At 34.7% G+C, this 288,358-nt stretch overlaps 8 protein-coding genes across 11 annotated transcripts; 4 read left to right on the top strand and 4 right to left on the bottom strand.

Annotated features, from left to right (window-relative positions):
* Window positions 1-92,871: 92,871 nt before the first annotated feature.
* On the bottom strand, window positions 92,872-147,976 carry LOC111043595. Its single transcript, XM_039421878.1, has 6 exons — window positions 147,505-147,976; window positions 124,305-124,509; window positions 119,679-119,814; window positions 105,406-105,539; window positions 104,128-104,338; window positions 92,872-93,261 (listed from the first exon to the last, which is right to left on the bottom strand). The coding sequence occupies exons 3-6, from the start codon at window positions 119,806-119,808 to the stop codon at window positions 93,185-93,187; spliced, it is 552 nt and encodes a 183-aa protein (XP_039277812.1). The 5' UTR covers window positions 119,809-119,814; window positions 124,305-124,509; window positions 147,505-147,976; the 3' UTR covers window positions 92,872-93,184.
* A 15,702-nt stretch (window positions 147,977-163,678) lies between these two features.
* LOC111043579 (long-chain-fatty-acid--CoA ligase 1) lies at window positions 163,679-191,755 on the top strand. The gene is made up of 11 exons (XM_039421856.1): window positions 163,679-163,997; window positions 173,143-173,266; window positions 175,015-175,284; window positions 175,757-175,956; window positions 180,899-181,099; window positions 181,693-181,910; window positions 182,788-182,938; window positions 184,820-185,098; window positions 186,333-186,476; window positions 187,077-187,250; window positions 187,894-191,755. Exons 1-11 carry the CDS (start codon window positions 163,920-163,922, stop codon window positions 188,029-188,031), a joined length of 1,977 nt encoding a protein of 658 aa, XP_039277790.1. The 5' UTR covers window positions 163,679-163,919; the 3' UTR covers window positions 188,032-191,755.
* Window positions 190,465-202,720, bottom strand: LOC111043580 (protein KRTCAP2 homolog). The gene is made up of 5 exons (XM_022328566.2): window positions 202,575-202,720; window positions 197,348-197,502; window positions 196,269-196,332; window positions 194,562-194,628; window positions 190,465-193,459 (listed from the first exon to the last, which is right to left on the bottom strand). The coding sequence occupies exons 1-5, from the start codon at window positions 202,576-202,578 to the stop codon at window positions 193,351-193,353; spliced, it is 399 nt and encodes a 132-aa protein (XP_022184258.1). The 5' UTR covers window positions 202,579-202,720; the 3' UTR covers window positions 190,465-193,350.
* Window positions 202,721-206,388: 3,668 nt separating this feature from the next.
* On the top strand, window positions 206,389-217,248 carry LOC111043596 (zinc finger CCCH domain-containing protein 17). Its single transcript, XM_022328583.2, has 5 exons — window positions 206,389-206,639; window positions 209,539-209,772; window positions 212,343-212,475; window positions 213,500-213,657; window positions 215,281-217,248. The coding sequence occupies exons 1-5, from the start codon at window positions 206,523-206,525 to the stop codon at window positions 215,503-215,505; spliced, it is 867 nt and encodes a 288-aa protein (XP_022184275.1). The 5' UTR covers window positions 206,389-206,522; the 3' UTR covers window positions 215,506-217,248.
* Window positions 217,249-218,855: 1,607 nt separating this feature from the next.
* On the bottom strand, window positions 218,856-225,373 carry LOC111043581 (receptor-binding cancer antigen expressed on SiSo cells). 2 transcript variants are annotated; one of them, XM_022328567.2, is made up of 5 exons: window positions 225,133-225,373; window positions 223,885-224,059; window positions 220,624-220,767; window positions 220,089-220,202; window positions 218,856-219,764 (listed from the first exon to the last, which is right to left on the bottom strand). In XM_022328567.2, coding segments are annotated over exons 1-5 (624 nt in total). In that variant the 5' UTR covers window positions 225,135-225,373; the 3' UTR covers window positions 218,856-219,575. The 2 variants fall into 2 exon arrangements, with proteins under 2 accessions (XP_022184259.2, XP_039277772.1); XM_039421838.1 differs by lacking the exon at window positions 225,133-225,373 and adding an exon at window positions 224,475-224,697.
* A 2,603-nt stretch (window positions 225,374-227,976) lies between these two features.
* On the bottom strand, window positions 227,977-231,243 carry LOC120349991. The gene is made up of 3 exons (XM_039421825.1): window positions 231,231-231,243; window positions 230,487-230,936; window positions 227,977-228,653 (listed from the first exon to the last, which is right to left on the bottom strand). The coding sequence occupies exons 2-3, from the start codon at window positions 230,823-230,825 to the stop codon at window positions 228,138-228,140; spliced, it is 855 nt and encodes a 284-aa protein (XP_039277759.1). The 5' UTR covers window positions 230,826-230,936; window positions 231,231-231,243; the 3' UTR covers window positions 227,977-228,137.
* A 3,020-nt stretch (window positions 231,244-234,263) lies between these two features.
* Window positions 234,264-273,584, top strand: LOC111043583 (uncharacterized protein CG7065). Of its 3 annotated transcripts, none has more exons than XM_039421803.1 (10): window positions 234,264-234,486; window positions 244,311-244,490; window positions 251,416-251,665; window positions 257,105-257,364; window positions 259,043-259,251; window positions 262,078-262,157; window positions 262,819-262,879; window positions 264,137-264,252; window positions 265,433-265,901; window positions 271,749-273,584. In XM_039421803.1, exons 2-10 carry the CDS (start codon window positions 244,365-244,367, stop codon window positions 273,343-273,345), a joined length of 3,168 nt encoding a protein of 1,055 aa, XP_039277737.1. In that variant the 5' UTR covers window positions 234,264-234,486; window positions 244,311-244,364; the 3' UTR covers window positions 273,346-273,584. The 3 variants fall into 3 exon arrangements, with proteins under 3 accessions (XP_039277737.1, XP_039277729.1, XP_039277742.1); XM_039421795.1 differs by having other exon boundaries at window positions 264,134-264,252; XM_039421808.1 differs by lacking the exon at window positions 244,311-244,490 and having other exon boundaries at window positions 234,276-234,486; window positions 264,134-264,252.
* Window positions 273,585-273,716: 132 nt separating this feature from the next.
* LOC111043584 (protein anon-37Cs) lies at window positions 273,717-287,819 on the top strand. Its single transcript, XM_022328570.2, is given in 4 exon segments — window positions 273,717-275,921; window positions 284,999-285,214; window positions 286,386-287,123; window positions 287,125-287,819. Coding segments are annotated over 4 exon segments (1,626 nt in total). The 5' UTR covers window positions 273,717-275,877; the 3' UTR covers window positions 287,753-287,819.
* Window positions 287,820-288,358: the final 539 nt, after the last annotated feature.

Here is a 288,358-nt window from a genome sequence, read left to right as displayed (position 1 = left end):
AACTCTCTTTTTCTTCAAGTCGGCATTATTTATCCAATTATTTATTTATGTATCATCAACTTATATATCTAACACTTTAAACGAATGATGAATTTCCCAACATTACCAGAAATATGAGTATGTCTTCAACTATGTACTTGATTACGTTATAGGAATAAAAAAATCTGGTGTGACGCCTCACACAACTTCCCTTGCCGTTATGAATATTGATCACCTGACGCTAGTGTTCCCGCGCATCTCAAGTCTACTATTCAAAGATTTGAGCCAGCTGGTGACAGGGCAATAACGCTGGAGACATACGAGGTCTGCTATCTCTTCATAGTGAATGATTTAATAGAACAAACAGTTGCCTACATTTTTCAATTGAATAATCTCATTTTCTCGAATTTCGAGCTTATTTTCAAATTTAGGTGGAAATGTTACTGTACATTACTTGTAGAGATTTTCATGCTCAATCTTTTCCACTCAAAATTTTTTGTTTAAATGGTATCTGAAACCTGATAATTGAGAATCTAAAATCAAACTTTGCATAGATGGGGCGGAGCTCCTGGAATTTTTACAGATATGGAACTTGTGGCATTTGATAGAGCTTATTGATGACTATTTTAGGTATAACTTTAATCAAAATCGTTGGAGCTGTTTTCGAGAAAATCGCGAAAAACCCTGTTTTTGACAACGTTTTCGCCATTTTAGCTGCCATTTTGAATCGCATTTGATCGTGTCGGATCCTTATATTGTAAGGACCTTACGTTCCAAATTTCAAGTCATTCCGTTAATTGGGAGATGAGATATCGTGTACACACACACACACACACACACACACACACACACACACACACACACACACACACACACACACACACACATACATACAGACCCAAAAACCACTTTTTTGGACTCAGGGGACCTTGAAACGTATATAAATTTAGAAATTGGGGTACCTTAATTTTTTCGAAAAGCAATACTTTCCTTACCTATGGTAATAGGGCAAGGAAAGTAAAAAATTGAATGATACAAAATCAATTAGAACTGGAATGGTGATGTCAATTTTAAAATTCCAAATGCTATTGTCATTTGAGTTATACATTTTTCTAAAGATGAATCATGTTCCATTACCATAGAGATATCGAATGATGATTGGAAGAAAGTTTGTGGGATTTAATCAGTCCACTTGGAATTCGAAAGTAGAAGAAGAAAATCAATATTGAACCTCTAGTGTATGTGTCATGGAGAATCTATGAGATCTAGAATGAGCGAGATAGGAATTATTGGTGAGACTCCCTTCACACGGAAACAGAAATGAATAGCTTTGGCGGCGGAAGATAGAAAAGGGAGAAGGGATAACAAAACAGTACTGCTGGAGTCCAGTCACATCTTACTGAGTTCGGACCGGGCCAGAGGCATTTGTACAGGGATTTTGGTGCCTTACAGCCGTAAGCTACAGCTCAACATTAGTATCTAACATCAAGTTGTAACCTTATTCTGGATACAGCTGCGCAGTCCTTCCCTCTTTCTTCAGAATATCAATGTACTGGATGTGCAACTGAGGTAACTACTGCAATTTGAATCTATAAGTTCGTCCAGAATGAAGAGATGGTTGGAATTTTGTCGATTATACGATATGGCACAATTTCTAATGTCTGGTCAAGAAGGATATTTAATTTAAGAAGCAAGGTGAAATATAATGCGGCTAAGGCGCAAACTCTGAAATACGCCAGAGCAGTCTATGGTTCGAATCATTCCGTGGTAAAGAAGGGGTTTGGGTTATTCCATTCAACACCCAAAAAATAGCTGACATTTTCATAATAATAATGATACTGTGCATAATCCAGTAGAAAATGAAAATTTGGGGCTGAGAAGTATTCTCATAATAATAATCATTAAAAACAAATTACAAATTTTTCATGACTTGAAAATTATTTTTTGAGTGATGAATTTCTTTTATTCCAGTAATGTTGGGATGCCGTTACTTGCAATTAAATAATGGTGATGTTCAATTTAGCAACGCACTCTTCACTAATTGATCAAGTGTTTTGAATCTGAATCTCTTAATTATTTGTTGCTCAGTATAAATAGCTTGGAATGCTGTAGGTGGATTTAATTCTGGAGCGTTTCTGATTGGGGTGGAAAATTTCCCATGAAACTGTTTCACTGTATCACGAAGTTAGACAGCTGCTTGGGATTCTTAAGATTCATTTTCATGCAGAACAACAGAGAGATTTTGAAAATTGTTTAAAGCGATGGATAGAATGAGAATCAGTCACATTGGTGGAATTCACGTTAATAAGAGAAAACTCTGACCAGCGTCTCTTAAAGTTCCAATGCGATGAGGAAGTACATTAGAGTAGTGGACATAAAAGCTTTCAACAGTGAACGTCGCTTATGGCGAACTTTCCGTAATTCAATCCGGCAGCTGTAAATTGATGAAATGAAACTATAGTTGACTTTGATAGTGATGTGTGAATAGCACTCCGGACATGAATGGTTTGTAACGGAGGACAGACATTATGTTGACGTTGAAAGTGGGAGCGGATTCTGTATGCGAAGCATGTGTGTCCATTTGAGTTGAGCTCGGTCAGGGGAGGGAGGTGTCCAGGGGGTTGATGGAGAGGGGTTGTCGTTTGCTGAGTGGTAGTGAACAGAACAGCATGCAGGTGAAACCAAACAGCGAATGATGCCGGCCGATTGCAGTGGATTAGTTGTCATAACATGCACTAAGCACTTAGATTGCAAACTAGGTCGGCTTGAGCCTCCATCTCCACTCTTGGCTAAGTCAATAACTCAATTGCAGCTGATTACTATGGCCATACTCCTCCTTTGCGCACAGTACATCATGTGAATGTTATCAGAGGCTGCGGATGGCATACATCCTCTTTGAAGTTTAGATAAAGCTGAACTTTATTTTTGTGGGTGAAATGGGTGTCCGTCTGAAAAAATACTACTGTACTATTGTGTTCCAAAAACACAATTTTCAATGTGATATTTATTTGTGTTTGGACTCAATTATTATTTGTTCAATTCAATGTTTCCAGAGTTCGAACAAAAATGTTTAGAGGAGAATAAATATAAATTACATTGAAAATCAACGTTCCATTTATTTTAATCATTATTCGTTAATGATGAACATGATTGAAAGAGAGCATACGTTGATATAGTCAAGACCAAATTTCTCATGGATTTCGAATGTACTCGTTCGTTCTGAGAACTCATTAGCTATGATTAACGCGACGATCAATCAAATCATATAGGTCAGATATATATCCATCACGTACCAAACTTCCTGAAATATATAATTATCATGAAATATTAATAATTGAAATGGAATAATAATGTGAAACTAAGGCCCAGTATTTCTTGTTTTCATGGAAATTCAATTAAAGTGACCATGATATAATGACAATTATAGCTACAATATTCATCACATTTATTAGAATTACAGTAGTGAACGAGGTGACCAACCTCCATGATTATTGTAACTACTTTTCAATTTGCATTTCAAAGTTATTTTCTAACTGTTAACCAAATGGAGGGGTCCGAACCTCTATAGATGAAACACCTTGAACCTAAAGTCCTGTAACGCACTCTATTTCCGGTTTCAACTGGGATTCACAGTGCATATTGGCCACTGCAGTGCTACTATTATTCTCAGTCGAGATTGGTGGACTTGATATAACCTAATTCAATGCAGAAGTGAGATTTATGGATGGTGGGCATAAGGAGTGGAGATATATGGGAGTAAGGGGACTTGTTAGAGCGGCTATTTGTCAGGAGCCAAACAGGAGATGCTCCTCAAACCGGGGGCGGTCAGCCTTCATCGTTTAGTGGGTTCTGGGGTACTTGTGAGAGGGAGAGGGGTGACGAGGGGTTGAGAGTTGATCTCAATCAGAACCGCTTCTAGCCGCGGAGGTTGTCGGTAATCGCTTGACCATCTTGCACAGACTCCCTTCTTGTCTCGGTCTGCACTAATTGCGTCAGCCACCCAACTCTAATCAAACCGTTCTCTGACCAACAGCTGACTTGTCGGCAAATTAATTGTTGACTATCCATTCAAACCGGCTGTATGCCGCTAATTGTTCGGAGCTAATCGATAGATTGGATTCAGTAGTATTCTGGCCGTCCATCTCAAATTGAGTAATCCTTAATCCTCCTGGGAGTCAGCGCATTGCCAACACACCTAAGCCATATAAACATGTTACATAATCCTCCATCAATGCAAGATCCAGCTCAATTCGACTCCATGTAGATGTTATCTACCATGTTATCAGCCGCTTTACATTTACCAGCGAATCAAGCCGGATCCATACTGTGAGTGTAATCAAAGGTAATATTCAGATAACTGTGAGTGTAACCAGACATAATACAGATAACTGTGTATTATCTTGAGAATAACCATACTGCAAAAATTAGATCTTTACAGCTAAAATGTGAAATTATCAATTTATTGTATATCAATCATTGTATTTTTGTGTTGTGATCCTAGCATTGGGATATCACATACCAGGTTGAGACACCAGAGAGACAAGTGTCCGAGCGAGTTGCAGCTCTTTATCTCTTACGACGCTTTTCACACTAAGAACACAAAAAACACATATTTATTGTGAACGAGGATCATCACAGAATATTCAACCGATTGCTACTAGAATTTTATTAAAGAATTTCTTAGTATTTGCACAACATGATTTGATAATCGATGTAAAATTTATCTTTCATTTCTCCCTATCGTATCTTATAGAAATTAATGGCATGTACGAGAAATATGAGTGGATGATTTCAATAACGATTTTTCTAAAAGTTCATGACGGTTGAAGACGTTGAAGCATGTAGAACATCAATTTCTAAACTTAACAATGAATACATTATAAGTTTCAACACTCCACACTATTAACATGGTAATTTGAGCATTGATGTGCTTCATGGATCACTGACCCATAAAGCATGATTGGGGTTGAAACATTTTGATTTACACACTCAATTATATGTTCTTGTTTGAAATTTAGTGACCTTCATGATTATTCTGTGATCTTCAATGAGATGTAGGAGATTTCCATTGTTGGATGAGTTTTCAGTCTACCTAACAATTATAATGGGAAGAATGATGAATTGATTTGAAAATCAAATAGAATTTTTCTTAATAATGTTGAATCAAGAGAGCTTGTGAGCTTTCTAATGATGATAATAATATATTGAAATTTCAAGAAAACTGTGAATAGCTAGCCAATCATGTAATGATTGTGTAAACCGATTGAAGATGGTCTATAACATTCATTGAGTATAAGTTTTCAATATGACAATATCCCCTTCATATTCCATTCGTTTTCAACCCAAATGTTTGAGGAGAGGCTCAGCCTAGGAAATGGCATATTGAAAAGTGATAAGCAATCAACTGTAACGAGGGTTACGATTCAATTTGAAAATTTTAGGCATCATTTCAAAAAATTATTTTTCAATGAGTCATTTGTGAGAGATAGGGGAATTGGTTCTCTCAGAGAGCAGTAAAAGCCGAGGTAGGGACAAGTGGATGATAATGTAGCTGAGCTTATAGTATGGTAATGAACGCGTCAATGGTGGAACGTGAATGAATATTGACATTGTTGTGGTATCATGGAAATTATATGACAGGGGAAGTGGAGACTTGGAAACTGAAGAGTGGCTCGTTCCCGGTTTAAATACAGTAGAGGGTAACAGGTGCAAGAGTACAATACGCAGAGTGCCTTCAACTCCTCTCCCATAGTAATAGCGTGCAAGATATAGAATGCAAAGAGCCCCCTACCACACCTTATTTAGAAGGTTCGGTACTAAGCGTGACAAAATTGTTCGATAAAGTATCTTCCACCAACTCCTTGTTCATTTGCTCTGATGATTGTTTATTATATTGAAGAACATTATTATAAACGCCACTCGACTGTTAACAAACTCGAGAGTTTATCTTATAGACAATGGAGGATTGGGATATAGATTAGTCACATGAATCATAGTTGGTAGGTTCATTGGAAAGCTTAACCCAGATCGGAGAACAGATGAACTTTGCTGTGACAAGAGCACACAGATTTTACCAGTGTCAAGAAAATGTATCTAATACCAGAAAGAACCACTCAGAAATCAGACCGACCGGAAATAATTTCATCAACTGATAGAAATAATATGTAATTGTGATTTATTATATCAATCCACCTAAGGGTGCCAATTTGAGGAGCATTTTCTCAGTCATGGACTAACGAAATTGAAGGTTGTTTTTCGGAATGCAAACTATATAGTATTTCCAATTATTGTTCAAATAAGCAGCCCATAATGAATAGAATCATATCTGCAATAATGAATATCCAATTGATGATGAGAAACTATTTCCTTTATTCCCTGATATTTTTTCTCTCGAAGTAAGATTTACATTGAATTTTATCACTGATCTACAACTAAGTCTGAAAATATTGAATAAGAATGTATTGAACGAGCGTTAACGAGTTCCGACTCTTGACTTAGGTCCTAAAGCTTCTAATTTCCAAGAGATATTGTTTGAACCTTTTTACAGATCATGTTCGTTGGGCAATTAAATTCACTGGCTCTTCCGTCCTTTTTTAGACAGAAAAAAGATAGGCAATAGTTGAGACTCAATATAAAGAGAGAGAAAAGTGAAATAATAAACAGAGGAATTAGTCATATGGAATATTAAAAAATTATTCCAACTAGATCTTACAAAAGAACAGCTGATCGAATTTTGGCGGCGTTTTTCGGAATTATCACGCAGGATTTCCTTAGTCAAGAAAAATAGATTTCCATGAATGGACTACAGCTGATGGAAACCAGCAATTTTCGTCTTTCCAAGACGAAAATTGCATCAAAATGCACTGATTTCTGCTCTCGGGCACTCATGACAGTGAAAAATATGTAATATAATTTCTATAAGACATTGCTTCCAGTTTTCTATTCAAATCTCTCTAAGGAGAGCCTACAAGCTGCGGATTTCAAAATCAGAATGATTGTCTGTTCATGAGGAAGCTCTTCAGCCCTGGAGGCATAGGCTACTAGTTTGTATGGATTAATTGAGCGAGCGTTTATTCCATTCTGACGTATGTCAAAGTTGTATGAGTGGCTTCAATTCTCAGATCTGATAGGATTTGATAGAAAAGATCAATAATTACAGGAAAACAGATACACAATGTTCAGAGAAATACAGGGAAAGCTCATGGTGAAATCAATTACAAAACATCCAGGTTTGTCGATGCCAATACTAGAAACGAGCAATGCAAATTTCAAATTGATGTGATCGTGAACTGTGTAGGAAGATAGTCGCTCAGTGAGTGTTTCGTCCATTTATCAATCAATTTGTTGCTGTGGAGTACGAGTGACTGCTCAACTCGATTTGGTAGCGAGAACCTATAATCTGGATACTTGCCAGCTTTCAACTGCGAGAGATCGGATTCATAGTCTCTTTCGTTTTCTGGTCCCTTGAAGGAAGGATTCCCATGAAACTTCATAGCACCTCTAAGTAAATGGTGTTAAAATTTGCCATTGGCTTTATCCGGATTGGAGGGTTGAATTAGATAAGATTATCCATTCATGTATGTTGCAATATATACTGAATTATACTCCAATTTACATTAAATTACAGTATTGCTGATTATTCAACGAATTTCACCAAGTATTAAATGAGGAAAATAATGTTTACAATATCTCCTCCAGGTACTGCTCTCAACAAGGAGTTGATAAACGAGACACAACAAAAAATGTCTTCTCTCCTCTAGTCTAGCTTCAACCACTGCAGTGAATTATAAAAAGGTGTGATGAGCGGCAGAGCGAGAAAAAGGAGAGAAAATATGTGAATCATGAGATAACTAAAAAATTTATAGAAAAAAGATAGCATAAGTATGTTCTGAATATTTGTCTAAAAGTAACTATCATTACTGATTTTGCCATCTTCCCTTTATGATAATAGTTATCACCTTACTATTTTAAAAATTCACTCACAGTTGATGTTTATGAAGTGAATAATCTAGAGTTTTTATGAAGTGAATAACATGAGACAATTAAAAAATATTTTTTGTCTTTTATCCTTCCCAGTCCTTCATCCTTCATGGATTCACAGTCAATCAATTCGGCTTTCTTATTCCTGGCTACACACACTAACCAGGAACAACAAATATGATTAGACAATAGTCTATTAGATAACAGTGAATATTGTTTTCTTATTCAAATTTGGTTCAGTTCACAAGATTGTAATGGGCCTTTCTTGATGTATAAAATCAATGCTTTTTTTCAATTCATTTTGTGAAACAAGATAGCATAAACATTATAGACTTTTTTTTTATCATCTCCAGTTGCTCGTTTTTCCAAGTTTTCTATTATGCTATTCTGAGTGAGAGAGAAAGAGAGAAATCTTTCAATGTCTAGTGATTGCGAGGATTTAGCGCGATGTTCTCCCATCTCCATCACGATCGTCAATCGGCAATTCTGGAGGTAAAGAGACAAGGCTTTCCTGTCTAATTGCTCCGACCAGTTTCCGACGAGTGGTGGGTAATAGCTCTGTAATCGTAAGAATCCCATCACATGCTACCTAAATGCGGCAGCCATTTACTGCCTCAAGCTGCCTCTAAGCAACATTTCCAGATGGATCTAGTCACAGCAACTGCCTATTGTTTCAGTGACTTTGCTTCACTAAACTTCTTATTGGTACAAAGTGGAAAAGTGTTTCTTGTTGAAAATAGTGGATTTTTATTGAGTGAAATTGAAAAAGTAAAGTGGAGTAGAATAACTTGTACATTACGATTCAATCAATTAGGAACTCAATGATTTCGCGTTATTCTTATAATAGTTCGAATAGAAATCTGTAGAGAGGCTCAATGTTATCTTGATTACATAAATGAGTAAGTTATTATGAATGATAGAAACAAATCGGTAGGAGAGAAAGGTGAGCTATTCATATTTATCAATCATACTGTACTTAAACTAGTATTTTATTCTGCTCATAGCTACCGATTATGATGTTTTCCAAGTTTGGCTTCTCTCTTTTCCAATTTTGTTATGTATGTTTCCTAGTTCAAATAAACAACCAATTCGATGTTATTCATTAATTTCTTCAATTTACCACTACAAGAACTAATACACCAGCTAAGCTTGAGATTACACAATAAACTTTGGTTGACATGTGAGATTCTTTGAACTCTGGATCATTGAATCCGTCCCTTCAAAAACATAAACATGAAAAAGATTAAAATTCAACTAGCTGATCAAGATGAGAAGAAAGATTCAATGAGCTCTAACTTTGAGAATGGTGAATGCTGTATTCATTTTGATAGTGAGAGCAATAGAACAATGGAGGTAGAATTTTATCATCAAGTACGAGACAAGTAGACTAGCACTAGAAAGAGTAGTATTGTGAGTATTAATATGGATACAACATTCAAGTTGGAGCTCGACAGGCATAGGCTCTTCTTCAGCTTATTGGGTTTTCGCTAGTGTCAAACTCTTGGGGCTAAAATCCCACTCTTTCCCAAATAAACCATGATTGACAATGAAGCACTTTTATTCTCAATCTAATAGTTCGTTTATATCATTTATAGTTTTCAACAATTTATTCTTGTCATCAAGATTATGTACAACTTCTCCACAATTTTTTATTGCACTGGAAAGATTTCTCAAATCTCCAAGTTTCGGTTGCGATGAAATCAATCTTGTTGGCTACTTATTTGATACTGGAACGAGTTTCTTGGAAAAACCAACAGTTCAGGGTCGATATTTGCTCTACTAAAGCCATAAAGTGTAATATAACCTGCCGTAACTTTATATTATCAGTAAAAGCTGACCAGGTTTATTACCTTGTCAGATGATGTCTTGCGAAGCGTGGTAAGCAAGTTGCTCTCACTAAGAAAAATGGGGAAGCTATACCTAAATTGAGAAAGACGACGTGTACAAAATTCGAGTAGTGCTGGAAATAATTCCGGAGCTGGTACTTTTCAGTGGAAACTTCTTTGTCAACAGGAAAAAGTTTCGGCACTAAAGCACTTTTTCCTCCCGAACCGTCGTATTTACGGAGCTGTTTTGATCTGTGCGAGCTTATTCATCTGCAGCCCTATCATAAGAGTCGACGTTCGTGGTTAGTGGAGTTGTTTTTCACAGGTTAGTTCAATTTGAATAACAGCTCTTCAAATTTGAGCGTGCATTCTGGCTGCTTCACATGTGCACAGTATCTCACGGTCCGATTCACGTAATTTGTTTACGGCTGTTTCAATGTTGACTCCCCATTGATGTACTACAAATTATCTCGCTTTTATTCTGTTCAATTTGAACTCGTTTAGACCCACACAAAACAGTGAAGAGGTGAAACGTCAGACGAAACATCGCTCACTATTTCAGGGTTCCGACAACAATAAACATCCAACTCATGAAAGCTTGTAATGTTCATCAAAACAAATAGAATTAGGACAAATTATCTAATGAAATTCAAAACTCAAAACACTCCGAACTTTCACTGACTTTATGACTTTTGCAGGTTTGATTCAAGCATGAAATCTCTAAAATTGACATCATAAACCACAGATTTATTGTAAATTCTCGAAGTTAATTCTTGAATTCAGCTTAAAAGTTCTATTTGCTGAAACCACTCAACACCCGTATGAAGTGAAGTGGTTTGTATTTGATATTTGATGGAATTTATCAAGAACGTTATTACCTACTACCATAGGTAAGGAAAGTATTGCTTTCCAAAAAAAATTAAGGTACCCAAATTTCAAGATTTCTATACGTTTCAAGGTCCCCTGAGTCCAAAAACATGATTTTTGGGTATTGGTCTGTGTGTGTGTGTGTGTGTGTGTGTGTGTGTGTGTGTGTGTGTGTGTGTGTGTGTGTGTGTGTGTGTGTATCTGTGAACACGATAACTCCATTTCTAATCAACCGATTGACTTGAAATTTTATACTTAAGGTCCTTATACCATGAGGACCCGACAATAAGATATTCAATAAAATTCAATTCAAGATGGAGGAAAAAATGGCGGATAATTACTAAATACCCATGTTTCTCACGATTTTCTCAAAAACAGCTCCAACGATTTTCTTCAAATCCATACCATGGATAGCTATTTATAAGTCCTATCAACTGACATGAGTCTCATTTTTGGGAAAATTGCAGGAGCTCCGTAATATTCTTGAGAAAAATGGCGGATAATTACTAAAAAACCATGTTTTTCACGGTTTTCTCGAAAACGGCTCTAACGATTTTCTTTCAATTTATACCATAGATAGCTATTTATAAGCCCTATCAACTGACATGAGTCTCATTTCTGGGAAAATTTCAGGAGCTCCTTAATATTCTTGAGAAAAATGGCGGATAATTACTAAAAAACCATGTTTTTCACGGTTTTCTCGAAAACGGCTCTAACGATTTTCTTCAAATCCATACCATGGATAGCTATTTATAAGCCCTATCAACTGACATGAGTCTCATTTCTGGGAAAATTTCAGGAGCTCCTTATATTCTTGAGAAAAATGGCGGATAATTACTAAATACCCATGTTTCTCACGATTTTCTCAAAAACAGCTCCAACGATTTTCTTCAAATCCATACCATGGATAGCTATTTATAAGCCCTATCAACTGACATGAGTCTCATTTCTGGGAAAATTTCAGGAGCTCCTTATATTCTTGAGAAAAATGGCGGATAATTACTAAAAAACCATGTTTTTCACGGTTTTCTCGAAAACGGCTCTAACGATTTTCTTTCAATTTATACCATAGATAGCTATTTATAAGTCCTATCAACTGACATGAGTCTCATTTCTGGGAAAATTTCAGGAGCTCCTTATATTCTTGAGAAAAATGGCGGATAATTACTAAATACCCATGTTTCTCACGATTTTCTCAAAAACAGCTCCAACGATTTTCTTCAAATCCATACCATGGATAGCTATTTATAAGCCCTATCAACTGACATGAGTCTCATTTCTGGGAAAATTTCAGGAGCTCCTTATATTCTTGAGAAAAATGGCGGATAATTACTAAATACCCATGTTTCTCACGATTTTCTCAAAAACAGCTCCAACGATTTTCTTCAAATCCATACCATGGATAGCTATTTATAAGCCCTATCAACTGACATGAGTCTCATTTTTGGGAAAATTGCAGGAGCTCCGTAATATTCTTGAGAAAAATGGCGGATAATTACTAAATACCCATGTTTCTCACGATTTTCTCAAAAACAGCTCCAACGATTTTCTTCAAATCCATACCATGGATAGCTATTTATAAGTCCTATCAACTGACATGAGTCTCATTTCTGGGAAAATTTCAGGAGCTCCTTATATTCTTGAGAAAAATGGCGGATAATTACTAAATACCCATGTTTCTCACGATTTTCTCAAAAACAGCTCCAACGATTTTCTTCAAATCCATACCATGGATAGCTATTTATAAGTCCTATCAACTGACATGAGTCTCATTTCTGGGAAAATTTCAGGAGCTCCTTATATTCTTGAGAAAAATGGCGGATAATTACTAAAAAACCATGTTTTTCACGGTTTTCTCGAAAACGGCTCTAACGATTTTCTTTCAATTTATACCATAGATAGCTATTTATAAGTCCTATCAACTGACATGAGTCTCATTTCTGGGAAAATTTCAGGAGCTCCTTATATTCTTGAGAAAAATGGCGGATAATTACTAAATACCCATGTTTCTCACGATTTTCTCAAAAACAGCTCCAACGATTTTCTTCAAATCCATACCATGGATAGCTATTTATAAGTCCTATCAACTGACATGAGTCTCATTTTTGGGAAAATTGCAGGAGCTCCGTAATATTCTTGAGAAAAATGGCGGATAATTACTAAATACCCATGTTTCTCACGATTTTCTCAAAAACAGCTCCAACGATTTTCTTCAAATCCATACCATGGATAGCTATTTATAAGCCCTATCAACTGACATGAGTCTCATTTCTGGGAAAATTTCAGGAGCTCCTTAATATTCTTGAGAAAAATGGCGGATAATTACTAAATACCCATATACAGTGGTCTGATCATAGTTTCAAATATGTTCCCGCCAATCGTCATTATGCTATTCCCCTAAATATTATTCTCGTTCAAGAATGAGCAACTATTACAGTTCAATGAGCAAGGAAAGTTGTGTGAGTGTATCACACCGGATTTTTCAAATAGTTCTGAATAATTATTCCCTATACATTCCGAACTCTCATTTTCAATTCAAACTCATCTTCCTAATCCGACAAAGCTTAATCAGTGTTATGCAAATTATAAAAAACATACAATAATGTTGTTATTATAACTCCCCAGTTATTTAGATCCCATAACTATTTAGATCCCAGCTATTAGAACCCATTATCCCATATCCCATATCCCATATCCCATATCCCTCATAATTAAATTCCCAGCATAGGTTGAAATCAATATTTTATAAACAACAGTGACTGCTGCATACAGTAGTCGTAATTCGATAAATACATCAGTTATTGCAGTAGTATACGTGAGCTGTGAAACGTCAGTTTGTGTTGATGAGGGGCGGCACTGCTAAAACAGAACATCAATTACGAGGGCTGGGCTTTTACTGGGCCGGTGACGTGACAGCAGAACTGTCACACGTGTCAAGTGTCTGAGCTATGCCCGTTCCCGTCTCAATTGACGCGATGACCTTACAACTGCTGCAGCCATTCAATCGCTGAGACCTGAGACCGTGCGCTGAATACGGGCGGCGTCCGGGGCATTGCTAACCAAATTACAACTGTCGTGTCTGATCACCTCACACCTCACACCCACCATCTTGCACTCGATCAAGCACTACTCATAACTGTCATGTTCTGTCACAATATTCTAGCATAACAGACGATGAGTTGCCTTTTTTGCTGAGTGCACTACGGTCTAATAGGGAAGTGGTATCATATAAAAACTTTCAGAAGCATCAAATTAGTTACTCGTGTAGTTTGTTTTTTTTTCAGTCTGAGTGCACTGAAGTAGAATAAAACCTTCCAGTATAGATAAAAGCACAAGATGCATCAAATTAGTTACTCGTATATGAAGCTATGTCTGAGGAAGTTACTCATGAGTATTCTCCCTGAGGTTCTCTTTGAAGTGATTCCTTTTCACAGAATGATGCAATGAATAGTTTCTGGCCAGCATAGCCGAGACGACTAAGGCGTTGCACCCTTCAGTCTGATCGCTTTACCTGGGCGCGGGTTCAAATCTCGCTGGCAGGCATGAACTTTTGATCATCTCATCAAATCACCCATCGCAATTCACATTACCCATGCACAAGCAAAAAGCTCATGTGGGCATAACCCGCAAGGTGAAAAAATGGAAAAACTTCTTTTTATTCTGCTTTCTGACAAATTTACATCTATGATCCTCAGAATCGAAAAAAATAATGGACTAAACAAGAACAATTCGCCGCAAAAAAAAGATAATATAAATATTGATAATCACATTTATGGAAAATGGATGTTCGCTGTAAATGTTAAAATATATAGCATATAATTTTACTAGGGGATGTTCTAAATTAGATCCTCGTTTACTTGAAAAATGAGAAAAGGGGATGTTTGGCAGCTATTGAACGAGCCTTTGTGTTATCTGTGAGTTCATATAATAGAGTTCAACAGGTGAGTGCTCTCCGCCATCATTTCATAATAAATAATCCAGACACCGAACATTTCATAGCGTCAAATATTCCCTCCAGAGAGCAACTAGTAGCGTATCAATAGAATAATATTGGTATTTGTCACACATATACTCGTACTCAATCAATTCTATTGCTCAACTATTACATATTTGCAAGATATTTGGTTATTGGAACAATCCCTTTCGGAATTCCAAAATGATATTCATCATTCAAATCATTGATATATCCTTGAGTTTAAAAATAATATAATAAACAGTACTCTCCTCTCAGTAAAGCTAATAAAACTCCCTAGTACAGTTCTGAACTTGTTGAGACCATGTGTTTTCAGAGAATGAACTGTCAAATATTCGTTGCTTTTCTCTGATTTTCTATGCTGCTGGAAGAAACGTGGCATATTTGGCGAGAGTTGCAACTGTGAATGAAGTAGAAGAATCTGACATCTGGATAAATCATCATCATTCTGCATACAACTTTCCACATGAGATAACATTTTTCGAAAAATATTTTCCTCGCACAAACAACTCACTCTGGTCATTCTGTTGACTTCTCAATTCATCACAGTTCCAGTTTTCCATTACGATATTGCAAGTTCATTCTCAAAGTGGTCGATATTCATAGTTGGAATAGAATGCTATTTCCATTTATTGCTTTCATTGCATTGTTAAATGGCTGTTTGATTGTATAATTGATAAGTGCATGGTGGCTTATTGTTCAGAGTGTAGAACATTTGAAATGTCAGAAGTTTGTTTTTAAACATTTGCTGAACGAAACAATAATGAACTTTTTGAATGTTTGAGGTATCATACTATGAATAGTGGAAGCCCTGATCCATCACCCACATCTATGCAGCATCGCACTGGCTAAAAAGTTCTTGAAATTCCATGGGATGATAACTCATCACCAGATGAGTGGACGTTTCTCCAACCACATACCTTGATTATAATACTGTATTTATCATGTTCTACAGTGTTAATGGTGTATACCCTCTAAGGCTTAACTCTCTGGCATCCAATAAAATATTTTGTTTTTCTACCTCATATTCCGTTTTCAATTATTTTCCTCTCTCATATATTTCCATGGGATTCTATACTTTAAATGGTTACAAATTCAATTCATTACTGATATTCTGAATTTCTCAAATTGGAGTGAATCCGGTCCCACAAGATGTCAAATTATCAATCGATAACTGGATAAAGTAAGGTTGAGAATCGAGAAGCCTCCTCTCGACAAATCAGTCAAAAAATCCTGGAAACAGTTGCAACCCACTCCATACAGCGGCTGAATATCAAGCTTTATCGTGATTTCAGTTATCAAAATGCTGCACATGACCCTTCCAATTCAAGTGAAAGCTTGCATGACAATAATTCGACGGAAATTTCCAATAACTCATGCAGAAGCTGTGATTTTTCAGATTGTCCTGCAATTCAACATGCGGAAAGCTTTCGAGCATGTTTACATATAAATTTATGCTCAGTGGAGCTCGTTGATTGCCGCATATTTTTATGTTCATAGCTCAACTCTGCCGCTCCGCACCCCGCAACATGCACCCCTTGTCGAAGATCACCACAACAGATGTTCGCCATTGTTCAATGCAGTGGAACGCTTTGATGAGTTGTTGCGGTAATTTCGCATTTGTATAACACTGACTCTTAACAGTTTTGCGCTGTTGTTGGTCCAATGACTTCCATAACCATGCAAATAAAAACGATTACCCGTTTGTTACGCAGCATGCTGATTTCCGTATGAATATTCATCTTTCGAAGATTCACTAGAGATTTATATTGTTAATTGCATGTAGTTGCAACTGTTTGACAACTACATGACCTATGACTGATACTCTTTTCGAACAAAATCATTATTCCATGATGCGAATACATATTAGAGTTTGAGAATCGAATTCAAATGAATGGTTTCCTCACTTCCAATAAATTTCAGTTTCAAATTCTTGCGTCGGTTGCACAAAGACCGGTTAAATTATTAAACTTATGAGGAAATACTTTTTTGAAAAGAAATCTTCTCTGTTTGATTGCTGGTTCTCGTGACATGAGTCACATTGATCATAATTTAAATGTAACCGTATTTTGTGCAACTGGGCCTTGTAGTTGAATAATAAAATCTTTAAATAAAATCAAGTAGTCTTCTGAAGAAAGGAAAGGTGACAGAAATCATAATTATTTAGTAAATGTTTCCACACCATTTCATTCGAGAAAAAGTATAGTTTTTCTGAGAAAATGTTCCATAGTATTATGTAATGAGCAAGTGAAATCAAAGTTATAATAATTTGTAACAGTTGAATTTCAAGTTTAATTTCCAATGATTATTCAATCTGAAGTCACCACATCATACTGGATCAATGTATTACATCAGATTTGTGGGTATTCATCCAATGTTGAGAGTGTGGCTATGGCGGGAACTCACAGCAAGGTCGTACGCCTCCTACATGACGACAACATAAGCAGCTCAGCATACACAAAATGAGCGTTGCTAGACTCATTTATGCGTGAATACATTATGTCTTTATGGAAAAAATATTGTGACAAGATTTTCTCGATGACGAATGAAACTACATTTAAACAACTTTTCCATTAGCATCATTTTTAATAGAGTAACTTTTTAGTCCTGTTACCCTATTTCAAGAAGAGTATGGTAGATTATTTCTATTATTGGAAAATTTTGTTTTGTCACAAGCTGGTAGCCCTATTCAATCGGTACACAAACGGAGAGCGAATTGACCTTGAGCAGTGTACTATTCTGCGTGGGCTCCAGTCGTCTAAAGATGCGTACAGTTATACGCTCCGCGAACATTTGCAATTCACTTTTAATCAGCTGATTATATCTGTATTTTTACAGAAACGGTAAGATACAGTTATAAAAAGCTTGGCATCAGCTGATTGAATGTGAATTGCTCATGTTCGCGGCTCGTAAATCTGTACGCACCTTTAAGAACCGAATGTTTTCCACTATGGAAAATTAATAATATTATGGTGTAAAGGTGAAGCGTGTATAACTTTACTGTCACTGAGTGGAAATTTGTAGCATAATCTTTCATGATCTTCAGTTACTAAGAAATGAGGAATACAATATTGAAATTTATTTTGTATATAATAACTATACATTCCTGATACAACTAGATCGTTCTAGAACGATATAATTTTCGTTCTATAAATTAATTAATTGAATACTAAGTAGCAGGACTAGAAAATCACTCTGTAGAGAACAGAGAGAGTATTGTTAGCAAATCAGCTCCTTATCTTGAGGATAGAAATATTGAGTATAAGAATAATTATTGGGATTGATGGAATAACACTTTCAAATAGCACTATTTCCAAAGTAAAATAGTTGAATGATTGCTCATTAATGGATAGTATACACATACTTTATTTCCAAGATAGTTCTTGAATAGTAGTGATTGTGATATTTTCGTTCATCATTATTTAATGCGATTCATTCGTAGCAAATCCCTTTGGAACATAGCAGAGTGGAAACCACTAAAATATTTCCTTTTCATTGGTATGAGGATGAACAATAGTGGATTTCATACTTGTTTCAGTATCAGTTGTGACATAATTATCAAGAATAACCCTTCTCAAGTATGAAATTCTTGATGAAACCATTGAGGAATTCATAAACTAAGTTAATCAAAAACCCATTTGTTCTTTATTGGGGAATAATTGATTGACTTTTCACCGGGAATTACATTGAGAGGAGATTGATATTTGAATGTTTTGTTGGAGCTCAAAACACAATGATAAACGATATTCCATTTATATTTTCATGCTCACAGCATGTTTGTTGGAGTTGTTCAGGGAAGAGAAGCAGGAGAATAAAGGTCAACCGCGTGGATTGTTTTTGTCATTGATGGAGCACTTGAAACTGTCTCTCATAATATGTGGCTTCAGCTTGTTTTTGCTAGTTCCTTTTCCCAATGATTCTCTCCAACAATTTATGAGTAACAGTTCGGTCACCTCATGAAGAAGTGGGAAATCATGTTAGTATACTTTTGAATTGTTTGCAATATACCAATGGCAATATTTATTTATAACTTGTGCTAAATTATTTGAAATATGTAATTCAGTGAGCTGAATCAGTGAACTGTGGAGATCGGGACTCTACAGTTTAGATAGTATATTGTTAATCCTTCGATTATTGTAAGATACTATTCCAACTCATTCATCGACTCATTGAATTTATAATACAGATCGATCCTTGTAGTTTTCTAAAGAGAGCCAGTTCTAAGCAGGATTACTTGAATGTTTGATCTCAATTTTAGCTGAAATATAGAAACTATATATCACCATCACTTCTATGCTGAAAGTTTCTTTTTTCTTGATATTGAATTGTATATGTATATAAAAATGAATGTCTGTTTGAGTGTTTGTTTGTTTATTTGTTTGTCTGTTCCCTATAGACTCGAAAACTACTTGACAGAGCGGCATGAAACTTTGAGAATATGTTGTGTGAATATTGGGGATGGTTTCTGACCAGAAATTCTAATAGGGAGGCTGATAATAATTATTTATTAATCATTTCACAGACCTATATTATCGAAATATTCGGCCGAGCGGCTACCGAAGAACGGAAAGAAGATCATGATTCAAGATCATATTGTGATTATATGATTTAGCATCGAGAGTTACCAGCTGTATAATAAACACGTCACCCTATGATAAATTGCGTACTGGTATTAAAACGGTAGTTTGGAGTTGAAGTTAGTGTAGTTGATTGGTAAAGCTGTAGATAATTGTTCCTTAGAAGACCTTTACAAATAATTATCACTCCTATCATTGAGAAACTAGAAAATGTTGAAAAAAAAATATTCTCCTCATGGAAGAAAGATGTTCATATTGCACTCATCAATTACTGAGGAATGACAGACTCATTCACAGTTTTTAAATTCAGCTTAGCTTATATTCATCCTAAAATCGAAGATGGAAAGAATATGGAATTCTGTGTAGTTCATCGTACATCGCATATTTCCTGGACTATCTATTGACAATCAACAACATGGAAACATTAAATTCATCTTTGAAACACTGATTCAATCTATTTTTTTTTTTTTTTAGTTCAACACTTTACTGATAGATATTACTACCAATTGATTGAGAAGAATATGTTTTTTGGAATAATAAATGCTGCATGACTAAGCACATAGGAAGACCGTATTGAGATGTAAATGAAAATATTGATTGTCAGATAAATTCAATGATTCACCAAATAAAGTCAAGTGTGACATGAGATACACTGACTTTTTGGCGATACGTAGTTCGCCGGGTAAGCAAGTTATGTCTATAAACTTGAATAGTCTGACCTCAATAGTTAGTATAGAATAGATAAAACATCCAAGCAAATTATTTGCTTGTATTTTTCGGATTTCGCTCTAGTTGTATATTTGTTATGTTCTCGAGCATGGAATGCTCTTATATTCTAACGTTAGCTGATCTGATTTTATTCGATCTTGGCTGGTAGAGAATTCTCTCAATCTTCTGGGAAAAACGAACGTGATCTCACCATTTCCGCCATTGGCTTCGGGCCTATCCAATTACACTGTGATGGATCCAACGGAATATTTCCTCTATTCACATTTCTTGCTTTCTGAAATCTTGAGGGAACCTCATCTTCTTTCACCTTCCTCCATAGTAGTGCTATTGAGATAATTAGGCAGTTCAAATAATGAACTCGATTTTCCAAGGATTATGTAATGAATATAAAGAACACAGAATTTCTTTTTTGATTTTAATAATTTGAATGAAGTAAATGGTTCTTACATCTCGATTATCAAATCGAAAAAATGTTCCATTGAAAACCCGTTGAAAAATTATTCTCATGCAAACGTATACACCGGTGATCAAAGAACAATCCCTGGTAATTGAAACAAAACATTCATGATGATTATTATGATGCATATTCATCAACAATAACGACTTTCGTTCCCATGAATAGTGTTTATTTCCCTGAATATCAATATAATGTATAGATCAAGAATATTTCTTGCAATAACTATGATATTCATTATTAAATGAGACTTTTAGAACAAAGATGACAATGAAAAAAAATATTATGTTTTATTCAATTTCACTAACAATATTGGGAAGTTTCCTGTTCCGTTATTGAAATATATTATGTAGTAATAAGATAATCAGTATACTTGGATTTTATGTTTGTAGAATTCATTATGTTTGTAGGAGAGCAATCCATTCTACAGGGGCCTCTAGGAATAAAACTATTCTTGCAATTGCATTCCATGCCATAAACAATGGCATTGTTGACTGCTACTGCGGATATTCCAATCAATGACTGATGACTACAATAACCCAAATTGAGGCTGGCGGAACAATTTTTAATAAACGCATACCCTATCACTCAAGATGTCAACGCTTTTTTGCCATATTCGCCATTCTGCGAAAAAAGTTCGCGAGCAACAGAAGATTTAACAAGCGTCGCAATGACAGTTTTATGGAAGCGCCGTTGAGTTACGGCTCGGTTCACACATCATTACTAACTAGGACACACACTCTTGAGCTGTGCGTGTGGTGCAGGCGTGTGATACCACCCGCCACACACACAAGCTAGGCGGGTGGCATTTCATCCTTGCAAACCAGACCAACTAACTGCTCTACTCGTTTCCTAATCCGCCACCAAAAGAGCATCGCCATAGCTTCTTCTAATTGCTGTGTTCTCTCTAAGAACAGCCTCCTAACGAGGCCCTCTGCCTTCGCCTCCTTCTCAAATGAGATGAAATTGGCAACAACTGGTGGCTGCTGATGTGGAGCCAGTTAACTGCTTCTTCATGTGTCGAGATTAATGACATCCATCGAGTGAAATGTGAGGATATCCTCATTCACAATAAAGACAATCACAGAACATGGTATCTTTCGAAAAATATCAAAAAATTTGTGAGGGAAATTGTGAAAATTATCTATAGATCTAAGGTATTGGAAAGATGAATAATTCATAAATAATGATTCCTATAGATTTGTAGATCTCTGGATTTGTAGTGATAATGTAAGTGATCTAACAGCTCATGAATGGGAATTAATTATCCTGTTATTCTGGGAATTTGATAGAATAATATGTATTTCCAGCTTCAAATTATCTTGAATAACTCAATTCATTCAATGTGCTGTAATAACTGAGTTGTCTATACACGTTGTCTTTACATGTATTTGTTGATGACAAAAACAATTATTGATTTAAAAGTGATGTTTGGCCGTAATTTGGTGTTCTAAACCTTCTCAATAATTCAAAATCTCCAGCTCCTATACATGTTTTATGGACGAGAATTGGAATTGAATTTTAACACTAAATACATAACCTATTTTTGGTCATGTTATCAAAATTTGGGGGTAGAAATTGTTTTGGGCCAAGCCTGCTGTTCAATCCCAATCATATCCATAATATAATCTGTAATTGTATCTACAAATAAATGGATAAATTAATAATAACATATTATATTTGAAAGAAATACAACGAGCTTTATCGAAGGCGTTACAATGCTAGATAATACAGTCATTTTGTATGGTTTTATCAAATTGAAACCGATCTCTTAAAGGATAACTCAATAAAGCCGTGTATTATTCAATTTTATTGCAGGGGTTCTTAGAATTTCCATCAATATCATGAATACGAGAAATTGTACAAAATATTATCATATTTTTATTTTCATTGTTGTATTATTTTGCATATAATTGGTTCGGCAAGTATTGATTTAGCCAACGTTTAGTTTCATACTCCGGAGACATTAAATTACCAAATGGGAAAAACTTGAAAAATCACAACATCGACCAGTTCTACATCCAACTATTATAGACTATTCTTAGTGAGCGTCAAAATTAACACCATCCTTACGATTTTTTTCTCGTACATAATTGAGTAAAATTCAATATTCTAGAAACTCTTCTGTTTAGTTTTTTCTTCATTGTTGAGTATTTAAGTGGAAAAATATGGGGGTTTCCATATTAAATCTTGGATATTGATATGACTCTTGATAACAATAACCAAACAGAAGTTTGTACTCTATTGGAAATTCTCATTGATTATAATTGGCAAACTTGTCGACTACGCATTATCGCATTTTTAAGATGCGTACAGACTTATGGGCCACGAACACGAGCATTTTACTTTTCATCAGTTCATGCTATGCTTCTTATGTATTTGTACAGGAACAGTAAGATAATATACATAGAATTAGCTTATAAAAAATGAAATGTGCGTCTTCGCGACGCGTAGGTCTGAATGCACCTTTAGATTCTTTTGAATGAGATAAGAAACTCACATAATATTCATTTCCTTTCTTCAAAATACTGTATTTGAACTGAAAGAGATGGATCATCTGGGATTTTCCCTACAAAAGTGCAAATGGATGTAAAAACAATACAATTTACTGAATTGAGGATGGATGTGAGGTGGAAAGGTCAAAGCTGAGAGGTTTTTACGGTGTTCAGTCCTCGCCTTATCTCCATCTTCACGCTTGGTAGGCTCTCCATTTTTGTTCAGAGATTTACTGTTTACCTGTGGTGCATTCCACATGGATGCTCCCTCAAATTGATACTACTCTCAATCCCCATAAGGCACATTTTGGAGAGAATCTCAAATAATGAAATTTTTTCCATCTATTTTTCCATCTTTTATCACTACGAAGAAAATTGAGATCATAATAAGGTTGACGATGATAAATTAACTCATTTCTTCATATTAAGTTATATTAAAGCGACCATCTTCTTCTATCGTTGCTTTTGGAATTCGTCCTATCTTTCAACAAACGTAACATGTCTAAAAGGTGCCCAAAAACGGTTAGCTACGAGAAAAATAGATATTTTTAGGAACAAATATCATAGTCTTCTTCTTCTTCTTCTTCTTACAAACAAGGATTAGGCTTTAACCTGTTCCGACTCACATCTAGCCAATTATTCAAATAAACATAAAAATCCTATTATTGCCACCGCTTGCGTGGTCTGCCAACATCTCTTTTGCCTACTGGCTGATAATTAAATAGACTTTAAATTGTATTCTTTCAGCTGACATGCTTTGAACATGCTCCCTCCATTGATGCCGATTCTCCGTAACTCTTTCATTCATGCTGCAGATTTTCAATTCTTTCCTAATATCTTCATTCCTGGAATTATCTCTTCTGTCACATCCCTTGGTTCTTCGGAGAAATCTCATCTCTGCTGCCTGCACTCTACTTTCAAGTGGCTTCGTAGTAACCCATGATTCACTACCATAGAAGAGGACTGGAGCGGCCATTACCTTATAAAATTCCATAATTGTATCTGTTCTAGCTTTTTTACCCAAAGTCCTGCTGATATTTCCACATATCATTTGGAACTTTCCTATTTTTTCTCAATATCCAATTCATCTTTGTAACTAATGTCACTTCCTAGATATGTATATTGAGAAACTTGTTCCAACACTGTATTATTAATAACAATTTTCGATCTGACCGGATATTTGCCTCTGAATGCCATAGTTTTTGTTTTCTTAGTTGATATTTTTAAATTATATTTCTGACCTATTTCATTGAGGATATGGACTGATCTTTGGAGGTCATTTTCATTGTCCTGCACTATCCAGAAATCATCAGCAAATAACAATGCATTCAGGTGAACGTTCTTTTCAAGTTCTATTCCTAAACCTACTCTACATTTCCATTTTTGGGAAATGTGGTCAAGATATATATTGAATAAAGTGGGTGATAAACTACACCCTTGTTTCACTCCTTGGTTGACTACCATTTCGTCCAGTCGTTCATCACCTGTATTGATTATTATTTGTGTATCATGGTACAGTGATATTATAGCATTTAATATCATGGTAATTATCATATCTCAATGACGGCCGGGTATGTGGTTACGGGACAAAACTGTGATCGGAAAGAACCCATTCTCTGTACACTTTGAGTTTCGGAGCACTTATCAAAAACAGTTGACTTTCTAATTTTGCCAAACCTGTGATTCCATGCGAGCCTCGTTACGTGAAATACTTTTGTCTTTTTTCTTTAGGGCTACTCTTGAATATCAATATTTCTATATTAAATATATATTTCAATATTTTTTGCCTCACAATCAATGACTAATATGCAAATGAGTGGAGAATAAAAAAAATGGGTACGAAACCAAAGCTCACCCCTATAACCTTTATTTGAAGTACAGATACTGTATGAACAGTTTCACACAGAGTTGGTGAGAATTGAGGAAGTGGATCAACTTTTTCTTCATAGGAGAGCATGTTTTATTGGGGATCCTATTCGACTAATTAAAATAACTACTTATCTGTTGCTTTTGTCTGCCATCTTGGATCCGCGATTTTGAATCCAACTCCATTTTCCTCAATTTGTAGGTGGTAATGCGACTGTATGTATTATTTTGCTCCAGAATTTGAAGAGAAAATAAATGGCGTCAACACACATCAATAACTCTAACCTCCTCAAAGATATTCTCATTCAAAGTTAATAATAGATCATACAATCAAAACTAACTTTTAATTCCATTTCCAATTTCCATTATCTCATAGGATGAAGGACAGTTAGTACCGGTATACCAGAACTACTGAATGATGAATAACTATGAAAACTCGACTTACCTACTCGTTATAAAATTTATAAATTTATAAGTTCGCTGGGAAGGTAATAGGGTACCGCTACCCTTGGGGGCTAAACAAATACTCCATTATGATCTCTTAGATCAGCCGCATATAATTCAGCCACTAATGGTTAATTTATCACCTTGGGCGATGCAATAGAGAGCAAAAATTAAATTAAGGATTGAATCTGATCTTCATTTTTTCAAACATGAAATTTCTCATTAGTAATCCCGAGTTTGGAGGAATAATAAGAGCCTTTTCGAGGAGGAACAAAAAATTGTTTATCCGAAGGTAAGAATTATTGGCTCCATATATCAAGCTGAATAGAAGTCCAGTGTTATTCGCCCTTAATGAACTATATTGGGGTGAAACAAGCATTGAGGATTATTCTGAGCTGGAGAAAAATGCTTTTGCGGATTACAATAATGGAGGTGCTTCGTCCCTCGTTTGTTTCGGGACAATATCCTTTCATTTTTAGAAGTAGAAATATACAGTTGCCCACAACTGCCACCCCACCTCCAACCGCACTGCTACCCATCATCACTCCAAATTGCGCTGTGATGCGTTCTAGCCGAAGGTATGAAACAGGCAAGTGGACTTCAAGCGTGAAAATGATCAACCGATTGAATAATTGATCGGAGATGATAAAATCATCCTGGAAGCCCAGAACAAAAATGTAACCTCGACAACCCACCAAAAAATTAATCACATTCATTTCATTACCATAAAATTAACAGATATCTCATTTTGATATTTATGCCAATTATAAAATACTCGATAGAAATGTTTGAAACTTGAAATTCGTTTTTCCATAGATTCATTAATGATTTTTGAAGATCATATAATCATTTGCATCTTCAAATTCGTATAAATGATATAGGCCTAGGTATACATATACTTCATCAAACTTATCATCAACCCTAATCAGTGAAACTCCACATCTTTGCTTGTATTGATTCTCCAGTCTACAGACCCATTCCGTTTTTGCTCAATTATTTCCAAACCAAGCAACACATATCCCAACAATAAAATGCCGTGCTGTGGAATCACACTTTGAAAAGATTTTTATAAGAGTTCACTCCCAATACTAACTTTTTCGATTATTCTTATTCTACCTTCCATGATGTATTCTCCGATTATAGTTTTACATTCTCGAAGCAACATTATATGTCATCTTTATACAACGACAACAATAGTGGGTTTTCATATTCAGATATTAATTTGATGCAATCACCGTCATTTTTGAAGATGATTTCAAACATTATAATCAATTATTAATCCTGTCAACTCTGCTATCAAAGTATCAAAGAAGCTTTCATATTGCTGTTTGTATGAAAGCTCTAAATAATAACTCCTGAATTTGAAATTCCACTGTCTTTTTTGGTTCATCTGGGAAATATCCATCATTGTCTCTCAAGTCAGTTATAATTTATTATGGAGATATCATCTAATTCATGATTATATAACAAAAAGTCTTCATAACAGAAGATCATAGCAAATCTTTTGTACGTATGATAAATTATTTTAACTCTCATCATTATTATTCCTTCATAATATTAATTAAGATAGCCCTGAATGTTTGACTGAAAAAATAGGGACAGAATTGAGGTTAAGAGAGCATCCCATGAGAACATGTGAACATGTGATATGATTGAAAAAACTGATGTGTTTTACGGAATCACAGCATAGTACAAGCCGAGGTCAGCCCATGTCCTGCTGATGTCAAGGACAATCCGTGTTTTGACAGCTGCTGTTGATCTCACACAGATAATTAGACATGTCGTTAAGTGACGTCACACAGCTGCCACAGGAATTTCCAATTAGTTCACTTGAGTGCACACCCTTCGGGGGGTGTGGCGCTGATTGAGCACTCTCTTTGCACTTTCTATTTGCTCGCGACCACATCAATATCACAACCTCTACCGGTCAATATTATGATAATGGAAGCAGCCATGTAGATTCGCTTTTGCCAGGGCTAGGTACATTTTCCAAGAAATTGAGTATGTCTGTAGCCTTTTACAGAGACTAGTATTAAAGCATGACAACAACCACATCAAGACAAGGTTGATGTCTATAAAGACAAATGAATTGAATTTACACACTGTCATTTGAAATTCGATATGGTTACTGACATTGGAGTAGAAAGGGCAGCTTCTGTTAGAATAAGGGAGTTCAATTATTAAAAAATGTAGTCGTGGAGCAAGTAGTATTATTTATCCAACTGTAATTTATTTTTCGGCTTCAAGTAACTTATGATTTTTCTGACAAGCTTAATAAATTTATTTTTATTCTGTTATCATTTAATTGCATGTGTGTAAACTTCTACTTTGAAATTTTTAGTAGATGGAAATGAAATGTATACAGTATATGAAATGATACCGACTCCTGGCAGAAAACCTTTCGGGTTATGTCAAAACTTTTGTCTTGTGTTACATTCCTCATATTGCAATCATTTTCTTTCGCTTACATTTATAATTTGTCGAGTTTTAAGACATGATTGTAGTGTATGATTTTATTGTTTTATTGCTCGAATAAAGGCATTTTCAATTCAATTCAAGATTGGAGTGGAATCTCCTTCTGAGAACTGTATTTATAACACAAAACCCTGAAACTGGGATATATGAGGTCTGACAACCAATGTGGAGGAAATTGTCCGCCATTTTCACCATATATTTGGAAAAGAAACTTGAATTCCACAAGACTTATCTCATTGACCCTTGAATGTGAGAAAGTTGAAAAGATTTTGAAATGTTGTACTTCTCATATTTCCTTTGTATTTGTACCAGCAGATATGAAGCTACTTTGTTATTATCAATTTACCTGAAAAATTAGATTGAAGAATTCGAATCTTTAGGAGAAGCTTCCACACAGGACAGCACTATTCCTAAAAGAATAATTTCAATATCAGAGACGTACATTTGAACTTTTCGTTTGTGTAAATATGGAATGAGATGAATCCGATGATACGCAAAGTTCACCACGCAATCAGTCATTCATTATTCATACGCTATAATTTTGAGTGAGGTCGGCTGCAAAATCTCATCAGAGGGACAAAGAACGATGAACGAGATGCTGTGCGGTAATTCTGAGAATACAAAAGCGGTGTAACAGTGATGATATTTTTCATTTGAGTTGGAGCTTGATATTTTGTGGTCAAATACAAGTGAAGAGGCACCGGCTGAATCAAGATGGGAGCAGAGCTGCGTTGTCGGGCCGAGCATTAGCAAGTATAAATTAGAGCCACGACTGGAGTGTGCGTTATCAGTATAAGAGTGGCCATATGCTCTTAGATTAATGTAGCCTTGCCTCCGTCCACGGGGTTAAACTGATGAATGGACCCTTCACACTGCTATACCAAACATGTGTGCAAAATCACTCTGGTTTTGCTGATTTCCCCGCATTTCAAACAGATAAGCGCTCACTTCGACATCAAGTCCCAGTGAAATGTGTTGATTCATTGTTACTCGTCACTATCGTTTTCATAACTGATTATGATGATATTATTACGGAAGAAATAATGGAAATAATACGACCTTCCCATTAAAATCATGTTGAATGTAAAAAAATTGTCTGAAACCATGTTAGAAAATACAATTATTATGTGTGGTAGGTCTAATATATGATCTATCCACTGTATTATCGAAAATCAGGGTAAAACCACCTAATAGAATGTGAAGCGTTGAGCTGACATTGAAATTCACCAAAATTTTTAATTTGATCAAGTAATCGCTGACAAGAGAATCAATTATTTGAATGATATTTTCCAGCTATAAATTGATCTTTTTACGAATATATCAAGAAAAATGTAATCAATCTATTTCATTCGTATAGTCAAATCCAACTAATGACATTCAGAGACCATCAAATTAATGTGAATCGGATCAAATGAGATTTTAAATTCATGTATGCATGCAAGTGTGATGTTCCGACTGATGTAAACGTTTACTATTCCAGCACCAAAAATTAAGTTGTTGATCTCAGGAATTCTAATAAAGAATACTATTTCAGAATCATAAACAATTCTCTGGTGGGGCTCGAATTCCAGATTTTTTGGTGTAAAAGTCTCATTACCTGGATTGAGCTGGTGCTATGCGCATTTCTTGAAAGCTGGAACCAAAATACTAATAAAGTAGAATGCACTTATTGCAGCTACGCCCACACTCCCCAGCTGTCAATCACAAAATTCACAATGTTTATGAATAAGTTCAGACTAGTTGTTACAACATTATTCAAACTCAAATCTTAAGACCTTCATAGAGAAGTTTGAAAGTTTGTGAGTTTTGCAAAATCATAACAATAAGTATCTGCTCGCTCGTCTGCAGCTGTAGTGTGCAAGTTGGAGAGTCCCAAGTAATGCTGAGCTGTTTGTGGCGAAAGATTAGCTTCTCCATCCATCTCTGTCTTCTTCAGTAGTGTGGAGGGAGAAATGAAACACGTGTCTCCTGCTTGTCAAACAGTTATGGATGATCGTCAAGAACGGACGACCTTGCGCCAATAATCTCGTACACAGTAGAGAAACACGGCAAAAGGTGCCACGCAACCAAAAATAGTATATAGATATATATAGTATATAGCTATATACTATCCTTGCCACGCAACGACGAATGTTTATATTTTGTCGGATGGAGACAATGCTTTTCAATCAATCAAATGAAGCTACGGAATATAGATTTCCTCAACCGGAATATTTTCGAGACAGAACGTCATTTGTATGGATTGGGAGTTTTTTCCAATCATGAGCACTGCCATTGGTATCGTTGAGCAGATAATCATGAATAATTAGATGATTCAATAGGATAAAGACGTCTATTACAAAGAAATAGACCTTCAATATTCGACTTTTAACCTTTTAGTGCTTTTCCTCCGTGCTCTAAATTATTTGATTGAAAGTTGAATTTTTTCACTTGGAATTAGCACTATAGTAAGGTCCACGTTATAATGGCAGTGTTTGATTGGCAATGGTATTGCTATCCTTGTTTATCATTCAACACAGAGGATAGCGCTATCCCTTTCTCACTTTGCTCTGTTGCCAGATCGTCTTATAACAATGTAGAATTAATAATTAATTAACAAAATATTTCTTTCTCAGTTATGAAAATTCATAATGAAATTATTTAATAATATTATTTCTTGCTTAATAAAATATAATTGACTATCTTAAACGAGAATGAAGCGTTAATATTACATCAATAAACCTGTATCAGTTACCGTCTATAGAAGGCATTGACAAGACAGAGGATCGGCAACGTTTTTCTCCTATCTTTCTCCACTGCCATTATAACGTGGACCTTACTATAGCCCTCATGACTATAGAGTGGTCCAGGTTATAACCCTCGTGACTATAGCGAGGTCCACGTTATAATGGCAGTTTTTGATTAACATTAGTGTTGCTATCCTTGTCTATCATTCCACAAAGCAGATAGCACTATCCTTTTCCAGCTCCGCAATGTTGCCAAATCTTTTCCAAACAATGAATAAATATAATTAATCAAGGCAGAGAATCAGCAACGCTGTTCTCCCATCTTATCCACTGCAATTATAACTGGACCTCACTATAGTTCAACCAACCATCCTGTTTCTGACATCCCCTCCCCATGCCACTTCCAACTCCACCCCGTTCCACGGTTAAACTGACAGCGTCGATTGTAGGAGTATCTCTGTAAACCCGTAATTCCACTGCGAAACATCAGGCGTGTCCTGAAAACTGGTAAAACTTTTCGTTTTCCCTTCCATAATTTTGTGTTTTCCATTTAAGATAAAATCACTTCACTTGAATGGGCTCCTCAATTCAAATTAATAAAAACAATATGAAAACTTGTAGTACCCTTTACTAAAAACTTTGAAATATTTTAACGACCAGTTTCGACCATTGGTCATTCTCAATTTAAAAAAAATGTTAGTTTTTAATAAAGGGTACTACAAGTTTTTATATTGTTTTTATTAATTACATTAAAGATGGACATTTGGAGCAATTTTTCTTTCATAAAATTGATTCTTATAAGGAGAATGAAAAAGCTTCTATAGAGTGTTTAGAAAGAGGAAGCCAATTGAGAATTGAAACCAAACTTAATTCCGTACAAAATAATTTTCGACTTGGTGGAATATGCAGCGCAGAGAAATGTAGGGAGATCAGCCAACTACTGTGATGGATTGACTCATAGATAGAAGCGCAGTTGCCTATTGGTCGATTAGTCAGTCGACTGAAGGCTTTCAGAGAGGAAACTCCTTAAGTTTAACATGAGCACTTGAATAGTCATTAGAAATAAAATTAGAGATTGCTGTCCGGTTCGAAACGGCAACATCACCGCAATTGAATCCCCACCTCTGCATGCCTTCTCTGCTGCGTATGTCCCTCCCAAGTCAGAAGTAATTTTGTACGGAGTATAGTGCATTTTTGTAATACCAGTACCACACTCTTGCAAAGTGCGTAAAAATGATGAGGAGCACGAGAGTGTGGATAGCTTCTATGCCAGCGCCCATCATCACTTACCTTCGCTATGATTTTTGTCAATAAGAGACGAGCGCAGGCCAACCAAGCGGAGGAGAGTGGCGATCTGAGCATCCCACTCACACTTTCGTCAAACATTGCGTACTCGGCAAGCAGCTTGACAAGAGTGTGGCCTAGGTATAAGACTGCTATTTGAAGAAAGTGACGGAAATGATCGTGATAAGGCTCTAACTGATACATTGATTCAGTGCCAGAAAAACAGAGAAGAGAGATACTCTGAATAACATTAATTACAAAGGTATAGTAGACAATCGATTCACCTGGAGGAAACCTCCGCTTTTTAGCTATGATAAGTAACGATTATTGTCTTAGCTAGAAAAGAGCCTAGTATATGATAAAGTACAGTTCAATCATCATCATCATCATCATCTTACGTGAAAGGATTAGGCTATTGCCTGTTCCGAATTATAAACAGCTTATACAGTAGTTATTTGAATTCAAAATAGTTAAACAAATTACTTTCATACATAAAATTTATTGCCCTCTCTTAGGTGGCCTTCTAATATTGATCTTTCAACTTCTGGTCTATAATTTCAAACCTGCGGGAGAAGTCTTCCTGCACACATTCTTTTTATATGATCCTCCCATTGAATTCGGTATCCTACAACTTTTCAATTAGGTTGAATCCCAGCTCAGATCGGATATCTTCATTTCTAAAATTATCTCTCTGATCGCAGCCCTTAGTTGCGATCTGCCAGTTTAATTATGACAAAAATTACAAGGGACATGTTTTTATGCACGTGGTACCACAAATTCAAGCCTTGATTGATTGTCTCTGATGGTACTCAAAGGAAGAAGTCAGCTTCACGTTGAGAATGATGAACTATTACTTGATTTTATTGAGCTCTATCTAATCTCAGAGAAGAATTCATATCTCTTCTATCTTCTACTAGTTCTATATCTGTGGAATGAATTTTCAAAATTTCAAAGGTATGAAGATAGTACTCATGATGTTTAGTGTGATTTGCGATGATTGTCATGAAGTAGAGGAATTTCGCCCCAAAAATACAGACTCGTAAGCACGACGAAAGCTGTTTGTTGGCGAGGAATTCACTTTATTTTCGCGTTCCAAGTTGATATGAAATTCTCGGTTACGGCTTAGGGATGAGCTTGGAACTGCGAGTTTGTGCGTGTGTGTGCGAGAGTGAGTGAGAAAGATCACCGTAGAAACATTGTGGAATGGAAAATAGGATCGGGAAGCAAACGCACGTCTGCACATAGCAATGTATTGCTTTGCAAGTAGTTGGTACTCGGTGGCTGTCGCGAGATTTATACCCAGCACGGAGCTCTTAACCAAATTAGTTTTCTTCTTAACACGACTTCTACTCCGTCGTCTGCTAGCACGTCTCCAAGTTATCGGCTGCTTATTACGAGGGATGGTCTCCCTCAGCAGCAGCAAGCAGCCCCCAAGTTGCGACCGCACAACTCCCCATATGTCATTGCCTCATCTGGACCATCCTGGCCCGGCAGCACAAAACCAGAGTTATCCAACATTTGTTGTTGTTACACTACTTAGATTCAACACGCTGAACTTAAGCTTCGCTCTACCGCTGCTAACAAAAACAATTGTTTCCTAGTTTGAGCTCTGCAACTGTTTCCTCGACTCGTGCAAGTTGGATGTTGCGTCAATCCACCAGCCTGTGATCTTCTGCGTGCTGAATTCAAGTGTTAGTTCCAACTTCCATCACACCTGCTACCAGAGAGTGTTCCTATATCAACAATGGAATAAAACAGGATTCAGCAACAACAAAACTTATTAGTCAAATGGGATTGAAGATTATGTGACGGGGGTAAAATCGACAACTACAAGATGAAAGCGACAACTACAAGAGAAGTGTACAAATGCTTACCAGAAAAAAACATATTGCACAATATAAGAGGTGATTGAAAATCACTTCACTTACTTATATTGGCTACTTTTGTTCAAATTAATAGAAACAATATAAAAGCTTGTAGTAGGGTACCCTTCATTAAGAACTTTAGAATATTTTAACGACTAGTTTCGACCATAGGTCAATTTGACTTGAATAATCATATTTTTGATAAAATTAAAAGTACATTAAATGATCAAAATTTAATAACTTCATCCAAAAAAATAATGAATAATAAATTAATTAATCATATGAAAATAAGCATCTATACTTATAAAATTCTTATTTCACTGACTCATTGACTCACTGATCACGATTTCTGGAAAACTACTGGATAAATTGCAAAAAAACTTAGAATATAGCTTCCTTATACGTCCTAGGTGCTCACTAAGAAATCTTTTGGCGATATTTCAACTCTAAGGGTGGTTTTTGAGGGTTCAAAGTTCGTCTTTTAGCATGTATATTCTTCTCCCAATCTCTTAATATATAATTGAAATGTCCATATCATATGCTACTATAGAACTATAATCAAGAGAGAGTACCTATTCGAAACAGTTGATAACTGGCGACCAATTAATAATTTTGTCGTGTTGGCATTAAGTTAAGATTATTTCATTAGGTTGGCACCAAGTTGAAGAATCAATTGAAATGCATTTATCGAGAACAAATTGATTGGGCACTGCTGCTTCAATCAGAGCTACTGTATCCCTGGGAGTAAAGATAATTTTTATTTTTCATAAAACAATCTTTTATGACGGGAGTTGCTTCTATCAATTGATCCAATTCTATCAAGATTAAATTTGTTTGTATATCCGACAGATCGCGAAAACTGCTTGAAGGGGTATTTTAAAAACTTCAGAAGTGTCCGTTGTGGAATCTGTTTGTAAAGAGTGAGGAAATTCGGCCAAAATTTAACTTGGGCGGAAGAAAGTGGTTATTTATTAAAACGGCCAAATAGCTGTTGTTGCTTCTCCCAATGTGAAAATATTTTGCATAGAAGTAAGGCGCTTTTCCCATGAATCAATTATTCCCAAACATTGATTGTTTTATCAAAGGAAATATAAGGTAGCTTTCGATAAAAATGTTGGAGAATATGTATAACAGTTCGTTGACTGTCAGTATTCCTCATTAATAGCATCAATGCTCCCCTTTCAAAAAATGCTGACACATGGATGTGAATCTAGCTACAATCTGGTTATTTTAGATCAGATGAAGAAAATATTGTTGACTAGCCGTCAGGCTCGCTTCGCTCGCCATATCCGTCTAGCCAGGGGGCTCCGCCCCCTAGACACCCGACTGGATCGTCCAAGAATGAGATCAGCAGGCTCGCTTCGCTCGCCTGCATTTTTCATTTGAGCATTTTTATCATATGTTAGAGCAATCCAGTCGGGGGTCCAGACTAAACGTCTGGCTAAACGGATATGGCGAGCGAAGCGAGCCTGACGGCTAGTAATCTAATATTCCCAGGATTGAAGTAGGAATGCCCAATCAATTTTTCTGCGATAAATGCATTTAAATCTTCAACTTGGTGCCAACCTAATATAGTCAACTCAACTTAATACCAACCTGACAAAATTATTAATTTAGTTGCCAGTTAACAACTGTTTCGAAGAGGTACTCTATCTAGATTATAGTTCTATAGTAACATATGATATGGAAATTTCAATTATAATTAAGAGATTGGGAGAAGAAGAATATACATGCTAAAAGACGAACTTTAAACCCTTAAAAACAACCCTTAAAGTTAAAATATTGCCAAAAGATTTCTTAGTGCGCCTCTAAAGGGCCAACTGAACATACCTACCAAATTTGAACGTTTTTGGTCAGGTAGATTTTTAGTTATGCGAGTGAGTGAGTGAGTGAGTGAGTGAGTGAGTGAGTCAGTCAGTGAGTGAGTGCCATTTCGCTTTTATATATATAGATGAAGATGATTGCTACTGTTACAATTTCAATCATGTTTGACATTTCTGCTTTTGATGTCAGCTGTTATTATTATGTGAAAGAAGCTCTATTTGAATGAAATCATAATCATTGAAGTCAATAATTATACTAAGAAAGCAATTTGTTTGAATATGTGTGTTTGTGGATATATGGCTCTAACGATTTTGATTAAATCAGGAATATATTATGCTTGCGACAAAAAACATTATTTTGGAACAGGTCTCAACTCTGGAAAAATTCGTTGAACTACCAAGAGAAAGGATTATTTGTCCCTCAAGTAGCAGCTGATCAGAAAAAAGTTTTCCATGGTCTGTTGAAAACGTAAGAAAGTGTGAGCAAATAAAAAACATTATAATAGCTGTAGTTGAGTTACTAAATTTGGCGACCTTATTTTAAAACATTGCAGTATTCATGGAACATCTGGAAGAATAGGTTCAGAAAGTGACCAGATGATAGCGAAAGAAATTTAAAATCGATCTCTCCAAACATAAATGGTAGTTGAATGTAATGTTCATTGTGAGGTGATAGAAATGCGACTAATTTCTTCAGCTTCTGTTGTATTCGTTCCTCTGTTGCTCTATGTTTGTACGCATCCATGGCCTTGAGAAAGACAGTTGCACTATCTGTTAATTCATAATCCGGACTAAATACCACGAGAACCAATCAGAGAAGCCTTCTATTAAAAATAAACCCTGCTCTGATTAATTCTCATGAGATTTAATCCTGATTGAAATTGAACATGCTTTTGTACTACTGGGCCTGATATTTTCATGTTCCAAAATCAGCTAAAAACTAAATCGAAAAAAACATAATATTCCATCAGCTGCTCCTATTTCCTTTAATGATGTTATTACGACACAAGACAAACCTATCGATATTGATAGATAACAAGTAAATTCTAAAGTTGTCAATTTAGATAGAAATTAAATTGAGTTACATGTTAGTTTACATCCAAATTTTCATCCCTAACTCTTGGTTTCAAGCTAAGATCAAAGAAAGAAATCATATAATTGTAGTCTATAATCAAAGCGATTGAATAAACTCTATTCAGATTTATGCAAATTCACATAAAAATGATCCCACTTTAATATTTATGATTGTAGAGTTTAGGACATGTGGAATCAGCTGCCATAAATGTTATACTATTATGAATGGACTCTTATGTATGAATGGACTTCCATGGAAGAAAGAATCAGTGGATTGGCTGTTTTTACACTTTTGAATAAGTGAAACAAAAAGTAAGCGACAGGTTATGCCAGAAATTCCAGAATAAGCAAGAGATCTATGGATACCAGAGTCATCAAATTCCGAATGAACCTAATTTGGAATTTAATCTTCAATTGCCAAAGCAAAAATAACATGATCACTGCTAATTTGATAACTGTCAACGGGAAATATTAATTGCCAATGAAAAGTTGAGGGTGACACTTAAGCCCTGCCCCATATCCTACAAGATTCGCTGCAATTAGATTACTCTTCTACAGAGCACTTCCAACACATCAATTAATTATTTGAATGATTTGACTTAATAATTTTCATGTCAAGCTGTGGCCTAATCTTAAAAACGATTATAACAATTTTGGTAGGATTTAGATTATAAATAGTTCACAAAAATAATTTAATATTTTAATTCCCGTAGCGAAGCACGGGTGCCCTGCTAGTATGTTTATAATACATTATCTATATCAATTTGTTTATTTCTTACATTTTAACATGAAAATGACCTATGGTCAAACTAGTCGTAAAAATATTCTGAAGTTTTCAATAAAGAGTACTACAAGTTTTTATATTGTTTTTATCAATTTGAGGTGATTGAAGTTTTTTGGAAATGCATTACAGAAATTATATGTAAAATTGTAATGGAATTTCAGATTGTCTCCATTTTCCAACATTTTCATATTCGACAGTGTTGTCGAAGTTTACTTTTTTTATTCAACGATAGATTGCTATCTAGTCTAGGAACTAATGAGCAACTTTTTTCTGTCCTATAATACTATTAAATACTTCATACAAGAGAATCCTTCATAGGGTCTCCTATTCAAATTCTAATATTATCTATTAGTACACTGCTTATGACTGTACTACACAGGTGGATTTCACTCATTTCCACTGCTCTGCTTTTCACTGGGCACAAGACACTTGAATCAGCACTAGACCAGTTCAAATGGCTTCTTCCTTTTCAGCCTCCTCATCAAAACTTCATTTTCCAGCAGCTGGATTGCTTGGATGTTGTAGTGTTGGTGGAGTCGGGCCTCGTGTTTCTCTGTATGCCTCTGGATTTCGCTGCATACAGGTCAACTTGCAGGTCTCTGTGTAGGTCGCTGTTTCTGACGTACCAAGGAGCATCAGCAATGTTTCTCAGCACCTTGTTTTGGAAGCGTGTACGATGTTACTGTCTTTGGTACACCCCCAAAGTTGTATACCATAAAATGTTTACTCGGTTCATTCTCAATGCAACATGTGACCACATGTCTATGTTATAATATTAGTATACTTATTATTATCAAATTATAATGTGCGCTACGCACATTGTAGATGTGCACTAAATGTAGATGTGCGCTACATAGATCCATATACTTTCTGAGAAGATATTTCTCACGCAATTTTAAATAAAATTGGGAAACTAATGATTAGTTATTGATTTGTTAAAGCGATCATAAATACTAATGAAAATTGGGTCATGATTTGAGAATCTCAACTAGAGTTATTTCATTCAGTGTCTCCTGCTAGTCTCATCTTTTTATTATTTTGTTGAATCTATTCATTCTTCCTTGAAACGAATTTGTTCGACATCGAAATCATACAACATGTACTCTCAACTATTCATAGTAATTTTCTCAGTATTACATTTGGTGAAATGTTGAATATTCATCGCCAATATCAGTCTTTATTGCAATCTTATCACTAATAGTATAATAGTATTCACTTTTCCTCATTTTTATTCTCATTTGAGGCTCGCTACTCATGTGATCCGATTTAATAGACACATCTCCATCTCCAACTGCAAGGACATCCATTTTCATTCTGAGATCTGAATAAAACATGAAAGGATTCCACGAATTTTTCCTTGAATGCTACTTGATGCTTTGAAATATATATCAGTACATTTTTTCCAGGAAATCGTAATGAGAATGTTAAGTTAAATAGCGCACTTTTTGTCGATTCGTTAGCCGCAGTTTCTTTGATTATGTGAGTGAAAAAGGGCGTCCAATTTGCAAAGGGTGTGAAACAAGGATGGCATATGCGTATTGCAGTTAGTTGCGGTGTAAAGCCGGCGGACGGTGTTAGGGCGGACGGTGACAAACTGGCTGTAACCGTGAACAGGCAGTGAGCTGACACTGCATTTGACACTCATATAATATGCCATTCCATCACGACAACCGTCAAGCCCTGTGATACTACAGCCATCCACCCAGTAACAAGAAGTATCATTGCAGCAGAGAGCCTCTACACTAAATGTAATGGAAGAAAACATGCAACGCTTTGCTCCCGCAGCCGCACGCTCGCTTTGCATGCTGTGCAAAAATCTGTTTGAACTTTGCTAAACGTTCGGTCGCACACAGGCGGCCATAAACGCTGCAAATCAGTCAAGCCTCACAAAATGCATCCCTCAAAAACGATTATTTTCATTCCTGCTGCGCTGACGTTCATGTACATCCAGTAGCTTAAAATTTTTATACCGATCGATATTTCCTACATTCACTATAAATACTTGTGGCAGAATCCTTCTTTCTCTACAATAACAACCAAAAACTTCATGAAAAATATGAAATTCCTAAATAAAAGCAATTCGTATGGTTTTTGTTGGTGGGGAGTCCCTTGCGGGAAGGTCTCACCTCATCTGAATTATATAGTTTAAGCTTTGGGCTTAAAATGCTAAAGGGCCTTACAACTGTCATACTTCAGCCGGGACCGACAATTTAACGTGTCTATCCGATAACACTAGAATTCTGTAGATATTTTCTGATTAGACATTACAAGATTAGTAAAGTATATTCATAGTCTTCATATTCTAAATGAGCTGTGTTGATAATTTTGGAAAGAATATTCGTGAGTAATTATTCTCAAATCGTCTATGGGTTTATGGGATGAGTTAAAACCCTGTAAACCATATTCAATGAGATAGAACCAGCAAACTCCATAAAGCTTAGTACAAACTTAGCTATAACATTATTAGAATTGGACAATATTCCAAAATGACGCTATTTTCTTATTTTCTCCTCCTAATGCCGGGTTAGCTTCTTCTCATAACATGTTAACCTGAGCAAGTGGCTTTCAATTTAATAAAAATATCTGCCGTATTATCAGCTAGGTAATTAAGATTCCTTGATGTAATTACTTGCGGGTCATTAGGCGCTCTCACTTCCTCCTCTCTAGATCTTCATTAGTAAACTTTTCACAAAAACCACCAGTCTGCTTCTCAAAGCCGTAAATAAGAAAGTATCCCTGAAATGCCAATGACTCGGCTAGTAAACCAGGCTATTAAAATTATTGGATGAGCGCCAGCTCTCTGGATAAAACAAACTCAGTAAGAACGAACCGTGTGAGAGCCTGCACATTAATTCATCTTCGAGGATTCCAAGTCTCTTTTTTCTTGGTGGTCGGAAAGAAAAATAGGTACTGCTACTGTTGAGCCTCTTCTACCATTCTGTATTGATTTTAGTTGTAGTGTCTCAGTGTCTCGCTTTTCCACGAGGAGCCAAACAATTTAAAACCAGCATTTAGAGCAAATACTCTTCCATTTCCATGTTCAATCTCATAATGAACAAACAGTGCTGTCTATCGGAAAGAAAAATCAAGTTACTGTAGATTCAAAAAGTAACTATGGAGTATATTCAACTTTTTTATATCCTTCGTGATAATATTGTATTCATGGCAGATGAACAATTTGAATCTGAATATCGTTGAATCAAATAGAAGGTACTTGATTTTGGAAAATCAATTATTTTTATATTTTTCTCAATTTTCCAAGTTATTCTATCAAAGTGAAAAAACAAGTGATATCATTGTGTAAAACAATGTTTTCTCATAGATTTCATTCAATCTTTCCACATCTATTAGAATGTCTGGAAAATATTTCTAATGCGATTTCCTTCTAATAGAGAGGACTCGATTTCTAAATAATGAGGAAATATCGAATAGAACGAAGAGGGAATGAAGAATATTGAGGAGCCAACCACATTTAAATTATACACAAGAAAACAGGAATAGGTCGAGAAGCATAGGTATATAATAGCGTATTATGTAATAGCTTATATTATAGCTTATTATCTTACATAATACCTCATGTACAGTCATAACAGTCGTGAGGCCCATATACGACTTGAATTGTATATTACTTGTAGTTCAGAGAACAGTAGAATTCGCTACACTCACTAAAATCACTACTCACACACGCCCGCCTATTCACACACAATACAAATTGGATTTAGAGTATGATGTTATAAATGCAATAGGATCGGTGGAGGACGCTGAGAAATAGAAGTTCTTTACATCTTTTGAGCAAGGATGCACGGTTAAAGAGATAAAAAATCTGAAACTTAAAATGTGGCTCTTGGGTGTTGGGGGGGGGTCTAATGATCGAATTATAAAAAATCTGGTGTGGCGCACTCACATAACTTTCCTTGCCGTTATGAAAATTGATCACCTGACGCTAGTGCTCCCGCGCATCTAAAGTCTACTATTCAAATATTTGAGCCAGCTGGTGACAGGGTAATAACGCTAGAGACACACATGAGGTCCTGCTATCTCTTCATAGTGAATGATTTAATAGAATCAACATTAATTTGCAATTGAATAATCACATTTTCTCGAATTTAAAGCTTATTTTCAATTTTAGGTGAAAATGTTACTGAACATCAATTGTAGAGATTTTCATGCTCAATCTACTCCACTTGATTTTCTTTGTTTCAATTGTATCTGAAGCATGATAATTGGGAATCTATCTGCATTGATGAGGCGGAGCTCCTGAAATTTTTACAGATATGGGACTTGTGGCAGTTGATAGAGCTTATCGATGACTATTTTAGGTATGAATTTGATCAAAATCGTTGGAGCCGCTTCCGAGAAAATCACGGAAACCCTGTTTTTGACAACATTTTCGCCATTTTAGCCGCCATCTTGAATTGCATTTGATCGAAATTGTTCGTGTCGGATCCTTATAGTGAAAGGACCTTCAGTTCCAAATTTCAAGTCATTCCGTTAATTGGGAGTACACAGACGCACATACACTCATACACACACACACACACACACCACACACACACACACCACACACACACACACACCACACACACACACACACACACCACACACACACACCACACACACACACAACACACACACACACACACCACACACACACACCACACACCACACACACACACACACACACACACCACACACACACACACCACACACACCACACACACACACACATACAGACCAATACCCAAAAACCAGTTTTTTGGACTCAGGGGACCTTCAAACGTATAGAAATTGGGGTACCTTAATTTTTTTCGGAAAACAATACTTTCCTTACCTATGGTAATAGGGCAAGGAAAGTAAAAATTCTAAATTTTCAACATGTGATGTATGAAATAAGACAACCTTGTAGCGCTGAAGAATAAAGGTCCTTTACACTTTTGAGCTCGGAAGCACGGTTGAAAAGATAAAAAATCTGAAGCTTGCTGGATTGGGACTTTGAAAAATTCCAAAAATTATAAAATTTTCAATATGTTATACATGAAATAATACCGCTTTGAAGCGCTGAGAAGAATGAGCTCAATTTGAACCTGATCTGATAAAGTATTGAAAAGCTAGGTTGATTTTTACGGTAAAATTTCCGAATAAAAGGCCGCCATCTTGAAACGGGGATAAATTTCAAACTGTTAATATTTAATAGTATTGGAGAAGTAAGAAAACGGACAGCAGGATGCTGGTCCTGCTGCTGCCACTGAAAAAATAAATATCCAATAAAAGCTCTTGAATATCACGTGATGATATTAAGATCAATCTTTATAGCACTATGGTAGCTCAGATTGGCATCTCTTGCTGTTCCACCCATCCACCTCATTTCTTATAAACGTTAAGTTTCACTATCTCAGTTAATCTGGAATTTAACTCGTGTTAATTATCTCCTACTCAAAGCTGGAATCTACCTTCATCTGCAAACATGCTTCTACTCTCTTGTTTGAATACTTAATATTATAATAATGAAACGATTTTGACTCACCCTACATTATGCTTTGGATTATTTGGAGGAAGCAGCTGAGTAGCGACATTGAGCTCCCGCATCAGTCAATTTTTATAAATTTCCAGCATCTTGTTGAAAGTTTTTCAGAAACTTACCTTTCACAGAACTAGGGTGAAGAGATAACCCTCTCCAGAAATCTCGTCTCACGAAAGAGAAATGAGTGAATCTTAGGTCAAATGACTTATTCTAGAAAGTTCAAGGAGACAGGTTAATTAATGTTCAACCAACTCCAACAATTAAGTGACTGCTATTGCAGACAACGTTCAAGTTTTGTAGCAAAACTTGTCTCAACTCTGATAACGGAAGCGCATTCAGATAATGAAATTCGTCTCGACGTAGGACTCACGAGCTCAACAGATCTCATTCAACCTCAACACCAAGGTTTTTCATCTTATGCACTTCAGTTTACTTCAGACAGATTTGGATTTATATTCACGAGTATCAACTGGGTTACTGATAATTACTATCCCTTGAGAATCTGTCACGTCATTAATGGAATAATAATATTAGTTGTCTAATATTAGTACAACATTTTATGAATCTGACTAATTCATCATAGATACATCTGACATCATCATAGATTTGACATCGCTCTCTTAATGTGCCACAAGAATTAGTTAAGAGAGCTTAATGAATTAAGGTGCCACAAGAACGATTTTGCTCTGAAATTATGGAAAACATTTTAATGTCATCCTGGTGAACGGAAATCGAGACTTAACCGTACTTTTCATGCGCATACTTTTCACTCGTATGCTTCACAATGTGTTTGTATTACATGAAGGTCGATAGCGATCGTAACTCACACTGAAAGCTGAATATCGACCAGACCGGTAAGAGCTACATATATGATATAATAATAGTTGGCTCAATAAATTATTGTCCAGCCTTAGCAAGCATATCTGTATATCATTCGATTGATCTGATTATATTTATCGACCTTGACATGTGTCTAATAATTGATGCTTCCTCACTTTCAGTTCAGTTCTTTGTACTTTATATTTACAGATGAGAAATTTACTTACCATCTAAGACTATCTACTATAATCTGTAGTAGACGTCTCATGCCATCTAGTCATCTTCAACCTTGAACCATTTGTGACGGACCTTGCATTCAAAGTAAACTGTAGAGCTGTTGATTGAATCGCCTCCTATATGAAACAAGCAATCAAGCTGATCACCTCATGCAATCAAGTGATTTCAAATATCGAATAAGCCTACTTCAATAATTCACATTTAAAAATTTTATCAACTACTACATAAAAAAACTAAATAAAAATTATGAAATTACTTGATAAAGTACATATTGGTCTACGCTTGATGATATTCAACAATAGCTTGAGAAAATAATGGGATTTGATAAAATGTTTATCTATCAGACTTTTGCTCTGATTAACAATTGGGTTTGTTGATATATCTTTCTGCCACATAATTGGACGGTGAAAGTGAAACAATTATTGTGGAAGACTCCCTGTTTGCCATGGACAATCCATTGATTAATTAATTGATGGAGGTGTCGGTGACTCGAAGTGCACGCCGTGGTGGCTTTTAATCTTTTTGGCGGCAGTGTGAAGAGATGGATGTTTGAGAAAATGAAAGTCGGCGAGTATAATGGAGAAGTGATAACAGATGAGAGCGCTGGCACCAAAAAGGACCAATTTCAGCGGCATGTGATTAAAGGGCGGCAATATTTCAGCACATTCCACATAACCCGGTGCCCTGAATCGCATTTTCGGGGTCTGCAGATAGCCGAGATATTTGCGTTGCGCTCACGGTTAATGTGTGTGAGCCAGGTCTGATACTGAAGTAATGTCTGCCATTAGAATGTCAACACCCACAATGTGCTGTATCGGTCTATTGTCTTCGCAAATACAATCGCAACAATATATTCCTCCTGCCGACTCTAGTCCAATTTCGATCAAACAATGCACTATATTGCCTAGTTGTCCTACTCCCATCCACCAGATTATACTCACTCTAACTAACAATATACCTGAAATAGGCTCAGCCAGAGATTCCTGGAATGCATATTCCAGAAGCGACATTAATTTGTACATAATATATCCACTTATTAGTGGCTTCTATGAACAGTACCAGTGACCATTACCAGAGAGGAAACATGGTATAAGCTTAGCATACGCTAAAACATAGAAGAGTATATCATAAGAGTAAACATAAGAGTATATCTTATGTCATCTTTTATTCATGTAAACAGTACCCTGTTGCTTTCTCCTCAAGTGATGTTCCACACTACTTGACATTCTTGAAGTTTAAAACATCCTATTATATCAAGCGAGCAATTTCTGTATTTTTATATACGGTTATTTATATTTATAATAATATACTGTACTAGCTGGTCCGGCGAACTTTGTACCGCCAAATAGTTGATGCATCTTATGACAAACTTTAGCTGGATGCACACCTGATCCTGAGGAGGCGCGATGCGGCCTTCTGCATCCAGGTGCTTCTTGCATTGGTGCAAAATCATTGGTTTGAATTTGAATGGAAGCACTCAAACACACATATACTGAATCGGGCATGGTGTGGAACGGTGTGATAAGGCAATCTCCATAAGATTAACACTTTGTATCACCAAGCCGCGCCTCCTCAGATGTACTTCCTCTTAGCTTAATCTGATGCATCACTATATATTTATGAAAATTATCCAACAATCAGTATTTACATTTATATCTCAATTTATGGACTTCCTAAGTGCTTAGTGAGTTGTACAGCGGTTTGTATTTTTTCATTACTTCTTATTTGGAAAGTGATTCTCTTCTCCTCGAACATTGAGGGCCGGTTTCCGAGTTCGGGATTTAGCTAAGTTCTAGACTTTAACTGGCTTTAAACTTTGGATTCAGAAAATTGGGTTTCCGAGTCAGAACGTTAACGTAGTCGAGGACTTAAATAGACTCTGGAGTTTAGTGATCACGTTAGACCCTGGAGTTTATAATTTCGCTTTCTGAGTGAAGGGCTTATAAGTCCAGGACTTGAATTAGATTCTCACCTCTTTCCGAGTTGAGGATTTATCAAAAAACGTTAAGTACAGAACTTGAAACAGTGTAATAATTTTGAACCCTCAACTGGAGTAGGGTTTAAATTTGAGTTCTAGACTGAAGTGAGCAAACACAATTCAGTTATTGTTTTGGAGTAGATGAAAAGCCAAATAGATGTCATAGAATACCTAAATTATTATTTGGATTAGTCCATCTGAATTCATCTATGTAAATAAAAATCGAGCCTGAAATTTTGACATCCAAAAACTTATATGTGTGCACCGTATTTGATGATTTTTTTTATTGGTGTTCGTTATGTTCAGGACCAGGTTTATGGCCTATCAAATTTATGATCCGACTTCAGAACTGTTTCCTACGTCCTTCAAAGTTTACATGTGTGGATGGTTTATGTTCCTTAACATTCTGACTTTTCACTGTAGATTATGAGGTTAAAAACCGGGTAATTCCAGCGAATTCAAAAATTCAACCTGAGGTTGCACTGCTGGATGGTTACACACAGGAGACATGACAGTCATTTTGTTTTTAGTCGGGGCGTTTAGAATAAAATACATGGGCGGTTATAGAGCATCACACACTCTTGTCTACTATCAACCGACGGCTGTTGGATGATGTAATGATTATAACAGCTGATTTTTATTTCTGTGTGTGTACAGCTCACAAATCTCCTCCCATAAGGATTACATGTAAACTTTGAAGGACTGTAGGAAAGAGTCCTGAAGTCGGATTATGACTTTGATACGACATACACCTGGTCCTGAACATAACGAACACAACTAAAAAAAATCATTTTATTCGGTGGACACATAAAAAAGTTATTGAATGTCAAGATTTGAGGCTCGATTTTTATATTTATTGATGGTTATTTGTGTTCAACGGATCTCGAAAACGTAGGTTTATGATATAAAAATTCGTTTGCACTAGGTTTCATCCCTGGGAAAACTCGCTGAAGGACATGAAAAGGATAATAATTATCCATCCTTGGAAAAACAGATGATAATTTCGTCGTCTGTCGATAACAGAAGATGCGTGTGCCTATGTGGGAGATCAGCTGTATAATCAATAATCTTACCGTATCTCACTAGAAATTAATATGATCTTTAAATTTTAATCGACTTGATAAAAAAAATCTGATTTGTTGACATGACAAGGTATATCATTCTAAATTAGAGTATATAATGATTTTCAAAGTTAATAATTATTTTACAGCTTCAAGCGTTCAGTGAGTATTATTTTGTTATTCAATTTGGTTTGTAAGCAATCTTAATTAGAACTTTTCTTTTTTCAAATGTTTGGACTGAAAATTTGACCTGAATTCAAGTGTATGGAACATAACCTACTTTTTGGAATATTTATAGAGTATGAATCAAAATTCGGGGAAGAAACAGTTTTGGGCTGTGCCTGTTAGTCTCCAATCATTTCAAAGAATTATACTCTGTTTATCAATAAATGAATAACAAGCACAGCTCGGTGCCCCGATATTTACTATTATTGGCAAACATTGTCGAATTAATGAAACGTGAGTTTTTTTGATTCCAAAATATTTTTTATAAATTTATTCTTCACTCCTCCATCTTCTTCTCCAACCCGTTCGACTGATTTTACTCCTATTATACATGAAATACAATAAAAAAGCAGGGAGAGGTGTAGGCCTACCCGGTCACAGTAGTTCTAATAATTGTATCCTCTCTCACCAAGAATTACGTAAACTGTTACTTTGAAGTAAATAAAGTGTTCAACGTTTCCACTCAGATGTAGTAAGCTCTCTGGATAATATAAATTTATCTTATCATATATTCACTTGTGTAAGAATACACTAGTATGGATTATTTCCTCAGAACTATTTGAGAACGTGAAGAGGTTGACATCAATATCCCATTAGATACTGTGAAGACGGTAACTCATAATTAAATTTTAATAATACTAGAAAAATATTGTTTTTGCTTGAATTCTCCTTATAACAATTTAATATCTTCATTAATATGACAATAGACGGAATGTTCCTCGGTAAGGAATATGATCATTTGAATGACGCTTGTAAGCTGTCAAAATTATTGAGAGCTAGTTCTCCCAGAGAAGAGATGTACAATCTGCAGATTGGATGTAAATGATTACCAATACATTTCATCCGGAAGGAATTGCAATAGGGATTTGATGAATGACATAACAAGAAGTCACTATCCATTAATCTTCTGTTTAATGATTGTCAATAACCCGTGATTAATGTATGAAAAGCCGAGACAGTTCATCATGCGGTGTCGTTCAATCTATCTTCATCACTAAGTTGCAGGCGTTTTCCAAGACTCACAAGCCAGCTCTCAGTCGACCGGCTCCAACAGAACTCTCATTGATTCCCATCGATCTTCATTTCAGCTGTTTACCGCTGATAATATCACAGGTATTTTGGGAATGTGCTGACATGATTACAGCGCCCCAGCACCACCTTTGCACAAACATGAAACAAACTTCCTCGCCCACTCTGGTGATGAAAAACAATATGCCGCTGATCAAAGTTATGCTTATTTGATCATGTACTAGAACATCTAACTGTTAAACTATCAGCCTTGTTAGCAAAAACAAAACTCAATCTCGCCATTTTTTTAGGAATTTTCAATCCATCAATCCATATAGACTGGAAAACAGTGTAATATTTCTCTCACATCTCAAACGAAAAACATTCAGGAAGGATAATAATCTAGTGTCCGAGGCAAGTATTTCTCCTCAAAGAGGATCAAAGTTGGAAAATTCCTCTTTCGGTAATAGAAGAGCACAGATTTATTTATTCTTCCTCTGTCATATGAACCAGAGTCATGTATGTATCTCTATCAGAGATATGATCTTATTCCATGTATTATCATTGAGGATGAAGCTCTAAAACAACGCTGGTAAATCTAATTAGAAGTCGCAGAGACTTCTAGATAAAGCATACTTGAACAATAAGTGGAATTATTGGTTCATTATAATGTGTCTCTAATTGCATATATTACGAATCTTTAAGCATATTTTCAGTTGGAGGCATGTAGAGACGTAGAATGTGTATGGTCGAGTTTCCAGTCTCTGTTGTATATAATACAGTGGAGGATCAGAACCGTCTCTAGTTCAAGAGCGAAAAATCGCCTCGGCCATTTTCGTGACAGTTGGAGCCGACAGCAACTACTTTGTATTCGAGGAATTGACCGCTCCCTGGAGCCGGTGCACTTTTTCAGGTGGCAAGGTATGAACGAGCGCGCGCCTCCAAGAATTGAAGTTTGATAAGATCAGGGAGAAAGAAGAGCGTCCAGCTCAGCTGGATGGTCGAATGGAAAATTGCTTTCACTTTGTCTCTGCTGCCCCAGGGGCTTATGGTCCCAAGCTTACTGGTGCAAAACTCGACGCGTTTGTCTATCACCCCTATGAAAAAGCGCAGTGTCATTGATCCTACAAATCCTCATTACATTCCTCTCCATAGAAATACTCTATCAAAACGACGAGCAAACAAAACACTCACAGTGCCTGTGAAATTGGTTGCAGCACAAGTGTGACTGGTGGCTGAATACACTTTTTAATCCCCTCGAGGCAGACTCTGGGAACAATGGTGGTTCAAGAATGAGTCAACGAAATGAATGAGACAACGTCATGATTTGTATCACAAGGAGTATGAACTTTTGATTGCAGAGAATAGATACTTTTCAACTCTATACTAAAAAAGAAACATCTTGTGATAATAACCTTGTTCAATAATACTCTGTATAGATAAAGTATTTTTTCAAAGGTTGATAATAATTTCAAGAATATCTTCTGAATAATAATAATTATTATGGAGTGACCTCCCTGGCTCAGGTCTGGTGTCAGAGTTTTCAGGTTGAAAATTATCAATTTTAGGGCTCTGACATTACCTAACGACTGTTTTTTATCGTGTCCATCACGGGAATTATCAAAACGGGAATTATCAGGGATGGCCCAAGAAGAATATTTAGCTCAGGCCGGAATTCGAACCCGTGTCTCTGAATTGAGAAACCAGCATCCAATCCAATGTATCTAGAATAGAGTATATTCTAGGTACATTGATCTAATCCACTCGACTACTTCACTCCCGTAGTTTTTATATTGTTTTTTCAAGTAGAAAGTGTTTCATGATGTGAAAAGGGTACTTATTATTTTTATTCTATCACTAAAGAAGTAGCCCTGTATATTCAAAATGAGTCAATCATGAGTACACAAGCGAACTTGAAATCCATCAAAAATTACAAATAATAGTAAATTATATTAACTGAGAATTCTTCAACGTGAAAAAAATATACTCTTAATGGTACATATTTTTTAGTAAGATGGATTCTTATCCCTATTGGTGCATTGATTTGTGAAAGATTAAACATTAGAGAGAGTTATAGACAAATTGATCAATACAATTCACACTATCGATGATATTATACTTACATGAAAATTGATCACTCCACAATATTATGCTGTATGTTGGTGAATACTATCCATTGCTCCTTTAAGGGAGTTGACTGATTATGAATACAGTATACCGTTTATTATTATTTCATTAATTTAAAAAAATTTTGAAATGATTGAGGGAGGAAAGACAGGCTCTCAAAGAAAAGATCAATAACAGATCAAAATAAGGTTGAGTCCATTTTCCATCACGATTCACTATCGAAAAACATTTGTATTTAGAGTGCCTAATTATTTGAATAAATAGAATGAAGAATAAACATTTAGAGTGAAGGACTACTTGATATATATGCCACCATCAAAAAGGCACAAATAATGGTATTGAATTGTGAATTTTCAATATAGAAAGAATACTCACAATATTGGCTCATTATTAGCAAGGCTAATCTCACTATCCTGAGTAAGAGCTACCAGTTTATCGCCTATAACGTTCCACCTGATGATATTCATGTGCCTCGACTCTTATCGATCGGTTATTAACACTAAAATAGCATTATCCAACGTTATTCCAATTCAGTAGAGCTCAAATCTCATTTTGAGGCTTAATGCGATAGATACGTTTCTACAGAAAAATGAGCTTTCAATTAGAGTTGAGCTTAAAAAATCGTAGAAACTATTCCATTGTGGCAGAAAGTGAACTACAAAACGTGCTTATCCAGAACATGGCACGCATTAGCCGTTTGGACGTGATTCGAATAAGCGAAAGTTTTTTCTTCTCCTTCACGAATTTCTTCTCTCTAAAAACCAGCTTCAAGACCAGGCAAAAAGCTGCAATTTCGCGAGACATGTTTAATCAGCTTGTACTCCCAGAGTTCCTGCTGGAATTGACAAATACAAATTCGGGATACGCTTACTGCGTAACAAACCCTTTGAATGCCTTTAAAATTACAGCGAGAAACTCAGTTTCATTCCTGACATTATCTGAATCATTATAGTTACCTCGTATTCGCTTTTTCCTCACACTTGCTCCGATACAGTACACACAAAAACACCCACACACACTTCACCTACATTCACTTCATCTGCTCGGACTTGACAACAATACAACTGTGATTGATGATTGATCTCTAATCAACGTCGGATTTTATACGATATATTACCATACATATTTATTGATCTAAAAATGAAAATCGAGATGGTACTTTGAGTAAGGTCGAAAAAAGTAAATGAATTAAGCCTCTCGAAAGCAACCAGGTCACCTATCAAAATAACGATTTTGTCGGACCTTCTCTTTCGTTGATGAAGCAGAGTCATCCCAATGATGGAGTCATCCCAATTCAAAAGCTATCTATTACTTTTACAGGAACAATCTGAATGATTTGATTTGACCTGGGATGAATCGTTAGTCATGAAGTTAATTGATTGATTTCATTGACGTACAATGGGACATAGTAAACTATTTCCGATATAAAAATGTAACTTGAAACACCATTCTTTATCCTAGATAGATTCATGTAAGAACCCCCATTCGGAACAAAGCTTGTGATTTCTACCATACTTCTTCTCGAGTCTTTGGAGATTGATGAGTGATAATGCTAGTTCAATTTAGTAAATAATTCTAGTAGTAAGTAATTCTAGTAAATTGTTTACTGGAAACCATAGATGCTGCAGAAGTAAGATGGATTATTAAGATTGTTCACTAACAAATAGCTGGGAGAATATGGGTTTGTAGTGGAATGGTGCCGTAGTCAGTAATGGAGACAGAGACCGAGAGCTACATCTGCTTGTGATAGGTGAGATATGCCAAGAAGGGAGCAAACCCTCTAAGAATAGTGGTGGCGCGGACCCACCGATGCCCGATGAACTTCTTCCATTGTTGTTTCGGAGCTCACTTGCAAGCAAGTTTAAGTAGCGATTAGTGCTCGACCGGGAGTTCATACCTTGGGCCAGGAAGTGGTTGGTTATGAATGCGCAGATAACGGCCCAGCAAGTTGCATCCCCGACTATACTAATGCGAGTCCCGCTCCTGCGATTCGAAACTTGCCGCCCAGCTTCGTTAATCCAGTTGCAAGGGCTTCCTTCTCTCTTCTCTTCCGCAACTTGTCATTGTCTCCCGAATTTATTAAGGCCTGTACACACGCGCACGCTCGCTCTCCGCCACAACTTTTCATGAATATCCAATGGCTGCTGCTCATTATCATCCTCATCTTCAACAGCATCCTGCATGAGCAGTGCATTAGTCATGATTGATGAACAAAGTTGCCAAAGTATTGTGTCAGTCATCCTTCAGAAACAAAGGCCTCCTAGACAATGGGTCGAGTTTCATTCAATAAAATATAATGCAAGTTCGATAAAAAAGAATGCCTTCAATCAGATTGAGCTCTATTACACCATATTCAACTGTTGAAAATCTATCCAAATAGGGAAGCTGGGTCAATTCAATGCAATTTTTTATTTCCTCTTCAATGATTCATATTCATATTATAATTATGGTAATAAATGAGATATTGTAATAGCGATTATAATGTAGTGATAGTGAGTAGAGATATCTAGTGAAACATTAAGACAAGGCTTTTTCACATCCGATCGAGTATGCTTTTGGTCAGGAAACCCACGTGAACATTGCAGATCTTTAGGTGGATAATGAGTCAATAGTTCGAGTCATGATCAATAACCATTGCTAAGAATAGATGAGCATCCTGCTCCGTAGTCCGTACACTCTTACTGCAATGGTGTCCTAATGCAATTACCAAAAATCACTTCTCGGTCGTTCGCAATCAACCTTAAATTATCATCACAGGTGGGTATCATCCTTGAAAACAATTATGAGTCAGCAATTCACTAGTCAATGCTACCTTTAAAGAGAACAAAACGAATTTGTTCAAGGCAGTTTCAATTTTATTGTATACTAGCCGGCCCGGCGAACTTCGTACCGCCAAATAGTTTCATGACAAACTTTAGCTGGATGCACACCTGAGGAGGCGCGTTGCGGCATTTTATTTACATAGATAATTTTCCAACTGCAAAATAAATAATTAATTTATTGAAAATCAATTAATTCTGAACACCGAAGACAGCACAATTATTCGAAACAAAGCAATAGTCTTTAGAGCATGTAAGTCTTCAACTTGAGGCCGCAATGCTGGATGGTTACACACAGAACTGTCATTTTGTTTCTAGTCGAGGCGTTCAGAATAAAATATTATGGCGGTTATGGAGCAGCACCCACTTGTCTTCTATCTACTGTGGTGGTTATACCTGTCTCCTGTCGTATTAGGCTTCATTATTTGGCTCGCGATTTAATAATTAATAACTCCCTTTTAACTGAGACTTGGTAATCAAATTAAATTCTAACGTTACGGGAACTCTACATTTATTGAATTCAGCACTCTTACATAAATTTAACAATGGAACATTTAAAACGACAAAAAATAACAAATAGGAGTTACAAACGACTCTCCATTAGCGTGCTCAGTTAATCTCTCTCTCTTCCTTCTTCTCCGAAATTGAGAAGCTAGGTTTGGGGAAGAAAAGGTCACATGACCAATCACTGGTCAGAAAAACAAATCTACCAATAGGATGGCTACAAATGAAGAAAATGTGCTCAGGTGTGCCATATAGAATAAAAAATTTTACAAATAAAAACGAGAAAATAAGCAAAACAAATATAGGGGAACAATGAGCAGATTTTTCGGCAGGTCAGAGTGTACAATAAACAATATAATAAAATTGAAAATCGAAGCAAGTAGTCACAACCAGAAACAGACATGCCGGTTATCAGCTGACTGATAAGGTAGCTGGCTCAGTTTGCATTGAGAAACTAACCCTTATTGTAAACAAACATTCATTATGCTGTTATAGGTTATTCGAAAACCATTTACAACTGTTTGTGGATCTGGATCTTAATAAATGAATATATCATAGATTTTGTTGTTATTTCAACAGCCAATAAAGGTGGGTAGTCGTAATTTTTAGCTTATCAGTATAGAAAGTTGCTTATCAAAGCTGTTTGGCGAATCTCACTCAGACACTACCGACGGCTGTTTTAGGACGCAATGATTATAGCAGCTGATTATTATTTCTGTGTGTGGCCAGCTCAAAAATCTTCTCCCATAAGGATTACATGTAAACTTTGAAAGACCTTAGGAAAGTGTCGTGAAGTCAGACTATGAATTTGATAGGCCATAAACCTGATCCTGAACTTAACGTACACAACTAAAAAAATCATCAAACTCGGTGCACACATAAAAAAGTTATTGAATGTCAAAATTTGAGGCTCGATTTTTATTTAAATAGATTTTTCACTTTTTCAATTTCTAAATCAAACTGTTGCATATTGGACTGATGGAATAATTCAATTTCAATTTTATGCTATTCAATATAGAGATCTTCATGAATAGCTTCTACATTTCTGATTCGCCAAGGACCAAGCTCTCACTTTTCAATTGATATTCATTTTATAATACTCTAACGTTCATCAACACTACTTGAGAAGAAGGTCAGATATAATAGATGGACAACTAATCCCTTCCTTAGTAGCCTCTTCATACTTGAGGTGCTCCGACAAACTATCATGTCAGCCACAATCATCCCGGTGAACTGGAGAAGTTTGTTGAGAAATTGGCTGCTATTGCCAGAGTGCTGCTGGAAAGGTGGTCTGAAGCGGGGCAGTGGGGTAACATCGACCTGCAATATTGCGGCGACCGAGTCACACTGCACGGCTACAAAGTGTGGTTAGACGGTCATTTGCTATTGTACTGGACATAGGCCGGCTCCACATGACGGTCATGGCCGGCTCCACATGTGCAGCGACACTCACCGAGCCACCTATGTGCAGCTCGTATCTTTCCACCGCCTGTGTTAATGAGTGGCAACGTGATTCAGCCCCAAATGGAGAGCCAGCTCAGCTAGCTAGCTAGCCAACCAACACAAAACTCCATTAAAATTTCCCATTTGAAAAACGCAAACAGCTCCCAGAATGCTGAACTTTCTTTCTTCTAATTAAATTGAATGTTTCCAGTTTCAATTTTTTCGTCGCTCTCAACTTTTAAAGCCCTTTTAATAGCTCCCTTGCAACAGCGTCATGGAAATCATTTCACAGCCACGTCACGGAGACTTCAAACGCTCCTCACTCAACCCGTTGCCAACGCCACAGGCTGAACTACAAACTGTCAGCATTGATTCTTTCTAAAAAATTATGATAGTTCACAATGAATATCGTAAATACAAAAAATAAGAGAATATATTATAACGTAGAATGTTTTGATGAATCTCAAAAGATGCTGATAAGCATCAGCGACATGGTTGAGTCCAGAAATATAGATTTAAGCCTATATCAAACTCAATATAAATCACAACTGTTGTAACACATTCAATAGAAATATAGGACTGTCTTGTTTGAAACTATATGAATAAGAAATTGAATTACACGTAATTATTTTATGTTAATTTTCAGTTTTCTGTTCAATATTATTGTTAAAAAGATCTGATAAATTATTGATTACTTGAATCAATGTGCAATTATTATATTCTATCTGGAATGATTCCCACACACGTTTTTTTCTAGTGCGTGGGTGATTGGTCAAATATTGATCGAACGTCATTGTGTACCAACGGGATTTGAACCCACAACACTCTGCATCGCATAGGCAGAGCGTAGCAAGCTAGAAATTCCTACAACCAGACCACTAAACCGCGTCGGCCAGACAATATTGTAGACAAACAAATAATGTTGAATTATGAAATACTTTTCCTCTTGCGAGTGAAAACTTCATATAATTCAGCACACGAGTATCAGTGAATATTATTCCTTGATTTAATTTTCATTCATACAATGTGTGGGTATCGATTAGCAAACATGAAATCCTTCATGATTTTGCAGATAGACCACGAGGCTATTACTCTTGAGATACTGGAAAAGCTTTTTCAAATATCAACAAGTTCAATTATAATTAGTATAGCTCCAGACAAATGGTCTGACAACAGTAGATTTTAATCAATAATTCAATATCTAACTGATTTTCCGACATAAGTACATAGCTTTCATCACTATTATTACTTTGTACATGATGTCCTGCAGCTATGTAAGGCTAGCTGACATGACCATTCAATTAAAGCGAAAGTTGGATGGAATTCCAATTACGGGAACGCACTGTGGAAATGACTGCAAATATTGACAGATTTCCATAACGTAGGCCGGTATAATCAAGGGGATAGAACATGCAATTAATAGGGGCACCATCTGCGGCTGACAGGTCTGTGATAAGACAAAGCTGTAGTGACTCTGTAGCCCAACTGGGTCTGTAGTGACTGCTAACTGCTGAACTGCCTATTTCCTTCCAGCACTATATCACCTTTCCAACATCATTGCTCTACCCTCTGCAATCAAAATTATACACGTCCTCATGATTTTCATAATGTTTTTTTTAAGATACAAGATTTGAAAATCACCTCGTGGTACCTATCATGGATCTTGTGAATCTACATGGACTAGCTTATACTTCAGCTTGAACCTAGCATACTATATTGAATAATACCTAACAACGTAATTCAATTGGGAGTTCACACTCTCTCTTAGATTCACCTGAAGTGGTCTAGTCTTGATTGAAAGGCAGATTCAATTCAATTGTCTCAGAATTTTCTAGGCGACGATTTGGTAATGGTTCAATTTTGATTAACAGCCTCCTGCTTTTTGAATGTGAGAGGAAATGAGTAGAAAGCCTACTGCAACCCTTGTTTCATTGATTAGTTATCTACTGTAAATCAATAACATTATGTATAACAATGATATATTTCATTACAGAGAAGACTATGTTGGGCGGATCATTTTTCAATAGAAAACTATGAGGGATCAGCGATAATCCAAAATTATCATCGACAACTTTCATTCAAGCAGTGGAATTTTGAATAGGTAGATTTCTTGAAAATTTCTATTGACAATAATTATGGACTTGCGATGGAAAATGTAGAGCTACATCTAGATAATTCGAGATTAACCAACTCTTTCCTGTACTCCTTTGATAAATCAAGCACATTGATAAAAATAACAGTCCAAGAAAATGAGTGTGTGTGTGTGTCGCTTGACACTACTTGTAACAGAACTATTACTGATACTTATTACGGGTACGATTATCATACTCAATATTGGAAGATTATAGGGGAGAAATTTTCAAACTTTCTAGTGGATGGTATGCAATTCGATTGATCCACACGTATCAAAAATGGAAACCGCTCTCATGAATGTTAGCTTTCCCTAAACATGGTTTCTCCACGGAACCAGAACCATAAGAACAAAATCAAGAGCTATTATAATAGTAGATCACTAGGGTGAGTGAATCGATTCGATTTTTGAATTATCGGTACTTGAGCAAAGGCTCAAATTTGTAAGGAGATCGACACTTTAGCTTGAAAATGCTAGGAACGGATTACTTAATATTGGCGAAAGTTAAATTGGCTCAGAGCTCATCTTGGAGCGACCTCATGCATAGATAAACAAAGAGAGGCTTGCTCACCGTAGTCTCCTTGCTAGCGTTCATATTCTCCTCTTTCGATGAGCGACGAATAACTCGTCCGCTCGCTCTCAACTTGGTCAAAGTTATTCCAGGGGCTCATTTCATGTCTATATAACTATTCCTTACTTCACTGGAGCATTTCGATAGATAGGATACTCCTTCTAAATCAACAGGGTAGCTCTGTGTAATTCAAACTTAATTAAACGCTTGGTTGAATGAGAAATTATGAGTGTTTTTTATCTCAACATTGGATGAAGAGCGAGTCAAATAATTGAACAAGAATGTAAAATCAACAGAATTCTTAGCTGAGGCTCACAACGGCTGACTAGACTTGTTCTAATGGTACTTGGAATCAGAAACTGGTTAAATGTGGAGTAGCGAATGAATGCTTTTAAATTGCAAATTTGTGTAAAATTTTGAGATATTATTTCTTCCTATTGGATCATGATTTTCATCTCTAAATGTGAGATGAAGAATTCTGTTGATGTCAGATTGATAGTTTTGATACAAACATTATCCAACTGCGTGATATATAATGACAAAATCAATTGATCGCAAACAATTGATATAATGGTTATTAGATTTAATCGCGATCGGAGAAATCATTTTAGAAAATGAAGATATCCGATCTGAGCTGGGAATATTCAATTCCATACCGGAATATACTGGCCATTCAATATGAATACCGAATACAATGGAAGGATCATATAAAAAGAATGTCTACAGAAAAGCTTTCCCTTCAAGTATTAAATTATAGACCAGAAGGTACAAAAAGATCAATTGGAAGGCCACGTAAGAGATGGTAATAAATGACATGTTATATATGAATGTAAATTTTAAATTTTGAACTCAAAAAACTACTATATAAGATGTTTGTAAGTCGGAACAGGCAATAGTATTTGCACGTAGAATGATGTTGGTGATGATGAGATCTAATCTCAATAATTGAAATTGTTATTGAATGTAAGAACTGAATGAGGAAATATTAACGAAGAACAATAGAACTTCTATCATCTATTATCTATTATTATCATCAAATACTTTTTTGTTCATTGACGAGCTTGTTCAGATGCAGATACAAAATTTGGAAAAATATAATGTAAACATTCGTAAGCAATTCATATCCCCGATACCTTTTCCAATTTCTCGAACCATTTCTAAATGAAGGTGGATTTGAGAGTGAATCGCCTTCAAAGTCTTCTCCGCAATCTTGACAACGATTGAAATATGTCTATTTCTCATGCATGTGATCATTTGATTTACGTGATTCTAATAGAGATTGATTGATTGATTGAGTACTTTATTTATGTAGATTACAATATATACTGGCTTATACACTTATATACAATAGCTTACAATACAGCAAAATTAAAGATGAATTTACATAATATAGACTAAGAAAATAATAATTGAATTGTATATGATATGAAAAAGCAATTTGTAATATAATAACTATAGATAATTATATTGTTATGCATCTGCATGAATTGGCGGAGCTTTGGACATATCAATGTCCATTCTTCGGAAAGAATATTAAAAATATCCTCCTCACTAACTTTCTACCAAAAGAGAAGGAGATAAATAGTTCTAGTAACACTTTTTCAAGTCGCATATCAATGCTTTATTATCTATTATTCGCACTTTTCATTTTTTACATTTCAGAACAGCGCTCGAAGAGATGCCACTGTCAAAATAATGTGTCGAGAGACAAGAAACTATAATTTTTCCATGGTGTGAACATCAGACAGACATTCATGGCAAACTTTACTGTGTATTTCTGACAATTCCTTATGTAGCATATTGTCCATATTTGCGTTGACATCTAAACCTTCGATACTTCTTATACACTTTCTTATTTCGATCCATAATTTCGGTAAATTTTTGAGAATTCAGAAGAATTGGTACCATAACCTTATTCATACTGGCTCATAACTATCCAAATAAGGGAGAGGAATAGTCTTGGATTAATTCTGTTGTTTCTTTCCCAATCATTATTTTGATTTTGTGCATGTGTGAATGGAAATGTGATGATAAATGATTAATTATGATGATTGTAGCCTTTTCTAGGCTGTGAAGATTGGTTTAGAAAAATATTGGCTTTCCTACTTGCAAGTTATCCTTGCAAAGATATGAATGAGAAATTCCTAAATATTCATGTAGGATTCCATACGATAATTTGTAAAAACGTAACTGGGCCTACAGTGCACAGGAAAGAAAAACTTTTCTGAGAAATCTGGGGAAATGAGGTGCACTGGCCAAATTGGAAAATGGCTTTCAAGAGACATGAAATATTCAATTTACCGTTTCTATCAGGTTGGAAATTGGTAACGAAGTTGATACGTGTAAGGGTGATCTAATTTTCGTCCACCGAGCTTCGCTATTCTTTGCTCGAAGCTCCACGTTCTTACACTTCCAAGATTGCTATCGATTTTTCAAACTGTATTCCGCAGTCTGCCTGCAATTCTTCATTGACTTTTTTCGAGATTCATTGAAAAAACGTATAACCAATCACCACTCAGGGTATGAGTAATTACTAAGGAACTTCTACTGTTGAGAACTCTTTCACAATTCTTAAAGAAAAAGTACAGTCTTAGTACAGTGTTTCGCTTTGTGTGTTTATTTTAACTTTCTGGGCCACTGTTTACATCTCAAGGATTCCTTTCCTCTGAAGTATATTATGAATTAATTCCTCTCCATCTAATCTGGAAGCCCCTTGATTTCTCATAACTCGAATATTAATAGTGATTATGATTCCTGAATTACCATACATGTGACTATTTTCCAAAAACTTTCCGAAACTTACCGGTAGAAAAATGTAGTAATTTTAGTTTTTTGTTTCTATAAGAGTCATCTTATTAAGTATCAATAGGAGTCTCTCAAAATATGCGTGAAAATTATACATGAGATAAGTAATACCTATTATACAGTTTGTGTGAGGTCATAATATAATGAGGAAGCGTTCATTGCAGAGTGTTTACACGCAATTTCTGAGAATAGGTACTAGTTTTTTGAAGCTTTATTTCGAATATCTTCATACTTTACAAATAATAACATCCATAACTTAACTTTACACATATTTCCACATCAGAGACTATTGATGGAAAATTCAAAATGAACTATTAATACTCAGAATGGATAACCTATTAAGGTAAGAAACACTCTAATTCTACATAATATTCTGTCATCTTAATATAACATGAAGATCAAGAATGCATACATTTTGCGTTGTACATTATTATTGGATCTTTTCTGTTTAGGGCTACTTATTGTAATAGGAAATATAAATCTAAGTACCATTTTTTTATTATTTCATCACAAGATGTTTCAGACATTCATGCCATTTTCAAACAAAATTTAAAATTGTATGAATTTCTGAAACATGTTGTGATAAAATAACTCGAAAAGGGTAATGAGATTTGTATTTATATTTATATTATTATTGAATTATTGAGTTCTCAGATATTGGACGTCATCATTATATATCTGATCGATTGGAACATGAATAGTTAGCTCATGAAAGATCTGTCTGTTTATACAAATCCTTTAGGATCAATTCATAATTTATTCCAAACAGTATATTCTTCAAGAAGATCGAGAGCTATTTGTTCAGTGATGGATTGAAAGTGTGAAGTACTGAAGTGTGAGTGAGAGAGAGTGAGAGGAGAGTTTCCATTCGCTGTGCCGCTGCGTCAATATTCTTCTCTCCAAAGTCAATTGGAAAAGTAATTCGAAACTCCAAGCTACTCGACCAACAATTCCTTCTGGCAGGAGGCGAATACACAACAGGTGTCTGCACTCAGATTCTCTTCATTTTATTTTGTTGGACAGAAACTCTATGAACTTTCCCGGAGTTTGCACGCTGGCAACCTCATCTGGCTCTTGCATTTAAATAACAAGTTTATTAGTTTAGTTACCAAGGTTTTATTATTCATGTAATTTCCATGATTTTAGTATATCTCACCCTAAGATAAGAGGTAAGATAAATCTGAGTCGTTAGTTTCCAAGACGAATAATAGCATAAGGAATTGCTTTTGAGGATTTATATCACCTTGAAGGGCTTATATCAGCATGAGCTGATAATATCCTCTTGATTAACCAAGCAGAAAGTAGTTTCAAACTTGAAGTTTCGTTTGAAAGTTTAAAAATAATATTTTTCCATTATTGAATGGATATGAACTTCGACTTTGCAATATTCATTCCAATAATATAAGATTTTCCAATCTGCTTAGACAGGGAGAAAGTACCAGGAAAATAAATATTCAGTCTTTTTCTCGATTCTTTTTTTTCAACTATATTTATATTTGTATCAGTCTGTATTACTATTTATTTTCTATGACAATACGTGATTGATTTTTCGAATTGTGAAATATTATAGTGTAGTCTCTCATATGCGGGTATTTTGTCGATTTTCCAGGAGGAGAATGTTTATAAGATTGGATATACTTGTGTTTCTATGGGAATTATTTATTCAAGTCTCTGGATAACTGATGAATCTTGTATTTTTCATTCATACTTCTCTAGTGGAATAAGTAACTTATGATTCTATCTAGGTTTAAACTCAATCGCTTCAAAAATTTACTATTACTTACTTTCTGGGTGATGGTAGAAATTGGTTTCGGTAATCAATGCTTGAAAATAAAAGAGCAGACCCAGAAGTGCCTTATTCAACGTAATAATAAATCACAGTATATTGATAAATCAGCTATACACGCAATCAACTAGAGTATGAAGCGCTATGAACTGTTCCCTCATTTGTTACTCGCATGACAACAGATTTGTTGAAATTACTCATGATATACTTGGAGCACAAAACTCATATTCGTCGTTGGTCAAGCCTCCAATCTTGTCAAGGCAAAATTCATCGAGATTAACTTTTTAACAACATTTTTGTAATAAAGTATTGTGAGCAGTGATGAAGCATGACAAAATGGGCAGGATGGCGTGTGTTGCTCAAATAATGGCAAGTAAGTTTGTCTGCATACAAAATAGGAACCTGATTAGTGTGTTGACATGATAGCTATGCACTTCTCATGCTCACTATAACCGGCTGCCTAATCACACTCACATTCAGCTACATTTGACTACGCTTCATCATGTCTGCTTTTATCACGAATCATGTTAAGTTGAAGTTCCTCATTTATTCGAATTATATTCCGAATGCATTCAGTTTGAAAAAAACCGATGAAATACAGATTTACTTGAAATAATATATAATATTATTAATCAGGGTGATGCCCACATAAGCTCTTAGGCTTGTGCGTGGGAGACGGAAATGAATGTGTCTCTTTATTTCGGTTCATAAATTATAACACTGCTAAGAGAAAAAGACGTGGAGAATAATATTATATCTCTCTGCACTATTGAATCCTTCACCCGAAATTATAATTTGTTGGAGCTCTAAATTATATAGCCTACTTTGAATTAGTACTATTACTGTGCATTACAATGATAAGCATAATAATAATAATTTTATTAATGGAGACAACAGGATAAACCCATTTTTCCTCCTTCACACATTACAATATTTTCAACACATTATACAATTTGAAATACAATGGCATAAAATCATGTCATGAAACCTTCCATTGGAATCATATAAAACTGTCAAATAACCAGGAATGAAGGCAGATGTCATTATTATTTAAAAATACATTGTAAAATTGACTATACTCTCTCAAGTGCATTTCGACTGAATTTAATGATTTTGTCACGGTACAGCTTCAAACAATCTTATTATCCAATCAACCATATTCCTCTAATCCAAACAACACCATCTACTGAAACTGACACAAGAATGTATAGAATGTGAGTGTAACACTAAAGACACTAAATTCACCAGAGGTGAACGTGTGGGAAATTTTAACATTCAGTTCCACACTGCACAGTGATGATCTCATATCATGTGAGCAAATATCTATGAATCACTAAAGCTGTATCAGTGTGGAAAGGGTACGGAATCCAATAATATAATAACTGTTATTTTTATGTTCCATACTGAATGGTAAACAAGCTGTTGCCATGTAAATGTGAAGTGGAATATCTTTATGAACCTTTTGTATTCACTACTTCACAGATATTATCTCAATGAATAAATAGGAGTCATTCCAAGTATTGAGAGTGTGGAGCGATTCTAGAGATTGGCGAGGGAGGCGTTGGGATGAGATGCTGGAATAATATCCACCGTATAATGCTTGAGGAAAGGAAGCACCCTGGCATCTCTTCTCGAAATGCCAGCGCACATAGACGCAAAGCGAGCGCACCCACTCACATGCACACACGCTCAGCGTACGCAGAACGGTATACATGGATATACACGATCACTATTGCCGCTGTTCGGGTGAGCAAACACACAAGCCCAGTCATGCCAGGCATCTAAACCATCCGCAAAAAGGTTGCGAGAGAGGGGTATAAAACGTCAATTCCCAGAAAAATCCTCTTCTTGCTATTGTACACCCTTGAATCGAGTATTCCATAATTTACAATCTCTCGAAAATAACTTGAGGACTTTATATGGAGATTTGGAGCGCTGTATTCTACTCTTACCTGAGTCGCACTTCTCTTATGTAATAATATGAGGGATGATGCGACACAATACGATACTATCTATTCATATCAATGTTATTTTGAGTTAGAATGGTTATCAACCCTCGCAACTTATCGATTTGAGTGCGGAAGTGGAGTGAGATGATTGAGTCTAGAGACTTATCAATAGTAGAGAGAACAGACTAGAGTTGCGCCAACAGATGAAAATATTCTTTATAATAAAATAATCTTTTCTCAAAAATGTCAAAAAGAGCCAAAGCTTTTCACTTTATCGAATAAATTCTAATGTATGTTATTTTAGGTGATGTGAACCGACTGGTCTACTTGTCACTCATGATTCTCTTGAGCTCGGGTTTCTGGTATTCAATTATTATTGAATTCTCTCGCAGAAAATATTTGTTTTTTATATTCGTGGCAGACACTATTCCATTTCAATGTAATCAAGTAGGTATAGTACATGTTCTAGCAATGACGTCATACAATCCTCTTGCTGTTAGTATTATTCTCATTCGCGTACTACGTGGTTTTCAGCTTTTGCGACCATAAATGCCAGGGACGATGGTGGAAGATTGGCCGACCTATGTGGAGGGATTCTACCAGCACGTTAAGCAGCACCCAATTGGCGTCAGCAACATTCAGTCAACTGGGATTTTAGTGGATGTCGGATTTTCATGCGCCAAGCCTGGCATTAGATTGTTGTATCATTAACTTCTACCGAGTGGAAGTCGCTGTCTCGATTCGAGAGGGAAATTTATGTGTGTAATCTATATTTATAAGCGAGATAGATTAGAGCGACCGCAAAGCGGGTGCTGCGTTCGGAAAACATTTCTGGACGGGTGCTTCACGGTGGAAATGATCGGAAGAGTGGAGCACTGGTCGAACGACGCTAATCTGGCTCGGACCGCGGCAAATGCCTCTTGCTTCACTGCCTCACTACCTCATCTTGCCTCACTGCCACCACACGCCTCGTTAGAGCCGTAATCCCAGCCTCCCCTCTAGCCTCCATGCCACACGTTTAATTGCAAACAAGAGGCACAACGATCGTCTTTAAACTTTGCTCCATCAATTTGCTCATGTTTCCATCCTCCCCAGTTATTGTATCATATTTCCAGCGTGGGCGACCAATGGATGAGTGTTGCTGATGGGTAGGATTTTTGGGAATGGATGTATCACTTATTGTTAACTACTAATGATGCGTAATCACAAATAACAATTATAATCCATGTATTTTCTCCACCATCGAATCATTGAAGATTACACCATACGCGCACCCATGTTTGATATTTACATGGCATCGCTTGTAAAGTCATTTACATGGTTCTACATGGAAGCGATTCTCGGAACTGGAGTGTTGTTTAAATACCGTACTCCAGCAAAGAGCGAGAATGAGGAGAAATTTCACTGCAATATCCGTGATGGTGGTACTCACATACGAATTCTGCGTATAATTCCGTACCAGTACAGGATCTAACTATATAAAATGTATTATATATTTGAGATTGTATGAAAATTAGTTAGTTCATCCTTAGTATCAATTTTTCCTTCACCTTTGTGGTTTATGACCAAAGGAAGTTTTTATATTAATTTTCACTTATCATAAATTATAAGATATATGTATAATCATAATGTTAAATTTGACTGGTTTGTTCTATCAAGTCGTTTATTGGCTATAATTGTTTTACATTTTGATTTTTTAGTATTATTTTGTGTGATGAAACTTTTGAATAAATCTTATGAAAGGAGAGGATTAGCTAGGAAAATTGTAATTACCCTTATAGAATGAAAGATCTGCCAAACGAATAGTTAGCACCCGAGCGATAAGGCTTCCTTATCAACAGCTGAGTATCAGATAAGAATACCGTTCTGTGCTACGTATTTTTTCCAGAGAATTATTTAATAAAGTTATAATCATTTTGCAAATTGAGTACAAACCATTTATGAATTGCTCATTGAATTTTTGAAGGTTACACTTTTGTTTACTATTGATCAGATGTTTTGTAGCAGTTCAGACACAGCTGACTGATTCAATATATTATAAAATTTCATGCCAGGTTTCCATGCAAACTGTAATATTATTTCTAAAATTAAAAACTTTTGATAAAGGATCAAGAATTCCAAATATAAAAATAAAATGTATGTATTATTGTTAAAATTATTTATTATTCACAAAATCACATTATAATGTCAAACGTTATTGTAACTAACTAGGTCATAGCATGAATATTATTGATACGAGTAGCAGAAATTAATTATAACAGTTTCAAACATAATAAGAATTGTATAGAAATATTAAATTATAAATTATTGATTCAACTGAGCCACATGGTGAATGAATGTCTTTGGCAAGTCTAAGCCAATCATATGTCATAGAAATAGCACCAAAAGGGATGATCATTTGGAAACATCATATTTTAATCTGTTATCAGACAGCAAACCTGCCTTATCATATACTAGCCGTCAGGCTCGCTTCGGTCGCCATATCCGTCTAGCCAGGGGGCTCCGCCCCCTGGACCCCCGACTGGATCGTCCAAGAATGGGATCAGCAGGCTCGCTTCGCTCGCCTGCATTTTTCATTCCAGCATTTTTATCATATGATAGAACAATCCAGTCGGGGTCCAGACTAAACGTCTGGCTAAATGGATATGGCGAGCGAAGCGAGCCTGACGGCTAGTAATATAATATTCCCAGGATTGAAGTGCCCAATCAATTTTTCCGCGATAAATGCATTTAAATCTTCAACTTGGTGCCAACCTAACAAAGTCAACTCAACTTAATGCCAACCTGACAAAATTATTAATTTAGTTGCCAGTTAACAACTGTTTCGAAGAGGTACTCTATCTAGATTATAGTTCTATAGTAACATATGATATGGAAATTTCAATTATAATTAAGAGATTGGGAGAAGAAGAATATACATGCTAAAAGACGAACTTTAAACCCTTAAAAACAACCCTTAGAGTTAAAATATTGCCAAAAGATTTCTTAGTGCGCCTCTAAAGGGCCAACTGAGCATACCTACCAAATTTGAACGTTTTTGGTCCGGTAGATTTTTAGTTATGCGAGTGAGTGAGTGAGTGAGTGAGTGAGTGAGTGAGTGAGTCAGTCAGTGAGTGAGTGCCATTTCGCTTTTATATATATAGATAGAAGATATGCAAGTGCATGTACACTGTATAGAGGAACTATGTCTAGAGAATTAAGCAATTTAAAAAGTTAACAAATTAAGTTATTATTGTAATTAAAAGAATTATATTTTACTGCTTGCCACTGACGTCATGCCTACGTCATAATCATTCTACCAATGGCAAATTTTCATGCAAATTAATTACACAGAGATTCTCAGAGAAAAGGTTCTAGCCCAAGGCTTAGAAGAAGACACTTCACTTTCCTTTTAAAATCCTCACCGTTAAGACTTGTTGAAAGTTACCAAAGACCCATAAGTGAAATTTTGTTCGATTTTATTTATGTTTTATCTGTGAGCCAATATTTTAGGCTAATTTATCTATTATTAGTAAATTTATTTCATCAATCGATAATTCGAGAATTTCAACTTTAATTATTCCCTAATTATTTTGGTGAAGGAGATATTAAATTAAAATTCCACACGTGCTGAAACCGAAGCCTGGACCGGCCATCGATCAAACAAATTTGATCTAAAGGAACCACGACCACCAAGGAGCTTCACGTGAGTTTTAAAATTTGGGGCCCCAATCTTTGCTTCGAAAGAAATAACAGTGCAGAAAATATAAAAATTTTCTTCGTTAAATTAATGGCCACGCCGACAAGCGCTTATAACCATTAAGATCTTAGATTTTATTTGATATAGAATTTATAAGAACTTGTAGTTGATTAACTATCCTCCGCTGCCAGAACCACGACACCAGGCAATTTTTAAAATCTTTTATAATTTATTTTTACTATTTCTCAAAAAAACTGTTAAATTCATCAATCATAAAATTCTGTTGAATCATGCATGGGGTCATGCAAGTACAAGAAAACTTCTAATCATTTTTGTTAATGTTAAACTATTTCCAATCTGTAATCCAAGCTTTATATCTGCACTGTCAAACTATATATTTTAATATATTATATTTCAATTTTGTCAATTCGTCTTCTCAGTTCGATTCTTTCTTAAGCCTGTCAATTATTGTGTCAGACACGTTCTATATTATCAAGAACCGATCAAGTACGATCATTGAAATAATTGAATCAACCTGGATATTGGAACAGATCTAAGTGGATGTAGTGTGTGGGGTCAGATCGAGATTATCTATTCTCTGTCCTTACCTGCTCATATATCAGCTTTTATCTGTTACCAACTTCGACTTAGGAGCGAATTCGTCGACTGTATAGCAGATTCAGCTGGAGATCGTATAATTTCCTACAATAGAGCATTAAACCCGACAAGACTCTTTTCTCGAAATATATTCCGAACGATATCTGGTCCTAGTACCCTATTTTAATCCTTCGGAACTTATTAGAGACGCAGTCCCGTAAATTATCTACATCGGGATTTTTGCTCGACCTGTATTATTTTGTATGTGGTTCCATCACAGGTAATAGTTTTAAGATATCCGTATTCAGTGTTTAGCAACCGCTACACTACTTATAAAATTTTTATCATTATACAATCTGTCATAAGAAGAATCAAGGGTGAGCGAGTGTTTATGCCTCCCGCGATTCAGACGATTGTCTCGAATCTTGTAGTGACTCACTCAATCAGTCTGGTATTCACTTAGCGTCCACGCACGCAGTTTCAAAATTTATAACCTCAATACTGGTGACTCAGTGCAAGATTCATTATACGTGTATCGACCTATCCTTGGAGGCGAGAGTAACTCCCCCAGGAAGATCTTTACACTTCTTATAAGTTCTTCTTCCAAACAGAATTCAAATGTAAATTCATTTACATTTGATGAATTTTAAGATACACAACATAATACTACATAACAGATATATTGTAGAACTATATTATACAGAGAAAGCCAAGTTAGTCTCATTGAGGAACTTCACAGATGGCATTAAATATGGTGAAGCTGGATTGATAGAGGTATTACTCAACATCTCTCTTCAATGGTCTGCAATTGAGTTCATAAGGCGATGGAGCACGGAGATAACGGCTCATTTCCCGACTTGCACTTCGAAAATGGTATGAATTGAGCATGAACTGTATCAGACGCATGCAGCACCTTGGGCTGCCATGAATAAATTAAGAGTCTTCTATTGTGAGAGAGCACTGTCCTCATGAAGATAATGGATAAGAGCCGAAGCAGTGGAGGGAGCAAGAGAGCCAGCGAGTGAGGTGGAGCCGCCTGCGTGCTCTTAGAGTCAATATTGCAGTAGCCGGAGAGAGAGCAGAGTAGAGCTTTCAGCATTTGATTAAGGTGAGATGTTGAATAAGTGAGTTCTACCACTCTATTTAAGGAACAATAGATGGTCCAGGCGGCCACAAAGCGGTCGAAATGTAGCTCATAATAGGACATCGTTGATCTCTGTATTGGTTTAGCCTTTATAGGGCATTGTTCGAGTACTGAGCTGCGTCCCAACCTTGCTGGCACAGTGGCACAGCTTCCACTCCATCTCCCTCCACAATTACAATGATTACTGTCTAGTTAGGCCAAATCAATCTTCATCGCAACATACCTTAATCTGCTTCCCCATTCCCATCCACAAAATCTCCTGTTAACTAGAATTTTATAATCTTCATTGACTATTGTCTGTGACACCATCGATGAAACAATAATCGACTTGGTTCTGCCTGGATTCGATCTAGCGGGGATAAACAATGTCTCGGGAATTGTTATGAGAATTTACAAAATCCTTCAAAATGCTTCATATTATTGATCATCATTGCAAGATGATTATTCAACAGCGACATGATTTTATCTCTGTTGAATAAAGAAATAAACTATTCATATAATTTATGATTGATGGAAGTGCTAGGTAAATTTTGACTATTGGGGGACAAATACATTCCTGAACCTCACTTATCAATGAGAATGACGACATGAGTATTAGGGTTCTAAATCATCGATTAAACTTGTATATTATCGATTTTCGGTGTGGAGACTTTTATATAAAGAGCTATATCCTATTATATTAAGCGAGCAATATCTGTATTTATATATCTGGTTATTTTTATATCAGGCTATTTTTATATCTGGCTATTTATGTTTCACGGATCTCGAAAACGGCTCTAACGATTCTTACGAAATTTGGAACATAGTAGGTTTATGATATAAAGATTCGATTGCACTAGGCCTCATTCTTTGCAAAACTCGATTAACGACATCAGAAGGATAATTCATCCTTGGAAAACAGATGATAATTTCGTCGTCTCTCGATAACAGAAGATGCGTGTGCCTGAGAATGGGAGAGAGACAGAATTATTTCCAGCTGTGTAATCATAATCAGCGAGAAATTTTATCTAGCTAGACAATTTTTAATCGATTTGATCAACATAATCTGTTTTGTTGACATGACATGATAATCCTCCTAAACTAGAGTACGGTATATCATCATTTTCAAAGTTGATCATTATTTGACAATTTCAAGTCATTAGTGAGTTTTATTTTGTTATTCAATTTGGTTTGTATATAATCTGAATTATACATTTTTTGTTTTCAAATGTTTGAACAGTACATTGAGCCTGAGTTCAAGTGTATGGAACATAACCTACTTTCTGGACTATTTATAGTGTATAAATCAAAATTTGGGAAAGAAACAGTTTTGGGATGTGCCTGTTAGTAATTCACCTATCATTTTAAAGAATTATGTTCGGTTTTATCAAAAGTCAATAGATAAATAACGAGCGAAGCTCGGTGCCCTGATATTTCATATGAATGGAACAAAGGGCTATTTTTTTCAAAATCACTATTATTTTCAAAATAAACTAAGTTCAAAGTAGCACAATTTTACATGCATTCAACCTATAAGTAGCAGCCATAAGTAGCTAAGGTTAGGAAAAGCTCAGGTTAGGAAAAGCTTTAGGTTAGGGAAGCTTAGGTTAGGAAAAGCTTTGGGTTAGGAAAACTTAGATTGGGAATATCATAATTCGATGATTTCGATAATGAAAATGGCTGCTACTTGTAGGTTAAATGCATGTAAAATTGTTCTACTTTGAACTTAGTTTATTTTAAAAACAATAACCCAGTGTCCGCCGTTTAATTTTTGTGATTTTGTGCTCAAAATAACATACTAAATCGATCCCAACCATAAATTTGATGACAGGTATTTTGGCACTGAACGTACACTTACACCCAATTCCGATCATAATACTTTTGATTTTTGCCCGATTCCACTATCAATCAGAAAATACATGAAACAATCTTCCACCCTTACCAACAACTTCAAGAATAATCAACCACTAATAAATAACCACCAATCCGTGATTCATGACACCAATAATTAAAGTTACTAATAATATTGGCAGCTAACAACAGACTGACGTTACAATAATATCGAGATCGATGTCAATGAAATTACCAGATGAAGCCTTAGATCAAATTTTTCAACCTCAGAGAGAAATTATAAAATTATTCCCTGTAAAATTTCCATCTGGTAATGATAAAATAATAGAATTTAATTATGTTTCTCAACAGAAGGGAAAAGACAACGAGTTGTAAGAAAATTGCCGCTTAGAAACCTCCTAAAAGTCGCCTTAGGTGTTTCCCGTTCTTATCCATGTTCTTATCATTGGAGTAGAAGATGAAGAAGGTGAGCTTGTAATCATCCGCCCATTCTTCAACCGTTTTTGCTTTCTGGCTGTGACCGGACTAATTCAATTCCTTTACTTGTCACAAGCACATCTGAAGAAGGAGCATTACAATTGGAGAGCATTCCAGGCAAGTTTCTTGCTGAAGAAATGCGATAGTAGACACATTCCAAGATTGGAACACGGAGCAGGCCTCAGCAGTAAAGTAGCAGAACGCTTTCCAGGGAGTGATTTATATACGAGGTGATATTTATTCCATTTCGAATGATTCTCTCAGCGAGTGTCGGGCTTTTTCAACATTCATCAATCACTTCTCGTTCTTCAATGAACTCTCTCTCACTCGACATGGAACGGGCGAGTAGTTTGAACACTTATTCAGTACATATCATCAATTGAGTAATGATGCCTAACTGGATTTAATATGATGAGATCTGAATTCACTCAATTCAGGTATGGGTTTTTCTTCATGGGAAAAATAGATCTTTAGGATCTGAGCTTTGGCTGGACGAACTAATCCTAATAAATGCGAAAAGTGGTGAAATTAATTGAAAATTCAAAATGAGTTTCTTCTCATCTTGCATTATTAAACCTGTCTTTAAGTCGACATGGAATATAGATTTTTTCTCGTCTTCTTTGGCTACATAGGACCACTTGAGTCAATCAACTAAAATTGTCCTTGGTTCTGAAGCTGTCTGGCTCTTCGATCAGCCCAATATTTCTTCATGTCGTTTTTCTGCATCGGTGATTAGAATCTCCCTGTGCATTTTTGGCAAATTGAATATGTGCGTTTTAAGTAAATGGTTTATTTTCACTTTACCAATGGCATCCTCAACTTCCAAGCCTATTTCTTGAAGATCCTGTTTTAGCTCATCAATATACTTGCCACATTTTTTTTAAATCACGCATTACAAGCTATTTTAAGACTCGATTCTCAGGCATTCGCAGAACATGGAAAAAATGAGAAATTCTTTGTTTTTTCATTATACTGAGGATGGGCTCTACTTCCTTATAGACTGTCTCATTGGTTGCAATTCTCCAGACTCCATTCTTTTGATAACTTTTTCATTCTCATTTTCTTTATTCGGTTCTGCCATGTTCGGTTTTCTTTCAATCTGCAGTGAATAATTTCTCCCAAGTACTTGAAATGATCAACCACTTTTAACTCTTTACTATTGATTTTGATCTTGTTCACACAAAGAGGATCTATTGCCATAATTTCAGTTTTCTTATAAGATATGCTCAAACCAATCTCCTGTGAAGTTCTCTGGAAGCATTTCTTCATTCCATATGCTCACAAAATGTTTAAATGCAACTCTGTTAATGTATTTTGACTGCAATTCTTCCATAATTCCGCAAAAACCTGGTCCTCTCCACATGCCTTATAACTCTTCATCTCCTTTACTGCTTGCATACTTCATCGATAGAAGGTGGCTTTGCCTGCTCTGGTGTGGGCAATAACCCCTGTCTAGTTTCGATCAGGAGTAACTGTGAGCCATTCTTCCTTCCGAGCTCTTGAAAATTAGCGTTGGAGTTTCAAACCGTTTCAGACATCTTCCAAACACCTTGAAGTAGTCTCTTGACTTATTCATTTTGAAATTTTCATTATTTGCTATGAGCGGATTTACAAACCTTGAATGTGTAGATCCGAAAAAATACCTCTGGTTTACTGTGCGTCTGAGCATAAGTAGAATGCACAAAGGTAGTGCAATAATGATGACTAATAATTGAAGAATGATAGATAATAAGTTTCTTATTATCCGTATGTAAGGCTGATATTTGAATGTAACTATTGGAATGCTTAAAATTAATGTAGTTGTAATTAAAATAAAAAGAATTAGGAATGCACTCAAGTTGTTTATTGTACCTAGACTTTTGCTAGTACGTTTAAGAATACTGATACAATGTTTCAAAATGATGTTACCTCTGTGAGCGCAAAAGATTGAGTAATACAAAGATAAAGTTGGGATAATAATGTTAATGTTGAAATACACAAAGAGTATATTGATGCTGAAACTAATAATAGAATAATAATGACAATGAGTAAAGATTGAATTGAACGTACAAAATTTAGCAATGTTTAAAATGAATAAAAATTTAGAATACTTGAAAAATGATAGTAAATATGAGAATCTTAACCTGACTAATAAAGTCAGTCGAGAGACAAAAATCCTAGATAAAAGTCCTGCAAAATTCTTAGTAATCTTAAAGGTATGAAAATACAGAAATTATATGAATATGAACAATTACCTAATTTCACAAAAAATGAAAACTAGGAATTCAGTTTAGGTAGAATCCAATCGTACCTGAAGCTTTCAAGCTGTTGACTATGTAACACTGAAAGAGGACAAATATAGCAACTTGGCTATAAAGTAAGCAGAAGGAGCAGAAAGTCTGTCCAGAACTGAAGGTTCGATTAATAATTAAAAATAGAAAAGGTTGAAAAATACCAAATACAATATTGAAAGGAGACGAAGCTCAGCATATTGTATTACATAAGCGGGCTGGGAAATGACAGCTTAACGCATGTCAAGTTACATGGGGAATATTACTATATGTAGAACACATAAGTAATAATAATAGAAGATAAATAAAAAAAAATTGAATGATTGATAGTATTTAAATAGTTATTATTAAGGAATAAAAAGTTAATCAGGAACAAAATTGAATGGGATGAAGACTACCAGTAAACACAGTGCCTCTGAGCGGGTAAGTACAAAAATGTGAATAATAGAATAAGACTTCCCTGAATAATTAATGATGTGTTGCCAAAGTGATAGGCCTACGGTGACTCAAATTCCGAGGATGAAACTTGACTCCTGTCAAGTACATTGTAGTTGCAGACAGCTGCTGGGCTAATAGAAGTTGAACGATGAAGATATCTTGATTATATCCTGATAAACGATGACCGATGCGGAAGAGAACTTGACTTGAATACGTTGAGATATTGAGAGTTGAGACTGTTCCAATATTAAATTGATAATGAGTATAACGACGAATGGGCACTTCACAAATTGAATGAGTTTCACTGGTTGAATGTTAATTGGAAAAAGTTCCACCATGAGTTAAGTAGAATAATGTTTGAGGTTATGTCCTAAAGTTGATGTAATTGCAGTGAATAAATATTTGAAAAAACGAGATAAAATGTTCTTGATGAATGAAATCACTGGCATCAGTAGGAATTGAGATTGACAAAGTTCGACTAAATAACTGATGAGTAGCTAAGACTGAGTAGCTAAAAATGAGTAGCGGTTGACAATGAAAGGCAAACTGCACTTGCGCAAATTTCCTGAGTTGAAATGTTGAATAAGGTAAGCTGCACTTGCACAAGACTTCCCAAGTTGAAAAATGTATCTCCTATGAGCATACATGAAGAATGAATGTGACCGCTAAAAAATGTGTACTGATGCTCAGTAAAATTGAAGTGGTAAATAATAAATCAAAGGTTCATATTGAGGATTGTTGAAAGCTCATGTGGAATTCATGTTGAAATTACTTACAGTTCATAATAATAATATGATGAATAATTGAAAAACGTTGTACGCAGAAAGCATGGCGTGATTTGCAAAAAGGACGCTTAGTAGAAAAGTCCCGAAAGGTAAGTTAAATTCATAGAAAATATGGTTGAAAAACGTTCACTGATGAAAAATGCGTTGAATGGTTCTTGAATAAGCACACAAACTAGGACATAATGAATGATGAAAATGGATAAAGTTTTCCAAAGATGGACGCGTTAAAAACTGAGATGTTACATTGTATGACTGTACAAAGAGAGTGAGTCTTCTTGCCAAAAACTGGTTGAAGAGACAGGAACTGCCCAATAGCGGAAACATGACGTCCACGGCAGTCATGAGCACAAACTCAACGAATGAAGTGAAAATATAAAATCGATATTAAGCGAACTGAAGGTGTTGAGGTTGAAGTGACTGTTGAAGTATACCAAAGGAGGTTCAAAAACAATGAAAATACAATTCAAAATACTTATAGACGAATATTAAACTAGAAAACATTGAAAGAAGCAGACGACAACTAGCGCTACTATCGATCAAGCGATCAATGAAACCGTGACGTCAGAGATCGCATGACACGTGAGAAAATTGTCTGCGGACTGTAGCAGCGGTAGATTCAAATGCTACAAAAACAAGATGGACGACCATAAGACTGGCTAAAATATGAGACGAAATCTAACAAGTATCTTCTGCTAATATTTTCAGTTTAGAATGAGGTTGTCTAAATTCTGAGTGCTTCCCACTTCTTCATCAGTTCTTCTCCTATATGCTTCGTTTCCTATCAGAGATGCTGGTTCCATTCTCCTCTTAACTCTCACAGGCGGCCTTCTTCTTCTGAATGGTGTAAGTTTGATTTTGATCTTGACAATGTAATGATCAGATCCAGAATCGGTTCCTCTCAATACCTTTACATTCTGAATCTCTCTATGAAAGTTCTTATCCATAAATACATGATCAATTTGCCACTCACCTTTTCTAAAATTAGGATGCTTCCATGTTTTCAGTTTATGTGGCAATCTTTTAAAGCAGGTTGATTTAGATATTAGACCATTATTCCTAAAGATTTCAATGGCATGAAGGCAATTCTTGTTTGTTCTTTTCTGTGTTATAGATTGAATAGATAATATAGATTATACTATTATTATTCTTCAAATCTAGGTTTTTCCGAACTGACTCAAAAAAGTAGAGAAGTGAACTTTGTGAATAATTGATAACTGAGGCAAAATAGGATGAGCAAAGATATTTCTATTAAGGCATTTAAAGATTCTATAAATTCTTTAACAGACGGCATATTCCTGATGACAATTCTCAGAGCAATATGGTAAAAATTGAAACAATCACTCATAAGTGGAAGAGGAATTATTGTATCACAATCGGTTTGCGCATATGTCATAGGATGAGTACAGCATACTTCATTCATTAAGTGAAAAACAGGAATACATTCAAGGATGGCGATGGCAGGAAGCAATTTTGTCACTGAAGGTACGCTTTTTATATTTAGACGGTACGGTTGCCGGCCTAATAGAAGCTGCACAGAAAAGTGATTTATCACCATGGGACTCAGATGTTTGCATGGGGCAGTGATTATTCACACCTTTGACGGCTAATTTAAACCGCTTCTACATTGAACTTTTTCATCAGCATTGGTTTGCGCTGACTACGCGCCTCACCATACTAATTAAAACAGAAATATTTCGGGAAGTTTCATATCGAACTTCTGTTCCTCATTTTTCTTGTAGGACAGGAAGGCAGCAGGCTACTACTTCCAACCAGCTAATTTTGGAGCAATCCACTTGGGATGCACTACACAAATCAAAAGTTGTCGCATGCGCAAAACAAAAAATATTATCTACATGGTCACAACTCCTGTAACATTCCATTTCCAAGGAGAAATTCAGGTATGTCGTTCTCTACATTTTTTACAGCCATAGGAGGATTTATGTATTCTTTCTATTATTATAAGCTGCCTAAAAAGCAGTCGTTAGGTCATATCAGAGGCCCTGAAATTGTTCAGTTGCGACCTGAAAACTCTGACACCAGACGTGAGCCAGGCAGGTCACTCGATATTATTATTATTAGCTGGTTGAATGTTATATTATACATCGATAATCACAGCGGTTTCAGGAAATGTAAACTGTACGAACAACAAATCTTCGTATTCTGTCATCATGTATAACTTTTCTAATGTCGAATTGGTACCGATAAGTTAATCTATTATACTAAGCTTCCACATAGCATGATGAAGATGTACTGAGGAATGCCTCCTATCCATACTTGGAAGCATAATATAGGAATTCTGATAAGCCTACGCAGCAAATTATGTTCAAGATTCATGTCTGTAACAATGTTCAAGTTGAGCCTACACTTAGTTAAAGTTGATGTATGTTTGAATATCATGGAAATTGATGGGCGCTGTGTATGTGTTATCAATCTCAAGTTTGTTATCGGCTTGCAAAACACCGATATCAAAGCCCGATTGCCTCGTCGAGAAGAGCCAGCCATCTTGACAATGTATGGAACGGGAAACTCCTAATTCACAAGATACGACGAAGGCTTGAGAGGGCTCCATAGGAATGCTGCCTGCTCTCGCGGCTTCAATACTCCTCCCACAGTTCAGGTATAGCTATGTTATAACAGCCATAATATATAAAAGCTATTGCTGCTTTATTCCGTGCATGTTGAGTTAACTGCCTGTCTCTTACAACTTGACATACAAAGCGAATGCGCTTCCATTACCAGATACTTGATATCCATATTCACTTCTGAGATTCTGTTACACAACAATTTATGGAACAATATGAGCGCATAGAAATTCATTGTAAGGTACCTGCCATCATTCAACACTTTGGCTTATTACCATCTTAGAAGTTCGTGTCTTGAAAGCTATAACTCCATATAATATTCATGCTCTATTCTAAAGTTCTTGAAAGTTGAGAACTCTCGATTTAATTTTAATGGGAAAATTGGAATGAGCTACTTAGTTCAAATGTATCAGTTGATTCTCTACAATAATTATTTGTAGTGAATGATTGAGATCAATCATTGGTTTAGATTTTTCATTCTACAACTGAACTCTATTTTTGGTAGTCAGTTGTATTTTTGGTACAACTGGTAACGTCTCATTGACATCTATAAGCTCAACAGATATATATGCTTCTGTACCTGTTTCCTGTGCACTTATTTTGAGTATATTGCAGTTAGTGTGTTTCTATTCATTTTCCAAAGAATAGTAGTTGTCAATATTGAACTGTTCATTGTATGATATTAAATAATTATGAATATAATATTATTCTATGTTATCTTATCAGCACCCCAGTCACTGATGGAGGGCAATCGTCTACATGAACATGCATCACGGTAGCCATCCACAGGCAACAGAATGTCATCCGGTCCTGCATTTGTGCGCTGTTGGTGGAGAAGCTGTGTGTTTCCAAGTAAATAATCAGCTTCAAAATCGACAAAGGAGAAAAAATACATGTTGTTGAATCTCTCGGGAAAGCTCCTATTGAAGATTATTTCTATACTTAAATAATTAATACTCATCAAAAAACAAATGCAATTTTTAATGTACTGAGCCAGTTTCTAAATTTTTATTTCATGTTCTCTTAAATATTGTGGGAATGATATTCAATATTATTCAATTGTCAAAACTTGGAGAGCACAAACGAAAAAATATTCATTTAAGGTTTTGAAAAAATCAATAATGGATTATTTTACCCAATAATCAATCGTGCTGTACTTTCATCAACTAAACATTTTCCAAGGAATCATAGAATCCTAGAGTAAACATATCGTTTAAATACGAAGATAACCAAGATAACCCGTGAAGATACCTAGATTATACCATACCACCTATAAACCATAGAATCGTAGAGTAAAGTTACCGTTTAAATATGAAGATAACCTAGATAACCCGTGAAGATACCTAGATTATACCATACCACCTATAAACCATAGAATCCTAGAGTGAAGATATCGTTTAAATACGAAGATAACCAAGATAACCCGTGAAGATACCTAGATTATACCATACCACCTATAAACCATAGAATCATAGAGTAAAGTTACCGTTTAAATATGAAGATAACCTAGATAACCCGTGAAGATACCTAGATTATACCATACCACCTATAAACCATAGAATCATAGAGTAAAGTTACCGTTTAAATATGAAGATAACCTTGATAACACGTGAAGATACCTAGATTATACCATACCACCTATAAACCATAGAATCATAGAGTAAAGATACCGTTTAAATATGAAGATAACCTTGATAACACGTGAAGATACCTAGATTATACCATACCACCTATAAACCATAGAATCATAGAGTAAAGATACCGTTTAAATATGAAGATAACCTAGATAACCCGTGAAGATACCTAGATTATACCATACCACCTATAAACCATAGAGTCATAGAGTAAAGATACCGTTCAAATATGAAGATAACCTAGATAACCCGTGAAGATACCTAGATTATTTGTCTCTGATAGTAGGAAGTGGAAAACATTGAATACCCAATACACACGGTTCGTGTAATTTGTGACTCGACAAATGACAAAAATTCTCTTGAATTATATGACAACCTAAACTAGTAGTTCTGTGAACAGTAGACCTCACGCATTTTTCTCATCTACAAACAAGTATCTGATGTCACCTGTTCAAGTTGATTCAGTTGAATCACCATTCACAGTTGAATCATAATTTACACTTAAAAACTGTTATTTGTTTCCTCCAAGATCAAAAACTCACTTATGTTAATAAACTCAGTTCACGTTTGAATTTGTATCCCATATGATGATTTTATCCAGTTTCGTGATAATCTTTCCATCTGATAAGAATTTCTCAATATTATTTTTAAATTAATTTTTTTCAATCAAGAATATCATAATTTCTTCGGCATTACTCAGTTCAATTTACCATTTTTTATTTTATTTTCAATCACCTATCAAATTTGTTTCTTAAATGTGAGAATATTGATACTGATGGGCACGCATTATAAAAAATATCGAAACCCTACCTTATAGAAATAGACACGGCCAGACATCTGTGTGATGCATGCAATGAATAATCCACTTGTCAGCTGATTGATTATGAATAATTCTATAGTCTGATTGATCCTATATTCAAAGTAGATGATATATATAGTGATATTAGAGTATGGAGGAATTCCTTCTCTTCTCATTACTATCCTTAAAATGCAAAATTTCAAAAAATCGTGTGTATACATCGACGCGCAGTTGAAAAAGGAATATTCCTGCCAAATCTCATCGGATTCTAACAACGCGTTTGGCCGTAATCGCGTTACATACAGACAGACAAAATCTAGTTGAAACATAGACCTCACTACGTTCGGTCGATGAATGAGGATCCCTACAATTTCCTCACATTCACTTTGGGTTTCATCAACATAAATATTAATCGAATATGAGATTTATGAGAATGAATTGTATTTTTATCATCTCCTCTTGATGTCCGTATACATATATCCTAAAATAATACAATCTGTAGAAGGAACTCAAAATTTGCGTAATGTCTCGACTCAACATTTTTTTAATTTCCTTCTTCGATCCTTTTGAGTTCTTTCTATGATTGGCAGTTCACAATCCAGTTTTTTAAAATAGATTCTGGTGAATTTAGAGAACGTTGTGATGAGTACGCGTTAGCTGAAAGAAAGCATTAACGCTCAAACCTAGTTTGGCATGTACAGCAGATCAATAAAGAGGCTCCTGTCGAACGTTGAGCATTGAGTGTTGAGCAGTGCTGTTGTGGAGGTATGAGAAATGCTTTCATTTCCACAAAACCGCTGAACGGTAGCGGAAATGAGAAACAATATACTAGAAAGAGACATCACAGATCGACGCGCTTGGAAAGCAGTTTCTAGAACAATGGCTGGCCTGCCTCCTCTTTGCTGCTGCTACAGAACTAAGTTGAAGTTAGGCAACACGAGGTCATTCAGAATATGACATCTCTCTCCCTCCAACACGCTTCCCCTAAATTCTGTTCCCAACAAAACTTGAACATCCTTTGTGCAGCTGAAATAATGATATTCTGCTTAAATATTGCAACTGGAGTTAACCAGACATTTTGCCACAACTCTCTTTAACGTCGTGCCAGTCAAGCTGATGCCTATGTTCTGCTCAGTTTAGGATCACCATGAGACTCTGGACCACATCAATGGATCTCACATAATCTCACAGATATTAAATTCATTGAGGGTCGCTTATTTATCCATTAATTGATTTTCCAATCCAAGATTATGTTGTTTCATTAACATTAAAAATGACAGCCCTTGAAATAATGAACCGATACTTTAAATTAATAATTGATGTAATACATCGCTCTAATGGGAAGCTTCTTCCCATTATAGGAGGAACGAATTAATTCGACTCAGAGTTCAACGAAATAGCTGATGAGTGGAAGTTATAGCTTTAATCCTTCATCACTTTATCATTGGCAATCATAAATATAAATTTTGAAATTAATCAATGATTGAATCATTGAATAGTAATAATACATGAGCATCAGTATCAGCTTTATGTTATTTGCGAGAAGCTTCCGGAAGTATTTTTCTAATATTTCTACCTAATTTCATCACTATTCGATCAATATCAGCTTCGTGTTATCTGTGAGAAGCTTCCGGAAGTATTTTTCTGATAGTTCTACCTAATTTCATTTCATCACTATTTCACTGAGGCACTGAAAAAATATTCAAACATAATGAAAGAGAAGAGTTGGTGGAAATTGATGAAATATTCAAGTTGGTAAAGTACTAGAGTTAGTTGAATAATGTTACTAACTATTCGTAACAGCTCCCACTCCCACACTTTTAAAGACTATTGAGAGCTGATTGCGGGACTCATCCCATCTCTTTCTAACCCACGCAATCACTAGTTCACTTGTTCTAGTGAAACCCATACTCTATTCATTGGCTGCGATGCTCATATTTGTGAGGCTTATGGATACGCAAGCTTCTTCCCATTATAGAAGGAGCGAATTAATTCGACCTAGAGTTCAACGAAATAGCTGATGAGTGGAAGTTATAGCTTTAATTCGAGCTACACCACATCCTTCATAGGTCACGAACTCTCTCGCTCCTTTGTCGGGATCATTTGTCACATCATGAACCAGAGTCTATGCGTGGGTCTGAATAGAGTGACAGATTAACTCGAATGAGCTCTTGACATTGAAATTCTCCAGATAAAAGCTACATAAATGAAGATGTTCTTTCTGAACTTGGAGTAATCTGCGATCTCTATAGAGCTACAGAATGTGAAAAATATGCTTAATACACATTCTTCCTACTCCTACTCACGACAATGGTGTTCATCTTCCCTCAGGGAAAACGTAGAAATTGCTGCTCTTGTAAATTGGAAAATTATGACGTGAGTCAGCTTGAAGCTGGTTTCCCACATATCAGTATCAGTTCACGTGTCCGGTACAGTGGAAATATTATTCTCATGAGTTCTAATGGAACAATTCCCTCTCAGCCCTGACATGCGAGTATAATCTCTAGAGATTACATCTTATTCATCTCTTTTCTGTATAGGGCTACTTTTTATAGAAATAGAAATAAAAATGAAAATCTCAGTACCCTTATTGAATATTTAATCACAACATGTTTCAGAAATTGATGCCATTTTCAAGTGATATAGAATAAATAAATAAATACTGCTGGAAGATTCTTATTTTGATCATATGATAGTGTATTCATATGATTTTATGAACTAAAACTGTAAATTGTGGATTTAAATTTGCATGATTCTATCAAAGATGTGGTTATTGGTGTCTAATTGGATTAAGTTTATTATTTTATCACTGTTTAATTTTGCCGCTCTATAAATATGAAATTCTTTAATATTCAGTTTTCCACTTTTATTACCATATTTTAGTATGGGGTAATTCATCTCAACAAAATATGGACAGGGTGTTTAAGATTCAAAAGAAGGCACTCAGATGTATAGAGAAATTGAATAGGTTAGACTCTTGTAGGCCTTTATTTAAAAAGCTTGGTCTATTAACTGTGCCATCTTTGTATGTATATGACGTTGTAATGCATGTGAAAACGAGTGGTGTGATCCAGAATTCAGATGTTCATGAGTATAATACGCGAAACAAAGCAGATTATCATATAATGGGTCACAATAGTAGGTTATTTGAACAAAAACCAGATTATATTGGTAGGAAATTTTATAACAAGCTACCTCAAATCTTGAAAAGTAATGATGATTTGAAGATTTTCAAAAAACAAATTAAAAAATATTTAGTTGATAGAGCTTTTTATAGTGTACAAGAATTCCTTTCAAACCTAAACTAGGTTGAACTACTTAGTGTTAGAATTATTATGAAATAACATGACTTGTCTTATACTCCATGACTGGAGTCTTTAGGACGTAATCTTAAAAAAAAAAAAAATTAGTATTTTCATATTGGAATTTATATCTGTAAAATTATGGCCTGAATCTATCAAGTGTTCAGCGAATGCCGACTTTTGTGTATAATTTTTAGATTTTAGTGCTTGGATATGTTCTCGAAACCTGATATGGAAATTTTTACCCATTTGTCCGATATAGAATTTGTCGCAATCACTACATTTAAGTTCATAGATTCCAGATTTTTTAAACTTATCCTGCTGTACATTTAAATTTGATATCTTTTTTATCAGTTCGAATGCATCATTTGTTGTCCTATAACCTAAAATGAATTTATTTTTTGTAAAGGTTTTTCTTATAGCTTTATTAAATATTGTGTTATATGGAACACAAATATATTCTTTATTTCCTACATTTCATTGATTATTTTGAGTTCTATTCTGAATTACTTTTCCTTTTTGTTTGTAAATCATTCTATCAATAGTTTTGGTATTATATCCATTTGTTATTGCCATATACTGTATTATTTTCTTCTCTTTTCTGTAATTATCTTTTAACATGGGAATATTTATTAGCCTGTATATCATTGAATTGGAAGTTGAAATTTTTTGTTGCCAAGGATCATTTGAATCTCTAGGAATTATACAATCTGTATGTCCGGAACATGTTGTGATTAAATATTCAAAAAGGGTACTGAGGTTTTCATTTTCCTTCCTATTTCTCTAGAAATTACATTGTTTTTCACTGTACCGGAGATGTTCACTGATAATGTTAGTTGAGAATCCAGATTTTATAGGGAAAGAGTGATAGTGAAATGCATCACTAACTTGTTAATAAGTTTGCTTGAAATTATTTAAAATGCGATAATCGTTTTCATTCAACCAATTCAAACATTAGTGAAGTTTGAAATTACTTGAACCCCTTACAAGAAATAGATGTGAATTCATGCATGAAATCTGGAAATATAATTCCATCATCGAAAATAATAAATTCAGTATAAACATGAGACTATTGGTTGATTTTATTGAAATATGAAATAATTATGTTTAAATTATTTTGTTCATAAATTATTGATCAATGCTTTGAGAATACAGTTGAATCTTCAAATATTATAAGAATAATAAAAGGAATATTTTTGTGGAAAAGTGTTGAAAACAGCTCTACAAACTGTAAATAACTTTATTTGGAGGCATCTACGACACTGAGTCTGGAGCACCAATAAAGAATCAATTTTCTGATCTCTCTGACCCCGTGATAAATTTGATAGGCTTGAAGAACTGCTGAACTTCTCAGATTTAATCAGTTCACGCTCCAACTCTTCCACCTTGCATCCTTTGAAAGAAATACTTTCTTCTCGTTCAAAGTGCGTTGAATATCGTGACGAAAACTCCTGTAGATGAATTTCCTCTTCTCTGAATTCTTTTTTGAGACAAGAAACTTGGAAGAAAACTTAGTTAATAACTTGGATTTTTCATCAAACGCAAGTGACATTTACGTTCTCAGAATTTTCAAAGATTCAATAGTGTCTAGAATCATCACGTCTTATTATTGTATCATCACATACCGTGTATATCACTATAATATTTAAAGTCAAACATTATGATCCGTATATTACTACTTGACTTCGAAGTTAAGAGTGCTAAGATATTCTCCATTTCAACCTTACAAGTTTTTCAATTCCAAATCAATTCAAATCTCTCAAATAAGACCTATTAATTCATAATGTGTATACAAATATACACTATTCTTCGTATGATATTATTTTTTGTCAATCATTTTTTTCGAATTTGCTCTTTTACAACCTACTGACAAAATCTTGAAGATGTACATTTTGCATTCAAGATCAACTTGAAAATTATTAATGGAGAAATTTCAGACTCTCTGTGCCTAAAATGAGGATAAACAGGCATTTTCAATCAACAAACCCATCTACAATGAATCTGGATGAGTTTTTCTCTCAAGCATATTAAAGTGTACTTGGTCTCCACTTCATTTTTTTGTTTGAAATTGTCCATACACATTTGAATCCACGTATTAAAACGTCAGATTGCGATGAGGGTATAGGGATATAACGATATGAATATTTCAATTCACAAAATTCTTCATGATGTGAAATTGTCTTCTTATTCTTCTAGTGCGTCGCCTATCGGAGGTTCGCTATCAGCACAGCAATCAGGATCTTATTCACTGCCGCTCGAAACAAGTCTTTGCTGCTGCAGTCAAACCAATCCCTCAAATTTTTAAGCCAGGAAACACGTCGCCTTTCAGCATTCCTTTTTCCGCTGATTTTTCCTTGAACTATATTCTGCAGAGTTATATATTTGTGGCTTCTCATTAGATGACCAAGATACAGGAGTTTTCTCTTTTTTATGGTGTAACAATAATCACAATTATTTCACATTGTTTCATCATTTTCCCTAGGACTTCCATGTTCGTGACTCTATCCGTCCACGGTATCCGCCACATCCTGCGGTAGCACCACATCTCAAAGGCTTCCAACTTATCCATATGGCTCTTTTTGAGGGTCCATGATTCCATCCCATACAAGAGAGTTGTAACACGAAAACACGTAACAGCGTAACATCCTCATTTTCAATTCTATATTTATGTCCCGGCTCATGAACAATTTTTTCATTTTTACAAATGTCGATCTGGCCATCTCAATCCTTTTTCTTATCTCTCCCGTTGAATCCCCACTTTCCTCTACCCACGTCCCCACATATCTATACCTATGGACCCTCTCTATGACTGTACCGTCCACCATGAGGGATTGTACAAAAGTATTATTCGACTAATAATTCAAAAGGATAACACATCACTTAAAACCTAGCTTCAACCACTCTATTCATGTTTATTCATTAATTTTACTTTTATCAACTCCAGCCAGATTTTGAACTTGTTATTAAAGTCACTCATATTCGAACCCAACATCGGTTTAATGGAAGTATGCCAAAGAATGAAAAAATGATAGTTGTGCTAGACAAACCAGTGAAGCATGTCGACAAGCCACAAATGGAATCCACTCCCTTTTCGAATTGGAAATGATGATGCCCTTGTTAGAGTGACATATATTTGTGTAAGAGCACGCTCACAGAGCATCACAGCTCGTGTTGTATCGAGAGAGTGTTTCGTTCGGTAGCAATTTGATGAAGGATATCGGGTGTCGATAAAGAGACTGAATATTAATTTGATGGAAACGGTTGTGGTGCTGGTGCAGTAATGAGAGTTCTAGCAGCGACTGCTGGCTTGCCAGAGGGTGTCGAACGCGAACGTGGTCATTAGAAGAGCATTTTGAATTGTCTGTGCGGTCAACCACATACGCTCTCCGCGGTCCTATTAGTTCACCATTCGTCCGCTTTTGCTTGTCCATGATTGGCTGGCTGCAACGCCTCTCCACTTCCCCTTACCAGACATCTCCCCTTTATTTATTTGATTGTACAATCATACCACAGCCTCGATTCGAAAGCCGATTCTATGCAACATCATTGTGTCCCCTCTTATCCCGATAATAGTTGGGGCGAATATAGTAACTGATTTGACAATTCCAGTTTTGATTATATGCTTCTAAGTAGACATCCAATAACAGCCAACGCAGCTGGTTCATGTTAACAACGTAATTAGGATTCAAAGATGACTAATTAGTGGTTTCGAATTTGAACTAGTTCAATCGAATTGACTGAAATGTTTGTGTACAATAGAATCGAAGCTCTGCTGACTTATGATTTTGGTTTTGTACAATAATAAGATTATGAGAGCTGTAACGTATTATTCTATTTGGAATTGCTTGATATGAAAGAATAAAAAATTGAAGAATTCTGGAATTTCTGTTTATTTTCAATAATTTTTGGAAGCAGAAACTCCCGATATAATTGTATAGCAGAGGAGAGATCGAAGCATGATTGTATCAATGTTATTGAGAGTCTTCATGAATAATGGTCATCAGTTTTACTGATCATCATCGTTTTAGACCAAAACCATAGATCTATGCAACTGATAATCATAGTTTTCACTTAATATCTCATAGTTCAATCACCACTTCCTATAATAATCATCATGGAATAGTTTATCATTATATTTGACCGAGCAAAGTGAGGTCAATGATTGAAGTCGACGGTTTTGTATTTCTCTTTGTGTTTGAATGTTTGCTTTGATGTATGTTTATATTTTTGTCTGCATATACAACGGGACGCAGCAATAGATTTTCATGAAATTTGACAGGTATGATTTTTTTTGGATTGCGCGTCGACGTATATTATAAAATTTTGCATTTCAAGGATAATATAAAAGGGAGAGGAATTTCCTCTATAGTTCAATATTACTGTGAAGACTATGGAAAGATATGTAAAGACTAACTATTCATCACTGATCAGCTTTCGAGTGGATTATTAATTGCATGCAACTAATAACTCAAAGTAGCATCGTATTTTCTCTCGACCCCTCTCTGCTTTCAACTTGGGCTGACCAGTTGACAGTCTGTCTTGTAGGAAATTAGCTTTTGGTGATAGTTGTTCAAAACAGATGATTAGCTTTGTCGTTACGTCAACTTACCGATAACCTTACCGACACGACATGAAAAGACAGAAAAATTTACTCTGATGGACAGTATAAGAGGAGGCTCTGGTTTATAACTACGCGAAGTCTACTATTCACAAAACTACTAATATAATAATCATCATCATACGGTGAGATTCCCTTCCTATATTTCCTAAAGGATACAGTTTTATCACAAAACACAAAATTAGATACATATTACAGCGGACAAATTTTTATCAGTTTGAATGGAAAAGTTGATTAGAGTAAGACGCATTGGAAACTTAATCCTGTTTATTACACTCGTACCAGGAAATTCATCACCTGTGATACTTTTCTATGTGGAGAAGTTGATACCGTTTTACTGTTTCCATTGTGTTGGGGAATATCAAACTCAGAAGAGAGTTCAAGAGAGCTCTTGCTGAATGGAGTTCGAGCCTGTTGTTTACAAACGAAGCTTGCAAAGAACGCTGAAAAGCATTATTTTCAGGTCATGGGAGAGGATTGTTGTGAAATGAGTTCATACAGTTGGATGATTGTTCGGAGAAGGGAAAGAAAGCTGAGATTTGAGGAGTTATTGAGCGTGTCATTGCGAGATATACTCGAGAGTCGGAGGGTTGAAATCAGTGATGTGTACAGACAAACAAGTACGTGGGGTGTTCTTGCGAGGCTGCGGTTCTCGAGTACTGCTCCCCAACGATAAACTGAGACCCCTCCCTACCCCTCCCACTCATCATCCTGCTAGCAACTGAGAAGCGTGGGTCTTTCCCTCTACTAATTTGTTCCTAATTAATTAATGGCTCGTGACAGTCGACGACAGAGCTAGGTGTGCTTGTGTGTGTGTGCCTTTTCTTTAATACCCAGTTGGTTTCTGCACCCGCTCCAAAGGGTTCTTGCTTATTTCAATTCGAGCGGTCCCTAGAAAAAGATTATTATCAATGCGATTATTCTACAATCTACAGTATACCCTGTTTGAAGCGAGAATCTTCAATTTCCAAAGTTTCTCATGATACCTATCTCCATCGAAATATTTCGTAGATTATAACCAACGAAAAATATATCATTATGAATGGGATTATACGATCTACAGTACAGTACAGTACAGTACAAACCCTGTTTGGAGGAATATCTTCATTTTTTGATGTTTCATATGATACATCATATCTCCGACGAAACATCACAAAGATTATGAGTAATGGGTAATTATGATCATGAACAATAACACTATGGAAGAATAGAAATAGCTTGATGTAGTAAATTATAATCAGTGATCTATCATCAATCTCAAACAAGATTGCCTAGAGAGGTTTTTTCAAGCATGATTTTGAGCAAAAGTTCTATAAGACAACCAGTTCTCATAATTACATATGAGACATAATCTAAAGTGTTTGAGACAGTAGGAAAGTTATTATTTCTCATGATGGCAAACAAAAAATATACAGTAAAAATCATGAAGTTACGTGATATTTGACATCATTTTTCGTATTTCATTATGAATAAGTATCACTATATCTCGACTAACACTGGGGCAAAGGTATAATTTTCCATTCTAAAAGAGATGCTGACTACGTTCAAAGTATTCCCTCCATCAAATTACACATGCGTACAATAAATTGATCATATTGTTTTCTTGGGTTGAAATGCCGTATACATTATTGATTTTGTAATGAGATAAGCGAATATTTGGAGATGTGATGTGAGGCGCCCAATAGTAGTTGTTAGCATACCAGCATAGTTGCTGCACTTCTGTCCCTCTTCTCGTTCTACAAACTAGTGAATTTCCCATTCAAACTTGAGAGAACTTGGCATTGTTCTATTATTAGTCGGAATCTCGGTTTTGGATTGGAGGTTGAGCATTTAGCATACTGCTCACTAGCTTGATAGCTGCCATAAATATGGAAGTATGAGCACATTTCCCACACATCCCATTGATTGTTCTTTAGTACAATTGAATTTGGGGCTGGAACCATGTGAAGAGTTGAGCTATGATGAAAATATAGAATAAGCAAGTCCTAGAATGTAAGTAATATTGAGTGAAAATTGTACCTTGCTTGCTTCAAATACTTGATGTCCTGAAAAAAAATCACTGATTTTCAAACTGTGGGCGGCTTCAATCAAGAGGTAAGATGGCTCGAATTTCAACCATTTACTGAGAGAAGAGGAAAACACAAATAAATATATTTGACTTCAAGAAAATCTTGAAATTCATGAACCATAAAAATAATGGAATATAATAATATAAGAAATAGCACAAGGATCACCTTATTTTAATATCAATGTTATTTACATCAGTGTCATTTGTATAGAATAGAACAAATATTTGCCTGACTATTAGACAGATATTAGAGAGATTTCAAAATCGAGACACTGAAATCAACCTACTCTGAATTGTGAGGTTGGAAAACTGAAATTTTTATGATGATAATGTGGCGTGTAAGGATGTGGGTTGCAGTTGCAGGACACAACTCTAGTGGTCGTGCGTCACAAGAATAATGGACGCAGGATGAAGAGGTTAGAAACGTTGATCGGTTCGTTAAACTCGCACAGCCTGTTCGATTCCTCTTTTGTTCGAAGGGTAAGATGATATATGGCGCTGGTGGAAGACGAAAATTAGGTGGAATGAGAAGGACGGCAGAGGAGCAGGAAACTAAGAATCAGGCTCAATGGAGCGAGAGAAAATCAGACATTACAAGGAACATTTGTATTACTCTTCAGGCCTGCTGAACAGAAGCAGTTGATTATCAACTTTATAGCCTATCACCATCAGAGCATCGCATTGACAAAATAATTTCATAATTTTCACTCACTAGACATCTTACTTCACATTGATTTATTACAATTTCTTCAACTTGAATGTTCTTTTTGATACCTGTGAATATCCTCGCTTTATATCTTTGAAATAGATGATTGCTAGTCTAGATCTAGTCTACTCTTTTCTTAACAGATGAAAACTAGATCGATGATGGCCCAACTGTTAAAGCGCGATTGTCTTGACTCATTAGATGGTAGCATAAAGTCAAGTTTGACAACATAACAGTCAAAAGGGGTTTATCAGTACGCCGAGCTATTCAATAGTGTAGTAGGCCTAACATCATCTCTTGAATATTCAAGGATGACTCAATTGATCCTTGAACTACGGTGGAAGCATAAATGATACAAATGAGCTGAAACTTATGATGGTTGGGTTGTTACTTTTTCAATAATAATAAGCATTTGGATGAACATTATAAAGTTTATTAAATAAATTTGTGACAGTCTCAACTATAAGAAACAATGCAACCAACAATTACTTCCTCGATAGAATAGATTTCACAAAGTTCGTATATACATAAACAATATTTAACATTATGCATTACATCAATTATAGACTTTATTCACATCGCTGAGAATCTACATGGATCAAAATAAGAATAGCCTAACTCTTCTATATACAATTTGCGGTCTATTAATTTCTCTGTTATTCGATGTCAGAAAATTCGAGTTACAGGAGTAGCAAGATGTAAGAAAAATAATATTTAATGCTACTATTAAATATATTCGATAATTTATTATATACAAGGAAGCATTATGTCAAATGTACAGGGTATGATGATTATATTATTTTCATTTTAGCACTCGTTTCCTCGTGTTGCAGAAAATTATAATTATTCACAATAATAATTTATACTCGTCACCTCTCAGGTCATCGATTCATCTTTAATATTTCATAGTCCAGATATCGTTCGAATTGGATTGATAATGATTCAATTTTTGTGATATTTTTGCTCCAGTATGATTCTTAGAACGATATTTCGAGGATTAGGCGACAGACATCAAGGCTATGTACACACATTCGCGCATTAGGATGAAAGAAAAACGGTCCAATCGTAATTCGAATTCAACTTTGGATTCAAATATGAGTTTTGAATTATTACTTTCTTGATACAGTTGTAAATTATTGTATTTAAATTTTTAGAAGGCTTATAAAACTTCCAATGTTTGGAAATTAAATTGAAAAAAAAATTCAAATCAGTTATGAACTATAAGTGGTTACAACAGCTTCAGTATTCAGTCAAAATGCTGACGGAATGTTGAGTAAAATCAGACCAACCAAATATGGAAAGAGTGATAGATCAGTATTGATTTCTTGACTAATAAAAGTTTGATTGTCGCTAATATCAATGAAACGAAATATTACTATTAGGCCTGCTTACGGGCTCGTTGTGAATTATTTTCAATAATCGTAACTATAAATGGAAGAGTTCTGTATTCGAATGAGCATCATCTGTGATAAGTTATATATGATAGATCTACCCATGCGCTAGATGGATAGCAATATCAAGAGTAAGTTAATATCATTTCCAACTTCCAACAATCAAATCGCTTGTTGAGTGAATTGGACTCTCAAGGATGGATCGAATTCATTCCATATAATTTGAGACTCAATGATTTGTACTTCAACTGTATAAACACTTCATTCAAGGGAATTGCTTGAATAATTATTATGATCCGAGCAACACTATTTCACAGTCGATAAATGCATGCAGCTTGCCTTCTTAGATAATTATTTTTGTCCCAAATCACATAGACTTCATACACATAGAATGTCATAATATAAAATTGAGTTTAGGATGAATATTAGCCTACACGAATGGAAGAAGACACCAGATCCAACTTTCTCGACAGGCGAATCCAAGTACTCTGGAGACAACTAAATAATAGAGTTGATACGTTGAGAAGGCCAATGCACATTGTTCTCATGAGGAACTTTCAAAACTTCGAACCTAGCTCAGAGCTTTATTACCTCCCGCAAATTAGAGATTATCCTTCACAGCTCATGATTCATTTGCTGACATCCACTGCAGAGAACTGCTACCTTCCATTCACCAGCAACAGACTTGTCAGCAGAAGTAAATGGACTTTCATTGAAGAGCAGCGGTCAGCACTCCCTGAAAATAAGACAAAAAGTTATAATCTGAAGTTCATCAAATTGAGAAATAGTCTTTGTTCAGTTTTACAGTCAGACAACCGTGTATTTGTTTTTTAAGCCCGTCTTAATTCCCGGAGTACCACATAATATTATTACCAGCTATGGATTATATCCAAATACAGTAAAACAATATTATAATGTTGACAAGAATGTTGTCTACTCATGTGAAAATAAGCCATCCGTAGCATCAATACAACAAGTTATTTGTGAAGGAGGGTTTTCGTTAGTGCGTGATAGCCGTTGACAACCAGGACAGGGGGAAAATCTCAGATTGACTAGATTTCAATTTACGTAGATAACCTAAAAGTCTTTGTTCAATAATATTCTAAAGGTAGAAAAGGTTTCTACTTTATTTTTAAATTATTGGAAATGTTTTGATAATTTTTGTAGATAGACCTGATAACACAAAATATGAAAAGTTTTTGATTAGCTGTTTATAGAACATTATTTTGAAATTCAGCCATTTCAATGTCACCCGACAATAATGCCTGTCGTTTACGTCGACGATTTAGCCACAAACGAAAATCACCTTTTAGTCCAGTCACTATATACATTGGTGCATGCAATTTATATTTTAGTTCTGATTTTTTAATATATTATTTGGGTACATAAGAGAAGTCCAGAACTAATCTCTTCATGCAAAATTTCCTTGTGCTAGATACAGAATGGCCCAAAAACCTCGTATTTTCGGCTCATTCTCCAACTTTCAGCTATTTCTGCCAAATCTAGTGATCGGACAGAAAAATTTGCTTGAAAAATCATTTGGAACACTTTATCTCCAATGAGTACTGAGTTATGACTTTTCAAAAATGAGTGAAATTATAAGAAAAAATCAATTTTGATGAATTCTATTTCTGATCTCCCGATTGTTACCATTTAGATGGATGATTAAAAATCCATCTGGGCGTATTTTTGTGCTCTACAATCTGAAATCAGTTAGAACGCTCCATCTCATATAGATTTCCAGGTACACCTGACAACAATGCTCCTTTTATTGTGAAAAACACCTAATTTTCAGTTTCAACCATCATCACCAACTAAATTGACGTCAAATTGATATTTCGCACAATGACATGAGTTCATAAGATCATGTTATATGAGAATCACCCGTTAGATGCACTTCATTTCAGTATTTCCTAGTGGAGAGGCGCGCTTAAGGACACCTCAAGGATCAAAATTTCAAACACTTATAACTTTTGACACAATGCTCAGATTTCATCGTACTACACTTCAATCTTCTCGGCTCGTCAAGGCAATCCAAAATCATGCATCATAAGTCAAATTCGGTCAAAAAATGGAAAATTTATTGTTGAGTGTACTTAAGCCCATATTCAAATAAACAAAAAATGGCCAATTTCTATATTCAAAGTTATGTATCTCGGTAACCCCTCATTTTAAAAATCATTACTTGATCTTGAAATGTACAATAGAATTTTTTCTTTCATCTGATGTAAACTATTTATAAAAAATATGTACGTAAAGTAAGATTTGATTGTTGAAAAAAATCCGGGAATTGTAGATATTTTTTTTTATATTAACGGTTTCGGCAGTTCTATGATAGGTAAAAGTAATGCAAGATGGATTTAGGCATCTGAGCTCGTAGAGTATGAATTTATCTACAATTTGGAATCAATCGTGAGTTTCTTTGATGTATCAGACTCGTTTTAAGAACTCTTGATCAACAGTAAAATCACGAAAAAAGTGTAAAAACTGAAATCGCCATTTTTAAAATCTTCTGTAACTTTCGAATTGTAATGGAATTGAAAGCATTATTCATGAAATTTGTAGAGGGGGACAATTTCCACATCCTCACTAGATTTGGAAATTTTATCAGGAGTATTTTACAAGACATGCAGCTTTGAATATAGAAATTGGTCATTTTTTGTATATTGGAATATAGGCTTAAGTACACTCAACAATAAATTTTCCATTTTTGATCGAATTTGACTTATGATGCATGATTTTGGATCGCCTTGACGAGCCGAGAAGATTGAAGTGTAGTACGATGAAATCTGAGCATTGTGTCAAATGTTATAAGTGTTTGAAATTTTGATCCTTGAGGTGTCCTTAAGCGCGCCTCTCCACTAGGAAATACTGAAATGAAGTGCATCTAACGGGTGATTCTCATATAACATGATCTTATGAACTCATGTCATTGTGCGAAATATCAATGTGACGTCAATTTAGTTGGTGATGATGGTTGAAACTGAAAATTAGGTGTTTTTCACAATAAAAGGAGCATTGTTGTCAGGTGTACCTGGAAATCTATATGAGATGGAGCGTTCTAACTGATTTCAGATTGTAGAGCACAAAAATATGCCCAGAGAGATTTTGAATTATCTTTCTAAATGGTAACAATCGGGAAATATTGTTGATCAAAAACTAGAACTCATCAAAATTGATTTTTTCTTAAAATTTCACTCATTTTTGAAAAATCATAACTCAGTACTCATTGGAGATAGAGTGTTCCAAATGATCCCATTTCATTCAGAATTTTAAAATCTACAAAAAATGCGGGAGCAAATTTTTCTGTCCGATCACTAGATTTGACAGAAATAGCTGAAAGTTGGAAAATGAGCCGAAAATATGAGGTTTTTGGGCCACCCTGTATCTAGCACAAGGAAATTTTGCATGAAGAAATTGGTTCTGGACTTCTCTTATGTACCCAAATAATATATTAAGAAATCAGAACTACAATATAAATTGCAAGCACACCCCCTTTTCTATGTCTATATTGACTGGACTATTTATGGTGAATCGACTAAAATCGATTTATGGTGATTGATTGAGTGGTTGGAATCGATTGCTATAAATTATCTTATATTCTGGGAATAAAGCATTCCAGCCAAGATTGAGCTCAAAAATTTCCATTACATCATTAACCGAGTAGGCTACAACATTGCTAACTACCGAGTTATTGAGAAAAATACTACTTTCTACAATCTATTGTGGCCGATGTTAAGCTTGAAAAGCTGGTGTCGTCATTACTTACAATACACAGAGATTCACTCTGTGGGGAAGTTTCTAGGCCCCAAGTTTTGCAACCCTATTCAAAGTTGAAAGTATTCTTGAAATGCGAGAATGAAAGAAAGAAGGAATGAGTGGAGGAGGAAAGAAGTGGATACAATCCTTTTGCAAGAGTGTATTGAAAGGGAAAGGCCGGCACCGGGATCACGAACAAGCCGAGCCAAGTTTTACAGAATGCGAACATTAAAAACAAAGGCCGCTCCTTCCTCCTTCTTCTTTCCCTTCAACTGATTTTTTTAGAATTCCAACTTGGTGCCGAGCTCTCTGTACAATACTTTGAATTGGTGAAGGCTGTAAAGTTCCCCTCTATAATGGCTATTCCTTCATAAATCTTTGAAATCGTGAATAGCCGCATAGAATATAAAATTATTTTGAAAAGAGGGTGGTCGTGAGAAATATAGCCCATAAGAGAAGAATAGTACTGGAAGAGGGGGAAGGGATGAAATTGGGAATCGCTTCGTCATCAACTTCCATGTTTTATAGCAGCCATACTGATTAGCTGAATGGTTGGACTCCACCATAGCTTAAATTTGAAGACCATCCCGTTCAATCACTTGTTTATCGTCTTCGTTTGATAGCGGTAACCATTCGACTATAATATACTATTTATTCGACTATTTTATGTTTTTCGAGTTGATTTACGTTATTATGGGGGCTAAAATTATTCTGAAATGAGATGATAAGGATACTTGAAGTCATGTACCGTTCAGCAGTTTGAATATTACAAGTACAATTTATTCCAAATAGTTAGGTTTGTATATTCGATTCGTTTTCATTGGTGAAGATCAATAGTATCGTATATTGTAACAATAGTAGTAGAAAGGCCACCAAAATGTATCTTATCATTCGAGACATGGCTGAATAACATTTTCCTCACAAACATGTTAAGTTGCTCATCCCATTCATGTGGAAAATTCTATAACATCATATCTATAGTGGTCTATATATAATTTGGTACATAGTATATATAATCTATAATATAATAATTATATATTATGTTACAGTAGTTTGAAATATTATTCTCTACTTTCCGATCATTCTTTATCATTTTGTTGATTCATTTTATTCACATTATTTTTCAATTTAGTATTACACATATTAATTTTAATGAATAAAAATCAATTTGAAATAAATTAATTCTTAATAAGAATTAATGAATGAATATTAATTTATTCAGTATGAATAATGATTCAATGTTTCGTCTTGAACTTGAAACAGAGAAGCAATTTAAATAATTTCCAAAACGAACGTTGATCTGTACAGGTAAAGGGCCTTTTCGGTAATCGGTCGAAGACAAATTCAACTGCTTGATTAAACCCAGAGTAGAACGCATCATGATAAGCAATATCACCATAAACGTAGATGGCGTAATTGTATATGATTACAGTAATTTGTTCATAATTGGAATATAACCAAGCAAAGCGTTTGATAGTTGAATTTGCAAAGAAATTACAATATCGTCTCTAAACTAAGAACTGATCAAACTTTCAATTGAATGAATGGATTATTTAAGAAGTAGCTTTCAAGAAGCACTGCGACGAGATTTTTTTGGTTTTCGGGTTTCTTCGTAAAAAATCTGGTGTGGTACACTCACACAACTTTCCTTGCTCATATTTGAAACTACGATCAGACTTCTGTATATGTGTATATATAATTGTTTTCAAAGTACTTTTTCTTTGTGTGAATAATTGTGAAATTCGATGATTTTTTTAGTCGTCATTTTTTTAAAGTCGTCAAAACAGCTGTTCTACAGATGAAATATCTCGACTATGTGTTCTTTTTATGAACTGCGCTACCTACCTACTTCATGTACGAGAAGGAGGTTACTAAGTCCATTTCCCAAGGATGGGGTGGACCCCCCATAGTTTTCCCAGAAAAGAGACTAATGCCAGTTGATAGAGCTGATAAATAACTATCCATGGTTTAAATTTGAAGAAAATCGTTAAAGCCGTTTTCGAGAAAACCGTGAAAAACATGGATTTTTAGTCATTATCCGCCATTTTTCTCAAGAATATTACGGAGCTCATGGAATTTTCCCAGAAATGAGACTCATGCCAGTTGATAGTGCTTATGAATATCTATCCATGGTATGAATTTGAAGAAAATCGTTAGAGCCGTTTTCGAGAAAACGGTGAAAAACATGGATTTTTAGTCATTATCCGCCATTTTTCTCAAGAATATTACGGAGCTCCTGAAATTTTCTCAGGAATGAGACTCATGCCAGTTGATAGGGCTTATAAATAGCTATCCATGGTATAAATTCGAAGGGAATCGTTAAAGCCGTTTTCGAGAAAACCGTGAAAAACATTGATTTTTTGTCATTATCCGCCATTTTTCTCAAGAATATTACGGAGCTCCTGAAATTTTCTCAGAAATGAGACTCATGTCAGTTGATAGGGCTTATGAATCCATGGTATAAATTTGAAAAAAAATCGTTAGAGCCGTTTTCGAGAAAAACGTGAAAAACATGGTTTTTTAGTAATTATCCGCCATTTTTTCCGCCATCTTGAATTGGATTCTATTGAATTTCTTATTATCGGATCCTCATGGTATAAGGACCTTAAGTTTGAAATTTCAAGTCAATCGGTTAATTAGGAATTGAGTTATCGTGTTCACAGACATACACACACACACACACATACACACACACATACACACACATACACATACACACACACAGACCAACACCCAAAAATCATTTTTTTGGACTCAGGGGACCTTGAAACGTATAGAAAACATGAAATTAGGGTACCTTAATTTTTTTTGGAAAGCAATGAATGAATATGAATGAATATGAATTTTATTACCAAATACAAAAAATATTCTTACAAACAAAATATTCATTAAATTACAATAGTTTTTGGCGTGACTGGAAGAAGAAGCCTTGAGCTCCAGCCACGAGTTCTAAAAATATGAAATACATTTTTTAACTAATAACAGCAGTTAAAATGCTACAATTGTAACAAATGATACAATTCTGTTGATATATGGTAAATAATCTATGGATGTTGAATTTTATCAATAGTCAAGTACTTGATAAACAAAATATAGATACACAGAAAAATAATATAAAAATTGTCAAGTTCTAATAATTTTTATACAATTAATATTCCAAAAATTGTTGATTTAGCCAACTCAATTCTCAATTTTAAAATAATAGTTCTGTTTTACCCAAGATCTTATTAATCTCAATTTGGTTTTTGTTATTTTATCCTTAATAAAGTCTTCCGGAATTTTATTTATTAGTTTATTACTCTGATATTCAAATTGGTGTTTACTAGATGTTAATGAAGTAAAGTTAATAATGAAAGCATTTACTACAGTTGGCCGTATATTATAAGGGATTGTGCGACGGGTAAATTGATGTGTATTTTTATTAATAAAAATAATTAAATTTGTCACATAAGTTTGACGTAACGTTGGTAGATCTATCTCTTCAAATATTAATCTGCTGGGATAGAGTCTGGGTCTTCCAAGCGCAGCTCTAATAATATGCTTTTGTATTATAAAAAGTTTTTTAAAATGAGTGTCATACGCTGCTCCCCATACTTCTATATTATAATGGAAAAGTGAATGAGCATAAGCGTAGTAAATCGTTCTCAAAATATTCAAGTCTTTTAATTGGTTTATTCTGTAAAAAATTGTTATTAAATATTTCAGTTTGAAGCATAGATTCTGAATGTGAACGTCCCATTTAATATGCTGATCCACAGAAACACCTAAATATTTGATTGATTTAACTCTTTCTATTGTTGGACAAGTGCAGTTAATAGTGATGTTGTTATGACAGTGTATTATCAGCTCAAGCTCATCAGGAGGCTGACCACTTATGTTAGGGGAAAAAGATATGTATTTAGTTTTACTCGCATTTAGAGTTAAAATATGGCTGTTCAACCACGATTTAACTATTTCAAGACCACGATTAGCAGAGTTAAATGTTTCATTCCATGTTAAGCCTGAGAAGATTAGAGCAGTGTCATCGGCAAATGATAGTGTGACACCATTAGGAATATCAATTTTCAATAAGTCATTGACATAAATCAAAAAAAGTAGCGGCGATAGAACAGTTCCTTGTGGAAGTCCAAACTCTTTTATATTTTGAATGTCAGTTTTATCATTTATTGTTAAAATTTGGATTCGATCTGTCAAATAGCTTGCAAATATATCTTTTGTTGTTCCTCTTATTCCACAACACTCTAGCTTATGAAAAAGGATAGAATGTGGTATAGAATCAAAGGCCTTTGCCAAGTCCAAAAATATAGCAAGTGTTTTTCTATTACTATCAAAACTTTTATTTATTAAATTTGTCAAGTGTAAGACAGCATCTTTGGTGGATTTACCTTCTTGAAAACCATACTGGTTACTCGAAATGAAATTGTTTTTCCTAAGAAAGTCCATCAATCTAACTTTTATAATTTTTTCCATAATTTTTGATAAATTGGTTAATAAGCTAATAGGTCTATAGTTTTGAGGATTTGCAAGGTCCTTGGATTTAGGTATTGGTTTAATTAAAGCTATCTTGAATTTCTTTGGAAAATATCCTAATAAGAAACACCTATTAAAAATGATTTCCAGAGGGGAAACAATGAATTTTGAGATTTTTTTTAAACATATTCCACTAATGTTATCCACACCCGGAGACGAGTTTGGTTTCAGCTCATGTATAAATTTATTTATTTCCGCAGTATCGGTTGGTTTTAGGAAGAAGCTATTCAAAGGTCTCCAGGAGGTAGACTCTGGGATTTCAATTCGATTATTCTGTATCAAATTATTAGCATAAGACTGGCCAACTGTTGCAAAGTGCTTATTTAATACATTAGCTTCAATTTTGGGTTGAAAATCCCTATTTTTATTGTTTGTAATCTCCTTTATGCATTCCCATGTCTTCTTCATATTACCCTTATAAAATTGAAATTTTTCGTTGTAGTATTCTATTTTTGCATTTTTTATCACGTTGTTCAGAGTGTTTCTGTACCGTTTATATTCCTCCTTTAATCCATTATTGAATGGTTGCTTATTCAACTCTCTATGCCAACTCGTCATTTAGAGTTAAAATATGGCTGTTCAACCACGATTTAACTATTTCAAGACCACGATTAGCAGAGTTAAATGTTTCATTCCACACACACCAGAAACACCTAAATCCACAGAAACAATCAATCTTTCCAATACTTTCCTTACCTATGGTAATAGGGCAAGGAAAGTAAAAATACAAAAAAACTCACATTGAGCGTAAGACCGAATAACACCACTGCACCGGTGTATCCTCCTCTGGATACGCCCAAGCTTGTAATATTTACAACACATTTCCCAACTTGGTCAAATTGCAGCTAAAAAACTGGAAGTCTTCATAATGTAACATAATATCTCAATTTTATCATTGGGATCTTCATTATTTCCTGTGTAACAAATTGAAAATAGCTGAACCGGAAGATCGACTACGAGAGACCTAGTTTCAGTTTGCTCCTGTAGTTAATAATGGAACTATAGAACATAATCATATGATCATGGAAATTTGTTAAAGCTGGTTATGAATCCAGCTCAAAAACTCACACTACAGTGATATGGTATCACTGTGGTGGTATATACAATATGGTATATGGTATAATATCGAAGACTGTGATATTTACAATCCTAGATGAAATAATCGTGTTCATTAATACGTGGAAATTCGAGTTTTGAAATTTTGGTACACATTGTGATAAGTTCGATTAATGACTTAGAATCAACCTCACAAAGTTCAGGAAGGACTCTTATTTATCACTATTGGACTTCAACTTAGAAGCCCTTGAGTTGCACGGATCAAGTTCTTGCAAGAGGGAGGCACTCCAAACAAAAGCAAAGTTGCTCGTCGAGTGGGAATTCAACTATTCTTCTTGAACTTCTTGAAGCAGAAAATAAGTTGATATCCATAGCCAAGAACTCTCAAAGTACAATATGTCTGTAGAGTTTAAAAGTCAACTGGAGCGTATAAGCTTGCCGGACAAAACCAATTCACGGTTCAACTATTCTCTATAAATAATGTCATTTCTAATCTTCGTCCTGAGGTTTTTCTGTTATTCCCGGAAATTCAAGGAATTCAAAGTTTTAACCTCATTGTCACAATCTACTCAACTCTAAACACAGATTCAAAAATCAATATTACGGGAAAAGCACGCTTCAATAAGTGAGAAGGTTGGGATATCGCAGGAATTAGAACTGAACTAGTTGACTTCTCTTGAAGAATCACCAGCTTATTTGAATGATAAATAGCTTTATTATCATCTTCATTATTATTCATAGCATAACATACCTTCTCACTGTACTTCAAAATCACAGTGACATATCCAGTTCGAGCTAGGACAAAACTGGGATTTAAATGGAATATGCACTGCACATTCCCCCTCCTACACCCGTGTCCATGTTTGAATTTGCATTGAAAGTCTTCATTCATGTCTCTTTGAATAAGTCAACTGGAATGGCTGTGCTGCTGCGCTGTGCTGAAGCCCTCGAGTAATGAGAATGTATAAACATGCAGTACACAATAATTGATGCGGGCTGCGAAGCAGAGAACGAATGCTGTTCACTGATTCGAAAAGCACAGTTGCCCAATGCAAAATGTGTACTTGTCGGAATTCGGCTGTATTTTCAGCACGGCTCAGCACATTTTGAAGAGGATCGCTGGAGTTTGGGCACTTGTTGCTAGGTCTTTGAATATCTAATATTTCGAGTGAGGTATTCAGTAGCAGCATACTTGTTGCTCATTGTCCAATGTCCATGCTTGTCGAGGTGGCCTATCTCAATCCAAAATTATACCATTCATTCAATTCAATACTGAAATGACGACTTGCAGACTGAATGAATTGTGTAGAATATGAAATCTTTTACGACTGACTGGAGCAATTCATAATATTATTAATTCCTCTTACATAGATTTTTGCGTTACCATTGTTTGGTATTCTAACAATGGAAGATCGTTCTCCAAAAACTGACAAAAAGCAGAAAACGCCAATTTTGGGCGTATATCTTCGGCGAAATTTTGATGCCTATCCAAAACAAAATCTCTACCAAATTTGAACATCATCTGACATTTGCTCTTGATAAAATTGAGAAATGCAAATGAACGCTGAAAAAACGCATATTTTGGGCGTATCTTAAGCGTAATTTTCAAGTCCTTCACAAAAACACCTTATACAACAATGTACTCCTTAGCTGAATCTTGTTCTAGATTTCAATATTTTTTCTCAATTAGTTCTTGAAAATCTGAGAAAACATTAAAAATAAAAATAAAATGATACTTGACTATTATAACCTACATTTCGATTCAGCTCACGAATAATACGTTACTTGACAAAAGTTTGGTTTGAATGGTATCAATTTATTTCGAAAGGGACTGTTTTGGGCATAAATCTGTCCCGTGTTTTCATAAAATTATAGAAGTCCAATAATAAATTGTACATGATTGAATAAATTAATGAATGAATTATGAATACAGTCATTGACAAATATTTTGTTTGGATGGTATTGATAGGTTTTAACTGTATCACGAGAAGTTATTATACCTACTATACGTATATACTATAGAAATTGTTGAAAATGATCACAAATCTATTTATTATCAGTAATGAGGAGCACAAGATATCAATAATATCTGGGAGCCAATGGAATTGTTATACCATACATATGCTAGAAAAGAGTTACTACGACTACAACGATAAACAGAACACAAAATGAGGTAAGCGAGAAAAAATATAAATGAAATTGGGGGATGGAGAATAAATGGAAAAACTTATTACTGAATTAATGAAGATGTTCATACCATTTTCCGATTCCCTCGTGCCTAGAACAGAGGCCAGCCTCGGTCTCTCCTCGTCCAGAATCACTTCCTTCTTGGTCACCCTGATTGCATAGAGATCAGCCACGCATTGGATCCTCAGTCGTCCACTCTCGTTCAACATCATTTCCAGACCAGCTGTTGTCTCCACCAGCCCTTTGTCAGTTTTTCTCCGAGCTTGGAAACTTGAGTTCACCTGAAATTAAAAACAGTTACCCTATGATAACGAAGATGACTGTTTAAATTTCAGAGAGCTAAGAATCATTGACGAAAAATGGATTTATTGATAGGCCTGTGGCCTATATGTACTTGACTTTATCGAATATTGATAGTAGATTTTAAAATTTGGTTTGAAATTATAATTTAGTGTAATGCTTTAAAGTCGTTGTACCCGATAAAGGGTAGGATGATCCTTTTTCTCTATGCGTAGTGCAAACTTGTATTAGGATTCCAATATAACGTTAGATTCCAATGTGATGGAAATTAAAATGTAGATTGCAATGTTAATTCAATGTAATGGATTCCTACCCTTTACTGTGTACAATGACTTGAAAGCATAACACCAAATTATAATTTCAAACCAAATTTTAAAATCTACTATTAATATCCGTTGGTGAATGCTGATGTTAGGTTTTTAGTGGAGTGAAGATTTTTCAATTAATCCTTGACAATGATGGAAAATAATGAAATGAATGGACAATTCTGACAGTTTTAGACAATAATTGACAATCTCATGTCATCAAGCATGTGATTCTAGATTCCATTCATTATGGGAGTCGATTGATGCACTCAAAATCACAGGAGCCTATCAGAATAAAAAATCATCTTAAAGACTCTAGACAAGTTGAGTAAAAGATGTAGTTTGAACAAAATTGTGATTTGATCAGAATTTTGATATTATCAAAGAAAAAAGCTTCAAGTTATAATTTCCATACTTTATTTCTGTGTTAATCAATTGTATCACTATTAAGAAATCGAAACTTTAGTTTGTGTTCATAACTTGGTCTATTATCTGTTAAATTGTATTATAAGATTACTTTCGGAATGCTCATATGAAATCATGGATCGAAGGTTATCTGGGCGAATCTCCCCAAATTAAAATTAATTGATAATTAATTGATTAAATAATAAATTGCAATTCAGTTTTGAAAGGAGGTGAATAATTTTTCAAGTTTATGTTATATTTGCAATATGCTATCTGACAAGAATCGTTTCTTAGCTTCAATAATCACTTGTTAAAGGATGGAATTAAAATGTACTTACTTTGTGACCATTGACGAACCATGTGATGTTGGGTGGAGGTATTGAAGGAGGCGAAGTGCACGTTCCTCTGATAGTTTCTCCTGGAGCGTATCGATCCTTCTCCATGCTCAGCACTGGTTCCCCTTTCAGCTCCTCTGTAAAAAAACAATCAATTTATTGAACAATCTTTTCTCTTTTTGAGTTGATAATCGAAATACTGTATGTTCTTCCCTCATCAGAAGCTGGGACGAAATATTTCGTAGTATGGAAAGCATGCTATAACGTATGAGTCTTTTAAAATAGAACTGGAGGAGTACTTACTAGTTGATTCATTCAAAACATACATTAGAAAGCATACTTATTGAACTGGATAAGTGAACAAGGCGAATTCAAATAATCCTCCATCATTCTGTGTACGTCCTACTTGGATGGAATAGCGGGATTATTTTCTTGATCATTCCATATTTTCCATTCGATTGATAAAATTTGCAAGACTCGCCTTTCCAGTCTCATTTTCCACTCTACCCATTTACTCATAGTCGGTTCATTTATCCCTCATCATCGTCAACCATAATGATCATCTTAAGTTACACGCACATCAATTTTTAGACGTTCGATGTTTTGCCGTCCTTATAAATTCTTCTATTCGATTTTATTCTATGAATTCTATTCTATGACTCTATTCTCACGAATTCTTCTATTCGTCCTTATAATTTCTTATAGTTTAAACGGAACTTGAAAAACATCAACTGTTGGATCCAATAGGAATTTTTTCCGTGGGGACGGAAAAAATCGATGTGTGTGTTACTGGCTTAATGCGGGAGAATCATTTTCTCCTCATTCTCAACCGTGATAATCTAATTCAATACATGGATAACATTATCTTTATTCAATCTCAAAAGTATATCTTTTTCACATTTTCATATGGAACCATGTTCATCGGGAATTTAAAAGCAACCTCGTTTCTCAATCATTGATATTTCTTAGTGATTTGGTAGTCCGTACCATGATCTATTTTCTGTTTGTTGTATAATTCCCAAACTAATAACTCTCTGTTCTTATCGGTCTTCTCCGATCAATAATGCTAGTTTGGTACTTTGATAATAATTTCTGGTTCAATCATGCATTTGAATTTTGCTTGTGAACAATAAATGAAGAATAAATTCAAATTTCAATTTCAAACTTATAAATTACTGTGACAGCTTCTCATTCCGAATTTTTTAAATTTGGAATAACATTAGGATTCAGAATAAATCTAGAACAGGAATAAGTTGTTGCTATTGATCGATTGAACATGGGCGCTTGGGCGCGTGTATTAGAGCTCAATTCGCTATTTCGATAGGATTGAAATAGTCGGACACTCGTAAAAAGCTACACCGCATCTGGGACAATCAACAGGGATTTATCTTGAATAGGATGGAACAGCGTATCCTTTTCCGGTGCCAGTATATGGGAGATTTGGTCAAGACAAGAGGATTGTGTGTAATGAGAGAAGATGCTCTCTCTGCCGCTGACCGCGCTCTGTGTCGGGGAGGGCGTAAGCGTCTTATCTGGCCCACCAGACATGGCTTTAATGGAAGCAAGCTGACCCACAATCAGCTGAACCCCTTCTCCTGTTTCCAACCAATACTCGACTTTCCAACCAACGTAACGGCCGTTCTGGGCTCTCAGACTACACCATTCGGTCTACGCTCCTTAAACTTATCAGCAGAGGCGATGTCAAAGGGGCCATTGATTTCCGCAGTGAATGGCTGAGAGCTGGAAGTCCGACTACACTAACGCTTCACAATGTACGTATCTGTGTTTGGTGTATAGGAAGTCACACATCTTCTTGTTTATCCTTCCTAGTGATTATTTTTGTCAGTTATATTCTCGAAAAGGTTTCTTTCGGTGATATTAAAATGCGAATCTTCATCATGGATGATCAGAGAGTTGAGCCACAAATGGAGACCACGTGCTCTCCTAAAATTAAAAAATTGTAGATTTCCGTTATTTGTTGTAACACGTGCTCTGAACATATTGTATTGTAAGAATATGGAAGCTCGATAGCTAGAATAATAAAAAAACCGTTTCTCAAAACTATTGAGAATACATTTGAATAGCCTACCTAGCCAGACGACAGTGGTAATAATTCTTTTCAAAATAGTTTGAAAAAAAATCATTCTTTCCGACAGACACGTTTACAATAGAAATCACATGGCCCACTGTGTTTTGTGTTAACCCTTGTATATAGCTATATCATAAGTTTATGGCAGGTTAATGTAGATTGCATATAGCAATATAGTTATATAGTTAGGAGAGTAGTAGAATATAGATATTATGTAGTTTACAACATTACCACGTGGTTAGCATATGCTACAATGTTACCACGTGGTTGGAATATGATTATTATTGAAGCAATTATTTGATGATCTATTATTTAAATAAACATGATATGAGTAGATGTCTATATAAATTAGGTCATGAAGTAGGTTTGGCTATTTCTAAATTATTCAATAAATAGTATGATGCACAAATGATTTATAATTAAAACATTATTATAAGCTAAGTAAGTTAGTTGAATCCGGATTCTCAGGCTAGGTGTAAATTTGTAAATAGAATTAGGTATATTTGATTGAAACATGTTGACAATGAGTAAAGGTATACAATGAGTATAAGAGACCTGCTTAATTGATTGGACCTGCTTAATTAATAGAATGAAGTATCTTATTCATTTGATTTATTCAATTCAATTGTAATGATATACTGTATTATACTGTATGAAATTGTGTTTTGTTCTTCATTTAATGTATATATTATTGAAGTATTTTCCATATTAGATTTATAAGATTGATCACTGTATTAATCAAATTCGATGAGTATGTATTCAATTGTCAGTATCCAAACTTCAGAGTTTAAATATTGGTAAAATATATGATATCATTTGTTTTAATAATGAAGGGGAGCCATAGTTTAGAATGATATAACATAATAAACATAATAGTAAATTTAAATTGATATTTGAATTAAGTTTGTAAGCTGAATATTAGGCTGAAGAATTTGAGTGTAGGCGGAGCTAGAGGGCGAAGGGAGATGAGGGGTGGAAAATCGTGGTGCTAGTATATAAGCAGGCAGACCATGTCTTGCGAGATTAGTTGCTCTTAGTCTCTTGGATTTTGGACAGTGTTCAGTGTAGGAGTGATTCTTTGGTTTCAGACTCCAATTATCCTATAGGGAATTGACTGAACCAAGTAAAGTTTGTATTTATAATTTTCAATTTAGGAACTGTTTGTTAAATTTTACTGTATAAAATTAAACTTGAACTGTAGTACTTTCAAAAACTCAATCATCTTGTATATTTTAAATCATTACTATGTTTTAATCAATTTTTATAAATTCATTTCAATTTCAAGCTTATTAAAAAATTCATAATTAACCTTTGTTTTGCCTTTCACTTTATACATTCCCTTACACACGACCCTGATCTATCTCTCCTTATCTTTTTCTTCTAATATTAGTTCTGTGAGTGAAATATAAGTATGAATACAGTGAGTGAAATTATAGTACAGTGTATTTTATCAATTCATAGTAATTGATTGGCTCCGGGCAAAATTCCGTATAGAGTGAGGGAGTTCGAAACCCACTCTAAACAAAAACCACAGTGTGGAGGAGTTCAGAGTTTACGATTACTCTTAACAACCTTATTGGATGTGTCAAGGCAAGGAAGAAGATGTCAAGAAACTGTTCATTTTCGTTCCAGCTGGATCACACTGGAACACCGGAACAAATGTTATAAGCCTAGTCCATGATGGATGATGATGATGAGCTAGATCACTATGAGTTCATCCTACTGGATTGAATTGGAGTGATCCGTGGTCTAGTGGATAGAGTGCTTGCTGAGCAGCATAGAGATCCCGGGTTCAAACACTCTCATAGCCAAAAGTTTTTTAACCAGATCACTCCCGTGCTATCGGATGGGCACGTCAAACTGTCGGTCCCGGATGAAGTATGACAGTCGTAAAGCCCATTGACGGCTTAAAATTATATATTCAGGCGATGGGACCTTCCCGCAAGAGACTCCCCATTAACAAAAGCCATACGAATTTACTTTTACTTTTTTTACTGGATTGAATTGGATTAGTGACGTGTTGTAGGTGCATATCAAGAATATTCCAATAAGTTTGAAAATACATACTACTTTTCAATGAATTGATATGAGGAAGGTTTTAATGGAGCTCACGAACAATGTAGCTTATTCTGAGAGAGTTTTCAACTTTTCAGCCTGGAGGTAGATCAGGAGGAAATTCTAACCAATGTTGGAGAAAATAACGTAAGTAAGGTTGATATTCGCATCGACAATTATCAAGAATGAAGACTTTGAGAGGAAAACAGCTTTGACAATTTCAAGGAAAATTATCGATTTATCGATTCATGGTTGTAATTAGCTTATATTTAAAAATCAGTTGGAATCAACGAGGAAATTTCATTAGAAAAGGAAAATGTAGGTGAAGAAAGAAAAAGTTATTAATAGAGAGAGAATACTGTATAGCAACAGTGGTCTTTTAGTATTTGCGTCTTTTTTTCTGAATCGCACAACAATCCATCAAAGCGTGCGTAATCAATAACACTTGAAACGTGAAGTAAATCCTTCGAGTTGAAATGTACAATTTCGTCGAACGCAATTGGAGAAAATAGTGAGGACAGTAAAAGGGAAGTTTTCGGAGCAGCTCTTCCCATTCGAACCCGGACAGAAGAACGAGGCGAGGCAAATAATCGCTCTTCGGGGAACTTGGTCCAAAACTTCGAAAAAAGGCATGGAATATTCCTTTCCCGTTCGCTTTTCGACCCCAAATTTGTTTTCATGCAAGAAAATAAGTTCTCCGAAGGTGCTCTTCAGCTCATATTTTCGCCTTCCAGATAGAAAATATTTTTGAACGAACTTATAACACCTCTATGTGGGTCCATATAATCCGGAAATTTTTGCATTTTCCGTTACGGTATGAATATTGATTCAGCATATCTCAATCGATAATGATTGATTGATGATGAGCACATACTGTGCTTATGATTATCAGTGGCTCAAAATGTAGAAACGTTGTTCCTCCAATGCTTCTTAAGGGAAAATGGTGTTTATCTTTGCTGTAAGAGCCGTGAATCATTTTGAAAATACAGTAGTATAGTTCGAGAACAGGCCAGATAATAGTTTTCTTAACACTACTCATACGATGATGTAATTTTTGAAAAAAATAAAATGTGGATGTTGTACATAGGCGATAATCGACAAACCAAGACATTGGGTTACAAAAACTGATATCAAATCACCACTTGCAATAAACAATGCATTTTGAAATGGTTCCTACTTTGAACATGATGCTCGGGTTGTTATCCGTAAGTTTTTATGTTTGATCGTATTGTATGTTCGACGATAAATTTCAAATGCTTTCATCAATGAACTTGAAATTGTAAACACATAATACAGATCGTGTTCATTGAACAATGAGATTGACTAATTCCGTAGAGAAAGTATACGAGGCTAATATCACTTTGTAACATGACGTAAGCTATAGATAGGAAAAATGAGAAAAGTCAAATTAAATTTTTTATTGATTCTAACTAGAGATAACCAAAGAACAACTGACAGAACATCAGCGGCATTTCGAGCGAGTTCTCCAGCCCAGCTCACTAGCTGTTGTAATACATCAATACATTTTATCTTCGATTTATTGGGATTTATATCGATATTCAGTCGCAGTGGCTTAGATAATTTATAATAGAAGAGCATTTGATATTATCATCACGATGAGTCTTCTAGACTGTAAAGAACAGTACTATATTAGCAAAAATGTTATTATGGAAACTTTAAAAAATTTAGATTGAAGTCGACAAATCACTTGTGCCGTATGCCACCAACGCGTCTTCCATTACAAGCTTCGAAGTTGCAGTTGAATGGAAAAAGAGACATCGGAGGACCGTGGAAGCGGTGGACACCGGAACAGGCTTTACAAGCCAAGTCCATGATGGATGATGATGGATGATTATGAAAACTATCATCACTAGGAGCGAACGGAACGAAGCGGAAAATCTATTGGAATAGTCAAATTAACAAATATTTTGCCAGTTGATGTTGATCGTGGTGTTTACTGACCCACAGACAACTCATTATGTTTTCTGGGATAACATTCGGCTGTTTGTGTTTATGCTCACTGGGCATGACGTTTGCCCTGAAAATCATGGTTCAGCCTCCAGGACCAGGTGGGCCCTCAACTCCCGCCCATGTAATTTTCTCTACCAAGCCATGCAGTGAGCACTCCAAAAATGTATGCTTAGGCCCCGCCGCTTGTCCTGGAATAATAATGGCGGTTGAACAAGATTGTTCAAGCAACCTTGTCTGATTGGAGAGTGACTCATATCATATCAATGAGCTCATTGAGGTACTCATCAAGTCGATTAGATGCTAAATTTCATAATAATGTACTGACAAATCAGCTGGAAGCTGATCAAAGGATTATGAACCGGTAGGTATGAGATTATTATTTTTTTATGCCTCTAAAAAAGTAATTATTTCATGATTGCTACTAAAAAATTAATCTCAAAATTATTCAATCAAATGATTTGTAACAAAATTATGTGTCGTTTTTGTTGGATAAGTTGGTAACAAAAATATAAATATCTAGTATTAATTCTTGGCGTTGAAATTAAAATCAATATTTTTAATGACTATTCATTGATTTAATAGAGGAAATTCATCAGAGGATAGAACTTTTTGAAACATGATATATTGAAGTACCTATATCAAAGTATTGAGTATTTGTTCTTGTGATTGGAGAATAATACAATAAGGAAAAATTAAAGGTCACATATTTATTAAATGCTTTCTCTATATTTGAATGATTTCATCTAATTAGATGATGGGCAATAATTAATAATGAGCACCTTCAGATGATGGACGTTACAGAGGGAGAAATTATATTAGAAAGTCGTCTTCAATTCAGAGTGAGGAAACCTCAGGGTGATCAAACCATAATTGAATCGATTCAAGAATTTGAAATGAATAAGGAGATTTTCTACATCCGTACACATAATGTGTCTGCCAAGTTCCAATCAATCTGGTAGAATTTATAAGGACTGCAAGAAATCGGACGTAAAAATCGATGTGTTTGTGATTGACGTAACATGGTCGATTCGAAAGATATTTAGCCCAAAACAATTGACAAGAGAAGAGAATCAGAATAGATGGAGGAATACTGTAAATCAGAGAAAACGTACAAAATGAGGAAGAAATGTCTCTATTATTGTATAGTATTGACTTCTCCGATTACCTCATTCGATTTTACAAAAAAGTTTAATTATAAATTTACTATCTATTCGAACGATATCTGAACAATTGTCAAATTATGAATTGTATTTAAAAATCAGATGACCTATGTTGGCTTTAGAATCGATTTACACAAAATCTAATTAAAATATTCACTGTCTTTGTGTCAATTTCTTCTTCTGGTTTTGATGTTGAGGAAATCAAAATTGAAATTTAAACATTTCTATCTCTTCCGTGTTTGTATTCCTCTTTATATTGTTTTATTTTTCAAATGATCAGGAAGGAAATGATCATATCTTCCAGGAACTATACTCATTATTACAAGAAGTTTTCAGCTTTCCTTTCAACAAAACTATAAATTAATGAAATAAATATGTTTAGTTTATTAAAGACGAGTATATTATATCCGTGTTTGTACTCCTCTTCATATTGTTTTATTTTTGAAATGATAATCTCTCTCAGGAACTTATTATAATAAGAAATTTAGAGCTTTATTCTCATAAAAACTATGAAGTAATGAAATAAACATTTTTAGTATATCATGGACGATGGATTGTTTCAATTTTCTCTAGTTTATGAAAAACTGATCCGTTGTCTTTTTATTTGTATCAACTCTTATTTCCAATTTAGATCTTAAATGTTGCACTGATAACAATAATTCGAACTCTACCACTTTCTATAACAGAATTACTGGAAGATTAATCAGAGGGAGAACGTTTTTTCGTGTGATGATTGATTAATGATTGTGCAGGACGGATGATGTCCAACTAGGACGGAAAAGATCCTCTCAGCAGTGGAAGAGCTACATTGGATACTTGTAGTACTCTTTTTTCAATTCTCTTCCATAACGCTAACGCGAAATCAATAACGCACATCGCACATGCTTTGGTGGCTCCAGATGAGCTTGGGAGTTTTTCGGTCACAGATGAACTCACTGAACGCAGTCTCCACGTTGTTCATCAACTTGCCTCGAGCCATTCCCAAGCAGCTCAACTAAAACAAGCTTGGAGTGTGTTCATTGAATCTCCTGATTGTCGGTTCGGTGGCTATCCAACCACAAATGTTATTTGGACTGATTAACATCAAACGCAGAGTATCAGAGCTTATATAAATCTGATAGCTGTTTGGGTTAACTACATGTTTACTGTATTTGATAGAGGTATATTGTGATATTATGAAACCATACATGATTACATAAATGTTTGTTGATTAAACAAGATTTATTAGGGGATATGAATCAAGAAGAAACTGTTGACTTTCGTTATTGATCTATGAGAGTGAATCTCATTGTACGGATATCACAACTTGTAATTATTATTATGTCTGAGATTGAGTTTCATAGAAATGGAAATTTCGAAAATAATTGTTCAATCCCTAGTATTAAGCTCATTTCCACGAACAAGGAATTATGATCAAAATCACTCGATGAAGGATTTAGAATGTTTTGTTAGAAATAATTGAATTTTCTTGAAAAACTTTAGATTCTGAATTTCATTGATTTTTGCACAACTCCACTAGATGTGTGAGCCTGTTCTCAACCACCCTTTCACATAACATTGAGAGTATAAAATAATTGGGAATCTAAATTTTTAGTCTAACAACTGGAAAAATCTAATAGAATCCATTATATATCATTTGTAATCCATGTAACTCAATCTGGAACCAATCCTCTAAATGATCTATAATTTGTAGATTTTGAGAAACCGAGAGATCTTTAGTTGTCGCAGTTCTATTAGAGGAACCAGATTTGAATGTCCATTCATGGCTTTGGTCTTTCGTGGCTTTCATACATGTTGAAGTATCTAGATTATATCTGTACCAAATACTAAAAATATTTCTATAATTACCCAATTTCATCATTTTTCCAATTCATATTTATGTTTTCTCTCAGCTACTCATACTTATTTCATGGTACATTCAGAGTGAACTCATTCCTCTACATCGTGGATAAAATGATAGTTGAAAATCATTCAGAATCAGGATCTTGCAATGAATGGATAAGGTAGGCTACCTTCAATACAAGTGAGTTGTTCATTGTACACAGTTGGTTGAAAAAAATCATGCATCAAATATAATATCGATGATGTCAACATCAAAATTTATTCTCTTCTCTCTCTCTCTCATCATCCACCACAGAGTAGAGTTAAAATAATTCCAAATTCTATTATATAAATCAAAGGAATAGTGATTGCCTTTCATATTCTTCATACCCTCTTTTACTACTTTAACATTCCTTCACTCCAGTTACTCCAGTCTTGGAGGATACCGAAAATATGCGCAAATACGAATGAATAGCGCAATGAACGAATGATAAACTGAACTTGCAAGGCAAAAAACGATATTTTCAAAACATTCATGTTTCTCAGAATGAAAATATGACATGGTATCTCATAACTGTATATTACTATGATCTTTCGCTGCCATAATGATCGAACAAGGAAACAAGCCTGGTTGCGTGAGCTAATATTCAGCCATGACACCTCAACAGTGAACCGATATTACCACTTCATCGAATATTCAGGTTGTTAATTACGGAGACTAGGTGCACATCCCATTGTAAACTGTAATTGAACACGGTCATTACTGCAATCATTGTAATGAACTAATTACATTATAATAATGAGCACATCTATTGGAGAAGGGCGATTCTCGTTTTCATTAGTGAAACACAGAGATCAATAATTGATTATTGACTGATATTAGGAGAAATAAATTATATCTCAACATGAACAAATTTATAATTCACTGTTCCAGTATCTATTATTGAAATAGGATATCATGTAATCATCAATCAACATAAAAATGGATTTTCTATTATTTACACTTTAGTATCGAACATATTTTATCCATTCTTCCTATCATTTTCGCTTTATAATTCATTGGATGGAATATAATTGGATTTCATGTTCAAAACTAGAATAATTAGTGGAAGCCAGCACTGGGAGACGTTTTAAAGGCTTAGATTTCAAAGTGGATGCTTATGTGAACTCATTTATATATTTTCATGTAGTCTTTCCAAATATATATCGTAGATTATCCTATATTTCAAATAATATTTCAACGAAAGTAGTAACTGATTACAGTTTATCTAGAACAACAGCATACAGAGTATAAAACACTTGATAAGAAAAAGAATCGTATTTCTGGATGCTTAGATCTCATTGTCCAAAATGTAGACATACAGATTCCTCCGCCGATTTCAATAGAATATCATGTTGCTCTTATTTTCTCATAAGCGCATTTCATTGTGGATTTATATTTATATTTTCTCCTTTTATACTTCTGAATTCAGCTTTGTTTACTTTTTGATTCTTTCAATTGCCATCAAGTATTCTTGATTGCCATCAAGTTGTAAAAGTAGGAATCCCTATGATCTCTATTTTTTGTAGAGACAGTACTTTCTCACTATTTAAATAAAGCTTCGCTCACTTCATGACGTTTTGCAGTGAACTGTGGTCTAGTGAATGAAGTACTTTCGTAGCAGCACAGGTTCTGTGGTAGTAACCTAGAGATCCCAGGTTCAAACCCACTTATCAACAAAAGTATTCATTCAGGTCACTGCTGTCGGTCGTATCGGAAGTACACGTTAATCTGTCGGTTATTCTTTGAATCAAATTAGAATGAATTACAGAGATAATTGTTCTTTATGTTTCAAAAGTCGATCATTTTTCGTGTTTGGGCAACAAACGTATGATTGAATGATATTGAACAGAATTTTCCCTTTGAGAATGGTGAGAAGCTAGTTGTGATCAAGCGCGAATCAATAATATCTCCAGGTTGTTGGGATTCGTATCAATGGAGAAACAACAGAAAGTTGATGATTATGGATGTTTTTTAAGAAAAGAATAGCATCACATCCTGATATCAACGTCATCGAAACGTTTAAAACTTATCACAAATAAGCGAACTGCTAAAAATGTGACTATTAATCTACGAAACCAGTTCTGTAGAAGAGTTGACAAACTAGAGTAAATCACAAATCGGATTGAGCTTTCCTCGTATGACAGAAAATCTATGAATACATAAGTATACAAGAAAAAGTTATTTGGAATTCAAGCAACTCAGAAATATAATTTTTCACTGAATGGAATATTTCATGGATTTTGAGAACCTTTTGATCTCACTTCCAACTAAGAATAAGTTATTTAAAATTCAAGCTACTCAAGAAACATGGTTTTCTGCTGAATGAAATATTTCATGAATTTTGAGAACCTTTTGATCTTACTTCCAACTGTGCAATAAGAAGGATGGCTGGCAGTGGAGTATTGTAGTTTTTGCTTGAACAAACAAACTCAAATTATCGAGTAGAACATTAGGTATACGAATTCCATCAACGGAATTATCTCATTTTGTTTGTGTCGTGAGAAGGATAAGTGAGCTGCAATGCTCATTGTTTACTGACAGGACTAGTTCTAAGTAGGGTGAAATATTCCATGACGGAAGCAGTAAACCAGTGATGGCTCCACTACAAGGACAGTAAACGAGGGTGGTTTAGCTGATCGATAGAAAGTACTACCTGCAGCCTGCAGACTGTCAGCCAGGCTGTCTGTTCCCACAGCTATTTGCTTTGCGAATGAACGTGAAACATCCATGAAGTGCGTGCAGGCCTTCCCTGTCCTCAAGGAATCGCTAGAAAAACAAAGCTCGAACCAGGAGAAGATCCTACGTCCTGTGGAAAAGTGAAACACGTCGGCAGGTCTAGCTCTGGATCTCATCTCCTACGGGGATCACAGCCCTACTTGATTCCCAAGACCAACTGTTTTATTCAATCATATTGTCATCATATATCATCGCTTGTCTTTAGAATGGAAAGTGGAAATCTCCAGCGTTGGGTCACATTTGTATTTGTACATTTAAAATCTCGAATTCTCAGATTTTTTCTCCACCGTCGAAGGATGCTATTATTATGAAGTTGAATATATATAAATCATATAGATTTCAATAAAATCATGAGAAAAGTCTATAAAGGATGAATAGACTTCACTTGAAGGTTATTAGAGACTTGAAAGTGTTTTTGAATTTCAAATTTATCAATCATGCGTGAATAGTCATCAATGTATTATCCAATATAAATATTCATTCCAAATAAAATTGTCTCAGAATAAATACAAGGAGTGTAAAATTATTGGTACACTACAAACATTTGATATGCATATGAAATTATGCATTGTGTTGATTGTCATTCCCCATGGGACTACTGGAGGTATTCTGCTATTTGGAATTTTTCTTTATAACAATGATAAAAAAATAAAATATATTACATTTAAAATTATTAATGTCCAATATTTGGATTTGATTGTATTTCAGGTGAGGATGTTGGGGTGGTATTTTTTGGAAATTCAGTGATAAATTGAGAATATCAGTGAAACAAAAAGGAATACGGTTCTAATTCGAAAATAGGACTGGAAGCCCTTTCAGAAAAGCCTCGAACTCGAAGCCTAGTGAGAAACTATACCGCTTTTAACGGGAAAGGACTGTTGAAATATTTCTACCTCTGTGTGCTCTAGACACTCTTGGGAACCGTTATCACTTCCACTCTTCCCAACGCCCATCAACTGTGCTTTTACAAGAAACAATTTGAGGCGGAATTCTTCACTGGTTTTATTTCAGCAGCCGATATCCCATCGCTCCCAACAGGCCAAATGCTATCAAAGCTATTTCTCTGTTTGATCATGGAGGAGAAATTTCTCGATTATCTTCAACTGACATCATAATTAATCCGCACCTCTTTCAGAAATATTATAGGGCGCTATTCTTTCCTCTCCAGTGTTTGAAATCCATCCAGCCAATACAGTAAATCATCTCTCTCAGAGCAGATCCATGAATTCCGAATGATACGCTACTCCATTGAATGCATCTCTGAGAAAATAATAATAATTCATTGTCCTATTTTATCCTCTAGTTATTCTTATTCGAATAACTTGACATACTCAGAATGAAGTATCTTTATGTTCCCTTTGAATATATTTTTCATCGTTTGTTCTTGTTTTTGAAACACTTGGAAATTATTTATTAGTAGTACGTTGTGTTATGTTCTACATGCCATGTTAGTAGTTTGGTTCTCCATATTGCTGATATGGAGGAACATTGGAAAATAATGTTCAGTAGAAAGTTTGAATGGATCGATAGTCGGAAGCTTTATCACGATTCTCAGGAATAAGAAGACAATTGTCGCAATTTAAGTATTTGAAAGTAAGAAAAATAAGTTTCCACTCTCTTCATATCAATTTCAAACAAATATATAGATACTGGGATCAACTTTAATCTTTTGTTGATTGAAGGAGTATTTGGAAATGAATTGTTGATATTCTCGTTCATTAAAATAATAATTCAGTGGGGTATATTTTTGGTTAATATGCGTGGTTTAATTGATTGTGGGTGGATAGATAAGAATCCATATTCCCAACCAGAAAGACATGTCGAAATTGCTTCAAGTATCATTTTATGAGTCAAAATGATCTGTGAGCATTTAAAAAAATATTTATCGTCATTGAGAAACATACTTCGATTGAAATGTTGATTGAGAAATCACTTCGATTTATTTATTTATTCATCTATCGAATTAGTACACTAGTTTACAGAGAGCCTCTTTTACCCAGTGTCTTGAGAAAACTTCTAATGTGGGTTATGTAACTATATTTTGAACTACAATACGTGGAGGGATAAACTGTTACTGTACTGCATAAGTTATTTTTAAAATATTGCTTATTTCAAAAATATCAAATATCAAACTTCAAATCTGAAAAATATCAAACAATTGTAGGTATCAAACTTTATTCGAAACCTAGTCCTAAAAATATACGCACTCATAAGATGTTGTGAGCAGGTTGTAAATGTCAAGTTTTTATCTTAAAATTAATTATAAATATTAATGAAATTTAGAGATACAGTACATGCCTGAATGAATGAATGAGGTACGGGAATTTTCCAATTTCCCATCATGAGGTGTATATTTGATAAAGCCACAATAATAAGTGAGGAAATTGTGGAAAATACTCACGTAGTATGTGCATGTGTGCAACGTCAGACTTGGTTTCAAAAGACGGCGCATCCGTTGAGACTTCGCACTTGTACTTTCCTGTCATGGAGGGACCCACAGATCTCAGAACCACTCGATTCTCCCCGGACATTCCAACCTGAAAAATACGACCAAGCTGTTCAATCATTCCAAATCACTCGTCAAAGACACACCTATTCTTAAACGAATAGTATTTTCCAGTATTACTTATTATGGACATTTCACAGTACTAAAATACGTTTATATTCGTATACAAATATCATTCATTTTCACTAAAAACTTCAACTAAATTGTTGATCAGGTAGTCTCTACCAAAATGAATGCTGAATGATCCCTAATCACTAATGTATTGATTTGTTATCGAATTGATTAACATTGTATACCCTAATCTTTTGGACTTCTTGATATGAGAAATCCTGTTCAAGAAGAAAAAGCAAAGTGAACCTCCTAGTTACTAAACTGCAACCCAATGTAAGTAATATTTGCTTACTCATAAGAACTAAAAAGTGACATTGGGTATTCCGGCAAGGCAGAACATCCGAAAGAATCTCTCTGCCAATAACGCCATACGCATGAGAATAATAATAATGAAGTGAGTGGTTTAATTCAGTATGAATAAATTATGATCATTATTGAACAAAATGATTACAAGGAATCTTCGCGTCAATTTCTGTGGTGCGACATTTCGAAGCCTTAAAACTTGTCCAAGTCAATGTTTATCGTGGTTCATGATTAAAAACTACTTAAAATAATGAGAGTAAGATACTCATTCGCATACTCTCCCTGCACAATCATTATTTAGTTCTGAATTACATTTTCGAATAATTCAACCTTTTTCCATATTTGGTAAGTTTATTAAATCAATTATCTCAAATAGAATAGGAAAATTGGAAGTTTTATACTTCAGTATATCTCAGTCTACCTTCAGTATACCTCAGTCTTGAGGTCTGACACAAGACTGATTTTATATTCTTCAGAGTTTACATGAATCGTAGGAAATTCGCATGATTTATGGTCAAAGTAAATTGCGAAAAAGCTTCAGTGCGACACCACACACAGTTATATACACTCATATACCATAGCAGTTACCGCTACTTAATGACCATAAACAGACATCAAAGATTGGAGCATTAATAAAGTGTTTTATTTTTCTTATTACTTATTCATTATTCATTGTCCTGTCATTAGCTATTAAGGTCTTGCATTGTGTTTGTAAGTCGTCGCATCATACATATCTTCTTATAAATTACTGTCAATAATAAGAGTATAAAAGATAGTATAGTAGATAGAATAGAAGCTGAAATATTTTATCAGAATCTATTTCGAATACACTCGAGTGAAGCTTAGCTTATTGGAAGAATATTCATTTATCTCCCCACCATTCAAAGCCATACGCTAATAATAATAATAAATTTATTAATTCATATGGCTCTTATTGGTAGAGAGATCCTTTTGGATGTTCTGCTTTGCCGTATTACCCAATGTCATTTCCTATTTATACTCAAGGATTGAAGCATTGATGAATCATTATACTTTCCAATGGAAACATATATTTCTCAGATGATATTTTGTAGGGGAGAATTCTCTGGAAATATCTCACTTTCAGTGGCGCTATTGATTGATTGAGAGAGTGAAAAATATCTCTGAATTTACCTTGTAGCTGTTGCGTTTACTACGTTCAGAAACAACCTGACAGGAACTATTCCTGTCTCACTGTGTTCAAACATAATTTAGTTGTAGCGTTGCGAGCGTTCCCATTCAGAAACCACAACAAATATGTGGGATCACATGGCAACGTTCCAGCTCCAAAACGTGAACGATTTCCGGTTCCTCATTTTTAGGCAACCAACAACCAGCAACGGTGAATACTCTCACCTACGCATTCGTATAACTCAAACATTCATTTTCTTTTAACATATCATGTTCATGCCTGAATCTAACAAAAATGTACAGTAGAATACTAGCAAATAATATTCATACTGATAAAGCAAACTGAAAATCTTTAGAAAAGATCATTATAAAGGAAGGTCAATCAATACTTCTTGATAAATATTCAATTTTTTTACACTTTTCCTTTTTATTCCATCCTCATCACTCCTTTTTTTCCCTTCCCAGATCGACTTCTTCCTCCTCTTCCTTATTCTCAGAAAATATTATTCTGAAGGTCAATCAATACTTCTTGATAAATATTCAATTTTATTACATTTTTCCTTTTTATTCCATCTTCATGACTCCTTTTTTCCCCTTCCCAGATCCCTTCTCCTTCTGCCTTATTCTTTATTCTTTCCATAATCTCTTTCTCATTCATATTCCCTTCTTTCCCTTTCTCCTCACTGATTTATTCTTTCTTCTAACTCTCCATATCCACTTCTTCCTTCTTTTCTCTCTATTCAATTCACTTCTCATGCAATCCTTACGATTTAACTAACACTTCATGAACAGTTTTGATATGAGTTATGGTCATACATACTAGTGATCAGACTAGGACCGCAGTTTTCCTTCATCTCAGGTTTCATTCAACAGTTATCAATGGATGAATTGAATTTATTAATCCATTTTAAATTTGATCACAGTAGGGAATTCTCTTTATTTTTCTCAAAAATTGGCTGATGAATTCCATTTTTATCATCGATCAAATTTATATTATGAATATCAAATAATTGGGAAGAAGTAATTATCAAATTTATCTGGTGGTTCAAGACTGTAATTTCTCTCAAAGCTAGAGTTATGAACTGCGGAGTTGTAAATGGATGCCGCATTTCAAATATTATAGAGATGAGATGATGAGAGTCATATAATGAGAGAAAATGAGAAGTATAAAAACTCATATCTTCTTTTCATAGACGCAGCCTATTTGAGTAACTCAATGAAACGCAGAAAGGAGTAAAAGAGGTCGGACATTTTCCCCGGAGGAAAGCGCTTCAAATTCTAATATAAAGCGCCGGGTCACTGAGTCAACATGAACTGTCTTCAAGTTTACAGGGCTTGTACAAACAAGGTCGACTGGTGGCTGGTGGCTGGCGGTTTGTTTCTGCAACATTGTATGTGGAGTGCGAACATTCGTCTGCGCTGTATATTTGATATTAAACAACAATCTTGGCTAATGATAAATTTGCCTGCAGTTACATCGCTTCAAAACAGTGAGTTCATTGCAAGAGATAAATTATACATTTTTGCTGTTTGAAGAGATGACATCAAAGACTTTGACTCCAGCTTTGATGGCTGCGATGTATACTTTAGCAAAGCAGATTGTGGCAATATTACCAACACCATCAAACTCCTTGATTGTCGATGTGCGTTAATATTATCACTTCCTGTTTGAATATTCATATTATTTGTCGGAAAAACAATTATACAAAGGTCTCCTGTTTTATTGTTCTCTGTAGACAGTAGCATGGATTACGTGAAAATACAAGTAGACGTAAATTGGCCCTATTCAAACCTTTTATTCAATTCCAATCGAGTCAGATTCCATCTGAAGTCAGTTTCTTTCATGAATGAGTCCAGATCAGCATGTTCTTATAAGTTTGAATGGAAATATTAGTATTGTTATTGTTTTGTGTTTTTAGAAAAATTAAAAATACAGTATGACGAGTAGTAACATGTACATTCTATACTCACTGAGTATGATAAAGCCAATAATAAACCAATAGGATGTTATTATTGGTGAGAAGGAATTCAACAAATTCGAACTCTATTCGATTAAAAGAGATAATCCCTCATGATGAGGTTATGGAATTGGAAAGTACAAGTCTTATTGAACAGTATATCCCTGTCTCACCACATCAAACAATAATAATTATAAAATGACAATGAATAAAACTGACTCGTGAGTTGATTGATTAGGATCGATGAATCCTATTGCAATATTATTAATATTATTGAGGGTGTTCCTCATTAACGAACAGAGTCTGATACAACAGAATTGGGTTGAATTGGCCAATCGAACAATCCACAATGATAATATATTATCATAAATTATGCAATGAGCCTCACCACGCATAGTAATGTAAGATTATATTCACTATGCATAATATAATGATGTTTATGTTGGAGCTGTTCTCATTATACGAGTATAACAACGTATGGATTGATGTTATTGCTTCCTGTTTAGAGATTTCCTTAGGATACAGTTTCAATTATTATAAGCAACGTACCAGCTTTACAAGGAATAAAATTGTTTGTTTTATTTTCATTTTTATTTTTAGATTGATGATTTGGTGTAGAAATTGGAATGGACATAACCTATGTAAAATATTTGGTCAATTTGAAACTGAATTAGGAAATTTAAGAAGTTTTGGGCAATAGCCTGTTTTTTCTTTTCTGATCAATGTACTGTTTGTAACCTATTAAATAAAATAGACTGAATTGATTTCTTTCATATGCGGTCATGATCAAAAGAGCTTGCATATGTGTAATGCCACTTTTTTGTAATGTTGTAATACATAAATAAATAATAAATTACTCTTGAAACGATTCTTGAATTCGAGAATAATATAATTTGTTGTGTGATTCAGCAAGAAATGTATCATTTTATTGAACCACATGTTTTATATTGGCTTGGTTTTCATCTGAATTTTCAATAAATATATTTGGTGTGATGCTTACATCTACATGGAAGTCAGGCAGTGGAAGACGCGCGTATGCGGCAACTCCTTCGGAACGAAGCGAAAGAACTCCTGACGTCCCTTGTACCACGTGACCGTGTAGAGCTGCTCGCCCTCTAGATCGTAGTTGCACAGAAGTATGGCTGTCTCTCCCGGACTGATAGCTGTCGGGATATCAAGCTGCACATCTCTCAAGCTTCCGACACCTGCAAATAAACAAATTTGTAAAAATATTTGAGATAATCAAGAGTAGCAATTATGATTCCAATAGAGAGTAGCCTAATCTTTGACAAAAATGCATATTATCATAACACTCTAATCTCCAATATACTGTGAATATTTTTCTGAATAGTTATGCAATCGAGAATAGTCCAATCATTAAGAAAATGCATACTATCATAACACTTCAATATTTGATTTGAATATTTGAAATAGTAAGCTTTCCCAATTTTACTATCAGATTTCCTATTTGTTTTTTGAGCGAAATATCTTCAAGCATAAATACTTGTTGAGGAATTCAACATCAAACAAATCTTCTGTTTCTGTACTGAGATGATTCATCAGTTACTGAAACCAGCCCCATACATGATACAGTATTTGAAAAACGAATAGTCATACCAGTTAGTGTCAGTATTAACACCTGAACTGACAAACAAATTGTTCTAGATTCTTCGGATTCGACAATTCACATAAATTGAAATTTTCCCCTAGTTGGGTTAAATTAAGCATTCGAAACACCAGAAAACGAGGTATAAAGCAGCTTATCGAGATTAGTCTCATCTAAAAGCTTTCAAAGTACTTCACAAGCGGAAAACACGCATCTGAAATGAAAGTACTTATCGTCATTACCAACAGCATCCAACATTTCACGAATTAATCGTGTTCAGAAGTGGAAATCTCAGTATTGCTTCAAGCTACCAGTTTAAATTGTATCTCTATGTTGTTTATGATAATTCTATCTCTGAAATTATGCTCTGAACATTTCATTAGCCATTTTGGGTTAATCCTCTTGTTCTTTATAACATAAGTTGTATTTTTCACTTTTATTTATTTATGTTGTGGATAGTTCGATAGTGAATATTGAAATATGTATATTGTGATATACGTTTGCAGTACCTCTATTGTGAAAAATGTAACTATTCCAATAAAATACGTGTTCGAATAATATCTGCAGTGCTGCATTCTCCGGTTGTTTCGTATTTAATATTATTATTTATTGTAGCTTGAGAGTCCTAGTTAATTCATATAATGTAATTTTGCCGCCAGTCCTCAACTGGTTTCCATTGGTTACTGGTTTCTATTGTTACATAAAAACACCTCGTTTTTATGGTATCCTCACCCCTTCCTCTGGTCCACCATTTAATACAGTCTTATTCCACTACTCTTCTTATTTCCTTAATATCCTCAATCCTCAACACCGGTTTCCTTCATCTAATAAAATATTAAAAAATCTTCATAAAATTTTCCTTCAATTATATATTTCACTTGGATGGATTTGAAATCAATAATGGTTTTCAATGCATGATTCAAGCGATGACTCGAAGATTGGAATGAAATCGTTGAATCATAAATTGGAAAAACATTAATTGTAATATAGTACTCGAAGATAACATTGGAGTGCTTGAATCATACATTGGAAATCATCATTGATCTCAAATTATCGATGAGTTATCCAAATTCGTGATTTATCTAAAGTGAAATATATTATGAATTAACACTTAATGTTATGGAGATTTCATTGTATTATAGATGGAAGGATGCCACCATGCAGATAAAATTGGAATATATATTTTATTTCAATACAATTTCAAATAGTTATTCTCACATATCCTCATGTTTTTCTCAGATTCATTTTTTACAGATTATCTACAAAGTTATTCAATGCATAATGACATCTTAACATGATCAGTCTAATAAAACATAAATCAGTAGACTGGGGAAGGGAGAAACTTCTTTAATATTATTTGTAGATTTTGAGTTGCTGTTTTGTGCAAATATTTAAACTTCGCTCCACATAACCTTTCCACTTTCCAACCCTTTCACCTATCTCCTCCAAACGTGAAAGGATGTTGTCAGATGTTGTCAGTTTTCTCTCTTCCGCTGCGAGTATTTCTATTTTCAGCTCGTAACATGCAACTACTCCGACGATCTCCCAATTTGAAGAGTGGGACATACGAAAATATTTATAAACCATTCGTAACAGAAAGTCATTCATACAAGATGGCAACTGGAGCTTGTTAACTACTGAATGGAAAAAGATGCGAGATCATTGCGAGTCTTGCCATATTCCGCTTTTTCATACTCTTGATCAACTCTAGAGAGAAGCTTCAAAGTTATGAAATATGGAATCTTACTGAATTTCAATGAAACCAGCTTTGTCTAGGAATTGAATTATATTCGTGACATCCCCAGAAACTGCGATTCCACAATAAAAAAACATCAGCTTTCTCATTGAAAGAAATTCCAATATGAGAAATTATATATTCAATTCAATTCTAATTCATTTTATTTTTAGAAAGTATACTTTTTACATCACATTCCCTGAAAATGACTCCTCTAATATGGAACAAGTTCATATACTATAAAATACAACAATTCTAGAAGAGTATAAATAAAAATATAAACCTGAGTACCATTTTTAAATATTTGGTCACGACATGTTTCGGCTGCTAATGCCATTTCCAATCATGTCGTGACCAAATATTTGAAAAGGGTACTCAGGTTTATATTTTTATTTATATTCAAAAGTAGCCCTGAAGAAAAAGACATTCTAGAAGAGTTACGCCAACATATGAAATTTTCAATCAATTGATTCTAGTTTGTGGTCTGGATTGAAGGGAATGATTTAAATGGTTTCATTCTCAAGTAGTACTTCTAATTTTAGTGTACTCTAATTTTATATAATAAATATTGATATTAGCTATGAAATCAGTATTTTATCTAGAAGATTTATTATACAAATAGACTTCTATATCATGAATGTCTAACTCTTAATAAATCAATACATGAATCTGACTTCCGAAAGAGCCAGTAAAATTATCGTAATCATGAAATAACATTCTAATAGAAATCATTCAGATAAGGCAAGCTGTAGTATACACATTCACTGGTGTTGTGAGCCCCTTGTTAGTCAATCATTATTATGTACATCTATGAATATAAGTTATAAATGTTCACCACCACTCCCATTTCTGTATAGCTCTCACCGACTCTGATAAACAGATAAAGTGATAAACACATCCATTTAAGTTATAAGTAGTGTTTTGGTAGATTCTTTGACATCCCAACATTATGTAACACAAAACCTGGCTCCTGGACAATGAACTTTCCATCGTAATTGTGCAAAATTGCGGGTTCAGAGAATGCAATTAGACAAAAATCACCGAACCTCCACATGACAGAGAAATCAATATTAATCAGCATTCGTAGCTTCTTTCAGCAGCGTTGCTATCGGGATTTGGAAGCTGGTTGCTATTAATCATCTCGGAAATGCACGGAATGATATATGCCGCACCCAATCATTATAAATTGTCGCTGGCAATTAGAGCAATGGCCATCATTGGTAACGGATAATAGGGATTAGAATCAAATCAGTATTGATTTTGTAGCGATGGAAAGCTAACGTGACAGCTGCAGCGGCGGCCGACCAGTGTTAATGTTCAAGCAACAATCCAACAATGTTCCTATTGTGGCAATGTTTGATATTTAAACCTGCGGATTGTTCATTGGTTAGGGTGGTTAGCCACATCACTGCGAAAGCCTAGACTAATGTCATTAACAGGTTGAGCATCGTTATCCAGTCCCACCAACAGTATTTATCTGCTTGTCAGTAGTTCTGATCTCAAAACGGTATGCATCTCTCGTCAACAATGATTTCGGATTAGAGAGAGTATTGATGGTATTGAATAATCGGCTTCTCCACCAAAAAATGATTTCATAGAACAATAACGATGTGTGTGAAGAAGAGTTGAAAATCCAGAATAATTTATAATGCTTGAAACAGCAATTATATGTAAGTGATGAGTTAAGAAGAAGTAATCGAACTATTTCAAATCTTGAAATAAAGAATCAAGAATGTTCTATTGGCACATACACAACACTGCATTGACAACAAGAGTCACTTTTATCTGATATTGATTGTTATGTTATAGGTGTGTTAGTAGAAGTGAGCTTACTCAGCATTAGCTACACAATAAGCAATCAATTAGCAACCTGCGCGCCATTTTCGCTCTTCTTATCTGAACGTCAGTGTGATGTCCTACGATTCGATGAATAAAATGACTTTTTGAAAACGTGTCGTCTTCTTGGACAACCTAAACTCAAGGATACAAGCTTACGTTATAATATTACAAATATTAATTCAAATATATAATAATTCTCTAGTATTTGTAATATCGTAGTTAGACTATAACGAATACTGTGAATCAATCGAATTTTTCCCCCTCGTTTTCTTTTAGTACGGTAATAATAAGTCATTCATCTGCTTTGTTCAATTACGGTCAAACTAGAAAGTGCCCTTTCAATCTAGATAATAAACTATGTCCATCCCTCATACAATCAATTCAAGGATTGGAATCTACTTTCCCATAATCTTCGGGAAAGTTCTTTACTTATGCTCCAATTGTGTAGAAACTGCTATTTTTATTCACAATATCTACAATAGTCCGTTATCTGCACACACCTTATTTATGGTTATTCCATTGAGTAGTATTTCAGTAATAATTTGGATCAAACTCCATCTATCTATGTAGAAACTGTAATTTCTATTTTATTCCAATGCCATTTAGAGTCTGTTATTTGCACATAAACCTTATTATTTATGGTTGTTGCTTTGAGTAGTAGATCAGTTTCAAGTTGCATCAAATACCATTTCTTATGACTTGAATTTTGAATTTTTATAGGACTATTGTCAAATTTCAAGTCTCCACCTATATCAAAAGGTATATTGCGTTGCAAATGAGGAGTTAAGACTTGCTATGCCTCAGAGACTTTTTCACTGAAACAACTACTTTTTTCGCGACGCATTTCACATGCACCAATTCTTTTAAGGTTTGCAACTTCCACATTGATGATCCGGGTTGTGATCACTTTTGTTGTAACCAGCTCGCAGGCCACCTGATTGTAGTGTAAACATTCTCCGGTGGTAACGTGTGCTAACTGCTGAAGTTTACGCTCAAGCAGTTGTAGGAAATTGAATTTCATGTTAAATGGCGTTGGCAGAACGCCAGAGAGCATTCTTACAAGTACAGGCAACGCTTCTCAAATTTGTTACAAATAGCATCTTTTCAGCATCACATCCGCCGGATGAAATTATTTTTGGAAGAGGTGACAGTATTTAAATTGGCTCCGAACTGGTTGCCTTTAATCTTCGGTTACATCAATGCACAAACTCATATCCAGCCCCGCATTCATCTTGCATCACAATTTTTAATCTACCTCCAAAATGCTCCTTTCAACTTTGATTAAAAACGATGACATGAACTTGTGGTCGTGTAGTAGAACAGTTCAAAGTGCAGTGCAATCATCTCCAGCGTTCACTATATTGTGTGTCAGGTGATAATACTCTGTACTATTCTGATATTTGAGAATTATTTGATCATTTTATGCTTGAAATAATAGATAATAAAAAACCCACTATACTAACCCATAATTTGCAACTTCATGATTCAACGGTTCCAGAAACAGGATACAAATTCAGTTCTCTGGATTTTCTGTTCGATGTATGATTATTTAAGACTGAAATCAATCATAAATTCAACGATACTGGGATTATTTAATTTCTAGCTAAATTATATAGATTCTTGCGATAACCATGTAAGTTAATTCATGGGTCAATGGTACTTGCATGGATTCATTTCTAGAGAGGAGACCTGGTTGTTTTAAGCATGAATGGAATTTTATGGGAACATTTTCCAAGCGAGAAAAATCTGTCAGAAAAACTATGTAGGAAACTAAATAGAGCAATGCCCGACTGTCTGTAACAAGGGGAACTACCAAACCATCATTTTTTTAGGATTGCATCAGAGAAATAGTATGTTTATGACGTGGAGGTATAATGTAGTAGTTAAGAAACGGTGGAGCTACATTAATTTTCAGAGAGCAAGATGGATCGATAAACGGACACTGGTTGTTGAAAATGGAGAAAACATTATGAAATTTCAACAGCTAGATAATTATACTGTGCAGAATTTGGACAAGCGCAGATAACGTCTCTATTATTTCACCGCATTCGGTATTATCTTTACGTATGCAGAGCAGTCTTGGTTATTCATAGGGTGAATAATTTCACCCTTGTGATTTGAATGAGTGCACCGTAACCCACATTTGGGATTACATGCTCATGCTAACTGTTATGTCATTTTACACTACCTCTGTGGATATGAAGACCTGAAGAATAATTTAGCAGCAATGATGTTCTGTGCCTGTGTCTGTGTAGTTCCGACGCGAGAAATTCATTCGATTCTACTCATGCATGAAAAAGCAATGAGCGCGGAATGCTGAGCCCATCACATCGCTTCGCTCTCACAACAACTGTCACTACGACGGACCAAGTTACACCAGTGCAGTGATCGGCTTCCATGTTTGACGTCAATTCGAAATATACCAATATTTAACGAATACATGTCTACATGCATCTATTTCCAGCTGAATTTCCACATACGCTTCTGATTGAAATTCATAAGAGCATACAGACTGATATTTGAAACATTTCTGACTCAACAATCCATTTGAGGTATTTGTAACGCAATATATGGTTTGTTGTAATATTTGTCAAAAATATAATAAATTAACTAATGTACAAGCCACTAGTCACCAGCATCCACTAGTATGACACAAGGTAGTCAATATGAAATTGAATCTGAATTTAGATGTGATAATAACAATTCCATTACCAACACATGTCAATTGTGATTATAATTTATTCTATGCTCAGTCATACAGAATAATTCGTATAGTATATTAGTAATTAGTATTATAGTAATTCGTATAGTATACGGATTTATCAGTTACAATATTAATTACAGCTAGGTCTGAAACAATCCTCAGCAAATACAGATTTCAATGCCATAAAACTCAGTAAAATGTGTTGACAGTACAACTGATGTAAGACGCGCACCCCAAAAATGAGAGTAAGTTTCCATGACAAAAAATATGTATTTTAAAAATATCAGTTTCATCATTATTCATCTACAAAATATGAAATAATGAATGATAAAACATGAATCAACGTATTTAAAAGTAAAATAAACCACTAAAATGAACAACATCGACGGTATGAGCAAGAGACAGACCCATGGATCAACATGAATCAACGTATTTAAAAGTAAAATAAACCACTAAAATGAACAACATCGACGGTATGAGCAAGAGACAGACCCATGGTAAGTAGTGAACATCGTTGATAAACTATTCATATTGCTATTGAATGTATTGGTTCTCTATTTAGAAAACCCCGCGTATGACACGTATTTTTCGTTGGATTTTTAGAAAAAAAGTGCTTTTGGTATGCGGGCTGAATACTTCATATCTTATTATAATAGTTTCATTGCAAAAATCTTATAAATTTATCTATCTCAATTATAAATTCACATAATATTTTATGAATCAACGACCAGCAATCTATTTATCGATACTTCTAGGTTTAAGAGTTACTCACTAGGACAACGAGATCTTTCGCTAGTCCTAGGAATATGTAAATCTAAACACTGTTATTATTATAAATTCTTGCAATGGAAAAAACCAAGAAATTGTACGCAGCTGAAGCAGGCTAGTACTACTATAAAATTACGGCAAAGCCTTCTCACCACTCACATAAGTCAGGAAAAAAGCGAAAGGCACGGAATGTGCAATATGTCATGCATCCAAAGTATTACTCATTTCATGGATCGTCTTGGTTTCAACTAGTGTTGAGCTTGTCAGTGAATGTGCATGTGTGTGAGTCGATGTGTGCTGGTGTATTGTGAAGTGCATTTGTGCGCTGGATATAAACCGTCAGCGCTAGGATTCGGTCATTTGGCTGTGAGATCCACGTTTATGGCAGTATTTTATGATCCGCCATACGCTTCATGACTACTATACACCAGTGTAATTTGCCACACCTCATGGTACCAGTTCAGTTTAGAGGTAATAACGTTCTCAAACTAGGAATCAGCTCTGCTTTGTTCAATCTCTGAATCACCTGTCTGCACTTCTATCAGTTTGTGCCAGTAATAATCGATTATGCCGTAGCTGGAATATATCAATAGCCTACAACTATGAAGTACCGAGTGTTAACTGTCAATTCAACTTAACTATCCCATTGTCAAGCAATATACACAGTTTCATTCGAGTTCTGATGTTTTCAATTATTCCTCCAAGCTGATATTGGAAGGACCATAGATTCAAACCCATTGTTCGGAAGTATGTGTCATACATCATATCATGGTATTCTAAAGCAGAGATGGCAGATAGATATAGATGCTCTTATTGTAAATGATTTCTGAGAGACCCGATTACAATGTAATGCCTAGCAGCCAAACACTTAAATTTTCTTATTGGTTACTGAGTAACCAATCGTACGTTATTCACGTACGTTATAAATACGTTTATATGAGTTTCATGAATATTTGAGTTGATTCCCACCACAGGAAAAATACGTAGAGGAATAAAATCATTCTAAATATCAGGGATATTCAGTAATAATTCTATTTTCCTTGTCTTCTTTCTTGAAATTCAAATTACAATGAAATATAATATTATGGCACAATACTACCAAATAGTAATCTATAACATAATAAAGGGTAAGATTCTGCTTATAGGTCTATAGTGATTATTCGCATCATTTATCTTACTCGATATTTTATCACACTGAGTTTTCATCGCATGATCAGAAATTTTGTGAACTTTTCGATATTATAGATTTCTGAGTAGGCTACTTCCTATTCCAACTTTTCAAAATTCTTCGATTATCGAAAGAGAACATTGAATGTTCAAATTTTGAAAAAAATATGTATTAACCTATCTGGTTGATTTGAAAATAAAGAGTGAGTAGCTTTGTAGAATATATGTATTTGAGACCCTTTTTGTAACAAAGACTGTCTTGCAACATGACTAGTAATCATATTCACAAATTTATCATTAATCAAAGATACCAATTATTTTCAAATGACTACTGATCACCTCTTTCCAGTTAATTAGTATAATCTGACACAAGAGCAAAGTAGGATTATTTTTTATTGGATAACGACTTCTCAATGCAAACGTTTAGTACAGTACTTTCCAGTAATAGGATCTCCAATACTACAAGTTATTCTTACAAGTCTTTCTCCTAGCTTTGCATTTAGTTTTGAGCGAGGCTGCTCTATATTCTCAACGCAAGGAGAATAGAGATGACTTTATTCTTCACAGCATTCATTCTTTATTTTTCTCGAGCTTACAGGTCAGAGGCTACCGTATCTGTTTGAACATCTTTTTAGAACTTAGAATGCATCGGTCGTGCCAGTAAGGAATACGTTATGTTCAAAGCTTGAAGCATTATTAGTCCAAATTTAGAGCTAACTATTATTCAGTTTTCTCTGCAGCTCCATGAACAACACTATTGTGGTGCGCTAGTGTGGAAATATTTTTTTTTAAATGACAAAATATGATTTTTGTCGCGAGGATAGATAAAGGGAGCCTTTGCTATTTTATATATATATATATATATATATAATATATATATATATATATATATATATATGAATTTTTGATCTCTGTGGGCAGATATTTATATTTGAATATCCACTTTTTTATCACTCCGTATTGACATGATCAAATAGCCTATTCCAAATTTTCAGTCATAGTTGGGATTGGTATTAATTTGTGAAGAGCTTTATATTTGACAGACAGATTCATAATTGATCTTAACAATCCCCATTCATCATAATTGTGAACAATAATAATTGTAAATGGATATCAATTTGAGATAGGTAGTATAGTACAGTATTGAAAGCATGGAAAGCCAACACTATTATTTTCAAGGATTTTTCAGATTCTAGGGCAATTTTACGGGTGCGACGTTAGCAAGTGGAAGTGTTGAGGAAAGTTTGGCTCAAACTAATCCATGTAATGGCTTACCTGTCAAGTAGAGTGAAGTTTATGCTCTAAAGTTTATTAAGCAGGAATACTTTATACGATACATGATTCATGATGCTCAATGCATATTTATCATGGAAACTTTGACTTCATGTGCTCCTTTCCTACTTGATGGAGGGTTTGTTAGTTATTTCATCAGTTTCACATCCACCAAGTATGTTGGTCAAGAAAAAAATGCATTCATCCACCAAGGAAAATTATTTTTTAATCCCGCTTTTCTCATACATCAATTACTTTTGGATGAATTGATTTATAATGACAAGCTTTTATGATTAATATTTCAGACCTTATGAGTAACATTACAGACAACAACCAGAAATGACAGAAATAATCTTGACAGAAAAAAAATGTCTTTACTCTATGCAACAACATAGTACAAAGAGTACTTTAGTCTGTGGTGATATCCACAGTGTGTGAAGACGTTCATGAGGGTAAGGTTCACTAGATCCGTTACATCTCAAGTTCTTCACTCTCAACGTTGAGAATCATGCAGTTAAAAAAAATATAATTCTGATTACAAAGTTAATTTCCTCAAAATTTTACGAACAACTTCAACAAATCCGACTAATGAACTTATGGAAATGATTTCCTGCAAGTCTTGCCTGAACTCGGACTCTGACGATTCGCCATGAAACCTTGATAGACTATATTCGCGTAAAATTTACAGAAAACATTCATGAATAATTTACTTTACTCCTATCCATTTTGATTTGCTAGACGCGGTGTCAAATCCTGAATCAAGTTGGAAGAATATTATGTTATTTATTCCATAGGGAATCTCTGTATCCTTATCCTATGTATATATTACATGGAAAACAAATGGAGGCGCTTCTTGAAGATTTGTTATTGTGCAAAGATTTTTGCCTCATCAACATAGTATTGTGTTAATAAGGACCACAATAACACAGCTTGATGATGAAATCTCACTCCTGAGATATTCAACTCTAGAATCAACAACTATTCTATTTATTATAGGAGAAGAAGGCAAGATGGATTCACTTAGTCAATCATATCGTAGCAAGAAATAAATATCGTAGGAGGCTGATCCATTCACGAAATAACACAATATGGAATTGAGATTGAAATATTCCTAAAGAATTCCTTCAACTCATTCAAGATTCAACCATCGTTTGAAAAGCTTTTCGAGTCCAAGCCCTTATTGTTACGCTTCCTAATAATAAGAAGCGGCACTTTTGCGCCTGAATTCAATTTCCCCACTCTGAAAGTGGCATCGTCGTTTACAAAATGGAATGAAAATAAGCTTGAATACATTTTCAATCCTTTTGAAATAGAATAAACAAATTCGAAGAGGATAAGACAGTGAGAATACTTGATGAGCCTTTCTGGAAGATGGTCTGTGAAGCCATGTTGGAGGTAAGCTCAAAGGTTTTTTTTGAATAATTGTCATCTCGCTCAAAATACACAGAACGATCTGTAAATCCATAGGATGGGGTCTAGTGGAAATGTGATATTTGAAAGGCATGCTCTATTCGAGAAAAGACTAAAACAGTATCTTCTTGCTCTGACTCAACTCAAGAGATCAAATATGAACATCAGACTCGGATGAAATGCACTTTTTAAAAGCTGGAAAATATATTTAGAATAGCTTCCAGGCTGCAGTCTCTTTATACTCTCTACTCTCAGTACACTCACATTATAAGTCAGAGTTCATCCACAAAGAATATTTCGCAATAATTTGGAGTGAGAATCCATAAGAAAAAACTAGATCCAGCATTTCTGATAGATTTAATATTGAGCACGGTAAGCCAGCAGCTGTCTGACTGGATTTGCTGGAGAAGATACCGTAAACTTTCTGTATTGTAGTAATTAATGTAATGGGATGGATAAGTTATTTCATAAGTTATAAAATGAGTACTTTCATAATTATGTAATAACTTATTCATAAGTAAATCTTTGAAATTGTCATAACCACTTTTCAATAAGAAATTGAGAATCCATTCCAAATTGGAGAACCTCTAGTAAGCTATGAAATGTATGCAGAAATCAGCTATGGAAAGTATGCAGAAATCAAAACTATTATAATTTTTCAATTCTCTTATATATAAGTGGTTGAATTGAATTTCCATCCTCAATCTCTCTTGAAAAGTCTCCAATAGAAAAGTCAAATTGTCAAAAAATGTATACGTATAATGCATGAGAGCGTTGCGCTTGATTGTTGTATTATGTGTATTTTTTCCATATTCGAGAATGAATAATTTATTTATTTATATTTTTTACAAAGAAACACTGATTGGAAAAGAAAAACTAAGGATACTCCTTGTAATATTTCTTTCCCAAATTTAGATAACACTTTAGAAGTCCAAAATAGGGTTATGATTTCACTTTACTAAAATTTAGTCCATTTTCACTCAAAAACAACAAAAACTAAGATTTTTAAATTTTGACGGTTGAAAACAGAATAAAAAACAAAAATATCACACTCGAATAATCATTAATTGGAAATTTTTTGAGTTATTTTACAAAATTTAGAGCCAAAAAAAACACAACTCACTATTCAGCACAGCTGATTACCTCAATTTTGGTTTCTCCCTTCAAAATTCTTACAGGCTTCTTTTCTTACACTTCATAACTACTAGAAAATGACAACAAACCTGGATTGAAGTACGAGGTCAATTCCGATTTTTTAAAGCAAATTTTTTCCTTATTACGGAACCTTATTAAGGGATATGACAATCTAGAGAGGAATATAAACCTATACACCCTTATCCCAGCATAGAAATAAGCATATTTTGGATATCAGAATGAGAGTATACGGTACTGTTTGTTGGACACTTGGATGGTAAATTTTGTTCTTTACTAAGAAAACTTTTGTCATTTTAAAACAGCACAGCCAAGCTGAAGTTATTGATGTCTCAAACTTTTCCTTAGAGAATGAAGTAGCTGAGTTCAACACAATTTGTTTACTTTGCTTCTATTCCCGCATAGTCATGAACGTTGTTCTGAAGAAATTCCGGATAGGAAATAGAACTAGCGGGTTTGGAGATGCGGCAAACATTTCAATGGAAATCAGTTTTCTCGACTAGAACATCGAAAGAAAATCTCTCGTGTCTCTATTATTGTAATTAGAGCATTGACGATAGTTTAATCACCCTCATTACATCAATAATTTACAGTTCTATCAATTATCCAAAAAAGTGTAGCTTTACTTGCACTTGAGAATGTATCCCAATAACTCCATAATTCAGTACACTTGAAGTTGAATGGTGGAAACTTTTTAGCAATCAGAGACCACTTTTATTGAGTGATTAAATTGAAACCCTGGATGAATAATGTGATACTTCAAACTTCTAATGAGGCAAATTTCTCATCGAACCGCTTGCTGGCCTCCAACCATCAAACTGTTATTTCCCAATTGGCTTATTCATTTCATTTCTCTCGTAGAGAGAAGATTTTTAGAAGCTGTATTGAATTTCATTCACATATTGAAATCAATACTGATACTTACAACTTACAATGTCAATAATAAATACTAATAACATAATTTAAGCCTGTTGTTCCTTTCCCAATCATTCATAGTTGAGAATGATTATATTATGACATACAATGACATATACATTATATGTATCAATGTTCAAATAAATAGGTACACTTTCCACTTTACAAGATAATTTTGTAATGATTGAGATCGGAGGAAGAGGAATACAAAGTAATATTATGCTAGTTGTCAACCTGATTGATTCCTTTTCTCCTTGATAGAGAATTATTATCCCTGGAATTCTCGGACGTGAAATAGCAAACTTCCAGTTTTTGACTTGTACAATATCTCATTGATCGAAGTATGTGATCCACGTCATCATTTTTTGAATTGTAATTATGGATTACTGTATGAACATGGAATAGTATTGTGGATATCGATGAATTAGTCATAGAATTTAACTAGATTCACTTTATTATCATTTTCACTATAAGTCTTTGTTTGCTCCAGTTAACTCCAAAAATGTTGGACCTGTATTTTCGACAGTGAATTCATTCTCTACGGAAAATGATGAATCAGCAACATTCAATACTTTAATCAAGTAATGAACGGTTTATAAATCAAAACTTGAGCCATCTGATAGATTAACAAAACGGCCCTCGACTGGAAAATGAATAATTCATGGATAGAAAAGCCCTAGCGTCGATTCAGCTCAGTATAAACAAGGCGTCTGATTAAAATTCCGGCTGATCGCTTGCAAAATCTTGGCTCCAGAATGGAACTTTCATCCATCTTGCGATGTCAGCTTCAAAGCTGGCAAAATAAATGAATAATTAATCCGCTTTTAATGCTGCAATGGAGGCGCCGCTATTCACTATTGACGGTCAGTTTGCTCTCAATTCAATCGACTCCATTCAACACACTGATAAAACCTCAGCTTCCTCCGAATAAAAATCAACCAAATGAGGTTTTATATCTCAAACGGCATAATCCTAAGTAAATTAGATAGGATCCTAAGATTTCTTCAATGTGTTCATGAAATTATACGATATTACACTGTGAATGCAAAAAGTTCATTGATGAGAAATTAATCCTCACTATGGGAAAAATATATTATGAATGGTTTCTTGCAGTTCATAATGAACTGCATCCAACATCCAACATCCGAAATCAGGGACCGAACGGTACATTTATTAAATAATTATTGAAGATCGATAGAATTAAGATCTATTTTTTCGAGGAATTATGTATCCTGAGTAAGAAATATTACTAACATGCACGTTATCTCATTTCGTTTTAAACTTTCCTTATTGAATGATATCTGTAGTGTATTTCCATTTTATTTTTTGTAAAGAAGAACATTTACAATTGCTCGCTGATTACTCAGTTTGTAAATGACGTGATGTAGTTTTGTATATGTGATGGATTTAATAGATATAAGTCAGGAGTTTCTATGGAGAAAGATGAATCTGATATGATATGGAATCCTACAACGGGAAAAAATTGTTCTGAAACTGTTTACTTAACAGTATTGACCCACATCTGAGGAATAGAATAGAATAGAATAGAATAGCTGCCTCTCTCTTACACTAAACCCTCGGGAGAGGGTTATCTCTCGAGGAGAGATATTGAGGGATATTACTAGGCTCGTTTTACTGCTAGGTTTATAATAATGAGAATAAGTTTAGTAGTTGTGGAGAATCAACGCTTTCAAACAGCAGTGGTGGGTTCTCTCTCCAAACTCTCTCTTTTACAACTATCCAATCAAACTGGAGAGCGAGATAAAAGCATATAGCACAAACGAGGCTATAACAACACACGACTATTCTTGTTATTATTGTTGAGAAGCGAGCATGTATAGAACTGTCAGCCACCCCTATAGGCCAACTACGCTAGAAATAATAGCTGCCTTTCCATCCAAGAATTGAAATTGAACTTCCGGTCCTGCTTGAGTTGTGATCACACCATATGTGCTGATCAACATCTGCTCACCTGCATACTCAATAGCCTATTTCCCCCAATTTCTACGATACGCTCCACATAAATAACAATGGGGTCAATAAATCAATCAAATTATATTGTGTAGTGTGGATAAAAATGAAGGCCTACCGCTATTAAGAATATTGCCCAATTTTTTTTTCTGTTTATGTAATGAGTTTGTCTTTCAATCAATGATGCAGTAAATAACAGTAGATAAATAATGGATTGTTGTAATAGTGAGTGTAAACTTCGACACTATGCCAAATAAAAGAAGAATCTCCGAGATCAAAACCACTTTTTTGATAAAAGCCTGTTTCTCCTGAAAGCTCTCTGGTTCCATTGAATAATAATCGCCTTCTCTTATCAGTCTTATCCACTGAAGATTTTCATTTATTGGATCAAATGCTTTGTGAATCTAACTACCCATCTTGTTATTAGTTATTAAGCTTCCTTGTGATGTTACTGAGCTCCAATATGAGCGCTCTGCATTGAGTTTCAATTCACCACATTCAAAACTTTCAATGATTGCGCAAGATAGACGTCTCTGAATAAGTGATTATTGATAAGCCCACACAACTTAATCAGCTCGAAGGGTTTGATCACCGCGCAGAATGGAAGCGATTGAATAGAGTGATTTCGTATTGATTTCATCAGAAGAGCTCCTCATTTCGTTCTATCGAATCGGGTTTGAATAACAGTGGAAGGAGGAATGAGGTAAACAGCCTGCTTGGTCTGATATTTGATTACTGATGTTGATCATTTTCTATTCAAATGAGAATTCTCAGCAAGAAAAAACGCCTTTCAAACTTGTTCTCTGATTTCGATTCAATCTCAAGAATTTAGTTTTTTCTCGCCATAATTTATGATGCACATTCTGGGGGGTGAATGTTAGTTTTTTCTTGGGGGGCTCAGGAAACTCTCTGCCGGTCTTTAGGGCGCAAAAGAGAATAATTCCAATTATATTTAGAAAGCCACCGAGATCCTCATGCCGTTCTCTCTTCCGATCAGCGGCAATAATGACTGTCCCTGCTCTTTATATATATTACGTATCTATATTTGCCTTCAAATGCAAGACACATTATTGGGCAACAGGGTCAAATATTCATAGTCATAACACAAGATCCAGAGGTGCGTTGAGAATTGAGCCACACAGAACGACCTTTTACAAATCTAGCTCACAGCATATGGGTAAGAAAGTATTTAATTCGTTGCCGAACCTCGTGAAAGAGGCTCAAACACTGACAGTTTTCAGGACAAGACTAAAAATCTGGTTGATAGCCCAGTGTCCCTATAGTTGGCAATCCCTAATAAACTGATTAGAGAAAAACAAAATATGACTGAAAAAATGTATTAAGAATCTATCGTGTTACTTTCGAGTGCAATGTTAATGTTTCCAGATTTTATTGTTTCTATATTAGTATGAGTTTTAACTGACATATTATTTATAAGTTTTCAAATAATATATTTTCACAATTTGAAAAATTTATCTAGTCTCTTTGTGAATGAATGTTAAAATTTTAATGTACGTGACTATTGTCTATGCTAACCATTGTTTAGCCATGACAAGTAATAGATTGAATTGAATTGAATTGAATTCCACTGATTACATGATGCTAGTAGTTCTGTGAACAGTAGACCTCACGCAGTATTCTCATCCACAAGTACCTCTGATGTTACCTGTTTGAAATGTTAACAAACCCAGTTCACGTTTGAATTCATATTCCATATGATATAATTCATCCAGTTCCGGAATAATCTTTCCATCTGATGAAAACTAATTTTTTACAATAAAAATATTATAATAAATTTCTTCAGCATTATTTTTAGTTTATATGATTATTTTTAATCACCTATTGAATTAGTTTTTTTTAAATGTGAGAATATTAATACTGATGGGTACGCATAATAATACCATGACTAGACAACAAAGTGTTGTAACCAAAGACTTTGATGATGCATACCTCTTTAAGGTCTTTGATTGAAACTATAGACCTTATAGAAATACAGAAATAGACTGGCTTCTCCAGACATCTGTGTAATCCACTTATCAGCTGATTGATTATCAATAATTCTATGGTCTGATTGATCCTATCTTCAGAGTAGATGATATATAGTGACATCGGAGTATGGAGGAATTCCTCTTCTTTTCATATTATCCTTAAAATGCAAAATTTCAAAAAAGCTTGTGTATACATCGACGCGCAGTTGAAAAAGAAATATACCTGCCAAATCTCATAGAATTTTATCAACGCGTTTGGCCGTGATTGCGTTACATACATACATTCATACAGACAAAAGAAAATCCGAGCTAAAACATAGACCTCACTACGTTCGGTCAATTAGATAATAAAATGGACAATCGCTGCTTTGAGAACCTACTGCAACAGTTAAATGCTATAATGTGACCAAGGTACTATAATCAAAACTAAGCTTACTCCATTCATTTGAATTGATGTGACGAATATAGCTATTTATGTATTAAGAGCGCAATGCGCGACTTTATCGCTCGCGCAAAACAGTGATAATTTTGCAAGAGCAATAAAGAAGTATTGCGCGCGAATTACATACAAAATTTTTTCTACAACTGCCCAAACCTGTTAAATTACTTATATCGGCGGAGTTACAATTACCGACGTTTTAGGTTAAGATCTGACTTTTTGGCGAGCTGATTAGGGAGCGTAAAGAAACTCTTCTGCGCATGCGCAAATGATTTTGGAGCGTAAAGTAAATCTACTGCGCATGCGCGGATGGTTAGCGTGTGAAAAAGTAGATTCTCCTCAGAAATAAGCTGTTTTACGAGGAGAATTGAGTGTGAAAATTCTTTCTTTAAGCGCGGTTGTAGAAAAATACATTTTCGCCACACTGCACAGAAAGCAGCTGTTTTCCAGTCCCTACGTAGATCTGAAAGACATTGTTTGCAGACAACTCTCGTCTGACGTCAGAACAGGTTTCTTTCCGGCCTAGGCCGGAAAGAGTACCCTACAGCCACTAACATGGAACTAAGAAAGGTGGTCAAAAAAACAGCTGATCAAAAAACTTTTCATTATTTGTGTTCATTATTCAATAATTAAAACATTCATAATAATATCATCTTATTTGAAAGAATAAAAATGTATAAACTCAACCTCCCACATAATTGAACATCATCTTTTAGGTTATTTAGACAAATCAGGATAAAAAATAAAAATACTTGGACAATTTCCTGCTATTCAGATTACCTCAGATTTGCTAGAGCTATCACCTTCCACTTCTGCTTTCGGAAGTGCTTAGTAAACAGCTAATCTCATATATATATTGTTTATTTTTGTGTGTGGCGAAAAATAGCGTTCGCACCACGGGCAAAAATGTTTTTCCGGCTCTCAATCTTTTCTAGACCTCGGCCTACGGCCTCGGACTTGAAAAACGATTTCGAGCCGGAAAAATCTCATTTTCTGCTCTAGGTGCGAAATATACTATACTCTACATCTTTAATAATTTTCGCAGATTCTTAATATCAAAAATAACATTATTTTACCGCACATGTTTTACAGGAGTGATATGAAGGTATTCATTATTCATAATAATTCAATTTTTTATTGTCTAATCATGATAGAGGGGTTCGAGGGTAAAAATCGAATTGTTAATATTCTTGAAGCATCGTTTTATCCATGAGAAAGCGCTTGAAAAACTGTGTGGGACATTAAGGGCCGGTTTCCGAGCTCGGGATTTAGCTAAGTCCTAGACTTTAAACAGCTGGAGTCAGAAAATTGGCTTTCCAAAACGGGGCGTAGTCGCAGCTTTTATAACAGTAGTTGTAGTTTTTATTTTATCATTTCTTTAATTGGAAACGTTGTTCCTTGACGAAATTAGACGTTCCTAAATAATTCAAAATAGCTGAAACTTTACACTATTTTCTCTTTATTTTATTTTGTGTTCAATTTTCTAGTTTTTCGAAATTTAATTCAAACGTGACTATGACAATGACTGCGACTACGCCCCGTTTTGTAAAGCCAATTTTCTGACTCCAGCTGTTTAAAGTCTAGGACTTAGCTAAATCCCGAGCTCGGAAACCGGCCCTCAAGATTATCGAAAAAATTTGCAGAATGAAGAGAGGGTGAAAAGTAGATTTTTCATTGACATTGAATAGAATTGTGTTCATAGTGGAAAATCAACTTTACTCTCCGATGAAAATTTTTAGTTTCTATGATTCAATGTTATGAATATTGTGAGGCCGACTGTGATGTTTGGAGGAAATCCTTGAATCTTTAGGAATAGTAATCGTGCTCTTCACGACACCTTGATCCTTGCTGAGAAAAAACTTGAATACAGGCACGTGGAAGGACAAGATCATATCCAATATGAATTAAAAAATGGCTGGTTTGGGACAACACTTCCACTAGAATCACAAGAACTATTATATAATATTTTGATCTACTACTGAACTACTGAGCATCTATAAGCATCTATGAGTCCGATGAACTACTCAGATGCAATATAAGTAGTTCTCTCTGCAATACAATTGGAAGCGTTTCTGAGTTCAAGTATCAAAGAGTTGTATTAGATTCACGGGTGAGATGGTCAGAGCACATCGGCTTTCTTCTATCAGAATTGAGGAAATATAGGCCTAGAAATTCAGGTGTCTGAATAAACCAAAAGTAGTTTAGCTGCTCCAAGCTCTGCATCACAGCGAAAATATTTCGTGAGGAGAAGTTGATAATTTTTGTCCAGTAAGGTCAATCTTTAAAAGTGAACTTGCAAAAAATTTAACTCTTTTTTCCACGGATGGACCGTATATGATATCAGAATAGTTATAATTATCTTGAAATGATTCAACTGATGATGAATAGAATCAGATGAGAGGGAGGATCATCAATTCAAACACTAAAGAACAAGGAAGAGGGTGGAATGAATATGTATGATATTAATACAAGAAAAATTCTATGGGATATATTAAGTGAATTGAATCATACATCATTCAATTTAGTGAATATTTTTGTCTAGAGCAAGCATTTTTGGAATTTCATAAAATCGTATTGATTGATCTATGAATGTTTGAAGGATCAACTTTGATAACAAATCACTCATCATAATAATAATGGAATTATGAGATCTCAACCAACTTGATATGTTTTGTTCAATGTTTTGATTTTCAGTTCTGCTTAAAGCTTCGTTTACACCAAAGTTATTAACAAAATGTTTATTTTTCCGTCCCTATAGATTCTATTACATTGAACATAACCTATCATATACATACTGTACATATGTGTTTGTCAAGCTCCGTTTAATCATAGAGAAACAATAGCTTGAGTAGATATCCCATGGTATAGGGCGTTTATGTCGCAACTTTTACTGTTAACTCAAGCCTATTATTGTCGATTACTGTCGATTATTGTGAATTTTTACTGTTTTGTTCGGGTGAGAGTGTATGAACGGCACAATATGAGAGACTACCAGCGTCACACAGCTTCACGGGAAAGAACTACGGGGACTATCGGCTACTGATCAGCCAGGCATTCATTGGAATAGGATCACCTCAAAATTCTCAGACAAGTCACGGAAATAGAATAATCTACTTATGCTATTGTTTCTCTATTTTTTAATCTAGTAGAATCTATAAGGACGAAAAAGTAAACATTTTGTTAATAACTCTGGTGTAAACGCAACTTAAGAATAAATTAGTTCCAGCACATAAAAGAAAGGCTTTTTTCATTGGTTTCTGTAGTTTCTGCCACTTCACTATTGATTCTATTAAATTTCCACATTTATCCACATTTATACCTGGCTATGAAGTTATGAGTATTTATCGAAATTTATCAAATAGTATTAAGTCTCTCGTCTTACTCCTCTCCCCAAACATTCCACCGGAAAAGATAAACAATTGTTCAAGTCTAAATTACTGTGTGATGATAAAACAGCTGTAATATTTATAAATTGAACATACCCCACGAGTGCCGATTGATATTAAGGGGGGAAGATTGTGATGATAAAACAGCTGTAATATTTATAATCTGTTATCTCTGTTACTAAGACACATATTTAATGTCGAATAAATTGTAATAGAATTGGACTCAACACGAGCTTTATTCGACATTATATATGTGTCTTAGTAACAGAGATAACAGATTATAAATATTACAGCTGTTTTATCATCACATACTGATAATGAGATTTCACTTTGTTTCTATGAATTTTTCAGTGAATTATCCATAAAATTCTAATTGTCACACGATGACCCTCCAATAATCTCTCGGCTCCCACCGATTCGCACTGAACGATTCCTCGACGGCAGGACGACATGACAGGACAGGAAGCTCTCCGATTGGCTGATTCTCGATACGATTCTCAATACTCGATACTGATACAATATTCTTCATACAATATTCTCGATACTGATTCTCAACCAAATCAGCCAATCAAAGAGCTTCCTCTGCTGTCGGGTCCTGCCATCGAGGAATCAGTAAGTGTTGAAACGTCCATTGGGAACCGCTGCGCTAGAACGTTGTAGCTAATCCGCTGTTCCGGTCCTAGGTGCAATTCCCATTTCATTGCCAGGCATTCATTGGAATAGGATCACCTCAAAATTCTCACACAAGTCACGGAAATAGAATAGAATCGCCATAATCAAATCAGGAACGAATCTATAGAGAATGTTGTTTGAGACGCTGTTGGCTATTGTTGCATTTCGATAGTCCACTTTGAACCCTGGAGGATGCAAATCACCCCAGTGGTATTTTTCAAATCTTCTTCTTCTCCTTCTTCTTTCTGTTCCTGTTCTTTTCCTTCTTCTTCTTTTTCTCCTTATTCTTCTTCTTTTTCTTTTCCTTCTTCTTTTTCTTCTTTTCACGGGTAGGTATTATTGCCTGTTCCGATTTGTTCATACCAAGTTATATAAATCCGTATTTCCCGATAATAACTCACATTTGAAACCCCAACAAGATTTTACCGACGAGTTTTAGTTTATTCTCTAATAAAAGTTCACTATTATCTTGCGATTACAGTAACTATTCAAGTTTTCTGGAGAATGTTCGGGAAATTGATCTGAGGAATATGTAAACGTTATCTCTTTTCTAGTTTTCCAGAGAAAGAAATAATTTCTTGGTCATCTCTGCAAATGATGCAGAGATCTCTGTTACTCTTATGAATCCCTGGTGGATTGACTTCTCCTAGGAATGATAAAGCAGCAAACGGTTTTAAAAAGTGGTATAGAACTTTTGTGTGTCACAAAGAGTTCGATTTTTCACCGCCACGCATATTATTGTATCATTCTCACCTCTCACATACGCTCGATCAATAGAATTGAGTTACTATCAGCAAGAGAGGAACAGCAAGTCTATCAATAAGACATTGATGAAGAATTCAATAAGCTGGTTTAACTGAACCGGGAAGTTATTCTCAGTCCAGTTGCAATATTGAACAGCTATAGACTAATCTTTCTCATTCAATTTATTTTTGAACTTTAGATTCAACTAAAGTGAAGACAGTAACTTTTATAGGAAGATCAATCAAGAGAAGGGAATAGAGATCATCAGCAATATTCGGCTTCAAAATAGAAAATATTATATTACATATCATTAGTAGTGTAGGAAAAAATATATAAATGGATGGGAAATAGGGGGAGATTCTTGACATTAAACTCTCAACTAATCATGTTCGGATGAGTATTAATTTCTCAATGAAAAATAATGATACTCACAGGTGAACAGAGAGATTATTCCAAAGGCAACGTAGACGACTGCGGTCATTTCGCGCGCTTCGTTACAGCGACCGACCAGCTACAGGTTTCTGTGGCTCAGGGTGCTCAGCTACAGCATTATTCTCCTGCAAACAGCTTCTGTAGCTGTCGCACTCTCATCAGCAACCGAATAACGACACATCACTATTGCAACTAAGAATGACAATAACTATTGCTGCCAACTATTATAAGACTGGATTTAAATTTCATGCAGAAGACACATTCTCCTGGATGAATGGAAGGGTCACTGAGCGTATATGTATGTCCTATTCCTTTGGAAACATTGTTTGGTGAGTTTCGTTTAGTTTGTCGGCGTTTTGTGGGGCGCAGGCGGACGCGTGAACCAGGAGCGGTTGAGACGCAACTTGCTCCGTGTAGAGTCGCGCTTCGACTGGCGACCGGCCACTCCAGCGCCCCTGGTGGTCTCTCCATTCAACTACCGCCTTCAACCCACAGCTGCTGCCCACACCCTCTTCTTTCTTTCACCACTGCTTTCGCGCTACCAGCTCTTAGCCCCAGGACTACGTTTCACACCCAATAATCGCTGTTGAAGTCTTTTGCAGTATTTTTCCATTAATCCTTGCATTGATAATCTATTCCAGTATCATTCTAAGTGAAGTTAATATGCTTCTCTATATAATGCGACAATCGCATAACTCAACAGTAACCCTTGTATGGTGTGATGATAATCTACTCATTAAAACCAAAGTTGATGTGCTCCTATATATAAAATACTATAATGACATAGCCCAATACAAGTTTTATTGTATAGGAATCTTCACTAATTGAAAATCAAAGGATCTGAAAAAAGTATCCTCATTCATTGTGAATCATTTCTATACGTAGAGAGAGTTATAAAATTGATCTAATTCATTTAATTTTTATTAAATTCTCATTTGAATTCAAGAAATGCAAGGTTGATAGGTATAGGAGCATTCGAACATCAAATTAGCCTTAATTTCTCTCTAGGCCTTTGAGTTTTGGACCTACCGCAGAATGCTGAGAATCTCATAAACAGACCATATAACAAATGAAGAGGTTCTCAGAAGAATGGAGAAAAGGCCAGATCTCATAGGTGAAATTTAAGGAACGGAAATTAAAGTACCTAGGTCACATAATGAGGGGAAAGAAATATGAAATATTGCACCTCATTATGCAAGAAAAAATAACTGGCAAGAGATCAGTGAGCAGAAGACGAATATCTTGGTTGCGCAACCAGGTTTGGTTCCAGTGTACATCCAACGACCTATTCAGAGTAGCTGTTGATAAAATAAAAAATCGCCATCATGATAGCCAACCTCTGCAATGGAAACGGTACATGAAGAAGAAGAAGACTTGCATCACACCAAGGAAACATCAAGAGTGAGACTGACGACACCTTCCTACACCTTTCCACTGCCTACTTATTCAAGGACGATTCTGCAGCCCTGTGGAAAGATGGTGTCCATCGGTGTCATAGCTGGTAGTTAGAGAGTAGAGACACCAGCCGCACACAAAATCAGATTTCGTAGCTGGTGCCCCTAATAGTTGTTCTCTCACTAACTGATTGTCGATATTATCTCACTGAGAAGTGGAATCCCCCACTATGAGACCAATAGGGCTACTTCTGTTTCCTTGAGTATTTTACTGACTCACCTCACATTGATATTTCATTGAGATTTCAAAAAATTATGCTTATACTAACATTTCATTTCCACTTTCCTTGCCCTATTACAATAGATAAGAAAAGTATTGCTTTCCGAAAAAAATGAAGGTACCCCAATTTCTAAATTTCTATACGTTTCAAGGTCCCCTGAGTCTGGTTTTTGGGTATTGGTCTGTATGTGTGTGTGTGTGTGTGTGTGTGTGTGTGTGTGTGTGTGTGTGTGTGTGTGTGTGTGTGTGTGTGTGTGTGTGTGTGTGTATGTGTGTGTGTGTGTGTGTGTGTGTATGAGTGTATGTGCGTCTGTGTACACGATATCTCATCTCCAAATTAACGGAATGACTTGAAATTTGGAACTTAAGGTCCTTACACTATAAGGATCCGACACGAACATTCTCGATCAAATGCAATTCAAGATGGCGGCTAAAATGGCGAAAATGTTGTCAAAAACAGGGTTTTCCCAATTATCTCGAAAACGGCTTCAACGATTTTCATCAAATTCATACCTAGAAAAGTCATTGGTAAGCTTTATCAACTGCCACAAGTCTCATATCTGTAAAAAATTCAGGAGCACTGCACCATCTATGCAAAGTTTGATTTTAGATTCTCAATTATCTGGCTTCAGATACAAATTAAACAAAAAATTTCAAGTGGATAAGATTCAGCTTAAAAGTCTCTACAATTAATGATCAGTAACATTTTCACCTAAAATTGAAAATAAGCTCGAAATTTGAGAGAATAAGATTATTCAATTGCAAACTGTTGGCAACTGTTGATTCTATTAAATCATTCACTATGAAGAGATAGCAGACTTTATGTGTCTGCAGCGTTATTGTCCTGTCACCAGCTGGCTCAGATCTTAGAAAAGTATACTTGAGATGCGCGGGAACACTATCGTCAGTTGATCAATTTTCATAACGACAAGGAAAGTTGTGTGAGTGCGCCACACCAGATTTTTCAGGTAGCTTATGCCATAGGTATACAGTAGACCTATTGTTCAATCATCAAATTTGTTTTTAAAGTAAGGTTTGTTCTAAGAGTATGTGAGAACACCAACAAAGAATCTCTGTTATTCGTTGCAAATCATATAGTTTCCCATATTTTCCTCATGTTGAGCCTTGTGCAAACAAGTATGATTCACATAATGGCGACGAAGACGTGGTTGAATGATTGAAAAAGTCTACGTTTCGTCTCATGCAAATCGTAGCGGTGTGAACAAGTCTCAGAAGAAGGCAAATTCAATATGAGAAGAGCTCCAAAAACAAACTCAAATTATGAATTACAATATTGTTCTATGTGTTATCTAAATTTGGGAGAGGAATAGCATAAGGTTACCATATTTTTCCTCTCCTTATCATTTTGATAATGTACTTATTGTATAAATAAATGAATGAATGAATTTAGAATAAAATGACTAGAATGTTGGTAGTTGGGAAAATATATTCATTGTTTGACAAATAGAGGAAATCACTGGAATAAGAAACATTTTTCAAGAAAATAGAGGAAAGTTTGTGAATGAGAAATGATGTAGTACAAGAAATGTCTGAATAGGGAGAATATCAGAAGCAGAAAATGTTGGAAAAGGAAACTAACATTAATGGTTTGAATGAAATAAAATTGAATTAATTATTGATCCAATCGAGATCAATGATAGTCTTATCATTATTGATATTATTCGTGCAGATACGAATTTTATGATTATTGAAAAACTGTATCTTACTTTTTTAGCAGACACATTTGGTCAATATCAAGTTGGAGATGCCATTGGCAAATCGGTTTCTTTCAAATATTATTTTATTTTATTTTGGAAACCAAAACCAACAAGAAACGTAAGTACCTATGTAAACCTGACAGGTTTCAGAGTGAGTCAAATAAATTCAATATATACTCATCATAAATCTTCATAACAGATCGGATGTTTTCCTAAACACAAATTAAAAATTCGTGCAATGACAAAGATTATGGCAGTATATTACGATCGGTAGAGTTGATGAACTCAACTCAACATTTCATGTACCCTCTACCAGTTTGTCGACCTACGCTACACACTCTTTTCAAAAGTCTTGTAGTCTTATGTCTATACGCGAATCAGATTAATGAGTTACAAAAGGTAAAAATTTCTCAGAAACTTTAAATTGAATGTGTTATTGACAGCAATCAAGCAATATCATACAACAAATTCGTAACAGTTTCAATTGAGAGGTAATTCTTTATTATAGATTATTTCAACATGAATAGTCTCATATCAAGTAATTCATCAATGTAAAAAATAAAGGATGTTTGTATACAGAGAGAAGTCAGGCGTTCCGGGTTCCGCGCTCTTGGGAACTAGATAGGCTATAAGGGAACTAAATCAGTTGATAATCGAATTAGTACGAGAGAGACGCTTATCACATAATTATTAAATTGATACTGAAGCTACAGATACTAATTCTGTAAGTCTGATTCTCGAATAATATATTCAAATATTTTTTTTCTCCAATCAAGAACGCATCTATTTGACGGCCGCCATTTTGTCCATATTGAGAGCGTGGACCTCAGAATTCGGAACACCTGACCGCTCTCTGTGTGCACTTACCCTGAGTAGACCCTGAGGAGGGACAAGGCCTACTCCACTGAATAGGGAGGAGAATCGGAAATAGTAATTGAGCTTGGAATTATAGAGTGAGGTCATTTTCCCATATTTCTCCAATTGTAAAACTCAAATAAAAAATTAGTTATGTATAATACCAGAAGCCAATCTGAAGTCCCATCATATTTGTCAGAAATTCAATACAACCATGCAACATTTTACAGTAACTTCAATTCCGTATTGACATACAGTAGAGCTCCAATTACCCAAACTCCAATAACCTGAATCGATTATCCGATTATCGATGAGCCGATTATCCGAATCGCTCTCAGGAGAAACTGTATCAAATTTCCATGAATTCAGATATTTTCAAAAATCATTAACTCTTCTAGCAAAGTGTAGGCCTAATATTATACTGTAAAGTATTTAGCAGATCATAATTATTGAAGTAGATAATATTATTATAATTAAATTCAACGGAGGCTTTCTCAGAATTTCCCGTTTTTTCTTGTGAAGAATTCAATTACCCGAATTCTGTATTAATTTGATTAACCAAATTGATTCAGATGACTGGAGTTCTACCGTATTCAATTTCATAATAATAATATTGCAATCGATGAAATAGATCATTAGAAGAATCATAAAATCAATTTATCATAATCTATATACCTGTATGCATTTTTGTAAATAAATAAATAAAAATATTCTAGATTCTGTATCCAATTTCGGATTTAGGAAATTGGTTGAGTAGTAATCTCACTCTGCAGTAGAAATAATGAAACTCACGACATCTGTTAGCGCTCTGTTTAACTTGAACTACCAAGCTTCAGTCTCCTATCCACAGTACAAAAAACTCCTGTCCAAAATGGAGTGATTAATAATTATTTTTATGAAGAATAACAGATTATTTGTGGCTCTAGTGTACCTACGAGAAGACCAAAGAGAGGGCCTGCTATACCCCAACTTCGCCCTCCTAGGATTTAAATAAAGGCAGCTATTCAATTCAATTCCACACTCATTGCAGCTGACACAAGTAACTCAACAGTAATAAATAATCCAACATTAGACTTGTTAGGCCAAACAGGTTAAAGTACCCAAGCAGCCTCATATCTCTTGACCTATTTTCTATAGAAACGAAGAAAAATAAAGCATGATAAAAAATATGATCTTCAATGTTTTATATTCATAATGCATTGATAGTCTATCAATATGATAGTAATAGTTCATCAATTCTAACAAAGCTATAGTTGATTCCTATTTTGCCTTTGAATCGGCAGATTTGTGATCATTTCAGATATTATGATCAGACTAGCCGTCAGGCTCGCTCCGCTCGCCATATCCGTCTAGCCAGGGGGATCCGCCCCCTGGACCCACGACTGGATCGTCCAAAAATGAGATTAGCGGGCTCGCTTCGCTCGCCTGCATGTAGACTTCAGCGGAACCTCTGTACCGAATTCTGGACCCCCGACTAGATTTTCCAAAAATGAGATCAGCGGGCTCGCTTCGCTCGCCTGCATGTAGACCTCAGCGGATCCTCTGTACCGAATTTGAACGTATTATGTCAATTTGATCTCGAAAAACACCTATTATATCGGCGTATCTTTGGCGAACAAAATTCTTCCACCTCAGCTAAACCTGTCGTGTTTTGAATTTTTTTTTTAATACATTTCCATCAATTATTGAAAAAGGTGAGGAAACGTAGAAAAGCTGAGAAAACGCTAATTTTAAGAAAATGCTAAATGACGAACTTTAAACCCTTAAAAACTACCCTTTGAGTTAAAATATCGCCAAAAGATTTCTTAGTGCGCCTCTAAAGGGCCAACTGAACATACCTACCAAATTTGATCGTTTTTGGTCCGGTAGATTTTTAGTTCTGCGAGTGAGTGAGTGAGTGAGTCAGTCAGTCAGTGAGTGCCATTTCGCTTTTATATATTATATAGAAGAAGATATCAATTCAGAATCCAGTTGTCACATATGATATGCTCAATTCAGCTGTTTTAATTTAAAGTTTTCCAAATTTTCAATTCTGTAATCAACTGGAAAAATTTTCAAGTTATGTGTAGTTGAGCCTGGAGATCACTATGCTGTGTTTAAATTGATGGATGTTTCTCCTGAAACTCGATGAGAGAGAAATTGAAATTGGATACACTATATGGAAGGAATTCTGGTACCTGCTTGTAAATCTTCAAATAATTTCAAATGATAATAACATATTACTGAGGCCTATGTACTACGGATATATGTACATAATAAAAATATTGTACGACTAAATTTATGAAATGTGTTGGCTAGGATAATTTGATGGATTTACAGTATTTTAATTAGATTGAATTCACAAATCAACTAATACATTTGAGTATGAGCTTTACTTCAAATCCATGCTTGTATATTGTTTCTCATTGAAAATTGATTATGATCGAGTTTTCAAAGAAGTGTTCTTGACTGATATTAATATTATTTTAAAGAGTTCATTGGTTTTAGGAACATTGATAACTGGTAAATAACTGATTTCCAGATAAAAATGTGGTTGATATATAGTTGTTTTTCCCTGATGAATGAACTATACTAGTAAAAGTGAAAAGTCTGCATTTTCAAACTGGTAGGTAAGCCTATATCGAACGTCGTTTGCTTCAACCATCTGTTTGATTGAGAAATGGTTAAATCCATGGAGAGGAGCGAAACTTTGTGAGTTCTTTGACTTCTCAAAACAAACTTAACAGAACTAAATTCAATCTAAAACAATTGAAAGAGAAAATTCTGGTCCTCAATTGAGACAAAAAAAATTATTGTCTCTCAACAAGGGCTCCGAGATAGGCTACAATGAAACCAGAAATGGACAATCTTCTTCACATGGAGAAAAATTATATCTACCGCTTCCTGGTCGAAGGTTCGAATCCCGCTGTAAGCATGCACGTTTGATAATCTCATAAAATCACACACGCACAAGCATAAAGCTCATGTGGACATCATCCGCAATAAAATAATCCTCTTTCTCCATTAATAATGCATTTTTAGTCTTCAATTGTTCACAGTATTATTCTACTGTAATTAACTGCTATTCTGACGTTAATCAGTCAACATATTTTATTCATTTATAATTGCTCTCGTCTCATTCCTCTTATTATAGTCAGTCAATATAGACATAAAAAATGGGGTTTTGTGTCGGATTACAGGATTTGGCGGGAATAGCTGAAAAATGGAAATGGACCGAAAATACAAGATTTTTGAGCAATACATATTGTAGTTCTGATTTTTTAATATATTATTCGGATAAAATTTCCTTTTGCTAGATACAGAGTGGCCCAAAAACCTAGTATTTTCGGTCCATTTTCCAGTTTTCAGCTATCTCCGCCAAATTTTATAATCGGACAGAAAAATTTGCTCCAGCATTTTTTCAGATTATAAAATTCTGAATAAATTGAGATCATTCGGATTTGTCTATCTCCGAAGAGTATGGAGTAATTATTTTTTCAAAAATGAGTAAAATTTTAGGAAAAATCAACTTTGATAAGTTTTAGGGCCGGTTTCGGAGCTCTTGGGAACTAGATAGGCTATAAGGGAACTAAATCAGTTGATAATCGAATTAGTACGAGAGAGACGCTTATCACATAATTATTAAATTGATACTGAAGCTACAGATACTAATTCTGTAAGTCTGATTCTCGAATAATATATTCAAATATTTTTTTTCTCCAATCAAGAACGCATCTATTTGACGGCCGCCATTTTGTCCATATTGAGAGCGTGGACCTCAGAATTCGGAACACCTGACCGCTCTCTGTGTGCACTTACCCTGAGTAGACCCTGAGGAGGGACAAGGGCCTACTCCACTGAATAGGGAGGAGAATCGGAAATAGTAATTGAGCTTGGAATTATAGAGTGAGGTCATTTTCCCATATTTCTCCAATTGTAAAACTCAAATAAAAAATTAGTTATGTATAATACCAGAAGCCAATCTGAAGTCCCATCATATTTGTCAGAAATTCAATACAACCATGCAACATTTTACAGTAACTTCAATTCCGTATTGACATACAGTAGAGCTCCAATTACCCAAACTCCAATAACCTGAATCGATTATCCGATTATCGATGAGCCGATTATCCGAATCGCTCTCAGGAGAAACTGTATCAAATTTCCATGAATTCAGATATTTTCAAAAATCATTAACTCTCCTAGCAAAGTGTAGGCCTAATATTATACTGTAAAGTATTTAGCAGATCATAATTATTGAAGTAGATAATATTATTATAATTAAATTCAACGGAGGCTTTCTCAGAATTTCCCGTTTTTTCTTGTGAAGAATTCAATTACCCGAATTCTGTATTAATTTGATTAACCAAATTGATTCAGATGACTGGAGTTCTACCGTATTCAATTTCATAATAATAATATTGCAATCGATGAAATAGATCATTAGAAGAATCATAAAATCAATTTATCATAATCTATATACCTGTATGCATTTTTGTAAATAAATAAATAAAAATATTCTAGATTCTGTATCCAATTTCGGATTTAGGAAATTGGTTGAGTAGTAATCTCACTCTGCAGTAATAATGAAACTCACGACATCTGTTAGCGCTCTGTTTAACTTGAACTACCAAGCTTCAGTCTCCTATCCACAGTACAAAAAACTCCTGTCCAAAATGGAGTGATTAATAATTATTTTTATGAAGAATAACAGATTATTTGTGGCTCTAGTGTACCTACGAGAAGACCAAAGAGAGGGCCTGCTATACCCCAACTTCGCCCTCCTAGGATTTAAATAAAGGCAGCTATTCAATTCAATTCCACACTCATTGTAGCTGACACAAGTAACTCAACAATAATAAATAATCCAACATTAGACTTGTTAGGCCAAACAGGTTAAAGTACCCAAGCAGCCTCATATCTCTTGACCTATTTTCTATAGAAACGAAGAAAAATAAAGCATGATAAAAAATATGATCTTCAATGTTTTATATTCATAATGCATTGATAGTCTATCAATATGATAGTAATAGTTCATCAATTCTAACAAAGCTATAGTTGATTCCTATTTTGCCTTTGAATCGGCAGATTTGTGATCATTTCAGATATTATGATCAGACTAGCCGTCAGGCTCGCTCCGCTCGCCATATCCGTCTAGCCAGGGGGATCCGCCCCCTGGACCCACGACTGGATCGTCCAAAAATGAGATTAGCGGGCTCGCTTCGCTCGCCTGCATGTAGACTTCAGCGGAACCTCTGTACCGAATTCTGGACCCCCGACTAGATTTTCCAAAAATGAGATCAGCGGGCTCGCTTCGCTCGCCTGCATGTAGACCTCAGCGGATCCTCTGTACCGAATTTGAACGTATTATGTCAATTTGATCTCGAAAAACACCTATTATATCGGCGTATCTTTGGCGAACAAAATTCTTCCACCTCAGCTAAACCTGTCGTGTTTTGAATTTTTTTTTTAATACATTTCCATCAATTATTGAAAAAGGTGAGGAAACGTAGAAAAGCTGAGAAAACGCTAATTTTAAGAAAATGCTAAATGACGAACTTTAAACCCTTAAAAACTACCCTTTGAGTTAAAATATCGCCAAAAGATTTCTTAGTGCGCCTCTAAAGGGCCAACTGAACATACCTACCAAATTTGATCGTTTTTGGTCCGGTAGATTTTTAGTTCTGCGAGTGAGTGAGTGAGTGAGTCAGTCAGTCAGTGAGTGCCATTTCGCTTTTATATATTATATAGAAGAAGATATCAATTCAGAATCCAGTTGTCACATATGATATGCTCAATTCAGCTGTTTTAATTTAAAGTTTTCCAAATTTTCAATTCTGTAATCAACTGGAAAAATTTTCAAGTTATGTGTAGTTGAGCCTGGAGATCACTATGCTGTGTTTAAATTGATGGATGTTTCTCCTGAAACTCGATGAGAGAGAAATTGAAATTGGATACACTATATGGAAGGAATTCTGGTACCTGCTTGTAAATCTTCAAATAAATTTCAAATGATAGTAACATATTACTGAGGCCTATGTACTACGGATATATGTACATAATAAAAATATTGTACGACTAAATTTATGAAATGTGTTGGCTAGGATAATTTGATGGATTCACAGTATTTTAATTAGATTGAATTCACAAATCAACTAATACATTTGAGTATGAGCTTTACTTCAAATCCATGCTTGTATATTGTTTCTCATTGAAAATTGATTATGATCGAGTTTTCAAAGAAGTGTTCTTGACTGATATTAATATTATTTTAAAGAGTTCATTGGTTTTAGGAACATTGATAACTGGTAAATAACTGATTTCCAGATAAAAATGTGGTTGATATATAGTTGTTTTTCCCTGATGAATGAACTATACTAGTAAAAGTGAAAAGTCTGCATTTTCAAACTGGTAGGTAAGCCTATATCGAACGTCGTTTGCTTCAACCATCTGTTTGATTGAGAAATGGTTAAATCCATGGAGAGGAGCGAAACTTTGTGAGTTCTTTGACTTCTCAAAACAAACTTAACAGAACTAAATTCAATCTAAAACAATTGAAAGAGAAAATTCTGGTCCTCAATTGAGACAAAAAAAATTATTGTCTCTCAACAAGGGCTCCGAGATAGGCTACAATGAAACCAGAAATGGACAATCTTCTTCACATGGAGAAAAATTATATCTACCGCTTCCTGGTCGAAGGTTCGAATCCCGCTGTAAGCATGCACGTTTGATAATCTCATAAAATCACACACGCACAAGCATAAAGCTCATGTGGACATCATCCGCAATAAAATAATCCTCTTTCTCCATTAATAATGCATTTTTAGTCTTCAATTGTTCACAGTATTATTCTACTGTAATTAACTGCTATTCTGACGTTAATCAGTCAACATATTTTTATTCATTTATAATTGCTCTCGTCTCATTCCTCTTATTATAGTCAGTCAATATAGACATAAAAAATGGGGTTTTGTGTCGGATTACAGGATTTGGCGGGAATAGCTGAAAAATGGAAAATGGACCGAAAATACAAGATTTTTGAGCAATACATATTGTAGTTCTGATTTTTTAATATATTATTCGGATAAAATTTCCTTTTGCTAGATACAGAGTGGCCCAAAAACCTAGTATTTTCGGTCCATTTTCCAGTTTTCAGCTATCTCCGCCAAATTTTATAATCGGACAGAAAAATTTGCTCCAGCATTTTTTCAGATTATAAAATTCTGAATAAATTGAGATCATTCGGATTTGTCTATCTCCGAAGAGTATGGAGTAATTATTTTTTCAAAAATGAGTAAAATTTTAGGAAAAATCAACTTTGATAAGTTTTAGGGCCGGTTTCGGAGCTCGGGATTTAGCTAAGTTCTAGACTTTAAACAGCTGGAGTCAGAAAGTTAGCTTTCCAAAACGGGGCGTAGTCGCAGTTTTTATAACAGTAGTTGCAGTTTTTATTTTCTCATTTCTATAATTGGAAACGTTTTTCCTTGACGAAATTAAACATTTCTAAATAATTCAAAGTAACTGAAAATTTACAATATTTTCTCTTTATTTTATTTTGTGTTCAATTTTCTAGTTTTTTGAAATTCAATTCAAAAGTGACTTTGACAATGACTACGAATACGCCCCGTTTCGGAAAGCCAATTTTCTTACTCCAGCTGTTTAAAGTCTAGAACTCAACCAAATCCCGAGCTCGGAGACCTGCCCTTAGTGTTTGTTCAACAATATCTTACGATTTCTACCATTCAGATATATAAGTCAAAATCCCTCTAGGCGTAATTTTGTGCTCTACAATATGAGACCAGGTAGAGCGCTCTATCTCATATAGATTTCCAGGTACACCTGACAACAATGCTCCTTGTATTGTGAAAAACACCTAATTCTTAGTTTCAACCATCATCACCAACTAAATTGTCCTAACAGTGATATTTTGCACGATGATATAGTCTTTGTTAATGAAATTATTGTCCATGAGAATCACCCGTTAGATGCACTTTCAGTATTTCCTAGTGGAGAAGCGCGCATAAAGACACCTCAAGGATCAGAAATTCAAACACTTGTAACTTTCGACACAATGCTCAGATCTCATCGTACTATAGTGAGGTCCACGTTATAATGACAGTATTTGATCAACTTTGGTTTAGCTATCCTTGTCTATCATTCGACAAAGCCGGTGGTACTATACTTTTCTAGGTCCACAACGTTGCCAATTATGTCTTTGACAGTGTAGAAATATGATTAATTAATGCTGAGAATCGGCATCGCTATTCTTCTATCTTTATCCACTGTCATTATAACGTGGATCTCACTATATACTCCATTATTCTCGGTTCATGAAGACGGTTCAAAATCATGCATCGTAAGCCAAGTGCGGTCGAGAAATGAAAATCAATTTTCGAGAATACTTCAACCGGTATTTCAATACATAGAAAAATGGCCATGGAGAGAAACTGCCCGGGGTTTGAAACTACCAACTGAGCTTCATCGCTATATAATAATATAGCGAACTAATATATGTCACTGAGCAAATCGTATTATGCATTATTATACCGTATTATAAGATGTAATTCGAATTAACATTACCAATTTGAAGTATGTGGATGAGAAGCTACAAACATTTTATAACTAATAATAGGAATTTCTCTTAAAAAACTAGAAGAAGAAGATGGAATTCCCGCTTCGAGATAAAACTACTAGTACATTTTAAGAAGATTCATGTGAAAAATTAAGTTGAGATTAAGAAAGATTAGTAAGAAATATTAAAAAGTTGAAAAGTCACAACCGGTTTCTTGACACTTGTTTTGAGCCACAAATTCTCTTGAGTATATTCTATTTGAGTTTATTTGTTAACTATGTTAACTAAGATATCTTCTAACTAACTAGTAAGTTCTACTCAAGAGTGACAATAAATTACCATGTTATTGAAATGGAATAAATACAAACTCTTTTTTAAGGAAAACTTTCCATTCAAACGTTTATTGAACGCTCTCATAACGATGAAAAATGAGACGCGATCCAAAGCCTTTACTTCTGAGATACATGCTTTATTTTCGCTTGATCAAATAGAACTCATCATCAAATAGAAAGATGATAAAACAACAGTCGCTACAATGGGAAGAGTTCCAATTTCGAAGAGTAATATTGGCGATTATCAAAAGATTGAGAGAACTATTATTTATTTGTTACTTCTTTGGTGTTTACAAACTTAGTGCTCCAATTAACAATGAATAAACTCAATTGTTTCTTATAAACACAACTGAAAATAGAAATAGCACATTAGCCTTTCACAAGTGGAGTTTTGTCACGTTACAATTCCGTAATCAAAATCAAGGTTTCAATGTCTGCGTGCATGATTTGTTTGATAGAGTGGTGCAAATCATATTCAGGAAAATTGAAATATTATTAGTCTAGCATTGTGAAACAGTGATGCTATGAGAATACTATACAGAGTGAGTCATATGTTTGGGAACCCTTCAATAAATTGGACACTGTTGTAGATATAATACTGTAACTTTCAGGATAAGTTATTAGTCAAATACTCTACATTTTGACGTACAACTGAATTTCAACTCCTCATGAGGGGGTGACTTAAATAGGGGATGTAACTCGAATATTTTAAATGTAAACACCCATTGTGTGATCTATCATTTTAAATACCTTTTGTGAAACAAGAGAGATGACATCGACAAAAATGTTCTATGATACTTGTATCCAAAATGGTGGCTGATTGAAGTTTTAGTTTTTAAAGAAATGAGGGGTTGTAACTCAAATATTTTGAACGTAAACATCCATTGTGTGATACATTATTTCAAAGGCCTTCTCAAAATTAGAAAGATGACATCAATTAAAATGTTCTATGATACTTTTATCCAAAATGGCAACTGATTAAAATGTATCAATTATTTCTTTAAAAAATCAAACTTCAATCAGCCGCCATTTTGAATAAAAGTATCATTGAACATTTTTATTGATGTCATCTTTCTTGTTTGAGAAGACCTTTGGAATGATGTACCACACAATGGGTGTTTACATTAAAAATATTCGAGTTACAACTCCTCACCCCTTTATGAGGGGTTGAAATTCAGTTGTACGTCAAAAGGTATTTGACCAATAACTTATCCTAAAAGTTACAGTATTTTATCCACAACAGGAAGGGTTCCCATACATATGAATCACTCTGTATTAATACTATTAATAAAACTATTATTATCTAATAAAACTCATTTATCAATTTCTCATCCGCTCTTTGTATTTCAATACTTATTCACAAATAAGTATTCATTTGTACACCTTATCAACAATACAGTACGGTTCATAATTCATTTGAATGTGAGGTTTGGGAAAATTTATAATTTTAAAACTCTAAATAAACTCTTCTAAATTTAAACTCTCTATTTGAGAGTGATTTTTGCTTTCATTGATTTGAGAGTCAAACTTGTCGTGAAGAAATATTTTGTAGTGGAAGATATTGCAAGTTGAGTGGAATTCAATTAAAGCTGAGAATAAATTAGCATTTCAGTAATTTCATTAGAAATATCAGGACGATGAACTGAGGATCCCTAAGGGAAAATAGAAGGAGCTTCTCAGTTGGAGGGAAAAGTTTAAAGCTTGAGTTCCAAGTTAATATTCATGCAAAGTGTGAATTGTCGCTCTTGGAAACCACATTGATGGAAAGAGTGCCTACACCTGTTAACGGAATCGGAAAATTCGATTACTTTGTGAATAAACGTGTTGTAAGATATCTTGGTCGAATGGCAAACAACTGTTTATTGTCATCTTGACATTTAGATCCACTTTACTTTTGGCAGATGTTCAAGTTTTCAACATTATCCCTACCATTTGAGTTATTGAAGTGATGCCATGCAACTTCATGGTCGATCAAAACAATTTGTCGTGCAACGTCACACACATGATGATATTGCTTTCAGAGACATGTCAAGGAGGCATTGGGTGAAGCTCTGTTTTCTTCAATGATCGCAGTCATTATACAAATAATTTTTATTGTGCAATTTCTGGTTCGCTTGAATAAGAATGTACAATGGATTTTTAAATTCTTCAGAAGCTCGGTGTCAATTCTTATTATAAAATAACCCAAAAAATGAAACAGACTTAGAAATTTAATATTTCAATGGATTTTTAAATTCTTCAGAAGCTCGGTGTCAATTCTCATTATAAAATAACCCAAAAAATGAAACAGAGTTGGAAATTTAACAATTCATCTCTTACATAAAAACTTCTAATATAACATTGTGTAATATCTGAATAGGATAATTTAATAAAAATATTTAATATTTTTTTTGGGTTCCATCTTTTTTTAAAACTTGTGACTAAGATAACTTCATTGTTGATATGTGTGACTTGTGTGAGATAACATGAAGATTTGTGTCGTAGCGCCATACGCTATATAATAATAAATTAATAAGCACTTTCGGCAATGTAATGGTGATAATAATAATGTGCTAAAGAACTCTGTATTGTTAAAACATATGAGTCGATTGGCAGACATTGCTAATCTACCTACAGTCGACCCAGGATAGTAAATAGGTATCCTATATCTACTTTTTTTATCCTGTATACTATCCTTGCAGTAGACCATCTGCATAATTGAAATCTCCTGCAATGAATTGTTAGAAAACATTTTATTCAGAATTGCTCTTCTTTTACTAACTCAGTAATCTATTAGCAAACACAAATTAGATATTTACAAATTATTTTTAACAGATATGTGAAAACCAATAGGTAGTGAAACTGTCAGAAGAGTGTTTTTGGCGGCATGGTTTCAACAAAGTGGTGCAAGAGTGATATGTTTATCACCTGAGACAACGGCGCGCGAGTGATTAGTGTCACCTCCGCTCGCTGAGTGCTGGTGCTCGTGTGGTGGGGGGTGGAGTGGTCAGTTGAGGGGTGAGGAGGTTGAAGATAGCGATGTCGTACGGGACGAAACCCAAAATAAACTCAGTCGGCTTTCGATAGCCACCATGCTCATCTCCTTTCAATTTCCAACATTGGAAACGGTCGTTTACCTGCGATTTCTAGCTATCGAAATAGAAGTCTGGAATTAGGGTGAAAAAATGTGTATCAATTCAATTGTTGTTCGGTAGTGTTCTCAATTTGTGCGTCTTGTACTGTTTCCATGTTAATAGTTTGATTAAGTTTTGAATGCTGCTTCCTCGCTGACCGCCTACCCTCATCATGCCATGCTGCAAGTGCTGTTATCATGAACCAATCAAAATCCCAATCGACCTCAACAATCAATCTGAGCTCCTAAGAGTAAGTTAACACTCTCAAAACAATAACTATGCGAATTGTCACATTTTTACGAATTCCAATGTCAGCAACTTGATTTCAACGAAACGTCATCAATCTTATAAAGCATGGGACTCTCGTGGAGTAATTGAATTTTGAATTCCTGAAAAATTGAAGAAGTCATTTTGTAATACAAAATGGTGTGAAATTGGCCCATTTTAAAATTATGGAAATTTGGAGAAATTTGAGTACAAGTCAATGCAGCTCTGTTGTAGAAGCCTTGTGACTGCATTTCTGTAATATGAAGTGAAAAAGCTCTTTATGAGTTGGCCAAGTGACTTATTAAGGTGCGTACAGATATACACGCCGCGAACATGAGCAATTCACTTTTAATCAGCTGACTATATCTGTATTTTTACAGAAACGATGAGATATAAAAAGCTTGGCATCAGCTGATCAAAAGTGAATTGCTCATGTTCGCGGCGCGTAAATCTGTACGCACCTTTAGAAGTATCGGAATACTATATATGAAATACATTCAAGTCTAGTATTAGACTTGGATAGATAGGATTTCATATTATAAGATTTTGGCCCGGTTGCAATAAAACCGGTTAAATTTTAACCGTGATTAATTCCATGAGAACCAACCAGAGAAGGCTTTATTGAAAAGACGGCTCCTCTGATTGGTTCTCATGGAATTAAAATTAAAAATTAAAATTCAACCGGATTTTGAGCAGCCGACACATGGTATTTTATCATTCTACGACATAGTATTTCATTATAAGATATAATGAAAAAGGATTAATAAAGAAATGAAATACAGAAGAATAATATCCCAATCATAGAATTTTTAGTGAAAAAGAAGATCTCTTGTTGGCAAAAATGCTCATGACGATTAAAATCAGTGAGTGATAGGGACAGAACAGGTTATAGGGTCACCTCTGTCTTAGGTGATAGAGTTGTCTTTCTGGATGCATCCAGGTACAGTCCAGTCGTTGTAGTATAAGTAGTAGTCCCATCTTGCTCTCAATATTTCAGGACAATGGTTGTATCTCAATCTTCTTCAACATTTCTTTTGTTGCGAAACAATTTTTCTTCCTTCCACTGTGAAAAAGCATGGCAAAAATCGCATTATGCTGTTTCTCCAATCTAGGGATTCACGGAACAAACATTTCTGGAGAGTACTGCCACAGATTCAGGCCTGTGACAGATTGAAGTCTGTGATAGTGCCCTCTCTTTTGGCAGCACCTAGTAGGCTTTTCGGTCAGCACTATAACCTCCTGTACGCACCAAGGTATAGAGGGTAAAGTTTGGACAACACAATATTTGACTCCCCAGCTTTGTTCTGACTACTTAGAAGGTACATCAGAATTCCTCATCCCTATCCCTTGTGTTTAAGGGATGAGAGTGGTTTAAAAGTTGCGTTTTTTTCATTTCTGGCTTACACGCATGTATCTTGGAAACAATGCATTTCATTGACATGACTAACCGAACAAAAATGAAGCTAGATAAATTTCCTACAATTTTTGTTTTGTTTTCCTCCTTTAGTTTTCGAGATATTCACTTTAAAATCTTGGAAAATACAGTTTTTCTTCCAACTTTTTGCACTTTCTGGACTTATTACTCAAAAACAATGCATCAAAAAAATAAATACTGGACGTTGGGTTGTAGAACATTTCATTCTCTTCAATTTGATGTAGTATTTCATAATTTCATGCTTTTCATCAATTGTTTAGAGTTGAGTGTGAAATAATTAGTTTTACAACAAATGATCATTTGACAATGTAATTTGAACACTATTATCTAGAACACAATTTTCAACTCTGCAGCTTCATTGAGACCAGTTCGGAGCTGAACATATTGAAAATCTACATCCCTAACCTCTGTGCTACAGTTGAAGTACCGTCATGTTAACACTTGCTGTGTTGACAATTTCACTCTCAACACTAAAGCTGCTATAACAATTTATGAAAAGCATAAAATGGTGGAATAGTACATGAAATTGAAGTGGATTGAATGCTGCGGTCAAATAAGAGCTGCGGGGTCAAAAATTGTGTTCCAAACTTTTCCCTATATAGCCTAATCTTTCGTTGACTGGACTACTAATATTTTCCAGTCACTATACATTGGTGTTTGCAATATACTGTATATTGGAGTTATGAATTTCTATATAATATTTGGATACATGAGAGAAGTCCAGAACCAATTTATACATGGAAAATTTCCTTGTGCTACAGACCTTCAAGGGCCCATGTGCATGGGTCTACAGAGTGGCCCAAAAACCTCGTACTTTTTGTTCATTTTCCAGTTTTCAGCTATTTTTAGATTATAAAATTCTGAATAGAATAAGATCATTCAGAACTGTCTATCTCCAATGAGAACTGATTTATGATTTTTCAAAAATGAGTGAAAATTTTAGAAAAAAATCAACTTTGTTGAATTTTAGTTATTGATCAACAATATCTTCCAATTGTTACCATTTGGAGCAATAATTCAAAATCCCTCTGGGCGTAATTTTGCACTCTACAATCTGAGACCAGGTAGAGCGCTCTGTCTCATATAGATTTCCAGGTACACCTGACAACAATGCTGCTCGTATTGTGAAAAACGCCCAATTTTCAGCTTCAACCATCATCACCAACTAAATTGACCTCACAGTGATATTTCGAACAATAATATAAGTTCATGTGATCATGTTCTATGAGAATCACCTGTTAGATGCATTTAATTGAGTGGAAAGGTGCTCAAGGATCAAAATTTCAAACATTTATTACTTTTGACACAATGTTTGGATCTCATTGTACTACATTTCATTCTTCTCGGCGCATCAAGATGTTTCAAAATCATGTATCATGAGTCAATTCGGTCGGAAAATGGAGAGTTATGAGTTTCTCTCATAGATACTTTGCCCCTCGGAGCGATGGCCTTGTAAGGTGTTGTTCAATCAATTACTTTTACATATTTGGAAAAAACATGCTGATAGTATCCTCTGCTACCAATACTAAATATCAAAATAGCTCAGAGATCACAGCTTATTTTTGGCTCAATCAATAGCTTACGGCCATAATGATGTTTGCTCTGCAAGATCAACGTTATTGTGATGGGAAGGAGTCCATGCGTCCTGAGTGTTATTCTTTGAAAAGAAATCTTTCTGAACGAGAGGTGATAAACATTGGATGTTCATCTCTCAGTTTCAAGCGAGGCCATGCAAAGACATCAAACTAAAAATAAATCTCTCTCTAGTATAAGATTGATGTCAACTCACCCTGCTAAGAAAAGATCTTCATCACTGTTATGTTTTTTTATGATAGATGGACCAAAATAAATTGATGCAAGCTATATTTGTTCAACCAATTCTACAGGTCTGAACGTTATCAGATATCTAATTTTCCATGTCTGAGCATGTTTATGTATTCTTTCTATTTTAATTATAATATGAAAAGTTTCCAAGTCAATTTTTCTTATAAAGAGTCATGACCACAAATTTCCAATTAGTAAAGATGACCATGCATCCACGCATGCTGGATCAGCTTTGCATCAATAACGGAATCTCTAGTCCTCAGAGAAGGTTCAATTCTGACCAATAGTGAAGCACCAATTGTGAAATTCGAAAAATTAACCCTAATGTCATAATAATTATCTAATATTGTAGAGGTTCACAACGATTATAAATTTACATTCAAAGTCTTTCAATATGGTGTATCTTAAAATTCTCAAATACATAATATATTATTTTCAAATACATCATGGTGGTTTTAAAATCATGACTATTTTTAGCTATTTGAAAAATCGTCTTTCACGTTGAGAATGTAACAAATGCATCCAAAGTCCATATTTGTTAATAGTGAACCAAACTCAGCTGTAGCATAATTATCATAATAATGTTTGTAATTATTCGTATGTGGTACTAAATTTTCGAATACAAGTATAAAAGACAAGAGAAAATGAAAACTTCCAATATTGTTGAATTATAGCAATTTCACTCTTTCTTATATTTTGAAAAATTCTATCTCACAATGATTTTAAGCTAGAATATAGAAGAATCTAAGAAAATGTCAAGGGTGAATAATATGGTAGAATACATTTAGAGACAGAATAAAAATATTTTATTGCCTATAAAGTCGATATTTAGGTCGACTCTGGTGAATATCTGCTGGGTGATAATGGTACGTGATGTGAATTCATTTTTGTAATTCGATAAATGTATGTCAACAGCCGTTCGGATCGCGCGCTCTTCAGATGTAAGTCAACAATGTAATAGTCAAATAAACGTGTCAGAATGCTATGAAAGTTGGATGATTATAAATTTCTAGAAAATATTGAGGCGCTGTTGAATAAATTTCAAACAAAATTAACACTGGTCAAAACGACTATATAGACTACCTATATACGCTACATATACTTCACATCCTATGACAGCAAACATATTGCTGGATTTGAAGTCTTCACTCATATCGTTTTACTTCTTGAAGCATGAGGGCATGAGCAGAAATCTTGAGTTGACTCATATGAATGATGTAATAGTACAACAAATATTATATATGTTCCTATCTAAGTAAATATATGAATACTTATAAAATCGCATAGGCTTATATAATATATGTTACTGACCAGATGCAATAAATATTGCTTTCAGATTTGAAAACATTCGGAAATATTGGACTGATTCCAAATACTGACAAAGTCATGAGTTAAAAACTTGTCTTGAAGAAATATTTTTGAAATTTGTGTAGTCTTCTTGAAAATGCTCTCACGTTTGAAAACGCACCTACCTGAAAAACTTTAGTGAATCTGTTATAATAATTATTAACAATGTCGAGCTTGATAAGTATGTTGATTCCTATATAGACGTCATAAGAGTTTTATTAACGTAGATTACAATATACATTACAGGCTATCTGCTTTGAAGTTTAAAGATGACTAATGTACTAGACAGTAGACTAGTGCTAGTACATTTCGATAATAAACAGTGATTTGTTCAAAGATAACAATTATTAATTATATTTCAACAAACTTAGAAATGATGTAATCATAGTAGACATGTAGGATCTTATCATAGAATACGTGGAACCACTGAACAAGCTTGATAGTATCATGCTTTTTATATTTTCCATTCTCAGATCTTCTCTTCGGTCCATTTTGTCATAAGCACAATGTGATCCTATTTTTGTTGATACTGTAATCATACATATAAAATCATTTTGACCCTGAATCAAAAGGTTCTTGAACTTGAAGCTCTTTATCCTTAAATTTATATCACATTTTCAATTGCGAAGGAACACTCATATTGTTAATATTCATATATTTTGTGAGATTCCATTCCCAAAGAGTACTTAGCCCAATTCGAAGAGAACCGTTTGATTTTTGTAGATGATTCATTTAAGGAAGTTATCATGAAGTACATTACTGTGAAATAAGAGTACTTTCAAGATTACTTTGAAAAAAGCCTAGTAAATAGATGGATTTGTATGAATCAGTTGGTATTCTGTGTATAAGAGGAGTCCATGAGTCGTCCCATTCAAACGCATGAAGATATTCCTCACAAAATCTATTTAATGTATGGACTATCGCCAAAATCTATGAATCTTTTTGAGCTCTTACCTTGCAGTTGAGCCAAATATCTATCGTAGTGGAAGAGTAGCCTTACTTTATTCTGCATGCTTCAAGACAGAATAACAAAACTTGGCTCACGCAGCCCACTCATTGTCTTGCCTAACCATTACATATTTCTGATCACTATAATAAGAATAACCTAAGAAAAAAATGACAACTTAATAAATTTCTGCTCCGTTCCCTTTTTCGCTAATAAGAGATAATTCTGTCCAACCTTTTCACAAGTATAACTGTTCAAAGAATTCCAGAATAAAACGAGGATAGTTCAATTGACACGATATTTACTAGCTGTATTTGAGATTCAAGTGTAATTCTGACAAAGGGCCTCATTACACCTACACATACGAGTATTTTGATTAAGGTGTCAAATTGTAACAGCTCTTAGATCTCTCTGCGATCGCACATACTTGTAGCTAGTCTTTGAATCAAATATGTGTCTATCCAGTCAAAATAGGCTATGTTTATCCTGTTTTGAAATGTCTCGATCATTTGTTCAATGTACTCAACTTTAGTATTTCTTAGAAGAGAATGGATTTCATACAATAAGGACATTTCAAGGATCAAAACTTCCAACACTTATAACTTATGGAATAACTATCGGATCTTATTGTACCATAGACCATTTTTCTTCGCGGTTTAAAATCATGTATGGTAATCCAAAATCAAAATGAGGAAATCATTCTAGGCCTAATTTATTAACACAGAACGGACTTCATCGCAAGCAATTGCTACAATTGAAAATCAATTGCTACAATTGCATGCAATTGAAAATCATTCTAGGCCCAATTTATTTACACAGAACGGACTTCATCGCATGCAATTGCTACAGTTTTTCCACTAATTCATTCATAACATCAGCTGAGGTTATTTGGGAGCTATCACACAGACAGTCATGAGCTGACTCATGATTTCAGCTGGTTAATATACAACATAATTTACATCTTTCACATCAACAAACTGATACGGGTTGTGATTATGAATGTGCGGTTTTCGCCATTCATTTTCTCTTGGAACTCTACATCAAGATCATCGTATCACATGACCACCTTCTCATTAGAAAGAATGAATTTGAATTCATATGAGGGTCGAAGATGTTGAAGCGCCAGAGTAATTTTTGAAGAGTATTTTTTTATTTCAAAAAGGATCCCCAATGAAACCTACTGTCAAATTATCCTTGTAAAAGAAATATTTAGCTGTTTCCATAATTTCCACCAACTCTGTATAATTCAAAGTTGCGGATTTCAAAGATTGCAACAACAGTTTATGAGCGAGTTCTCCAACCCAGGGGGTGACTAGTGGTAATAAATCCGAAAATATTGTTCAATATGGAAGTATAAATGGGATAAAATTTTCAAATTTTGAACATTTCATCGAAAGCACCTATTTCACAAGATACGCAACTTTGGATAGATATTGGCCATCTATTTGTGTAGGGAAATATGGGTTGAAATGCACTCCAGAATGAATTTTCCATCTTTAACAATTTTTCTGATTTAAGTCGATTAGAACCATCGAGATAAGCGAATGACGTCTTTATTCAGCTGTTGAATAAACAAACGTTGATCAAGGTTGAATACAATAGAAGTACGTTTCACTGAGCATACGTGTTTAGTTGTATTTGAAAGTTATTCACCTCTGGGTGTTTCTCAAGTAGATTCTAAATGATAGAAAGGACTTTATCTCTTATAAGACTTTCAACTCGAACGAACAACTTACACAAATATAATTATCATGAACTCTACTCTCAGAAGTTAATTCAAAAAAAATAAATCTTTCTTGTTATTTTATTGTTCAATGTTCTGATTCTTTGACTCGTTCTCGGAAAAAACTCTGTTCTACTGAGCTCTAATGAGTTCAATTCCAATATTCTTTGCATCTTAATTGATAAGAAACAATAGTCATTATTCTTATCTTCAAGTACTCTACGAAATATGTGTTTCACTTGGAATTCTTCAATGAACTACCGTAGCTATGAACCGAAAAGAAACAAAAGCGCTAAAACTATCCCATTCCTCAGCGTAGGGGAACTAATGGAGCTATAAAAATTCGAGGATATCGAAGCCGAAAAGTAAGTCTTGACGCACCTGTCGTTTATTTTAAGATCAGAAACCACTGGCGAAACTTTCTCACCCTTAGCCACCCCCCCCTCACCCAAAAGGGGAGAAGCCATTCACTGCAAGCAATGTGGCAGACGGCCTCGTACACTTGAACTTCAAATGTGTCGCATCAGCATACATCTTTGGATCATTACCAAGTCATTCTTACTAGCAAATTAACGAGAGTAATTATGTGGTTCTTCCTCTCACGTCCAGTCTGACATTCTAACACCATCTCACACTGTCGAAAATCGATTTTGACAACAATTTTTGGATCAATTTCCAACAAGTATGATTTGAAAAATGCGATAGATCAGAAGTCTATAGTTTTCAACAAGAGGAAGTTTTTGAAGCCTGTTAAACATTTATTGAATATTCAATTATTCACAATATCACACATAAAACTTTCCTTGAGACATGCTGATGCTCAACAGAATTAACAAATAACATGAATAGTTTCATGATGCAGTGACAAAACTCTTGGTGATTATCACCTTCAGTAACCTTAAGCTACTTTCAATAGCCATTGTTCTCACTTTGATTGTCACTTGTCAAATGCTACTAGTTCATGAGGACATTCTACAGTGAGGCTCTCACTCAAGTGACTCAAATCAGTGAGGAAATTAATCAAAAAGAAATTTGTGAAAATTTCAAGGATTGCGACCTCAATTGTATAATAAATTATAGACATGGGTCTTATTTGGACAAAATATTTCCATATTTATCATCTCTATCGATATTGTAAGGAATGTTTTATACCTTATATTATTTTCTTTATTTAACATTGATTGACAGAATTCAGCAATATAAATGATTTACTAATTCTCGGGGTCAATGACTGTTGAGCGAAATAGAGAATAATGAACAAATAATAAAAGAATATTCATAAATGAACAAAATAAATCAAAAAACTTGTTGCAAGTTGTTTGCAACCAAAAACAGGTATACTCCGAAACATTACGTGATATTCTTAAATCTAATGTACAAAAAATTATTATTTTTTCTACTATCCAATTCTCGATATTCTACTACACAACAAAATCACGGATTCAACAGAATATTAAACATTTATTGAGCCAAGAATAATATTATTGATTCACATTTCCCATTCTCCATCGAGCTGGATTTTGATACATATCGTACACTGACCTATCAGGATGAAAAGCTTAATGAGTGATTAATAGATGTAGGCAATTACGTTAATGTGATTACGTCATAAATATCTTCGTGTAAGTACTGATAAAAGTCTTACTAAATTTGATTTGATCAATACAAGATACGCATTAATCAAGTGAACATAGCTCATTTCAAAATGACCCATAGGTCATAGTATTCATTATTTGGTCATATTGAAATGTAATGTGAATTGTGAGTTCAATTATTGAGTAAATCAAATCATTCAGAGAGTAAGCTACTTTTTTTGTCATGGAGAGAATTTATTTTAACTATTTTTTTCGTAGGGACCAGAGATTGTCAGAATATCAAAATTCTACAGAGAAGCTAAAGAAGGAAAATTCTTCAGCTACTTTTCCGAAGAAACTCAAACTCTGTACGAAACATTCAGACGAGGAGCGAAGATCTCAAGTAAGTAAAATAAATGTTGCAAGTAATTGTATTGAGTAGATTGTCTTCATTGGGTTTATTCTATTTGATCAAAAATACGTCTGTAATACATTTAATATTAATATTGTATATAATAAGTAAAATAGCAACAGACATAAGGAAAATTGATAAAAACTTATGAATAAAATAAACTGGATAATGGTAACGAAATTACGTCACCATTTGATTTTTTTCAAGAGAAATAAATCCATTTATTTCGGGCTACCGAACCACAGATTTCAGATTTAATCTGATTTGAAAACATTTTCTCTATTTCCAAGAAATTATTTTATTTCATAGATTGGAATCTGCATGTTAGAAAATGGTTATGCCTAGCATCAAAGAGGAGCAGAAGAAGCTTTTCCTATCCTTCTTCTAGCTTATTCGGATCCTCTCCGCCAGCATCGATCAGATTCAGACAGCTATGAGCTACAAAATCACTTTTTGAAGGTTCGGAACCAACTTGAAGCCATAGGTCCTCTTGATCATACTCGTCTCTCCCCATCAACCGACCATGCATGCCTCTCATTTTCCAGGATAAAGTGAGTTTTAAATTGGCTAAGATGTTTTTGTTTTTATTAATTTTATTTATGGACGTTCTATCTACAACTTGTTCAAGAATTTTGTAATATGTGTTGTGTATTTGCCATAATGCTAAATAAATCAACCCATCAATTACCCACATACAAACCCAGGGATCATATTATGGTCGTATCAATCGGCTTTCATAAAGCCGACTTTTAATACTTCGACAACAGGCATGTAGCAGAATAATGAGAAATCAATCCTCCTTATCAGTTATTGTATTGTTTCAGTCCAGACAACGAAATATAACAGATAGAAAGTTTACAACACAATTTTTGTCCATGCAGCTCTGTTCAGGATACTTGGAGGATGAGCATATCGAACTTTCCACCCCTATAATACCAGTAGGACAGTAAGATAGTCAGCACAATTTTCGAGATGTACGCGAAAAACGAAACATTTCACTTTCAAATCACACACACCTTCTCAGCATAAAAGGTAGGGATGGGGAATCTTGATATGTTCATCCAAAACAGAGTTGTAAGATAAAATTGTGTTCCAAGCATTTCCTCCTATATACCTCATTTTAAACATCTGTTGTAACGGTGCTAGGAGCTTTGGGGCAATACTTTTTGGGACCAACACTTTCTGGGACTGAATGGTTCCGGCATAAGGGAGGTTGGAAAATCAGGTGTCCTAACAAGTGGTTGAACATTGTTCTTCATCACAAAGGCGTTGAACACATGGAACTAGCGAGTCAGTTGCAGGCCTATTCAACTACATATATAACTAAATATTCATTCAGTATACTTTATATGTTTATTTATTCAGATTTTATAGTTGAATTATTATTTCCGCTACTTGATCAAGAAAATATTAATTTATAGTTTGCATTAGATCAAGAGACGTAGATCTAATAACATGTTGAAAAAGAGGCCTTCTAAAGTTGTCCGTAATAAAATTGATTGTTTATCTACTCAGTACACAGAACTATTTTTAAAAATGAATCTATGAATGATTTTCGTACAGTGACAGAAGCGTGAGTACCTGTCGGCAGGGCCGATTATTGTTTGCTAATCACTTCGCAGGTAGAGACCCCAGACTTGGTCCCAAAATTCCTGCTTCCAAAGTTCCGGTTACCACCTGGAATATATGTTTTCATTCAGGTTGCTACTTTGATTGTATTTTTATGATGTATTGTTCAGACAACGGGCCATGCCTGGGATGGAGAGAGCAGCATTCCAAGCCATACCAGTGGATGCACTACAACGAGACCCTGCTACGAGCACGCAACTTCGGCTCAGGCCTGGTGGCGCTGGGTCTGGTGCCCGGCCAGCACACCTTCATCGGCGTCTACAGCCAGAACTGTCCCGAGTGGATCCTCACCGAGCAGGGCGCTTACTGCTATTCCATGGTCATTGTGCCTCTCTACGACACTCTTGGACCTGATGCCTGTGCCTACATCATAAAACAAGGTAAGCTATTCATGATATATTAAGCATTTTTTTCAGATTGGGTTTCTATTCTCAATAAAATACATAAAATACAAATGAAAGTGCATAGCAAAATTACACTATAAAAAAATGAACACATTCTTATGCTAGAGTTATGATAGCCTTAAGAATTAATAGTGTACTAGTATGAGAAAATACACACAGCACATAAGGTTAAAACTATGGATTGCTGGGATTCTAATTGAACCGTGAAAAGTTCAATTTCAATAATTGATAATCACTCATAACACTATATTATTTTTAATATTAAAATTGTTTCGTGAATGATACATACAAGCATTTTTTCATATTGAGTTTTTATTCTCAATATATACATACAAGAAATGAAATGCAAGGTAGCCCTCGTACATTGAAATAGAAAAAGCAACATGGAATATTTTGGACCAAGGAATTTCTCTAAAAACAAGTGTTAACTTGTACTTGCATTTTTCAGCTGAAATATCAGTTGTTGTTTGTGAGAACGACGCCAAATGTAATCTGCTCATCGAGAAAGCGCCTCGCTGCCTGAAAAAGCTCATCACGATAAGAGATGTGCGTCCCGCTACAAACCAGAGAGCCAAAAATAGAGGCATAGAAATATTACATTTTGAAGACATTGAGAAAAACGGAGCCTTGAAAAGCCACCCAGAAAAGGTGATTATCATACTCTTGTTCAAGGCATTTTTTGATGTAGTATGTTGTTGCTATAATATTCATCATTGAATATCTTTCAATAATAAACATGACAAATGAATTGTTCAAATTTCCATTACTCATTTTAATTACGAGTATTGAACCACTTGTAATTCTAGTTTATTCAAGTGTTCCGATATGCAACACACCTCATTCAGACTGACAATAATCCTAAAACTCAATCTGTCACATCTCACATGTGAAGTATAGTAAAAAATTGTAAATATTTTTGGAAAAGTTGATAGTACTGTTTATTGATTAAAATTTTATTGAATAAAATTGATACATACAAGATGTGAGTAGGAAATGCAAAATGATGTTTGTGAAGAGGGTAGCCTATCTTGCCCCTTCATCGCTATGAGAAACCGGTTAGTACTGTATAGCTATGGACTGTAGCGTAACCGGTATAGTACAGAGTAACATTGAAGAAATTGCATTGTTAATATACTATTCCATTTTCCATATTACAAGATTTGTAGGCAATTGTAAATTTCAGAAGAGTGAAGTTGAGTTTCATTACTTCAATTTTCATGTGTTATTATTGGGTTTTCATGTTTACACTCGATCAAAGTTGACAGCATTATTAACAAACATTCTTCGAAGATAGAAAAGGTGAAAGGTACTGATGATTTTCATGTAACAAGTAATGTAAACAATAGAAATTAATTTGATTTGATGTTTCCTATTCAACCAATGCTGAAAGTTTGCAGCAAATCTCACTATAGTTTACCTGGTTGGTATTATAGTGAAAAGAGGGGGACAGTGAGAAAGCATTTGAGTATATTGTCTTCATTGGGCTTATTCTATTTGATCAAAAATACGTCTGTAATACATTTAATATTAATATTGTATATAATAAGTAAAATAGCAACAGACATAAGGAAAATTGATAAAAACTTATGAATAAAATAAACTGGATAATGGTAACGAAATTACGTCACCATTTGATTTTTTTCAAGAGAAATAAATCCATTTATTTCGGGCTACCGAACCACAGATTTCAGATTTAATCTGATTTGAAAACATTTTCTCTATTTCCAAGAAATTATTTTATTTCATAGATTGGAATCTGCATGTTAGAAAATGGTTATGCCTAGCATCAAAGAGGAGCAGAAGAAGCTTTTCCTATCCTTCTTCTAGCTTATTCGGATCCTCTCCGCCAGCATCGATCAGATTCAGACAGCTATGAGCTACAAAATCACTTTTTGAAGGTTCGGAACCAACTTGAAGCCATAGGTCCTCTTGATCATACTCGTCTCTCCCCATCAACCGACCATGCATGCCTCTCATTTTCCAGGATAAAGTGAGTTTTAAATTGGCTAAGATGTTTTTGTTTTTATTAATTTTATTTATGGACGTTCTATCTACAACTTGTTCAAGAATTTTGTAATATGTGTTGTGTATTTGCCATAATGCTAAATAAATCAACCCATCAATTACCCACATACAAACCCAGGGATCATATTATGGTCGTATCAATCGGCTTTCATAAAGCCGACTTTTAATACTTCGACAACAGGCATGTAGCAGAATAATGAGAAATCAATCCTCCTTATCAGTTATTGTATTGTTTCAGTCCAGACAACGAAATATAACAGATAGAAAGTTTACAACACAATTTTTGTCCATGCAGCTCTGTTCAGGATACTTGGAGGATGAGCATATCGAACTTTCCCACCCCTATAATACCAGTAGGACAGTAAGATAGTCAGCACAATTTTCGAGATGTACGCGAAAAACGAAACATTTCACTTTCAAATCACACACACCTTCTCAGCATAAAAGGTAGGGATGGGGAATCTTGATATGTTCATCCAAAACAGAGTTGTAAGATAAAAATTGTGTTCCAAGCATTTCCTCCTATATACCTCATTTTAAACATCTGTTGTAACGGTGCTAGGAGCTTTGGGGCAATACTTTTTGGGACCAACACTTTCTGGGACTGAATGGTTCCGGCATAAGGGAGGTTGGAAAATCAGGTGTCCTAACAAGTGGTTGAACATTGTTCTTCATCACAAAGGCGTTGAACACATGGAACTAGCGAGTCAGTTGCAGGCCTATTCAACTACATATATAACTAAATATTCATTCAGTATACTTTATATGTTTATTTATTCAGATTTTATAGTTGAATTATTATTTCCGCTACTTGATCAAGAAAATATTAATTTATAGTTTGCATTAGATCAAGAGACGTAGATCTAATAACATGTTGAAAAAGAGGCCTTCTAAAGTTGTCCGTAATAAAAATTGATTGTTTATCTACTCAGTACACAGAACTATTTTTAAAAATGAATCTATGAATGATTTTCGTACAGTGACAGAAGCGTGAGTACCTGTCGGCAGGGCCGATTATTGTTTGCTAATCACTTCGCAGGTAGAGACCCCAGACTTGGTCCCAAAATTCCTGCTTCCAAAGTTCCGGTTACCACCTGGAATATATGTTTTCATTCAGGTTGCTACTTTGATTGTATTTTTATGATGTATTGTTCAGACAACGGGCCATGCCTGGGATGGAGAGAGCAGCATTCCAAGCCATACCAGTGGATGCACTACAACGAGACCCTGCTACGAGCACGCAACTTCGGCTCAGGCCTGGTGGCGCTGGGTCTGGTGCCCGGCCAGCACACCTTCATCGGCGTCTACAGCCAGAACTGTCCCGAGTGGATCCTCACCGAGCAGGGCGCTTACTGCTATTCCATGGTCATTGTGCCTCTCTACGACACTCTTGGACCTGATGCCTGTGCCTACATCATAAAACAAGGTAACCTATTCATGATATATTATACAAGCATTTTTTCAGATTGGGTTTCTATTCTCAATAAAATACATAAAATACAAATGGAAGTGCATAGCAAAATTACACTATAAAAAAAATGAACACATTCTTATGCTAGAGTTATGATAGCCTTAAGAATTAATAGTGTACTAGTATGAGAAAATACACACAGCACATAAGGTTAAAACTATGGATTGCTGGGATTCTAATTGAACCGTGAAAAGTTCAATTTCAATAATTGATAATCACTCATAACACTATATTATTTTTAATATTAAAATTGTTTCGTGAATGATACATACAAGCATTTTTTCATATTGAGTTTTTATTCTCAATATATACATACAAGAAATAAAATGCAAGGTAGCCCTCGTACATTGAAATAGAAAAAGCAACATGCAATATTTTGGACCAAGGAATTTCTCTAAAAACAAGTGTTAACTTGTACTTGCATTTTTCAGCTGAAATATCAGTTGTTGTTTGTGAGAACGACGCCAAATGTAATCTGCTCATCGAGAAAGCGCCTCGCTGCCTGAAAAAGCTCATCACGATAAGAGATGTGCGTCCCGCTACAAACCAGAGAGCCAAAAATAGAGGCATAGAAATATTACATTTTGAAGACATTGAGAAAAACGGAGCCTGAAAAGCCACCCAGAAAAGGTGATTATCATACTCTTGTTCAAGGCATTTTTTGATGTAGTATGTTGTTGTTGTTATAATATCCATCATTAAATATCTTTCAATAATAAACATGACAAATGAATTGTTCAAATTTCCATTACTCATTTTAATTACGAGTATTGAACAACTTGTAATTCTAGTTTATTCAAGTGTTCAGATATGCAACACACCTCATTCAGACCGACAATAATCCTAAACCTCATTCTGTCACATCTCACATGTGAAGTATAGTAAAAGTGGCCTAAATAATATGTTTGGTAAAGTTGATAGTAGTGTTTATTTATTAAAATTCTATTGAATAAAATGTTACATAGTACATTAATAATATAAAAGATGTGAGAAGAAAATGCATAATGATGCTTGTGAAGAGGGTAGCCTATCTTGCCCCTTCATCGCTATGAGAAACCGGTTAGTACTGTATAACTATGGACTGTAGCGTAACCGGTACAGTATAGAGTAACTTGAAGAAATTGCATTGTTCAGATACTATTCCTTAATACAAGATTTGTAGGCAATTGAAAATTTCAGAAGAGTGAAGTTGAGTTTCATTACTTCAATTTTCATGTGTTATTATTGGGTTTTTATGTTTACACTCGATCAAAGTTGACATCATCATTAACAAAAATTCTTCGAAGATAGAAAAGGTGAAAGGTACTGATGATTTTCATGTAACAAGTAATGTAAACAATAAAAATTAATTTGATTTGATGTTTCCTATTCAACCAATGCTGAAAGTTTGCAGCAAATCTCACTATAGTTTACCTGGTTGGTATTATAGTGAAAAGAGGGGGACAGTGAGAAAGCATTTGAGTATATTCTGTTACTTAATACTCGACAATCTATTGAAAAATGAATTTCAATTGTCTCTGATCTATCAATATTATGAATGGAGGAATTGGCTTATACACGTACAGGATAGTAAATAAACACGATTGGCACGCATTCTCTTGTGAACTAATGAACTGATTAACATGCAATTCTACATGAAGACTCTGAACTTACCGATGATGAATATAGGCTTACTCTCATTGCTATCAATCGATTAATTCCATTTCAATAATTAGAATAAATCTATTAAATTTGTTATTCAAAGTTCACGCAACAATAATATCCCAACCAAACAGAGCTTTCTTGTAACGTGATTGGTAGCATGCGCTACTGATAAATGAAAGGTTGTTGTTTTCGAGACCAATCAAACTCTTTTTTTCATTTTGATGATAGTTGTAAACGTAATTCTGACAAAATGATAAATAATTATTCATTTTATTATGTTTACTGGACATAAGGAGATTGCATTTACAACACAAAATTCCACCCCAGTGGAACACACGGGCTACCTGATAGTCTTTAATTAAATACTGTACTGGCTTTTATATTATTGAATACTGTACTGAATTTCCAAATCAATCAATTTCAACATGTTATGTGTTTTGTTGTTGAAAGCCTCCGTTACCCGATGACCTGTGTACAATATGCTACACGTCAGGCACAACAGGCAATCCAAAAGGAGTAATGCTGACTCATCAGAACGTGGTGGCCGGCGTGTGTGCGGTCATCATGCAGCTGGGAGAACACAAACCCAACACTTCCGATGTCATGATCTCCTTCCTTCCATTGGCGCACATGCTCGAACGATGCTGCGAGGTAATTGCTTTGTATGTTAACATTTTGTATGAATTACTGACTTTTAGAATTTCTTCCTAACATCTCACATTGATCTAACTGATAAGGCGCATACATCGAAAAACCACCCGAAATAATGAATATGAAAAAAATCAGTACATCATTACAGAAAAAGTATAGTAATCTGAATTTCTGACGGCCTGATCGTGAAAAGTGAAAAGGGCTTTCAGCGCAATCTACCCTCTGAGCAGCAAAACTGATATTAAGAATCAAGTGTAAGTAGTAAGTGTTACTTGGAATCACTAAACCTAACATTAACCTTGGCCCCCCCCACCAAAAAATAAATATTCTATATACGCCACTGTTTCTAGTTATAGACGTTTTCCAGAAATATCAAAAAATCTATGTATCTCGAAAACCAAGGTCGGTAAACTATAAGGAAATTTTACTGGGCATTTTTGTGGCTATAATTTTATGTAGAATCTATGCTATGGTCTTCGGCTGTTACACCTTTTGAGAGACACTTTGTATATGTGATACTTATAATATTAGTTATACTTGAATGGTGACATCCAGAGTTGTTGTTTGTAAAATGATTCTGTTGGTTGTGGCAGAACGGGATGTACATGGTTGGTGGTTCGGTGGGATTCTACTCGGGCGACATCCGACGCTTGTCGGATGACATGAGGGCGCTGCGACCGACGGTCGCCCCCGCCGTGCCCCGCCTCCTCAACCGCATGTTCGACAAGGCCACCGTCGAGGCCAGCAACTCATGCATAAAGCGGTTGCTCCTTAACATGGCTCTCAGTGCCAAAGAAAATGAAATCAAAAGGTAGGTCCAGGCATAGAGAAAAGAAAACTACAGTGAAAAGAATACTACACATAAATATAAGTTACATCTATAATCTCTGGTAAGCAACCTTACATTTCTGTCATTTCGATAACCCACAGCATTTCTATCATTTTTGCTGATCTCAATAATAATCAATAATTTGATCTAATCTCATTTCAAACAGAAAATGATTTGAAAATGTGCCTAATTTGAAAAATTCTATTAAAATGAAAATTAAATGGAAGGGTAGGTCCAAGCATACAGAAAATAATACTGCAGAGAAATGGATACTACAGATAAAGTGATATCTATAACCTCTGGTCTGAGCAGCCTTGGATCACAACATTTCTATTATTTTTGCTCATAATCAACTCATCAATAATCAATAATTTGCTCCAATCTCATTCAATCAAGTCAATCAAGTTTTATTGAACAAAATATTTAGACTGGAGGTCCCACTAAACCCGAAGTTTTTTCAGTAGGTGCCTACGGTACTGAAGTTTCAATCGGAAAATTTATAAAAATATTTCAAAATGTGATCCTCATACAACTTAGAGCTATAGAGCAATGATAAAAACATTACATATTACGTGAACGCGTAAAATTACAATTTTATTCTGAACAGGATTCCTGAGAAATTTTGAAATTTAGTAAAGGCGGTGGGAGAGTCTATAGCCTTGTATTTTGGCTCGAAGGCCTCGAAAGTTATAATAATGGAAATTTGTATTTTGGCTGGTTTATATTTGACCACCACTGGTCAAATTTGAATTAATCCAATTATTAGTAGCTTATAAAGTCCATTCTATAATAAATTGTTGGATCATCAATATTAGTTGTTATTACTATAGTCATGACTCGAAAACTGTTCATTTTTCAGAGGTATAATCCGTAATAACGGGTTTTGGGACAGATTTGTGTTTCGGAAGATGCAAGATGGAATGGGAGGAAGACTGAGGCTGATGATAGTTGGCTCCGCACCACTGGCTGGCAATGTCCTGACTTTTGCAAGATGCGCCCTCGGATGTTTGGTGAGAATAACAACTATTCACTCATTCAAAAAATATTTTAGAGAACAATGAGCGTGGATTATTCGAGTGAATAATACAGTTTTCAAATGTTCAAAATTTTAGAAGCCTTTAAATTTATAAAAGGAATCTCAGTCATGTTCAGTCATTCAATAAGGCTGGTAATCTGGATCCCAGGATCTTATGAGTAGTAACTTACAAAAAGAATGTACTATTACCGATAGTAAATTGAATATAAGTCATGAATTGAAAAATTTGTTAAAACATAATTTATTAATCATGGAGGGCTACAAACTGAATCGATATCTTATTTTAATCTTTGGAACGCATTGACATTCAATAGATCCATTTCAATAGAGGAAGTCACTGCTGGATTTTATCAGCGAATTTTAGCTGGAATATTTCTGAGCAGTTCCTAGCTCAGAAAGATAATAATCATTCTTTAGAAAATAATTACTATTTTCTCAAATATAATGTATAGTGGATAATTTATATGTCTTAACAATAATATACCTTTCAGTCCTTTTCTTTCGAAAAACAGTAGGTGTGTTTCCTTTTGAATCTTTATCGATAAGGTTTACCTATCGTAAAATCATTACAACAAAATCGTAGTAATCTTTAAGATAGTAAGCAATGATATAGAATCTATAGCCTATATATTGTCATGGATGATACATTAATGTGAGATGAAGATGTTTCATTTGGGTTTCATTGATTTTGACCATGAAGCGCTCACCTTTCCAACGAAAGTAAAAGGAATTAATCACAAACTTATTGGTAGAAAAATCACTGACTTAATGAGATACGGTAATACTTTTCTTCTTTTATTGAATTATTGGATCGACTTACATTAAAGTACCTTAGTTTAGTAATACCAAGTTTTTAGGTTCTTAGCCCACTGAGTAGGCTACTTTGTCTACTTCTATTTTGGTTTCAAGCTTGATGTAAATATTTGTTACTTAAGAGCTTTGATGATATAAGTTTGAATTAAGTTGGATTTCAACCTAAACCATTACTGTAATGTTTCATTTCAATACTCTGACAATATCTTATGCAAATCTGTAACTGCTCTTCAACAAAATAAATTATAATTGAAAAATTCTCGTTTGTGAGTGTTTCACTGGAAATTGTAGACACACATTTAATAAATAGTCCATTTAATGAAGGGTTATAGAGAGAAAAGTTTAAAATACATTTTTTTACCCCGCAGTTCTGTTTAGGGTAGTAAGGAGGTAAGCATATCAAAAGTACCCACCTCTACCCCCTGTGCTGATGTACCATTTTTGTTTTTTTTCATCTAGAAAATTAAGCGTCCCAGTGACATGACTATTTTGTGCAAAGTTGAACAAAAAGGGAACAGGTGGGGACTTTTTCCTCCTCAAGGCACTAAACAGAACTGCGGGGTCAAGAATTGTCTTCCAATCTTTTCCCTCTACACAATTTTTTGAGCATTCATTGCCTGGACTAAAAGTGGAATAAACGTAACCTTCTTTTTGGATGAAGTATGTATCAAAATTCAAGGGGGGACAGTTTTGGGCAGTGCCTGTTGTTTCTCTCCTAATCATGTTAATGACTTGTGTATAATTCCAAGTCAAAAATGTGTTTATTTCAAATATTTCCAAGATTATAAATGTTACAGTGCTTGATAATTAAAATATAAAAGATATACAATAATAAAATACAATTGATGAGATATTCTATAATACTATATCATACCCAATGGTTACAGTGTAACAACTAAAAAATAATTTACAAATTCATGGAAATGTGCCTACATAGGTATAAAACCTGTGCGTGGGCACGAGTTGCTGCACAACTTCGAGCAAAATATATAGAACCATTTACGAGCGAATTGGATGAATAATGAATGGATATGAATTGTAGATTGTTGAAGGTTACGGGCAAACGGAATGTTGTGCGCCGATCACGCTGACAGTGCAGGGTGACTTCATCCCGGAGCACGTCGGTCCCCCGGTCGCCTGCTGCATGGTCAAGCTGGCCGACGTGCCCGAGATGGAGTACTACGCCGCCTACCACCAGGGCGAGGTCTGTGTCAAGGGCACCAATGTGTTCCCCGGCTACTACAAGGACCCCGAGGCCACCGAGCAGACCATTGACGAGACGGGCTGGCACCACACTGGCGATATTGGACAATGGCTACCCGTAAGTACAGCATCTCCCACAACATAATAGGTATCCCATTGAATGGCAATTCAAATAATTCTCTCACACACCTCATAAGTTACAAACAAGGGTGCCCACATGGGTGGGGAAGGTTTTTGGGACGCAGACTGCATCCTTGAAATTCTTGGAAGGGCTTCCAAGGGGGGTTCCAAAAAAGATCAGATCAGCAGTGTTGAAGACTTTTTTGTATCCAACTCCAATTCAAGGAAGGGGTAGCCTGACTTCCTGATTTTTTTTCTAATTCCATTTCTTTCTGACCAGCCCTGGTAGCAAAGATTTGAGTTGTGTTGTATAGAGGAAGCATCTGAATTCAAAATCAAATATTGGGGGTTCCAAAAAAGGTCAGGTCAGCAGTGTTTTTTGAGTATCCAATTCCAATTCAAGGAAGGGGTAGCCTGAATTCCTAATTTTTTAAAATTTCATTTCGGGTGGAGGGGGGGTTGGTTAGCTCTGGTAGCAAAATTCTAAGTTGTGTATATTTGGGAAGCATCTGAATTGATTTTTATGTGAACAGAAAGTTACGGTTACATTGTAAATTCTGATATCAATGAATCGAACTAATAATTCTAATTTTCAAAACAGTAGTTTGTTTTATGGAAGAAATGTAGGCTGGCCAATGAATGAAGTGACTAAGACTTTTAATCTTAATGTTAGGGTACCTACTGATGAAGAATTAGTTCCTAAAATGTATTGAATCTACATTCATTGATTTATGGACAATTAATTCAATATTGAAAGATTCAACATGCATTCAAACAACAGCATTTCTTCTTTTCTATAATGTCAAGATTTTTCAACAAATTTTTCGACAAAGCAGATAGCGCTACACTTTTCTAGTTTCGCAACGTTGCCAGATCGTTTTTAACAATGTACAAATGGAATAAAATTGAAAATAAAATGTTTAATCTCAATTAAAAAAATATATTTTCTTGGCGAATAAAATATGATTTATAATTTTCAACAAGAATGAATATTACATAAAATATACAAGTATCAGCTATCCTCTGAAGAAGGCAGTGGTAAGGCAGATTATCGGAAGCACTGTTCTATTATCGTTCTCCACTGCCCTATTAAGTGGACCTCACTATAGATTTTCCAAGGTTTTTTAGTTTACTAACATTTTATACAATATTTTAAAGAAAAGTTTTTTCAGACATTCCATCTTATTGTAATAGTAAATTTATTGATAATTTATTTCCTCATTCATTTACAGAATGGCACATTAAAAATAATTGATCGCAAGAAGCATATATTCAAATTATCACAAGGAGAATATATTGTACCAGAGAAAATCGAGAACATCTACATCAGGAGTCAGTATGTTCATCAAGTATTTGTACATGGAGAATCACTCAAGGTAAATTAATCATTCTGGAAAAAAGTGCTAATATTTGAACCTAATTTCTTGCAGCATGAATTGATCACTATAGGCCTACTAACGTCAACTATGGGCGTCTGCGATTTTCAGGCTAAAGTTACATTTGACCGACGTTAGAACGAGTTTGGATATCGTATTAAATTAATTACCTCAGTTTTTTTTATTGGAACCAAGAATATGAAGAACGAATCCATGGTGGAATAAAAATCTAAGTTCCCTTTTTTCAACATAAATTTTTATTATTCACAACATGTTTTAGCTAAGAAGCCATTTTTAAGTGAAGAAAGTGAAAATATTTTCATCTCTAATATTAATGTAATTATATTGATTATTGATTATATTTAATTTGAAGTCTTAAAACAAACATAAATTTCTTGAATATAGATTAAATTAGTATTAAAATTAATAAACTGACTACATGAATAGTTGGTTATCTTATTGCATCATCTCATATATTATTATCATAATTTCATAAAATATTGTCATACTCATAAACCACAATAAGTTTTGAAAATTCTATGGATATGTTAATTTGAAGAGATGATTGTTATTATAATATTGATTAACTGTTGTTAACAGTCGTGCATCGTAGCAGTGGTGGTACCTGATGTGGATGTCATTAAATGTTGGGCCTCAGAGAATCGAATTCCAGGAACTCTTTCCGTTCTATGCGCCAATGCTGAGGTTAAAAAATTGATTATCGATGATATGATTACATGGGGCAAGGATGGAGGTCTAAAATCATTTGAACAAGTAAGTAAAAGTAGGATGTGCATTGTGAATCTATCATGGCATGACATCTATTTCCTATGATGAATACAAAATACACTTGGTACAATAACAATTATAATAATTTGTCAGAATTAGTTTTTGGCTTGTCCACATGACTCAACAAGTCGGATGATAGAATAAGCATCAGGGTGAAATCTTGCTATTCATTTTTTTCTCTGACATTGTATCTGCAAATTGATTTAGATCATTGGAGCGATTGGATGATTCAATTGGATTATTTATGAATACCGTACTGCAATAAACAGTTTGATAAAATTCCAATAAGGACTCACATTGTGCATTAAAAAAGTATCTCGCCACAAACAAGATCAATAACTGATTACGATTCAATAAAACAATATATGAATGTAAGATAGATGAAAAGGAATGAAATTGAGTGATTCGATTTAGCTTTTAATACTTTTTAAATGGTATTCTCATTATAGAAGCTTTGATTTATATTTCCTGCATCTACACATCTCCATGATCTATAAACGATTTATTTAGATTCAATATATATAAAGATAAATTACCTTCGCATCTCTATTTCATTAGGATTAGATGATAAGTAAGATTGAAAAATAATAAGTTTGATTTGATCGAGCGAAATTTTTATTTGTTTCAGGTCAAAGATATATATCTTCATCCAGATCCTTTTTCGGTTCAAAATGGCCTATTAACACCAACTTTGAAATCTAAAAGACCAACACTTAGAGCATATTTCAAACCACAAATCGAAGACATGTACACAAAACTACAATAGCGCAGGCCGACTGTAAATTAATTTGTCATTGAGAAATATGAGAGCTTCAAATCTATCAATAGAGTTCAATCGCAATGGTGAAATACCAGCCTTGAAAAACTTTATTGAATGCCTAAAATGCTTTCAGTGACTTGAATGAACTGAGCTTGAAGGGATTTGTTTATACGTTCAAGCTGAGAAATATCAACAGTCATTAGCTGAGTCCAACCATTCCAGATTGTAGGAATTGAGAAACCCTATCAAATGAGCAGATATCTGAACTACTTATTCATAAAAGTTCCCAGTAGATAGTGATTCAATCAAATGCAAACTCACTCTTAATGTGTAGATTGTGAGTCGAAGGTTTTGATTCCCTAGTTTTGACATGATAAAAAAGTGTGCAAACACAATATGCACAACGAAACTTCTAAGTAGAATTATTGGGTTCTGTTTCTAAAGAAGCATAAAGTACGTACATTTTCATAGCTGAATTACAATTAATGAAATTATCATTAATTTGTTGTCAAAATTCCCATGAGTTAGAAAATTAGGTACCTAGACTAAAAATTGAGGATTTCGCTGATGCACAAACTAAGTTTAATAACTTCCTTCCTCTCATATTCATCATCATGTGTCACACATTAGGCTAATAATGCATCATCTCCTGTTGAGACATTTACAAGGTGGACTATATAATGATGAAGAATATGATGTGAGTAAAATTTGAAATATTTAGAGTTCAAGAAAAATTACAGTATAAATAATAAAATACCTATTAAATATATAGTATGTTTCCAGAAGAGACACTTTGGTTTTTTCACAATTAATCCTTCCTATTTCTCTACTAATTGTAGAGATATTTACAGGAAAGGCAACTAGGACAAATATTGTAAATTAATATATTAAATTGTTACAGTATAGATTTTATAATGTAAAGTTACTTATTATCGAGCTTAGAAGAATGGAAAAAATCATGTAGAATAATCAAAGATTTTCAACCTCATGATGCATGATCAAAATGCGTCACCAAATCAATTCAATTTATTACACATGATTGATAGATTAAAATTTGTACAAACACTTTATTTACAATTAAATAATATAAACGTAGATTACATATATTATTTTTCACTTTGTGAAAATATTGAAAAGTGGAATCCCCCAAGAAGACTATTAGTTTATGAATGGGGGAGACCAACGTTAGTAGACAGAACTCTGTCTACTAGGTAACTTTGGTGGGAGAGCTCCTAGAAGCACATAGTAACAAAATGAAAGCAAACACTAGAAAAACTAGTATTCTATTTTCAACTCTTTGTATGAGAGATTTCAATAGAATTTTGATAAACAAGTTTTCTAAACTTACAAAACTATTTTCACATTATGTTATATCGATTGTCATGCTTCCTTTTTGATGAGACAATCCAGAAAATTAATCATTATTTCCATGACATAGTTTGTTTTTGTAGGTAAGTGACTATTCAATACTCAATTCTAAATCCTAAATGTATTTTGCATCCTAGGAAAATTGACAAGTTCCGTATAGTATAATTTTTTAATTCTTCAGTTTCTTTGAAGCTAGTTTTCCTATCCGAACGGCCGCAGTAGCAAAATATGTTATTAGTTTGGTCAGTTGACGCTGGTCTGGTCATTGATTCTATTCTTATCCTCCTGGAATAATATCTACTGAAATTCATTTAATTCATATATGAGCCACACACAACCTCTGAAGAGATTAAGAAAGTGGAAACATCAGAGTAGATACTTCAACACAGTACTACGCAGTAGGATGATTGATTAATTGATTTTATCATCCTATTTTTGTAGAAGGTCTCTTTAGTGTTTTGTAAAACATTGAAGTGGAAATACTTGTAAAGTTGTTTTGTTTCGTTGTTAAAATAATAGTAAGTTGTAGAATAAAATGTAAATTGTATGAAATTGACTCGTGATATATTATTGTTTACATCTAGCTCTATCTCTACCTATAACTAGTTATATTACCTCTAAATAATACACCAGATTCTTGATTGAAATTATGGGTATTCTGGTATTGCTCATATTTTATTTTATTCCATAATATTCCTGGTTTACCCAAAAATCTCTAAATTAAAGGAACCAACTACTCCACCATCCCTACTCAAAAATAAAATTAAGATTGACAAAATTAATAATACCGAGTGAACTGGCCGATTCAAGTCTGGTATCAGTTTTCAGGTGACCCCTGATCAATTTCATTACTTATGACATGACTTAACGACTGTAAGCCGTGATCGACGATTTAACGTGCCCATTCGAAACACGCCGTTAACAGAGAAAAATATTTTGGCCAGCCGAGGATCGAACTCAGGGTCTCAGGTTCACAAAGCCAGCGTCTATACCACTAGACTGTAGCCAACATTGATCATATCCCTTTTCATATTATAAGAGAAATTCAGGAAACAGAGAAACCCATATAAATTGTTTCTGTATGATATTTTATTCAAAAATACATGGTAAATTAAAGTACATTATGATAGAATATGATTAAAAATTATGGAAGATTGAAAGTAGAAACAAATACCTAGTCTGAATAATTTATAATAGTCTAAATATTTCGAACTTTCAAACTGTAATCTAGATTTGGGAGAGAAATAGTACATACAAGGAGTATCCTTAGTTTTTCTCTCCCAGTCAGTCCTCTCTTGTGAGAATAAGAATGAATAAAGAATTTGTCATGCTTATCAATTTCAATAATCGGTGGGTGGAAACGAGAAGAATGTTTATTAATGGTACATGGAACACCTACTTACAGGATACATAATTTAACATTAGTTTTCATATTGCACGTGTCTGAGAAGATTAGCTACAATTTGTGGTTTTTGATGTACTTGATTAACGACATTAATGTTAGACCACATGTATAATTAGATTAAATTTCAGAGATTAACTTAACTCATTAGACTATTCTAATTTAAATGAATATGTCACTGAAATTAATTCGAGTCGCGTGTTCCAACTATCAGTGCTTGTCTGCTCGTTTCTATTAAAAAAAAGTATACTGATTACCGGATTCGAAGCGGTAAAGATGGTTGAAATTGTAGGCTATCCATCAAAACTATTATTTATTCTAATTTAAATAGGCTCTTTTAAATTATTAATAGTTTTTATTATTTTAACTTGTGATTTTTGTGTTACTTTATTAACGACATTAATATTGAACCATATGTAATTAGATTAAATTTCAGAGATCAACTCACAAAACTAATAAATTATTCTAATTTAAATTAATCACTGAAATAAATTCGAGTCACGTGGTTTTAACTATTAGTGCTTGTTTGCTCGTTTCAATTCAAAAAAAAATTTATTGATTATTCGAAGCGTTAAAGATGGTTAAAATTGTATCCATCAATAATTATTATTAATACTGAATCCAAGAAATTTATGCTCTTGAGATCAACAATGAAGATCAATAAATTATTTTATTGATATACTGATGAGGTTGTACTGGTAATAAAATTCGATTTATATTGAATACTATTACTAAGTTGTATAAAAAACCACTCTGAACAGCCGAGATGCTATGTACTGTACATCTATAATATAATAAAGGAAAGAATTGGCTTATACACATACGGGATACAAAATTCACGAATTACGCATTATCTCATCTGAACTACTGGACTGATTAACTTGAAGTTTTGCATATTGATCCTTAATTCACCAAGGATGGTTATAGGCCTATTTCAAATTCTTCAAAATTTGAGTTTGTCAAGTTGTTAATTAGATCCTCGCGGAGCACGGGTTACCTGCTAGTATGTAATGAAGAGGAACTGATATCAAAATATCCTGAAGAAAACGCAGCAGATATCCTTAAAAATTTCAATCTGACGGAATAAGCGTATATGGGAGTTATACTGTACTTCTTAAATCTTCTAGGTACTTGACATGTTATTGTTATATATTAAAGCTGCGTTTACACCGGAGTTAATAACACGAGTTATTAACAAAAGTTATCAATTTGACTGAATCGTCAAAAAATTATCTTACAAAAGTTAATAACTTGTGTTTTAACAGAAAATCCCATGTTATTAACAAGATTATGTTATCAATATGATTTATTGACTTCCATATGATTTCATTTAATGAGAGTATTCATATAATATAACAGCCGGGATAAAAAAATCTCTTCAAAATAATTTAAATTGAAACAGGTGTGTGATCATTAACATCTGATCGAATATAGCAAGATTTGCATCAATATGTCAGCATTATTTTAATGAGGAGTATTGATGCTATTATTAAGAAATGCCTACTGTTTGAAGTGAATATCAACAAGCTGCATACACAGGCGAGTTATTAACTTGACTGAATCATCAAAAATTTATCTTAACAAAAGTTAATAACTTGTCTTTTTAACGAAAAATTCCTGGTTATTAACAAGATTTATGTTATCCATCGAGAGTGGGTAACTTTTGTTAATAACAGGTTCCTCTCTTCCCCGCAACACCCTCGCACAGCACAGCACACACAGCTACACATAGCGCACCAGTGTTCCCTACCAACTACAGCAGCAGGTGAAGCACGTAAACACATGTGTTGGTCTATTTTGTGGATGTGAAGATCTATTGCTGACCTAAACAGACTGTTTTTGTCTATTTTTCAATAAATAGAATGGAGGGTGAATGGAAGCAGGATGAGCACCCGGTGCTATGGGACCCGACTAATAGTTGGTGGTTGGTGTCCTTTTTCCCAGTTCTGTGCCGCAGTTGTCCGATCAACCCACTCAACATCACAGCTGGTCATGCGGAGGAAATTCTTAATGCTTCCGTCACTTGAATTAGCTCGCCTGAAAGAGGGTCACGATCATCTTCATGCAGATCTTTTAACCTAGCACTCCCACTGATTTTTGATATCAAAACTAGCAGCAAAATAAAATGTTATTAACATGTTAATGAATTTTGTTATTAACATCAATTAATAACAAAAATTTTGAGAACATTTGTTATTAACTCCGGTGTAAACGCAGCTTAAGATAATATAACTTAATATTCATTAAGATAATAATAGTATTCATCGCAAATTACGGAATATTAAAGTGTTTTGTTTCAATGTCAATTGGAATTACACATGAGGAACATTAGAATTTCAATGACGAGTGTTCGTACAAATGAATGAAAATAATAAATACAGTGTTATCAGAATCGTTGAATACTGTGCTTGAAAATACTGAATGTATAGTGACTATTAAATTTGTGACTTGTAGTCAGAGTAATGGATTACACATTATTATATTACTGGGACATGTTTGTGACATGACTGACTTGAGAACTGAAGTTTGTTTTGAGACACTGGCATCTGAAACATTCACTTTTTCTTTTTCTGCGGATGCACACTGTGAACCGGAGCAGGCATCGTATGCGTTTGCTGAGATATTCTATTGATGAAGTAGAGTGCAACCAATGAGAATAGTAAGCTGAAAAAAGAAATCATGGAGCTGAAAATATCTATTGGAATTTACAAACTGTTGAGACAAATGAGAGCATTGATAGCATATAATACTAATATTCGTATGGCTTTTATTGGTGGGGAGTTCCTGACGGAAGTCCCAACTCGCCTGAGTATATCATTTAAGCCGTCAATGAGCCTTACGACTGTCATACTTCAGCCGGGACCGACAGTTTAACGTGCCCATCCGATAACACGGGAGTGACCTGTTCAAAAACTTTTTTGCTCTGAGTGGGATTGAACCCGGGATCTCTAGGTTGTTACGCAAGCACTCTATCCACTAGACCACGGATCACTCCATATCATATAATTTATGTAAATAAAAAGGAAATCAACACAGAAGAAGCTCGCTCCAATATTTTAATAATATACAGAATGTTTTTATATATGAATAACAACTTTTCAACTCTATAAAATTATTTCTTAGATTAGGCATACAGTTGAAAATAATACGTCAAAAAATTGAAAAGAAAAAGCTACTCAGTTGTGTTTGTGGTTATTCATTTATATTCACCCTGTATTTGGTAATAGAGAAGAGCCTCGCTAATCCGTTCCTACAGGACTAGAAAGAGGTCACATTATAGTGTTGAACTAGTTTATTTACAGAAAAACATACTTCTACTATATTTTTGCACTAATAGTGTATAGTACGTCATCAAAAAGTGCCAAACTGGACACAATAATGCACCGGAATGTCAACAAGCATTGTACTTCGGTATCATGTTTGGACTAGGCTATGAGGACACCTCGCCGAGGGCTGAATGGCGAAAGTATATTCACCCGGATGGCATGGACGGATTAACCGGACAGCCGGATTAGCTATGTTCTACTCTATTTGTATCAGTTTGAAGTTTCCTGGTAATGCTATTTGCTAAGCTGTTAAACCATTGATTTTTTTTCTTTCGCCTATTTTCATTTTATGAATTTGGCAATTTGTCCCAGGATTCGTCTGAAATTTGTCCCGGGATTCATGAATGTACTTGGAATTTTTATAATAATCAAGAAAAATTATTATAAACTATAATATTATAGTTAATTTTATTCGATGATGAAAATCAATATTTACTCACCATGTAGTCGTACAAACTCTGTGAACCATCCCCGAGGCAAAAAGCGCGGCGAAAAGACAGACCAATACTGTAAAATATGAAGAAAACTAATGAAATTCCAATAAAAAATTATGTTACCAGCTTCTAGTAAAGTTATGTTACTTAGTGTGAGAAATAACTATGCCATATATAAAATTTGAGAGTTGTGAAATGATTCAATGATTTCATTCATTAGCACTAATATTTCAAAGCTCAAATACTTTATAATGAATAGGCGTACGTAAATATACATGAATCATTAGTACTAGTCCCGTGTTTTGGAGAGCTATTGTCTCTGTTTGCGCTGATAAGCTATCGATTGAATAAACTAGTTGAGATTCATGCGCCTGCTTCTCTCTTTGGAAGGGTGACCACTTGCAGAGCCTACTCCACTAAGTATCATCTATGAAATTAATCTGTCAATGTTCTGATGAAACCAGTTGAGTTTATAGCGGCAAAAACTGCTTGACTAAACATCCGAAAACACAGTGTTTTGTGATGGAGATGGTGACTTGCAATATAAGACAAAATCACATTTTCAAGTTCAAATTAAGCTAACTTGATTATCTCATTTTGGGATGATAGAACTTGTAGAGAAGGAAAAAATATTCAATCATCAAATTCCAAAAATGTACCCAAAACTTAGAAATCAACAGACTGAGGATTCATATCAGACCAAAGTAGCAAATTTGTAAATCTATTTTGATCATTAGAATAGAAAAGTTCTTGGTTTTGGGCCCGGTAACGACTATTGAGTGATTCACACTATAAATAATAATAATAACAATAACGAGTGACCTGGCTGGCTCTGGTCTGGTGTCAGAGTTTTCAGGTCGTAACTGTTCAATTTCAGGGCCTCTGACATGACCTAACGACTGCTTTTTAGGCAGCCGGGTCCGACGGCATAGATTGCATGTTAAGAATGAAATTCAACACTCATCAGTTAATGTAAATGATTTACTGATTGAGTTGTTGAACTTGAAAAAAGAATAATGTTGGCATACTTCGCCATGTAATTTAATAGCTAGTGCAGTTATGGAGTTCTAGCTGGTTCAAGTTTATTGAAACAGAACAATGTTCTTGTTTTTTCTGTTGAAAACAGAACAATGTTAAAAAGTTATGAAAATCTCAATTTTAAAATTTGCAATCTTCAGTCCCCTATAAATAACATTCCAATAGGATCAACTTTTCGAATTAATAGGAGTATTTTTGCACCTACAGCAAAATGATCTCCTTAAATTTCGTATTTTGTAGTCTATAATATTCTCAGACTGTTATGGAAGAACCTTGAATTAGACTGAATTTCATGAAATATCAAATTAACTTAACTTCACTGTAATCACTCTAAAAATTTGCTCAGTAACCGATAGATAGATGGATAGATATTTATTGATAATTGTTACAAGGCTCTTGCCTATGGTAAAATTTACAAAAATTGACAGTAAAATTAAATCAAACTTAATAGATAAATAATTATTTAACAGTTCTGCATCAGTATAATCAATCACAAATACAGTATCAAAGAAGATAATATAGTATATATTAAGCCATCAACATTATACTAGATCACATTAGCAATACTGGAGGAAAGAAAAGATGTTATTTGCATCCATGCAATAGTAGAATGAGAAATGAACAACTGTGAGAGTGGAAATATAATGAAGAACTATATTGAAATGAAGAACTCACCCTCAGGAAAAAGCTTGGTCTGGAATGTCTTGCCAAAAACCGCTGACTCAATATTACCAACAGCCTGATAAAGGAATTAAGGCAAATAAAAGTATGTATACAATGCATAAAAAGCACTACAGACGTATAAACTCACGTAAAAATAAGCATAACACAACAAATTAAATCAAGTTCAACAATTTAATACAATTCAATATGAGATGTGCAGCACACTAGTCACATGGAGTGTGTAACTTGAACCGCTTCTAACCTGGAAGAGACTCGTATGATTTGTAGTAACATAAAGCTTGAAAGCAATAATCGACCTTGGAAGGATCTTACTTAGAAGATATTATACAACATTCTCGTCAATTTAATTTCTATTTTTAAATTACTTTATATACTTCGAATTCAGTGACAACAGACACAACTCAACAATAATGACTAGGCCTACATCAATTTATGAAAAGTGAAAGAATGGAAATATTTTATAATTGGATACAACAGAGGAACGTAAATTTATGAAATAGCTCTCGGTTAGTTAAAAACTTCCAACTTTGAAAACAACTCTTGCCAATGAAGGTTCCAACGAAAAAAAATCAGATTTCAACTATTTGAGCTTATGCATTCCTATGAGCGTAAGGAGGAATTTTGCATATCAAAGTACTTGAATGAGAATAGCAGCAAGCATTTTTTTTTCAAATCATAAAGGTTGTGCTCTGGAGTTGTTTTTTGTATTTTTTACGTTTGAATGTTGGAATTCAACTATTTTACTCTTATAATTTCTGTTTAAAAATTTCCCATATGTCTGTTCCACCACATCATTGTGTTTTTTACAATATTTAGAAGTAAAAAATTCTTAATGTCATTATTTCAGCCATACATTCTTTATATAATTAAAATATTTTACTTTCATATTTATCATTTCTTTTTTTTATATTTTAGTATAACTTACGTTCTATATACATGAGTGATGAATGAGAATTTAATTGAGATGTAGTCTCCAATGAGAATTCATTCCAAAAGAATTCTGTATTCAAATGGTGACTTGATTTCTAAATCAATTTCAACATTATAGGGTTGTTATAATGAAAGGATACAGTAAGACACAGTATAAACAGAAGAGATCCAAGGTAGCCTCCAAATATTGTATGTAGCTGAGAGGAAGACAGCCATTGGCGGTACATTTGCATTCCGGAGAACAGCAGCACGGTCAGAATTGAAGACAGCAGAAACGATGTTCCACTCGAAACAGCTGAAATCGAAATTAACAATATGAGAATTACAATCAATAGATGTATTGCGGTACGTAGTTGTCTTCCAGTCTAAGAGCCTGTTCACATGACAGCGATTTACGCTCGGTTGTCGCGCGATTGACCAACCGAGCGGTTGCCAGGTATAGGGAAACACATGGTGCCGTACACATGCATCGCTCGGTTTTAGTAGTCGCCGGCGAATCGCGGCGGTTGTAATCTCAGACCTAACCGAGGGCAAATCGCTCATGAATCGCTGTCATGTGTATGAGACTGGCAAATCAAGCGATTTTCCAACCGCGCGACAACCGAGCGTAAGTCGCTGTCATGTGAACAAGTTCTAAGCTGGAGCAAATACAACTAGTAGTTCTGTGAACAGTAGACCTCGCGCAAAGTAAGTTACATTGACCTCTTGTTATGTTTTCTCAAAAATTAATAAATACTTATCAATTTAAAATGTCTAGAAAAAATCCTAAATAAACATAGAGCTTTCTGTCCTATCGTACCGTGACGTGTCGTCCCGGAATGTGAGTGTGAGCGCTGTTATCAGGTCTGGCTGCAATGTTGATGGAAAGATACATTTTCAAGATGTTCGATGTTTTTGAACGGGTAGTATTATAGTCCACTAGACAGCTGATTTATGATGAATAATTCTATAGTCTGATTTTTACTGTAATATTGGCGTATGAAGGAGGCTCCTTTTTCCTTTTATATTATTCTTGAAATGCAAAATTTCCAAAACCTTGTATATACGTCGACGGGCAATTAAAAAAGGAACATACCTGTCAAATTTCATGAAAATCTATTACCGCGTTTCACCGTAAATGCGCAACATATAAACATTAAGAGAAATGCCAAACCGTCGACTTGAATCTTAGACCTCACTTCGCTCGGTCAATAAAGAAATACATTATTCATCAATAACCGCACTTATTGATCGAACGTAGTGAGGTCTACGTTTCAACTAGACATGATCTGTTTTTATCTGTAGGTATGTAACGCTTTTTCGGCCAAACGCAGCAACAGATTTTCATGAAATTTGACAGGAATTTTCCTTTTAAAATTGTGCTTCAATATATGAGGAAGGTTTTTTGAACTTTTAATGATAATATTCTCCTCCATATAAGTTTTATTGATAACATAAATTTCCTCCAATATTACTAAATACATAGGCCTCATCTACTTCTGAACATAGGAAAAAATCTGGTGTGGCGCACTCACACAACTTTCCTTGCCGTTATGAAAATTGATCAACTGACGCTAGTATTCACGCGCATCTAAGGTCTACTATTCCAAGATCTAAGCCAGCTGGTGACAGGACAATAACGCGACACATTAAGTCTGCTATCTCTTCATAGTGAATGATTTAATGGAATCAACAGTTGCTAACAGTTTGCAAATTGAATAATCTTATTTTCTCGAACTTATTTCCAATTTTAGGTGAAAATGTTACTGAACATTATTTGTAGAGATTTTTATGCTCAATCTTTTCCACTTGAAATTTTTCGTTTAAATTGTATCTGAAGCCTGATAATCGGGAATCTAAAATCAAACTTTGCATAGTTGGGGCGGAGCTTCTGAAATTTTCACAGATATGTGACTAGTGGCAGTGGCACACATACAGACCAATACCCAAAAACCGCTTTTTCGGACTCAGGGGACCTTGAAACGTATAGAAATATAGAAATTGGGGTACCTTAATTTTTTTCGGAAAGCAATACTTTCCTTACCTATGGTAATAGGGAAAGGAAAGTAAAATCAGAGTGAAGAATTATTATTAACTAGCTTACCCGGCAAACTTCGTACCGCCAAAAAGTCAATTTATTTTATTCACAACTATCACAAGAACGTCAAAATTTGAGTTTCACTCAAATGACAGATGACATATCAGTATAATCTAATAATAAATTATTCCTATAGCTATCCTATAATTTAATATTGTAGAGTTATATCAATGTATCTCATGTCAAACTTGACTTTATTTGGTGAATCGTGAAATTTAACTGACAATCAATATTTTCATTTAGGCCTACATCTCAATACGGACTTCCTAGTCATACAGCATTTATTATTCCGAAAACAAATTCTTCTCAATCAATTGGTAGTAATATCTACCAGTAAAGTGCTGAATTAAAAAAAAAAGATCGGTTATATCAGTGTTTCAAAGATGAATTTAATGTTTTCATAGTTGTTGATTGTTGATTGATGGTCCAGAAAATATGCGATGTCCGATGAATCACACAGAATTACATATTATTATTCTTTCCATTTTCTATTTTAGGATAAATATAAGCTAAGCTAAATTCGAAAAAAATCGTAAATTATCCTGACATTCTTCAGTAATGGTGCAATATGAACAACTCTCTAGATGAAGGTGAATAATTTTCTCCAACATTTTCCAGTTTCTCAATGAAAGGGTAGTGATAATAAAATTATTTGTATAGGTCTTCTAAGAAACCATTATCTACAGCTGGTTCCAATCAACTACACTTTAACTTCAAACTACCGTTTTAATGGGCGGTGTGAATAAAAACGAGTAGGACAAGTAAATACTTGAATGACAAGTAAACGCCAAAATTGAAGTGAATAAAACAAGTATTTACTCTTACTCGCGAGTAAATACTTGAGAGGCTAGTAAACCACCGAAAAATGCCAATTTTGGTGTGAATAGACGCAAGTAAATACTCGTCCATTCGCAAGTCAACCCGACCCCAGACTTGCACTCGTACTTGTACACGAGAGATGGCTGCATTTATGAAACTGCATGGTGTGAAACGTTATAGAGACCGGCGTGATATAAGTCCCGATCTATCTAAGGGACTATTACGGTTTGAGAGCGAAAACGTAGATTTTCTCACTTCACGCTTTCTTGATGAAAACACTGATGCAAGGAGTGGAGGATTAACTGCAAGGAAAAAGATGGGCATTTTTCTGAGATACCTTAGTGATCCAGGATTCCAAAGTGGTGTTGCCAACGACATGGGGGTTGAAAGAAGTGCCGTCAGCAGAGCATTTTCAAGTGTATTGGATAAAATAGTGTCGAAGTCTAAAGATTGGATTAAATTTCCACGCACTATTGAAGATATGGATCAGGCCAAGGCAGATTGGGCTTTGAAATTTTGCATTCCGACTGTCATTGGTGCTATAGATTGCACTCACGTGTAATCGGCGTTAAGCGGCGAAAACAGAACAAGTCACAACAGGAAATGATGCGTAGTAGTCTGTGTGGCGCTACAAGTATTTACTTGCCTTTCTTGTGAATTCAGTTGTCTCGAGAGTGAATACTTCCTAGTAAACCCTCGGGTTGGCGAGTACATCGTCAAAGTAAGCTCGACGCTTTATTCACATTGGTTTACTTGGAGTTTAAATACTCGTTAAACTTTACTTGTAAGTAGATACACGTCGTACTCGTTTTTATTCACACCGCCCAATACCAGTACACAATTTATCAGAGAGTGACGTGTTTATTACAGCTGATAACTTTAGATGCTAGATAATATTATCACAACATGATCTTGAATCATGATGATCTTTCCGTTCTTCGGTAGCCGCTCGGCCGACAATTTCAAAAAATAGGTCTGTAAGATTGATCAATAAATAATTCATTTTGAGCCACCCTATTAAAATTTCTGGTCAAAAATTATTCCCAATATTAACATAGCCTATTCCCAAAGTTTCATGCCATTCTGTCAAGTAGTTTTCAAGTCTATAATAGGGAACAAACAAAACTACAGACAAACACACAGACAGACATTCATTTTTATAAAAACACTTCACTTACAGTAGCCTAAATGGGCTACTTTTGAACAAATTAATAAAAACAATATAAAAATCTATTTTTTTTAATAAATCAAATAAATCTACACTTTATTTTTTAAAAACTTAAAAATATAAACTTTATAAAAATTTCAACTTGAAAATGACCTAAGTTAGGGTCGAAACTAGTCGTTGAACTATTTTTAAAAAATAAAGGGTACTACAACATTTTTATATTATTTTTATTAATTTATTTTTATATATATAAATAGATAATAATCAATCAGCTGTCAATTGGATTTTTATTTGAATGCGTAATTTTTACATCTCTATTAAGTAACCAATGATGACTACCTTGAGTTACTTTGAGTTTTTAATTAATTACAACATGTGCATTAATTATAATAACGCAAAGTAACTTAGTTTTTTCTCTCGACCTATCTCTGCTTTCAACTCGGGCTTACCAGTTGACAGTATAAGGATCCATGTCTATACAGAGACCTAACGCGCAGAATTTATTGTGGGCGTCTTTACAAAATGCATGTCCTGTTATAGGAAGCGTTTAAATCGCTCCGACTAACAAGCGAAAACCCCTAGCTTTTCTGATAGCCTAGTCTGTATAGTTGGTGCCGCGTGAGGTCTACTGGAGGAGGCTGAGGTATACTGGTAGGTATAGGAGGCTGCGTGAGGTCTACTGTTACAGAACTACAGTTAATTATTTTACGAATTATAGTATATTAAAATTATTATATTTTTAATATTGAAATTTTATTATAAGTTTACTTAGCTACAAAAATTTAATCAAGAGAGTATGAGATTATTTAGATCAACTATCATAGGCTAAGTGTAACTACATGGATTGATAGATGCTCATTATGAACACTCCATTATAAATCATCAGTATCAGTTATAGAACCCTCCAATAACTTTATATATGCCTGGAAAGGAGGTACCAGAACGCCGTTCCGGTACGACCGGTTCAAAAACCCTGGTTATAATTAAATAAATTGTATAAAAGCCGATTAAATGGTAGCTGTCATTATTCCACGTAATCACTTCCCTCATGAAAATGATTTGGTACCGTATAAACTTTCTTAGGCTGGAAGTCAAATTTCAATATTTTTAGTGAAATAATGTTGGATAGACTATAAAACAAATATTGTTTAATAAAGTAGCATTTAAAACTTCCGTAAATAGTAAGGGGAGTTTTTTGAGTAGAATTTTTAGGTTAAGAACTGCCGGATAAAAACTGTGATTTTTATTCATAGGTTTCAACTAAAAGTAATGAATTTGTGGTTTGTTTAAGTCAACAACTTACCCATTTTAATATTACCTAATGGAAACAACTTTAAAGATAATATGAAAATTTAAATCATGTATAATAAACTAAGAAATAAATCCACTGTGGAAATGGTTTGATTTCAATTCTCAATCAAATCGACAATCGAGGTCAAGGTATTGACTATCGAGCTCGAGATATCGATATTGGTGACTCGAGATCTTGAACTTCGAGATATCGATATTGGAGATTCGAAATCTCCAGAAGTCGAGAGTCCAGAAATCCAGCATCGAGATTAATTTGATCTAATTCATCTGATTATTCCTTTGATTGACATAATTATGTGTATATATTATAGTATATCTATTATAGTCCATAAATATATTCTGGAGTGTTTCATATTATGTAAGTAAATATAAATATATTCTGGATTGTTTCATATTATGGCCAAATGAATTTCCACAAAGAAAAATTGGATAAATTTGAAAAAACTCCAAAACATAAATATCACAATACCATCTATAGTTGCGTAGTGGCATCAAGGGAGAGTGTTAGCCCACTCTTATTTATCTATAGTGGGATGCAACACAATACTTAAAGGAAATTAATCCAAATATGTAAAGGACTTCTTTCCATATTGTAAATGTTTTTTTTTCATTTTTTCATTAAACATTTTGATTAGGCTACCACCCTTTATTATTGAAAAAAATCTATTCACATCATGTTTCAACATATAGATGCAATTTCCAATTAAGTAAATCACTTGAATATTATATTCAAGCAAGTGTGTCACTACATGTGAATAAAAGCTTTTTGTTAAAGAATACTTGGATTTTTTTTATTGACAAGGGAGAGGGGATAATGGAGATGTATCCCCACCGACGAAATATGGGACCTGAATCACCAGAAGGACTTACCCTTTGTAGCTGGATCAGACACAAAAATTAGTCATATATTCTCTCTAAATTTTATAAGTGAAAAAATATTCAAGGGATAAGAGAATAGCACAATATTATGTGCTAGACACTGAATGGTCTAGTGCGTAGGGACTAAAAGATAGCAGAAAACTACAGATAGCACTTAAAAGTTACCAAAGTTAGTCAATTTTGTTACTCTTTTACAATCTATTATTATTCATATAGCTTATTTTTATTGCTCTAGTTGATTATGGTTTATATTTAGTTTCTTGCATGCAGGTGAGAAGTGTGACTGCCTATGCCCATATTGTTCATATCCCTAAACAATTCTCCAGCACCTTTTTCTAGAGGGTAGCCTATCCCCAAAATTGCCCAATTATACTACGGCCAGTTTCCACCGAGTGGAGAGAGGACAAATCCCTCAATAATATTGGAAAATGGTTTTATCCCTCACCCCCAGAATTTACATTGAAGGTTTTAGGTTTTTGAATGTATCATCTTCATCTTTTTTATTTCAAAATATTACAGCTTTTATCCTGCGTGTTAACCAAGTGATTCATGATAAAATTGGAAAATGCTTTTAAAGCATTAAAAATAAATACATCAATTTTGGATTTCATCACGAACTGCGATTATCATAATAAATTATTACTAGTAGTTCTGTGAACAGTAGACCTCACGCAGTATTCTCATCCACAAGTACTTGATTGAAACTATAGACCTTATGGAAATACAGCAATAGACTGGCTTCTCCACACAGATGTGTAATCACTTGTCAGCTGATTTATGATATAGTCTGATTTATCTCTTTTCTGTATAGGGCTACTTGTAATATAAATATGAAGAAAAATAAAAACCTCAGTACCCTTTTTGAAATATTTTATCACAACATGTTATTTTATCATAAAATATTTTATCTACATGTTGTGATAAAATATTTCAAAAAGGGTACTGAGATTTTTATTTTTCTTTATATCTATAGTCTGATTCTTATTCTAATATTGGCGTATGAAGGAGGCTCCCTTTTCATTTTATATTATACTTGAAATGCAAAATTCCAAAAACCTTGTATATACGTCGACGCGCAATTAAAAAAGGAACATACCTGTCAAATTTCATGAAAATCTATTACCGCGTTTCGCCGTAAATGCGCTACATATAAACATTTAAACATTCCAACATTTAAACATTAAGAGAAATGCCAAAACGTCGACTTGAATCTATTAGACCTCACTTCGCTCGGTCAATTAAACTAAAATCCAAATTAAATGCTGTAATTCACCCCGAATTCCATCTGTATATTATCATAATTCACTTGACATTTGATAAATTGAAAATTAGTAACTTAGTCTATTTCTAAAAGTCATCAACTTATTAAATGAAATTAGTGAATAAAAAATATACAAATAGCACTCAGTTACTCACAGGTGAAATTTGGGGAACATCCTACAAATATTAACATTATAATATATGCTTATGCTTTTTTCAGGCCCAGTTCAGCTACTAATGAAATGCACAAATAACAACAAATAGACAAACTGATAAATGAAATGTACATATAGGGTTATAATGTCCAACATAAATATATGTCTCGTCGGGTTTAATTCCTTCTTGTGAGTTCAGATGCAAAGCTCTCCCATAGTCCCCTCCAGCCATGACATAGCTAGCTCATCCGCCATTTGAATACGACTGAGTCCTCCTTCATAGGAATACGGTGGGCAGTCACCCACCAAGTGCTGCATCGTCTGCACATCTCCACAGGTGACATTGACATTGACTCACTAAGTTTGAACAGAACCTGTGTTCTGTTCCTTAACTTATATAAAATTGAAAAATTATTGATCAACAGAAATAAAAAACTTCTTGGGGGAGCTGTGCATATTCATGATTGATTTGGAGAAAAATTTAATCTTCTCGCCCAAGTCTTCAACATAGTGTACAACTAATCTGTACAACTAATTAGTCTTCAACTAATCCGGTGTAGCATATTTTTTTTTTTTTTTTGTGAATGATTGTAAATAAAATTATCATAGAATAGGAGGAAGCGGAAAAGATGCTTCGAGATATTTTCAAAACCCCTATAATATGAATCTCTAGGGAGTGATAGTTTGTGTGCTATTAATGTTCAATGCATACCTTATGAATGAATAGTAAGTAGTGGATGGTAGTGGAATACATCAGTATAATTGCCCACTTCATTTAAATTGGAACATTTTCTGGTCGATTTGTTTTTGGGAAAAACGTATAAACATTTTTGGATCATCTCTGGAGAATTTTCTCACAAGTTGATAAGGGAAAGACGTCAACCAAAATGTTGAAAAATACACATTCTTTTGGGGCCAACATATAGTGTGCACAGGAATTGAACCTTCAGAAACACATTCGAATGCTGAAATTTCGTGACAGAACGATCCCCGGTTATGATTATTCTATTTGTAGTGACGTTTCACGCTAGAAGATTGCACAGGAAACACAATATCACTGTACGGGTGTCAATCGTGAGCAGACAGCTATAATGGATGGAGCGAAAGGTGCTGTAGTGAGGTTCACTTTCAACTGTCACTGATTGTTTGAATAGGAAGCATTGGTCTTATATATAAGGAATGCTGGCAATCCAGAGTGAATCTTGACGCTGTATTATGTTTGAGCAGACGATTGAGACAATGGCAGCACACATGGAAGTGCAAGTATTTGAAATGAGTTGGGTTCACCTATCTTGCTGGTAGGTATACTGACAAGGTATATGTATGAGTTGTGCAGGTGAAAGAGGTGCGTTTGTTGAGGGATCGACATGCGATGCAATATCAGAGCGCGCTTCGCATCGCACATGTACAGCACACATCGCACCATACAGCTGAGATGGCGGCTGTCAGACTTGCCAATGATCGCAGCACGGCAAGTAGAGACGTCACGTCACGCGAGTGAGTGAGTGAGTGAGTGAAAGAGTGTGTGAGGGAACAGTGAGCGGGAAGGGAGTCTCCTCTATTTTGGGGAATCAGAGTCGGAGGGTCGGCGCACATCATCATTCGGGGTCTGGCATCTTGGCGACTCACATCTCGTCGGCACCGCGATGAGCTTCAAGGTGATTGCTTCTGTTTCCGAGGCTGAGCGTCACTTGCGAGATGTGGTCGCACTTGCCTTCCACAATGGCAAGCTCTACACGGGCGCAGATGACGGCAAGATCAAGGTAAACAAATATATATTTTTTTAATTTCAAAATATTTATATACACTACAGTATACACTGTTGTTTCCACTATTCGGTAGGTAAGGTAATTGGTTACTATCGTGATTGTAATGTTTTATAAGTGAATCAATCAGATCCTGATTATATTTTTATTTCTTCTATGATCCTCTAGAACTGACATTTTTACATGTTTTAGCATATATATTATATTTTTATTTCTTCTATGATCCTCTAGAACTGACATTTTTACATGTTTTAGCATATATATTATATTTTTATTTCGTCTATGATCCTCTAGAACTGACATTTTTACATGTTTTAGCATTTGCAATTACTACAGATTGACAAGTACCTATTATTCTAGAGCTTCCATTTTTGTCATAAGATATTCAATTGTTGATATAGTAGGTAGACCGATCATCGGTTCTGCAGCTCAGTTCTATTGATACATTAAATCTACACAACAATTCAAGCTAAATACAATGTAATTTTTTCAATAGAATAAATATTTCAATATTTAAATACCCGACCGGATTCGGCCGACCGATTTCAAATCTATTGCAGATTGATAAATAAAAATCAATTGAAACATTCAACCAATGTTATTGTAATATTTTCAGTGAGGGATGAATAAAACTCAAAATATGGATTTCTCTCAAAACCAAGAAGTTTTGTGTTTTATTAATTTATCAAAATTTGATTATTTAATAGAATTGAGACAAAATAAATTTCACAGAGATATGGAAACATTTAATTTTGAAACTATCTATGACTAATCAGTCACACGAATAATAGTTGAGAGCCAAGAAGACACAGTCTTCATTACATACAAGTAGCCTTCTTTATACATGCAAAAAAGCTTGAATTAATCATTTTATTTTACTGAAAAATAGCGAGGGCCTACTAGATTCATAAATTAAGTTTCCGAGTACTGTATCAATTGATATTTTGCATGAACAACCAAGTTTGGTGATTCAAATTGAAATTCAATTTACCTTCATGCTCTTGGAAAATATTCTTATCTTCGATAATTATTTTTCCAACTGGAGTAGAAAAAAACACAAAATTATTGACTATTATTGATACAGTATAAAGAAAAAGAAAAGTTTACAAGGCTATAGGAATAGTTAATAATTGGTTAATTTCATAGAAAGATAGAAAGTTGATTTCAATAAATTCTTTGAAAGTGCAATAAAATAACCAAATATTTTTCACACGGCTCTACTAATTGAGAGTTCAGTAAAAAGTTCAAGTACACAATCATTGAAAAGTACAATCGATTGTAGTCTATTCAATTTTTTATCTTAATCAATAATTATTATTTATTTCATCTACTGTATTATTTGACAATAAATAATTCAATTCAACTTAGAAAATGTCGAGTAGGCCACCTATTAAAAATTCATCTCTCATAGTAATTGACATGATATTATAAAATGCATGTAACATTAATGTTTGTGAAAATGTGAAATAAAGGACTTGAACAAACTATTACGGTATTGGATAGCAATATTCATTATTTGCACATCAGTGCCATAATAGCCTTTCTATCTATTTGATATCAATCAAATAATAAACTCTATAACTTCAGACACATTTTTTCTATAGTATAAGGCCCAATAATATTCAAGTTGAAGCATGAATTAAATCAAAAGTTATTTGATTAAAAGTATGAGATTATTTTAAACTCGTAGTCCTATTTTTCACCTCTTGGCGAATGAATGCTCAGATGGTATCGATGAGCGTGGGATTTGTTTGGTTTGAAGAGATATTTCAAGTGCACTGTTATAAAAAGGTCTGGCAAAGATTCTGTTGTTTTCATAGGTCAGTTACATCGAGTGAAAGTGTTCTCTCCCAAATTAAATCTATTAATTGATAACGGAAGCTGTCTGTTGATGATGGTACATTATACTTTATCTATATAAAGAGTATTTTGCAAACAAATCCTAGATATATACGGTATGTTCCAGCTTTCTGAGAGGTAGCAGAAAAATATTACAAGAAAATAAGAATCTAATTCCTTCATAAAAATCTTCTCATCTGTTAAATGCATTCAAGGTCCACTGAGGAAAAATGATTTTTTAAGATTGAAAGACATATAGAACATTGTAATAGTTCACATCTTCAAATAGAAATTCATTCAGAAACGTATATTTTTCTGCGAAAAATGCAATTTTCTATTTTTGGCCCAACATAAACAGTTCACTTCTGTTAGATTCAACTAGGCTATCATAAAACTGAACAGTGTCAGAAACATGAAAACTTTATAGTATGTGGATCATTTTTTAATTACTCTAAAACGGAAGAGACTTGAAAATTAAAAACCAAAAAACTAGAGAGCATGAATAATGAAGAACAAAATAATTCACTGCCTAATAATATTCAACAATAAAGCCTCGCACTAAAATATAAATTGATTTTCCTAAAAATAAAGTGATAGATTTGCCAAACTATCAATTATCAATTATAAAAATTATGCAATTATAAATTATAAAAACCTATCGTATAGTTTATACTTTCTAATCGAAAAAAGACTACGCACTGGAATAACGGAATTAATATTTGATAATATATTCCCCGCTTTTGTGGGAAATTAGGAATTTTCCTTCAAATTAATTTTCATTGTAGCCTTAGGTGAATTCATTATTCCTAGAATAGGTTACTTTTGAGCTGCAGAAGTCAAAAGATTCTTCAATTTGTGAATTAGCATATATCAAACTATCAAATTTAAAAGCTATTATAAAATTGGAGAGTTTTGGACTGAGTCTGTTGCTCTCTCCACGTCTCCATAGGATTTGTAACTACTGTATTATTGAATGGATGAATAAATGCCATAATAATTTCACTTTCAAGATTGTTAACACTCACAGTTTTTATTTTATGTAATAAATATGTTGCAGATCTGGAGCCCGGACTTGAAACTGATTTCTGAATTTCAAGCTCACTCAGTGAACGTTTACAGCCTTGCTGTGACTGACGACACCCTCTACACATGCTCCAACGACGGCACCATCCAGGCCTGGAATTTATCGAACAATGAACCAAAGAAAACTCTACAAAACAATCCCAACATTGAAGTTCTGAGACTGCATTTAGCAAACGGCAAACTATACTCCGGCGAAGACAAAGGAAATGTAAGAAAATTTCATCAATTCAATTCCAATCATAGTAAAGGTTTGAAGGTAGGCTATATAGAAAAGGTATAATTATTTGTTGCTGGACTAGAAAATTGCTTCAAAAATAAGTACCGTACAGAATGATTCTAAATAAAAATTCATATTTTTCAAATATGTACTTTTCTGAAATAAGCAATATTTTTATACCACTGGAGAGATAAAATTCAATTTTTTCACAATAGCTAGGCCACTGTTAGACTCGGCAGAAGGCAGCCATATCTAAAAAAAAGCTTTTCTACGTACCGATACTAATTAGCTACGTCAATTTGAATACATATACAGAGTGGGTGAAAAGTCCGAGAACAGCTTGCTTAATATCTCATACACAAAGATTATTTGACGGTGGGTGTGATTGAGGATCCTAATCAAATTGAAAATACTACTTTACTATGACTTCAAAAATCGGGTCCGCCATCATGGATCCACCATACTGAATCCAACTTTATTTTTTTAAATAGGTAGGTGGTCATGCGATACTTGATTTCGATACGAAATTTCAAGAAAAAATGAATGGCGAAAACCGCATATCGATATCTCAAACCGTTCAGAAGATATTCACATTATTAATCAATACCACTTATGTATTTCATTTCTGATATGCATGATATTGATTAATAATGTGAATATCTTCTGAACGGTTTGAGATATCGATGTGCGGTTTTCACCATTATTTTTTTCTTGAAATTTCGTATCGAAATCTTGTATCGCATGACCACCTTCCTATTTCAAAAAAATAAAGTTTCGTTCAATTTGGCGGATCCAAGATGGCGGACCAGATTTTTGAACTCATAGTAAAGTAGTATTCTCAATTTGAGTAGGATCCCCAAATCACACCCACAATCGAATTACCTCTGTGTATGAGATATTAAGCCGTTCTCGGACTTTTCACCCACTCTGTATAACCAGAGACAAGTGTATAACCAGACTTATGCTTATCCTTTATCTATGGTATAACTTACAGATGCGTACTGTGACTGTGATTGATATAAGCATACAAGTTGCCGGAAATTGAACTAACAATCTAAGTTGTTTACAACTCAAAGAATTCAAAATTAATGAAATGAAAAATAAAATTGAAACTCATTCATCAATTAAATTTAAAATTCTAAGTTATATAGATAATTTTTTCAATAAAATTAATTATAGAATGATAAATGAAATTATAAGGACAATGATAATAATTATATTCTAGATAGATAAGATAAATTCATCCAAAATAGCCCAATTATAATGAAAAATCATAGTCATTTTTCGTACCCTATGTTTCTAGTTGCACTGTCTCTATAGAGAAGTGCATAGTTGAGTAAAAATCATTGAATGTGAGTGAGAATAGTAATTGAAAATAAGACCTCGATGACTTAAATTGATAGGTATTGGCAGTGAAAGGACTGTAGCATATGAAAAAGTATCCTTTTTCTAAATATGTTTTATTGAGAGCGTTTCCTTCAAACTTTGGACTTGAACGGAAGGAGAAACTTGGCAGATGGAAGGATCTAACAAGTTTTCATGTGTTACAGTTCTTTCCCAGCACGCGAATAAGTTGGCGATAAAAGTGAGAGGTGATGGGTCTTGAAATATAACAGCTGCTAGGTTTATGTTCCTCATTTTCATGGGAATAACTTCCATTAGCTCTAGTTGAAGCTCCCTTTCTTTTTACTTCTATCATATTTTTCCTTTCCGGTCATGCACGTCTTCCCTCAAAACACCACGTTCCAAGTAGAACAAGGCTTCCTTCAAAAATCAACTTATTTGCAAATCACGAAAATACATGGTGACAAGACTGCTCTGAATAAGATAGAATAGTTTTATGTTTATCATCACAGAACGCTCACTGACTTTTCTACATGCCATAGGTGAATTGGATGCAGTCCACCTTAGTAAAAGGAATTTACAGTTATAAAAAGTAACTGGGAAGATGTAACATAATAGTAAAAATATCCCAACAATAATAAGGGGAATAACTATTTTATAACTAGAATTTTATTTCAACATAAAAAATGTTTCTGTGTTTCTCCTTCTTTCCATCATTCGAATGAAGCCTAGGAAACATTTCCATAGTAAATGTTGAATCATAAAAACATTTTGAATAGTAGTCTACTATGACAACACCAAGTTTTTTCGACTCGGTAAGATATTTTCTTCATGATGGAATGAATGGAATGTTTTTATACAAGATAAATATCGTGTAAGACTCATTTAAATTGTAGCAGATTAATCTATCCAAATCATTATTTGATACAGGTAACCAATAAATTTTATACATGTGATCAATATTTTGATCAAAATTTTTACAATGGAAAATTAGCTTCTACGATTCACAATGGGGCCTGTATAGGAAACTGGGCATGTAAAATATTTACAACATAGTATTAGACATCACCAGTAGGCACTCAAGCATAAGTTATGTACTGATTACTTGAATAGGTACCAGGTGATGTATGTATGACATCGGATAGCATGGATTGATTTACAGACTATCAAACAATTTCACAAAAACAATAATCATGGAATTGATTAATGTATTGCAGGTTCGCGTCTGGGAGAACGATGAACAAGTCGCTCTTTATGAAATGGGAGAAGAAATATGGGATCTTCTCGTGCATGGAGACATGCTTTTTACGGCCCGAAATTTGGATATCAATATTACAGAAATGTTACCAGGTAATTATAATCCCTGCTGATTTACAAATCAGGTCAAAATCCAGATTTCTTCAAGGAAAGTGAATTATTTCACTCACATTTTACAAATAAGATTAAACTACCAGGAATAAGACAATGTATGTTATTAATGCTGATCAGTAGGCTAAATATAATAATGCTTAGATTATTCGCTTCAATAATAAAAAAGAGAACTGAATAAAGTGCGAAATCAGTACTCAGTAGGCTTAATATAATAATAATAAATAATATAGGTACGAATCATAAGTTGAATACAGGTACCGGTACCGTAGTCTATTAATAAATTTAAGATTTTGAACTGATTCACAAAGGATTAATAATAAAGCACATTTTTTAATACATCGAAGAGATGTGTGTGGATTCAACAATAGCGACATTGTGCTACAGTATATCAATATTGAATAATTATTGGGCTAATTGGTGTGTTTTGCTCTAATAAGAATTACGAAAAAACATAAACGTCACTACTACTATAACATAGACGTCACTACTACATGTTTATAGGCCTGTTATTCCTCAGCTCTAAAGGTCATTACAACCCTTGGCCTCACTCACATAGCCTCTCCATCTCGATCCTCGGCCTGCCTCCTCCAGTTACGAGCTCGAAGCATCCTTAGCTCGCGTTCCATATCAACATAAATTTAACTAGATTTTTGAAATGAGAGCTGGCTAATTGAAAATTCGCAGAGAAGATAGAAATTTAAAACAATATTGGAGTGAATTATAATCGAATGAATCTCATCAGGATACTGATAATATGTGATACTATTTTATCATAATAATCACAATCACAATAATCAATTGCGGTGGTTGAAATTAATATATTATACTAGTTCTATTATACTCGTACAATGCAGTACATCCAGTTCTACAATCCTGGTGGCATATTTTCATTGGGATATTGCTTTTAGTATTATTGTTATAATATTCATTTTAATATTACAGATGATGATTTGTAGATATAACAGTATAATAGCCTGAAACAGTTTATTTACAATTATTTCAGAGAAACAGAATCAATTCACTTCGCGAGGAGCTGTGGAAGGCCGGAGCCCCATTCGTTTGGCGGGGGACAAGATTTGCTTCATGAGCCGATGTGGAAGGAACGTTCTCCTTCATGAAACAACAGTCGAAAGTCGTTTCAAACAAGTAGCTCAAATGAAGGTAGGTAATTTTACATAAAGTTTGTTGACAAAATTTAAGGTTTTGACAAAATTGGTTTTTTAGTTAAACACCGCAGTTTTATCTCAAGTTTTTCATTGGCGCAAAATGTTGAGCAAAACCTACAAGAAAATAATGGAATAGAGAGACTGTCTTCATTTTCCTGTAAAGTAGATTTAAGATATAGTTGCCGCCTTCCTCTATAACTCAACCTACAGAATAAAATTAAAATAGCGAAGCTTGTTCTATTTATTTTTGTCACAACATGTTATTTCCAAAAACGTCAATGTTCAATTTTTGCTATGGACCGTCTTAGTGCTGCTGAACACATTGGTTGGAGCCCGGGTGTTTGCCAAGCCTCCAGGATGCCAACGTAGTACCATAGAATAAGAATAATGGAAAAGTACCATTGTACTTTTGAAAAAATAATATTTTCTCTATGGCAGTATGGTCCAGTTAAACCAAACTTACTATCGTACATTTGTGTGCAGGCTAAATCTTTCAAGTGGCATCACAGATGAATTGGATAGATTTTCAAGAATAGTAACTAACTAGTCCCCATTAACGTATTGTAGCATTATTAGGATTGTGTGCTGTCAAATGTTTCAGTCATGCTACACATCACATTTTCATCAACTGTTCAGGTATTTCAGTTACAGAACCAAAGGTGTTTCAATTCTCAAGTGTGGGACGGAAAACTAGTCCCATATTCGACAGAGGCAGTACCGTACTGGATAAACAGGAAATCTATCATGATGAAATTCATTTCAATCTTCAGTCACTGAATAACAACAAGAATATTATAATTTAATCTATAAAATATGGATTAATGCCATAAACCAGGCTTTGGAATAAATTACAATGTATTTGTAATCGATGTCAAGTATTTCATCACTTTCCGTTTAAGAGTGTGCAGTAGCAGTCAGTCATATTAAATTGATGTCTCATGAGATCAATGTGAAACAGTCAAATCATGCATTTTTTGGAAACACATCATGTCTACAGTTTACATAGGATTTTCTTGAAAAAAGTCATTAGATAAAGTATTTAAAGAGCAATGACTTTCAGTTTTCTCAATCTTAAAAATTTTCCTTCGAAAAATCTTTAAAAATGTATAAACTTGAGGTAATTTATTTGCTTCAATTATTGAATGAAAAGGTTAAATGCAATTGGCCTGAAGAGTTCAATGGCAATGTCTTTCAGCTTTCTCAAATTTGAAATATTCCATCGTAAAAAACGTATAATCTTGAAGTGATTTATTTTTGCTTCAATAATTGAATTAAAAAATGAAAATATAAGATGCAATTGGCCTGGAGAATTCAAGTTTCTTACCATGACATGTATATAGAAGATGAATCTCTGTTCATAAATAAGGGTGTGCTTAGGGTTCCCAAAGATTGCATTGGTTGTGATTGCATTCAATATGGCCGACTGCTGCCACCCATTTCATAAATTTGACTTTTATTACTGTATAATAATAATATTATTTAAAATATCCAATAAAAGCTATATAAATAGAATTAAGGACTTGAAATAATTATTATACAGTACGGTAATGATATTCCAGCAGTTGGTTAAACTGCAATCTCTAATAAAATCTTCTAAATTTGACCTCTGCTTGTACAGGCACATGAGATGATAGTGAATGCGCTGTGCGTGTCAGAGGAGCCTCAACTGACCATCTACAGCGGGGGCTACGACAATACACTGAAAGGCTGGGACGCAGCCACACAGAAATGCACCGGCAGTCTCGACCTCGGTGTCTGCATCAATGCCCTCTGCTCTGGGCCCAAAGGAGAGATTTATGTTGCCAGTGCTAACGGACACATGGTTAGAGTGGAGGCCAAGTAACGCGCCATAACTACTGGTCGCAAACAAGAGCTGAGGACTGCAAATCAAATGCTTCAAATATTCAAAACGAATGCTTCAACACATAATACGTCACGACTTAATACATCCAACAATATTACTATCATCACTCACAAGAACTATTGTTATTGGTAGTACTATTGGTATTCACTCACAACTATAAAATATGATGAAGCTCCCCAGCTACGAATTTGGCACTTCACTGAAGGTGTGCAATAGGATATCATTTGATCGTAATCTAAGTAATAATGAGAGTAATTAGAACTGAGATATACACAGACTTATCATTGATGCACATCGCTATCTGTAATAATCGAAAACATTCTATGAAATTAGTTCAGTCAGAAGTGGTAAACATTAATTTGGTATTCAAACTGATTGTATGGAAATTAAATGCTTGGATTATTCGTAATAAATGCCTCAACAGATTATAAATTATTTTAAAACTTGACCCGTAGTAAAAAAAAGTGAATTCGTATGGCTTTTATTGGTGGGGAGTCCCTTGGGGGAAGGTCCCACCGCCTGAATATATAATTCAAGCCGTCAATGGGCCGACTGTCATATTACGACTGTCATACTTCAGCCCGTAGTACTACATATCCTGGTTTATGAAAAGAGGAGTGAGTAAGGTATTCAAAATTGATTCTAATAACAGGTTCCTCATTATAGTATTTGAAGATTTAGTGAAGTGAAATCAACGTAAAACATCAATAACTCTTTATTCAAACAACATATCTAATAAAACATATCTTACAATAATTACAAGTGAAAACGAATCACTGCTATTCATACTAAGTTACATTCCACAATTTATACTATAGATAAATATTATATCTAAGTCGGAATACAAAAGTATTCAAAAGATGTCGCAACATGAGGGGTATATTTAATAAATGCAAATTTGATGTGAATATCATTATAATTGATGACGTGCCAAGGCCAGTTGCACAAACTCCTATCATGAAAGTGCGATCACTGGTGAAATGATGAATGCTTCATCAGATATCATACATTCATTTGAGTGTAAAGAAATGGCCAATAAGTATTGAGGTACCGGAAACGTAAATTTTAAGAAGAGTAAAATAAAGTAGCAGAAATTTAGGTTTGTTAGAATTTGCTAGCCCAGCGAGGGGCTTGGATCGCAATTCATGAATCGCATGGAATTCATGGATCGCAATAAAACTGGCATTTTTAAAATGTCATTGTCATAAAATAAATAGAAAAGTTTTTTGACAAGAATCATTCGTTAAAAATGTTTGATTAGGGTAAAAATAGCTTTATTTTATGACTTATTTTATAGCTAATCTACAGGGTAAACACTTTTTTAAGTGTTGAAATACATTTCGAGTTATTTGAGAACTCACTCAAACTTCAAAGCTTTTAAATCAATGTTCATCACAACCAAATTGAAACAAGTTTAATTTAAAACTCACAAGTTATTTTAGTATTTTGATACAAGTTTTAAGATGAAATTAGTTTCTTTGAAACTTGGTCTCTTGAATATTCTATTGAAAAGTCAAGCCCCCATAATAACTCATATATCAAGTGCTGCAACAAGGTACCTAATTACACCTTCAAAATTGAAATTCGGTGAATGTATTTTTAGTTATAAGATATTTAATGATCAATATTTTGAGGTACATGATTATATTTTGGAAGTAGCCTGAACAGGCTATAATAATATGATTTATACTATGCATATTTTTATGCAATATGATTCAAAATCAACCGGAACAGGAACAGTTCCCAAAATAATTATTATTCTCAATTTTTTTTCCTGCGGACAGGTTTGAGTTGAATGCATACGTTTGTAATATCAGAGTGATTATTTTCTCAAATAAATCAATGTAATGTCACTCAATTGGATAATACGTTTTGATTTGAGACTAGTATTTTTACCCATTGATTTCAATGTAAGATTATAAAATTCTGACGTTGCACATACTGTGCGAGCTCTGCTCGATTATACAGCTTTCTGTGACAAAAATTAAACTACACTAAACAATGTTCAGAACAACTCTGAAGGCTTACAGAATACATAATTTAAAATAGTTACACATTTTTAACATGTATAACAAAGGACTTGTATAAAAATTGTATTAACATGTATAAAACAAGGCGCGCAAGATTGGCCATTTACAGCACTGCACTACACACATCAACATATACGCAAACATTATTGGGTAAAAGCTCTTCTATTTGAATAATCTAAAACCGGCAATAGACAATGTGGATGATCTACAATCACAAGGAGTAGAAAGAAAGGAAAATAATTGGATGTGTGAGACGTGCAAGGGTACTGCTTCAAAAAAACAGCAAAATTTAACCTTAACAGTGTTACAGTGAACTTGAAGAAAGAAGAGAATCTTCCAAAAATAGACAAAAAATGTTGATCTCCAATAAGAATAATTTATATTTTTCAATACTCTAACATTTACAATACATATGGTTTTTATCTATATCCATCCAATCCTGAGTTTGAGACTTTACTCAGTGCAAAAAGAAACTTTCAATTGGAAATCACAAATTAAAAAAAATGTATTCTTGGAAAAAAGGCGAAAGGAAGAATAATTTGCTGAGTTATTATATTCCATATAATACCTTGGACTATTATAAGGTAGAATGAACCTTATAACATTAGTATAAGGTTAGAAGAAGAAGAAGAAGAAGAAGAAGAAGAAGAAGAAGAAGAGAAGAAGAAGAAGAAGAAGAAAAACAAGAAGAAGAGGGAGAAGAAGAAGAAGAGGAAAAGGAGGAAAAAGAAGAAAAAGAAGGTTCTTCTTCTTTTTCTTCATCTTCTCCTTCTTCTTTTTTCTCCCTTCTCTTCTTCTTCTTCCTCCTCTTCTTCTTCTCCCTCCTCTTCTTCTTCTCTTCCTTCTTCTTCTTCTTCCTCTTTTCCTCCTCTTCCCCGTCTTCTTCTTCTTTTCCTCCTTCTCTTCTTCTTCTTCTTCTTCTAATCTCCTTCCCTAGTTTATCTTCCGAAAAGCAGTGATCCAGAATAACTGTCCATTTCCTGGCCGAAAATGAATGGCCATTGATGAAGAGAGATAGTGGTATCAGCATCCAGAACTTAATTTTTGGTTATCTAGGGTTAAATAGAAATGTGTGCAATACAGTGTTATTGCTCAAAACATTCAATGCATTGAGTCAAGAATTGAGTACACAATCGTCAACCATTAGCTCGTATAGTGAGGTCCACGTTATAATGACAGTATTTGATCAACTTTGGTTGTGCTATCCTTGTCTATCATTCGACAAAGTCGTTGGTACTATCCTTTTCTAGGTCCAACACGATGCCAATTATGTTTTTGACCGTGTAGAAATATAATTAATGCAGAGAATCGGCATCGCTATTCTTCTATCTTTATCCACTACCATTATAACGTGGACCTCACTATAGAGCAACAATGCCAAGACATTGAAAGTAAGTAATACTTTGGCATTTTGTCTTTAAATTACTCATAGTGTATATCACAAGCTGTACGTTTGATTTTATAACTATGATGACTTCATTGTCTTATCAAACAAAAATGTTTTTACCTTCTGGATGATTTACACTCAAGTAATATTGAGGTGCGTACAGGCTTATGCACCACGAGCACGCACATTTCACTTTTCATCAGCTGATGCTATCTTATTATATCATTATTTCTATAGAAACAGAAAGATACAGATATAATAAGCATAGCAACAGCTAATGAAAATTGAAATACAAATGTTCGTGGTGCACAAGTCTGTACGTATCTTTAAATTGTGCGGGCGTAACGATATGATCTAAAACGCATGCACTTGGCGAGATTACAACCAGCAAATGATCTGGCATTAATCTATTAAAGTTTGACAGCACTTCATTCCACTGGTCGTCACATTCCACAATATGCAATTGCAATCCAATAGAAAAGCTGAAGAAACTCGCCATTATGCTGACAATTTTACACGCGCATTCTGGTTGAATTTAGAGTTGCGATGAATTTTATTGGAATAAAATGTGAAGTTCAAGCCTACCTAAATGATTATTATAAAATATAGAATTAAAGTTGTATGTGAGCATGTCAGCTCATACGGGAGCCCAAAGTCTTAAGCTGCTCTCTCTCCAGTCTTTTCTTGGTGAGCTCTGCTAGCCTTAGTTCTCGTTCCTGTCTCTTTTTCTCTCGAATCATCTGCTCGGTGTCCCAATGCTCAGCCTCGTCCCACACACCGTTCGCTTCACTCTCCTCCCATGAACCCAATTCAGCCTCGTTCTACAAACAAATACAACAAATCTATATGATCTTGATTGCGAATTCATCTTTATGAATTGAAGAACTACAAGACTTAACCTATTTCGGACTATGAGCTATCTAAATTTGGGAGGGGAATAGCACAAGGTTACCTTATTTTCCTCTCCCTATCATTTTGATAATGTACTTATTGTATAAATGAAAATAAAGAATAACTGTGAATGAGGCAAGAACAATATTTGATTACCAAAGAAAAATCATCAATGAACAAAAGTACTGGAAATGGTCGAAGTTGGAAAACTAAGGTAACCCAGATAATTATACAGCCAAAGTGCTGATACTTACGGAAGGAACAAACGAATCTTGAGCAATCGATAATCGAGATTGAGTAGAGCTTCTTTGGTCATTTTCTTGACGTAGGAGAATTTTAGTTTGTCGAGTTATCTGTGGAGTCATGTCCTGAAAATTGAAAATTAACATTCAATTTCATTTTCAACACTTCAATTTATACACTTTTTCAATTAGAATGATCTAGTCAGAACAAAGTGAAAACATCAAGACTGTGGCCCAGAAACATCTGAAATGTTTCAATATATCAATTTGTATCGAGATATTGTAATCGATAGTTTTATGAATAAACATTAAATATCTTAATTAATATGAAAAATTGGTCTGGAGATAATATTGTTGAAGTGAAAACTCACTAAGAAAATGTACTAAGCTACTCGATTAGGGCAGAATATAGAACGGTAAAGTGGTTATATGAATTAACAAACCCAAGTTCGTTTTAATCCCAAGATCGTCAAGAGTATGAACTTGATAGGTTCCATGATCACAAAAAAAACAATCTTATCAGAAAAATATATTTTTTAATACTCACTTCAAACAGGTCGTTTTGTGGTTCTTCTTGGGGTTTTACATTAGCTTGTTGGCGATAATACTCAATGTGCTGTTGTACAGTTTGAGGCTTATGGTCTGTAACTACGCCAACAGGATCTTCCCAAGTGCTCCAATTCTGTAACTCCTGTGAAAATTTAAGAAGGAAGAAATGTAACTACCAACGAAAACAACTTCTTTTTCCTGTATATTTTTATTACAATGAAGTATGTTAAATTGCAACAAATGAATACCGCATTTTGCACATTTGTATGACAAAATCTAAAAAACGATAAAATATTATCTCTAAACCAAGTAAAAGTCATCTGTGATTTTTGTTAAAATAAAATGGATAGCCTAAATAAAATCACTTTAGTCTCTGGTGAATCATAATATTGTAAGTTTGGGCGCTAGTAGACTACAACTGAAATGGTTTCTAGGCAATCGCTCTAAGTCTACATACTTCAAAACAAATAATTGAAGCAGTTATCAATGCACATTAATTTTTATTCAATTTATGAAGGTCAAATTTTGAATCGATCTTGAATTAAAAAAAACACTTATGGAGTAAAAATGCACTAACATTGGTAGTGACTACATTCAACTTATATTGGTAAAAAACACATAATAAAATGTTTAAACAGGAAAACCAGTCATATAGATTACTCAGACTAGTACTCCTGCTTTAGCCTACTTAATCACATACAGGACATAGTTAGGCAGTCCAATTATAAAACTCATCTAATGAATAAAATGGTCTCTCAACCAGCCAATCTCTGAGTTTAATTCTGAAATTCCTGATGTCCAAATCTTTTAGGTTGGTCGGTGGAGAATTATAAATTTTTGGCCCGCTACTGTGGCGACTTTTCAAAGAGAGTGGTTATGTGAGCTACAGAAGAAAACATGTTGGAGTGGCGGGTATTATAATTATGTGAATCTCCATGGCGGCTGAAAGTCTTGGTATTTTTCTCAACATAGGTACATATCTCTAGGATATAAAGAGAGATCAAGGTGAGGAGTTTTCCTCTCCTAGAAAGCTCACGACAGCTATATGTTAGGGGCTTGTTAAAGATCACCCTGAACGCTCTCTTTTAAACCTTGAATACATTTTCAGCTGTAGATGAGTTTCCTTAAACAATGATACTATATTTTGAGAATGGGTAAAAATATCCATAATAAACACTTAGCAATGACTTGAAACTTATCGCTCCTCTAAGTACCCGTAGCGAAAAACAGGCAGAACTCAGCTTTTTACACAATCTATTAGTGTGTTCCACCCATTTCAGGTTGCTCCTATTTAATTTTGCTCCTTTTTATCACTTCAAGTTGTGGACCTTTTTTTTATTAATATTGACAATTGGTACTAACAACCCTAGATGATCTGAAGCTCCCAGACTAAAGACAAATCCCCGTGATCTATTTTTATCAGAGACTCTAGTGAAGACGTTAAGGTGCGTACAGACTATCGCTCTGCTCCGCAACCTATGATAGATGATAGACCGGCGAGCAACAGTGGTACGACCGGGGAACGCGAGAAGATCTAACATCTTCCGTAACGTTCATGATGGGTGCGTGGGCGGAGCGACTGTGGTTCGATGGTGGTACGAGGGCGGTACGAGGGAGGAGCGTGCTCGGTGCGGGTTGGAAGCGCGAATATGTGTGTACGCAGCTTTATCTATACAGGTTTGTGATTCAGCTGTAATTCGGGTAAGTATATGAAAACTAGGTGACATTCCATATGACAGGAAAGTTTCTATTAGAGCTCTAGAGGCACTGGAATCAACAAGAGTATTGATGCTAAAATCTGCAGCGAAAATTATGTCGTCATATCTTTTCTTACCCACCCCAATTGTATGAAGAACTGAGTCCAGAAGTTCCAGGAACTTCCCCTCATTCTCAAAACTGGGTATTCGGTATACTGAAATAATGAGTAATTTATCATTCTTAATTTCATCAAAAGATGCCTCAAAAACTTTTTCCCTGCAAAAAACCCTAAGATCATCCCTGACCTTAAACTCAACACCCTCTCTAATCAAAATCGCTGAACCACCCCTATCAGCTGAATCTCTTGCATAAAAGTCCGCACAATTATAGCCCTGTATAGATTTGAGGAGTTCATGTTAGCATTTCTCAACCAATGTTCGTTTAAACACATAAAAGGGATGCACTTGGAAAATTGTTGGAGGAAAATTTGAAGGCTCTCCCTATTCCTTACAAAGCCCTGAATATTTAGGTGGACTATCAATTCAAGCAATAAATTCTTACAGACTGTTCAATATTTTGAAATAGTGCTGTAATTAATTTAGCGTAATATAAATTATCATTAAGTTACACAGAACTAACATGACACGTGACAACACTCAATCTGTACCGCCTGATTCCAGACCAATAAACATTTCCAGCACAATGCACTCCCATAATGCGAAGGAAGAAAGAGGGTAAACAAGGCTAAGTGAGGTGCTGGAGCGCAATAAATTAATCAACTGTAAGTAGATGGACAAAAGTACGGTTTCATAAAATAAATTTTCACGGAACAAATTGACAAAGCTCCTACATCATGGACTTAGTTTAAAAACGCCGGCACTCTTAGGCCCCAACCATAAGGACGTCTGACACACTGAATTTATTTCGCGCGCGTCTTAAAAATGCATAGCCTCATAGACGAGCGACTATTTTCAGTCGTATAGTTTACCCCATAAGAGACAAAGCATCCAGCTGTAGAGCTGGAAAAATTCAGCACGTCTGAGACGCTCTTGTGGTTGGTGTCTTATTCTTATTGTCTGTTTATCTATTGTGTTGAGGAACACGTTATAATGGCAGTGGAGAAAGATAAACAGGAGAACAGAGTTACTGATTCTCTGCCTTGCCACTGCCTTCTATGGAAGGTTGCTGATACTGGTAAATCTTATGTAATATTAGCTGTTCATTCTTGTTTGAAATGATCAATTATATTTTATCCTTAAAAATAATATTTTTCAAATACTGTATGAAATATGGTAATTGAGATTAAATATTTCTATGATTAATTATATTTCTGAATTGTTTAAATACGATCTGTTAACATTGCGGAGCTAGAAAATGATGCTTTGTCGAATGATAGACAATAATAGAAACACCAATGTTAATCAAATACTGCCATAATAGCTTGCACCTCACTATAGTATCAAGTAATGCAGTATATTCTCTTTACGCTTTTTCAAAAATGAGTTTCTGAAAAAAATATGATAACTTAATATTGAATACCTATTTTAAAATGTTTACGCACATCTTGCTTTGGATGACTCTCATACTGTGGTATTATTCCGATGGTTGTCAAAGTGTCAGAATCGCATGACAGTTTTCGTCTCCTTCGTAAACAACAGAGTGACCTCCTCAACAGTCCCAACATTATGAAAAACAATGCTTTCACTCTATTGAACAACATGTTGATTATCATTTTCCTGAAAATTAATAAATAATAAGTTTGAATGCTTGCTTTGATCTTCAAGTTAAGATTTTTTAGTTGCTTTCTTTCTTTATAGTCATTAGCTATGGTATGTCGATTAATTAAAAATTTATCAAAATCATTAAGATCATCAAGGAATAACTCGCTTTGGTTTTTTCTAGTCAACAAATGTCAAATAGTTAGGTATAGAATAAGACGATTTTGACTCAGAGTTTGAACTCAGCAGTGGAATAATGCTATGGAAAATAGGCTATTATGTTTGAAGAAGGATGAACAAGTCAGCTCAATTACTATCAATATTTTTTGAGCTATCTGACGTTCAACTTTCATTTTTATCATAAATCACAGAGAATAAATTTGTCAATTCAATCATCTGTTCTATGCTAGCAATCAATAAATTATTGACTAACATGTTCAGTTTTTTAACCCCAAACTGATTAAGTTGACTCAGGACACATAGTTGGGATAAAACCTATTTTGCATCGTTCCGATCCCAATCCAATCACGGATGACAACAAACTGAAAGTGCTTGCCACCCATGTTCTTCATAAGATCTGTCCAAGGAGGATAGGTAGGCTATAGATTGGAATTGCAGGATCAGACCGCTGCATGACACGTGTGACCCAAGCTTTATTGTTCTGCAAATTATACATTATCAATTATATATTTGTAAACTGCTTAAAATATTTATAAAAAACCACTGATGATTGGAGAAACTCATGTTTCACATTGAGTTTAGATGATGTGAAACATCGAAAATAGTTGTTTAATTTGTTATTTAAAACTTTTTAAAAAAGGGGTACTTAAATGTTTTTTATAAATGAACAATAATTTAATACGATTTTACTCTCATTTTATAAAATCTATGCCAACAAATATTATTTTGAAGGTATCATAGGTAGGTAGAGACTACATAATTTGTTTGTGTAGAATGAAGGCTACCTACCGTAGGCTACTAAAAGAATGAAAATATTGAAATAAATGTGTTTCTTAACAACATTAATCTGCTAATCGATTTTATAAAATGAGTTATAAAATAAAACCAGAAAACACACGTACTATACTTACATTGCTACAAATTATTTATTGATCACAATAGAAGAGATCACTATTATTTTTTGTAACATAAGTTACAAAACTACATATTTATATCAAAAATTGTAATAGATTATTGGAGATTTTCTAATTATTTCAATATATAGACTAATAAATAAATATAAAACTTAAATTCAATAGGCTTCAGTACTGAAAACAAGATTAGATGCAAGTTTACAATACAGAATACATCAAGATTGAGGTTATGTTAATCACTACTCAGAGAGAGCCTCAGATTTGCAAGATTTCAATATGTCTAGCATATGAATGTAGCCCAAGAGGTTCTGTTTTATAATATAATTTTAGTATTTTAAGATGTAAATAAACGGTTGAGCTCTAATGTAATATACATACAAAAGAGGTTGCCGATAATAAACTTAGTATTTAACTGAGAATTTGGATTGCCATAATATGTTAATTCCAATTAAAATGAAATACTTGCTAATAATGAACATGAATACCAAAAAGTGTAAGTCACTTTAGTGTGAGTGAAACCTTAAGGTGCGTACAGACTTTCGCTCTGCTCCAAGACCGAACGTCACTCTAGCAGAGCGATTGATGATCGACCGGGGAGCAACAGTAGTTTGACCGGGGAACGCGAGAAGATTTAACATCTTCCGTAACGTTCATGATGGGTGCGGGGGAGGAGCGACTGTGGTTCGATGGTGGTACAAGGGCGGTATGAGGGAGGAGCGTGCTCGGTGCGGGTTGGAAGCGCGAATATGTATACGCAGCTTTAAACTATGATGAGACTCAGTTGAAGTTTCAGAATTGGTTGAGTGAGAAGCGTTGATGTAAAGCTGCGGATCCACCAAACTTGTGTGCGGAACATGGTGTGCGCGAACATTTCTTCGCACAACAGTCGTTTTGAAAACATTTTATTAGACCCTGCTCCACCTACAGTAAAAGTAGCGCACATTTTGTGACAGACACAAGTGCGCGAAGAAAATGTGCAGCACATTTAATTCTGTGGAGCTTGCAGTTGCTAACAAATTTCGATTCAGTATCCACCATGTCAAGTCTGGAGGAGGATGTTTTAATTTGTTCTGCCGTTTGTATAGTTTTGGGTAATTTATTGAAAAAAATAGAGCAAAGCCGCGAGTGTGGGTGCGGCCTTTCCTGAAAAATCGTGAGTCAACAAAAGAATTTGTTGAAGAATTAAAAATTGATCCTTTGAGTGGCTTTAAAAATTTTACACGAATTTCTTGTCATGATTTTGAGTACCTTTTGGGAAAAATTGGACCAATTATTGCTAAAAGAGACACAAATTATAGACAATGTGTTTCAGAGCAATTGAGGACCTTGCCTGACATAGGGCACATGGGCCTATGTGCCCTTTTTCCGGCAATCGTTTCAAACGAACCGCTATGATTTCCTGTACATGCTTGCCAACTTTCACATAGATATCTTTTTCCTGTGATGTTTTACATAAACTTGATTAAAGTGGTGACAGCTGATGTTCTTCGAAATAGTTCCCTCGTTCACTGTTCACGTGTTCAGCAAATATTATTCTGTGAAATTTGTGAGCTTGTGATTCCTGTAAACTGTAGGTTACGTTATGTGTTATGTTCATGTGATTATCATTTCATAGTTTTAAAAAAATTATCATGAAAGTAGTAGTTGAAAAACGAAATAATCAAGTACATTCCAGAAGGTACCATTCTCTGTTCAAAATCCTATGAGCCCATCTATTCACCATTCAAATTCATACAAAATGTTGACAAGAAGACCTTATCTGAGGTTAAACTGACTACAGTGCCATTTCCCAAAGTATCTGAGGCCAAGATAAAAGATGTTCGGAGCCTTATGAAATTCCTGCCCATTGAAGACCAGGACTGGCTAGAGCAAATGATTGAAGAGAACTTGAGTAATAGGTCTATTACATAATTAATCATAATAATGCATACCGGTATGTTATACTATAGTCACATATATCATTCTACTATTTTTTACTAATATTTACCAAAATATTCATTATTTGGACCATTATTTTTGTTTTTAGTTCACAACACATGAATTTACAACTCGATTAATAGATCTATTACATAAATATAAATACTATAATGCATATATCATACCATAATACATGAATATATCATTCTTTTATTGAAATATACTAATTAAATACGGTACATTATTTGAATCATTAGTTTTATTTTTAGTCTACAACACACCACTTCAAAACTGATTGCTGGAAAAAGGGCACGTAACATGTGTCTTTATTATTATTTTTATTGGACTTTCTTATTTTTAATAAACAACATTTCTTTTGCTAAATTATTAGTAATATTGCAACAAATGGAGAATAATATTCACATTAAGCTTTGCTTTTCATATAATTATGTAACAGAAAACTTAAATCTTCAAAAGCCATTTCCCAAAAATGAGCTTTTGCCTTATGTGCCCTTTGTCCGGCAAGGTCCTCAATTGAGACTCGCCATAACATTGAGATATCTAGCTACTGGTGAGCTTTCGTAAGCTTGATGTATTTGTTTAAAGTGTCTAGACAACTGATAACTCGTATTGTTCCCGAGGTGTGTTATGCTTTAATCTCTACGTTGAAAGAAGTAATAAAGGTAAGTTTGTACAATTACCCAATAATTAAAATTTAAGGTGAGGGGTGGGGAGGGGGAATAACACGCATCCTACATTTTTCCCTGTGTGCTCTTCAAATTATATTATGAAATAAATATTTTATTATAACAATATAATCATAATAATTATAAATATATTCATATTAATTTTCATTTCAAATTTTTTGTTCAATCTTACTTTCGATAACGATATTAACTTCTGTGAGTGCAATATTTCTATTAACACCCACTACAACTTCACAATAACAAGTAACGTTTTGTGATGCATGTTATTACCTCTCGCCTCTAACACAATAAAATAAAAAATAAGTAATAAAAAATGTTGATTTATTATAAAAAAATTATAAGACAAATTTTATGTAACTTTCAATGTAAATTTGTAAATTACTTCATGTACCACGAATCGTCTACAGAATATTCCGTGCTTTGATGGTCCACCCTTGTATCATTTGGGTTAGCTGTCGAATATAACTCATTGGACCGTGAAGATGGAGAAATACTTGTCACGGTATGATGGCTCCCCGAATATGGTGATGGCATTGGTGTAGTATGATACTTTCCAATGCCAAGTATTGCATCATACAATAAGTTGTCGATATCTCTTTGCACTAGAAGTTTTATGCGATCATTTGGAATTTGCCGCAATTTAGCTGTGACACCAGTAGAAAAAACTTGTATCGCGTCATTATTTGTATGGTCAAGTTTTTCTTGCATACCTTTCATGACTTCATAGGCTTCTGATACCATTGCATCGTTTTTGTTGTGTAGTCGCTGTCTTTTAGCTGTAGAACGCTTGATTGGTAGATTGATTGATTGTAGTGAGGTATCAACAGATTTCTTTGCCACTTGCTCATTTTCAGTAAACAGTTCTTCTCCACCTTGTTGTTGCATTTCAGTTGACTGAAAATGAAAAAATTGTTTCAGTTACCTAATACAAAAGATGAATGGATGGAGGTGGAACGATGTATGGAATTTTCCTAACTGCCTGGGCGCAATAGATGGAAAACATGTTGTCATCCAAGCACCGAGAAATAGTGGAAGTGACTTTTTCAATTACAAATCGCAGTTTAGTATTGTACTTTTTGCATTAGTTGACGCCAAATATTCTTTTATGTATGTGGATGTAGGATGCAAAGGAAGAATTTCAGATGGGGGTATTTTTAGTAATAGCACTTTGTACAATAAACTGCGACAGGAACAATCAAATTTACCACCGCCTTGCAATTTACCAGGGAGAAATAAACCAATGCCCCATGTGATTCTGGCCGACGATGCTTTTGCATTAGACATAAATGTGATGAAACCTTATGCTGGAAAACACAACTTGGGAAGTAAAGAAAGAGTTTTCAACTATCGTCTAAGCAGAGCGAGGAGAATAGTTGAAATGTTTTTGGAATAATGTCCTCCGTATTTCGAGTTTTAAGAAAACCTATGTTACTGGATAACGAAAAAGCTCAAATTATAACGTTGACATGTGTTCATCTACATAATTTTCTGATAAAGTCACGAACGTCATCTACACTGTACTGTCCGAGTGGTTCGTTTGATAACGAAAATCTGAATACACTTGAAACCAAACCAGGATCATGGAGATTAGATAACACCCCAATGGGAAATTTATATTCATTACCACAAATGAGTCATAGATTAAGAAGTGATGCTAAAGAAATCAGGGAAGAATTTGCAAACTATTTTAAATCAGATATAGGAATGCTGTCATGCCAAGAAACTGTTGCATAATCCAACAAAAGTGTACTTGTACTTAATGTTTATAGTAGCAGACATTGATGTCATTCAAACATTGTATGTCAACTAATTAATAATAATTTAAAGTTTTATATTTTTATTTGAGAAGTTATTCTTAGCATGATTTTTGTATAGATAAAATAGAATTGATAAATGAAAAAATAATATTTTTTATGATAATGAGCTTATCTATATATATAAAAGCGAAATGGCACTCACTCACTCACTCACTCACTCGCATAACTAAAAATCTACCGGACCAAAAACGTTCAAATTTGGTAGGTATGTTCAGTTGGCCCTTTAGAGGTGCACTAAGAAATCTTTTGGCAATATTTTAACTCTAAGGGTTGTTTTTAAGGGTTTAAAGTTCGTCTTTCAGCATGTATATTCTTCTTCTCCCAATCTCCTAATTATAATTGAAATTTCCATATCATATGTTACTATAGAACTATAATCTAGATAGAGTACCTCTTCGAAACAGTTGTTAACTGGTAACTAAATTAATAATTTTGTCAGGTTGGCATTAAGTTGAGTTGACTTTGTTAGGTTGGCACCAAGTTGAAGATTTAAATGCATTTATCGCGGAAAAATTGATTGGGCACTGCTACTTCAATCCTGGGAATATTATGTTACTAGCAGTCAGGCTCGCTTCGCTCGCCATATCCGTTTAGCCAGCCATTTAGTCTGGGGGTCCAGACTGGATTGTCTCAACATAATGATAAAAATGCCCAAATGAATAATGCAGGCGAGCGAAGCGAGCCTGCTGATCTTATTTTTGGACGATCCAGTCGGGGGTCCAGGGGCGGAGCCCCCTGGCTAGACGGATATGGCGAGCGAAGCGAGCCTGATGGCTAGTTATCAATAAAGTCATTAAAAAAGAGATAGTCTGTTATTAATAATAAATTAATTTCTTAATACTAAATTATAATAATAATAAATTTATGTGATGTCAATTTTGTATTATTCATACATGAAAATGTAGCTCACCTGATCATTTATGTCGTCTAGTGTGTTTATGCTTTCATTGGGCTCATCTCTGTCGTTTAAAAATTCCAAGTGTTGAGATCCGAACCACTTTAGGATGTACACTTCAGAAGCTGCAGAACCCATACGTTTTGAAGCTTTAATTTTTTGTTTCTCCCGTCGAAACTGTGCCAATATTATCTTCCATTTCCGCAGAACCTCTGTTGTGTCACACTTGAAAATTTCACTAATCTTATTCATTGCGTCATGTTTTTTATTTCTATTTTTATAGTCCACATGACACACATCCCACATGACTGGCCTCATCTCTATTTCATTAATGAAACTGATAATTTTTTTCATTTGTCCATTCCATTTTTTAAAGAGGAATATCACAATATAGAAAAGTAAAAATTGAACGGTCAGACAGAAACACAGGTTAGGCACAAAATGTTTTCGCTCCAGTAGCAGAAGCTAAAAATGAAGTGCGCAACAATGTTGACGAACACGATGTTCTCCCACCATCAAGACAAGTGCTGCACAAATTGTACGCGCACAGCCAGGCAGAGTGCGCGAACAATGGGCCATATGAATAAAGTTGAGCATTTGCTCATACTTCTAAAATATGGAGCATTTGCTTCATTTTCTATGGATAAACGTGAGCAAAACCTTTTGCTCCTGCTCATCAAAAAAATAGTTTGAGCATTTGCTCAACTTTTGAAGCAAATGCTTCAAAAAAGGTGAGTCTAGTCTAGAGCAGCTTATCACCTTTTGCTCATAGTAAAATGGCTCAACTAATTCGTATGAGGAAGAGGAAACTATACCAAATACTATCACAACCAATAGTGTAGAACTATAAAACTCTTTTTAGATTCAACCATGATATATATCACCATTATTCCTACAAAAGCTACCTGTTATAAAGATAGCAATCACAAAATAGGAAATTAAGAATATGAGAGTGTAGACGATTATAAGAAGGATATTGATATTATAAGAATATGCTGAAGATTATTATAGAGATGACATTTTTTTACACTATTATTTCAAAATTCTAAACTCAACTAACCTAAAACTGTATTCATAAAATAGAAAACAGAGCAGACGACGCAAAAACAAGCGGTGCCCCCTGTTTGCATATTTAGCGCTTCCGTGAGCTATAAAAACAAATTAAGGCTACAAAAGCGAATCAGCTGATGAAAAATCTTTAAAATACGTGAGCATTTGCTCCAGAGTTCAGGAGCATAAGGTAAGAGTATAAGGTAAAGCTTATTCATATAAAAATGAGCAAATGCTTTTGCTTCTACCTTTTGCTCATAAACAAAACCTTATGCTCAATGCTTTTGCTCATGAGCATTTGCTCTGGTTTTATTCATGTGGGCCATTGTGCATGTTTGTAGTACCATGCTACACCAGATAGACATTTTTGTGCAGCACTGTGCACCACACTGTTGTGCACTGTGCTGCACTGCGGTGGATCTGCACCTTAACTCATACTGAGAATTATTAGAGACTGAAATTACTTTAAAATGAGTCATGATTCGTCCTAGCCCGATCATTAATTGTGAAGTCTAGATGAGCAAAGGCAAGAGGACTGTTTGTGTTTTCCTATCTTTCTTCACTGCCATTAAAACATAAACCCCACCTTAGGAGGTCCTATGTTCTATTCAATACTGTAATTGTTTCAGAGGTGACAGGGTATGTAAGGCTGTATATTTTTCAAGACAATATTATGATAATCTTATTTGAAATGTTTCAATGATTTAAGATAATAAATTGAAAGAACAAAAACGTTGGTGAAACACATGGTAATGTATGAAATGGAAATACTGGATAAAAGAAAGTTCAGTCATGATGAAAATACCTTCTGCGTACTACCAGAATATTCCTCCAAGAAAATGTCCATCATCACATAGAGCCCATATTAGGGCTCTATAAATACTTTATAGTGCCTTAGCCCATATGAATAAAACCAGAGCAAATGGTCATGAGCAAGAGCATAGAGCATAAGGTTTTGCTCATGAGCAAAAGCATTTGCTCATTCTTATATGAATAAGCTTTACCTTATACTCTTACCTTATACTCCTGAACTTTGGAGCAAATGCTCACGTATTTTGGAGATTTTTCATCAGCTGATTCGCTTTTGTAGCCTTACTTTGTTTTTTCAGCTCACGGAAGCGCTAAATATACAAATAGGGTGCACCGCTTGTATTTGCGTCGTCTGCTCTGTTTTCTATTATTTATGAATAGAGTTTTAGGTTAGTTGAGTTTATAATTTTGAAATAATAGCATGAAAAAATGTAATCTCTATAATAATCTTCAGCATATTCTTATAATATCAATAGCCCGAGTCGTCTAAATAACGCGAATTTCACCGAGTCGCTTAAATAACGCGAATTTTACTAGCAGTCTAGCAGACTTTGGTAGCGGAAACAGTGATAAGACAGGGCAACAGTATACATACAGATACAGTACGGAAACTTGGCTAGTACCCTGACGCTAAAATCCGCCATCTTGTTAGGAAGCGCTGCATTGTAATAGTATTGATGGTAGGTTTGGATCACTTCAATGATCCGGATCAATTGATCTCGTTCACTGCTACGAGCCAATCAGAAGACCAGGATTGGAACTTCCCAAGGTCACGTGACGTGTTTAGTATTGGGGTCATGTGAAATAAAAAGCATTGGTTAGATAGGCGATTTATTACAAGTTTCCATTCTGTACTTATTCTGTGACAGGGCTACCAGCTAAACCTGGTAACCGCTACTGTAGCGGATGGATAGCGGTTCTTGTTAGCTGTTACCTTTTTATCTCTTAGTTGAGTTTTATAGTTCTCATTCTCAACTAGATTGGTTGTGATCGTATCTGGTATAGTTTCCTCTTCCTCATACGGATTAGTTGAGCTATTTTACTATGAGCAAAAGGTGATAAGCTGCTCTAGACTAGACTCACCTTTTTTTGAAGCATTTGCTCAATTTTTTTCAAAATTTGAAAATTTTAGAAGTATAAGCAAATGCTCAACTTTATTCATATTTCCCAAAGTATCACATCTCTGTGCCAGCATACACATTCGCGAACACCAAATCATCTTGACCTTCCACAGCCTCGTAGTGCGCATGTGTAGCTGTTCCATTCAATCAGTTCTTTAAATGTAACCTTATTTTTTGTCTTTACGCTTACTGAGCACAGTAATTGAATAATTCGAATAACGAATAGTATCATCATACTGCCATTCAAAAGCAAAATCATTACCTACAACCTCTTTTCCTACCTTTTAAAAATGCACACGAAATGAATTAAGAACTCATTTCAAGATGTGAGTTATTTATTTATTTAAATTGTGTACAAATACTTAACATGAGGAAAGGCACAACAGGCTCATGCCCAAAACTGTCCCATTTCCAATTTATACTATACTGTCTAAATCAAAATGTTGGTTACGTCACTTTCACTTTTCAAAATACAATTAATTTTACACTCTTCAATACTCAGATAAACGAGCAAATTTTGAATCTAATAGATACTATTAGAATCTGAAATTAAAAAATCTAGAACAGTAACTAAATAATTATTCAAAAAGTCTAAATTTTGAATGAAACTAGAGATTTTTGAGCTAAAAACTTCTCACTTCATAGAAGAGTTGAATCTATTGCTGGCTCATAATCTGCTGAACAATACTTGTTCGCTATCAGCTGAACGTAGTCGTTTCGTTACTGGGTGGTACTCATTATGTTAGGTTTTGATGATAAATTGCACAAAGCTCCAGCAAGAATCAAAATTGTCGATTTCCACAAAGCACAAAATCGCCATTTTGGCATTACCGTCCTTTCCTGTCGTGTAGGCCTATGGTTTTGGATTTAGAACTATGCTTTCTGTAATCAATGCCGTAGCAGTAGCAGCAAATATTAATATTTGTGTAAAGTCGAAATTTAAACCCTGTTTTACAAGTATATTCCTCCATTTTTAAGACTTTGTTATTTTTGATCTATCAGTGAGTTTGTTCTGGAGTGTACTTTATTGATCGGTAAGTTCAAAAACCTCTTTCATAAATGAGTTTATTGATAATAATTATTATAAGGTTTTCCATCGACGTTATTTAATAATGTATCCGTAAATTTTAATAATTCCGCAATATCCTTCTCAATACCTAACTGGATTATCAAATTAAAAGATGTAGGCCTAACTTATTGTATTCGTTATAAGCTACAATACCAAGTAGCCTACAGTAGTTAGACCTACCTACGTAATTTACATGAAATAATTATATTGGTGTAGTGCTTCTTGCTTTTCCTAGGACTACGTTAGAATTTAGTTAAATCGGCTTGACTTGTGTGCATTAGTAATTTTTTTTTTAAAACCCTAATCTAAATGCTCTGTACAAACTGATCGTAATAATCCCCGGAGCATAGCCCAGCTTTCCATATGATAACGAGCATCTTTTACAAAACCATTCTCCCCTCCAGTATGGATAATAATCAACCTATTATTTTTTAATTCGATTTTGTACCAACTTCAAAATCATCTATTCCTTTCAACAAAATAGTTTGGTTTCAGCCGGAAATTTAACGCCAGGTAGGCTATATGGGAATATTTACCTACAGTACCTACTTTACGTAATAATATTTACGTACGAATAAATGCTTCAATAAATTCTTCAATTACCTAATTACCTACGTAATTTACATGAAATGATTATATTGGTGTAGTGCTTCTCGCTTTTTCCAGGACTACGTTAGAATTTAGTCAAAACGGCTTAACTTGTGTGCATCATTAATGATTTTTTTTTAATAACCCCAGATTCAAATGCTCTGTACCAAGTAATCTTAATAATCCCCAGAGCATAGCCCAACTTTTCATATCAGGGGGTCAATACAAGGGGTCCTAGTGAAATTTTTCATTTTTTTTTAGTTATCTACAGTAATCGATAGCTGAAAGTGGAAAAATCTAGTATGCAAGAGGTGGTAAGCGTAAGCACGGTCTATAAAAATACTGGTCATTTGTTCAATGAATATTGCTTGGCTTTGAATTGTAAAATAAATTCTTCCCACAGAATAATAATATTTAGATTCCAACTAGGTACTGAATTCAGGGCCTTTGATATTCAGAGATTTTGATATGCGCCCCCTCCCAAGTATAACGCGGTAAGGTATTATAAGTTAAAAGTAAAGCTACATTGCTCTTCCAGGATAGCTTCCATTATGGGCTGCATCCTCTCCTTAATAATCATGCTATAGATTTTGTAAGCAAGTAAGAGTTTAGCAAGCTGATTCCTCTATAGTTGTCACAGGAACTTCTTAGTCCAGTCAATATAGACATAAAAAAGGAGGTGTGCTTGCAATTTATATTGTAGTTCAGATTTTTTAATTTGTTATGTGGATACATGAGAGAAATCCAGAACTTCGTATTTTCAATTCATTTTCCAGTTTTCAGCTATTTCTGCCAAATCCAGTAATAAAAAATTGGCTCTAGCCTTTGTTTTAGATTATAAAATTCTGAATAAAATGAGATTATTCGCAACTCATTATCTCCAATAAGTACTGAGTTATGATTTTCCAAAAATGAGTAAATTTTAAAGAAAAAATCAAGTTGATGAATTATAGTTTTTGATCAACAATATCAATAGCTTGTCCCAAGCTGGGTGATAAAACTTCTTATCTTATACTCTTTTCTAACCTTGTATTATGCAGGTTAAAACCTATTTAATTTTAAATTTCCGTTGATATTCCTAAATAGAAAAATTTTCAATTTATTTTAAATTGAAAAATTTAATTTATTTTTTATTGAAAAATTTTATATTTAGGAATATCAACGGAAATTTAAAAATAAATAGGTTTTAGCCTGCAGAATACAAGGCTAGAAAAGAGTTTGAGATAAGAAGTTTTATCACCCAGCTTGAGACAATAAAGCGACCAAGAACGACTTGCAGGAGCAGTGGGCGCGCACAGGCTCACTCAATGACTGCAAAAATATACGCCTCTGCTATATGCGTAGAGTGACTGTATTCACCAAAGTTTAGTCAGTGAACGTCAAGATTTTATTGTTTTTGCCACAATTCACACTACACATATAATTAATGAGTTATACATATAAATGGATTGATAGGAAAATGGTTCAAGACTTTCAACGTGAAGGTGAAATAAAGGAATGGAAATGGAATATCATCAAGAATTTAAAATTAAATAGGTTTTAGCCTGCAGAATACAAGGTTAGAAAAGAGTATAAAATAAGAAGTTTCATCACCCAGCTTGTACAATGAAGCGACCAATGACGACTTGTACGTTGCAGGAGCAGTGGGCGCGCACAGGCTCACTCAATGACTGCAAAAATATACGCCTATGCTATATGTGTAGAGTGACTGTATTCACCAAAGTTTAGTCAGTGAATGTCAAGTTTTTATTGTTTTTGCCACAATTCACACTACACATATAATTAATGAGTTATACATAGAAATGGATTGATAAGAAAATGGTTCAAGACTTTTAACGTGAAGGTGAAATAAAGGTACTTGAACCGATAATTTCGGGACGGTAATCATTATACGACCGTGGCGCCCCCCTAGCCGCGGCGCCCGGTGCGGCCCTGATTGAATTGTTGATTTTTAGATTGGGAGCTTCAAACTCTTTTAGAGGATTACCTTTTGTCCCAATGCCTTATGTATCATAACAAGTTACAAGAATAAGAACAATTTTGAATAATAAAAAAAATGAATTATTGAACCATTTATTATGGAAATTTTATAATTAAAAAATCGAAAACCTGAATTTACATATTATTTGAATCAGAATATTGTTTTTAATAAGCATAATGCATGATTTTGTTATGAGCAGATTGGGATATTTCAAATGTACCGCCATAAAGACCCCACATAATGGCCGCTCCATAAGGTACACGAGTGGCATGACCTGTATTTATAGACCTTGGAGCGTAAGCAAGGTCTATAAAATACAGGTCATGACACTATTATTGTGAGCAGCCATTTAATGGGGTCCTAGTTCACCAATTTTCAAATTTATCAGCTGTTATCATTATGGATTGAACAACATGATTTGTTATTTTGTAATATTGTTCAATGGATATTGCTTGGCTTTGAATAAATTGTTCCGAAAGAATAATAATAAATTAGATTCCAAACTAGGAACTGAATTGTTGATTTTTAGATTCAATTGATTGGGAACTTAAAACTCTTTTTGAAATTGGCCTCGCATATTACTGTCTTGTCCCAATGCCTTTTGAAGCATAATCCTTGATTTACAAGACTAAGAACATTTTTTAATAATTCAAAGCATTTATTATTGAAATTTCATAATTAAAAAATTGAAAACCTGAATTCACAAATTATCTAAACTAGAATATTGTTTTTAAAATGCATAATTTTGTTACGAGCAAATTGAATTGGATTTTCAAATGTACCGCCATAAAGACCCCATAAAATGGCTGCTCACAATAATAGTGTCATGACCTGTATTTTATAGACCTTGTGCCGGTTGCACAGCAACCGGTTAAATTTTAACCGTGATTGATTTAACTAGAACCAACCAGAGAAGCCGTCTTTTCAAAAACGCCTTCTCTGATTGGTTCTTGTGAAATTAACCACGGGTAAAATTTAACCGGCTGTTGTGCAACCGGGCCCTTGAGCGTAAGTCTTATCAGTGCTGACATCTGGTGTAAAATTTTTTAACTACATTCTCAAACAGCAATGATAACGAGCATCTTTTACAAACCCCTCTACCATTCATAATAATAAACCTATGGTATTCTTTTTAATTCGATTTTGTACCAACCTCAAAATCATCTACCGTATTCCTTTCAATAAAATAATCGGGTTTCAGCCGGAAACTTAACACCAGGTATATGGGAATATTTCGTTAAGAAACTTAACCTACACCCTAACGACAAGAATATATTGCTTTCAATGTCAATAAATTTGAATAGTTCTTGAAACTGGACACCCAACAGATTGTGGCAATAATAGAGATGTTTCAAAATATGTACTGTAGCCTAACCTTTATACATTGGAGTAAATTTCTATTGGAATGAAGTATTTATATCACTTATTTGCTTTATAAATTTTTCAATGCCTATTCAAATAGCTGGTAAATATGTGTTTTCAATTGAGATGAAAAATAAGTGTGAGTAGTTTGGCGCATTTACTTGAGTATTTCCATGGCGTTCTATTCGGTGTTAACTTGACATTGAAAAATATGGTAAAATAATATTTAAATTCTTGCTAATCTCTTAAGCGGCCTTGCAGCTGGGTAGCTGACAGACATTAAAACAATATTTTCGCTACGGTAATATTTAGGGATGTGTCGATGTGTGTCTATTATCTAGAATAGTTCCACAGAATCATTCATCGCCGTATTAAGTTACCTAATAATAATAATGCTTTTATTAACACGAGAGTTTTTACAAATATAGAGGTCTGTACAGAAAAAAAGATGATAGATTTATATCTCAACTTTTATCCTGTTTTAGTTATAATGTAATATTTGACATACATTACAGTCTACAGTCTCCTTCAAATAGGTTTTTAGACACTACAAGGTGGTAGTCCCCCGCCGCGCGCCTGGTAGGAAGGCTCTTATATGATAATTTTTTTTTTCTGTTTTAAATAATGAATTTTAAACTATTTCTTCGTTTCTATTCTATCATTTATACATTCTTATACGCTCTAGCTCAGAACCAATCTGTCAATTTCTCGAATAGTGATTAGTGAAGCTGTTAGTTTTTTCATCTTTCAATATTTTCAGTTTGAAGTATTCGTATGGAATTGAAATAAATGTCAACCATTCTTATTTCATCCTGTCAAACCTACCAAAGAGCTATTCATTTTGAGAATCTAGTCAAATATTATAAATATGACTCATTTGTTCTACTTCCGGTTCATTTCTTATTATGGCAAGGGTACCTATTCATGCAAATTGTATTGCAAAAATAAAATCACGACACTGCTGAGAGGAATTACTATAATATAGGCCTAACATATTAAAAAATGTTACCAAGATATATTGTAATTGGATTACCGGAGTATATGAAAATTATACCCGTAACTCTGGTATAATTTTCGTCTGGAATAAGTTTTTGAAATAATTTCAGTGAAGTGAGATATTTTTATAAATAAAAATGAATGAGTTGATAAGCTGGCCGGATTTATCAGTTTAACTGTAATGTTTAGACAATCCAATACATGTACAGTGACGTAAATGAATACTCCCATTGTCATGTAGTACCTACCAAAATGATTACAAAAGGAATACCATACACAAAATTATATTTTTGAAAAATTTCTTGAAAACTTCTGCATTACTGAAAGAGTTGTGAACTATTTTACCTAAATATCTAGATTGAGAAGTTCAAGATGAGTTATAAATACAATATTATTATTGTACATGTGACAAATTTCTATATTGTACTGAAAGAATTTGGGAAGTTGCATTTTTGACTATTCTTATTACTTGGTGCATCAAGTAATTTCATGATGACTTTCACGATGCATCCAATCAAAGCATTAAGAAGGTATTCTGGGCTGTCTTGGTGTTTTTTTAAATATTTTACAAAAAAGTTTGTGTTAAAAGGGAACAGCTTATTTTAAGTTTGAATAGTGTTAACTGTTCACAAAAAACACAAACAAATTGAATGAATGTCAAGAGTTCAACAACATTTTACGCAGTCTTTTTAACAAATCCTTCGCAATTCACAACAACATGGACATACAGTATTTGAACTCATTTCTCTAACAAGATATCTAGATGGCATTACGGCCCAACCAAGCCAAGCTGTATCTACGCAGGCAATTGTTCTCTACATTGTCGATTAACATATTTCGTTTTCAAATCATAATGTATAATGTGAAATATTATTTCACTTATCATCCTCCATTATTCTTCATTCCAACCATAATGGGATTGGAAACAACAACTTCAGTGTTTTTTTTCTTGACGACTCCGTTAAAGAAATCTACATATTGTGTGAAACCTTCAAATGAATGATCGCAATGATAACGATTTCTGGGTGCCGGAAGTTTTTCTTTTGAACGATGTACGTTTAATCTATTAAATCTTCTAATCATGTGGTAAGTACTCGATACATTTTTATGTGTTATTAATTCTTTGTTGTATCATGAAGATTAGTGTATTAAAAAAAATTGCTTGACGTGACAAACTATAAAATGTGTTTTTCCTCGACCATATATTTCTAACTGGAAGATTGATTCTAGGTATAATTCAAAGGTTTGCAAGATTTTTATATGTAATTGAATCTTGGATCAAGGGTTGTCAGGTATCAATCCTTCTATATAGAAATACTTTTATCACTAAGAGCATGCTGAGCTGCCTTATTTGGGTAAATTCTAATGCGGATATCTGGTGATCTGTTTCGCGGAAAATCGTTGCGAAGCACGGTTCATCGCCACGTGGTGAGTAGAAACCAACCGCGCATGTGCAAGTCCTTGTGCCTAAGGCTAGTTACACACTCATTCGGTTCGTTTCGTTTTCGGCAAATTCCGATAAGTGTGAAACGGTAATTCGGTTTGAATTCGGTACCGAATAGAAACCGCATAGAACCGAACGCCCACTTGACTCTAATAAATTCCATCAGGTTTCAATTCGTTGCTAGCGAGAGGCTACTTTCACACACTTTCGGTTCGGTTCGGTTCGTTTCGTTTTCGGCAAATTCCGATAAGTGTGAAACGATGATTCGGTTTGAATTCGGTACCGAATAGCAACCGTATAGCACCGAACGCCCCCTCGACACGAATAGGTTTCATTATATTCGAATTCGTTGCTGAGGAAACAGGAAAAACAAATTCTTTTACACACGCTTGCCTTTTTTGTTTTTATTTTAACCTGATATCGTGATTATCTGTTTCAAAATTTTCCAAGTCAAAATAATATGGTCAATTCATTTCTGTTAGTTCACAGAATTTTTTTTTCTCAATGAATAGTTTGCTAAAAAATATGAAAGATATAAATAAAAACTAAGGAGAATTTATTATTAAAAATTATTATTATTTTCATTTTTTTATTTATTTTTCCACGAATATTACATGATTTCATCAATGGAGAGGAGAGATAAAGTTTATATACCATGTGTCAAAACAAGGAACAAATCTTCAATTTAAAAAAATAATCTCTCTGAACATCCAAAATTAACATAATCAAAAAGAAACTATTCAAATAATTCACAATTTTTAATTAACTTTAAAATTTTGTTGTTCAAGAAATAACATCTTACAATATTTAACACCAGCTGTTATATTTAAATATATACAAGCATGAACTGTGAAAATCCAAACACAGCTGTGTTTGAGAAGAAAATACCTAATTAGAACCGTACGAATTAAAACCTGACACGTATGAAAGCCTCATTCGTTTTCGGTAACGAACCAAACCGAATGAAACCGAAAGCGTGAAGCTAGCCTAAAGCGCGGGCCATTCTCTGTCTGATATGTTTTCCAACTTCAGGTCCATCAATTTGACGTCGGAACGTGAATGGGGCTGTTATGGGCGGGCTGAATGCTGTCGGTAGTCTGGTGAACTGTCCAACTGACTTGTCCGACCACGCAAGGTCAGTCGCCTAGTCAGGTTCGATTCGGAACGTGAGTGGGGATGTTTGACTTATCAGCTGGAGCTTGAGTGGTGAAAGGTCCAACGTGGTGGCTCAACGTAGTTGGACCAAACTGTCGGATAGTGAATGGCCCGCTCAAGCGGCAAATTCATTATGTGGTGCACATTGGGTAACGCTAAATGAACTAGCAAATGATGGCGGTCAGAGCTTATGTTCTCCTGACCGAAAACTACACAGCATCTCAAAGAAATTGGAAATATACAGTGTATATCTTGGCTTTTGATGCTCATGAGCTATATATTTGTTGTGTATCTGCCATACGCTAAATAATTTTGTGGTTTCAAATTCGAATACACGTGGTTTTCAACTGGTTACAGCCCGCGAGATATAACATGAACTTCTGACTCCCACCACATGGAACTGAACTCTGATTATATAAGGTTAAGGGTAAGAGTTTAGTCAGTTTGTTCTCGGCCGCCGGTTTTTCAGTTCCAATATTTTCCACACTGGCCGTTTGCATACAGAGTGAGAAAGGAAGGTGTGTGAAAGAGACAATCTCACCCCTATACTCCTACCACACCAGTATGGTACCACACTCTTTTACCGTTTGAGGGGTCATGCTATAACTGGTGACCTCTACCAAATTTACCAATAAAGGCAGGCCGAATCCGATTCACCTGACCAGAGCTCAAGAAATAAACTCAATTTACAAAGCTCATTACTTTTTTGATGCATATCATCAACTTTAGTTCTTGTTCTTGTATGGGTAATAAGATTATTTGAAATATCAATTATCAAGTTTATACTGTTATTTTTCTTGAAAGTTCAATCAATTTTGTTTTGTATTTTTGTGGTCTTCCATTGATCCTTTTGGTCATCGTTTGAACGTTAAAGGCTTTTTACCAACAAAGTAACAGTACTGCTAATTTGGCTCAATTTATGAATTCTCATGCCTTATCTCGAGGTTTGTGGTTTTCAATTGTAATTGGTAATTTTCTTTTCAGAGAGGTATACAACTTGATAACACTTGAACATAAAAAATCATGTACTATTTCTGTTTAATTTGTTGAAATAGAATCTCTCAAATAACATTTAGATGAATAAACGTTACCAATCTTACATTTAGTCATCTTTTGAAACTCCTCCACTTATTGCCCCTTTTATAATTTTGTTTAATCAATCAGAAATCTATTTCAATCGATTTCTGAGTTGAGAGTGTACTTCCATGTTGAGAAATTTTGCTGTGATTATAGTTTTGCTCCTTTCCAATAGCACATGTGCTAAAGACTCGAAATCACCTTATTCATATCCCTCCATTGCAAGGGAAAGATCACAGGCTATTGTTCCTCAAAGTCGTGTCGCTTCTTAAAGCTACCGGACTGAATGAAGTAACAGCTCTTCTGGTTTCATTTCCCCCTGATTTTCTTCGGGTTTTGATATTCAGAATTCCCCTACGTCCATTCATGAAGCAATAATATATTTATACCGAGAGCCGATGGTCGATCTATCAAATACAATTTCCTATGTTAACTTTATAAATGGAAACTTTTTTCACGTCGTAATGTTTTGAGACTCTGTTATTTATTGTATAATGTTCTTTTTTGCTCTTTAAGCCTGTGTATCTCTCTCTCTCCCTCCAGAAAAATTGTCAGTGTCCTTTTTGAAGCAATATTTCGTCCTTTAAACGAGCTTCAATTATAAAGGTAGCTTTCCAACAATTGGAATGCAGATTCATGTGGAATTACGTAAAAGTTGAAATGGAATATTGATGTGATGCACTTTCTGTAACTTATTTTCATCAGTAAGACTTTTCAGTTTGTCTTTCAGGTCATTTGATTCATTTCTCTTATTCAGGAAATTAAGTATCATTCTAAATCTAGCATAATAATTTCCGTGATAAGGTAGGTCTATATTTTCTTCTAAATTTCCGATCTGGTTAAATTTACTCCTTGTGTCCAATCCTTTCGCTCCTTTTGGCTCATATCTAGAATCTTTCAACTTGGAATTTTCAATTGGATTTCATCAATGAAAACTATAATTGCGAAATTCATGGCTGGGTCATAGAAACATTGGATTGAAGAACCAACTGAATTGCTTTAGTGGATATTTGGTGATGAGCTTCAATATTTGATCGCTTTCTTCGAGGATCGACATCATGTTTTTGACATCGTGCAACCACTGGAGAAGACATTCCTATTAATCGGTTATTTAACATTGGTAAATGGACAAACATTTCCACATTTTCCAACGAATTTTTACAGTGTTTATTATTTTAATTTGCAGAATAATTAAGAAGAGGATTGTTTGTCGTGTTTTTGCACATTTTTGTGCGTCGTGATGGCAGCAATGGAAGGCTACTCGAACGTCGGGAATGCAGGTGGCAGCGGAACCAACTTCGACGACCTGGACCTGGAGGGAGGCAGCGTCATCGACGAATGGCATGAGGGAGATCCTGATCTGCAGGTATGAACTCATCAAAACAAACAGTATGTATCTCCATTAAGATATTTGTGTTCTGGGTTTATCCTTTTGTTCATCTGTTCTTCATCTCTACACTGCTGGGTCTCAAATTCTATTTGGTTCATCTCAATCTTATGAACATCATCGTCAAAGGTAAGCTATTTAGTATTTTGACATTCAATATTTGTATATCATGATTATATAAATAAATCAATAGGAATTTATGGTTCATAACATACACTCATTGATTAAATACATTTTACAATTTATTCTTCTGTAGTTATACATTTTTAAAATGAATTTATAAATTATTTATATAAAATTCAATTTCATTCTCATAATTTTCTCGATAAATGATTTTTGAAACGAATAATAATGTGAAACATGCTGTTGACCTTAATTTGTTGCAAGATTTTGCATCACATTGAATGAGAATCTGGAACTAACCATATAATAAAAGTGGTTTGTTCTTAATTCTTGACTGCCTAGTAAATTCGGGTATTCGAAGCGCTGACTGAGAATCTCGTATCAATGTTTTTAAAGACAGGCTTTAAAAATATCAACCCAAGCTGGCTGAAATATTCATTACTGTTTAAGATTTGTTTCCTTGAATTTCAGCTCCTAAAATTCTTCTTCAGTTTCATTTAAAGTGCATACTTATGCTGTTTTTCTTCATGTATATATGCTTTTGGTTATCATTAAACACATCTTTTTGAAAATTTTAGTTGTATTCAATAATTATTGAATGGCTTGTAGGTGAGAAAAAAAAATCAAAAGCCAAATTCTGAGCACAATTTTCAGTACATGAGTAGATAATGAAATTTCTAGTTAATTACGTTACAATATTACTACATTTCCTTATGATGCAGATGATGCTTCCAAGCCATTTAGGCAGATGTACGAGATGCCATAAGACCTGTTTTGATGAATAAGCCTCTTCTGTCTTTATAGTGGTTGCCTGACTGATGTTTAGCTGTTGGAGGACCATAAAAGGACCAACAGCTGGCAGTGAATTGTAAATGAGTTGCTGCAGTTGGAGTCATCATTGTACTCAGTCCTTATTCCCTTGGAGGAAGAACACTTTTCTTTTATAGAGAAGAAGAATACTCCTATTTATACTTCATGAGTATATTTTTTCAATATACTTGTGTAAATTCTAGGGGAAAATGTAGAAAAGACTATGTGAATAAGAGAAAATCAAAAATATACATTACATTTTATGAGAACACATGAAGTGTATAATAATACAAAACAATGATCCAAAATAAACATAATTAAATTAAATATAATTTGAAAAAACCAAGTTCTATTTGAGTTCTAAATTACGAATTGAACCCCCAATTTTTTGCGCTGTTGATGAGCAGAGTCCAAGACACCCTTTTTATTTTATTTAGCGTATGGCATATTTGTCAAAATTAAGAAAATTTCACACTGTTATGAGTGCACGTCATGGGTTGAAATGTACTGTATTGCCTGGGTACTGACTTCAGTAAAGTTGTTAGCCTCACCCATGTGGGCACGTCTCTCACATTCAAGTATGATGTGGTGCACTGTCTGCTCCATCGTCCCACATTCACATAGTGGGGAGTCTGCAAGTCCCCATTTGAAAAATGATGCATCGCATCTCCCATGTTTAGATCGAATTCTGTTCAGTGCCACCCAGATGCGCCGGGGAAGCTCAAAACCAGGAGGCCCAGTGCCTGAGAAATAGCTCTCTGGCATTCCTGGGGGCGCTTCCTCTTTCCATCTTCTGGTCAGAGAAACAGGGCCTCTCGTCTCTTAATTGCTCTGCCATCCTGATCGCTGGCCTTCTGGACTTTAGCTCCCTTCTATATAAGTCTGGAATGTCCTGATGGATGAGGAATTCTTCCATAGAGCCGAAGGAGAGCCTCCTGTGCTCTGCAAAGAGTTGGTGGGGGTATGCCACTGAGCACTGGGAGCCAGAAAATTGGAGTGGATCGTAAGGCTCCCGAAATTATGCTTGTTCAGTTGCACATCTACAAGATTAGTGTGAAAACTGTTGATCCAGGAAGAGGCGCAGTACTCAGCAGCAGCATACACCAGGCCTAGACTAGAGCACATCAGAGTTGAGGAACATGAACCCCAAGTTGTGTCGCATAGTTTCCGAATGATGTTGTTTCTTGTCTTCAACTTGGCTGCTTAGGTGGTTGAAGGAAAGAGTCCTGTCCAGGGTGATGCCAAGATATTTCGGGAACTTATTATGTTTCAAGACAGCACCATTCATTGAGACCCTCGACTCAGCATTTTCCAGCTTATTGCATAAATGGAAGTCTGATACTTCAGTTTTCCCAGGGCTGGGGCATAGCCTCCATTTAGAACTGTAGTCTGCCAGGACAGCTAAGTCACTTGTTAGTGTCTCCTCTCCGGTCCTAAGGTCACCACTCTGTGTAGCCAGAGCTAAATCATATGCATTCGCAAATACTCTGGATTCGACTCTAAGCATGTCTTAGACATAAAGTTTGAAGAGGAGAGGAGCCAGGACAGATCCTTGTGGCAGACAATTGTCAAGCCTTCTTGTTAGACTCATCCCATGCCCAATTAAAACCTGGAAGGATCTGTTTTTCAGCATATTGTTGACAAGTCTCACTATAAGTTGACATGGAATAACTTTTAATATTTTATATATCAGACCTTTTCGCCAAACTGCATCATATACTGCCTTCAAATCTACAAAAGTTACAGGTGTTTTTCTCTGCCACTGATATCCAGCCTCAATGAATGTTGTCAGTGCCAAGACTTGATACTCACAACTGCGCTCTGGCCTGAAGCCTGCTTGCTCAATAGGGACTGTCTCAAGAATTGCTGTGCTTATCCTACTATAAAGTAGCCTTTCTAGCAATACTGAACTAATCAGAGCTATTTGTGGTGCGCCTGGATACCCAATGCGGGATGGAGATCTGCATTTCTTCTTCAGCTCAGCGTGAGCTTTAGCCTCTTCAAATATTCGCCTCCACTCCAAACGGTCACCTGCTTTCTGCTTCCAACCTCTGACCCTCATCAATCTAATATCTGTCTCCACTTGATCTAGCCAACGATTTCTTGGTCGGCCTCTTTGTCTTCTTCCCTCCAATCTATCCTTATACACTTTTTTGGGCATTCTTTGTTCAGCCATTCTTTCTAGGTGCCCAATCCATTGAAGCCTCTGGGATTTTATGTGTGTTACAATGTCTCTACCCTGGAGAATATAATTTATTTCTCGGTTTGTTCTGCCTCCATTCTCCTCCTTCATTAATACCTCCATAGATTCTTCTATCATCCTTTCTTTCAAATATCCTGAGCTTGGATGCATCCGAGTTTGTGATACTTCAGGTTTCCGCCCCATGTGTAACTACTACAGGTCTTATCAGTGTCCTGTACAATTTCAATTTGGTCACTCTTTGGCTCTGGAGATTATGAGATTGATATTTGTGTAATAGGCACGATTCTCTGTTTCTTAGTTTTATTTCTTCACTGACTTTATTGGAGGTATTCACATCTATACCCAGTTAAGAAAAGTTGCTTACATTTTTAAATGTACATCCATCTCCTGGAAAGTCATTCAGCGTGCGTCTATTCAAATTTTGTTTTATTCTCATGAATTTTTTTCTTTGTTGATTTCAAGACCCATCCTTCTTCCCTCTCGTTGTATCTCAAGGAGCATTACATTTAGCTCTCTCATTTCTAGCCACAAACACTATATCATCGGTGAAAGCGCACATTTGTCTTGACTTGAATATAATGCTACCGGTATCAATGACATTCTCTAACGCTCTTTGCAGCGCTATAAATAGAGTAGCTGAGAGAGCATCTCCTTGTCTCACACCCTGCTTAACCTCAAACTCCTCTCCTGCCTTGCCATCCACAATTTTTTTGGCCCTTGCACTATCCAGAATGACTTTGACAAGTCTGATTATTTTCAGAGGACCTTTCTGCGCCATATAACAGAAAAGCTCATCCTTGGAAATACTATCAAAGACTTGCTTGAAGTCAACAAACATGATTATACAGGTCCACATTATGCTCATTGCATTTCTCCGTAACCTAGACCTGCATTTGGGGAACTTAATCAAATACAAACCATTGCGGACCTGTAATAACTGTCAAGGCATAAAATCAGCCTTGACGGGTGCAATAACAAGTATGAAGCTCCTGAATAGCTAGTGAGCTCCTGGTCCAATATGGGCGGGGTTGGTGAATGTTGGATATTGGCAGTAAGAGCCAATCTATGTTATTGTTGATATACATAAAGAGCGCTTAATTATTTTGGCAGCCGAACCATTTCAGGATCTGGTTTCATGCAAGGACAATTCCAAGACACCCTGTTCCCCGATCACTGGAAGTTAATCTCTAGCCAGGTCACTCTCTTGTTATCGGATGGTCACGTTAAATTGTTGGTCCCGGCTGATATGTAAAAGTGACGGCTTAATGGTATATTCAGGCGATGTGGGGTCTTCCCGTAAGAGACTCCAAAAAAAGACATACGAATTCACTGCCGGCACCTGCAGCAGTATAGTGTTGATGACAACCATCAGTATTAATGCTTCCTATTCAAACAATGCAGAAAGTTTGAAGTGAATCTCATATGCCGATGGAGAGGACGGGGATCCTCAAACGAGGCGACGAGCTGAGTGAAGCACCAGTTGAGAGAGCCTCAAGACTATTCATCACCCCGACTCTTCGACTCTCTTCTTCAACCCACGCCGGAGGTCGGCGAATCCAGCAACATCAAGCCAACTCACTCTGAACGACCAGCTATCTACGCCCAAGCACTGACACCTACCTCTTAATGGCCATTATCATTTATGTCATCAACTTATCATTAGTAGAGACTTGCATAAACGAGCTCTATCCTCTGATATTGCTATTAGGAACGCAATATAAATATTTTTGAAGTGCATAATAATTTGAAGCCCAACAAGTACAATTGACTGGACTGTTTGATTGACTCATTTTAAGGTTTCAGATTCATATTAATGGGAGAACATGTGTTACATATAAGATGTGGGGAGAAAAGTTTCGAAGGCCATTTTTCGCTAATAAACTTTCAAATAAATTGATACTCAATATTGTTCTAAGAAAGTTCTAGCAAATGGTTGTCGTACCTCCAAATTTTGTGTTTTTACTCAATGTTGTATTTGATAATAGTAGTTTATACAACAGTTTTATGATAAGGGTCTTTAACTGTACCAGTTGGATGTGGAGTTGAGACGCGATCGTAGCGAGCGAACGCGTGTCTTAAACATCTCACGAGTGCTTTGAAGACCATATAAAACTGTTGTATACAATATTTTATCTACTACCACTAACGCAAAGTATCACATTGCTGACTTGCTGTAAGTTTAGAAATCAACCAACCAGTCTCTTTGGTAAAAAGATAGAAATAACAATTATTGATGAAACGCTAATCAGAGAGAGTGAACAGTAAACTTAATAGTGAAAACAAGACAATTTCTGAAGCTACACAACAAATATAATTTTATACTGTTTCCTTGAGGAGTGACTTTTTGCTGAAAAGAAAAGCAATTGTGTGTTTTGTATAAGTGGCATTAGTGATCAGTGCAGTGTCAGACTCTGGTGGTCGTATGGAGGTGATTGCAAACCTGCTCTCGTGCTATCACCGCTATTTGATAAATTGATTCAATCGTAGTTTATAATTTTTCACTTCATTGATCTCAAAAAGCCAGTGACTGCAGATCATTCTCTGATATATATAATGCCACACTGCTTTGGGAGAAGTGACTACGGTTTTTAGTATGTGTGTTAAATTTAATGCCTCAAAATAAAGCGACCTTAGATTTTGCAATACTATTACTCACTTGTACTTGGATGAGATTACATAAAATCATGTGTTTATCGGTTTTGGAACCCACAACTTATTCGGCATAGTGTATCAAAGATTGAATTTTGTATTGTCTTATTTTATTAATTGTAGAATGTACACTTTAATGAACTGTGTGCTTTTTGTGTAGTGATGAGGGAAAATTATTTGCTATGTAACTTGAATATCATATATAATTTTAAAAAATATGTATCTATAAGTTATAAAGAGCAAAAAAATGCTCCTTTGGTTAATGATAAATTATCTTCATGTAAGGAAAATAAACGCGAGGAAAAATGTATTCTGTTTTGCGATAGATAACTTGAGTTGCAAAGACTCTTGTGGTACTTTTAATTGGTGATATTTTAGATTCTCATACAAAACCAAGCTGGAATCTCAAATGTACTAAGTTAATCCAACATGAATATTGATCATAACCAAATTTTAGAAAAATTGGATGTTTCAGCTTAAATAATTGATAATGCCATTTGAAGATTAAATGTTAGTTTTACTGACATTCAACTCAGTATAGAGTATACGTTATAGTGTATTAAATATATACAGCCTGGTACTCTCCTATTTTTTTCGATCCAACGAATTCCCTCACTAAGCAATAAAAATTATTTTTAATGAAAAATACTTTTTATTGTGCGATGTACATCGCTTATGTTGCGTAAATTATTGTTTGGACTGTGGTCACTAAGCTTCGACTAATAGTTCCTTCTTTGACTGATTCATGTAAGTATTCTATTGTAATTATTCTATGCAAAGAATTGGAACAACGTGAGTGCGTCGAAATAACTAGATTCTATTTATTCATTTGTATGCGAGATGAAAGTAAGTCATTTTCTGACATTATTTTATCAACTCTTTCAAATTTCCGGCTGTTCATAAAACCTGTTCAGATTGTGAGATGATTGAAAAATCGTATGTTTCAATGACTTCAAAATGACTCATTTTAAAAAGTTTGTGATTCCTGATGTATGATTACATTAATAAAATCCATGAAGAGAATTCAAGGTATGTCTTTCTGGAAAACTACTCAAGATTTATGAATGATTTCACGACTTGCATTAAACATTTCTGAAGTATCAATTTGCAATGTTTCAGAAAGAGGACTTCAGGGAGACTGAGAATATCAGGTATTTACTGAAGAATTGTAATGTGCCACTGGATAATGGTAGAAATGGACTCGTGTTCTCGGCCGACTACTCTAAGCAAGGTGCAAGTTACACTTGCCACGTATGCAGCGCCAAGATGCGTGGAGTCAAAGAGTTCAATATGCACGCCAACAGTCAGAACCACTGCTCTTCAATGGATAAACCCAAGCATCCAGCTAAAAACTTCCCTATTCTTTACGGTGAGTTTTCATCTCATAATATTTCACTCAACAGAAATAATTATTGGAGGATCATTTTCCTGCTTTTTAATGTGTCGTCGCTCATTTGAACAGAAAATCAGAAACAACTGAAGTTAAACATGTACCATGTTTAATCTAAAATTTTCAAATTTTGGAGAAGTGTTATGAAAAAATCGAGGTTGACGGGGTTCTTGAAGAGAAATATGTACTTTAAAAACATATACTCACTTATACTGGTCACGAGTACTGGACAAGACTATAGTGAGGTCCACATTATAATGGCAGTGTACGATTGACAATACTGTTGCTGTCCTTTTCTATCAGACAACAAAACAGATAGCACAATCTCTCTCTCGCTTTGCAATGTTGTCTATTTGCCAGAATATTTTATATTTACTTTTGACAGTGACTGTACAAAAAAACTAAACAAACAATGCTCAGCCGCCATCTTTTTTCTTCATTCTATCAAAATACTTGAGTACACAAGTCGTATAATTGATTTAAAATGTATTTTTGAAACAATGAAATAATTTTTAAACATCACCGTATGAGAAACACAAATTAAAATACCTGAAATGACATTTTAAAAGTTGATAACTAACCATCCTAGACTTCATCCATGCTTAAGTTAGCCTACCCGTATAGGTTAGACCTACTCGTACCGGTATAAATAATATTGAAAAGTCATTTCAGGATTAATCCATTGAAATTACTTATTTTTAAATAGGATTTATATTTTTCTATCATTTTTAAAAGAAATTGGAATAGAATACCTACTAAATAACTCAATTTCTGTTGTTTTGAAATTCAGATTGTTGTATCACAGCTTTTTACTTTCCTTTCCCTACTACCTTAGGTAAGGAAAGTATTGCTTTCCAAAAAAAATTAAGGTACCATAATTTCAAGTTTTCTATACGTTTCAAAGTCTATGCGTTTCCTTACCTTAGGTAAGGAAAGTATTGCTTTTCAAAAAAAATTAAGGTACCCTAATTTCAAGTTTTCTATACGTTTCAAAGTCCCCTGAGTCCAAAAACATGATTTTTGGGTGTTGGTCTGTGTGTGTGTATGTCTGTGAACACGATAACTCCATTCCTAATCAACCGATTGACTTGAAATTTTAAACTTAAGGTCCTTATACCATGAGGATCTGACAATAAGAAATTCAATAAAATTGAATTCAAAATGGCGGAAAAAATGGCGGATAATTACTAAAAAACCATGTTTTTCACGGTTTTCTCGAAAACGGCTCTAACGATTTTCTTCAAATTTATACCATGGATAGCTATTTATAAGCCCTATCAACTGACATGAGTCTCATTTCTGGGAAAATTTCAGGAGCTACGTAATATTCTTGTGAAAAATGGCGGATAATCACTATAAAGCCATGATATTCACGGTTTTCTCGAAAACGGCTCTAACGATTTTCTTTAAATTCATACCATGGATAGCTATTTATAAGCCCTATCAACTGACATGAGTCTCATTTCTGAGAAAATTGCAGGAGCTCCGTAATATACTTGAGAAAAATGGCGGATAATTACTAAAAAATCCATGTCTTTCACGATTTTCTCAAAATAACTTGACAGATTTTTTTCAAATTCATACTCTGTATCGTTATTTATCAGCTCTTTTAACTGGCATGAGTCTCCTTTCTGGGAAACTAATGGGGGGCCCACCCCATCCTTGAGAAATGGACTTTGTAACCTCCTTCTCGTGCATGAGGTAGGTAGGTAGAGCAGTTCATAAAAAGAACACATAGTCGAGATATTTCATCTGTAGAACAGCTGTTTTGACGACTTTAAAAAAATGATGACTAAAAAAATCATCGAATTTTACAATTTACACAAAGGAAAAAGTACTCTGAAAACAATTATATATAGATAGATAGATAGATAGATAAAGAATTTATTGATACTCATAACAAAAAGCACAATTACAATTCCAAAGCAATAACAAAAATTAAATTGGCATGGCACATGCCGTCAGCCAGAGTTGGTAGTTTATCTGTATCATATCATATCAATTTTTCGATAAGCTGATTTCTCGAATCAGTTCTAAATTATTTCGGACAACATCTTATCGATACTCTCTATGCATTCAATCGCTCCGAATGAAAGCTATCAATTTTAGAAAAGAAAAATTCATCATCAGACCTTAGCGCATCATATAATTATTCCAAATGGCAGCAAGACTTCTCAAATCATTTACCCAATAAATACATTTAGTTTGATTTGCATGTATAAAAATGAGAAAGAGAGACACAAAAAAAATAAATAAATGTATACAACTGTATCTCTAATTACATAAATTACAATAATTCTACGGTACTATAAATGTCATGGGATATAACCCTCATGTTGTTCTCAGTAATTGAACTCTAAAACCAATTGCTCCCGATACTTCAAAGCCTCGTCAATATAGCCCACCAATCTTCTCCAGTTTTCACCATTCAGGTATCTAAGTATAGTTTCCTCTTCTATAATCCAGCGACCGAACCATTTCATCCGAAACTCTCCCAGTACTGTGCATCGACCCAAGAAGTGGCATGTGTCTTCTATCTCCCTGCTATTGCAAAGTGAACATATATAGCTGTTATCATTCCTATCTACCCTGAAATTCAGAGGTAACAGGGACCCTCTCACTCTGAATATCATACTGATAAAACGTCTCTTGTTTTCGTCATTAATATAATCTCTTCCAATTGTATGCGACGTTCTTAGTCTCTGATACATTGAGTGGAACTGCGAAGTTGCGGCCCTATTCCACCAAGTTTCTATCAATCTGTCACGTATCCGTTCAATGATAATTTCACATCCATTTCTCCATAAACTCGGCTGGGTCACTGGATCAATCCAGTCCATATTGTATTGCACATACAAATGTTTCCAATCCTTGTACCATCCACAATTATATATACACATATACAAAAGTCTGATCGTAGTTTCACATATGAGCAAGGAAAGTTGTGTGAGTGTACCACACCAGATTTTTGAATTAGTCACCATTTCAGGTTTGTATAAAAATAAAAATCTGATCTCAGTTATGAAAGCCAATTTTAAAATAAAATTATGAAAAAATATATTTTCTTGATTAATTTGACATCAAATTGGTTATTTCATCAAGGAAATGATAATTATTTTTAGATTAATTTAATGGGATGAATTGAGTAACAGCTATGTACAGCCAGTGGCAAAATGGAGAGACTTGGCAACGTTTTTCTCCTATCTTTCTTCACTGCCATTATAACGTGAACCTCACTATAGTCACGTTTCGTCACAATACTTCACATAGTTGCTTATGGAGTCTGTCTAATTGCAATGACTGGTCAGTTTGAGTTGCGTCATAAGCAACAATGTGAAGTATTGTAAGTAACGTGACTAGTCTTGTTTTGACTAATCGGTATGTGACCAGCCTTAGCAAACGCTTTAAGAACGTTTAAATGTTATATTATGTGAATACTCTCATTAAATGAAATCATATGGAAGTCAATTATATTGATAACATAAATCTTGTTAATAACAAGGAATTTTCTGTTAAAAACACGAGTTCTTAACTTTTGTAAGATAAAGTTTTGATGATTCAGTCGAGTTTAACTCTTGTGAATAACTCATGTATTAACTCCGGTGTAAACGCAGCTTAAGCTAGCCGTTCTCAAACTTTTTTCTCTTCTTTCTGGTATGAATAGTATTGATTCATAATGTGAATATCTTCGAAACGGTTTGAGATATCGATATAAGGTTTTCGCCATTCATTTGAAATTCCGTATCGAAATCATATGATCACCTTCCTATTTAAAAAAAAAATAAAGTTGCATTCAAATTGGCGGATCCAAGATGGCGGACCAGATTTTTAAAGTCATAGTTGAGTAGTCTTTTCAGAGTAGGATCCCCAATCACACCCACCATCAAATTACCTTTGTGGATGAGATATTAAGCCGTTCTCGGACTTTTCACCCACTCTGTATGTAAATGCGTATTTTTCTTGTAGTAACTAAATGTGTAGTTTTCTACGAGAGTTATCGTTATATTCTTGTTTACAGCTATCAGTACCACATTAAGTTGTTCATTATTTGAATTGAAACTATTATAATTTATATTTTTCATTAGTATGATTTTTAATTTATGTGCTTTCTATACTCTTAATAAAATATTAAAAAAGAAAATAATATTTGTTTGACCACAGCCTCCTCTAATGTCTAATAATATATCAGAGCAGGCTGCGGTTTGAATAACATTACCAGACCAAAAGAATTGAATAATTCTTCTTTGACAAAGTGCATGAGAATTGGTGCAGGGAAAGCAAGAATGGGGAATGCTGTACTGGAGGGTGAACAGTTGGAACAGGTATCATCTTTCAAGTATTTAGGAAGCATAATGGAAGAGGATATGAAATGCAACAAAGAAATCAAAGTAAGAATTGCTATGGCAAAAACAGCATTCAATAAGAAAAAGAGAATTCTTTGTAGCCAACTGGACAAGACAATAAGGAAAGGGCTAATAAAGTGCTATGTTTGGAGTGTGGCACTGTATGGTGCAGAAACTTGGACGCTGAGAAAGGAGAATAAGAGGAGGCTTGAGGCATTGGAAATGTGGATATGGAGATGGATGGAGGGGATCAGTTGGAGGGATAAAGTTACAAACGAGGAGGTGTTGAGGAGGGTTGGGGAAAGAAGGAGTCTGCTGGATGTGATAAAGGGAAGAAAGAGGAGATGGCTGGGACATTGGATGAGACGGCAATGCTTGTTGGTGGATGCCATGGAGGGGACCATTCAGGGAAGAAGAGGAAGAGGGAGAAGAAGATACAAAATGTTGGACGACATCAAGGAGGGGATGAGCTACTATACAACGAAGCGACTGGCAGAGAATAGAAGAGAGTGGAGGGCTGCTGCCATATAGAAGGACCTGCTTACGAGCAGAAAACTACAGAGAGAGATTTTAATTATAAAAAAAACAATAAGGCTTTTGCTGATTCTACCGACCGTTGAAGATCAAGATGTTATTCATGCTTTGTACACGATTTTTTCATGTATTTGCTTGAATAAATACTAGATTTGAAGCTCAGCCTTTTTTCAGACCGGTCATGCTATTATGTCTCCCGGCTATCTAGGCCATACAAACAACGCGTTTTTTGGCATTATGGATTGCAATTGCACATAAAAAATAATATTATATTCTGGTTATAATTTACTGATTAGAATTTAATGCAAGCCAATGTGACAACTGTGGGCACACACCAGTTGGTCAAGACAAGACTAGTCACGATTAGTCACAATACTTCACATAGTTGCTTATGATTAGTCATTGCAATTAGACATGTCTTCATAAGCAACTATGTGAAGTATTGTGTCTAAACGTGTCTTGTCTTTTCTTGACTAACTGGTGTGTGCCTAGCCTAAGACAATTCATTGTTTTTAAATCATTTGATGGAATCTATTTCCAGAGGAAGAACTGGAGACTCGAATCGAATTGGGAGAGCCAGCGCCACCAGGCATGGAAAATGAGACTCAAATAAAGCCGTGCAAAATTCAAGTACAACTTGATTCTTTCCGGTCCGTGCCAATAATTGGTCTGGAGTACCTGATTGAGCTGACGGAAGCTGGAGATGTCCAAGCGTACTACTGCTTACTGTGTGACAAGCAAGGCATTACAAATAACATACTCAAACATTTCACTTCTGTCAAACACTCCCTCAACTATCTGGTAAGTCATCTTTATTTCTATTCCATATACAAGGAAAAGTAGCTAAAACTCTGTTAAAACATGTGCATTGATGACATTGTCCCATTATTGTATCCTCATCATTCCGCATTATAGTTTTGCAGACCTATTTCATTTCCAATTTATTTTACAAATGGACACACCCAAGTTTGAAAAATATCCTGTTAAACTATTTTATAATTGATTAAGTTTAAAGAGTGAATATTGTTGTTGTGGAAATTTTCCATAATTGAAGAGACTTGAGATGATGATAGCTAGCTGATGATGTGTGAGCACACACGAAAGCATGCACCTGTGAAATAATAATTTTTATTAAAATGAAGTGGATTTTTGACAATATCTCAAGTCTCTAAAGCACTGAAGAAATTGATAGCATGATATGCTTGTTGAAAAGCTCATTAATCCGATTTACTTTTTCAATGTTGAATTTGTTATTAGTGTGTTTTCACTAGAAATTTCATATTATAATTATTTTATTTTTGTAAAGTCAAGGAAAAAGTATCATTTTTGAAAACACTTGGATCACAAGCTGAAGTATGCTGAGTTATTCATAAATATATTAAGTTCAGCCAAACTCTGATCCACTGCTACTGAAAACTTCCACATCTGGGTTCTAAATCACGCCTATACGCACTGCACTCCCTAGGCATGTGAAAAAGTGTTAATTGTTATTTACCAAAATTGAACGAATGTTAACTCTCTTGGGAAGTCTTGATCACACTATAGTCCGTACAATCCTTAGTTTGCAGCACGGGGCTTTATGGCCAATGCTATTTCAATATATTATAGGAGTACACCAACAGTGTTTCCGTTTTTATGCTGATTCAAAATTGCTATGCTCACTTTTTCGATCTTTCTCCTGTCGTGTATTGATCTGAAGGATATTTTATATCTTCTTCAGAGAGTTGGTAATTATTTGTTGAAACACTGTCGATTTATCTAGTTACATTACATTATTATAGATATTCAATCTCACTGTGAGAGAGATTGAATCAATCTCTCATTCAATCTTCGTTGTGATTAATAATTTTTTATGCTTCGTAAAATTTGTTGAATAACAAGCTATAATGTAATTCAATACAAATTAGTGTATAAGCCAGAATATATTGTAACTTACATGAATAAATAACTCTTACTTTCGCACAATTAGCTCACAGGTTATCTGGATTCTATGAAATATGGTAGCACTGTACTCTATAAGAGGAGCAATGGTGCAATCCAAGGTTTGCGTGGATTATAGCACATCTTTGACAGGTTTATGCTGACTAGCTTAGATGCTAAAACTCAGCTGTAAAAGCGTCGTAATTTCCGGAAACATAGCAATATGGTCGAAGGTCGTTGGAGTAGGTTTGTGCATCTTGGCACGAATTCAGTCATTTATCTCTCTCTAGGACAAACAGAGAAATGTTCAGTCTGTAACTGCACAAAAGTAATTCATTAATAACTCGATAACTTGGAAAGAAGCAAACGCTCAAACACTGAATTATCAACAAAAATCGACATTCAATCTATAAATTACTATGTAATAATGTGGTTGCTGATTTGATATTTTAAAAATCTTGCGAATAAACGTTTGTTTGTACAATATGATTGTGTCTCAGTCATATATACTAATCTGATTTACGCAGGCTTCATCAAATTTACTAATCTATTTTTACAGTGTAGGTACTATCCTCGAGTGTTTAGGAAATTCGTTTCGATTCCAAAAGCACCAGAATACAGGAGAGGATCAAACATAATATTATGCCGGATCATCAAACGAATTGAAGGAAAGTTTGGACGATTGAAACCCAGGCCATATGCAAATCGCAATTTCCTTCAAGGAAAAGAAGATCTCAGGAAGACTATCCTAGAGGAGTTTCATTTCAGGTCAGCATCTGTAGGCTGTAGACAGTTACAAAGTAAAAATGTTGGTTTTAACTAATTAAATCAGTCATTAGAATAGTAAGGGTTTCTACAAGGTCTTTCAATAGGGTTTCAAGATCCATAAAGTTGCAATTATGCTTTGCTCTTGAAGTGTCATAATATTACCGATCATTGTATTATATTCTTTAAAATGAGTATTTTGAATTCCAAACTTCGATAACTAATATTTTTACCGTTTACTAGTTGTCTACATCACTGTGCATCATAAAACTCCAAAAATTGAACACAGTGAGCCAATTAGTAATCTATCAACCCGGTATTTATGTATTATTAATATGTAGTATTATGCCCGGTTTCTCAGTTGTTCCATGAACTGTTTATCCATCCAATAACTTTATTAAATCGATAAACATAAAAAATGCGTTCCTTAAACGTTCCATAAACTTATTGAATCCATAAATCTCTGGATAAACTATAGTGCCAAAATCCAGCCTATAAATATTTATGGAATGTGTAAAATTTTCGGAATGGAACGGAATTAATCGAAAAATTAAATTGAAATTAGTTTAGGTCACCAGAATTTTAAAAATAAAACAGCCATCTTTTTTTGGAGACATCAGCAAAAAGATGTCAGTACCATAGGAAATAACCTTCAACTTTACCTCACAACAAGCAGCATGGAATAAACAACCAAGATTTGGTTGGTTACCATGGTTCCCATAACATCAATGCCCGGTTGCACAAAAGCCGGTTAAATTTTAATCGTGATTAATTTCACGAGAACCAATCAGAGAAGGCATCAAGTTTGTTTATGAAAGTGGCCGGTTTGGGATCATGTCATGTTGCCAGATTCATTGAACAGATAAATCGATCGATAGCCATGGATTCTATAAATATGTTCAGGAAACCAATAAAAAATTATTGAATACATAAGGTTATTGAATCAATAGCGTTGTTTGTTGAACGACTGAGAAACCGGGCATCGATCTACTAGCATCAATCGATCTAGGCTGATGAGGAAACTCGTGGGGTGGTACTGTACATACGATCTATAGAAGCTGTGGCAGATGTTCTCCTATTACCACATTGAAATCTGAATTGTCAAATTAAATGTGAATTATTCTTACAATACCGTACAGTATTCAATTTTCTCTAAATACTATTGCTATTGTGAGATGCACTTGGAATTGTCAGGCTCCCTTTCAAATAACATTCATGCTTAAAAAATAAAATATTCTACAATGCTAGTGCTGTTAAAAAAGATCATATAACGGTGTGGTTATTCCTTTTTCATTTAAATCGGGTCAACAGCTGATTTCAACTTGTAATATTAGTATTTTTTGTTCAGTGTGATAGGCTGGCCACTAAAGCCCTGCACACATACATCGATTTGTGCCTCCCACTTAACGGTTTCACAAAATGGCGGCTTAAGCAACAGACTCGCCATGATAACAAAATTTACTTTCAGTACAAAATAAAAACCAAGAAAACAAGTGAAAGATAATAAAACAAATTAATATGTAAATAGAAAAACTATTGACTAATGTATGCTTACAATGTCATGATAAAACTAAATTCGTAGTGTTGTATTGGTTGAAATGAATCTGGCCATTTAAACTATATTGGGAATTGTCCTTAATTACTCTTGTTATTTTCAAAGCCTCTAGAATATTCAAAGATCTGACTTTGTTATTAACATGCAGAAACTCAACATTCTCCTCAACTGTGAACTTGTGATTATTTGTTATCAATAGTTTTTCTATTTACATATTTGTTTTATTATCTTTCACTTGTTTTCTTGATTCTTATTTTGTACTGAAAGTAAATTTTGTTATCATGGTGAGTCTGTTGCTTAAGCCGCCATTTTGTGACACCGTTAGTGGGAGGAGACTGTCTAGCTGGGCCAATGGCAGGCGATCATGCCGTTGACCAATAGCAGTAGTACTCGCCTACTAGTATAAATTCTGCTGCTCTTGTATTTAGTTTATCAGAGATTGGTGTAAATCAGAGAATGATGTAACAACCGAAACTGGTCTTTCTAACTATCAATAAATCTGTGGTTTTTGACAATTTCTTAGTATTTTTATTTAACAGAGTATTTTTCGTAACTTTATACAATATAGAAACCGTCTGTAAAATTACATTCTGAAAAAATCTAAAAAAAACATAGAATCCAATATGAAAATTGTCGCGTTTTATTGATGAACATCTGAAGGAATCATAATTTGTGACTGTAAATATTTTTTGAAGAAAATGATTGTAATATTTCAAAGGAGATCTAGTTTGCTGCTTTTAACACTATCAAGAGCTGCTAAATAAATTTAAAGAAAAACTAAGAAAATTTTGATGCCAACAATGTTATCAATATTATTCCAGGTATTATTATTATTATTCCAGTTATCAATATATACTGTATTGTGATTATGCACGTTTGCATAAAATTTTAAATGAATTTGCAGTAAATTAATATCTTCATGGGTTTTTGTGGACTATTGTTGAATCAGGATTCAACAAGAATTAGGTTGTGAAAAATCTTACAAATGACAGTATCCACAGTTATTGTTAGTTGACTGTTACCTGGAATAATTTTATTTCCTGTTGATTTTGAACTTCTGTTCTTATTCTTTTAACATTTGAATAGGCTGTTTCAATGCATGCTACTCATTTGTATTTTGTATAATTCATAAATTTATTTAAAAATTGCTTTCCAATAAATAATATTACTTTAGATTCTCCTGTTTAGAGTTCTTCTAAATTTGATGGACATCAATAATAAAATTTTGTATTAACGTCCATTTTAAATGTCTCTTTCAACTTGATCTGTTGTAGAGAATCTCCAGATGATGACCTTGATGAAATGATAAAGTTGGATGAAATTCTAGCTCTTCAGTTTAGAAGTAACCAACTAGGTAAGTTATGTTTTAAAAATAAAAACAAATTTAATTTTTTCCAAACAATTCTTGTTGATTTATTAGATCTAAAAATTTTCATATCTCAGCAAAGAATCTAATAGAATCTAAAATAAATTAAAGTATTACGTTATTATCTTGACTTTCAATGCTAAAGTGACTGCATGTGAATTATTGTTTTGAATTTGCTAATAGACTAGTATGAACCCATGCTTAGCAACGGAACTACTTTGTTGTATTAGTAATTTCACCCAATAAAAGTATTTACAAGCTACTATTATAATGTATTCCACTGCGTTATTTCTTTTTTGTTCTTTAATTTCCTTATTTCATTTTATGTAATTCTTTTCTCAATTCCCATATAGCCTACCGTAATTTTTTTCAAATAATTTCTTTATCGTGGTCTTTGAATAAAGTGCTTCAATCTGCTGAAATATAAAACAAATCAGAATTTTATTAGATTAAAAACTAAAAGGAATGAAAATATTGCACCAAACTGTAATTCAAAACTTGAAATCATTGAATTATGTTTGTGGCATCAATATATATATTTATTGGAACCTTTTTGCTAATATACCTTACTGTATAATAGTAAATTCTCTATGCTTATAACATTGAGAACTTTTCTATTGTATAATAGAATGCTTTTTATTTTTTGCAGAATCAGAGAAAGTCGAATCGCAGAAAGATCCTAAACCAGTTGCATCCAGTAATGAAAAAAGGTAATATTTCCTGCCTCTTGAGAAAATTTATGTCCATCCAATACTTTATTTATTCAACTCTCAATGCTAACCTTAGTTTCTAAATAAGGAATTCTCATTAAAAGCGTTTTCTCCGACTCCCTCATTCAAACCTTATAATGACAACAGGGTGGCCACCTACCGGGAAAACCGGGAGAACCTTGAATTCCTCATGATTTTATTAATTGAGAAAAATACCGTGAATTCATCATGAATTTTTTCAATTATTTATGAATTTTTCATAAATTTCAATTAATTTAGTAAGAAGTGTTCAGTAACAATAAAAAAAATGCTTGATGGCTAGCAATAATAATTAGCAATGTTTTTGAACTACCTAACCTAAAAACAAATACAGTATCTGAAAACATCGATATTCTTGTCTTGTCAAAAATTATCAATATATTTGAAAATTTAAATATGCTATTCGTAATTCGTCATGGAAGATCAAACTGAAGATTTCCATAATAAATTCTTCACGAATGTATCTTGTTCCTCAAAAGCACGCTGGAAAACTGGGAATAACTCATGATTTTTTTTATTTTAAAATGGGTGGCCTCCTATTACAAGTAATTAATAATTTTAGTCATAATTATAATTTCATAACTACCAATTATTGTATCTAAAACTGTAAATAATGCTCTCATTTCACACCTACTCGCAAAGAGCTTAAGCCGCTAAGTATTCATACTAATACATAATTGGCTCGTTTCCATTATCACCGTACCTACGTACTTGAAAAATAGCCAAAATGACGTATCTATAAGAATGATTTTGCTAGTTCCTGACTCAACTGAAATCTGTTTTTATGATCGTTTAGTCACAATACTTCACGTAGTTGCTTATGAAGACATGTCTAATTGCAATGACTAATCAGTGTGAGTTGCGTCATAAGCAACAATGTGAAGTATTGTGACTAAACGTGTCTTTTCTTGTCTTGACTAACTGGTGTAAGCCTAGCCTTATTCTCAACTATGAATGATTAGGAAAGAAACAACGGGCTTAATACCCAAAACTGTTCCTTTTCCAAATTTAGATAGAAATTGTCCAAAAATAGGTTATCTTTACACTTTATGATTTTTGTCCAATTTTGAGTGTATGTAGTGTTTGTTTGTAAGTTATATTGTTTGTTTCAATACTACAAATTTGTTGATTGAAAATTTAAACATTTTATGTTGTATAATTTATAATCGTCGCTTGAAGTTCATTGATACTCAATAGGCCGTCTTCGTTTTCCAGCAGCCTTTTCAAAACAACAAAGATCAATGTACCAAAAGGAAAACTGAGGACTGAAAGAAAAGAAAGTCCTGAATGCGTCATAATTGATGACAAGAAGAATGATAGCAACACTGAAAAAGGTAGGAAATGTCGCCGTATTGGCAAAATCAATAATATATAAATATGTATCTAAGAATGTCTGTTATTTCTCTGCATCTCATGTATAAGGATATAATGCTATTTCGGCCTGTGACAGGTAGACTGTGATTTGAATAGAAATAAATAGATTTTATCTATTCTATTCTGTACTATCTTTTGGAAACGTTTTTAGAACATAGACTTAAATTTGTAATGACTAACAATGGTATTAATAGAAAAGTCAAACGGAACTCAGTATATCAGCCACCATAGAATTATATTAGTGTCAGTTGATTTTTATTTTTCAAAATACCATATTTCCAATCAAAAATGAATATAATAATAAATAGATGAATAATTAAAGCATTTATTATTGAAATTTCATAATTAAAAAATTGAAAACCTGAATTCACATATTATCTGAGATAGAATATTGTTTTTAAAATTCATAATTTTGTTACGAGCAAATTGAATTGGATTTTCAAATGTACCGCCATAAAGACCCCATAAAATGGCTGCTCACAACAATAGTGTCATGACCTGTATTTTATAGACCTTGATGTAATTAGATGTTGGTGGCGCACTCTGGTGGCGAATAGTGGAGAACTATGTACGCCACTCTTTACATGTTTGTTTTCAATAGCTTCCTAGAGACTCTTATCAGAGTATAGGAATTGGTATACAATGCATGGTATACAAGGTATACATTAAACACAATCAGTCTTGAAGCTACATTCGCTGCTCGACCCTCATATGGAGTACAGATTTGAGATGGCACCTAAATAGACAGCATCAGCACCTAAATAGAACCCATCGAATGTAGTTGGACAAACACATCAACCGTAGCCTCTTTTTTCATTAACCTTTACAAATGGTTATGAAGTTATGTGAGATTCATTATCGACATAAGTTTCAAAAGGTCATATTGATATTCAAATGAAAAACCATTTATTTTCTAATAGTAGTCCTATTCATTGCTGAAACTCATCACCAGTATTCCTGTTTGATACTTTTAGTTTATATTCTTCTACCAGTGAACTTTTCTATATATTTTTGCAGCATTTTACAAAAATATCTGTTGAATTGTTCTGATTACTAGTATAAATTATTAAACATTTTTTCTTGCCAGCTACGATTTTGTCGTAGAAATGCAAATCATCCGTTAAAACTCTTGTTCTTCAGATGATGGAAAACTGGGCAACCTTTCGCCAGTTTCTGGTGGCTCGATTGGCTCAATAAGGAGATCTCGATCCAGATCTCGGTCGAACAGTCGTTCGCGAAACAATCATCGCTTGGAGCATCGTCGAAGTCGCTCGCCTGACCGCTACCGCGACCGGCACAGGTACAACCGATCGAGGAGTCCGAGGAGTCGCAATAGGACACGCAGTCCCGTCCGAACGAGGAGTCCCGTTGGCCCGAGGAGTCGCTACCGTTCTAGAAGTCCCTTCAATCGATCCAGGGTTGACAACAACCGATCCAAATCACCTCAGCAACAGCGGTCACGGTACATGCGCTACAAGTCGAGATCGCGGTCACGCTCGCGCGATCGCCTCAACCTGCCCTACAAGCGCAAGCGATCCACTTCCAGGTCTCGTTCTCGATCTCCTCGCTCGTCGAATCGGGCCCGCTACAACAAACCTCCAACCAGAAGGTGACAATCATTTATTGCCTCTTTTATTAAACTTGACAAATGAGAATTTCCAGCTCTAAAGCTACCCACATACAGAGAACAACAGGGAGATAGCAATTATATGGAGTTGTAGTTTCACATCATAGATATAATTGTATGGTTCCCATTGAGAACATAGAAACGTGACTAGCAAAATAAGTAAAAACTATTTGTAGTTGCTCTGGTTTCCTTCGCGTTGCTATAACCCGTATAATCAGTATTTTATCATGATAATTTTTTTGTTGAATGGGGTGGTTTATAAGGGGTTAGTTGAATAAGTTGAAAAGGTATTTAGTGAATATGGCACATACTCGACAATTATTTTGAACATTTCAACTTGGGGGGGGGGGGTTAGTATACTCATGGTGGGAGGGGCAAAAAAGTACAAACATACTGAACTGGTATGAGTAAAGCAGCCTGCGTACAGGGACAATATTAGCGCCAAATAAGCCTCCACTAGCTGCCGCAGGAACACGGAATTGCAAACACCATGTTCACTTGGGTTCAGGACATTCCCAATACCGCGTTCCCGTAGCAGCTAGTAGCCGCTGCGCTTATGTCCCTATGGGCAGCATTCGTTGCTAATGTGAGATCCCTACTCCAAAATTTTGTGAGTACATCAAACTATAGAGAATTTGATTCACAACTCAACTCTTTACAATTTAGTTGTAAACTCATAAGAATTACTGGAGTCAAAAAATCAGCAAAATATTTTTGTAGATGTACTTTATATATTTTTTTTTCAATATATAATTTTCTTCAAATTATAGAAATTTTTCAATGAACTTGACAAAAACCCTAGCTAGCAAATTCTCACCAATTCTATGTATAATTTCACAAGTTTACGCACATCTCCACGACTGTTGCAGCAGCTTCAGTGTTGAGTGTGAGATATTCAGTTATGCAAAAATAGCCAATTGACAAAGGAATTTGGAGAGAATGTTTTAAACACAATTTTTGATTTCGCAGCTTTGTTGGGACCAGTTAGGAGGTGAACATATCAAAAGTCCCTATCCCTATCCCTTGTGCTTAAGGGATGAGGGTGGTTTAAAAGTTGCATTTTTGAATGTTTTGCTTACACGCTCATATATTGAGGAAAATGCGTTCAACCGACATGACTAACTATTCAATAGAGCTTGATAAATTCTCTAAAATATTTGTTCTGTGGATATTTGTGAAATCTCCAACAGTTTTCGAGATATACGCTCTTGTGCGAAATGTGTGAAATTGTTGAAATAACAGCTTTTAATCTTATTTTTTGATGTTTCAGGGCCTACAACTCTCCATCAATGCATCGTAAAAATCAAAAACGCATTTTCCTCAATATATGAGCGTGTAAGCAAAACATTCAAAAATGCAACTTTTAAACCACCGTCATCCCTTTAGCACAAGGGGTAGAGATGGGGACTTTTGATTTGTTCACCTCCTAACTGGTCCCAACAAAGCTGCGAAATCAAAAATTGTGTTTATAACATTCTCTCCAAATTCCTTTGTCAATTGGCTACTTTTGCATAACTGAATATCTCACACTCAACACTGAAGCTGCTGCAACAGTCGTGGAGATGTGCGTAAACTTGTGAAATTATACATAGAATTGGTGAGAATTTGATGCTCTATAAGCTTATGATCAGCATGGATTTTTCCCATCAATATTAAAAAAGTTGTAAGAGCAAAAATAGCAAAAAATCGAAGGAAAATGTGTTTTTTTTTCAAAAATGTCACATTTTTTAGAGCGGATATCTCGAAAAGTGAAAGGGATATAGAAAAAGTTGCGAGATCAATATAGGAAATTATGTAAGCTTTAATTTCTTGTAGAATAGTCATGTCTGTAAAATGCATAATTTCCGAGTTATATGCGAGAAACCAAAAAATTGTACCTTTGAACCACCCCCACCCCTTAGCACAGGTAGTAGGGGTGTGGACTTTTGATATGTTTACCTCCTCACTACCCTAAACAGGACTGCGGGGTCATAAATTGTCTTCCAAACTTTTCCCTCTATACCCTTTTTTGAGCATTCATTGCCTGTACTAAGAGGATTGTTATCTCCCAATTACTTCAAACCAAACACCGAGTTTCAAAATTGGCGCATGTTCAATGTACTCTGAAATGTATTCATTGACGTTACTATAAGTTTAAACTGTTTGACTTGAACATTCCACCTCATTTCTTCACGTTGGCCTGATTTTTTTATAATAATACTATTCTTGCTTGATACAAATTTGGATTCTCGCAAAAAGTTAAGAACAACAATTTCGACTGGAACTATTCGAAATATCAGCATAGCACCCTGATTGGTTTATCAGTTTTTCCTCTTAAAAAAAGAATCAAATAAAGTCCAATAATATCTATAACTATGTTGATTGTGCCATTATAATTGAAACCATACCAAATGATATGTTAAAGAGAGTTGTGCATTACAAGATTGGTCACATTTTAGAGGAGATTTCTGGTTATAATTATCTATAATATTCAGGGTGTCCCACCAAGGTTGTAACAGCCGTTGACCTTAGATTCTTCACAACATTTCTGACAAAAAATGTTTAGTAAACTTTTTTCCTATCGACCTTAGTTTTCGAGATATATTGATTTTTCGATATTTTCAGAATATGCCTACTTCCGGTCATTAAATACTCAATAACTCGAAAACTTCTGGCCGAATTTCAATTTCAAGGGTATTGTTGGAAAGACAAAAACATTTCAAACAAGATTGATGTAATTTTATCTGTTTTTAGATATTTTGTAGTTTTTTATTAGGGCTTAAACTTGAAAAATGCTATTCTTCAAACTCAAAGTCAAATTTCAAACCGATTTTTCTCGATTTTTCTCCGGGTAATTATAGTGATTTCAATATTTCAAAAATGTCTCCATTTCATAAGCTTTCGAATGAGTAAAAGTAAATTCAAAAAGGTAAGTTTCATGATGAAGTGTTCAAAACTGCTAATATCTGGAATGAACACCTTCAAAATGAGGAAATATTCACAAACAGCATGCATCAAGTGGTGATCCTAAAGGGGTGAAATCACCTGATTTATCTCTGACAATATTCCCAACTTTTAATCAACATTTCAACATTCTACAATGATATGACTTTTTCAATAACTTGCATTATTTCCTGTACCATAAATCCTGAATAAAATAACAAGAAGTGTATGTTTCAGCCTATTTTCAGTATAGTTTTCAGTGTGCTTTCCAGTATTTGGCATGATATGTATCAACTTTGTCTTGTAGAGAAGTGTTTGCGTTCTTTATCATGAAATTTACCTTAATTTAGTACTTGAACATGTTATTGGTGTATGGAGTGTGTGGATGCAATTCAAGAGAGACAGAGAGAGTATACAGGAGACCGAAAACACCCATCTCATAACACGTTTTTAAGATTGACAGATGTCAAGATGGTAAGGGTCTAGGATCGGTTTCAAGGTACGAGAGGCCCGTCTTAATTTCTGAAGCTTTTGAGAATCTTATTCCAAAGTATTTCGAGCAGAATCCTCGGTCCAGCATCCGATGGGCACCTGGGATGTTGGATGTTTCAAGAATAGTTCAAAGAATATCGAAGATTAATAACTTTCGACCATTTTCTCATGATGCCAAGTTCAAGAGTTGAATGAACCTGATACTGTTTCAAGGATGCAGTTTTGCCGTTGGATCTTAGCACAAGATTGTGTTTCAAACATGTTATTGACAGATCACAGATAAAAGTACGTTCACAAGAAATGGTGCTGTAAATTTCCACAATACACATACTTGGACCTTTTATTTTCCCTGCAAGAATAAATGGTGAAGTTTATATGGACTTTCTGGTCAATGAGCTCCACGAATTTATTGAAGACATGCCTCTCAATTTGAGGCAGAATATGTGGCTCCAGTTGGATGGCTGCCTCCCTCATTCCCTCATTATGCTAGAAACGTCCGTGGGTGGCTTGATAACAATTATTATTCTGGGCGGTGGATTGGCCGAGGTGGACCCGTAAGTTGGCTACCACGCTCAACTGATCTTACTCCAATCGACTTCTACTTTTGGGAGGTTGTGAAAAGTAAAGTTTACAGAGAACCTGTAGAGACCAGGGAGGAACTGATTCTCAGAATTCGATTGACGTTTAGAGTAATGAAGACACGGCCCAACGAAGTGAGACTGAAAACTCGAAGCTTGATGGAACGCAGCAGAAGTTGCATAAACAGAAATTGAGGCTATTTAGAATTCCTGTAAACAGTGAGCATGATATGTAACTTGATAACCATCTGAATGATTGCCATCAGTTTTTTTTTTAATTCTGTCATTCATCTACTTGGAATTATTATTCTATGAATAAATTTTGTTGGATCTTGTAAAATTGTATGATTAATATTTTATATAGGATTTGGGCTATGTATTACAGAAAATAATGCAATAATCAGGTGATTTCACCCTTTTAGGATCACCACTTGATGCATGCTGTTTGTGAATTTCCTCTTTTTGAAGGTATTAATTACAGATATTAACAGTTTTGAACACTTCATCATAGAACTTACCTTTTCGAATGTATACTCATTCGAAAGCTTATGAAATGGAGAAGTTTTTAAAATATTGAAACCACTATAATTACCCGGAGAAAAATCGAGAAAAATAGGTTTGAAATTTGAATTTGAAGAATAGCATTTTTTCTCTTTCCAACAATACTCTTGAAATTGAAATTCGGCCAGTAGTTTTCGAGTTATTGAGTATTTGATGACCGGAAGTAGGCATATTCTGAAAATATCCAAAAATCGTTATATCTCGAAAAGTAAGGTCGATAGGGGAAAATTTTACTGAACATGTTTTGCCAGAAATGTTCTGAAGAGTCTATGGTCGACGGCTGTTACAACCTTGGTGGGACACCCTGTATATAGATTCTATATAGCTATGGATTCTATAAATATGTTTAAGGGAACAATAACAATTTATTGAATCGATAAAGTTATTGAATCAATAGCTATAGCGTTGTTTATTGAACGACTGAGAAACCGGGCATTATTCGGGATAATTATTTTATTATCAGTCCCCTCTCATTGTGAAACTAGAAAATGTTGGGAAAAATTATTCACCTCATGAAAGAGAGTTTTTCATATTGCATCGTGAATTTATTACTGAAGAATGACAGAATAATCTACAATTTCTTTGGAATTTAGCTTAACTTATATTCATCCTAAAATGGAAGATGGAAAGAATATGGAATTCTGTGAGATTCATCGTACATCGAATATTTCCTGGACCATCTATAGACAATCAACAACTATAAACACATTGAATTCATCTTTGGAACATTGATTTAACCTATCTATTTTTTTTTTTAATTCAACACATCACTAATAGATATTACTATCAATTGATTGAGAACAATATGTTTTCGGAATAATAAATGCTGCATGACTAAGCACATAGGAAGTCCGTATTGAGATGTAAATGAAAATTTGATTGTCAGATAAACTTCATGATTCACCAAATAAAGTCAAGTGTGACATGAGATACATTGACTTTTTGGCGGTACGAAGTTCGCCGGGCAAGATAGTTTTATATACTAGTGTCCCTGTGAATCAAAAATAAAAAAGTCTGTTGCATCTGCTCAATCCAATTCAATGGATGTCTTGTACCAGTTCAAATAGTTTCGTTTATCTAGTTCACAAATTAGAGACTTTTGTGTTTCTAATTTATAATAATAATAATCACTCATTGGCATGTTGAAACATTCAATAATAGAAACACAATGTTTTTCAATCACTCTGAAGTAGACATTGGTCTATTTATTTCTTTTTTAAATGTGGCTTGCTTGCATGCCCAGCCTTTTTTAATGAAAATTGTTTTTGATTCGCAGGTCACCAGATGATGGAAGAATTAAATCTGATAAGTTCAAGGAGGAACTGCGAGTGTTGCTTGATAAACTCAAGTACCATGAAAAGTTTCCGGAAAAGCATCCGCAATATTCGGTGGAATGGAAGGAGTTCTGGAACAGGCGCTACAAAGAGCTGCAGACTGCTGGCAAAGACCCCAGCAAGCACGACTTCAAGCCAGAGTGGATATCCTACTGGAAAAAACGAATGCTCGAGCTGCACGATCAAGCCGCAGCTGCTCTTAAAGAAAGAATCTACAATCCTGTTGAAGAAAAAACAGAAGAGAGCAAGGATGTTACTGTTAGTGACATCAAGAATACTTGGAAAGCTCTCACTGGATCTGAGATTATGGATCCAGAGTTGGATTCAAACTCGAAAAAGATGCAAAAAAGTACAAAAGACCCACCTGGAGCGCGAATGGGCTTTATACCATTCACTGATGACTCGTCCAGAGTTATTTCTGTGTTAAGATTGATAACCGTTCTGGAAAATATGCTTGGGGTCTTGGCGCCTAAAGTTGTCACTCTACTGTCAAAAGCACTATCAATGGACAAAGTCAAGCCAGGTAGCTCTGAAAACCTACTTTACAACGAGGAGGACTGTGTACTCTTTGAGATTATCAAGGAAAAGTTGAAAGGTTTATTCTTTGCTGGTCTCGTAGAAAGGCACCTTGTCAACACCACCAAATTTACAATAAAAAACATAGAAGAATTGTTGTCCAAAGCACCGAAAAACTTTGGAAAAAAGGCTGAGCCTCAACCTGTAGCAATGAAACCCCCACCCCGTGTAGTAGAAGCACCCCCTCCTCCTCCGAAAGAGGTAACAGTGCCTGGAATAGGAACAGTTGATAGAATGGCAATAGCTGAGCAGATAGCGGCGGCACTCATCAGTCAGGGCAGAACCGATGTCTCTGAGCAGGAGTTGGAGTCACTCATTGACGCGGTCGTGGCATCGACTACTGAGGAGCAGCAGCAGCAGCAGCAGCCGCAGCTGTCACAATCGCAGCCGCAGCCGTCACAATCGCAGCCGCAGCCGCTGCCGTCACAATCGCAGCAGCCATCACAATCTCAACAGCCGCATCCTAGTGGAGGTCTCACTCTACTCCAGTCCGCCTACGACGAAGACGACGCTGACGCCGACCGAGGAGATCCGGCCCTCCTTTCCAAAACTCTCCCTCTTATCGAGTCTGTCGACACCATAACCAGCCTAAGCGACTACGATCTGCGTAATCTGCTCGAAAATTTTAACAGACTGCAACCGTTGAACCAGACCAAGGTTGTGAACTACTTGAAAGCAATTGAAAATACAGTCCCTTATAGGTTCAATAGACTTCAAGAAACCACACGAGTTAATTTGTCTAAGATAGCGTCAAAAGCAAGTAGAATTTCGCCGTTCTCCTCGAGAAAAGTAAATTCTAATCCAGGGGTTGTGATGATAGACGATGATGATGATGACGATGATTACTCATTCGAAGATATCTACCGGGCTGCTTCACAGAAAGTGAAAGGAAGCAATCAGATGAAACCCAGTCAGCCTACACCCTACACCAACAATGCTTGGTGGCCATCCCACAATAATTAATAGCAACCTCATATCTCTAAGTACAGTCTAATTGTAAAGAAATTATCATTTATTTATGATTTATATTAATAATCATAAAATCTATTATTGATTAATTATTCAAATACATTTTATTTAATTTAACATTTTTGATAGAATTTAGAAAACGTATCAGTTATATTTCGTTGAAAAAACAATATATAACTACAAATATGTATTTACAATTTCTACTATAATCAATAAATTAACTAGAAAAACTGTTTGATGTTCTATTATTTTAACTGGAATTATAACACACTTAATAACTTATTCGTATAGCTATTCTTAATAACTTATTAATAACTTATTCTTAATAACTTAAGAATAACTTATTCTTAATAACTTATAGCGTATTCATCACTCTTGAGAAAAAAACAAGTAATATAACAGCAAAACGATAGTTTAATTACTAGAATAAACTTGAGTGCTGGACTCAGTCGAGTACACACCCAGGCTCGGCATCCACTAGCACAATTCTTCAGTTGTAGAAATAGAACTCGCATTACTTATATTTTGAGTCAACTCAAAATTTTCTTTGAGATAGAGTTCATTTATAAAAATTGTAGTAGATGTGAGGTCTTACTGTAATTTCAAGAAACTGATCTAGAATTCTACTCTTTCCCCATCCTATTAATTGCTAGGGAATTGTTTCTTAAACTAAACTTGACCACTTCATCTAAATGCAAAGTTAGCAAAACTCATCTACGATTCTATCTAATCTTTTCCCATCCTATTTAAAGTTGGAGAATTGTTTCTAAAACTCAACTTTACCACTACATCTGAATGCGAAGTTAGCAGATAATTAGTGCTTTTTAAATGCATATTGTTACATCGACCTCTAACAATAATACCGGTATTATTAAAGGTGGCTGTAATAATAATTATCAATATCATCCTACCTGGTCTCTATTTAGGTTTAGATAAGCTATCCAGTACCATAAAAATGAGACTATGTAAAAGAAGTTATTGAGCATTGCTATTATAAAATTAATTTCTAACTATCAGCATTGGTTTTTAATGAATGCTGGCATCTCACTACTCATAAAGTGCATTCAAAAGGGTGACTCAACAAGTCAAGTAAAGACTAACATTGTTTTCATCAGCAGATCGAAAATCAGCATCAATGAACAGTAGACATAGTAAATTCATTCTTATTCATTAATAATTTATCATCGAATAATATCATTGCAATACTTGGAGAGGTAAGATATACTTTCCGCACAAAAATGTTCCTCTCCTAGGTTAACTAGATATATATTTTTAATATCAGAATACAATATCCCAATTTTTTTCATGCAGTCTTGAAAATGACATCAGATCAATGGCGACCCCCATTGCGCATACACTGATGAAGTCGATTTTTTGAAATTTGTATCTATCACTCGTTTCAATATATCAATCGGTATTTTGGTAATGGCGTCGCGAATGTTGTTCTTGAGGTGTGCTATGGTCCGTGGTCTATCGACATAAACCAGGGATTTCAAATAACCCCATAAAAAATTGCATTGAGGAAACGGATGTGGAAATGAGCCTCGTCACTGAAAAAAATCAACCGCGTCTTCAGGCAGGTTGTCAATCAGCATATCACATGCATTTTGAAGGGCAACTAAATCGCGTTCAGTCAATTCTTGAACAACAGCCAATTTATAGGGAAGAAATTTAAGGTCTTCATGGAAAATTCGTCGAACAGTTGAGTCAGAAATTTCTATAGCAGCTGCGTGTTTGCAAGCGGGGAGAACGCACAACTGACTGCCTCACTCTTTCGATATTTTTTGGAGCTCTGATGGTTCGTTGAAGTCCATTTCTGTGTTCAGCGACACTTCCACTCTCCCGTAATCAGTTAACCCACGACAGATCGAATTGCGGCCAGAAACGAGTCTATGAGGAGGAATTTCAAATCGAGCGCGGAAGGCACGTTGTGTAGCAACTTCAAGTGATCGACCATTAGAAAAGAAGCTCTCAACTGCGAAGGCCCGCTGCCCTCTAGACCAGAGCATTATGCTACTTACTTGAGGGATGATAAACTTAAGAACTCCCCCCTCTAGATGCACCCCCTCCTGCCCCTCTACGCAACCAATTCACCGCGCAGGAATTTTTTCAAATAAGTAAGTTTCTTTGTACGCCACTTTGTACAATACTGCTTCTGCGTTTAAAGATGATTCCCGACGTGTTGAGATCTAAGTTTTGGGAACTGAGCCCAGGGTCTGTCTACAAGGGATCTGCAATCACTCAGATGAGAGTTGCTAATAATTATTTTGCTCTAATGGTTTAATTCACACACACTGCCAATCAGCGTTTCAGTGCTGCATCCATTCTTCACCGTCAACTTACAGCTTATAATCATGAGATTCAAAGCAAAATAAAAATATACTAGCACATAAGGTATTGTATTGCAATGAAACATAATTATATTCAGCTGATTTTTATGTCATCAAGGGTGTTTTTTTTTCTCTTTAGAAAATAATATTGCTTACAAAATTCAAATAGTTTATAAGAATTATGCTTTAACAAAATATGTATTCAAAGATGAAGATAAATTCAGCAATAAATTATATCAGGTCAGTACAATTTCAATGTTTCTTCTATGCTAAAGCCTTAAAGGAAGATGTCTAATAAGATGGTTTTATGATAGTCTATTTTAGATACCGTACGTATTTTAAATTATTTTATATTTCGACTTATCAATTATCTCTTTTGGTCTTTTTAAAAACTGTAATCTCCGTTGTAGGATACCTATCGATATAGTCAATAGTCAATTTATATTTTGCATATCAATATAGGTGATATGTATAACTTAATATAGGTTAAGCAATAACAAAAAAAAAATGACAAATTATTTGATTAGTAGGGCTGCTTAAAAGGGTAATTGTTTAGTTTTCTTACCCAATTTTTAATATACCGGTAAACCGGGGTAACTTTGTCCCAATTTTTGGGAGATGAGATTTTAAACAGCTTGCAATTACAAAACAAATCTCTTGCAATATTTTTTATTGTATTCTGCAATGTTTGAAGAGTATTTGTCATTATAAAAATTTAAACGTTTCTTCACTTCAACAAAGATATATTTTTTAAAAATTAAAGACAATGTCAACCAAGGGTTGGGGTGACTATATCTCACTTTAAAAATATATTATGGAAAACAGTTAGTTTTTAAGATTTAGACACAGAGTGAAACCAACTGACATTAAAAAGAAATGAAATTCTCTTCAAAAAAATCATAAATTGAAAAATATTTAAGTTTTTGCTGCCTAAAGATCTTTTTAACGTCGCGGCATGTTAGCTCCAGCGGCGGAATCAGCAAAAATGAATATTGAGAACCTATTAATTTTAAGCAAAGTGAATATATTGTTTTATTAGGTATACAGTAGATACCTAACTAGGTAGATTAATAGGATACCTATGTAGATTAATACATAATATTAATCTTATTTTGTATTATATTTGCATCATAATTATCATAATTTTTATACTGGGACAAAGTCACCCCAAGTTTGACCTAAAAGTGACCTTGTTGTATTTAACTAGTAACAGAACCCTAACCAGTTCAATTATGGATATACCAATTAGAATATAATAAAAAGGGAAAAATAAAATGTAATTACCGATATCATAAATGCTTTTTGAAAAAGTGTTCATTCCCGCATCAATTATAAATTGTACGCAAAATATTATAAATGTATGCAAAATACATTATTCCCAAACCCAGTGCGGGAATGTTGATTTGAGTGCGGCAAAGACTTTGTCGCACTCAAACTTTGCAACATAACTAGTTATTTGTGCAACTAGTGCGCAAAGTGACAGTTTGCTGCACCGAAAGAAACGTTTACGCACGAGCCGTAGGCAAGGGCGGAATGGTTTGTTGAGTGCAGCAGAGAAACTTTGCGCACGTATTTCACATTAAGTTTTTCCTACAGTTACCATTGAATATGAAAAGTGGGTAATTATGGGTAAAATTGCCTGAAATGCATCAAATGTTTTTCTGTGTAATTTTATTATTGATAAAAACCTTAATTTATTGTCAAATTGAATAAAAATGTTGTCCTTGGTTATAATATATAATTAATAATTTGTTCGTTGTGCTTCGTTGCACCTCTGCTCACTGTAGCAGCCCAGTCACTGTTACCAACTTCATTTTGATTTTGCTGCACTGTTGCTCCATATAACCTACTAAGTATTTTGCGTTGCCATGTTGCAAATCTGGAGTGCAGAAAAATTTTTCCCGCACTAGAGCGGAAAAGTGATTTTTTGCGTTCTGTAATCAGTGCAGCAATGGCAACTTTTCAACGTAACTGTAGGAAAACAATATTGCTAACACGCTTTATGACGATAGAGTGCGACAAAGTAAAGAATAAGTTGGCCAACCTGAATGTGATTATACAATTTATAGACCGAATTGAGTACACCTTTCATTGTCGAGTCACCGTGGCTGAGAGGTAAAGTTTTCGCCTGCCACCAGACAGGATGAGGTAGAATCTCAGCACGGTCCTATTTTTTGCTGAGAATTTTCAACTTCAATGAAAATTAACCAAGTAATTTTGACAAAATAAATTGAAAATTGATTAATAAATAGTTAATATTGAAAATAAAAATCAACTAGAATAGTTAAATTATTAATGTAGGAATCTTATTATTATAAATAAATAATTATATATGAGAATATATGATTACAATAATAAATTAATGAAAATATAGAACATATTCAATTATTTATTTTATTAATTAGTAATTTATTATTTCAATTGAATTGAATTAAATTTTTAAACAAATTTTATTTTCAATTTAATTCAGGTTAAATAGTTTTAGGTTGAAAATTTAAAAAAATATATATTATTTAAAATTAATAGAATATGAAAATTAATAATTATCTGTTTTTGTACATGAATAAGCTTATGAATAAACTTGACTGAAATATTGTAGGCCTTTTTTACTTTCCTTGCCCTATTACCATTAGGTAAGGAAAGTATTGCTTTCCAAAAAAATTAAGGTACCCCAATTTCTTGATTTATATAAGTTTCAAGGTCCCCGGAGTCCAAAAAAGTGGTTTTTGGGTATTGACATAGCCACCTCTAATACAAGGCCGCGGCCTACGATGTTGCAACGTCGCAGTGTAGGCCTACAATTTAATACATAATTGGTGAAAATACATGAGGTGGGTATGGTATTGGTCTGTATGTGTGTGTATAGGTGCGTACATATATACGCGCCGCGAACATGAGCAATTCACTTTTAATCAGCTGATTATATCTGTATTTTTACAGAATTGGTAAGATATAGATATAAAAAGCTTGGCATCAGCTGATTAAAAGTGACTTGCTCATGTTCGCGGCGCGTAAATCTGTACGCACCTTATGAGTATATGTGCGTCTGTGTACACTATATCTCACCTCCCAATTGAAGGAATGAATTGAAATTTTGAACTTAAGGTCATTACAATACTAGTAGTTCTGTGAACAGTAGACCTCGCGCAGTTATAAACCGCATCCTTCTCTTATACTGTACATCAGAGTAAATCCTGTCTGTATGTCATGTCGGCGAGATATCAGTGTAAAAACGGCTAATGGCTGTTGGGGTTGGTGTATAAAAAATGCTAACATCAAAAGCTAATCTCCTTCAAGACATACTGGCAACAGGACAGCCCAAGTTCAAAGCAGAGAAAGTTCGAGAGACAATACTATGTTATTTTAGTTATTAATTGCATGCGTGTTTTTGCACGCAATAAATAGTTCATTATTTTATTTATTCATTCATTCATTTTTCACAATGGATATTTTTCCTAAATATGTCTCCTTAACAATAAAATTTGTACAGATACAAATGAAAAAAGAGAAATAATGATAAAAATAATACGAGCTTATGCAATAATAAATAATACGAACAACAAAAATACCACTTAATTCAAAAATGAAAAATACAAAGATTTCAAATACTTATGGAATAAGTAAAAATGAAACAAATTGAGAATTCAAAATTCCAAAACTTATAAAAATTAAAGAATATAATAACAAATAATGAACAAAACTTTTATCAATAGAATAAATAACATTTATAACTGAATGACGTCCCAAACCATATGCACATCCACACTGATACAACCACTATTTATTTGATCAGATCATGCTTACACAAGATTTAATTATCATTTATAACGCTTTCCGGAATTTAGCGCGAGAAAACCAGAAGACATCTAGGCGCCCAGACAAGCTGTTATATAAGTTCTTTGCATCCTATTTAATAGTGCATAAAAATTGCATTCAATGAGACATGCCTTTTATAGTCTAAACAGCTGCTGATTTTTTATCAAGTTACATTGAGATATTGAATTGCATGCTTCATGGCATGCGATTTATAGTCAACTCGACAGCTGATTTATGATGAATAATTCTATAGTCTGATTTTTACTCTAATATTGGCGTATGAAGGAGCCTCCTTTTTCCTTTAATATTATTATCCTTGAAATGCAAAATTTCCAAAAACCTTGTATATACGTCGACGCGCAATTTAAAAAGGAACGACCTGTCAAATTTCATGAAAATCCGCGTTTCGCCGTAAATGCGCAACATATAAACATTTAAACATTAAGAGAAATAATGTCTACTTGAATCTTAGAACTCACTTCGCTCGTTCAATAAGGATCCGACACGAACAATTTCGAACTAATGCAATTCAAGATGGCGGATAGAATGGCGAAAATGTTGTCAAAAACAGGGGTTTTCGCGATTTTCTCGAAAACGGCTCCAACGATTTTGATCAAATTTATACCTAAAATAGTCATTGATAAGCTCTATCAACTGCCACAAGTCCCATATCTGTGAAAATTCCAGGATCTCCGCCCCATCCAAGGTACCTAGAATAGAATATGTATTCTAGGTACATTGGCCCCTTCTATGCAAAGTTTGATTTTAGATTCCCAATTATCAGACTTAAGATACAATATGAACAAAAAATTCCAAGTGGAAAAGATTGAGCATGAAATCTATCTCTACAATTGATGTTTATTTTATGAACTGAAACATTTTATGAACTGTAGGACATTTTTACCTCTAATTAATCACTTTACATTATGGTAACTGTAGGAAAAATTCAATGTGTAATACGGGTGAAAAGCTCCTTTGCACTCAAGAAACATTCCGCACGAGCCCTTTGGTGCAGCAAAGTGTCACTCTGCGCACTAGTTGCACAAATAACTATAGAAATAAGTTTTCTAATATGAAATTTTCCGACAACGAAATCACAATAGAATACAAATAAATTTTATTTCCATTAATATACAAATAAACAATCTAATTAATAAAATGTACATAATATTCAAAAATACAACATATGAAATTTACTACAAATATAAATAAATTGCATTTTTTCGGAAATTAACCTACTCAACTATGGGAAACCCATGTTCTAGAGCAGGTGTAGTAGTAATACAATTAAATTTAGAGTGTGGGTGCAAATACATTGGGTAAGTGAGCTCACATATTGTTCGAAATTATGTTTTCTATATTATGTCTTCCAGTTGTTGTGATCCAGTTTTTAACGGCGCATTAAAATTTTCTTGAGTTTTCTATTTATCTTGATGTGTACAGGAAGTAAATTGTAGCGTTTTGTTGCTAGGTGGTTGAAGTGTCGTTGGTATGTTGCCTTCCTAGCCACGTTCGTGATAAGTAGGCTTCTATTTCTTGTATTACGATAGTGGTTTCTGTTTTGAAAGCTTCCTGGGCTCTTGTGTAGTCTCCAAATAATTTCTAGGGAATAGAGTTGTCTTGCGTCCATCCAGGCACGGCCCTAGAGACTTTGCCGCCCTGGGCGAGATCGGCAACTGCCCCCCCCCGTAAGTATCCCGTCTTTATTGTTAATCCCGGGTTCCACCCCGGGATTATGGGCGTTAACACATTTGGCGGTTGTCTACCATCGCCGCTGATCAGTCGTCTTTCCCAGTTGCTCCAAGTCAGAGGTCTTTGAAAATCAGCCTTTTAATTTGTGTCTTGTTGTAAATTTTGTAAGTTGTTTATAACATTTATTTATTGTTTTAAGTGTTTGTGGTTGACGAGTGTGAGAAAATGAATAAGTTAATAGACAATGAGTTGTTAATATTGTAGAACAGAGGCCAGTTTTGTGGGACAAAACCCTCGACATATTCAAGGATCGAGATGCAACAAGGAATGCGTGGAAGAAAGTGTGTATGGTGATTAGGGGGGGATTTTGAAACTCTTGATGACAAGGAAAAAACTGTAATATATTGTATATCGCTGTCGATTCAATAAAAACGTTCATTTCAATGAATCCAAGCAAGGAAATTTCTCTGCTGTCTTCTTTTCCTTCGACGGCACAACAAAAGTGGTAAAAGTTGTTGCCTCTCCATTTTAAGTTAAACACTTAATAATACGGTATATACTTTTGAAAAATGTGCAAAATACAATTAACTGAACACTCATGAAACAGAGAAGTCACAACACATTTGTGATGAAGAACTACAAGAATTAATTTGGCTACTGATCATACGTGGCGGTAATTTTGCCGCTCGATGTTTGGCGGTATTTTTTCTGAATGTATAAGCTCGACTTTTTTTTCGATTCGGCGACGGCAGTTTCGCTGCCGCAGCAGAATCCGCCCAGTGTGTAACCAGCGTTACTATTGAGTCTCCGCTGTGATGCGACACCACAGAGTCTCAGTAAACTCTAAAAAATTATGTTTTATTTATTTAATATTTATTGACATTTAAACAAATACTTGACAAATATAAATATTGGGGAACAGTAAAGTCCAGTCAATATAGACATAAAAATGGGGGTTTGCTTGCAATTTGTATCATAGTTCTGATTTTTTAATATTTTATTTGGATACATGAAAGAGGTTCAGAACCAAATTCTTCATGTAAAACTCCCTTGTGCTAATACAGAGTGGCCCAAAAAGCTCGTATTTTAGGTTCATTTTCCGGTTTTCAGCTATTTCAGGCAAAATCAGTGATCGTACAGAAAAATTTGCTCTTGCCTTTTTTAAGATCATAAAATTCTGAATGAAATGAGATCATTTGGAACTCTCTATCTCCAATTAGTAGGTACTGAGTTATGATCTTTCAAATATGAGTGATATTTCAAGAAAAAAATCAATTTTGATCATATTTAGTATTTGATCAACAATATATCCCGATTACAATCTAGATGTAAAATTCAAAATCCCTCTGGGCGTAATTTTGTGCTCTAAAATCTGAGACTAGGTAGAGCGCTCTATCTTATATAGATTTTCAGGTACACTCGACAACAATGCTCATATTGTATTGTGAAAAACACGTCATTTTTAGCTTCAACCATCATCACCATCTATATTGTCCTCACAGTGATATTTCGCTCAATGATATAAGCTCATGATCTCATGTTCTATGAGAAACACCCATTAGTTGCACTTTATTTCAGTATTTCCTAATGGAGAGGCGCGCGAGGACACGATCAAGGATCGCTTAAGGATCAAGTTATCAAAATGAAAAAGTTTTCTTAGGAAAACATTTTTTTTCCAATCATTAATTTCTGAGACATGAGCGCCTGAAGTTTAAATTTTTGGGACAGAACATTTCAAATTCAGTACGAAATAAATCCATAAAATTCAAAGGATAAATTCTTCATGGTATTTTTGATTTAATAAAACAAGGAGTTTCTGAAAATATCAATTTTGAGAAAGTTATTCAATCTACTAAAAATGACCAAAAATAGTGTTTAGTTGAGTTTTTTTTTGTAAATTGAATAACTTTTTCAAAAATTTATATTTTCAGAAAATGTTTCAAAATTTTCTTGTTTTATTCAATCAACAATACCATGAAGAATTTATCTCGTACCGAATTTGAAATGTCCTGTCCCAAAAATTTAAACTTTAGGCGTTCATATCTCAAAAAGTAATGATTGGAAGAAAATGTTTTCCTAAGAAAACTTTTTCATTTAGATATATACTGGTACAAATCGAAAAACTTTGAAAAATATCACCAGCACAAGAAAGTTTATTTTTAGCCTTTGCACAGCCTTAGTTAAGACGTAGACTGCAACACAGTATTAGGCCTACTTAACTTGCTAAGTAATTAGAACTACAATTTCTACAAGTTTGTTCAACACACCTGTTTAATTAAGTAGAACTCGTCTGACCTTTGCATGAGGAAATTCCTTCATCAATTCTTCAAGATCTGGGTACTGAACTATTTTATGTTCGCTAGACCACTCAGACGTTCCTGGGACATTGTTTATCTTAGAAAAGTCTTTATTAGCTCGAGGTTAAAAAGCTTCTTATATAATTTTACCATTCACATTTGATATTATAAATTTATTATTTATTTGTATTTTAAAATGTTCCATTCCTTTAAATTTGCCGCCCCCAAAACCTGCCGCCCTGGGCGGCCGCCCGGTCCGCCCACCCCTGGGGCCGGGCCTGCGTCCATCACACCAAACTCATTGTAGAGCTGGTCTGACGGATAACGAGGTGGCTTCTGCTTGATTATTTTAATTATTAGTTTTTGCACTCTTATAAGGGGGTCGAGGTGAACGTAGTTTGTTCCTCCCCATCCTACAATTTCATAGGTAAGCAAAAACTGAACTAAGGAATAGTAGACCATCTTCATGCACTTCTCGTTTATAAATGTTCTCAGCATTTTGAACTTGAATATTATTTTTTTTAACTTCTTGCAGAAGTAATCTATAATATGATGATCCCAGCGTAGAAAAGAATCTAGTATAATATGAAGCAAGCAGTTTGGTTTTATGTCGATAATTCAACTAAAATATAATTATCTTGTTGAATTTCAATATTTAATATCGAAATTCAACAAGATATCAATAATAATTGTAGAACCCCAATAATGATCATGCCTACGGCTATCAATGTTGAACATCGATTTCGGATAACAGAGATCGGATTTGAATATTTTTCCGCGAGTTGGGACAAGATCACCCCGGGGTAGACAAATTCACCTCGGTCGACGGTAATTCATAAAACGGAAATAAAGTTTTAATGCGCCAATGAATAAATTTAATAATTTATTTTTACATTTCTTAATTACTAAAGATTATTGAAGAAAATACTTTAAAAATGTACTTACATTAAGGTTATAGGCCTATACATGCCTTGACTATTTTCACCAAATCAGCAGAAACCTGTTTGAGAGTTACACTGGAAACGTTTGTCTGTAATATAATGGCTCTAAGATCTTCAATATTCTGAGGATTGGTTTTGAATAGGCCTACCTCGTACTTGTACTTGATGTAGTCCCACAACAAGTAATCAGGTCTTGATTTGAAGACAATAAATTTCTGCTTACTATTTACCCCAAAGTTAGTAGACAAATATCTGTCTACTAACGTTGAGTTTACCCTACATAATTTATTTACCAGTTTTAAAAAATAAAAATTATTTTTACAATAATTGGGATAGAAAGGCCAACTTAGCGATATTTTTCTCATTAAATTGAGTTATACAATGAAAAAGTCTAAATAAGTTATATTTCATCACCAAATAAATTTAAGATCAATTTTTTATTAAAAAATATTCTATCCATGGATTTAGAATTTAGTTGATTCAAAAGAAAAAATTGGATTGAAATATTATAGGCATATTATAAACATTTTTTATAAATTAGTTTCTTAATTTGAATTAATCTGTTTCTCAGATCTTACAGAACTTCTTCCACTGTTGGTAAGAACATATTGGTTTGTAAGAAGCAAAAGTTGGAAAAAATATGCTTGATAGACAAAGATCTGATTGACCCTTGTAAAGAAAGTCCCAAAGTTATTATTGTTGGCGCTGGCATGGCTGGACTTTCTGCAGCAGCTCGCCTTTTCAAAGCTGGAGTTCGTGACGTCACAATCCTTGAAGCATCTGACAGGTTTAAAAAATTGATATTTTAAAAGACGTACCTATATTTTCTAAGCAAAATCTGTATTTGAATAGGTCCAAGTCACCTACTAAACAAGTGATAGTCTGAATGAAGCTTTGTCATAGTTGCAAACAAGATAAGATGCAATAAAATGGATAAAAATTGAATATTAAAAACACATATGATGTGAAAATGCACTTACTATTAGTAGTGACGATCGTTTTGACCTTCGACCTGGTGTGGGTCATCATCAGACTGTAGAAACTTACTCTTTCCCTAATCAGAGTAGGTAAGTTTTTATACAGTCTGATGATGACCCACTCCAGGTCGAAGGTCGAAACGATCGTCACTACTAATAGTAAGTGCATTTTCACTTCATAAGTGTTTTTAAAATTTAAGTTTTATTTCAATAGTGAAAAAGTATGGATATGCGACACGGTAAAATGGATAGAATGAGAGTAGGCGAAAATAATTTTTTCATTCGTATACTTATAGTATTTTTATTTAGTTATTGCTATACATACTTAGACAGGCTCAAAGGCTAATTCCAGTAAGGGCCTCATTGATATCTGAAATAAATTTGTAAAATAAAAAAAGAAAAACAAAATTTATCGGTATCGCACTTTACTAATGCCATGTCTTCAATGATGTAATTGTAGGGCCACCTATAACTAAAAACTAATAACATAAGAAGAAACTATTTGGGTAAGATTCAATAAAGTTAATGACAGAGTTCATACTATTGAACTCAGGGGTTCAATTTGCCCTCCTCCTCAATGAGCAAATTTAGTAGGCCTACTAGCCGCCCTACAAAAATAATAGGACAGTCGCAAAAAAGGTCGATTTCAAACACTGCTAACCATTATCTTTGGACCAGAAATTGGACACAGGAATGTCGAGTGCCCTTTTCAAGAGCCCACAGGCCACAGTTTTGGTAATAAAATTCTTCAAAGATACATATTCCTCACTGGAATGCATTTTGAGAACAATGGATTAATCTCTTCAAACTCATACCAGAGACAAATCTACTTCATTAAGTTCATTGTTCTTCAATGTAAATGTAATCATGAACATTATAGCTATTGTCAAGTAGTCTATAGAGTACCTATGTTTTTCATTTATGAAGCAATATTACAATGAATGTAAGTTGTTTAATAAAAGAGTGATTGATTAATTTCAGACCTGGCGGAAGAATACATTCATGTTGGTTGAAGGATGCAATTGCTGAGATTGGTGCACAGTGGATCTCTGGTTGTAACATATCCAACCCTGTAATGACTCTTGCCTGCCAGGAAGGCTTATTGGAACCTAGCACTGCACATAGGTATGAGAAGTTTAAAGGCTTGTACATAACAAGTACTGGCCAAGCAATCAAGCCACATATTGCCTTGAGAGCTTTCCTCTGTTTTGAGCAGATATTGAGCAAGGCTGCTGCACTGTATTCACTGGCTAGTGGTCGTGATCACGGCTCTATGATGACCTACATATCTTTATCAATTGAGCGGGAACTCCAGAATTTTCCACCGCATGAGAGACATGATGCTAGCTGTGTGATGTACGGTCTCACCAATCGAATCAGTAATAAATGGGGTGCAGATCTAGATGACATGTCAGTCGATTTATTTGGTAGTCGCAAGGATATTTCAGGTGAGACTCTGGGCATTCCTCTAGGCTTTGTAGGAGTGTTGGCACCACTAATCAAACAAATACCTCATGACAAAATACTCTATTCCAAAGAGGTAAATAATATTCATTGGTGCAACACCTGCGATGCAAAGCTAGGCGGCTCGAGAGCTTCTGTGAAGTGTTGTGATGGCTCAGTATACTGTGGAGACTACGTCATAGTTACAATTCCACTTGGAGTTTTAAAAGCTAAACATGATAAAATGTTTTTACCAAAGCTTCCCACTGAAAAAGTAGCTTGGCTATGGAAACATCAATAAGATATTTCTACAATATGACAATCCATTTTGGGTGTGGGGCAGAGGTACAATGAATTTTGCACGAACCATTGAGGAACTCAGAGATGAGTGTGACTGGACAAATGGTATTCATGGCTTGGAGGAGGTTCAAGGAAGTCAAGAAATTCTCATGATTGAAGTTTCTGGCAAGCATGCAGATGCAGTGGAAAGCCTATCTGATGACAACATAGCCCAAGATGTAACTTGCCTGTTGAGAAGATTTGTTGGAGATCCAACCATTCCTTACCCTTCGAGTATTTTGAGGTCAAAATGGAAGTCGAACTCCAATTTTTTGGGAGCGGCAAGTTATTTTGCAGTGAATTCTACTGTTGGGCATCAGTTGGATTTGCGAGCTCCAATTCCATCATTGCCATGCACTTCTGGTGATGAGGAGGGGGACGCGCCTGACACAGCTCCTGTGCTTCTGTTCGCCGGCGAGGCCACCTGCCCAACATACTTCTCAACTGTGCATGGCGCACGACTCAGTGGCCTTCACGCCGCTCAGCAAGTTATTTCACTAACAAAGCTATTCGCAGGGCCACCTCCACTTCTTGGAGAAAAGCCCAAACTTGATGATCCATGTTGATTTATTACAAATCAATCTTCACTTGACCCTCTCATTTGACCTTAGTAATTAAATTTTTGTAAACGGATCTATAAAGGCCTTAATGCAGTAGCCTACTGTAATTTTTATTTTGTAAATGTTTTCTAAACTAATGAATATTCTCATTTCATAAACTTTTCCTATTAACAAGACCACGGTATTCTACTAAATATTAATGTAAGGTTTTGATTCTGGAAAAATATTCTTATTATTTTTATATATGCTGAATTCAAACTTGGATGTTTACTACTGTGGTGTGCCAAAAACTATTTGCTTCACATATTTTTTTCAATTCGACTGAAAATTAATAGTATCATCATCACCATCGAGAAAGCGAACAATGTGAATTTGAATGCGTTTTGCTTCCACCAAGACTATTTTTTTATATTAGCCTTATATCAGTTCCATGAACGGTTCAGTTTATGAAATCATCATCATAAAATGAGTTCTAATGGAATAATTGAGGCTGTAGGGAAACATCTCCGGTACTAAGCCCAGAAAATATCGCCCAAAAGAGGTGTCGTTTTCCCCAACATTTTTTGAAATTCCAGACAAAACTGAATTAAATCTTACAGTAAGTCAAGTTAC

The sequence above is a fragment of the Nilaparvata lugens genome, chromosome 1 (genome assembly GCF_014356525.2).
Source record: "Nilaparvata lugens isolate BPH chromosome 1, ASM1435652v1, whole genome shotgun sequence".
Lineage (NCBI taxonomy): Eukaryota > Metazoa > Arthropoda > Insecta > Hemiptera > Delphacidae > Nilaparvata > Nilaparvata lugens.
The sequence above is the reverse complement of the archived record's forward strand: the minus strand, read 5'-3'. Positions and strand labels throughout refer to the sequence as shown.

Coding starts and splice junctions, on each gene's coding strand:
- LOC111043583 (XM_039421795.1), top strand. CDS start 244,365: ATGGCAGCAATGGAAGGCTACTCGAACGTCGGGAATGCAGGTGGCAGC. Junction 251,666..257,104: donor AAACTTCCCTATTCTTTACG/GTGAGTTTTCAT, acceptor ATCTATTTCCAG/AGGAAGAACTGGAGACTCGA. Junction 262,880..264,133: donor GCATCCAGTAATGAAAAAAG/GTAATATTTCCT, acceptor TTCGTTTTCCAG/CAGCCTTTTCAAAACAACAA.
- LOC111043580 (XM_022328566.2), bottom strand. Junction 194,629..196,268: donor GACCAAGCTTTTTCCTGAGG/GTGAGTTCTTCA, acceptor CATATTTTACAG/TATTGGTCTGTCTTTTCGCC. Junction 193,460..194,561: donor AGAGTTTGTACGACTACATG/GTGAGTAAATAT, acceptor TTCTTTTTTCAG/CTTACTATTCTCATTGGTTG.
- LOC120349991 (XM_039421825.1), bottom strand. CDS start 230,825: ATGAAAAAAATTATCAGTTTCATTAATGAAATAGAGATGAGGCCAGTC. Junction 228,654..230,486: donor TAGACGACATAAATGATCAG/GTGAGCTACATT, acceptor TTTCATTTTCAG/TCAACTGAAATGCAACAACA.
- LOC111043579 (XM_039421856.1), top strand. CDS start 163,920: ATGCCATGCTGCAAGTGCTGTTATCATGAACCAATCAAAATCCCAATC. Junction 175,285..175,756: donor TGCCTACATCATAAAACAAG/GTAAGCTATTCA, acceptor TGCATTTTTCAG/CTGAAATATCAGTTGTTGTT. Junction 181,911..182,787: donor AAAGAAAATGAAATCAAAAG/GTAGGTCCAGGC, acceptor TTCATTTTTCAG/AGGTATAATCCGTAATAACG.
- LOC111043595 (XM_039421878.1), bottom strand. CDS start 119,808: ATGTCCGGGGAGAATCGAGTGGTTCTGAGATCTGTGGGTCCCTCCATG. Junction 105,540..119,678: donor TGCACACATGCACATACTAC/GTGAGTATTTTC, acceptor GTTTTTTTACAG/AGGAGCTGAAAGGGGAACCA. Junction 93,262..104,127: donor CACGAGGGAATCGGAAAATG/GTATGAACATCT, acceptor TCTTATTTTCAG/GGAGTGCTGACCGCTGCTCT.
- LOC111043581 (XM_022328567.2), bottom strand. Junction 220,768..223,884: donor AGAGTCATCCAAAGCAAGAT/GTGCGTAAACAT, acceptor AAATTTTCACAG/GAGTTACAGAATTGGAGCAC. Junction 220,203..220,623: donor CACAAAACGACCTGTTTGAA/GTGAGTATTAAA, acceptor TTCAATTTTCAG/GACATGACTCCACAGATAAC.
- LOC111043596 (XM_022328583.2), top strand. CDS start 206,523: ATGAGCTTCAAGGTGATTGCTTCTGTTTCCGAGGCTGAGCGTCACTTG. Junction 212,476..213,499: donor TATTACAGAAATGTTACCAG/GTAATTATAATC, acceptor CAATTATTTCAG/AGAAACAGAATCAATTCACT. Junction 213,658..215,280: donor AACAAGTAGCTCAAATGAAG/GTAGGTAATTTT, acceptor CTGCTTGTACAG/GCACATGAGATGATAGTGAA.